This window comes from Barbus barbus (genome assembly GCF_936440315.1).
Source record: "Barbus barbus genome assembly, chromosome: 36".
In the NCBI taxonomy this organism is placed as follows: Eukaryota; Metazoa; Chordata; class Actinopteri; order Cypriniformes; family Cyprinidae; genus Barbus; species Barbus barbus.
The window spans coordinates 4,146,699-4,390,491 of NC_136714.1; the positions used below are offsets into that span (position 1 = coordinate 4,146,699).

General features: G+C 38.0%; 8 protein-coding genes and 1 pseudogene across 14 annotated transcripts; 3 read left to right on the plus strand and 6 right to left on the minus strand.

Annotated features, from left to right (window-relative positions):
* The first annotated feature begins 7,471 nt into the window (after positions 1 to 7,471).
* Positions 7,472 to 11,232, plus strand: LOC306856231 (biorientation of chromosomes in cell division protein 1-like). Its single transcript, XM_079395376.1, has 5 exons — positions 7,472 to 7,548; positions 7,662 to 7,810; positions 8,957 to 9,081; positions 9,390 to 9,592; positions 9,776 to 11,232. Exons 2-4 carry the CDS (start codon positions 7,682 to 7,684, stop codon positions 9,589 to 9,591), a joined length of 456 nt encoding a protein of 151 aa, XP_079251502.1. The 5' UTR covers positions 7,472 to 7,548; positions 7,662 to 7,681; the 3' UTR covers position 9,592; positions 9,776 to 11,232.
* A 25,310-nt stretch (positions 11,233 to 36,542) lies between these two features.
* On the plus strand, positions 36,543 to 43,716 carry LOC306855551 (stanniocalcin-2-like; the record flags this gene model as incomplete). Its single annotated transcript, XM_079394313.1, has 5 exons — positions 36,543 to 36,557; positions 37,573 to 37,744; positions 39,947 to 40,089; positions 40,357 to 40,568; positions 43,323 to 43,716. 5 exons carry the CDS (start codon positions 36,543 to 36,545, stop codon positions 43,714 to 43,716), a joined length of 936 nt encoding a protein of 311 aa, XP_079250439.1.
* A 3,820-nt stretch (positions 43,717 to 47,536) lies between these two features.
* LOC306856232 (vesicle transport protein SEC20-like) lies at positions 47,537 to 51,151 on the minus strand (annotated as a pseudogene). Its single transcript, XR_013786071.1, has 6 exons — positions 51,079 to 51,151; positions 50,835 to 50,900; positions 49,879 to 49,970; positions 49,696 to 49,797; positions 49,131 to 49,243; positions 47,537 to 47,818 (listed from the first exon to the last, which is right to left on the minus strand). The product of XR_013786071.1 is annotated as a vesicle transport protein SEC20-like (transcript).
* A 7,142-nt stretch (positions 51,152 to 58,293) lies between these two features.
* Positions 58,294 to 86,314, minus strand: LOC306856091 (CREB3 regulatory factor-like). Its single transcript, XM_079395104.1, has 9 exons — positions 86,183 to 86,314; positions 71,915 to 72,119; positions 71,701 to 71,826; positions 69,994 to 71,194; positions 63,733 to 63,927; positions 63,296 to 63,485; positions 63,004 to 63,077; positions 62,669 to 62,791; positions 58,294 to 61,817 (listed from the first exon to the last, which is right to left on the minus strand). The coding sequence occupies exons 2-9, from the start codon at positions 72,029 to 72,031 to the stop codon at positions 61,699 to 61,701; spliced, it is 2,145 nt and encodes a 714-aa protein (XP_079251230.1). The 5' UTR covers positions 72,032 to 72,119; positions 86,183 to 86,314; the 3' UTR covers positions 58,294 to 61,698.
* Positions 86,315 to 94,598: 8,284 nt separating this feature from the next.
* LOC306856434 (prenylcysteine oxidase 1-like) lies at positions 94,599 to 100,167 on the minus strand. Its single transcript, XM_079395728.1, has 6 exons — positions 99,832 to 100,167; positions 99,545 to 99,751; positions 99,181 to 99,355; positions 98,570 to 98,781; positions 97,280 to 97,420; positions 94,599 to 95,828 (listed from the first exon to the last, which is right to left on the minus strand). The coding sequence occupies exons 1-6, from the start codon at positions 99,923 to 99,925 to the stop codon at positions 95,167 to 95,169; spliced, it is 1,491 nt and encodes a 496-aa protein (XP_079251854.1). The 5' UTR covers positions 99,926 to 100,167; the 3' UTR covers positions 94,599 to 95,166.
* An 11,001-nt stretch (positions 100,168 to 111,168) lies between these two features.
* On the plus strand, positions 111,169 to 186,501 carry LOC306856159 (serine/threonine-protein phosphatase 2A 55 kDa regulatory subunit B beta isoform-like). Of its 2 annotated transcripts, none has more exons than XM_079395210.1 (9): positions 111,169 to 111,406; positions 171,851 to 171,948; positions 173,586 to 173,751; positions 174,763 to 174,875; positions 182,042 to 182,219; positions 183,397 to 183,561; positions 184,274 to 184,443; positions 184,582 to 184,673; positions 185,145 to 186,468. In XM_079395210.1, exons 1-9 carry the CDS (start codon positions 111,328 to 111,330, stop codon positions 185,422 to 185,424), a joined length of 1,341 nt encoding a protein of 446 aa, XP_079251336.1. In that variant the 5' UTR covers positions 111,169 to 111,327; the 3' UTR covers positions 185,425 to 186,468. The 2 variants fall into 2 exon arrangements, with proteins under 2 accessions (XP_079251336.1, XP_079251337.1); XM_079395211.1 differs by lacking the exon at positions 111,169 to 111,406 and adding an exon at positions 145,244 to 145,751 and having other exon boundaries at positions 185,145 to 186,501.
* LOC306856160 (uncharacterized protein) lies at positions 120,074 to 122,048 on the minus strand. The gene is made up of 2 exons (XM_079395212.1): positions 121,934 to 122,048; positions 120,074 to 120,533 (listed from the first exon to the last, which is right to left on the minus strand). The coding sequence occupies exons 1-2, from the start codon at positions 121,973 to 121,975 to the stop codon at positions 120,219 to 120,221; spliced, it is 357 nt and encodes a 118-aa protein (XP_079251338.1). The 5' UTR covers positions 121,976 to 122,048; the 3' UTR covers positions 120,074 to 120,218.
* Positions 186,502 to 186,552: 51 nt separating the features above from the next.
* On the minus strand, positions 186,553 to 205,891 carry LOC306856132 (transcription elongation regulator 1-like). 2 transcript variants are annotated; one of them, XM_079395163.1, is made up of 20 exons: positions 205,803 to 205,891; positions 201,415 to 201,616; positions 201,197 to 201,340; positions 199,787 to 200,060; positions 199,387 to 199,638; positions 197,043 to 197,243; positions 196,808 to 196,911; positions 196,598 to 196,686; positions 196,342 to 196,502; positions 196,167 to 196,242; positions 194,952 to 195,087; positions 193,992 to 194,081; positions 193,797 to 193,915; positions 193,549 to 193,699; positions 193,254 to 193,436; positions 192,963 to 193,145; positions 192,706 to 192,885; positions 187,523 to 187,606; positions 187,344 to 187,444; positions 186,553 to 187,184 (listed from the first exon to the last, which is right to left on the minus strand). In XM_079395163.1, exons 1-20 carry the CDS (start codon positions 205,847 to 205,849, stop codon positions 186,983 to 186,985), a joined length of 2,979 nt encoding a protein of 992 aa, XP_079251289.1. In that variant the 5' UTR covers positions 205,850 to 205,891; the 3' UTR covers positions 186,553 to 186,982. The 2 variants fall into 2 exon arrangements, with proteins under 2 accessions (XP_079251289.1, XP_079251290.1); XM_079395164.1 differs by having other exon boundaries at positions 186,556 to 187,184; positions 193,254 to 193,418.
* A 4,054-nt stretch (positions 205,892 to 209,945) lies between these two features.
* Positions 209,946 to 242,593, minus strand: LOC306855793 (clathrin interactor 1-like). Of its 4 annotated transcripts, none has more exons than XM_079394669.1 (12): positions 242,402 to 242,593; positions 222,961 to 223,065; positions 222,066 to 222,162; positions 221,746 to 221,854; positions 220,591 to 220,761; positions 218,698 to 218,878; positions 218,081 to 218,324; positions 217,170 to 217,251; positions 216,165 to 216,242; positions 213,425 to 213,690; positions 211,952 to 212,126; positions 209,946 to 211,784 (listed from the first exon to the last, which is right to left on the minus strand). In XM_079394669.1, exons 1-12 carry the CDS (start codon positions 242,440 to 242,442, stop codon positions 211,450 to 211,452), a joined length of 1,884 nt encoding a protein of 627 aa, XP_079250795.1. In that variant the 5' UTR covers positions 242,443 to 242,593; the 3' UTR covers positions 209,946 to 211,449. The 4 variants fall into 4 exon arrangements, with proteins under 4 accessions (XP_079250795.1, XP_079250796.1, XP_079250797.1 ...); XM_079394670.1 differs by having other exon boundaries at positions 222,066 to 222,140; positions 242,402 to 242,584; XM_079394671.1 differs by having other exon boundaries at positions 222,974 to 223,065; positions 242,402 to 242,583.
* Between the last annotated feature and the right edge of the window lie 1,200 nt (positions 242,594 to 243,793).

The following is a 243,793-nucleotide window of genomic DNA, read 5'->3' on the forward strand; positions in this document are numbered from 1 at the left end:
GTTTGCAAAGAAAACATGCTTGTTTCCTGTGCTGAAAAGATCCCTCCTTATTTGCAGGCTAAATTAGATTTAAATGGGTTGGAAGCATTATTGTTTTTCCACATGCATGGTGACTTTGGCACCTCATTTGGTTAGGTGACGCTGACAGTGGTTAGTCATTTTTTTCTTATTTACACTTCCTTTACACTCGAATACACTTTTAGAAGAGGTCTTTACTCATCATTTCCTGTGATTAGGTGTAAAACTTCATGCTTCAGATGAAGTTTCACTGTCAAATATGATTTCTGGCTTCCAACATTTATGAAAGTAGATAGTCAAGAATAAATGTTAAAATAGGGTTGCCAAGTCTGCATAACAAAACCAGACAAATTGCTACTCAAATTTAGTCCAATCTCAACCAAAACTATCCCAATTGCATTCTGGGGCAACTTAGCTATCAAGAAAATCACATTTCAGGGGGTTCCAACTCAGTCCAAATTGCATTCTGCGGGTGCGTGGAGTTTCGCTTCAGCCAACAACAAAAGTAGACCAATTCTGTGGGAAAATACAGGACTTGGCAACACTGTTCTTGATTGTGATTTTTAATATATATATGTATGTATGTATCAAATTTCATTACATTTTTTTACTATATTTTATATCTCCTTTTTATAATTAATTATTAACATTAATACATGCATATACATTTGTATGTGTATATGCATCTATATGCATTGTATGTAATTTGTCATTATGTGTCTATGTTACCTAATTACATAAATTGCATACCGTACATATATATTAAATAATTAAATTTGTATTATTTATTATTTTAGTTTTTTATTGTCATTAATATTAGTTATTATTTTATGTTCTTATTTATGTTTATTCATTATTTTTATTTATTGTAACGTTTTTAATAATTAAAGGCAGTTTGTTCTTGGTCTTGAAAATAAAAAATATCTATATATTAAAAAAAAAAAAATTCATAAATCCATCTCACCCCTTTCATGACAGAGGTGCTCCACCAAAACACATTCCATACACAAATGAAATATGACGAAAGAAGTTATTTTAAAGAACGTTGGAAACCAAACACTTTTGGTGACTATTGACTTCTACTGCATGGTCACGTGGACATTTCTCAAAATCTCTTCATTTATGTTCCACAGAAGAAACGAAGCCATACACATTTAAAACGTCAAGTAAATGATACATTTTCATGTTTGAGTGAACTATCCTTTGAACACGGTTAGATTAGTCAGACACAAACCCTTCAAACACAGAAGCATCGTCACACCTAGGATGCATTTCCTGCTGCTGTGCCACTCTGGTAACCATGCCGACAACACAGATGGCCAATCCAATCTATTCCAATCAGAGCAGTGGCCTCCGCCACTCTTGCAAGCAATTATTAATAGCTGACAACCCCAGAGCCACATCAATCTCTCAGCAAAACCATCATCAGCTGAGCTCTCATAATCATCCTGCTTGATGAAGCTCCCGTCCTCGAGGCTCTCATTGGACGACCGGGCGACTCTCCGCAGTGAAACTCGACCTCACAGCATCTGGAGGTCATGCCTGAAAAGGCCCCTAGATCTTGCGAACAACCTCTCTCATCCGTGTGATAGTTTTGTGTACGTCTGAATGATGACCTCTAGGAAAACTGCATGCCAGTTCATGTCACAGCGCAATCTGCTGTGATAATGAGAATTTCAGTGTAGCCGCTGGCTTCATATTTAATCTACATTTTATTTCTGGGGTGTTTTTGTTTTTTTCTGCTTCCTATGAACATAAGCAATGGGTGAATGGATGGGTATATAAATGGATTTCTGACCGATTATCTAGTACTTACAGTCGATGTTATTTTGACCAGAAATGTATTAGTCAGAATAGTTAATACATTTTAATGCAAAAGAAATTCTACAATTTCAAACACATGTAATTGATCTTATTATGAACGAGTCGTCCATGCATGTTTTAATATATTTGACATCATTTTTTGCCCCTTTCTTAAAACCAACTGCATATACGGACTGAGATCTGCTTCCATCCAGCTCTTTTTAAATACTCACAATAGGGAAGAAATCACAACTTTATCATCGGTTTAACTGCTATTTTACATGACAGCATTCAAATTCAAATTAAAATGATTCAGGGTTAATGTTAGTAACTATCCATTGGTTTAAATACTGACACTGTGCAGACTGTGACCACATAATTAAAATTTGGGGTAATATTTAAATATCAGCCTTTGAAAAACCCATATTGGATGACCACATCATGAGTTGTGGACTCCTATGGTGGTCCCTCAATGAGTGAATGTCCAGCGCTCTCTACACCCTCAATACCACGACTGAGGTGCCCTTGAGCAAGGCACCGAACCCCCAACTGCTCCCCGGGCGCCGCAGCATAAATGGCTGCCCACTGCTCCGGGTGTGTGTTCACGGTGTGTGTGTGTTCACTGCTGTGTGTGTGCACGTTGGATGGGTTAAATGCAGAGCACGAATTCCGAGTATGGGTCACCATACTTGGCTGAATGTCACTTCACTTCACTTCAATCTATGGTGATTATGGCCCTGGTACTGTTGGTTTGAAGTGGGAAAATGTCATTTATTCAGGTCAACTTTTCAAGTGGCTATAAAAATACAAATGTTCTTAATTTTTTTCTGGGACAAAATTACACTGTTTCCCAAGAATGACAGGGGACTACATTTTCATTCCAGGGCCATAGCAAGAAATTCTGGGATTTTTTTTGCTCCAAGAAATGATATATATGTTAATGGATATGGTCTTGGCGCACTAGATCTGCTGCAGAGCAAGTATGGACTCACTACTGCCAACAGATACAAAGACACACTTCTGTAAGCATGTAAGATATGATGCTGCTGTTTGAATAGGCATACATAAACCTCGTTATAGATCTAGACAGGTGGAGCTGGTGGAGGTGGAGGTTTTCTCATTAAGATCTCATCTCTATCTATACACACACACATCAAGATGTGACAAAAATACAGATCATCCAATTAGGATTCATTACACTTGTCATGTGGGTTTATAATAGTAAGTGTAAGCAATGTCACCTGCATCAACTTATTTCATTTGTCTGTCTACAGGCAGTTGCTCTTTCCAGTAGTTTGTCTTCATGCGAGGTGGCAGAGTGGATATTTTTTTCTGTGCAAATACAGTGCTGCAAACATTTTGAATAGTAATTATCTCAGTCTGTGAGAACAAGTATGGATGTGATATAAAATCTGTTGCCGTCTTACTGCTTGGGGAGAGAGTGAACAAGGAGCAAGTTGCCTTGGCAACCGAAAAGACTTGTATGCTCATTCAAAGCGGCAAATTAGATTTTTGTGGCCAACTGGGTTCGTTTGCACAGACTTCACCAGCTGATGAGCTTCTATTACTGCTTGTTCAATATCTTTTGAGATGTCAAAAGGAAATCCAATACAGAAGCCCTGTGACTTTGTGTGGATTGAATAGAGAAAGACAGGGAATGTTCTATATTTGTCAAGCTTGATAATCTTGTATCCACTTTCATCTGTTCACAGGCTCCGATGGATTGAACAATAAGAGCAGAAGCCACGAATGGTGTCCACACAAAGGAGCGTGCAATAATTCACATGATCATAGAGTATCCTGTTAATGCCTTGCTAGACAAATGGAGCCTGCTCTGTTTTAGGTTATATAAGGTGCCAGTTGTCTATTTGCTTTGAACTCGTGCTAAATTGCTTAATTATGCTTGATTTGTGCAAAAGGGAGCCAATTGACATCATGTGTTCTTATGTCTGATTTTATGGCATGGAAGCTTAAAGCCATCGAATGTTTTCAAAGGTCATAATCTGATTAATCACCTTCAGAATTTGATTGACACTTTAATATAAGGATGGAGCTTGAGAGACTTTTTTCTGAAAATTTAATCTGACACATTTCATTTGGATATGTCCTCAAGACCACATTTGCCATGCAATTATGCTTTTTACGAATGCCTCATTGCCTTTGCATTTTAATATCCTTTCAGATATACATACTCTGATTCAACAGAGTATAATATAATTATACTCTAGTATAATAGAGTATAACAGGAATTAAATAATATAAATTTTGTTTTTTTTTGTTTTTTTACTCAACATGTATACATTTCTTTTCACAGTGGAACATAATAGGAGATGTTTAGCAGAATGTTCAAGCTGTTTTTTATTTATTTATTTTTTAACAATGAAAGGGAATAATGACTAGGGGCTGTAAAAATCCCAAAAGCACCTTAAAGTGTTTTCATCTATTTTGTATCAATATTATTATTATTTAATTTTGTATTTTTATATATATATACATATTACCATTCTGCTATATTATGTTTTGTGTGTTTCAAAGACAAAATAACGTTTTGGGACAAGTAAAAATAAATAGTGACTAATTTTGTTCATTAACTCCTTAGTTTTTATGTTTTTGTATTGTATTATCATCATTAACACTTTTTATGATATTATTATTTTAGTTTATGCTTATATGAATGAATGAAAGTTTGCATTTTTTTCCATTTTTATTTGTATGCATGTCCCTGCTGTTCTAGTTTGTTTTATGTTTTGTTTGTGCTTTTTGTTTTGTTTTGTTTTGTTTGTTTTTTGTGGTTTTTGTTTTGTTTGTTTTTATTTTTGGTGTTTTTTGTTTTGTTTTGTTGTTTTGTTTGTTTTTGTTTTTTGTGTTTTTTGTTTTGTTGTGTTTTGTTTGTTTTTTGTGTTTTTTTTGTTTTGTTTTGGTTTGTTGTGTTTTGTTTGTTTTTTGTTTTAATTTTTTGTATTTTTTGTTTTGTTTTGTTGTGTTGTGTTTTGTTTTGTTTGTTTTTGTTTTTTGTGTTTTTTTGTTTTGTTTGTTTTTGTTTTTTGTGTGTTTTGTTTTGGTTTGGTTGTTTTGTACATAAATGTGGGGGTGCAAGAACATTTGAGAAAGAATATTTCTTAGACGTTTGAGAAAGATTATTTCATGAGAAAGAATATTTCTTATAAAGAGACAGACAATTGTCAAGTGTAGACAGCAGTTTCACTTTGCTATAGCATCGTCAAACAAACAAACAAACAAACAAAAACTATAATATAATACAATATAATATAATATAATATAATATAACCTTGTCACACAATAGCAAAGTAAAAAAATGACTTCAATAATGCAACACTCCTGAAAGATAATGCAGAAACTGATATTGTGATGGCACTGATTTATATTATGTCGCCATCTTGTGGCATAATATATTTTGTTACCTCTCAGGTCAGATGACAAGCTTAATAAAGGTACAAATATTGGCAAAAATGCAACTAGATTTAAACTAGATAATTTGAGAGATGTAGCTATAAATTTATTGGTTACTCCCCATGGACTCAGAATGCAACACTTTATATATTCTGAAATGAAACATGAATATGTGGATGTGCTTCAAGTGTTACATATCTGTTGCTATTATTATTATTAACACTGTTAATATTGTGAGTGACATAGACACATGGTCATCCACTAATGAGGGGCCACAGGGGACATATTTGTTACATTTCCCCTCATCAGTGTCACCATGGTTCCTCTCTGTCGTTGCTTGGCAACCGTTTCATCCTGCAATTGAAGGAAACATCAAAGACTCCATGATTTCAAATCATCCAATTACACAATGGGATAATTTGAGATGAATTATTATGTGATAGCCTTTCATTAATCCATGTCATTATCACAATTAATCAATTGTAATAAAAAATTATCACACTCAGATGATCCTTCAAATAGCCAGAACAATTCGCCCCTTTCAGAAATGTTCCACAGTCGCCATAGTTGCCTACAATCTGAGATGAGCTGTAACAATGTCACTTTAACCACTCAGAAATGACCTACAGGGGTAGAATAAAAATCAGACAGGACTACCACCCTCTTGAGAACGCAGCAGAGGTTACAAGTCTCTATAATTTTGAGGTATGGAGGTAAACAATCATGTCTGGCTTATTAATTTGATTTGTGATCATGTTCATGAATATTAAATTATATAAATCAGAATCAGCAGGTTATCTTGTTTAATTTTAAATAATGTAGTGCTGAGTAGTTACTTTTACTTGTTTAGTTACTTTGTTACTTTTCATGATTACAAATTATTCATGCAATTTTACATTTTTTTTGTTCATGTTCAAATTTGTTCCCAAACCTTTTGTCAGTCGGAAACCTTTGACCTAAAATATTTAAGGTTAATATTTCAATCATTTTACAACACATTTGTGTGTTCTCTAATGTCGGATAATGGTCATACATTTTATTCTCTTTTGACCAGTTATGTCAAAAGTACTCTAAAAGTAATCCAAAAGTAGTCTATATATTACCAATATATTACCAAATAAGAGTAATCTTGATTATTAACTACAATTTTTAAACATGTCATTTGAAAGCAGTAACAGATGCCAATTTGTAAGTAATCTATCCAGCACTGATAATATAACACAAGCTTTTCATCTACATATTAAAAAATACAATAAAAATATTGTCACTGATCAGATAGCTTCTAAAAACCTTTTAATGTACTTCTGGACAAATTGAACTAATTGTCCAGGCCTGTAATTAACTGTAATTAACAGTTGTGAGAGTTCAACACACACACACACACACACACACACACAGAGAGAGAGTTTCTGATAGCTGCAAATTGAAAGCCCATGTTTTGTGTATTTTTATAACAATTGTTTTTATATTATTGATTTATTTATATTATAGTGACAATACATGCAAAATCTGACAGAGAAGATTTAGTAATAGAAGTGTATTTATCTTTATACGGACTGAAAGAGGCTGAATAATGGTGTATTGTTGTTGGGTGCGAGCACATGTTGGGGTATCCGGTAGCAAAAAAAGCACTAGACAAGAGGGAGGTGGATGTTAAAATACCTGTGGGGAAAAAGGAGGCAAAATCGATTTGAAAGAAAAATGTAATTAATAATTAGATGAAATAATAGCAGCACAGGGAGATAGTGTTATAGTATTACACAGACAGCGGGGAGGATAAATTGTCAGGGAAGAAATAGGAAAGAAGACGGCTGTCTGGGACACACAGGGCTGAAATCAACACTGGCACTAATGGGTTTACATGAAAATGGGTTTTCCGATGTGTGTGGTGTATCTGAAAATGTATGTTATGTGCTTTTCGTGATGTATTATTTTGTCACTTTAAGTAGCCTATGGGGAGGGGAGAATGAAGCATGAATATATTTTAGAAAAAGGCTTAATGGACAAAGCACTAATTACATTTATACACGACTCAGGTTTAGGGTCTAGATTATAATATGTGTGGATGGTAGTACTCTAATGTGGAGCATGAAGAGCTTTTTTTGTTTTATTAAAGGCCCCTCGCCTATGTAAGTTTAATTTGACACCCAGTATAGTAGGTGGCGATAATGCTCCTAAGGAGTTATTCACCATTGAAGAAGAAGAAGAAGAATAAATGCTGTGTCCTGTAGGTGGCGCTGTGTCTGCTGGAACGCATCTACATACAGCAACAGAAGAAGAAGACGAGGAAGCGCTTTTATTTACTTTTGTTGTCGTGTAAGAACTTCTGGGTTTATGTTATTTCAGGCATTAAATATAAGACTTCAATCGCGACAGAATCTGTAGTAAGGCTGATAGAGAGGTTTGTGTTCCTCTGTTACTGAGGGCAGTGGGTAGCAGATGATAATTGATGGCAGAGGGCAGCAGCAGTGCTCCTTCAGGAGACCCGCAGCTCATCGCGCTCATAGTGCAGCATCTGAAGAACAGAGGCCTGTTTGATGAGTTCAGACGAGACTGTCTGGCAGACGTGGACACCAAGGTGAGACTTACTGGTGCATATAAACAACTGATCCTACATCTCAAAACCTGGTGAGCTGCCCACAGCATTTCTGGGCATCTTAGGCGCCTTTAAAGGGTCTAGTATGACTATTTTGGCAACTCTCTCGGTTTTAAAACACTATCTGTCTGTATTTCTGCCTCTCTCTCTATCTCTGTCTGTCGTTTATCTCTGTCTGTCGTTTATCTATCTATCTATCTATCTATCTATCTATCTATCTATCTATCTATCTATCTGTCTGTCTGTGTCAGTCATCTATCTATCTGTCTATCTATCTGTCTGTCTGTCATCTGTCTGTCTATCTATCTGTCTGTCTGTCATCTGTCTGTCTATCTATCTATCTATCTATCTATCTATCTATCTATCTGTCTGTCTGTGTCAGTCATCTATCTATCTGTCTATCTATCTGTCTGTCTATCTATCTGTCTGTCTGTCTGTCATCTGTCTGTCTATCTGTCTGTCTGTCATCTGTCTGTCTGTCTATCTATCTATCTATCTATCTGTCTGTCTGTCATCTATCTATCTGTCTGACTGTCTGTCATCTATCTGTCTGTCTGTCTATCTATCTATCCATCTATCTGTCTGTCTGTCATCTGTCTGTCTGTCATCTATCTATCTGTCTGTCTGTCTGTCTGTCATCTATCTATATCTATCTGTCTGTCTGTCTGTCTGTCTGTGTCATCTTTCTGTCTGTCTGTCATCTATCTGTCTATATATCTATCTGTCTGTCATCTATCTATCTGTCTGTCTGTCTGTCATCTATCTGTCTGTCTGTCTGTCTATCTGTCTCTCTGTCTGACAGATAGTGTCTGTCTGTCTGTCTGTCATCTGGCTGTCTGTCTGTCATCTATCTGTCTGTCTTTATCTATTCTTTTGTCTGTCTGTCGTTTATCTATCTATCTATCTATCTATCTGTCTGTCTGTCTGTCATCTGTCTGTCTGTCTATCTGTCTCTCTGTCTGACAGATAGTGTCTATCTGTCTGTCTGTCTATCTTTCTGCCTGTCTGTCTGTCTGTCTGTCTGTCTATCATCTGTCTGTCTGTCTTTATCTATTCTTTTGTCTGTCTGTCGTTTATCTATCTATCGATCTTGTTTAAACTGACATGAATTCATCTCTCTCTCTCTAGCCAGCTTTTCAAAATCTGCGGCAAAAGGTGGACAACTTTGTGTCCAATCATCTCAGTACTCAAGAATGGAGTCCGTCCATCAACAAGAACCAAGTGAGGAATGGCTTGAGACGAAGCGTGGTTCAGTATGTATCAACTCAGTGGACACTTATCATTTTTGTATACTTTGTGTTGTGCAGTGCTATACTGTAAGTCTGAACTGTAAGTTTTGTTTTAAATGTTTTGAATTATGGTTGGGCCGATAGACTATGCAATCGTCCATCGCCGATGGCTGCTAAACATCACAATGATTCCTTTTTGGCGCAGTGTGAAATTTGTGATGTTTTAGAGAGATTGTGTTAAAGGAAGGGTAGCTAATGCATTGCACGAGTGTATTTAATAAACTTTTGGTTTAGTTTCCATTTTTATTGAAAACATTTGCTTATTCTCGCAGGTCAGGGATGTTGGAATCAGGGGTGGACCGTATCATTACTCAGGTGGTGGACCCTAAATTAAACCATATCTTCAGGCCACACATCGAGAACGCCATTCATGATTTCCTAGCCACAGATAAGAAAGAAGAGGGGGCATCAAATTCAGCCCCTGATGCTGAACAACAGGAAACAACTAGCAACACTGCAGCCAAAACCCAATGAGGTACAATAAATGTATGCTAGGAAATGTTGAAATAAGATGCTTATATCATCTCATATAGTACTGGAATCAAACAAAAAATAATACTTGGTGCACCCCTAATATTGAAATTGTTGTGGTTGAGGTCAACATGTAAAAACATGACACAATGTTTTTTCCAGCATGTAATGCTACGTCATTTTCCAGGTACAAGGATACACTTTTTGCTGTCACATGAAGATCACCAAAAGTTGTCCTTCTGTGCCTGGCTACAGTGGATGAACAGTTGCCACTGGAATATTGGAAGTTTGCACTAATTTAAGGTGGTTGGATTGTTTTTGTTTAGTTTTTTTACACGGCATGTGTGTGTTTAGCATGTTACATGAAAGCAGGTTGTACAGCTCATGCTTTTGAAGTCTGGTTTAGTTCTTTTAGCACTAAAGAACAACTGAAGCTGATTTGCCCAAATTAAAATAAATCTCGAAATAACATTGAACATTTTTTATTTGGACTGAAGCCAGACTGAAATTATCCATTTTATACAGCTGGATTTGTGAAATTCTTCTCATTTATTTCTTGCAATATTCTAATGGGACTCATAGCAGCGTTTCTGCAATAAATGTAACTTTTTATGAAAAGCCAAGTTTGTTGTATCATTTCTGGTATTGTAAAACCTGAATTACTGCAGGAGGTTACAGTTTGTTGTGGGAAACTTGCTGCATAACGACATACTCCTGGACTCCTTTTAGCAATGCCATTTTTGACAGGAGGTCTTCACCAGCATTTTATGATTCCAAATGGATATTAACTAGAGCGAGTCCCCTCTAGAGTTCACCATGTTCGGTACCATGCAGGCACAGTGTTACATGATTGAAACCATTTGGGGCTAAAAGCTTGTCGACCCCGAGGCCGCATTTAAAATCTCCAGCTTCCTCGTGGCATGAACTTCCAGAGAAGAGCTTTTTGGTAATAGAAGAGCGTCTGGAGAGGCGTCATGTCCCAGCTTGGGACAAAGGTCGACCGCTCCAGCTTGTTTCTGTCTTTCAGCACCTCTGCTCTGAGAATGTGCTGTACTGTCAGATGCTTGGTCGGATTGCTAAAGAGCTTTGGTCACGTGTCTTTTGACATTCGCTTCTTGTTGCAGTAAAGCTCTTTGCAGTAGGCGCTGGATCTAAATTCTTGAGGCACTGTTTTACAATTGTGCAACTGCGGATATTCAAATCAAGTTCTGATTCTATTGTAAATATGGTCGGTAATGGGATGCACAACACGTTGTTGTAATGTCCCATCCACAGACTCTGGATTCTCATTTGCTGCGCTTGATAGCAAAATGTTCTCCGTAATAGCCCAGGTGCAAGCTCATATTTCCAGCGCCGGTCTTGGCAGTGTTACTGCCGACTCTGCCCTGAACCCAGCGTCCACTCATGCCTATTAAGATGCTTTGCTGTAGTTCCTCCCCATCTGATGAAACCTGATCCTGCTCTCATTTGAAAGCCACAATGGGAATTGAGGGACTGTGCCGAGCTGTCAGCAAGCTCCTAGCAGAGCCTGCCAAACATCCAAACCCATGTGTTCACCTTCACAATTTTAAGAAGCATAGGATTAAGGCCAGTAGGGGGTGTGGTTTTACTGTGTTTGGTGATCATTAAGCAGGTATTTTATTGAAAAAAAAAAAAAAAAAAAACATTATTTATATGCCTTTATGTTTCTGTATCAAATAAAAGGTGAATTTTTGAAGCACATTCTGTCCAATGAAAGTGAATGGAGTCTGGGGCTGTCAAGTTCCAAAATGAAAGAAAGCACCATAAAGGTGGCCCATGTACGTCATTTCATGTATTATGAAGTCACACAATAGTTTTATGTGATGAACAAAATTAAATGTACTGTTATTCACTGAAAATCGTCCCATCTAAACATCTCGGATGCAAAACACCATTTGTTCTAGCTTGCTTCATTGTCATATTTGGTTTGAGAGCTGTGGCATGGGCTACATACATTTGATTGTCTCAAAAAGCTATCATATAGCACACAAATCATATGGTATATACTTTAATGGTGCAGTTTTTGTCATATTGGAGCTTTTCATACCCATTTCCCTTTCATGTTCGTTGTATGGAAAGAGTGTCCAGATAATTAAATCAAAAATTGCACGGACTGTATAAGAAAGAAAGTCAGCTGGATCTGGAACAACATGAGGGTAAATAAGGACAAAACTTTTTTGTTAAGCATTTCTTTTGATTTTGTTTTTTTTTCCTAAGACTAAACTGGTTTTAGAGTGACATCAGATATTATTTGATTAATATAACCCACCTGAAAATGTTATAATTGTTGAATTAGTTTATAATTTTACCCTTCCTATTGTACACCCAAATGTACAAGGGGTCATAAGTACGAATTTTGAAGATCCAGCTATGTTAGCAGCTCTTGTGTTATTCCAAGAATTATGTGTAGATTTCTGTGCAGATGAATTACGGTCTCAGATTTCATCCCCCATCAGCTCTTAAAGTGTCGAAAGAAGTTGTCCGATGTTGAAAACTTGCACTGTGTGAGGAAACAAGTGACACAGCACTTTTGGCCTCGGATATGCGGCAATTAAATCCCGTTGCCCTTGGAGAGGGTCGGTAATGTAGTGTGAAATTGTATGTTTAGGGCATGTTGGGGGGACGTCTCAGCTGACATTGCATTTGTCTTCTGGACATTATAAATCACCAGAGTAATTACCGAGTGGGGACGGGAGGGAGAAAATCCAACCGCTCATCCACCCCCAGCCTCTCCTGAAGCACAGCTGCTGGTCGCTCTCGAGTTGGCCTTCCAAAGCTCAAGCCACAACAATTAAATCCCCATTCCTCAAAAAGTCCTGCTGCATCTGTTGAGTTTAATTGCACTTCAAATTTTCTCAGCCCATGGTGGAGGAGATTCATTACAGTGGCAAACTAGATCGGCCCCGTTCTAACTTTTTCTGCACAGATGTTGAGGAAGCCCAAGTGAATTGTCCCACTGAACAGGAAAGGTCATTTTCAATGCAGCTATTTGTAGGAACAGAGAGTCAAACGTTGCTGAAGGTCGTCACTGTGGCCTAAATAGTTTCCCAGGATGCTTCATTGTGTAACATGTTAGTGTTAATGTTACTGTACTCTAATTACACAGCTCTCTGGAAATCCCGAGTCTGACAGGTCTACCACAAAACACAAGCAAGAATGCTGTTTCGATATTCAGACCAACTACGTGACTGTGGATGTGTGCATTTCTGAAGCTCGAAATTGTAGTAGAGCATGACACTAGCAATGCCAAGGTCATGGGTTTGATTCCCACAGAATGCATGAACTGATAACTAGAATGCCATGTAAGGGTGCAGTCACATTCACAGTTCCATTGGATCAAGAGTTTTTTGTTAGGGTGAAACAGTTGCCTAAGCAGATTTCGCTCTTGTTCAAGTTGATCACATGAATTTGCCCTGACCAACATAAGAGTGAAAAATGCATCTGCCAAATGCATAAATGTAAATGCAACAGTTCCAGTTAATATTTAGCAACTCAGACATTTTAGACAAAATGTTTTGTAAATTTGTGCCATCAATGAAAATACATTGGGGGACAATTTGATCCCCTGCTGATTTTGTACGTTTGCCCACTGACAAAGAAATGATCAGTCTATATTTTTAATGGTTTATTTGAACAGTGAGAGACAGAATAACAACAAAAAATCCAGAAAAACGCATCTCACAAAAGTTCTATCAATCAGCAAGACTTCTGGCTCCGAGGTGTCTTTTATACAGGTAAGGAGCTGAGATTAGGAGCACTCTCTTAAAGGGAGTGCTCCTAATCTCAGCGTGTTACCTGTATAGAAGCCACCTGTCCACAGAAGCAATCAATCAATCAGATTCCAAAGTCTCCACCATGGCCAAGACCAAAGAGCTGTCCAAGGATGTCAGGGACAAGATTGTAGACCTACACATGGGTGGAATGGACTGCAAGACCATCGCCAAGCAGCTTGGTGAGAAGGTGACAACAGTTGCTGCGATTATTCGCAAATGGAAGAAACACAAAATAACTGTCAATCTCCCTGAGTCTGGGGCTCCAAGCAAGATCTCACCTTGTGGAGTTTTAATGATCATGAGAATGGTGAGGCATCAGCCCAGAACTACACGGGAGGATCTTGTCAATGATCTCAAGGCAGCTGCAGGACTGAAATCCAGCAGCGCCTGCACGGTCCCCCTGCTCAAGAAAGCACATGTACAGGCCCGTCTGAAGTTTGCCAATGATTCAGAGGAGAACTGGGTGAAAGTGTTGTGGTCAGATGAGACCAAAATCCAGTTCTTTGGCGGCATCAACTCAACTCGCTGTGTTTGGAGGAGGAGGAATGCTGCCTATGACCCCAAGAACACCATCCCCACTGTCAAACATGAAGGTGGAAACATTATGCTTTGGGGGTGTTTGGGTGGGAGACAGGAGTCAGGACAACTGCACTACGTCAAAGGGACGATGGACGGGGCCATGTACCGTCAGGGCCAGGGCATTGAAGTCAGCCAGGGCATTGAAAATGGGTGGTGAATGGGTATTCCAGCATGACAATGACCCAAAACACACGGCCAAGGCAACAAAGGAGTGGCTCAAGAAGAAGCACATTAAGGTCCTGGAGTGGCCTAGCCAACTACAAGAAACGTCTGACAACAAGGGTTTTGCCACCAAATACTAAGTCATGTTTTGTGAAGGGGTCAAATACTTATTTCACTCATTAAAATGCAAATAAATTTATAACTTTTTAAAATGTTTTTTCTGGATTTGTTTGTTGTTATTCCTTCTCTCACTGTTCAAATAAACCTACCATTAAAATTATAGACTCATCTCTTTGTCAGTGGGCAAACATACAAAATCAGCATGGGATCAAATAATTTTTCCCCCACTGTAGTTCTAAAAGTCAAAAGCACAATCAATCGTTGAGTCTCCTAGCAACACACAGAGGTGACACTTCGTTCCCGAACGAATCAGTGTTATGAACAAATTGTTTGAGTGAATGATTCAGTGACTCACTCATAAAGAAAGTTGTTTTGTTCCTGAATTGTTCTATTGTATAAAGCACTATAAAAATAAAGGTGACTTGGTAGGATTAATCTGTTTTTGAACAAAACAGTTGAGTGAATGATTCAAATGACTCACTTTCTCAGCTGTCACGCAACAATGTAGCCTACAGAATAAGCCTCTGAACACTCATACACACACTGAAAAAAAAAACGTAAATACAGACAAGCAGATTGATACAAACAGTAAGTCATATCTACAGAAAAATGCAGAGTTTTAGTGGTGCTAATAGTCGACCAACAAGCTTACTGCCAGTTTTTAGTAAAGTGTTTGAAACGATAGTCTGTGAACAAATTCAATTCTTTAAATAGAATAATTTGTTCTCTGATTTTCAGCATTCATATTGAGTAGAACATTCAACAGGAACAGCATTAACACAGATAACAGATGATTGTTTAGTACAGATTGATGATTATAATTTAGTAGGAGCAGTATTGTTGGATTTTAGCTCCGCTTTTGATGTACTGGATCATAAATTATTACAGGAAAAATTGAAATGTTTTAAATTTACTTCTCAAACTGTGCATTGGTTTAAAAGTTATCCGACTAATAGGAGGCAATGTGTATTTTATAATGGCAGTTATTCGGAAGTGAAAGAGTTGCAATGTGGTGTGCCTCAAGGAAGTTGTCTAGGACCATTGTTATTTTCTATTTTTACTAATGATCATCCTGTGGTTTTAAAGGGTGCAAGGGCAGTTATGTATGCATGTGATACAATATTATATCTACCAGCAACATCAATCGAAAAATTATCTGCTGATATAGATGAGGAGTTACAACTAGTGGTAAAGTGGGTACGGAATAATATGATGGTTCTAAATTTGACAAAAACCTAAAGTATTGTATTTGGATCAAATTCTAAACTTAAACCACAATTAAATTTGTATGTAAAGAGTGTGCCTATTGAACAGGTAGAGTAAATTAGACTTCTTGGAGTTATTCTAGACAGTAGGCTGAAATGGTCAAAACAGATAGAAAATACGGTAATAGTTATGGGAAGAGGTCTATCAGTTATTAAGAGATGTGCAAAATTTTTACCACAGTATTGCATCTCTCAAATTGTGCAAACAATGGTTCTTACTTATTTAGACTACTGTCCAGTTGCATGGTCAAGTGCATCAAGTAAAGACTACAGTTAAAAAAATTACAGTTAGTTCAGAATAGAGCTGCACGACTAATTCTGAACTGTAATAGAAGGGTTAATATTATGAGAATGCACAAAATTCTAGGTTGGCTACTGGTGAAGGATAGGGCAATTGTTTCTCTGCTTTGTTTTATTAGAAACATTTCAGTATTGAGAGTTTTGTATAGTAGTGCTAGTCATAATTTTAACACCAGGCATGCATCAAAAGGATATTTTTTGCTTCCTGTTTCAAAAACTAATGCAAAGCAACGGACTGTAATGTATATGAATTGCCATCGGACATTACATGTTTTTTAATAAGTAAAATGAGGTTTAAAAAATTAAAGAAATATTTAATGGCACAGTACTCAGTAAATTGTTGATCTTGATGTTGTGAATGAATTTTGGGTTTGTGTGTTTTATTGTATTGGTTTTATTGTTATGGATTAATGTAATTTTGTTTTTTACTTGTTAGACCCCAGGAAGAATAGCCACTACCTTGGTAGTGGCTAATGGGGATCCAAATAAATAAATAAATATGGGGGGATCCAAATAAATAAATAACTACTTCAGTGACTGATTTGGTTATACAGATGTGAACACGTGGTGATTGGTGAATCCTGCAGTTGAGTATCAACCTCTTTTGGTTTACAAGCTCAAGAGCCTCATGCATAAAACGCAACTAACTTTTTCAGATTTATAAAACCCCATGTATGCCAGATCCTGGCCAAAGTTCTTGTTATTAACCATGGCTATCCAGACATAACAGTCTTTTTCCCAGGCACCCATTATCAATCATAGCTTTTATATTTTTTTATTTTATAATAAATATACAATATCTAATTCTTTTTTATTATAAATAAAATAAAATGGCATAATCACTTCCAATGCTTTACTTATGCACCCAGATTTTTTTTATCTGCTACACTGTTAAAACCACTACAGCCCAAATACACTACAACAGTAATAATTCATGTTTAACCCAATTCTTTTTTTTAGACCTCTGGAATGTGTGAAACAAGAAAAGTTGATAAAGTCTTGTGCTAATGGACATTCTGTACAAACCCAAATGTGTGCGTACTGTATGTACGCTGTAAAAAACAACATATGCTAAATACACAAATGCCCACTCACAGCCTTGACCCGCTTCTTCCTGGAACATACTCCATTATGTTTATGTTCTTGATCATAACAATCATCGTACCTTACCGTAATGTTTGTACAATATACAAGCTGTAGTCATGGCAGCAAAGTGACGTTTGAATAGCGTGACCAACAGAATACTTAGTGTCATCCCTAAGTGTACATACATGGTATTTTGCATTCTTACCTAACACTGGGAATTAAGAAAGGCTTTTCCATACAGAAGAATTAAAAAAATAGTAATAATTATATCCAGCTGAACCATATCTCAATCAGCAAAAGCCCTTAAAGGTCTTATCAAACCAAAATTCCTCCCTTTCAACATAATCATGCTGAAATACAGTAGTTGACTTGTGCACAATGCTCTTCAAGCCCCCTGTACATGATCTACGTGCTGCATGTTTGCCACAGCTTCTCTGGTCATAACATAGTAGAGTACAAGAGTTCATGGGTACATGTATTTGTAAGAATGTGTTTGTGGGACAGGGGTCATCTTGCGATCAACAGTGGGGTTAACCGAGGTTAACGCCAACAAGTTGTGTAAATCTTCTCAAAACGGTGTGTAGGCAAGAGATCAGACACTCAACAGCACAAACAAAGAGCATAAACACGACTTCCCCAAAAGTGTCACCTGGCAGGGGAGCATAGACCAGGGACGTCCAATACTACAGCCAGCTCCAACACACTTGCCTTGAAGTTTCTAGTGAGTCTGAAGACCTTGATTACTTGGGTTGAGGTGTTTTTAATTAGGGTTGGGGCTAAACTCTGCAGGACAGTGGCCCTACAGGAACAAGTTTGGACACCCCTGGCATAGACGGAGATGTATAACTTCTACATTTGGCTGAATGCTGTTGTGGTGTACTCAGTCCCGTGGTGCACTATTGCTACTGACCTTGCTCTATGTTTCGGTAATGAGCCTAGAATGCCCCAAAAATGCAAGTTTTGTCATTATTTATTGACCCTCATGTCATTCCAAGCCCATATGATCTTTTTCTCCATGGAACATGAAAACGTTTTGAATCATATACTGAATCAACATACACTCTTTTCCATGCAATTGCAATGGAAGAGGCAGGATCCTTCAATTTTAAAGGGGTAGTTCACCCAAAAATGAAAATTCTGTCATTTACTCACCCTTAAGTTGTTCCAAATCTGAGTTTCTTTCTCCTGTTGAACACAAAAGAAGATGTTTTGAAGAATGTTGTTAACCAACAGCTGCTGGTAGCAACAATTTTTATAGTAGGAAAAAAATGCTATGTTAATGGGGACAGCAAGTGTTTGATTACCCACATTCTTTAAATATCTTCTGTTTTCAGCAGAAGGAAGAAACTCAGAGAGGTTTGGAATAACATAAGGGTGAGTAAATGATGACAGAATTTAGATTTTTGGGTGAACTATGCCTTAAAATTTTGGACGTACACTTTAGGGGAAAGGGAAGTGGTGTGTGGCCAAGTAGTATGGTGACCCATACTCAGAATTTGTGCTCTGCATTTAACCCATCCAAGGGTACATACAGTAGTGAACATACACCCGGAGCAGTGGGCAGCCAATACTGCTGTGCCCGGGGAGCAGTTGGGGGTTCGGTGCCTTGCTCAAGGGTGATTCACTCCCCCACCTACCATCCCTGCCAGAGCTGAGACTCGAACCCACAACCTTCAGGTTACAAGTCCAACTCTCTATCCATTAGGCCACGACTGCCCCGTAGCTACTGCCCCATTTAGCTACTCCTGACAACAGGAAAATAAAAGGAGCATCAAAGTTTATAGTTTTAAAAGTCACTATTCTCATAGTATTAGAATGATTATTAAAACTTTAAACGATACGTTATTGTTATAGTTATCATCATCTTTAATCTTGACATCCAGCCTAGCTCTCCTCGCCATGTTCATGATTAATATTACAATGTACAATTCATGAACGAAGCTTTTTTTTTTTGAGTCCGATCTTTTCATTGAATCATTTAATCCAGTATACAAAACTAATCTGAATATTTCATTCACAAATAAGTCTGATTCGTTTCTCAAGTTCAGTTCTGATTCAGTGATCTAGGTGCAGCACTAAAATTTCAGTTTGTGTTCCAGAGAAAGAGGAAAGTCACATGGCTTAGGAACAACATGAGGGTAAGTAAATGATGACTTTTAGGTGAAGAATCTCTTCACACTCATCATGATCATTATCCTTGAAAGGTAAGAAGTTATTTTGTGACGACAGTACTGTAAAGTGTGGGAACAAGCTCTGGTGTCGAATGACTGTAATGGAATGACGTACAATATCTGTGATGATGGAAACAAATCAGCATTCAATTATCCTATTCTGATTTATGAGCTGAAACGTGTCAAGAAATAACCATAAATTCTTTGAAGTCTTTGAAATATTTACTACGCCAGTTATCATCTGTTATCATACAGACTGCTCCTCTGACCTGATGTAACAATTATAAAGAAAGTCCTATGAAATGTCTATTTAAACTTCATGTCTAAACCTCTGGATCCAGCATATGCATGTTTGTTTTAATATGTCCTGTAAATTCATTTCCTATTTACTTCCCAGTTTTAACTTGTGAATACACTGGATTATTACACCACAATAAGTCTTTGAATAAATGTCTTCAATAATTTCATAGTCAACTATTCATCAAGGAACAAGACAGAAAGTGGCCATCTATGGCATTGCTTGACAACTTGCAGAATTATTCATTAATACATGATTGTGTACAACAAATGCTTAATATGCTTGTTAATACACATGTGCGTGTTGAGGGAAGTTGTGCTAAATAGTTTGTCTAAGCAATCAGGCTTAATGATTATTTCCTGGGTTCCACTAAAATTATTCGAGATCCAATTTCAGAAGTGTCTGATTGGCACAGGATTCAAGGAGTGCCAGAGTGCCTGTTCATAACTAGAGTGCACTTACTGTGCAATATCATACTATTCTATACATTAAATCTTCTGATAAAACTTGTATTAATTGAGCTGTGAAGCTATTTTAATCATTTTTAGAGATGTTATAGTTTCAGGGTATGTGGTGTTTTTTTTTTCATGACATTTTGTGACTGTACTATTGAAACAGTGAGCATCTTAAAGCTTATGGACTGGAAGTTCAACGAAAGTGAACGGAGGACCCCATTCGCTTTTTACACTTGTATTCACCATAATGCTTAAGTATAACCCTTTTTTTTTTTTTTGCTTTTGCAGAGAAAAGAAGGAACAAGTTAAAATTATTTTGTGGTAATCACCATGATGTCACATATTCTGTCTCCTGACAGTTTAAGAAGTTTCCATCCAGAGTCTGTTTTGCCATTTTTGTGAAAATACAACAGAAAATGTTGTTCCCCTTAGCAAATTTTGACTCATATGAGATGAGGGCATGGTTATGACCTTTCTGAAAGCTATTGGTTTACTTATGCCCTTTTTGAGTACTTGAGCTTAACTGAGACTTCATTGTTTGTAGATGTTTAAGAGGTTGCTGTGTCAGCCTTGATTTAATGCAGTTTTGCAGTGTTCCATTTTATTTTGATTTAAGTAAATGAACATGTGATTGTTCTCCTCACAAATCACCTGTTTCTTGTTTTTCACTGGCATTTCTCTTAGGTGTTGAGGACTAGTGGGTCTATGAGCCTACATTCAGCACAAGTAAAATACTTAAGAACTATTAATTTGTATTTTTACTCAAGTATAGTTCTCAGGTACTCTACCTCTGAAAAAATGTTGTATTAGGGACCCAATAATGCATGCAAATAAGGCATGAATGGAATTAATGTGTGTCTGCAAATGCAAATATACAGTGGTGTGAAAAAGTGTTGGCCCCCGTCCTGATTTTTTATTTTTTTGCATGTTTGTCACACTTTAATGTTTCAGATCATCAAACTAATTTAAATATTAATCAAAGATAACACAAGTAAACACAACATGCCGTTTTTAAATGAAGGTTTTTTTTTTTTTAAAAGAAAACAAAATCCAAACCCACATGGCCCTGTGTGAAAAAGTGTTTCCCCCAGTGGTCAGTGTTCATGACTCCACCATAAGAAAGAGACTGGGCAAAAATGGCCTGCATGGCAGAGTTCCAAGACGAAAACCACTGCTGAGCAAAAAGAACATAAAGGCTCGTCTCAGTTTTGCCAGGAAACATCTTGATGATCCCCAAAACTTTTGGGAAGTACTCTGTGGACTGACGAGACAAAAGTTGAACTTTTTGGAAGGTGTGTGTCCCATTACATCTGGCGTAAAAGTAACAGCATTTCAGAAAAAGAACATCATACCAACAGTAAAATATGGTGGTGGTAGTGTGATGGTCTGGGGCTGTTTTCCTGCTTCAGGACCTGGAAGACTTGCTGTGATAAATGAACCATAAATTCAGCTGTCTACCAAAAAATCCTGAAGGACAATGTCTGGCCATCTGTTCGTGACCTCAAGCTGAAGGAAACTTGGGTTCTGCAGCAGTACAATGATCCAAAACACACCAGCAAATCCACCTCTGAATGGCTGAAGAAAAACAAAATGAAGACTTTGGAGTGGCCTAGTCAAAGTCCTGACCTGAATCCTATTGAGATGCTGTGGCATGACCTTAAAAAGGCGGTTCATGCTCGAAAACCCTCCAATGTGGCTGAATTACAACCATTCTGCCAAGATGAGTGGGCCAAAATTCCTCCACAGCGCTGTAACAGACTCATTGCAAGTTATCGCAAACGCTTGATTGCAGTTGTTGCTGCTTAGGGTGGCCCAACCAGTTATTAGGTTTAGGGGGCAAGCACTTTATCACACAGGGCCATGTGGGTTTGGATTTTGTTTTCCCTTCATAATAAAAAACTTCATTCAAAAACTGCATGTTGTGTTTACTTGTGTTATCTTTGATTAATATTTAAATTTGTTTGATGATCTGAAACATTAAAGTGTGACAAACATGCAAAAAAATAAAAAATCAGGAAGGGGGCCAACACTTTTTCACACCACTGTATAAGTTAGTCAAGAGGAAAAGAATCCAAAGAAACCTCTCCATTTAAAGAATTGCAGCTCTTTTTAAGATGCCATTGAGTGTTCTGAGCACAAGTACCCTTGTCCTGATTGTGTACTTGTTGAAACACACAATGCTTTCTCTGTGTCAGAAGGATAGCATGTACTCAAATGATAAACACAAGAGAACATCCCATAGCGAATATAGTAAACATTTACATATTTCTAATAACTTAAACATGTGTCAGCGAGCTCAAAGGAAGGATCGGACAGTGAAAAACACTGTATTCATCATCTGTGCTAAATTACCTCGTAAAATGAAGAACTGACCAATCACCTTATGTTACGATAATGGTGCAACCAATGAAGTGTGCTTTGTTTTTGTTTTTATAAAATAGAGAGAACGTCCATCACACAAATTGATTGGAGGAACAACTTCAAAGATGTTTTCCATGACCCTCTGCAATAACTAACCTGTCACATAATAAGGGAAATTTGTAAACGCAGTAATATTATTTTAACTAAACACACAGGAACTGAGCAGAGCCTCTTTGCTATTGGCAAAAGCTGTTTTTTATTGCCCAGGCACTTGTATGGACCATAATAAATGACTGATGTGTTATACTTGTTTTAAAAGGAAGAAAGCATATAGTTGCATACCACTATACAATTGGGTAAAAATAATACAGATTTATGCTAATGCATCCCTATTTGTGGATTCCATTTCCACCTCAGTGTAAAATATTTAAGTATTATAACTAACTCTTATTCTGCAATATAGGTGAAATAATGACTATGCATCGCAAAAAGTAACTGGGTGAACAAAAAGACAATGTTTCAGTTCAAACCTGGGTCCTCTGTTATACTCATGTACTGAAGTCGCCACAATTAAAACCTTAAAGTCACTACACCTGTCTACAACCCGAGTTCTGGAAATGTTGGGACGTTTTTTAAATTTGAATAAAATTAAAACTAAAAGACTTTAAAATCACATGAGCCAATATTTTATTCACAATAGACCATAGAGAACATAAAATTTTAAACAGAGATATTTTACACTTTTATCCACTAAATGAGCTCATTTCAAATTTGATGCCTGCTACAGGTCTCAAAAAAGTTGGCATCTAGGAACTAATTAAGTTAATTGATATCAGGTCTGTAACATGATTAGCTATTAAAGGGAGGTCTTAGAGAGGCAGAGTCTCTCAGAAGCAGAGATGGACAGAGGCTCTCCAATCTGTGAAAGAGTGCGTAAAAAAGATAGTGGAATACTTTAAAAACAACGTTCCTCAATGTCAAATTGCAAAGGCTTTGCAAATCTCATCATCTGCAGAGCATAACATCATCAAAAGATTCAGAGAAATTTGAGAAATCTCTGTGAATATGGGACAAGGCCAAAGACCTTTGTTGGATGCCCGTGGTCTTCGGGCCCTCAGACAACACTGCATCACTCATCGGCATAATTCTGTCATTGACATTACTAAATGGACCCAGTAATACTTCCAGAAACCTCTGTCGGTAAACACATTCCATTGTGCCATTTGCAGATGCCAACTAAAGCTCTATCATGCAAAAAGGAAGCCATATGTGAACATTGTCCAGAAGCACCATCATGTCCTGTGGGCCAAGGCTAATTTAAAACGGACTGTTTCAAAGTGGAAAAGTGTTCTATGGTCAGACGAGTCCAAATTTGACATTCTTGTTGGAAATCACGGACGTCGTGTCCTCCGGGAGAGAGGGAGGGAGACCTTCCAGCGTGTTATTAGCGTTCAGTTCAAAAGCCAGCATCTCTGATGGTATGGGGGTGTATAAGTGTTTTGGAAGGTACTATTATAACAACTGCAACTCTTTACAAAAGGGTAGAATTATTATCACAGGAAGAGCTTGATTAAATTGTTCCCTTTTACTTGTTTGTTAGACAGTAATACCAAACACCACCAAAACTAGCCAAAATAGACAAAATAGTCCCAAGCGAGAAAGTTCATAAACAGGCTCGTTGGCTGCATCACACCAGTCCATTAGTCCATAGGAAAGGAAAAGGAACAGAAATATAATGATAGTACTTATCAGTCTGCCGTCGCAGTCCTTTTGTTTTTCCTTTAGGGTGGACAGCAAACTGAAAATCCAGATGAGACAGAAGAAAAAATACAACGTCCCCCAAAAAAATATATATATTCCACTGGTTCAAGGCCCCCCCCCAAAAAACAGGTTATCCCCCAGCTGGGGAAGAAGGTCCTCAGATTATAGTCCGAATCTGTATATCTCAGACCAGAGCATGCACTTAAGAAAACATCTCCTAAGTCTGATACACCAAACATTTTTTACAAGAGATCATTTTGGACCATCACTCTGGAGTTAAGGCAATGGAACATGCCACCTCACCAAACATACCACACTTTCAAAATGGCCGCCCTTCCTCCCTTATAGGCGGACCCATCATAATAAGAGTCCCAATCAGCCAACAAAAATCCCCATAATTCCCACTCAACCAAAATGCATATGAGAATTTCCAAAACCAACATTTCTCACATATGAAAAAATAAACAAACATTTAGGCATGGTAGTCATTCATATATCATGACCTTTTTACATATTTACAGAGGGTAACTATCATACAGGCTTTACTGTGGCAGTGTCACAGAGTCACAGGATGAGCACGGACCCAAACTAGGTCTCCCTCTTGGAACTGTACAAACTTCCGCCTGGCATTATAATACCTGGCCTGTTTGGTATGTGCGCTTCTCATGGCCTTTAGAACATCCTGCTTAAGTAGCTGTTGTCGTTCTACGAGGGAATAGGCTGATTGCTCTGGATTTGGTGGATGAGCAACAAGTCGTTCAAGGGGACCTTTCAACTGCCTGCCCAATGCCAGTTCAGCAGGTGAACGTCCTGTGGTTTCATTGAAGGCAGTATTAATAGCAAAACGGAATTCAGCCAGCCACCTATCCCAGTCACGATGGTTTTCACCTACAAAGGATGCAATCATGGTCTTAACGGTTCTGTTGACTCGCTCTGAGAGATTTGTTTGAGGGTGGTAGCTGGTGGTGAGCTTCCTTGTTATTCCCCATCTTTTACACAGATCCTCCATCAGCTGGCTTAGGAATTGAGGTCCGCGATCTGACAGTAAGAACTTTGGAACTCCCCACCTCGTTAACACCTCTTCTTGCAAAATCTTACAGATTCGGTGGGTCTTGCTGTCTCTGATGGGGAAGAGCTCTACCCATTTGGTGAAATAGTCGACCACTACCAGAAGATACACATTCCCCTTTTTGCTTTTAGGTAGGGGCCCCATAAGGTCCACCCCTAACATGTACCCAGGCTCCTCTATTTCTGTGGACTGGAGGAATCCATGGGGCTTGGTGTTGCCAGGTTTGTATTTCTGGCAGACCGTGCATTCCTTCAAGTATTTCCATACGTCTTTGCGCACCTCGGGCCACCAGGCGACCTCTAAGATTTTCTGAAGAGTCTTCATTCGTCCCAGATGTGCCCCCAGCGGGCTGTTGTGAAAATAGTTGATAAAGGTTATGGTTAAACTCTCGGGCACTACAAGCTGGTACTTTATTCCTGCAGAACAGGGCGACACTCTGTACAACACCCCTTGCTGGACTTCCCATCTAATGCGGTTGACCTCATTCGTAATTCCGACCCTCCCCTTTAACTCAGTTACCCCAACATCCACACTCTGGGCTTTTAATATTTCTACCATGGTTGATGGAATATCCAAATTCCAATGGGAGGATTTGTTGTCAACATACATTGCCAGGGAGACATTGCAACTTTGAGCCCTTGACAAGGCATCCGGCACTACATTCATCCTTCCCTTTCGGTACTGTACCTGGAAGTGAAAACGCTGGAGCCTTAGGGTCCATCTCGTCAGCCGAGATGTAGTTTTGGGAGAGTTGAAAACCCAGGTCAAAGCAGCATGGTCTGTACACACCACAAATGGAACTCCCTCCAAGTAGTGATGCCACTTTTCGACAGCCCATATCACTGCAAGACATTCTTTTTCCGAGGTTGAATAATTCACCTCTGCTCCCCTCAAACCCCTCGAGGCATATGCAATCACCTTTTCCTCTCCCCCGATGTTCTGAATTAGAACCGCCCCCAGGCCAACTGAGCTAGCATCTGTCTGGACCTGGAAGGGTTCCGACAGATCAGGTTGAGCCAATATAGAGGCATGTTGCAAAGCATATTTGAGATTCTCAAAGCTTAACTGGGTTTCTTCGGTCCATGCCCACGTCACCCCTTTCCTCTTGAGGTTGTTCAATGGGACGGCCAGTTCAGAAAAGTGGGGAATAAATTTGTGGTACCACCCAACCAACCCCAAGAATCTCTGAAGTTCCAACAGGTTTTGAGGGACTGGGTACTCACTAATGGCCGCGATCTTATCCGAGTCGACTTTTACCCCCTGCTTGGACACCACATGTCCTAAAAACTTAAGCTCTGCTTTCATGAAGTGGCATTTCTTAAGATTTAGGGTAAGATTAGCCTCCTTTAGTTTTTGGAAGACAGCTTCAAGATCTTTTAAGTGTTGCTGTTGACTTGGGGAATAGACAATTATGTCATCTATATAGACAAAACACACCTTTCCTCTTAGCTTACCTAACACTCTCTCCATCAATCTCTGGAATGTAGCCCCTGCATTTTTCAGCCCGAAGGGCATGGTCAAGAAATTAAATAACCCAAAGGGGGTTATAAATGCGGTCTTCTCCCTGCTGCTTTCTTCCATTTCGACCTGCCAGTATCCAGATTTCAAGTCAAGGGTACTGAAATAACTGGCACCCTGCAATGACTCCAGTATTTCATGGATGAGTGGCATCGGGTAGGCATCTTGGGGAGTTTTGGAGTTAAGACGACGATAATCCACGCAGAACCTTAGACTTCCATCTCTCTTTGGGACTAATACCACCGGAGATGCCCATGGGGATTGAGAAGGCTCGATAATACCTTCTCGCATCATCCTATCAATTTCCGTTTCCATCACCTCTTTCTTTAAGGGAGAAACTCTATATGCTTTCGACCGTATAGGGATGTCATCCATGGTAATGATCCGATGGATAGCCTGATTAGTTCTCCCTAGACTTCCAGAACAGACCGTAGCCCATTTATTTAAGAGGGGTTGGATTCCTGGCGGATGTCTTGCAATAATATTCTTTATGTTATTTGCTGATGCCCTTATCTCCGGCTCTCCACCCTTCCCCGTTGGTACAGCCATGAACAGAGTGATAACCGGTTCCCTCTTTAGAACATAGGGTTGCTCCCACTGAGGCTGCTGAAGAAAAGGGTATACTCTATCTTGCCCTTTAACTTTCAACTCATAGCTCATAGTGGCAATGTTCAACTGTACCCTCGTCTGTCTCAGGAAGTCCAGTCCAAGGATCAAAGGAAATGCCAAGTGTTCATCTGGCATTATATAGGTGTCAATGGACCAGGCCATTCCATGCCAATCATAATCTACAGGGGTTCTACCCTCTGATTCATGAGCCTTTCCATCGGCCACCATGAATGTCCTGCTTGAACCCTGCAGCAGACGTTCTTCTGGTTTTTTCACGGACTCCCATAACCGTTTCTGCATTAAGGAATAGGTCGAACCAGTGTCGACAACGGCTTCGACATGGTACCTCCCCACACCTATAGCAACTTTCAGCAGAGGGGGTATGGTTGCTTGAATCAGTGAGATATGTTGAACTGAGGTATTTGATGACTTGGGTAGTTGATCACGACGGGATGAGGCACTCTTTTTTCCTTCATTAGTTCCTTTGAGCTGGTTGACTCGAGCCCAGTAATCCTTCTTTGAATTCAAATCCCTCTCCACCAAAGATCCCACCTTAACCAGCTGCTTCACAGTATGCACAGCACCTCTTAGACTACTCGCCAGGGAAGGGTTACAACAATTGAGAATTCGTCTTACCACTTCCTCTTCTGGCAAGTCGTCCTTCCATCTCAGACACAAGGCCCTATAATCATAGGCAAAGTCGCGGATACTCTGGTTTGGGGCTTGAACCATAGCCTTGAGCTGGTCTTCCAACTCAGCCAGGTAATCGGTAGAAAGGAAAGAATGCATAAAAGAATGTTTGAACTCATCCCAGTTTTGTATATTTAACTTTTCAGCTACCCACCAGCTCTTTGCAGGCCCTGTTAGCACTGCATTAATTGTTGCTAGCAGTTCCACATCTGTGAGTGGTCTAAGGGACAAGAAGTTCTCACACTTCTCAATGAACTCTAAAACATCACAAGTTTCACGATGTTGTCAAAAGGTAGGAAACTCTAGGTTGATAGGTGGCTTGGGTACTGCTGGGGTAGAAATTGCAGAGGGAAGGTACCCTGCATCTAAAACACTATGGCTGAGAGGGTGGGGGGAAACTGGGGTACTGGTCACCTTTATGCGTGCTATTTCTTTTTTCCAGTGCTCATCTCTACGCTTAAAACAACTCACCATCTCAGCCTCCAAACTGGACAATGACCTATTCATTGCAGCTTTCAGTGCCTCCATCCTTTGGTCAATGGCATTTCTGAAACAGGTTTCCCGGTTAACCATACTATCATTGCAGGCCAAGAAATCACTTTTAAGCATTTGCACCTCAGTCTGCAAAGCCTGGAGGGATGAAGAGAGTTGGGTCATTTTAGTTTCAAAGGATTCCAACATTCCTTCGCTAGATTTTGGCAATGGAGGTTCATCCTCTTCACTTCCCCCAACCTGACTATGACTATCAATATACATGTCGCTCATCATAGAGCTTAATTCTATGACTGGTAATGGTTCTCTATATGCAACACCAGAGGGAAATTGATAAGGACGGGACTCTGAACACTCATCATGACCAGCCACAGCCTGTTCACAACCATTACCTGATGGGACATCCATAATCCACAAACACAAAAGTTCTCAGAAATAAAAGGTACAAAATCAAACTTCAAACAGTTTCTTAAAATATTTGCGCCCCATACGGGCCACCATCTATAACAACTGCAACTCTTTACAAAAGGGTAGAATTATTATCACAGGAAGAGCTTGATTAAATTGTTCCCTTTTACTTGTTTGTTAGACAGTAATACCAAACACCACCAAAACTAGCCAAAATAGACAAAATAGTCCCAAGCGAGAAAGTTCATAAACAGGCTCGTTGGCTGCATCACACCAGTCCATTAGTCCATAGGAAAGGAAAAGGAACAGAAATATAATGATAGTACTTATCAGTCTGCCGTCGCAGTCCTTTTGTTTTTCCTTTAGGGTGGACAGCAAACTGAAAATCCAGATGAGACAGAAGAAAAAATACAACGTCCCCCAAAAAAATATATATATTCCACTGGTTCAAGGCCCCCCAAAAAAAACAGGTTATCCCCCAGCTGGGGAAGAAGGTCCTCAGATTATAGTCCGAATCTGTATATCTCAGACCAGAGCATGCACTTAAGAAAACATCTCCTAAGTCTCATACACCAAACATTTTTTACAAGAGATCATTTTGGACCATCACTCTGGAGTTAAGGCAATGGAACATGCCACCTCACCAAACATACCACACTTTCAAAATGGCCGCCCTTCCTCCCTTATAGGCGGACCCATCATAATAAGAGTCCCAATCAGCCAACAAAAATCCCCATAATTCCCACTCAAACAAAATGCATATGAGAATTTCCAAAACCATCATTTCTCACATATGAAAAAATAAACAAACATTTAGGCATGGTAGTCATTCATATATCATGACCTTTTTACATATTTACAGAGGGTAACTATCATACAGGCTTTACTGTGGCAGTGTCACACTATGAATGCTGAAAGGTATATAAAGGTTTTAGAGCAACATATGCTCCCCTCCAGATTATGTCTACTTCAGGGAAGGCCTTGTGTATTTCAGCAGGGCAATAGCATAACAACAGCATGGCTTCGTAATAGAAGAGTCCAGGTGCTGAATTGGTCTGCCTGCAGTCCAGATCTTTCACCTATAGAGAACATTTGGCACATCATTAAACGGAAAAACGTCATAGACGACCACAAACTCTTCAGCAGCTGGAAACCTATATCAGGCAAGAATGAGACCAAATTCCAACACCAAAACTCCAGAAACTCATAACCTCGATGCCCAGACGTCTTCAAACTGTTTTGAAAAGAAGAGGAGATGCTACACTATGGTAAACATGCCCCGATCCCAACTGTTTTGAGACCGGTAGCAGGCATCAAATTTGAAATGAGCTCAGTTTGTGCATAAAATTGTAAAATTTCTCAGTTTAAACATTTGTAATGTTATCGGTGTTCTATTATGAATAAAATATTGGCTCATGTGATTTTAAATTTGTTTATCTTTAATTTTATTAAAAATAAAAAAAACACGTCCCAACATTTCTGGAATTCGGGTTGCATAACAAAGAAGAGCTGAATTTTAAAGCATGGAATCAACAATGTTATGCAACGTTTCATAGAACTTTAGCCTCATGCTAACTGTACGTAATTTTACAATTCATGTTGCAAAACTGTTGTCATAGATGTGGTCATAAAGGGATATAATATTGGTTATACAAGTTTATTAAACAGATGCAACATACTGTTTGCCAAGACAATGTTCATCACCATTTGTCAAGCAAGGTTATTACCTTTAGGTCAACAGGTGTTACTGTGCATATTTCATCAGTCTTTCATCAAAAGGTAATAACTTGTTCCGCATCTGGCATCATGTTTCTTATCGACTGATGTCACAAATCACTATTATTTTTCAACCACCTGTCTGCCTTATAGTATTGAATGCCCATTTTTCACAATCCAATCAATTCCCAATGGAGTCCTCCGTTATTTTTCTACTATCCTTGTGCACAATTACAACAATATTTTTCCCTATGCCACTCCTGTGTCATTTTTCTGGAAACGTGCAATCTTGTTTTACAGTTCTTGTAAATTTATATTTATTATCTGATAATTATAGGCTATTCATTGTGTTCATGACCTCCAGCAGTGATGCAATATTCAACCACAGTGCTAAATAATGTCTCTAAAATAACTGACATTCAGTAAATCATATGTGGTTACAATTAGAATAATTTCAGCCTGCAAGGAGTGCATTTCTATGCCAAATTTAGCCCATAATAAACTTGCTATTCCTCCTCAGCTAGGGTCTCATTTCCAAAGCTGCTGCACTAACATATTATGGATGTAGGCCATTGACACTAATGTAAGGATGCCAAGGGGATATGTTTGGTTTGGCAAGAGGCCCCAGCGAAAGCATTCAACTGCCTCTCACCTCGTGTTCCTCCACTGCTCCAGCAGAATGAATAAATAGATCATGGTAAACAGATCATCCGTTATGCACCTCAAGCAAAACAGTGAGGTGACTCCCTTTGATGAGGTAAATAACTTTGATTCACTGTAGTGTAGTTAACTTTTTCCTCGTCAAAGCAGAGACCAGGAGACGTTGGGATATCTTTCAAGCAGAAGTTACTCTTTATTGAGAACTCGCTGTGCGTCGCTGCAGTCATCCAAGTCTGACTATATCTCAGCACATACATAGGTGGAGACAATCTAAACAAAGCATGCAAATGCAGTACAGGAATCGGCCCATTACCAGAATTTTCCCAGCCCTGACCTCATCAGTATAACAGTGTCATTCAAATGCATAGGTGCTAATCCAATCAGTCTGACAGTATCGCCCATACCTTCACAATGTCATAGAGACAAAGGCACAGCTGTGCCTGAGCTTTAGCATTCACCTTTAACTTGGGACCCTGTAAATGGTCAGGAAGTGCATAAAGACAAAAGGTTAATGTCTCAGACACCTGGGCTGCCTGACTTGATCTTAGAATGTCATCATCTTTACCTCAAAATGTAAAACACAATGTTTCAGTTTATATACTATTACATTGGAATCTAGATTTATCATTTTATAAATGTTTAATCCAACAGTTCCCCCTTTGAGAGTTCTAATAACTCTCACAAAATACAAATTTAGACACTTAAAAGTTCATTCTTGTAAGCTGTGATCGTTACAGGCACATAGCACTTGCTCTGTGTTGATTGTCTGTAATGACGTATGGCATGCTGACACAGAAACAAAACATGCAGCTAGGGTCCGTGAAGTTCTTACGGGTAATAGTCTTTTCTGGTTACAACTGTCATTTCCTGAAATTACTGATTTTTTTGTATTTGATACTCTGCGTTGTGTATTTTTATTATTATCATTTTTTTCTGTCTTCCGTGACAGTTGGCTCGGCACTGGGTCTAGTTGTCTTTTAGAGGTTGTGGCTTCATACGCAGGTGAGGAGGTCGGTGCGTATGGGTCTCGGGACAGCCATCAAGTGGTATCTGCACAGAGTAAGAAAGAAAACAAAAGACGACAGAGCAGTATTTGTTGTAAAAGACTGCAAACACTAGGGTTGTATCCTTTGTTCGATCTGAGTCTGCTATTGTTGTTCCTTCTTTCCCTATTTCTTCATTCCTGCGACACCTAAAGAACAGTGAGGTAAGGATGGACCAGTGGATGGGGAAGGCCTATGAGGGAGTCTTCATCGCAGGGTTGGCCCCCGAGGCCTGTTGCACTTCGGTTCTTCCCTGGACTTCTCACTGATCTGTGTGTCCTAGTTTGTCCCTGTAGTTGGTGTGCGAACTTTACTGTGTGACATCTCCAACCTCTAATGGAACATCAGTCATAACAAACATCATAACCCAGAGAGGATAGGTGAGTAACTGGAGTGTGCTGTAGTATAGCTTTGAAGGCTGTGAGTGCACTTAGCTAGCGTTCTCTCAATGGAAGGAGATGACAGTCACCTTCCTGTAGTTTAATTTACAAAGGATCTTTCATCTTTGCTGCACATTACTGGTGAAGTTAAGCACTCACAGTCTTAACAGTTAACACCTGAGCAAGCTGCTCCAACAGTTCAGTGAAGTGGGGAGGAGCTGCTTCAGAAGAAGCAAGTAGACTGAGTAGGAGCTGAGTAAATCTGTTAATTTCTCCTAATGTCTTTTTGCTTTTCCTACACTCTTTCATCCAATGTCCAGGTTTACAAATGTAAATGCTGGTAATGACAAATGCCCTCCCTCTTTGGACATTTACTTTTCTGGCGGTTCTCTGTTTTGACCTTATAGGATGCTGCTGCAATCTTTACTCTGGCTTTAACATCAGAGTCTCTTTCCCAAGTAGCTAACCTGTCCAAGTTGTTCTGCAGGCTTCCAGTGGACCATGTGAGATCTAAGAATGGCAAAGCAGATCTGTACTCTGATAAAAGGCCATCAAAACCCTATTGGAACTAGTGGTCCTTTAGGTGACCGGGTTGATCTGTTTGGTGATGGTGAAGGGGCCAACGTATCTGGGACTTAACTTCTTGCAGGGCAGACGCATACGGATGTTCTTTGTTGACAGCCAGACCTTCTGTCCAGGCTGGTAAGTGGGAGCTTCGGATCTTCGAAGGTCTGCTGTAATCTTACGCCTTCGCACAGCCCGCTGTAGATGAGTGGCGTCCCAGATTATCTTGCTCTCTAGGAACCAGTAGTCAATGGATGGGACATCGGATGGTTCTCCAGACCAGGGAAATAGAGGAGGCTGGTAACCGAGTATGCACTGGAAGGGAGTGAGTCCAGTGGATGGCTGGCGAAGAGAGTTCTCCGCGCACTCGGCCCAGACCAGGAACTGGTTCCAAGAGTTCTGGTGGCCATGGCAGAAGGTTCGGAGGAAGCGCCCAATTTCCTGGATATTCCTCTCCGTCTGCCTGTTCGACTGGGGGTGGTATCCCGACGAAAGGCTCACGGTCACACAAATTGCGGTCCCTGATCAGAGACAATGTCTTCAGGGATCCCATAATAACGGAAGATGTGATTAAACATAAGCATAGCCGTCTCCATGTCTGTGGGCAGACCCTTGAGGGGTAACTGATCGATTCTCCAAGTCCTGTTGTCTATGACAACGAAGACACAGGTATTACCATCAGAGGCCAGTAGATCAGTGATGAAATCAACTCCTAGGTGTGACCAAGGTCGGTTGGGAAGGGGCAGCGGGAGGAGTTTGCCCGCTGGAAAATGGCGTGGGCTCTTGGAAATAGCACAGTCCAGGCAGCCCTGCACGAACCTTCTCACATCCCTGGCCATATTGGGCCACCAGAAGCGATCTTTCAGCAACAAGAGAGTGCCGTTGGTCCCAGGGTGGCCAGTGCCCAGAGATCTGTGCACAGAGTGAATGAATGGAGTGCGTTGTGCTCTGGTGATGTATTGCAAACCTGGTGGGCAGCCCGGCGGAGTAGGTGTGGAGACATTGGAGGGGGTGTCTGACTCGGGATTCCACTGGATGGGGCTGACGATGATTTCCTTTGGAATGATGGGTTCTGGTTCCTCACAGATCTCTTCTGGGGAGTAGAGACGGGAGAGAGCATCCGCCCTCACATTCTTGGGACGATAGGATATGGTAAAGTTGAAGCGGGTGAAAAACAGCGCCCACCGGGCCTGTCGGGGATTATGTCTTTTAGCATCACGCAGATATTGGAGTTTTTTTTGGTCTACTTCTACTAGGAAGGGCTTCCCAGGATCGGGATGGATGAGGAGTGGAGCGCTGGTGAAGGCTTCCTTGAGGGTTTCGAAGGCTTCAGTGGCGGCAGGTGTCCAGGACAGAGACTTGGGCTTGTTCTTCAGGGGGTTGGTGAGCGGGCTGGTGATGATGCTGTAGTCATGTATGAATCTTCTATAGAAGTTGGAGAATCCTAGAAAGCGTTGGAGTTCCTTGATGGTAGAAGGAGTGGGCCAGATCTTAATGGCTTCCACCTTCCTCTCATCCATCTGGATGCCACCGCTGTCAATGTAGTATCCAAGGAACTGCACTGAGGGTAGATGGAAGGAACATTTTTCTGCCTTGAGAAACAGTTGGAATTGGCAGTGAGGGGCTATATATTAGCCACAATTGACTTTATAACACTCACCATCAGTCGAGGAGGACGAATTGGGCATGTGGAGATTATATGCCCACCAGCATCGCAGTACAGTCACAGGCCTTGGGTCAGCCGCCTCTGCTGCTCAGTGGAAGAAAGACGGGTTAGGTCAACTTGCATGGGTTTGTGGCCTGGTTCTGGAGTGCTGAGAGTCGCTGGGTGGCGAAAGAGTGCAGAGCTGGGAGAATTTTGGGATTCCAAGAAGCAAGACTGCATACGGTTGGCACACCTGATGGAGAGTTGGATGAATCTCTCCAAGCCGTGGGAGTCATCGTATGCAGAGAGCTGCAGCCACACTCTTGGTTCCAGTCCCTGCCGATAGGTGGTAAGGAGCGAGCGTTCATTCCAGCCACTGGCCGCTGCAAGGGTTCTGAATTGGAGAGCATAGTCAGTTATAGACAGATCCTTGACGAAGACACAATTCCTCTCCAACAGATGAATCACCGGCCGAAAACTTCTCTGAAATCTTCAATAAAACTGTTAGCAGATTGTGTCAGAGTACCGGATTGGGCCCAGATGGTCTCCCACTGGAGCGCTCGTCCTGTAAGCAGGGAAATGATGAAAGCTATCTTGGCTCTGTCGGTGGCGTAGAGATGCGACTGAATTTCCAGAGCGAGTGAGCATTGTAGGAAAAATCTGTTGCACTCCTCTGCCACACCAGAGAAGGGCACCGGTTTGGCCATGGGACTGGCAATCACATACGGTGAAGAAGAGGTGGTGTCGGTGCTGTTAGTGACGGGAGTTACCGGAGTTGTTGTGGGGTTGCGGAGAACTCGCCGAAGATTATCCATGAGTACCTGGAATGGATCGGGCTGACTCATCCTGCCGTATCCCTCGGTTTTGGTCCGATCTTCTGTTAGAGAAGCAGACTCAGACAGATGGTTAGAATACAACAGGTGAGTTTTATTGTAATCGGTGGAGTCAGCGGTTTGCTGATGGAGGAGAGTAACAAGTTCAATGAACAGGTATAATAGTACGATGATGGTGATAATGGAATATCCTTTGCTTTCACAGCAACTCGTGAATAGGGGAGACGGAGCACACACCTCACAATCCTGGATGGAGTAGCGCTGTGAAGAACACGCTGGATATGAGACGGGGTAAGTAGGAGATCAAGGTAAGTACACAGGTTAATAGCTGTAGTAGCATCAGTCCACTTCGAAAGAAAACGAGATCAGACAATGAGCTGGTGTGAGGTGTGTGCTTTTATGTGCAGGCTGATGAGGGAGCTGATGAAGTGCAGGTGTGTGAAATTAATACTCAGGTGAAGAAGTGCGTTGTGATTGGGAGGTAAATGAACCTGGCTGATCTGTGACAAAAGGCATGGGGTTTTTGTTTTTGTCCATGTTCATATATATATATTATACCTCAGGTCTGTCTGTCTAAAAACTTGCCAAATGACTGATTGTGTAGTCTGTAATAATATTTGATTTAATATGATAAGAGAATGCTACATATAAATATATTATTAAGTTATAGTGTCATATAGCTACACCTATTAGGAATAAGTAGACATTTTAAAACTATTAGTAATGTGTTTCTTTTAAACGTTATAATAAATAAAAATAACTTGAAAAGTAAATGGTGATTCCTTGTGTTGGGTCTCAGGAGGTTATCTTGGAGCAATGTTGGGTTATATATCCGTCTAATTGAGGCTGAACGTGAAAATCCCATTAGGTCCATCTAATAGATTTAACATGTGTACTCGCCACCTGATAGCTGGAGGCTGCATTACTGTATGATCATATGACTAGGTGTGAATTACAGGATGGGGGGGAGGGGTTATGACCCCCTCCAGAGTAAGTTAAGACAAAAGGTCGGGGTACATAAACATTTGTAATTCTACATTGGTTAAGTGTCCACAGCTCTGTCTGAATGAAACATATCAGTAATATATAATTTCATGCATCACTAAAAATGGGTCATATTGCCTGAGTGTGCCAAACTAAGTGCATTCATATATAAGGTGCATGGACATAACACACAACACAGAATGAAATGTGTGTATAACAAAACTTCTCATAACTAAATGTAATATCAGCTGAATGAAGTCAACTTTGCATGTTGTTAAATCTCACATTAGCTTACGAGAAGACGAGCGATGAACAGGTGTTTCATGTCATAGCTCTTACTATATCATGGATTTTTAGCACAGCTGGGACACTGTATTTGACGAATCAGAAGCCAAGACATAAACTATTAATTTGATAATTTAAGATCTAAAGCTATAACTGAAACAACAGCGGAGATCAGGGCTGGTTGTCTCACTTTTTATTCCATGCATAAAAAATTGAATATTTAAACAGTAAAAAAGGGAAACACAAAACAATTACACCAGCAAAAAAAATCAAAACAGGATGCATACAAAACAGAAATTGCCATGAATGAATTGCATAAAATGACAAAATACAGCCTATGTCTCATGTGACAAGTTGCCCCGACACGACATGAAAAACTATATCAAAAAATGAAATGTTTAAATCTTAGTTTTGGAGGTTGCAATCATTAAAAACCCCAAAAAAAATGCATTTGGACGTTTGACTCAAACCTTATAGTTAGTGAGATACAACCACAACCCTTGTGACAACTAGCCCCGGTCTGCGCTATACGTGCTGTGTGAGCTGTCGTCTCGCCGGTGACTGTGATTGGTCAGCACCTGCTCACCTCCTTCATCCAAACTGACATGAGTTGGAGGAAATATAGGCAGCATCCATCCCCCAGATCCTCACTACGCGTCTGCGCTACTCCCTCCGCCGCGTGCGCTTCATTCTCTATGGTAACGCTACAGTGATCCGAAAATATTCGCAGTTTTAGACAGCGTTATCATCATCGTCACGAGACATGCGTGTGCAACTGACTATAGGAGTGTTTGTATTGTTTTTGGCGGTGCGGCAAACACACGCGACTGATTCCAGCAGCGCTCATGACACCTCGCAAGAGAAATCACTGAACATCCAGAAGAGAAGACTCTCTCTGCAGAACACAGGTAGGTAATAGGGCTTTTGCGCAGTGCATGCAAAGAAAATCAACGACAGACCGTGAATGCGTGGAGCTGATTAAATTCTGTATTAAAGCTGCATCAAACTTTTAATTCATGTGTTCAATCAAATATGTCATCCCGGTTAGCACAACATTGAAATGCGTTTGTATTCTACGTAGCCTAAGTTACTTAATACATCAAATGTATAATAAATGCATTTTCACACCGTTGCAAAAACGTTCTCATGGCGTTATCACTTCCCGACATTAAAATATTTGTGCCATGTTTATCCTTAAAGCAAAAAAAATAAATAAACGTAGACATAGTAAATGGTGAGACTTTAGTGTTGACTTTCAATATATAACGTTACATATTTAAAAAAAAAATAATAATATTAGCTGTTCTGACTTAAAGGTTACATACTCTGAATAACCCTTATATTACTATAGCTGTACTCCTGTTTTTCTTAATTCTTCCCTTAACTGCAGTTAACCTACACATACATGTTATAATGGCTTTGTTTTCTACCGCTGCTATGCTTTTCACCCAGAAATGTTGCCATGTGAGCGGTTTCAAACTCTCTGCTCTGTTGGCAAAGTTGAAATTATATATTTGGAAGGTTATTTGTAAACTTTTAAAACTTTCATAGCCTCCATCATTGCCACTGAGTTCTGTTTTTTAGTTTAAAAAGTAGACAAATAATGTTCCAAATGTTTTAATGTGGCCTACCAAACTTTTTAACATTTTGCTGATCTAACTGCAGCTGTCAAAAGCCTAAGAATATTTACTGTCATAAAGCTGCAAATTACACTTAGTGAATGTAAATTTAGAACATTGCATTTCAAAGCTTACCAAAGTCCACAAAGAGATTCAGTCACAAACAAAGCTCATATGTTAAACATAACGGACATGGAACATTCTGATTATTTTGACAGTTCTTGCAATCTTTCAAACAAATATCCATGTTATACGCACTGTGACTTAGTTGTTGAATTATTTTATAATCATTGTATAAAAAATATTAAATTGTAATTTTTAGAATTTAAATAAAAATTTGAATTTAAACCATATTTATACAAATTACCACTTAAAATTAATTACAGAAAAATACTGTAAACAATTATACAGTAAAACACTGTAAACGGATAAACATCACATATGTAATTTTACTGTAAAATACTCTCAAATGTTTTTACAAGTAAAAACTATACATTTTCTGAAACATCACATGGTTTTTTAGAAATAATTTGTTTCTTTTTAATCAGTAATGTACATTAGGGTGTTTTGTGTTACATTTTTTGTTACTTAAGGATTGTTTATGGCATTATTTTAGTGTTGTGTGTGTTACCTTGATGGTGTTTTGTCTTTGTGTGCATGACCCTGCACTGTAAAAAATGATCGTGATTTTAACGGTAAAAACCTGTTACATGGTTAACGGAAAGTTCCTGTAAAATTTACAGGGAAAAACCGTAAACTGACGTTCCCAGAATTCCCTGCGTTCCATTTCAAATTCTGTTTGAATTTGACGTTTTTTCTTTGAAATAACTATGTTTCTTCTTATTTTTTTCTTATCAGTTATGTTTATTAGGGTTGTATGTTACATCTAATGTTGTTAAATTAATGTTTATAGCATATTTCAGTTTAATGAGTCTCACCATGATGGTGTTTAGTGCTTGTGTGAATGACACTGTGCACCTTCTGTATATTCTATTTTTTAAAAGTTGCTTGTGATGGGCTTTGGCTCATCATGTGACTTTCTCATCATCACCTGCATTTGGTGGTTACCAGTGTATTTCAAAAGAACAAAACAGATTTCAGTACTTTAATAGGTAGGTATATTAAGATTATATCAGTTAAAGAAATTACGGTATTTAACTGTAAATTTAAGTTAAAACCGTAAAACCTAAAACGTTGCTACCGTATTTTTTACGGTAGAAATCTGGCAACCACAGCTGCCAGTTTTTTACCGTAAATTTTACGATTTTTTTTTTACAGTGTGAATATTAGCCATGTTTTATGGACATTGATAGTTAAATTATGTATATTGAGATATTAAGTTGTAAAATATACAGGCATCCCTAAAGCCCACTAGTTTTTTTTTACTGCAAATTTAACAGCATATATTTAATAGTGTTAATATAGCAAAAGCAATGTGTATTTACTGGAAAAGCTGTAATGTGATGACTCTCTCGCTTGATCATTCTCCAGTGGAGATTCAGCAATGTCTGGTGAACGCAGGTGATGTGGGCTGTGGGATGTTCGAGTGCTTCAACAACAACTCCTGTGAGATCCGCGGACTACACGACATCTGCATGACGTTCCTCCACAACGCTGGCAAATTTGACTCCCAGGTATGATCCTGCCTGCTTCACTAATGTACTTATATCACAATGTGCATAACATGTACACTATAATGCTATTTAATACTTTGTCTGAGGTTGGATTGGCATCTTGCATTTCCACTGAGGTCTACAGCACCTCATCATTGAGAGCTGGCAGTTTGGCAGATGTCCTTATCATTAGACATACTTGAGCTGAAATTAGCTTAGATGGCATTTTGTCATTAACTGCATGTGCTAACGACTCTGGCTTGATGAACGACTTATGCATCACCGCAGGGAAAATCGTTCATCAAAGATGCGCTGAAATGCATGGCCCATGGACTTCGCCACAAGTTCAGCTGCGTCAGCCGCAAGTGTCTGGCCGTGAAAGAGATGGTGTTCCAGCTGCAGCGCGAGTGCTACGTCAAACACAACCTCTGCTCTGCCGTGAGGGAGAACGTCAATGTCATGGTGGAGATGATCCACTTCAAGGACCTATTTCCTAAAGGGTGAGTGCTTCAATATAGGGGTGTGCAATATTGACAAAAAAATATATATTTTGATATTTTTCTTGGATTTTGTCAATAGCGATAAGTAGATTTTGCTGTGTCTTTTTGTGCTGGCACCATGGTTTAAAGGTATAGTTCACCCAAAAAAAATGTAATTCTGTTATTAATTACTCACCCTCATGTTGTACCAAACCCGTAAGACCTAAGATATTTTTGATTAAATCTGAGAACTCTCTGACCTAGCATAGACAGCACAGCAACTGAAATCTTCCCAGGTCCAGAAACGTAGTAAGGACATCGATAAAATTGTCCATGTGACATCAGTGGTTCAACCGTAATTTACAAAGCTACGAGAATACTTTTTGTGCACAAAGAAAACAAAAATAACGACTTTATTCAACAATTCTTCTCCTCCAAATCATGTATTCTGCCATTATCGAGAGTATCACAATGTATTCTATATCACCAGCATCGCACGAATGCGTTGTTTACTTGCAGAAATACTCTCGATATACTCTCGGGAATAAAGGCCTTCTGTAGCGAATCGATGCATTTTTGTAAGAAAAATATTCATATTTAAAACGTTATAAACTTTTAGCAGAAGTGAGAGAAGTGTTTATAACTTTTTAAATATGGATATTCTTCTTACAAAAATGCATCGATTCGCTATAGGAGGCGTTTATTCACCCCTCCAGAGCCGTGTGAGGCATGTTTTATTATGGATGGATGTGCTTTATTTGACATTTTTTGGACTATCAGGGCTCCAGACTGCGACCAAATGCTCGCATTTTTCGACCATTTATTCTGCTGGTGCGACTAAATTTTGTGAGCGGTCGCACTGGCGAAACCTGTCTGTGCTCAGAACAACGTTACCTTGGAACCAAAGTTGAATTCGCGACACTGTTACAGCACAGCACTGCTAGATCCAGTGAGAAGCGTTTGAATTCACCACAGAATGAAAAAAGATTGCTGCTAGATCTAGTAAGATGCATTCAAATTCTGCACAGAAATCTCTGTTATAAAAAGATCAAACGGCGCTGACGTAGAGAACAAGACGCAATAACGTTAATGGCGCTTTTCCACTGCATGGTACAGCAAGGTACGGTTCAGTACGGCTCACTTTTGGGGGTTTTCCACTGGGTATAGTACCTGGTACTTTTTTTAGTACCACCTCGGCCGAGGTTCCAAGCGAGCCATACCGTTACCAAAACGTGACGTGTAAACTCTGCTGATCGCTGATTGGCTGGAGAGAATCGTCACTGCCTGCGTCATTGAACTTGCAGCACGAGATGCAACAGACCCGCTAGATTTAAATCAGCACAGCCAGTGGATCAAACGCAACTGTTTTGAATGAGCGCACCTTTCTTTTATCAACCAAAAATGGCTGTTTCGTTGTCTGTTGAGGAAGTACAGATGCTCCTCTCGTTGATAGCCGAGGAGCAGATCCAGTGAGAGCGTGATGGAGCGATGCAGAATTAAAACGTTTTTCAGGAGTCACGGCAGTAGAGGTGGCGCAACTATAACGACACGTGAATAATCTCGCCCACTCTAAAGCGGTACTAAACTGCAGTGGAAACACAAACCGAGCCGAACTGAGCCGTGCCGAGCCGAGCCGTACCACGCAGTGGAAAAGTACCACAACTGTAACCATGGTGTTGTGGTAGAAATAATCGAATGTTATTACATTATTCATTTCAGGGTTTGTACAACCTTTTGAGAGAGAAATTCAAGCAATTTTCAATGACTTTCAAGCATTTCATACAACTGTTTCCAGCACCTTAAAGCTCCAAAATGATTCAATTTGAATGTTATTTTTAACGGGATGACCAAAATATACTTATGTAAAATTAAAAAATGCATCAAATCACCAGTATAACCTGTAGATGGCAGCAGATGAGCACTTATTTGCTTATTAGTCATTCGTTTCTGCTTTTTCATTTATATTTTGAAATTATAAAATCACAATTATAAAATATCAAATCAACAAGAAATCACATTTTGTCCGAGTTTTACACTTTTTTGTGTATAAAGTAAGAAAAAAAATCACACATAATCACTGAAGTTGTTGGTCAGTTCCACATAATATTATGAAAGAATAATGGTACATTTAATAAGAGTACAATATATATCTTTTCTATTTAAAAAATAGATTATTGTACATGTTACTGTTGTTAATAAAATACATTTTGTATGCTTCCCAACTCAAGCTTAGTGCTTTACTGTCAAATGTGTATAAACATGAAATAAACAAGAAATTAACCTGTAATATTATTAATAACTGCACTTATTAATGCAAAACAATAGTATTTGTATCATATCATGTATATATTTGTCATATATCCCTCTGAAATTAAAAGAATACTGCACATTGTAATTTCTATGAGTTAGGTCTATTTATTATCAAAGCATTTGTCAGTAATACAGTTAAAAATATTCAGTCTGGAGCCCTGACTATTGAAAAAAACAAAAAAACAAAAACAAAAAAAAAACGCCCGCCTGTACACCTGTATACTGTACTACTGGGATGCCTTGAGGATGAGTAAATCATGGGCTAATTTTCATTTTTGGGTGAACAACCCTTTAAAACAGGATGGATTCTAGTTGGAGTTTATTACTTATAATTTTAAAAGGAATTCCAATGATATCGGTCCTCTAGGCCATTATGAGTATAGTAGTATCGTGTATCGTTCTTGATGTGAACGGGCCTTAACTGTGGTTTTAGTCTTCTAACCGTCTCCTCTCCTTCACCGAAAGGCCCCATGTGGAGTTAGTAAACATCCTGCTGGGATGCGGCGAGGAGGTGCGCGTCGCCATCGCCCGCCGAATACGAACTCAGTGCGAGCAGAACTGGGGAGCTCTGTGCGGGAGTCTGAGTCTCTGTGTCCTCGGAAAGGTGGAGAACCAGGCCGGTTCCACCCTCGCCCCTGTCCCAGACATCACCACCCCCCCGGGTGCCAGAGGCAACTCCCTCCCTCCCGCGAGCCCGCGTCTCCCAGAGGCCGACGGGGAAACGGTCTGGACACTCACAGAAGATGAAAATCAGTCCTCAGGTCCTCAAGACAACGCCTCTGATGCCGAAAAAGAGCTAAAGAGGTCTCTGAATGCCACCAAAAGGAGGAGAAGGGAAGCGGGTTCTCAGTGCCTTTAGCCCACACGTCCAAAATGGCTCGTTCACTGATCTCCTTCCCTGCCTCGCTCAAGGACAAATAAGCTGCAGTCTCCAGTGCTTCTATAAAAGAGCACCAGCGACGACAGGGTATTTCAATGTGACAATACATTTAGAGCTGCCATCCATTGTGTTTGTTTTGTAGGTCATTCTGTGAGAACACGGACTGGTACAATATTTGATAGGAGTCTCAACAGTTTCGCAATATTTCAGTGGCGTTTCACCCTTTGTAGATGTATTTGTAGATTGTGGACTTAAGTGCATTCCTCAGACTGCAGACTCTTCAGAATGCTTAGAAGGAGTCTATCAGGCTGCAGTTCTGAATAGCATTATTACAAAAACCGGGCCTTGTGTTTTGTGATGACATTCATTCCATCTGCTCAGTACTTGTCTGCTTTGATGCAAGGCCATTCGGGCGAACATCACGGAAACATGTCCGGGTCACATTTCACCCCAAAAGAAAGGAAATATATATTAATAAAAAAAATCATTTAAACATTGGATTACACTACTACTCAAAAGTATGAGGTCAGTCTTTTTTTTTTTTTTTAGAAATTAATGCTTTTATTCTGTTAGATACTGATAGTAAAAATATATTTTTTTGTTACAAAAAGTATTATTTCAAATAAATACTGCTCTTTTGAACTTTCTAGTCATCAAAGAATACAAAAAAAATGTATCATGGTTTCCACAAAAAATAATAAGTACAATAAGAATGATCATCATCATTATTATTGTCAGTGTTGAAAACAGCTTTCACTGCTTAATATTTAGTTTTTCTGGATTCTTTGATGAATAGAAAGTTCAAAATAACAGCATTTAGCTGAAATCGAATTTGAATTTTTGCACTGTTGATCTCTTTAGTTTGTTCTTGCTGAATGCATGTATCGATTTCTTTTGAATTGTACACTTTTGAATGGTAGTGTGTCAGCATTGATAAAAATAAGAAATATTTCTTGAGCAATATAGAATAATTTCTGAAGGATCGTGACACTGACGACTTGAGTAATTCAGCTTTGCCATCACAGAAATAAAATATATTCTAAAATATATTAAAATGGTAAATAACTCATTTAAATTGGAATAATATTTCACCATATTATTATTATTTTTACTTTATTTTTGAATATTCAGGACCTTTAAATGTTTTGAATTGTGGCATTATTTCAAGCCTTAATGTACTTGACTTTTTCTTTTTGCTGCATTTCAGTAAATAAATACTGTAAACCTTTAACATTAAGTCGAGTCTCTTCTAATCCACGTCTTTTGGTTTGGGGTGAAATATGGATTTGGACGTGTTACTGACAGATTTGGTGAGATGGACTGTTTTTGAGCACAGGTAAAGCCTCAGCAGCAGATATAAGCTCGTATATGCCACGTGCTTCATGCAGTACACTCAGCTGTGTTCACTGCAGTGTTGCAATGTGATATATCTAATATGTAATATCAGATTTCATATTTTTCTTGCTTGGAATTGACATTTTTCATACGTGATAAAAACCTATGCCTTCCTTGATAGATTGCAGTTACATACACACACATTTTAAAATAATATATATGCAGATCTTTGATTTTGGACCTACCTCATCTCTGTAACACGCACCTGTACTGAAATACTGTATAATATATTGCATAAAAACAGTTAGAATGTGTCCCATATTTTCACAAGGCAAACTGGTAAATGCCTAGACTCACTCCCCTCTGTTTCAGTGTGTTTCTTGTAGATATTTTACATTATTACTTTTTTTAATTTAAATTAATTTCTTCAAATTTATGCATGAAGTGTATCTTGTGGATTTTCAGGTCAGGTTCATTTCAGCCACTATAGAGTGCTGGTAAGTCATTTTATATACATGCTTATACTATTTATTTGATCAATTATTTACTATTTTGGATCTGTATCAAAGTAATCAAATGTATTCATTAAAAAAAAAAAAAGTTTTTTCCACAATAAATTAACCTTGTATCCAATTTTTGGCCTTTTGTGGATTCAAAACATGCATAAATCATCACAGCTTCTGAAAGGTTATAAAGAAACTATAATGCAATAAAACAAAATAGCACACCTAGCACTTGGGTAACTTTTTACCCTCAGAAACCAAGTGCAGCAAGACCACAGTGTTTTATGCAACACACACACAGGATCATTTCACATACTACTGTATCATAGCAAAACTTAAAGAGCAAAGAACTCTACTGCAACAGAAGAAATGCTTGCACAAGATACAGGGCCTAAACTGATACATGTGACTGCATTTCTAAATCGAATTTGCATTTACATCATTTTTGGGACTAGAACTGTATCATTAAAATGTTTTAATGTTTCTGAAAGAAGCCTTAGTAATCTGTAAAATATTGCAATTTGAAATTGTTTTCTATTTGGAAACGTAAAAATGTCATTTATTCCTGTGATTTAAAGCTGAATTTTCAGTCTCCGGTGTCACGTGATCCTTCAGAAATCATTCTAATATGTTGACTGTTCACAATATTACTGTATTTTTGATCAAAATGTTGATCCTTGGTGAGACTTCTTTCAAAAACATTTGAAAAAAATCATTCTAAACGGTATTGTAAATGAATAAAGGACAAAACTGACCAGTTCTTCATAAAGTCGCCTATACTTTTCAAGACACAACCAGACACACACTACAGTAAAACAGAGATACTACACCCTCTAGTGAACATGCGAGACCTTAACAACTCCAAACGTCTTCCATGTTGTGAACAGACTAAAATCATGCTCGGAGATCTTTAATATTCATGTAATCAAGTTAAATCAGGTGTTTTCAACTCAGGAAATCCCGGCTTCACTGGAATGACTAGAATAGCAATCAATTACAGAAACTGCTGATGTTGTAAACTATATGAAATATGCTAGATACGTCAACTGCAAAGTCAAAAATTTGGGGAAATTACGGTTTTTAATTATTCCAAGTTTCTTATGCTCGCCAATTAAGGTTGAACTTATTTGATCACAAATACAGTAAACTATAATATGTGAAAAGTCATTAGAATTTAAAACAGTTTTGTTAGAATACATTTTAAAATGCTATTTATTTGTGACGCAACGCTGAATTTTCAGCATCATTACTCCAGCTGTCACGTGATCCTTCAGAAATCATGATGATTTGCTGCTCAAGAAACATTTCTTGTCATTATCAATGTTTTTTTTTTATTAATATTTTTGTGGAAACCATGATACATTTTTTTGCTAATTCAGAAAGGATTGTCACTTTTGATTAATTTAATGCATCTTTGCTGAATAAAAATATTGCTTTCTTTAAGAAATCAATTAAATCAATCAAAAATCAAACACACACAACTGCATAAACGGTTTTCAACGCTGATCATCTTAGAAAACAGTCCTTTCAAATTGTAATGATATTTCACAATATTACTGTATTTTTGAGCAAATAAATGCAGCCTTGGTGAGCATAAGAGACTTCTTTATTAAAAAAACAAAACATAGTGTCAATGAAGCATAACCTTCAGTTATATGCAAAAATGCGTATTACAATAGTTCATAAGGCACAAACATCTTTGAGGTTGTCTGTCCATCAGGTTATTGGAATATTACAGAACTAACCTGAGATTGAAACATTTTATTATCGTACAACCAACTACACTGATTATAAAATATACTACTGAATATGCAAATGCAATCATTAAGACTAATGTAGTAAAAAGTGCATTTATTCCTTCCTGAATTTCTGTTTAGTGAGATTTTATACTAGCACTTTAATATTCTCCCCAGAGAATTCTGAAGCTTGTCATCATCTTTCTGGTGGTTAAATGATGACAAACCCCTTGTTTTGAAAGAACTACCGGCTCTGTGGGTCTCATTTGGGTTGTAACATTCACAGAATGATTTATGGAAAGTTGACACGGTTCCCTTTTCCACTAAATGAAGGGGAAGAGTCTCTTTTTCAGGATGTAGAGCACTGTAGCCAGAAACAGAGCAAGAGCTAAAAAGATCAGCAGTTTGTCGGTCAGTTCACGCCGATAAGTTTTCACCCCGAGTGAATGGTTCCCGTCATGGCCTTAAACTCTTCACTCGTCTCTTGCACAGTCCTTGAGGACACAGCTGGAAACAGAGCAAGTGGAGAAAATAAACTTGCAATATTCATAACGAGACCGTAGAAATGTCATAGCCATGAGGTTAGATGGTTGTTCAGAAGATGTGTTCCATGTTCATGTCTACATTGATTTTCAACATAAATATATAAAATTATATTATATTTAATATATAATATTATATGTAAAATATCCAAACCAGACCAGATTTGCATCTCAAAACTTTGGTTCTTTTACCTTAATCTGCACGTTTAAAACAAACATTTAAATAATTTCACCAGCTGGTTTTCACTAGCAATTTTTTCAAATTAGTTCATAAAAAAAAAAATTATATGTGACCCTGGAGCACAAAAACAGCCATGAGTAGCACAGGTATATTTGTAGTAATAGCCAACAATACATTGTATGGGTCAAAATGATCTTTTATGCCAAAAATCATTAGGATATTAAGTAAAGATCATGTTCCATGAAGATATTTGGTAATTTCCTACTGTAAATATATCAAAACTTCATTTTTCTTTAGTAATATGCTTTGCTAAGGACTTCATTTGGACAACTTCATAACAATATTTAGATTTTTAGATTTTCAAATAGTTGTATCTTGGCAAACCATACATCAATGGAAAGCTTAAAGAAATAATAAATCTCAAATTCAAAAAATTGATCCTTATGACTAGTTTTGTGGTCCAGGGTCACATATAGTCATAAATGTTATGGTATACTGATTGATTGAGGGATGGGAAGATAGATAGATGTGTGTTGATAAGAAGAAGAAATGTTTCTTGTGCACCAAATCAGCATATTAGATTGATTTCTGAAGGATCATGTGACACTGAAGACTGGAATAATGATGCTGAAAATTTAATCTTATTTTATTTCACAATATTATTGTTTTCACTGTATTTCTGAATGCAAGTGACTTCTTTCAGAAACATTCTAAAATCTTACCAACTCCGGAAGTGTTTGAGCGGTGGTGTATATAACTGTGTTTGGTTTGCTTGCTTGCTTTTTTTAGATGTATTTATTTATGCTAACCATTTTCAGCACTAATTATTGTTAGTTTGAATTATTTTAGTTCTAATTACTGTTTATTTTTATTGCTATTAGTAACTCGGTGCATAATATGTCAACATGCAGAATAAGCCAACCTTTTTCTAATGAGATTTCTTCATGTGTAAAACCTTGTTATCCCCTACATATGGCAATTCTGTTAAATTTCTACTCACGTGTCAGCCAACTATTCCTCTAATAGATTTACGTTCTTATATCATGAAGGTTATGATCTCAGGCCCAATGCCCCAGAGCGCCTAGGCTTTTTTTACCCAGAGTTCCGATGGTCTCCTGCTGCACCTGCTGTGACATCATCCAGCTGATGCTCATCAGACTCCCTGTGATGTCACTGGATGTCTGCCCCAAACTCTCTTTAGTGGCCTTCCTACAACCACAACCAGATGAATTGAGTAAATATGGCGTAGGACAGTGTTGAGAAGTAACCTCTATCCATTTAAATACCACATAAATGTGCAATTGTTTTGCTTTCTTTGTGGTCTCACTTTAAATACTATGCACTTATTGTGTTCATATTGTATTGCACAACACTTGCTGATGTTGAGGTGGGATACGGGTAAGGTTAGGGACAGGTTTGGTGGGATGGGTAGGTTTAAGGGTGGGTTTAGGTGTAAGAATGGGTCAACAGTGTAATTACATAAATTAATTACAGATGTAATTACATGTCGTATTTTATTAATTTTTTTTATTATAAGTATAATGTAAAAACATATGTAAAAATATAAAGTGGGAAACGTTGAAATGTGAAAAATCATAGAAACGTTGTAATGTCAATCACAATGATTTGATTGTGACTGGCTGAAAAGCAGCATGGTTTACCTTTGTCTAACTGAATCACCACCTTGAAGCAGTTCGTCCTTCTCCAGGTTGTCAACGGCCAGCTTGCAGGCCAGATTTGCCTTCCTCCACACCATCTGGTTACTGAAAAACAGGAGCAGTGATAATATTGTAACTCAACACATAATCAGAAAGAAGATTAGACAATAAAAATGTTTTTCTAACCTTAACATCTGCTTCCGATGGCTTTCTGTTTCACTCAAGATAGCTTGTTTATCAGTCTCTCGGTCTTGTTCTTTTGCCATCTGTTCAATGTCCTATCAAAAAGTTTGGTTTTGCTATTATCTGCAATGTTAACCCTGTAAAGCCTTTTTAATGGAATAATTGATTGAGCCTTGAAATAAAATATTAAGGAAAATGGAAAAAAATAATGTGTTTTATATCGCAATTGATAAATCAGGGTTTTATGGTTCATAAAGTGTGATATAAGAGAATATGAAACTCACACCTAAGGAGGAAAAAAAACACCTCAATTTTGAAAAGTCCAATTGTTGCAAAATATGCAGTTGTTATTATTTATATGACCAAAGACTAGCTTGTAATGTAAATCAATGAGATTTTTATAACAGTAAAACAGACATAAAATGCATATAAATATCAGCTGTCACTCTATATCTCAGAATGAGGTTTTATTAGTTTTATGATCAAAGCTCAGTAGTTTTAATTGTAGGGTTAACATATAATGCAATAAAATACAATTGTGACTAACGTACAAACAAATATTCCTCAGAAGCCTTTTGTACCGTATCTGATACATTTGAACATTATCTGTCTAAAATTATGTTTGGATAATAAGTAAACCTAAGCTGCTTCAGTCCAGTAAATGCTCACCATGAAATATTGATAACAAAAGTTATTTCTACATAGATTTATATATTTAGATAAGTACCTACAAAACATCAATAATTATATTATAATCATATCGATATGATGGATATTACCCAACTGTCCAAACTACTTTCATCACATAAGAAAACTAACAAAATACAGATTCAAAAATAAATAAATAAAAGCAAAATGACATGCGTTCTGGAAGCTTCTTAGATGTTGAATTTGATCCCATATTATTATTTTCTTTACATTTTATTTATCTATATGGTCATATGAAATGACGGATGTACCTGAATCCTCTGTCTTAACTGATTAAACTTCTCCTTCACTGTAGAGTTCAGATCCAAAAGCACTCTCTTATGTCCTGACACGAAGAGAAAACACTTATTGAACAACAATTTGTTTCCTCTTCATGCTGACTGACACAGACACGACAATTATGGCCACATCTTTGAATTACTATAGTTAGCTTGTCGGAAAAAAACCTGACAGTATGACCATATTAGATACATTAATATAAAGAATGAAGTCTACCTGAATAAGAGCATATTTGATCATCTCTTGGCCACAAACTCGTACATGTACATCCGAGGAGGACGCCATGTTTGTTGTTATACGATACGTCGGAACGTCCAAACTTCATCGCATTTTGCGATCGCCTTTTTGATGCGCCCTGGAAAAGTGTATTTCCCCAAGAAAACATTTATGATATGTGAATCGATTGATTAAATTAATCAAAAGTGACAAAAAAGACATTTTTATTTCTGCAAATGTTCCCACATAGGCTTGTGTTCTTTTTAACTTAAACGTAGGCCTATCATGGTTTTGCACAAAACAAGACCAATAAATATTCGTCATGAAATATTGATAACAATATAAAAGTAATTCTTATATTTTAAAAATTAAATATTTAGGCTATAGACTACATTTTCAAATAAATACAGACAAAATGTCAATATATCTATCTATCTATCTATCTATCTATCTATCTATCTATCTATCTATCTATCTATCTATCTATCTATCTATTTGTCTGTCTGTCATCTATCTGTCTGTCTGTCTGTCTGTCTGTCATCTATCTGTCTGTCTGTCTGTCTGTCATCTATCTGTCTGTCTGTCTGTCATCTATCTATCTGTCTGTCTGTCATCTATCTGTCTGTCTGTCATCTGTCTGTCTGTCTGTCATCTATCTGTCTGTCTGTCTGTCATCTATCTGTCTGTCTGTCTGTCTGTCATCTATCTATCTGTCTGTCTGTCATCTATCTGTCTGTCTGTCATCTGTCTGTCTGTCTGTCATCTATCTGTCTGTCTGTCTGTCATCTATCTGTCTGTCTGTCTGTCTGTCTGTCTGTCTGTCTGTCATCTGTCTGTCTGTCTGTCATCTATCTGTCTGTCTGTCTGTCATCTATCTGTCTGTCTGTCTGTCTGTCTGTCATCTATCTGTCTGTCTGTCATCTGTCTGTCTGTCTGTCATCTATCTGTCTGTCTGTCTGTCATCTATCTGTCTGTCTGTCTGTCTGTCTGTCATCTATCTGTCTGTCTGTCTGTCATCTATCTGTCTGTCTGTCTGTCTGTCTGTCATCTATCTGTCTGTCTGTCATCTGTCTGTCTGTCTGTCATCTATCTGTCTGTCTGTCTGTCTGTCATCTATCTGTCTGTCTGTCTGTCTGTCTGTCATCTGTCTGTCTGTCTGTCATCTATCTGTCTGTCTGTCTGTCATCTATCTGTCTGTCTGTCATCTGCTCTGTCTGTCTGTCTGTCTGTCATCTGCTCTGTCTGTCTGTCTGTCTGTCTGTCTGTCATCTGTCTGTCTGTCTGTCATCTATCTGTCTGTCTGTCTGTCTGTCTGTCATCTATCTGTCTGTCTGTCTGTCTGTCATCTATCTGTCTGTCTGTCATCTGTCTGTCTGTCTGTCATCTATCTGTCTGTCTGTCATCTATCTGTCTGTCTGTCATCTGTCTGTCATCTATCTGTCTGTCTGTCTGTCATCTGTCTGTCTGTCTGTCATCTATCTGTCTGTCTGTCTGACATCTGTCTGTCTGTCTGACAGATAGTATCTATCTATCTATCTATCTAGACAGACAGACAGACAGATAGATAGATGACAGACAGACAGACAGATGACAGACAGACAGATGTCAGACAGACAGACAGATAGATGACAGACAGACAGACAGACAGACACATTTTGTTGTTTTCTTCATGATTTGCAGTCTAAAATGGAGTCAAACCATTTTTCATCTTTTGATGTATTTTTACTAATAATTTTTTCTTTTTCAACTCAGTTTTGCAAGCTGCTTTTTTATATATGCAATTTATTTAATTTATAGCCAAATTAACACCACCTTTAGTTTTTTCACATTTTTTGTTAATATATGTAGTGATTAGATTTTTCATTTCTTCAGAATTGAGGGCTTGAATAAATGTGTCTGTGCTGTCTGAAGCCCATCTGTATCCGGGTTGGATTTGAAACATTTTACAGGTTTTAGGTATATTTTATGTTAGTGAGTGATGTGTTTTAATATAAATGTTAATTTGGTTATGGTCAGAAAGTGGAGTTTGTTGCTTGACAGTGGATGCACTGAAGGAGGAGGGGTCCATGTCAGTGATGGTATAGTCCACTACACTAGCTCCAAGACCTGAACAACACGTGAACCTCCCTAAAGAGTCCCCTCTGATCCTGCCATTAAGTATGTACAGGCCTGAGGCTCGGCAGAGCTGCACTAATTCTCTACCGTTTTTATTTACAATTTGGTCAAGATTGTTTCTTGGTGGGAGGTTTTTTGTGAGACTCAGGGGGTTTGGGCCAAAGACATGTTGATTGCCCTTTGGATCTACAGTGGTGTGAAAAAGTATTGGCCCCCTTCCTGATTTTTTTATTTTATTGCATGTTTGTCACTTTAATGTTTCAGATCAATTTACATCTGGTGCACTTTTTTTTTTTTTTTTATCTGTCAGATAGATAGAATATATCTATCCATCTGACAGACAGACAGACAGACAGACAGACAGACAGACAGACAGACAGACAGACAGACAGACAGATAGACAGATAGATAGATAGATAGATAGACAGATAGACAGATAGACAGATAGATAGATAGATAGATAGATAGATAGATAGTACTCTGAAGGAGAACATAACCTCACAACTATTGACTGAATAATAGTGGAAAGTTTGTGGTTTCGTTTTGACTTAGAAATGCATGACTGTTGCCAGGCATCCAAGAACTGAGTGAGGAAGTGAGAAAGAATTGGAGGAAGAGAAGAAAGGAAGAACAGAATGAGGTAGCTGGGTCACTGAGCCAATCATGTCATCTGTGAAGCATGTGAGCAAATCTACTGCCGGCACAATTGTGATTCTGACTTAAGAAGTATATTGGGGTTCAATAGTCTAGTGAAAATGCTTCTTACATTTATTAAGGTATTCCAGTAAAAATGCATAACAGATGAAGTGATGAAGTTTCTAACGTTTATTTTGATAGTAAAATCAATAATAGAATTAGACTATCATGGTTACAAGCAGAATTGTGGTATCAACTCCGGGCTGATACAATGCAGTGACAATTACGGATAATACAAAAAAAAAAAAAAAACTGAAATCAAATAAAAAGAGGCACAATAAACACAAACAGACACATTTTGAATATCAAATCACAACTGCTTTTAAGCCTACTTCACATCTGTACAACTAACATGGCTCGATAAACCAAGCTGTTCTCCAACTATTTGTGCCGAAAAAGAAAAAAAAAAAAAGAAATAAAAGTGAAAACAAATGTCCAATGTCAAAACCCAGCACAACACTGAAACATAAATAGAACAACTGACAAGATATTGTATTTGAACAGGCATATATGTGAACTACAAATATAGACATTGCTAATAGGATCAAGTAACTGTTAGTTTCAGTAGGATACACTTCTGCAGAGTTTTGCTTAAGAATATCACCAAGAGATCTATGACAGAGCACTTAGCAATGAAATACAGCCTTCCTACTGTGACTAGAACCAAGAAAATAAAAATACAAAATAAAAGGAGAAAGATTTTACACTTGGGGAGTACACACACAGTACTAGCTACTTAAGGATCCCATGCTAAATTATCTAGTAGAATACCATACAACATTAGAAGCACAAGTTCACATATTGTGTTTTTTTGTTTTTTTTAATTGACACTTAACGTCAATCGTAAATTGAATGTTGTATGGATTTTCGAAACTAAAGAAACAAAAGGAATCGAAAACTAAAAGGTTTTGGTGGCCCTGGGTACGTTTTCGCAAACCCGCTTCCAATGTTGAAGGTCAATTTAGTCGCTCGATGCAAATTTGGCAAAAGGTCGGAAGGGAATGTAAATCACTGCAGTGTAGAAAAGTATGCGTTCGGACAGGTGCGAGAGTTCCTCGACGACATTTTTGGTAATGTTGGTTTCAGAGTAGTGATTTGAGTGAGTCCGGTGCACTTCAGTGCAAAAGTTCTGGGCCCAACAGTCCAAGTGACCCTACTAGCTCTCCATGTCTTCCTCAACAGAAAAAGAAATAAACAAACAAGCAAACAGACAATCAAAATAAGCTATCACCGCTACATTAGCACGGCCCTTTTCCCGCCCGACCACTGGTTCGGTCCAAGTCCAACATGAGCGCCTGTGTGGGGTCAGGTCTTGGCACAGGTGTTGCAGTGGCTTGAGCAGATGTCTTAAGAGCAACTTTATTTCGGAACGGTTTCTAGCGTAAGATCAGGGAAGGACAAGAGTTCACGGACCTGACAGCGCGTGCCAAGTCTCAGCTCTGAGGGTATTCAAGTACGTATTTTGAAATTCAGCACCATGGGTGGTGAGACAGGACTCCTACCCAATGTCCAAGTTTTTTTGAACCCAATAAAACGAAGAGCTTCTTTCCCCCCCATTGCTGTGAAGGGAGCCATGCAGCGGAAACCACCAAAAGAAGACTCAACTTTTCTCTGAGGGAGTGACTGAGTGCAAGGAAAGCGTCTCGACTGGGCGAACGGGGACGTCCGTCAGCGGTTCGCCAGTCCACCGAGACTTCCCGACCGAATTCCATCACAGGACGATCTAGGCCGAGCAATGCGCACCTCAATTTGTGTTGTTTTTGCGTTCGTGGAAAACCTTGATTCTGTTCGTTGGAGAACAACTGCTGAAGGCCATTTCTGTTCGTTGGTGAGTGACTCTGCTCCAGGTCATAGCCGGCGATCTGAGGAACAGTAGAACCAGAAGAATCGGGAGGCACAATAATCTTGAGCGTTGGTGAGGGGACACAATGTTGACAAGGTTTGACATTTTCTTTGCAAAGCTTCTTCCACTCGGAGGGCTTCGGAGGAATCCAACGTATACATATATATAAGTTACAATGCATCATGTATGAATGGATTTTTACCTGCTTCTACCAAGGTCAAAACAAAGGCAGAGACAAAACAGAACCTAAACAGAAGAAATCTCACATGTTTATATATATATGATATAAACATTTTATGATTGCAGCACTCTTTGGATAGTCTCTCAACCAAAACGTATGGGACACAGTCTTTATGGTTAATCATATTGAACTCCACTGAAGGAAGACTACATTCATCTTTCAATGAAAACTGTATGAGGGCAAAGCAGCAACAGTTCTCATCTGAAGCAAGCTTACTGCTCGACACAGCAGAAAAAAAAAAAAAAAAAAAATCCAAGAGAATTTCAGAGGAATCTTATGATTTAATTCTTGGCATAATGGGCAAAATCTCGTTTCTGTAGAAAATGTCAATAGATCAAGTTTGGGTTTTCATGTCTGAATAAGGCACCTGATTTTGCAGGCATCATTTCAAAAATAACATCGCAAATTCTGAAAAACCAAGTGCAATGTGGGTCTTTTCAGCTGAAAGCCGGAGTGCGATGGAGATGATTTACACCAAAGTTATCAAAGTTTCTTTTCCCCACTTGTGCTCATTGGTTCAAATAAAGACAGCGAGAGCGTTCTTCTGCCCCGATGTCTGTTGCAAAAGCTCCATGAATATCAATTTAGCAAGGTTAGCATGCACGATAGTCATGCCGTGTATATGCAAACATATCCATGGTTTCAAATATCATATCTAAAGGGATCGAGTGTAGCATACAGGTTTGTTAATGGAACATTTACAAGCAGCTGGAGTCATGATATGTAGGAATGCATGTTCTGCTGCTAAACCTTGAAGCGCTATCATCTAAAAAGCTTGAAGGGCTTTTCTACTTTTGAAGAACACTCAAGTTGAAACAATTACACAAGATACAGAGTAACAAAATGCACAGAATGGTAAAATGATTCATCATCAGGGTCCATTAAACAACAGCATAAAAAGAAAGCGAACAAACAACTACAACATTCAATAGGTTAAATACATTGGAAAGAGCATGTTTATTTAGCAACAATAAGACAGGCCGCCTTCCGTGAAATGCTTATTAAAAATATTTTTCAGCTTAGTCACCATGTTGTTTCCCATCGATAACCACTTTTACAATACCAGATACAATTGTTAAAAAAATACAAGTGCTGTAAACTAAAGCAACATCCTGTCTTTCTACAGAGTGAAACCTGCATAGTGCACCAATAAGAGTAATCTTGTATATCGCAAACGCATATCTACACAAACCATTGAAAAGGAAAGGTGTAAATGCTTGTTTGAATGCTCTTGAATATATTATACTGTAGCCATTTTGGAAGGATTCAAAGTGAGTTATCCATTGAGATCGAACTGTGTTTGATGAATCCGCGGTATAAAGATAGTGGCATGAGATCCATCTCTCGATAAATAATTGTTTACAATATAAAAGTCATTGCTCGTAGCTTGAATGTAACAGGGAATGATCTTTGATTCTCTATACAATTTTACAACATGATTTAGCAGCTTTGCGTCCAAAATTATTGAATCATCAACAATATGCAGACAATAAAAACAATCAATCAATCAATCAATCAAAGAATGAAAGTAATAGCTAGCTTACTCTTTTTTTTCAGGATACGTTAGCATCTCACGGTATGGGTGATTTAAAAAACAAAAAAAACTAAAATACCATGCAAATTGTTCAGAAACAGAAAGCTACATTATTTCCCTTTGAAAAAGTAACATGATGCTAAATAACTGCAAAATATATGAAATGCTGTATAAATAATGAATTATATTTACTTTTTGTGAACTGGTATTTTTTATGTTTTCGATGCATATATCTGTGTTTTTGAAGGCAGAAATAATTTCCCCAAGATTATAAAATAATCATAATTCATTCTTACGTGACAGCCCAATACGAATGTTAATATCGAATCACACTATGAAGCAAAACAAACACACATATACAAATGTGTGTGTGTGTGTGTGTGTGTATACATGTGTATCTTTCTTTATAAAAACATGATCAGCAAAAAAAAAAGAAAGAAAGAAAGATAAAATACTGGCTTTTTCTTTTCCTTAACTGTTTGAATGCCACGGAGTCCCCTGGTTAAAACGGTAAACTGCACAGCTCACAACATCATGTTGAATGCGAGAGCTTGCGACAGCACGCTACGATAACTACCAAGTTACGCTCTCAAAACAGCAGGCTGTCGACAGAAGGACAACATGGATTTCTATCTCCGTATGCTCATTGTCACTTGCCATCAAGCTTATTTTACAGGACAAACATGATCATTTTTGAGCTAATGTCACTCTTGAGAAGCTTTGAGCTGTAGATAGCACAAGAAAGGCCGGTCTTTGTCGCCATAACAAATGGCTTTGCTGTCTTTTAAGAATGGATGGGTTCTTAAAGACGGAAAAAAACTTAAAATAAAAACATTGTCCAATTGATTCCCCGTGGCAAATGGAACTGCCTTACAGTACAGCGATATTTATATATTAATTTTTTGTATTTTTTTTTTTTTCTGAGCTACTTTTTCAAATAACTTCGATTTCTCCCAGTAAGTAAAAAATTACTTTAAAAAATCCACAACAACAATACCCATCTCTGGCCAGAGAGAATGTGTCAACACTGTACATCAACCTGAAGAAAAATCCAAAGCAGAATTTGTATTTTTCCATAGGAAATGTCTACTGAAGGCAAATGAAGATTGTGACGTCAGAGTCCTCACTACTCAATGAGACACATACGAACGTCTGTCTCTGCTCAAGACCTCTCTGTCACACTGCCCTGGTCAAGATGGCAAAAGTCAAGTACACACCGCAGCATTCAAACGAGGTCGGTTTAGCAGCAAATGGGAGGGGGAAAGCTTATTTTTTTGTTTTGTTTTTTCTTTTTGTCTAGACAAAGTGCTTTTGCTTTCTTACATGTAATATAGAACTTACTATACATTTATAGATATATAATATACCGTATATATTTTACACATTTAGAATTCATGTCTATGTACAAAAAAAGGGGGAAAAAGACATAATGGACGGTATATATAATCTTTACTATGCTACTAAAAGCAAAGAAAAATAGTTTTACAAAACTCTTAGTTTAGATTTTAAAGGAAAAAATATTCTCCCTTCTTTGATCAAAATGATATTTGAAAAACCACCTTTTCCACAAGCTTCAGAAGTCACTTTTAAAAGGCCTTGAGGAAACTATTAACAATTCCACCTGGAAGAGATTTTTCAGAATGAACCAATTCGCAGCAGCTTGAGATTGTGGTGGCAGGGAAATCTCACAAAAACGGTCTAGGCCACAACTCAAATAAGAACCGTTATTTTCCATAATGAAAATGAAGCCGAATTTTTACGTTTATTATTTATGACATTATTTTCCATCACAGCTAAGCATATTTCCTCTTCAATTCTCATTGAAGTAATTCTCATTTACTTTACGTAACCGTAAAGTACAACTGTAAGTATACAGCACGATAACGCATTCTCAAATTTTGATGCGGTTGTGAATTGTTTGAACTACGGTATTGAACTACGGCATTTTTTGCAGGCTTCACTTTAGGCAAAATATAATTGATAATGTTTTCCTCTTTTCGATACGGAGGTTAAAAATAATCTGGATTTTTATTGTGAGATTGTTACAGCCGATGAAGTATATATACATAAATCATACATAAGATTGTGAATTTTAAATGAGGATTTTAACTGACAATCTATCGTTAAACAATTTGCAAAGGATCATCGGATTTCCCTTAGCAAGATACGTGCTTTTGAAAACGTTTCAGAATTTTCCGAGAGCACAGAAAGGAAATATAAAGGCAATCTCTACAAAAATATACGCAATTAAATTTTTCTTTCAACGGTACGAAGACAAGCATAGAAATGTTTCATGCCGAGTAACATAGCATTTCAGAAGGTGGCATCTTATTGTGTGCACGGATTAATGCGTATTCAAACTCTAAACAAGACATGTATCATTTTTGTATATGCACTCTCCTCTACAACTATAGGAAGAATAGTAAACCTTTTGGTTTTGTGATAATATCTTCTATGGGCAAAATAGAAGCATCTCCATTAACTTTATAGCTCGCCTTTTAAATACGCAACAAATCTTCAGTGGAGGGAAACCGAATGGCGGTACAAATATACATGAGAACAAAAGGAACAGTACAAAATTCGATGAGGATGCAAATGAACGCTTCTTTCTGCAGAGAATTGGACCCAAGCAAATTTCACAGTTCATTAGAAATCCCTACCATTTTTCCTACATTCAATACGGTGTCAGGTAAGCTGTGCAAAACCTTACTTAGACTGGCTAGTTGCCATTTTAAGTTGCATGTGTCTTTGGTACAAAAACAAAACAATCAAAATATAGTGTGCAAATATCATTTTTTGTTATATGTGAATATTTCTTATATTACGACACCGCCCACCCCCATCCCCTCTTAAACGAAGTACCGAAAAAAGTACATTTGCCAGAGCCATCTTATGATACAAAGCACAGACTCTGTGGCATATATCTATATTTTCCATGTTCCTATGTACATTCAGAGTATCTTTAAAGAGCTGAAATACATTACAAACCCCCCTCCCCCCGACCCCCTTCCACTTCTTGCTTTCTGCAAAATGGTCCATTTGCACTCTCTATTGAGTTTTATTTTTCCTCATTTCCGCGATTACAAGGCACAATGAATCTTACTTGAATAAAGTACAAATATAAACAAAACCCAGTCTGGGATTCGGCTTTTTAAGCCTCTTTCGCTGAGAATTTGCAAAACAACATCAAAGGTGATTTGACGTGAGGGCACTTCAACCAAAGTGTAGAAAGGAAAAGATTCACCAGTGGATAATAATCAATCTGCCTATTTACAAAAAGAGATTTAACTGACCATCTTCTCAAGTCAAAGAAAGAAGAAGAAAATAAAACCCTCACACACTCTCTCTCTCTCTCTCTCTCTCTCTCTTTCAAACCTGAGACGATCACAAATCTGTGGGAAAGGGCATTAGAGGCCCGCTTCCTCACATGCTACTCTCTTGAAACATCCTTGTTCTATATATATATACACCGAACATCAGTAACTTTGCGTTAAACATCAGAATTTGTGTTCCTTTGTGTTTGCTTTGTTGTAGTTGGTGCATCTCAATTGATCGTCGGTCAATTGCTTTGAACAGGAATTCCCCCGGACACTTATGCCCTCAGTTGAGAGATTAATAAGTGTATAATGTAGGCCTAACGAGGGTGAAATCGTACACGCTGTGTTCAAAAACTCGGAAAGTCTGCATTTACACCTTTTTGACCGCTAAATTAAATGATCTAATGCCTTCGTAGTTTCTCTGCAGACTGCGCCTCTGCTTCCCAAAACGCTCAATGGGCATTTGACAGATTTAGCTGGACGCAAGAGGAAAATGGCTACAGCAAAAACTGGTTCTCATTGTTTAGCTTTTCTCTCTCTCTTTTTCTCATTTGCTGGAGGTATCTCGTATATTGGCTTTTAATATTTGCAACATGGCGGCCTGTTGATCGATACCAGCCACATGCACACATGGTAGGAAACAAGACTACTGAGTGCAAAGGTTAACTACTAATTTCATTTCCATTGGTGCACACGAGGTGAATGTACACATACGTATGCACGGACAAGCGGGTATCGTATGCATGTTTTCACTTTAAATGTGAGGATGCGTCTCCAAGTGAAATGGGCATGCAGAGTGTCGGGCCGTTACAGTGTGGGACAAGAATGGCGCGGATGGCTTCGCATGTACTCCGAAGTGCCGGTCGGCATGACTCTACACCTTCGACGTGGGCACACGCAACCCCACCAACCCTCCGGTGGGATCTCCTTTCCCAGTGTTCTCCAGGATCTGATTCACAAAGTCTGAAGTCTGGCTAGCCACTGGTGGCTCCACTGTATAAACAAAAGAGAACATAATTAAGAAAACCATATAAGAATGTACTGGCCACTCTTTTCAATATAGTCAATGTGATTGGACATCTGGGCTGTCATGTTCCAAAATGACAAAAAAGCACCATTAAAGCAACATCTTACTCCAAAGGCTGTTCTAAAACGAGTCGTATTAAACACTTTCACAACTTTAATGGTTCTTTTTGTAGTTTATATAAAGAATGGCTGTCAGGAAAAATCACGTTTGAGTTTCTTGTGTTCTATGAAAAAGTGTTGTGAGTTTGAAAAGAAAGAAAAATGTGGGTGAATAAATGACAGAATTTTCATTTTGGGGTGAACTAGCCCTTTAAATGACTTTGCGTTCAGTTGAGGGTTACTGAATTAAATTGTCTATACAATTTAATAAAAATCAAGTAATAGGACAGGCAAGATTACTGGGCTGTTTACTTCCCAGTCTTGTGGGAAAACCTATCTGATATCATGAGCTTCCAACATGTTGAAAAAACATTCAAAAATATGAATCTTATGTTCTTTTAAAATTGTTTTGGTAGCTTATATAACAGTAGGATGAGGTCATGTCATGTGGTGATGTGCTGATTGTGATGTGCTAACAAAAATTTCTGTGAAACAATGCAAAGGCTCTTAAAATTCTAAAAAACACAAAGATAGCAGCCGCTGGAGAAGATTCAGCTTGATCATGCTTGTAAAGCAAGTCAATTTTTTGCAACTCGGCTTGTTGTTAATAGTGTGTTTGAGGAGAAACTTGCTTGCACAAGATCACACATAATTTGCATCTGCAATGTTAATTCTAAAAGCACTTGTTAATAATAATGCAACGTAGAACATTTTCTTACCTAGGGTATCCTCGATGAGTTTATCCAGCTTCTCTGTCATGCTTGTTCCTTTGTCATGCGAGATATCCTGAACTCTGCTGACTATCTCTTCTTTGATTGCATTGATCACAAACAGCAAACGATCTGAAAAAGAAGATATTCGTATTTTTGTCTCATTCTTGGCATATTTGGCAAATTTGATGAGTATGTGCAAAAACTTAACTGATCTAAAAACTAGTCTTTCAAAGATAAGCAATGTGGTTACACTCAGTCTGGTCAAGACAGAGACATGATTCTACAATACACAATCTTAAGCACTTCCTTCAAAAATGTATTTCCATGTCTAAAAAATGTACCATATTCAGTCCCAAGGCCCCATAACTTGACTTTGTTGGCTTCATACTGAGCTTTCTTTTTCAGCCTGCAGGCCCTAAGGAAGAAAAAATACACAAAGAAGAATCAAGAAGAGTATTTTGCTAAAAAAAAAAAAAAAAAGTCATTTTGGTGTGCTGTATTTCAGTCTATCCATAATGGTACTACTTTATAGGATTTTAAGTTTAAGGGAAAATGTTGAGATGTGAGCTTAAATTAAAAATTGAAATGAAATTAAAGCAGTAGTAGTTCAAGTAATAAGCTATATGGCTTTACCTGGATGCAAGCTTGTTCTTCTCTTTACGAGACCGAGGCCGAGCGGTTAGGGGTAACTCACTGACCGGCGTCAGGTCACTAATGACTTTATTGAGTTTCCGGAGTTCATTGCCAATCTGAAGTAGCTTTCGAGGATTTGGAGTAAGATCCTCCACATCCGTCCGCCGTGACTTCTTCAGTGTGTATTTTCCTAAACAACCAGACAAACATTAACGTTAAATGTTTCAGGCTTAAAAGAAGATTTTAAAACGATCTTTAATATAATAGCTAGTAAAAGCTACTTCTGTCCATATGAATTTTCTAAATGTCATAAAAGCGTTAAATACTGTGATCTGCTGTAATTATAATCTTAATTATAATAAGAATAAAAAAACATAAGATGAACAGTCCCTTCTTTGTGCATAGATTTTATATATAATGCACAGTGAATGTCTTACCATGGTGCAGGCCATTCTTTTGGTACATGTTGCTGGGAAGTGTGTCTCTGTCCCATTCGGAGGGTTTCAGCATGCGCTCCTGTTTGGATGGGATGAGCTGCTCGCTATACTCCCAAAAGTATCGACGCTTTCCCCTCTTCCTGGAGATTCCAGCCGTCAGGCCTTTGACATCATCAACCATATCAGTGTCACATCCTGTTTAAAAGATAGGATGAAAGAAACGAACAATGATCTTTCCCTATCTCACATTTACAGAACCATTCTGTGAACCATCAGAATTCTCAATTCAGCCATAACAAGTCACAAGGGCTCATCCAACACAGTCATAGTTTCAAATTAGGGCAGTTTTCACTAGGGATGCACACAATACTAAATATGAGTTCTGATATTACTGTTATGTATACCAGTATTTCAGTAATGCTATAATTTCCAAGTCCAGTGAGACTGAAGATGATTATTTTCATCAAATATTAACTTCATTGGACACTAATGAAGCATAGCGTAATAGATAAAATTTCAATGTTTACAAACCAAACTTTTGAAACACTTTCTTGTCCTTTAGACCTGAAAAAAGGCTTAATTTAAGCTGACTAGCTTAAAAAAAAAAAAAAAAAAGTCCAGTGAGTGGCATTTCCAATTCTTGTTTTTGACAGGTGGAAATTTGGGTCTCTTCCAGTTTCCAACAGGATGGGTGGAGGAAGACACACTTAGAGTTTGACACAAATTATCATACTTCAAAGATCCCTATCTAAATGTTTTCAGTCATCTTAGCTGGCGTCACTAGGTCTGCACTATTTGACAAATCCAAACCTAATAACCATATGCACTGGACAAAAGTGTTTTGCAAATGTAAAATATGCACATTGCAATTTAAAATAAATACGTTTACTTAGCTATCTAAATGGGGGCATTCCAAAGTCATCAAATATTGCAAACGGAAATTCAATCGTGCTTGTATGATGCATGAGAACCAACTTTTCTCTTAAACATCAAGCAAGTACGGTTAAAATTCTTATTACCGTATTTAATGTGCTCTATGTATGTGGGTTGATCAGTGTTTACTATATGTGAATAAAACCTTAAACTAAATCTGTTCATCTTATAAACCAATCCAGATTTGAAACCACACATCTTAAAAACATCTTAATGAAACACAAGAATAAAAGTCTTAAAGTTTTGGAACAACATGAATTTTCATTTCTGGATTAACTATCCCTTCAAAAGGTTAGAATGCAGGTAACCAAACACTTCCTGTTCCCCGTTGTCTAAAATGATTAGCTCCATAATGTGCTAAAATAAATAAATAAATTAATTCAACCACTTTAAGAACCTCTACATGCATTTGCTTTTAGGTGGCATCAAAATAACTGATTGTAATATATGTCATTTTTATGTATAACAAAGCATTAAATAAGATCATCTGTTACTTTCACTTCCCCTTGGTTACCTGCACACAACCTTACAATGCCCTTTCCAAGAAGCTAAGTCCTAAAATGAACTGGATTTCCCAATGCTACTCGAGAGCCTAGGCCGTTCACATGGGGGTGGCCCGGTGGCTAGAGCCACTGCCCTTCTGTCCTCATCAACTGAGGTGCCCCTCTCACCAAACTCACCCCTGCTATCACCCCAGCTCAAAGCGCTCCGCGGTAACTGATTCTGCAAATCCGTTCTGTGTTTTCCCACCGCTCCGCGCCATCACTCACAATCTGTGTGCCCGCTCTCTGAAGACGACAGTTCTTCCTGAAGGTCGATGCATTAACAGGTAGATCCATTGCAATCCACATTACAGTCAGTGGTGGATCTGCTGAATCAGTAATTTGGTAGTTTGTTTTTGTATTTCTGTCGGTAATGATTTGCTCTGTCTTCTAACAGCCGTAACAACTTGTACAGAATATCCACGTTCTTAGAATGTCTAATCAAATTATTGCACCCGATCAGATCTAAGATAAATAACACCAAATTTGCTGTTGTTGGCACACTTTGTAAAAAAAAAAAAATATATATGGAGCCTATATATATATATATATAGGCTCCAAGCTTTTGAATGGTTATAGTGTATAGGTCTAAATGCGGAATCCTGAAAAAAATCGACTTAACTGTTTTAAATATCGTTAATAATAATAAATATAGCTGCAAGCAGCGATAACCGGGGTTCAAGCATTTTAAGGCCTTAAGGTGGTATGCTTTTAGGGTCTAGGCCAACCTGGATGTATAGCTGACAGTGAAACACATCGAAAATGGACAATAGGCTCACAGAAACACACACACACACACACATATAAATTAAATGGTTAAACTATCATATTAATAATCAATAAGCATTCTTACACACACTCTCACACACACACACACACACACACACGGACATAAATGCACACACATTTTGTTGCAGATATAGATATTTGCAATAAATGATAGGTGACAATACTCATTGCAAGTCTTCTTTTTAAGAGTTTATATGCCATTTTCAGGTTTCTCTGTGATTATAATATGGCAGAATTGTAAAAACTGAGACATCTGTATGAACAAAATGGTAAACTTTATCTAAATGTGAGTTTAAATGTCAGAACTGTGATTTTATAGCGTACTGTTTTAGGGTTTAATGAGACCATTAGTGGTCTTCCGCTGCAATCTAGTGGTTAGAAATTGCAATTTCTCATACAACACTGTTTTTTAACCTTTATAACTGTTATAGTGTTATTTTTTGCCCAATCTCTTTTAAATTGTGCATGCTTGTTTAGAATGAAATAATGCATCATATTACACTGTGTTGAGAATTTATGGGCTTTGTTTTAGGATTCATAGGCGTTTGGGTACACTATGTTATGAATGTTTTATAAAATGACCGGTTTATAGTTGTCGAAATGCAAATGTGCAACAGTTTTTTTGATAATTATTGGCCTAGAGAGTCTAGAGAATAGTACTGCACTGATTTTATTGATTTTGAGTTAAAAACTGAGGGCTAGTTCACAGAAGTAGTTTTTTTTACAAATAATCTCAAATTTGATTGACAGCAGTGATCCTAGAGGCAAAGTTATTCCGAATGAGGAGATCTATCATGTGATATGAAGATATAGTGTATAAGTGAATATTATGAACATTTTATTGCAATTTGAGGTCATTTACTGCAGAAATACTGTGTTTTTGAGGCCTTTTTCACTGTTATAGCACCACCTATGGTCCAATCTTCATGAAACTTTTCATGCTTGTTAAGAGTCATCTGACACATGTTTACACCAAGTTTTGCAAACTTTTGAGTTTTCGTTTAGGTTTTATAGGCTTTTGGGTAAATGTAGCCACGCCTCTTTTCTAAATGACCTGTTATAGCTAACCAAAGGACAAAATTCTAATTATTTTTGATAATTATTGATCTAGAGAGTCAAGGGAGTTACACTGCAGTGGTTTAATCGAGATTGAACGAAAAACCAGGGACTAGTTCGCAAAAGTAGGTTTTTAACATAATAGAGAATATTTAATGAACGATTTGATTGACAGCAATAATTCCTGGGGTAAAGTTGCTCATTATGAGGAGATCTATCGAATTATATGTATATTGTGTGGATTTGTGATACACCACGCGATTACAGAGCCAAAAAACTTGTTAGCGCCAACTAGCCGATTTCTTTCAAAATTCTTATAGACCTTTAGGGCCATGAGTCGAACATGCCCATTGAGTTTTGTTCCGATCGACCACCGGGAACCTTGTCAAATAGGTGCTTAAATTTCATTGGCCGATGGCGGCCATGTTTTTTGAGATACACGAATGTCCTCATAGTCACTTGTGCCACATCGGACAAAGACACTGCATACCAAATTTCCAAAGTCGATCGGGCCAACGTTTACCCAGTTATAGCTTTTTCAATCTTATAGAACCACTAAGTGGCAGAGCTCGGGTTTTTTTTTTATTTGACCATAGATTGAGGTCGTACATATGTGTACCGAGTTTGGTGAAGATATCTCATTTCATTCACGAGTTATAGTCTTTTTCGTAAAATTGGCCTGCGACTTTTAAACGTTTTGAAGTCCCATTGCGAAAGTGAGTGGAAATTTTAAAAGAAAATTGATAATTATTGATGATTACTGTCCAGAGAACTTTTCTGCAGTGGTTTGGTTCCGATTGGGTGAAAAACCTAGAACTACTTCGCAAAAGTAGGTTTTGAACATAATTGAGAATATTTAAATAACATTTTGATTGATGGCTATGATCCTAGAGACAAAGTTGTTCAAAATTAGGAGATCTATCATGAGATATGAATAACTAGTGTATGTGGGAATATATTAATTTTTTTTTTTTACTGTTTACTTTCATCTACAATTGAAATATTGTGTTTTTGAAGGCTTTTTTTACTGTTATAGCAGCACCTATGGTCCGATCTCCATGAAACTTTGTATGCTTGTTAACAGTCATCTGACACATGTTTTCACCAACTTTCGTAAAGTTTCAAGTTTTTGTTTAGGTTTTATAGGCTTTTGGGTATGTGTGGCCACGCCCCCTTTTTAAATGAGCCAATTATAGCTAATGAAAGGACAAAATTCTAAGTTTTTTCGATAACTATTGATCTGGAGAGTCCAGAGATTATTACTGCAGTCGTTTGATCGAGATTGAGCAAAAATCCAGGGACTAGTTTGCAAAAGTAGGTTTTTTACATATTTCTGAATAATTAATGAACAATTTGATTGACAGCAATGGTTCTTGAAGCAAAGTTGCTCTTTACGAGGAGATCTATCAAATGATATGCATATTGTGTGGATATGTAAAACACTACGTGATTACAGAGCCAAAAAACTCGTTAGCGTCAACTAGTGGCCGATTTCTTTCAAAATTCTTACAGGCCTTTAGGGCCATGCGTCGAACATGCCCACCGAGTTTCGTTCCGATCAGCCTCCGTTAACCTTGTCTAATAGGTGCTCAAACTTAATTGGTCGATGGCAGCCATGTTTTTTGAGATACGTCAATGTCCAGTGACACATGTGCCACTTTGGACAAAGACACTGCATACCAATTTTCAAGTCGATCGGACTAACGCTTCCATAGTTATAGCTGTTTTTATGTTTTTTCAATCTTATAGCGCCACCAAGTGGCAGAGCTTCGCAATTTTTTTTATTTGACCAAGGATTGAGCTCATACACAGGTGTACGGAGTTTGGTGAAGATTCATTTCTTTGTTGTGTTATAGCCTTTTTTGTAAAATTGGCCCTCGACTTTCGAACGTTTTGGGGCCCCATTGCGAAACGGAGTCGAAAATGTCAACTTTTTTTTTATAATTATTGATATTCACTGTCCAGAGAATATTTCTGCAGTGGTTTCGTTCCGAACAGGTGAAAAACCTAGGACTAGTTTGCAAAAGTAGTTTTCAGATATCACTAAATTTTGCGGAAAACGGGGCCTCCTAGAGCAAAATCAGATGACCACCGTGAAATTGCCTTGACCCAAGGATTCCAAAAATGTAAAAACTGTGGACAAGCGGTTTAGGAGCTATTAGCATTTACGCATTTTTGATCACTGTAGCGCCCCCGATAGGCCGATTGGCGCGAGTCTTTGGATGAGTAGTGAGCAATACTACTACCTTCTGACCAAGTTAAGCTCTCTAGGCCTTACGGTTTGGTCTGCACGATCAGTTTTACCGGAGAAGAATAATAATAAAAAAAAAATAATCCTAACAATTACAATAGGGTTTCAGCACTACGTGCTTGAACCCCTAAAAACAAATGTTTCTTGAGCAACAAATCAGAATATTACAATGATTTCTGAAGGACCGTGTGACACTGAAGAGTAATGATGCTGAAAATTTAGCTTTGATCACCGGAATAAATTACATTTTAAAATATTCAAATAGTAAAAATATTTGAAATAGAAAAATATTTCAAAATTTTACAGTTTTTGCTATACTTTGGATCAAATAAATTCAGGCTTGGTGAGCAGAAGAGGCTTCTTTTAAAAAAACATTAAAAATCTTCTAAAACCACCCCCTTAGTGCCCCTTTTTTTGGTTTGGGCCACTGCCCCTCAAAATGTCTGTGCACAGCTCTGTCGAGAACAATGACATTCTAGGAGAATTAACTCTATATATTCTCTCTTGCTGCTCACTCAGTTGTAGGCCTATTTGTGCTACTGTTCACTCGCTTGGTGGCATTGAATTTTGTACCTCCGAAAGTCTGAATATATAGCACAACATGTATTGACATAAGTATCATTATCAATGCATCCCTAGTTTTTATGCATTTGGCTACAACAGCATCAACAAAAACATGTAATTTCGCACCTGGCTCTGAGAATGCATCACTAACGTAGTCGTCTTTGTCTCCCTCATAGTCCTCATCCTCCTCCTCCTCCTCCTCCTCTTCCTCTTCATTCTCCGAGAACTCATGTTCACTGCCAAACCCTTCATCATGGTCTTCATCGTCTAGATCCAATCCCTCTGCCTCCTCCTCTTCTTCTTCCTCTTCTTCGCCTTCTTCCTCCTCTTCTTCCTCTTCTTCCATATCAGCAGTCTCCTTTCCTGCCAGTCTGGCCCTGGTTAAGAATAAAGAGTAGTTGTGCTCTTCCTCCTCCTTTTTGTCAGCGGCAGACGCGTCGGATCCAAGGGCACTCACGGTGAGCAAGGTTTCACTACTGGCAGCTGCAGGGAAGTTGAGTTTGTGTGGCACCGTCTTCAGGGTCCCTATTTCTGGACCAGAACAAGTCAGTACCTCTCGTTTAGGAGTCTCCAGTCTCTTTTCGCAGCTAATGGAGGATGCCGTGTGAGCAGCGACGATGGCTGGGTCCTCGCTGACCTGCGAAGCTGACGACTCGTGCTCCTGGATAAGAGGAGAGGCAGAAACGCTAATCTGGGTGGAGCTCTCTACTATAGGCTTTCTTGGTACGCTGATGCGCACCTTGGCTTTGCGAACGTAATCCATGTTGTCCAGAAGTGCGGGCGAGGCTTTGCTAGGGCCCTGAAGCTGGGCCTTGGCCATTGTGTCGGTGCTGGAGGCAACAGGCCATGTAGCTTTCTGGGATCCCTCGGGGAAGTCCGGCATAGGGTTGCAACTCAATGAGGCGCTGGTTGCAGAGCTGCTGAGTTTGTTGGTCTTCTTGGCCACGGTGGGAGGTGGAAACAAAAGCTGCTTTTGACCCACCAGCAAGTCCGGATGGTAAAGAGTGTCACAAACTGGCTGGGAGTCCTCACTGTTGAGCTGGGCCAGGGTGGGTGTCCGACCCATCACCTCCTCGTCCTGGTAAGGGCTGGAAAAGTCATCAAGGCCCAAGAAATCAACTTCCTTGGTGCCCCAGATATCACAACTGGTGAGCCGAGTGCATTTAGTCAAGTCCTCCCAGTATGTGTCCCACTGCTCAAAGTTTGAGCTGTAAGCAGGGTCATTGTCTCCAAGCTCAGGTAGATGATCCATGCTGTCCAAGTCTTTGCAGTCTCCGACTGTGAAAATATCCCCTCTAGGGCTCTGGCGACAAGTCATGTCCCGATCCTGCAAACATTCAAAAATGTAACTCAACTTTGTACCCATTGTCATTAACATAACCCTGCGTAATCTTGTTCCATCTTTTACACCATCTAGACGTTACCTTGAGATTGTAATTAATTCTGGGTTGTCAGGTTTCAAGATTTCACATTGCTCTTTTGTAAGCCCTATGTTAACATTCATTTTATACATGACACAACATATAATCATTGAATTAAATTAAATGTAATAAAATGCTCAGAGATGACTTGTGTGATTTCTAGCCCTGGACAAATCGTGCAAATTAATAATTTAAAACACCATGGGCACTTTCATAAAGATTATACATATTTCTAGTTATGATCAGCTCTAAAATATGTTATCAGGCAGAAATTGTGTATAATTTACATGATTAAGCCACAAAGGAACAAATACATTAAACATATCTTGTTTTTCCATGTGCATAGGTTCTGTAGTGTGAAAAGCCTCTAGGTATGAATCAAACCTGAAAGAGTAATACTGTATGAACTCACCAGTTCATACATGAAATCTGGGTCAGAACTGTTAGCCAACAGGTCTGTGCTGGTCAGTGCCTGGTCACTAAAAGAGCAGTTTTGAAAGGCATCCCCAAAGGGAGTATCCATTCCGCTAATGCTGGGCTGTAAGACGAAAGCAAGAGAAGCATCCCATGACACCTATTTCAAAATACTTCAACAGGCACCCAAATTTGAATGACAGGGCCCATACCTGAGGCATTGCAGAGCACAGATCTTCAATTCCTTGACTGAAACTTTTCTGCCACCTGCCTTGTCTCAGTCGCCCTATGTTTTCATCAATCTCTGGAGGAAATTTGATTTTAAGCATAAAAAAAAAAAAAGTTATTGTTTTCGATATGGAGGCTTTAGCAGCACATATAAGTGTGGCTGACTTGTCCTCCTCACTTGACTCTTGTCTGTGGAAAGAAAACAGAACAAGAGAGCAGTTAGCTAGCACAAACGTTACAATAACACACACTATCTGCACAAACATTGGTGCACAAGACGGGACACTTGGCCTGCGCAGTCCGGTAAAGCAAGTCTATAAACAAAATGTCACTTACAAGCTGTGAACTGGCACAGACTATGAAACACTGAGAGGAAACAGCTGTCAAAAACAAGTGTGTGCTGACATTAGAACAGCCACAGGCAGGTTCGTCTCATTGACATCAATGCTTTTTTGCATCTGCAAACATCCACAGAAAGACTGGGGTTTTCCTAAAAAGGTCCAGCTATGGTCGAAAAAGTTAGGGAGGTTGCCTGAGATCCATGGACGAACAGAAAGGAGCCCTAAATCGTGTAAATCGGCAATAGTGCAATAGCATCGACACTAGGGCTATTTTTAAAACAACATCGGCGGAACCCTTTCCCCTCGACAGACAGACAGCCATAGGCGGCGAGACCTGAAACGCTGGACACTCTATGCATAACAAATCAACAGAAATACGTCGGAGCATGTGAGGCTTGTGCTGGCCAGCTTCAGCGCTGAGCAATACAATCCTGTCTCTCTTGTGCTTGATGACATAATTTCCTCCCAGTGCATCGAGCGAGTCAAATAAGCGTCTTATCACCCTTTGGCTTTGTGCACGGCAGGGTTTGCATACAGCCCACAGAACCAGAGTGAGAAAAAAAACACACTGAAAAACATTTCCCTTCAGCGCTCCACTATTCTACTGCTTACTCACCGATAGCCTGCAAAAAAGATCTCGATTTCTAAACTCTGCAAAGAAAATGTGAGTGGTGCAAAACTTTTGACTGGTTGTTAGGGCGTTCTAGTTGGGTTTCAGCACGTTGCTAAGAGGTATCTAGGGTATTTTGGGTGGTTTCTAAGGCGTTGCTACTGTAGTTACTTACTGGCCAAGCCTCTTCAACAAGCCACACAATTTGAAGTATTATTATTTTCACTAACCCAAAAGAAGAGTTCGCAATTAAAGCAATTTTCAATGAGAGCTCCCAGTTTCCGACAACATGAGCGACATTAACCACTGACAACAGGATGTGGGAGTTTAACTTTTAAATTTAACTTCATGCAAATGAACACAGACTCTTTGGAACAAATAGTAACAAATGGAATAAAGTGAGCAGAGCTCATGGGCTGACATCTCCTGCTAGATACCGAGAGTTTGATTCAAGCGTTCATAACTCTTGTTATGAGATTACACACCGCTGTAATTTAAATACAAAAGCTTTTTCTTCATAATGCAAATTTTGAACAAAAAGAAAACATTCGTACTTTCCAAATATAAGCAGTGTGAATTAATTAGTACGCCCAGATTCATATGCGTTCAAGTCATGTAAAAAAGATTGTATTTATGAGCTAAACGCATATAAATGCCATCACAATGTCATAATTCCAAGTGGGAAACTTGTATTTTCACATTCATACTATTAAGAACATAGGCTACTTTTTTAATGGATATTGAGTTCTTCGCCATAAGGTAGCTTGTTTCATGCTAAGCTAATAGGCAAAGCTAGTAGGCAAGCAGAAAGCACAAAGAACAGAAAACATTTAGCCTTTTAGCTATGATAATACATAACACTTAAAAGACATTAATTAAAATACTTTCACGATCACCAATTAATACTAATCAGGCACCTAAGTGAATACTCATAAACCCCCTGTCTTTGTTAGTGGACTATTGTGCTACAGTGTACATCTACAGTGAAGATGTATTTTTGTAGGTCAAACCAGAAGTTAGCATCAACCTTGTTCCCTCCACCAAAACCCAACAGGATTTTTCCATTGGCTTTTTGATTATTGCATAAAATAAGCTCTGTGACCTACAAAAGTTTATGATTCTTAAAGCTGGAATACACTACATGACTGCTGCCCATATTTTTGCCCCAATTTACAGTCTGGACAAGTCGACACTGGTTGTCAAAAGTCAGAGCAAGTCTGCAGATTTGCATTTGCATTTGCATTAATCAGGGTTGACAAAAATTCCATAGTGTATCACGGCCACGCTGTTCAGATTTTTAAAAATCGTGTAGTGCAGTGGTCGGCAACAGGCCAAAAGTGGCCCGCCAGCAATAATATCTGGCCCACGGCCGCAGCCAGATTATTTTGATAGCGGCTGGTTCTGAAATAGATCTGTCATGACAGCAACAGTTAGCCTACTCACAACCAGAGTAGGTTATGTGAGTGGAGCACGAGTGGAGCGGTGTGATTTTGAATGGAGCGAGAAGCGAATTTTTTTAAAAGTCTGAGCGGCGTGGTTTTCACTCGATCCCAGAGCGCTCCACCACCGCTCCATCAGGAGTACAATTCATGCCAACGACCCGGCCGTAATATAACAGTTTTTAGCAAGAATTCACAAGTTTAAAATATTTAGCTAGCTTGACAGAGAAAGATCACTCAAATCAGAAAGAATGTGAATGACGTCAATGGACATGACCGGGAAGTTATAATAGTTCTCGAGGAATTTGTTTGTTCCTTCTAGATACTGAATATTTTGAGCTGAAAGCATGATTTAAACAACTACTACAACACTTATTCACACTCTCTCAATAATCCATTCAAACAAATGTAATCTTTCATCTGTGTCCGATTTTGAATGAGCAGAAATCTGTAAGAAATGCATGCACGAAATGCACGAAAACGTACTGATATTTTCATCACAAAACAAAACAAAAAAACTTTATTTTATTTTTTAATATAGGCCTATGAACAGAACTGTGATACTGAAATACTTTAGCCGGAGCGAAGGCAGAGCGGCGTTTCTGATTTCAGTGAGCGCGGAGTGGAGCGGGAGCGGGAAATGTTGAACCCGGAGCGGACTTATTAAATGCCTGGAGCACAGAGGGGAAATTGTTGACGCTCCACTCCGCTCACATAGCTTATTCTGCCTGTCACTGCCACACAAATGTGACATTTTGTTAATGACTGTCCTACTACAGGATTTAACACAGAGTAACAGCTCACAGTTACAAAAGACACTGTAACAGTATGTCACAGGCAATTCTAATTGCATTTTTCATCAATTAATTCCGTAAACTATCCTTTGACTACGTTCTGGCCTGCCATCTAGTGGCAAATGTTTTTTGGCCCGATGCCAAACTTACTTGCCGACCCCTGGTATAGTGTATTCCAGCTTTTACACACTGTTATTCATGCCAATCATCACAACTGAACACAGCTTTTATGAATATTAAAGCCTAAATACAACCATAGGTGCTAAATTTCTAACTTGTTTCTGGGTCTTGGCCAACAAAAATACATCATCCCAGCAGCTCTTCATAGCTTTGGGTTGGAAGAAGGATAGGATTCTGTGGGGGAATAGAATCTTTGGATCGGTGTATTCCAGGAATAGGAATGTAGGAACGTAAACGCAGTGAAAGGTAAATAGATCTGACAGGTTCCAGTGACAAACCTGCTGTCAGTGTGAACAGGACGTAAGTATGAGCAATAATACTACTGATTTGCATCGAGCACTCGTAGGCTACATCAGTCAAAACTGGGGCTGGGCTGTTAATGGACATTATGGGGCAATTCTGTCTGGAAGAGTGATCAGACATCTGCATTTGGAAACCGAAATGAGAAAGAGGCACAAGCTCTCTGTATGAGCAATCCTGCCAAAATATATATCCACCTGTTGCGATAACTCATCTCAGCACGATCGCTATAAGGAGGGCAATGTGGAGGAACGTCTACCCAGCAGACCTACATTCACAGTACAGTATCACTGAAGAGATCAGGATTTCCATGTTATTTACCCATATTAATTTTGATATGCTAGCCTACAAAGGACAAATAGCAACAGGTTTGGTGATGTGAAAATACAGAAGGACAGATGGAACCGAAAGAAAGAGAAACTGATACTGATTATCTTGTGTAGTAAACAAGCATTGTTCTCATGAATACAAGTCCCTGGGCTGCTGAAATGAAAGGCTCTCAATAGGATCTAGGAGTAACAGACTATAGATCAGAGGAAACATGATACCGGTGCTTTTGAAATGATGGTTTTGCACTGAGTACTCTTGCTGGAAAACGTCATTTCAAAATAGCAATTGATGGATTATGAGGTTAGCCAATCGAATCCCAGTTTGGTTTTGCAACGTTTCACCTCACAGGGGATTGGGAATATCACAGAATCTAAATTTAATTAGCATTGATTTAGTTTTAAAAAAATTATGATTTTCATTAATGTAATATACAATTATATATTGTTCCTTAGTTCGGGGTCGTTAAAAGGGATAGGTCACCCAAAAATAAAAATTACCCCACGACTTAGCCGCAGTTAAAAAAAAAAAAAAAAATTGAAAAAAAAAAATTATAATTTGTTTTATTAAAAAATGTCCTGGCTCTTCCAAGCTTTATAATGGCAGTGAAAAAAGTGCATCCATCCATCATAAAAAAAGTACTCCATACGGCTCCGGGGGTGGGGGGGGAAGCATAGCGCAGAGAGAGCAGGATCGGCAAAGGACCATGAGTTGGGAATCGAACTCGGGTCACCAGAGTCGCAGTTGGGCTTCATGACGGCTATCAGTGCCGACAAGGATATTTTAAAATATAACTCTGATTGTATTAATCTGAAAGAAGAAAGTCATATACACCTAGGATAGCTTGAGGGTGAGTAATTCATGTCATTTTAATTTTGGGGTAAACTAGTATTCGTTTAAGTTTTTTGAATGTTTTTTTTTTTTTTTTAAGAAGTCTCTTATGCTCAAGGCAGCATTTATTTGATAAAAAATAAAGTAAAAACAGTAATGTTGTGAAATATCATTACAATTTACAATAACTGTTTTCTATATTAATATATTTTAAAATCTAAAACATCTTTGTGATGGCAAAGCCGCATTTTCAGCAGATATTACGCCAATCGTCAGTGTCACATGATCATTAAGAAATCATTGTAATATGCAGATTTGCTGAATATGAAACATTTTTATCATCATCAATGCTGAAATCAGTTGTGCTGCCTAATTTTTTTGACTGGTAGTGTATGTACAATTAGCAATGTTAGATTCATGAACAAATCGGATTCATAAAATTGGTCTGAATGATTCGATCGTGAATCGGACTGAATACGAACAGGTATAGACCCAGTTTAAGTGCTCACTGACCATCTCTCAGGAATTTAGCTTGTTAGCCAAGAACTAACAACTGATCCAAGCAAAGATTTGGCTGACAAGGTCAAAAGGAAGTTACTTTTATTAAAATTCCTTACACTGTCTCAGACCACATTCACTGACGGCTACTCGTTAGCACTAACTATTATGCACTTTAATCCGTATGACACAAATCAAAGCAACATTGACCTCAGATATTATAAAACACACCTGTAAAGTAAACCATAATGGATCACATAATACATAATGGATGACATATGAGCCTGTCCATGTACTTGTAGTGTCTCTCGATTTCAAAATCAACCCTTTTGAGGGTCTAATTGCACTCGGTGTCATGATACTTCCAATCTAAAATAATATGGGCCACTTGTTCAGGGTCAAGTATGTTTACAATCTACTGCAGTCGCCTAGTTCCTGAAAAGCCAAACACAGTGGCTTGTATTCAGAGGAGGCTCAAAGGAGATTAGTAAAGAGTTTATTACCAGTGCTCTTTGAGTGAAAGAACTACACTTTAAATACAGCAACGCTCCATCGTGTGGACATCAAGCAGCAACCTGGGGTTTGTTCTTCGTACCTCGCTTAATACATCTGAGATGATTTGAAAGATGCCGGTTCTTCTAATTCTGATAACTGATCTCTGCCTAATTTGGTTCTTTAAACGAATTTGCGGATTTGATTAAAATATCTGGATCGAGTTGTCTAAAGCCTGGAATACACTACGCGATTTTTGCCCCGATTTCCCCCCGATTTTACAGTCTGAACAAGTTGACGCTAGTTGACGAAAGTCAGAGCCAGTCTGCAGATTACAGCTGACAAGATTCCACAGAAAATCACGTAGTGTATGATGGTCACAGACTCCGATTTTTTAGCTTCAGATTTTGATTCTATCCAGTCGGAGGATATCAAACATGTTTGATATTTTCAGCTGATTTTAGAACACACGTTATCATTTGTCATGCGTCTCCTAGCAACAAGGCGCATGTTTCTGCGTTCGTTGTGATAGTGTATGATCTTCAGTCGCGTAGTGTATGCTGCCCAGTTTTCCTTTGTCACTTACAAAGTCGGTAAGTGTAGGATGCCTAATGTTTTAAAAATCTGTTCAGATTTTAAAATTCGTGTAGTATATTCCAACCTTAAGATTATTGCGCGTTCTCGTGTTCCCCCAAAAAGGGCAGATGTATCGATACTCAACACCACGATGAGCAATACAGCGAATGGTTGGCGGCAAGGCAGCAACGTAATGACATCATATAATTAAAAAAAGACACCTGACGAAAAACTTTACAAATTTCTGGACTTTTATAAGGAAACAGCCAAGTGAACAAAACTACATAAATGTTATAATAGATACATTATAACATTACAGATACATTTAGATACATTACATTTTACATGATTCCCAATTATTTATATTCACGATTTCCAGTATTTTTACAGGCTTTACATTTTTATTTCAATGGTGTAATTAGCAATTCATTTAATTGTATATTTGAAGCAGATTTGTTACGTGACAGCATTAACTACAGTTCGTTAAGGGCCAAGATCAAGTTATCGGCATCTCCTGCGCTCCATCAAGCCACTCCCATAATAGCTGTCACCACTCAAATTAATGCACGGTTCAGAAGAACTGTATAGCATGTGTGTTAGACTCCAATACAATTATAAAGTAATTATTTCATCACTAATAAATATTTAAATGAGTAAAACTGGCTGTGTCTATAGTATCATAGACTACACAACATAATTATATTATTTTCAAATTATTATTATTTTAAATTATTGTCCCTGGACCAGTAGGGTACTCTTGTAATCAAGTAGCGGTGGCTGGGGCAGATTTTAAGTATCAATTCTGCTTAAAAAAATGCCATCTAATCCTGTTTACATGAAATAAGCCTGCTCTCAAGCAGGTTTAAGGTTACGGACCTGTTGCTATGACAGCAAGTCTGGGATGAGCTTCGAAATCGGCAACAATCAAATCCAGCTAACTGAGTTAACGACATACGAAGAACGGGCCTCTGACCCACTAAATCATTGTTTATAAACAAAAAAAAATCATTGCAGTAAAACTCTGAAATGTGCTAGTATAATTATTCAATTACCAATAAAAAAAAAAAATTAAGATTTGGTTTCTAAATGCCCCTTGAATTCAAGTTGGTTGGATGCTCTCAGCAACCACATTGTGGTCCGCACAAACCATATTTTCCCCCACTGCAAGCGAACCTGTATTTAACGCAGTCCAGTTTGTTCTTTCTTTTGCCATGTGCCTATCTTGTAGGAAGACAAGGGCACGTCACGCAACGTGTATTTGCCTAATTTGTCTGGTTTCTACCATGCAAGAGATTAATAATTGTACTGACTTTTATTGAAAGACACAGGCAACACTTTCTCCTCCTGTTTAAAGTTAATTTATTTTGCTTTTCTAACCAGCTGGGAACCACTGATCTAACACATTGAATAAAATATTAACAAAATCACCTTTACATTTTTACCCAAAAATGTAGCCATAAGACTTTTTTCATCTTTGGAACACAAATCATATGAAAGCAATCTATATGAATCGAGCCATTTAATTCAATCCATGATTGCTTTATATGACAAACAGGTTTAATTTATTTTCTTCTCATATAAACATTGATCAATGTGCATACAGTACATTAAACTGTCACCGAACACTTAGAGCACCGTGGAAAAACGAAGTCTGGGTCCAAGTGCAGGTAAGGATCAATTTTAATAAACAAAAAGGCTAACAAGGCAAAACAAAACAGGTTGAGGAATGGGATACATAAGACAGTAACACAGTGCATGTATGCCCAGAGTTAAACAGCAACTACAACAAATACAATTAATTCACCCAGAGAGAGCAGCGGGAGTGTGGTGTATAAATAGTCCATGAAAATGGGGAACAGCTGGGAGTGTAATTTGTGACAGGTGTGTGTGATATGCGACAGGTGTGTGGAGTTAGGGGAATAGAGTCCGGGAGGTCGGGAGATGGTGACCTCTGGTGGTAAAAGGAAGAACTGCAGGACCCGGACTCATGACAGGACCCCTCCTCTAAGGAACGGCTTCCAGACGTTCCCAAGCACCTATCCAGGAAGATGGCAGAGCGAGGGCAGAACGGTGGGATGGGGGGGGCCAGGTCCATGTGCTGGGGGGGGGGACCTGGAGACTGAGGCAGCGCCGGCGGGATGGAGACCCAGAGCAGAACCAGCGGCCACCACAGTGGTGTGTGTGGAGCTGCCACCTTGGAGTGGGTAATGGCGGGCTCCACTGCTTCGAGGGGCACATCAGCGGACACCGCCGCCTCGAGGAAACTTTGAGCAGACACTGCCGCTTCGGGAGATCTGTGAGCGGGAACCACCGCCTCGGGAGGCTTGTGAGCAGGCACCACCGCTTCGGGAAAACCTAAAGTGAGCTCCGCCGCCTCGGAGGGATCATCAGCGGGCTCAACCTCTTCGGGAAGGCCTGTAGCGAGCTCCGCAGCCTCGAAGGCAACATCAGCAGACTCCGCTGCTTCGGGAAGCCCTGAAGCGAGCTCCGCTGCCTCGGAGACAACATCAGCGGGCTCCGCTGCTTTGAAAAGGCCTGAAGCGAGCTCCACTGCCTCGGAGGGAACATCAGCGGGCTCCGCCACTTCGGGAAGGCCTGTAGCGAGCTCCGCAGCCTCGAAGGCAACATCAGCGGACTCTGCCGCTTCGGGAAGCCCTGAAGCGAGCTCCGCTGTCTCGGAGACAACATCAGCGGGCTCCGCTGCTTTGAAAAGGCCTGAAGCGAGCTCCACTGCCTCGGAGGGAACATCAGCGGGCTCCGCCACTTCGGGAAGGCCTGAAGCGAGCTCCACTGCCTCGGAGGGAACATCAGCGGGCTCCGCCACTTCGGGAAGGCCTGAAGCGAGCTCCGCTGCCTCGGAGACAACATCAGCGGACTCCGCCACTTTGAAAAGGCCTGAAGTGAGCTCCGCTGCCTTGGGAGGTTCGTGAGCGGGCACCGCCGCCTCGGGAGGATCGGGAGCGGGCACCGTCGCCTCGGGAGGATCGGGAGCGGGCACCGCCGCCTCGGGAGGATCGGGAGCGGACACCGCCGCCTCGGGAGGATCGGGAGCGAGCACCGCCGCTTCGGAAGCCTTGTGAGCGGGCAACGCCACCTCAGGAGGAACGTGAGCGGGCACCATCGCCTCGGGAGGATAGCAAGCAAACCACGAGGCTCGCACCGACAACAGCAGGGGTTCCTGCATGCTGCGTATCAGCCCAGGACGCTCTGGGAATGGGCGCGAGGTACTGGGTGCGGCCGACGAGGCTTCTGACGCACCTTGGATCGCCGCATCGGGAGAACTGTGAACAGGCTCCTCCGCTAACTCCACCCTGAAGGCCGAGCCGCTCAAACGCAGAGCCAGGTTTATGTAGTCCTCCAGCGCCTCCTCGGGGGTCCAGTATGGCATCAGGGATTTGAAGGGCCCGGCCAGGCCTCCGTAGAAAAAGACCATGAGGCAGGTCTTCTCAATAGCCGACCGACGAGCCACTCCAACGAAGACCCTGGCATACTCCTCAATGCTCCGGTCTCCCTGGTGGATGTTGAGCAACCTCCCTGCTGGACCCATGTTTGCTGGGTGAATTCTGTCATGGAACACTTAGAGCACCGTGGAAAGACGAAGACTGGGTCCATGTGCAAGTAAGGATCAATTTTAATAAACAAAAAGGCCAACAAGGCAAAACAAAACAGGTTGAGGAATGAGATACATAAGACAGCAACACAGTGCATGTATCCCCAGAGTTAAACAGCAACTACAACAAATACAATTAATTCACCCAGACAGAGCAGTAGGAGTGTGGTGTATAAATAGTCCATGAAAATGGGGAACAGCTGGGAGTGTAATTTGTGACAGGTGTGTGTGATATGCGACAGGTGTGTGGCGTTAGGGGAATAGAGTCTGGGAGGACGGGAGATGGTGACCTCTGGTGGTGAAAGGAAGAACTGCAGGAACCGGACTCATGACATAAACAGGGTAAAACAGAACGCTGTGCATTATGTGCAAAAACCAATAAGGTTTATTCTTCTGCGTCATGCACACACATTTGAGATTATTTATTTACTTTCATTATTAGGCAAAATTAAGCTAAAGCAATTTTTAGATGAATCTCATTAACTGAAAATCATAAAAAGTTAAATAATATATGAAGAGTTCATTTGCAAAAACGGATAACTCCATTTTTAACAATTCTCAAAAATCATGTTTTTTCACTGTGCATTCCAATTAATCTCAGTCAAACTGCAGTTGTTGATCTTTGGTTTTTTTTTGTTTTTTTTTTTTGGGGGGGGGGGGGGGGTGTTTGACTAGGTAAAAAAAAAACTAAAAAAAAAAAACAGCTAACTAACACAATAAAACAGAAAAACATGATGATAAAAAACATGATTTTTGAAAATGGTAAAAAACGGAGTTATCTGTTTTTGCAAATAAACTCTTCATATGTAAGGTGCACTGAATGCTTTTAACAGAAATGCAGTAGTTGTACTAAACAGAAATGTTTGAAACTACCAACAAGGTTTTAAATGAAAGTAATTAATATGAAAAAATAAAGTACATTTTATCATGACAACTATCTGCAATATTCAGATTTTGTCTGTATACAAGTTTTGCATATGGGGTGAGAACCAGAAGGACATAAGTGATATTTTTGGTGAAATGGAGATATATCAAACGAAAGCTCTTAATGAGCTCTTTCTACTGGCAAAAGTACTGTCATCCAGGAGTGTACAATTTTTTATTATAAACTATTGAAATCAGTACCCAAAGTCAGATCAAACTTTGGTAAAATTTTTGATTTGGCTCTCCTGTAAAGTTCGTGAAATGTCACTCACGCCTTTCTGGTTCTCACCCCTCGATATTCATAAAACTAAAACTTAACTTTGCCATAGTGCAGTGAGTACTTACAGGCCACCGCTTTGTTATGCACAAGCTAAAGAATCTTAAGCGTAGGCGTGTTGTGATCAAATTGGTGGCCTTTGCGCTAAAGCTACAGAAACACTTTGCCTAATACACAGGAAGTATGACAAGAGACAGTCTAGAGCTTATTACAATTCATATTAAACTTAGACTGAAGTTTAGACATGTCTTATTAGCTCCAAGGTCGGTCTGCACCTTAAAAAGGACAGTCTGAGTTAATTACAAACAAGATTGCATTTTGCAGTCCATGCCTTCAAATGCACAGACTTACTCTGCAAATGTCAGAGGTCTATGCTTGCTGAGATGGCAACAGCACTCCTTACACAGAAGCAAACACCTGGCTCTCAGTCTTGCCCTCAAGAACAACAAAAGCACTTAATAACTGAAATGGTGCATATATTAAGCAAAATGCTCTTTTCTAGCATTATTATTTTCTGGTTGACTAATGAACAAGCTTTGTGCATTGAATGGCTTTCACGAAGTAAATGTAACAGGTAACGGACTCAACATAGAGTTTATTGCAACACGTTATTATCATGTTAATATCAACTATGTTAATGTGAAAAATGCTGAAATTGCTTTTGATCATCTGAGCACTTGTTTCAGAAAACACACTGTGCAAATACTGCATAAAAAAGTGAAGGAATAGCCCGTTTTTTTATTTGATATTTTTCCAAATATTTCTCTGTACTTACAAAATTAATTTTATGAAATAGCTGTGAGCAAAAGAAACGTAAGAGTAAAGTAAAATATATACATTTTAAACATGTGGGGATACACAGTGCCATTTAAAAATTTTGAAATTAAGTTGATTTTATTTTGATCCTTTTTTTTCCCCCACTCCTTCTACATTATTTATATATTTCAAAATATTAAAGCAATCAGTAGTAATGAAGCTCAACTATTTTTATTTCTTTTAATTATTGTAATAATTACAAAACATTAACGTGTAATTATTACATTTTACAAAATTTGTAATAAAGTTCAGAACTCTTAATCAACTGAAAACGTTTCATCAATATTTTTTATTCTTATTATTGATTTTTTTTAAAAATCTGTGTAATTGGTATCAACAATATACACTGCTGGTTGATCTGTAATACAGACATTATAAACTCTTGTTGTACGGAAAGATTTTTTTTAGAAATTTCTTATTTTATTTTCCAAAGCAAAAACACCATATGGGTTTAAAAAATATAATATAATATATATATATATATATATATATATATATATATTTTTTTTTTTATATATATATATATATATATATATATTATATTATACATATATAGATGAGGGTGATCATTTATAATAAATAAAAGTACATTTTAACGTGAACTAATTTCACAATAGGCATCTGAGAAGTTAAAGCCTGGGTAAAACACATGATTGCTCACTTATTCAAATTAGGATGAACCTTTACAAAAGAAACAAGCTGCATTAAATCCAGCCATAATACATGTTCATCTACTATCAGCACAGGCCTCTGAATGAAGTCCCAACCAAACCCTGTTTGTCACTCAAAATTGCTCACTTATTTGTCTATTCATCAGGCTTCACCCCTGCAATGTTTACATCAAGACAGAATGACCTCCTAATAAACAGCTCTCGTCTGCTCACATTTCTACACTTCTGAGACCTCGCCGATTAGACACATCTGCATGAAACAAATAAAATGAACGGCACTTAAACGCTTAGCGTAATTTGCACATTATGGCCAAAATCATATTATATTCTGACCTACTAACACTTCACAACACCCTGAACTCAACATGGCCCCCTAAAAAAACAAATAGCGTCAACCTAACCCGTCGCGATTCTGCGCCAACGCCCACGTAATGGTGCTTTCTGATTGGCTGAATTCAATTCACAGCCCGCCTCCACAAGCAAACGATTGCACCTACTCGATGTCAATCAAGCACAATTACGCATAAACGCCCCGTCTCGTAGCGCTTGGTTGAGTCGACGAGCAACAAACAATATTGCAGGCCTCCCTCATGTTACGTAAACAGATGTAATGCAAAGCATTATCTCCTCATAAACTTTTAGTTTACACACAATCACTCGATTTTGAAGTTTTCACAACGCAGCTGGCAAATAAAAATCATTTTGCGATAAAACGACTCGTTCAAACGGAAAACTAACTGCGTTTTGAAGTTTATTTTGATGCACAATCAAAACTGTTTAAAATCATTTCGGATAGTTATCTATGTGCCAAAGGCAGTCTAGATGCCGCAGAGACTGTCGTGTTTCCATTTCACTTTGCATCGCGCTGATGGGGGCGTGTACCCTTACAGACTTAATGGGCTTAATTCTAGCAAGACATCGTAAAATCATCTGTGAATACATAGAAAAAAAGTTTACAAATCACTGATCACCTCATATATGTATCAGATCACCTTACTGTAACATATTGTTGATAAACAGATATACGCAACTTTTCAGTCTGAAATGTGGCTGAATGCATAAGTTCAATGATATCCAGCCTAATAATTAATGTCCAGCAAATAAATGAGTTTCTAATTAGAACAGTAGTTTTCAATTCTGTCAACCTATACTTAATAAACTTGATTTATATCATCATTAATATATCACTTATTAATAAAGGGTGTGTCAACTGGAGGAGATCAGGTGTAATGTTCTAGAAGTTCTCGAGTAAGCTAACAAGCAATATCTCCTGCGCCAATGACTGGCCAGCTAAGCAACCTCGGGAAAAACAAAAATATTGATCTGAAAGGACAAACGGGCAGCTCAAGCTGCAAAAACACACAGCATATCGCTGTATCATCGAGGGAAACAGCCGAGAACAGGTTAGGCTTTAAAGAGGAACTGAACACTATGGCCTCCGTGTCCCTCCCCTCTGCTAGCGACACTTAGCCAGAGAGCTAACTCCAAGGGACAATGTTTTTATCATCTTTAAACAACTATCCTCACACACTACACAGCGTTGACATAGTCAGAAAGATGACTCACCTTTAAGCTACCCGTATACTAGTACAAAAAAGGTTTTAATTCCAATTTTATCCGTCTTTCGGAAAACTTCATGTCATTTCTTCTCAATCCACGCCGTCTTCCTCTCTGGTTTGTTTTGTTTATCTTCTTCCTGACGGGTTCCTGGAAAGCGCGTGACTGCCGTGTCACGTGCTTCCCCGCTGGCCAATCAAGACGAGCGTTCGTTCTTGACCCAAAACAAGCTATTTAAAAATACCTTGTGTAAAATTTCCCTGCAATATGCAGCTATATTCAATGATATTATAAATGCATTCGTATTATGTCATAACATGTTGTAATTAATAAAATGCATTTCTCGTGATCTTAAAGGCTTTTTACTAATTAGTGATAGCTTTGTTGTGCCATTGTATGAATGTTACAAAACGGAGAAGCTTCCAGGGTGTAGCTCAGGTAGTTTGGTTGAATGCCTGGAGTAACTTTTTTTATGCAACATATGTAACAGTAATATGCATGCATAATCCTTAGAGAACAAATGAAATAAATGCATAAATATGTATAAAATATGAATCGAAATTAAATAAATAAATTTCTTCTATTACCATTTTTTAGCATTTGGTATGTGTTTGTAGTGTTTGTATGTGCAAATGTTTTTCTCAGTACGTATTAATTTTTTTAATTAATTAATATTATTATTTATCTTAGTGCAAGCATACATAATTGCATGCTAGCATGCTGAATTATTGTCTGTTTTATTGATCTCTCTCAATAACAACCAATAAACTAACAATATTCCAAAAAAATCGCAAAAGTGGAGTGTGAAGAGCTGTTTGCTAGGCGATTGCTAAATGAATTAAAAAATAGATGGTTTCAAAAGTGCACCAAGTTTTATCCCAAGACTGTAGTGGCACAGGATTTATGATGATGTCACTATCGCTGAAATGGTTAATGATGACGGTTTAAGACAAAAAGTGATTATTTTAAAGCTCAAATATCATTTTGATTTTGGTTAATATTAATATTAGTGCTGTCAAACGATTAATCGCGATTAATCGCATCCAAAATAAAGTTTTTGTTTACATAATATATGTATGTGTGCTGTGTATATTTATTATGTATATATATATATAAACACACACACATGCATGTATATATTTCAGAAAAATATTTATATATTAAATATAAATATAGACATGTAAATATTTTCAAAATATGTATACATAATAAAAAGACACAAAACACACACACACACATATATTATGCAAACAAAAACTTTTATTTTGTATCGTGATTAATCGTTTGACAGCACTAATTAATTTGAATAAATAAAGCTGAATATCCATCCATTTTCCTCTTCGAAATACAGATACAACAAATATAATAAATAAGCTGATTGAATGACTTTAATTAAAGTTATATACTGTTTTTTAAAGTTCAAATGCAAAACAAATAGTTCCAGCAACCTCCATTGGTTTTACATGGTATGGCACATAAGTAATATCATATTTCACAAATAAATGTTCTGATAATTTAGTCTTTTGTTTACACTACTGATCCCAAGTTTGTAATAATTCATATTTTAATATATTTATATGCTCACACAGGCTGCATTTATTGGATACAGTAATATTGTAAAATATAGTATTATAATTTAAAAGAGTTTTGCATTTGAACATATTTTAAATGTAATATTTCTAAAGCAAAGCTGATTTTTCAGCATCATAACTCCTGACTTCAGTGTCAAATCATTCAGATTTGCTGCTCAAGAAACATAATAATTAATATATAGTTAATGTAGAAAACAGTTGTGCTGCTTAATATTTTTGTGGAAACTATGAAATATCATTCAAAGGTTTGAGTTAAGGAAATAAAGTAAGAATGCATATATAAGACAGTAAAGACATTTAGAATGCTACAAAAAATTATATTTCAAATAAATCCTGTTTTTAACTTTCTATTCATCAAATATTGAGAAAACACATTTCACAGTTTCCACATAATTATTAAGCAGCCAAAACATGTTCACCATAAAAATAAGAACCATTATCATAAATAATTGAGCACCAAATCAGCATTACAGAAACTAATTATTGAAAATAATAATAAACAAATATTTCACAATATGACTGCTTTTACCATATCAAATAAATACAGCCGTAGTGAGCATGACAGACTTCTTTCAAAAACATAAAAAAATCCTAATAATTCCAGACTTTTGATTGGTAGTCTACAGTGTGTATTGTTGCAACATAGACAAAATTAGGCTGATAATTCATTTTCTGTCTTAAATAGAAAGTTTAATGAAATTCAAAGTTTGCAAATATTCACTACCCGCATTACACATCCATAAAAATGACATAATCCATAATATGTTCATTTAAAGACAAGTTAAAATCCAGACTAAATTTCAGTAGCTTTAGTATATAATGTGTTTGAGATGATTCCAAGTGGAACAAGTTTAAGATTCCTTCAGAGGGAAGGGCCTGTGTTTGCTTGTGAAGGGCCGTGTGCATGTCCTTGGGTCCGTCAGCAGGAATCTTCCCAAGGCCCTGGGCTGCGTGCCAAGCCTTTTACTAAATAATAGCATCTATTACTCCTAGGAAACAAAACTTAAACTTACAAGAAGATGAAAGAGGTTTTGTGTTGTTTGAGTGCTTGCTGCTAGCTCAAAAGAAACAGGACATGTTATATAATGTCACGGATCCTTTAAATGTTGTGAAAAGTGCAAGTCACTGTCGTTAAGCGAAGCAAGCTGTTGCTGCATACCTGATAGTATTCCACGTCTCTGCAAGGTGGTTTTGTACTTGTAGTGTAATGATCTGCAGGTATGAAATGGGGCTGTTTCTTAGTGCCGGTCTAAATAAGGGGATCAACTGGGCCAGCTGTGAAAGAACAAGAACAGTGATGCCAGAATAAATGCAAATGCGCTCTCAAACTTTTTTTTTTTAACTCTGCATTCTTTGGGATTCTGAGACAATGAATGGCCCATTTCGTCATGGTAACACACTGTACAAAAACAAAAATGAAAGGACAAGATGTACACTGTGATTAGTATTGAGTTTCAGTGCATAAACAAAAAAACTATCCTTCAGGGTATTTTAGTCATTCACAGAGATAAAGAGCACATATTTCCAAATGATAAATCAATAAACATGCAGGTGTAAACAAACGGAAATGACTTTACGTGCTATGGAAAGTTCCACAGTCGTATTCCACTCACAGTTTCCACTAAATTAATAAGTGGCAAAAGCATAGATAATACAAATGATTAATAATTGGTAATAACTGAGCACTAAAATCAGCATATTTGATAAATGTTCTATGGTGAATCTTGCAAAAACATCCAGTTCATATTTGAAGTCCAAAATGAATGAATTAATAAATACATACTATATTTAAAAACTGCATAATCAGCATATATATATATATATATATATAAATACTCTCAAACGATTAATCGCGATTAATCGCATCCGAAATAAGTTTTTGTTTGCATAATATATATATATATATATATAAATACACACACATACAGTATATATTTTGAAAATATTCACATGTATTTACATGTCTATATTTAAATTCATATCATTTACATTATAAATAAATATATTTATTATATAAAAATAACGTATTTTTATATATACATGCATGTGTGTGTATTTATATATACATAAACATAATAAATCTACACAGTACACACACATATATTACGTGAACAAAAACCTTTATTTTGGATGCGATTAATCATTTGACAGCACTAATATATGTGTGTGTATATGTATATATATATATATATCATTAAAATGTCAAATTAATTAATAGTGGGGAAAAAATCCAAATGTATTAGGTTAATGACAGGTTGGGAGGGGAAATAGTTTACTTGTGAAAAAATACAACAACAAAAGGGTAAAAAAGGCAAAATATCACTGCTTGCATTTTTTTAAAATTGTGAGATACGTGACAATACGCCACACTGGTCAAATATCAAGTGTGACACATATCATTTGGAGAGCCCTTTTAAACCGTGTCTATTTATAGAATATATTTTCCAAACTCCTAAAGAGGACCCGTGGTTTGGAGAAAGGATGGATAGATGGATGGATTTTCCAGACTTACTCCTGCAAGCGTAACCATAAGTTTTCACGGCCTCGGTTTACCAAAGACCTGAAACTACACGGCTTTCAGACTGTGGTTTCAGCTATTCTCAAGTGCTCTGTGGACACAATAGCACAGTCACAAGCAGATATGCTTCTGAAATAGGATCAATATTTATGAGTGGGTTACTATGTAAATAGAATCAGCAAACAATTGAAGGGGAAAAAAGGCTTTTCTGTTTGTCTATGCCGTTTCCTATGTTCTCTAATCAGTTCAGCTGTCAGAGTTGGCAAAATTTCTGCTTGCTCTAGAAGTTTGACTATCAGAGCGGTCCAGTACTGAATACAACAGAGCAGTGAATTAGAATATTAGAGTATTTAAGATTAGTATTAAAGACTGCCATCCTGATTGTGTGCTGTGGGTGGTTGGTATGTGACGTTATGTATATTAAAACTCATTCAGACACAATTTACATGCCTTTTGCAATACAAATTTAGGTTATTAACACCATAAACCCACCAGACTAATCTAGCAACATTTGTGAGCTCCAACTTTTAGATTAAATAAATGGAGCACTGTGGCATCCGAATTCAATGAAGCCTTGCTTAGAAAATCCCGTATCTGCAGACAAATGTTCCAGAGAATCACTGTAGTTTCTCACAGAGTTTTAACACACAAGGCCTTTGTTTTCCATAAACTCAAAGCAAAGAGACCAAGAGGTCTTCATTTCTTCAAATCTCGTAACAGCGCCCTCTTCTGTTATTTCTGACATTAGCGGTGCATTTTACGGAAGCGTATTGCATTCACTTGAGGAAAAAAAACTACTCTGTTTTTCTGAATTAACGACTTAATTATCTCAGAATTACGAGATAATTTTTAAAGAAAAAAAAAGTTTTGCTCTGTTTTTCTGAATTAACGACTTTATTATCTCAGAATTACGAGATAATTTTTCATTAAAAAAAGTTTTTGCTCTGTTTTTCTGAATTAATGACTTAATTTTTCATTAAAAAAAGTTTTTGCTCTATTTTTCTGAATTAATGACTTAATTATCTCAGAATTACGAGATAATTTTTCATTAAAAAAAGTTTTTGCTCTGTTTTTCTGAATTAATGACTTAATTTTTCATTAAAAAAAGTTTTTGCTCTGTTTTTCTGAATTAATGACTTAATTATCTCGTAATTCTGAGATAATTAAGTCATTAATTCAGAAAAACAGAGCAAAAACTTTTTTTTAATGAAAAATTATCTCGTAATTCTGAGATAATTAAGTCGTTAATTCAGAAAAACAGAGCAAAAACTTTTTTTCATGAAAAATGATCTCGTAATTCTGAGATAATTAAGTCGTTAATTCAGAAAAACAGAGCAAAAACTTTTTTTTAATGAAAAATGATCTCGTAATTCTGAGATAATTAAGTCGTTAATTCAGAAAAACAGAGCAAAAACTTTTTTTCATGAAAAATGATCTCGTAATTCTGAGATAATTAAGTCGTTAATTCAGAAAAACAGAGCAAAAACTTTTTTTCATGAAAAAGTATCTCGTAATTCTGAGATAATTAAGTCGTTAATTCAGAAAAACAGAGCAAAAATTTTTTTTAATGAAAAAGTATCTCGTAATTCTGAGATAATTAAGTCGTTAATTCAGAAAAACAGAGCAAAAACTTTTTTTTCCATGAAAAATTAAGTCGTTAATTCAGAAAAACAGAGCAAAAACTTTTTTAATGAAAAATTAAGTCATTAATTCAGAAAAACAGAGCAAAAACTTTTTTTAATGAAAAATTATCTCGTAATTCTGAGATAATTAAGTCATTAATTCAGAAAAATAGAGCAAAAACTTTTTTTAATGAAAAATTAAGTCATTAATTCAGAAAAACAGAGCAAAAACTTTTTTTTAATGAAAAATGATCTCGTAATTCTGAGATAATTAAGTCGTTAATTCAGAAAAACAGAGCAAAAACTTTTTTTCATGAAAAATGATCTCGTAATTCTGAGATAATTAAGTCGTTAATTCAGAAAAACAGAGCAAAAACTTTTTTTCATGAAAAAGTATCTCGTAATTCTGAGATAATTAAGTCGTTAATTCAGAAAAACAGAGCAAAAATTTTTTTTAATGAAAAAGTATCTCGTAATTCTGAGATAATTAAGTCGTTAATTCAGAAAAACAGAGCAAAAACTTTTTTTCATGAAAAATTATCTCGTAATTCTGAGATAATTAAGTCGTTAATTCAGAAAAACAGAGCAAAAACTTTTTTTCATGAAAAATTCTCTCGTAATTCTGAGATAATTAAGTCGTTAATTCAGAAAAACAGAGCAAAAACTTTTTTTTCCATGAAAAATTAAGTCGTTAATTCAGAAAAACAGAGCAAAAACTTTTTTTTCATGAAAAATGATCTCGTAATTCTGAGATAATTAAGTCGTTAATTCAGAAAAACAGAGCAAAAACTTTTTTTCATGAAAAATTATCTCGTAATTCTGAGATAATTAAGTCGTTAATTCAGAAAAACAGAGCAAAAACTTTTTTTTCATGAAAAAGTATCTCGTAATTCTGAGATAATTAAGTCGTTAATTCAGAAAAACAGAGCAAAATTTTTTTTTATGAAAAAGTATCTCGTAATTCTGAGATAATTAAGTCGTTAATTCAGAAAAACAGAGCAAAATTTTTTTTTCCATGAAAAATTAACTCGTTAATTCAGAAAAACAGAGCAAAAACTTTTTTTTCCATGAAAAATTATCTCGTAATTCTGAGATAATTAAGTCGTTAATTCAGAAAAACAGAGCAAAAACTTTTTTTCATGAAAAATTATCTCGTAATTCTGAGATAATTAAGTCGTTAATTCAGAAAAACAGAGCAAAAACTCTTTTTTTCATGAAAAATTATCTCGTAATTCTGAGATAATTAAGTCGTTAATTCAGAAAAACAGAGTAGTTTTTTTTTTCCTCAAGTGAATGCAATACGCTTCCGTAGCATTTCATGTTTGTTTGTTTCATATTAGATTTTTGTTTAGAATTACTACTGATCTGAAGCAGATACAGTATGAAATATGTAATCAACAAGACACACAAACTAAAGAACATTACGAACAATTAAACCAAATGTGTAACTCCCCTAAATGTTAAATCTGAATATATATGATTATATATGTATAAAATCATTTGAATGAAGTATTTTATAATGATTCACATTGCCTAATATATTGAACAATTTTACAAACAGGAAAACTTGCACTGCAATGCCTTAAGCTTTAGAGCATAGACAATACTTTAGATGTATCAACAGTATGTCTGGTCCATTTTCATGGAAAAGAATATACATTTTAGTTAAAAAATATAATAACTAACATTTAAAAGGTTTGTTTTTTCTTTCTTTGCTTGTTTGCTAAATTTGTGCTTTTATTCAGCAGTGATGCATTCAATTTATCCAAAAAAAGTGACAGTAAAAATTTTACATTGTTACACATTTCCAGTTTTTTTCTTAAATGTTGTTCCTATGAACTTTTATCCATCAAAGAATCTGGAAAAAAACAACTATATCACTGTTTCAACAAGAATACTGAGCAGCGCAACCGTTTTCAACACTGGTAATAATTTCAAATGTTTCTTGAGCAGCATATCAGCATATTAGAAATATTTCTAAAGGATCATGTGACACTGAAGACTGGAGTAATGAAAACTCAGCTTTGCCATTACAGTAATAAATGATATGTGACCCTGGCCTGGACCAGTCTTAAGTCGCTGGGGTATATTTGTAGCAATAGTCAAAAATACATTGTGTGGGTCAAAATTATTGATTTTCTTTTATGCCAAAAATCATTAGGATATTAAGATCATGTTCCATGAAGATAAGTTGCAAATTTCCTACTGTAAATATATGAAAACTTCATTTTTGATTAGTAATATGCATTGCTAAGAACTTAATTTGGACAACTTTAAAGGCGATTTTCTCAATATTTAGATATTTTTGCACCCTCAGATTCCAGATTTTCAAATATTGTCCGATCCTAACAAACCATACATCAATGGAAAGCTTATTTATTCAGCTTTCAGATGATGTACAAATCGAAAAATTGACCATTATGACTGGTTTTGTGGTCCAGGGTCACATATTTTAAACTACAGTAGAAAACAAGTGTGTGAGATGATCTAGAAAATAGAATAATAATATTTCAACATATAACTTTTTTTATATTTTATATAAATGTAGCCTTGGTGAGCTTGAGAGGCTTCTTTGAAAAACAAAAAAATTGTACAACTTAAAAAAAAATAATAATAATATATGTATATAGAAGAAGTCTACAAATTTTCAGGACCACTCAGTTGTGTAGAAATACCAGATTTGGGGCAGAATTCAGAATTCTTATTTTGAGATGACCTTAAGCCATTATTTATTGAAATGTGAAAGTCAAGCCATCATAATAAATAATTAGTTTCGAAGCTAAAAATCCTGCTAATACTTTTCCTTGCCCAGTGACATTACACATACATAGCATGTAAAACACAAGATCTATTAGAATCGTGAAACAAGACTTCTTCAGCAAACATTAAAAAAAAAATCCTACACAAATGGAGAACTCCTCTCACGTCTTTCCACACAACGTTTTCGCTTCATCACATTAGCTCATGACAAGCATCAAGCTGGTCAGTAATGGAGAAAACGTCCCACGCATTACCGCCACCTGATACAGATCACGCGTTTAGCCTGAGATCACACTGCTGTTCGTCTTCACCAAACATCTGGCAGATAAGCAGACATGCAACCTTTTTTGCATCTTGCATCAAAAAAGGAAAACTTCAACATAAGATGCGTCAAGCGGACTCGAAAACATGCGGTTGCTTACTTAGTCTCTAACAGGTTTGACAAGTATAATCCCTCTTATCATACTTCAGTGTCTTTATAATGACATACAGTACAGGGCATCATAATTCTGTCTTTACTTTGTGCATGAGGTCCTTCTGGTCAATCATTTCCAGTTGTCTGTTCCAGCGGTGGTAGGCCAACAGTGCTATATTCTTAGCTGCCACCGAGCTCATCTCCATCGCACTCCCAGCCCATTCAATTCCATTCAGGAAGTACAAGTTTTCGTGCAGCACCACCGGTGGCAAGCCCTGGGTGCTTCCGTAGTGAGGGTACGCCAACCAATCTGTGACCTGCACGGAGTAGTAGGACTTAAAAAGTGTCTTCAGTTCGCTCTTCTCCAGGGGTTTTGGGGAAAAGACCTTGTAGACGCCGGCCTCTTGAGGCTGCTTTCGGCGGAAGCCGGAGGATATGTTGACCGGACAGACGCTGGCGGCGCTGTTGAAGAAAAGTCCGGGAGTGTCTGTGGTCAGGATGCTGGAAAATGGGAAGAGCTTTGGGTCGGGGAAGCTGAAGTAAGAGCAGTTTAGGTAGCCGTGGATGATGGAGGCCACAGTTTGATGATAGGAGCCTGCTATTTCTGGAAGTTGCGGCTCAAAGCCGTGGAATGAGATGCCCGAGTTGATGTTTTGCTGGAGAGGCGTCGCTACTACTACAATGTCATAGAGCTCTGATGACGTTTCTTTTTGAGAGTCGTAGGTGAGCTCATATTGGTGGTAATCTCCTGAGAAAAAAACTAAAATTGTTCATTCTGCTTTTTTTTATGACATAAATGTGAAGTATATTACTATATCAATAGTTTTAAGGTGTGTTCATACTCGCAACATTGTTGGTGATCAAGATTTGGTGATTTTAACTATTAATTTATTCAAAAATACATTAAAATGATGTGATACTATCCCCATTACAATAAACATGGTTTATTTTCTAAATGAAGATTAATTTTGGTGTTGTGTAACATTGTTAAAATTTCAGAGTGATACAACTAAAAAAAGGAAATATACAGTTGTAAAATGTCAAACTCATGATATTTATGAATTAATAATTGATATAATTATATGAGAAAATGTGTTTACATTCACATGTATTCCAGGTCTAAAGAAAATAACATATCAGTTTATTCTTGGTGGTTATTACATTTTCATTAAAATGTCATAAAAGGTTTTCAAAACCATGTGAAACCAACATGAGTACATTTCTAAGAACTTAGCGTATGTATTTTGAACTAGATTCTTAAAGAAAGAGTTCCCTCAAAAAAGAACATTTGCTGAAAAGGCCATCCGAGATGAAGATGAGTTTGTTTCTTCATCAGAACAGATTTGAAGAATCTTAGCATTCCATCACTTGCTCATGGATCCTCTGCGGTGAATGGGTGCCGAGTCCAAACAGCTGATAAAAACATCACAATAATCCACATCACTCCAATCAATCTGTGTGATTGTACGAAATAAATCCATCATTAAGGCATTTTAACTTTTAACTTCTGGCTCAAATCCATAATCCAGTTGAAAAAGTCCATCCGCTGTCCTCTCACATCAAAATCTACCATCATATTTGTTTTACACTGTTTTTACTTGTAAACAGTGCATATTTCTCTCCTGATTCAGACAAGTTGTCTTTTTACTGGAGAAAGCAATATTATGGACAGATGACTCATATTTTAGCTGGAAGCCACGGAATGACGTTAAAAACATCTTAATGATGGATTTGTTTCTTACAAACATGCATGTTAACTGATGGACTGGAGTGGTTTACTTGTGATGTTTGGACTCTGACGGCACCCATTCACTGCAGAGGATCCATTGGTGAGCAAGTGATGTGATGCTAAATTCGAAATCTGTTCTGAAGAAGAAACACATTAATGTACATCTAGGATGGCCTTTTCAGCAAACTTTGATTTCTGGGTGAAAAGTTGCTTTAAAAGATTGTCCGTTTCTTTACTGCTGGACACTCTTATTTGTCACTGACCCATAAGCGACAGAGACCATTGGGACAAAGTGACGTTGTGTGGCTACTATCACGGGGGAAGAAGAGGTTTTTTAGAGATACTGCAGTAAACCAGGAAAGCCTATTAGCCACGGACAGTACAGCCATTAAGAGGTCCAGATGATCACAGTTTAACTTAAGTTTTCACAAAGTTTTAGGTTTTTTTTAACTGATGGTTCTGTAGAATACCTGTTGATCGGAGGGTAATGTTTGTAACTGGACTTTGGATGAGATTAGCTTTTGCTAGTTTAAGCAGTCCCGAGCAAACCAGCTTGTTTCCTCCTTCCACAGCCCAGAGATTGGCCTGTGCCCCAGCTAGAGACACAGCACCTGTCAAAGAGAAGCAGACGACTCAGAACAGACATGAAACCGGGTGGTGAGAAGACAACTAAGATGGTTGTACTATGTATAGATAATTGGTTGTACTATGCATAGATACTGTTTCAGGATAATTTGGAACTTTCTCCTCTCCTTGTAGCCTCATAAGATAAGTATGAATAAATATTTTTTCTCTTTAAATGTCTTTATTTTCTTTTTAAATGTTCTTTTTAAAAGTGTCCAAAACACATTTAATTGAAACCAATCAACAAAACATTCAGGTTTTTTAATTTTACTTATTAAAAAAATGCGCACACAGTCACAAAATTCTTAATTAAACTATTATTTATTAAATTAAACTTATGTAAAAATATACACTAACATTCAAATGTTTTGGGGTCAGTAAGTAGTTTTTTTTTTTTTTTGAAAGAAGCCTTTTATGCTCATTTAGGCTATTTTTTTTTTTTTAAATATAGTAAAAGCATATCTTATTACAATTTAAATTAAAATTGTATAATCTCCTCTATCTGAATATATTTTAAAACATTATAAAATGCTGATTTGGTGCTCAAGGCACATTTATTATCAATGTTAAAATGGTTGTGCTGCTTAATATTTTTGTGGAAACCATGGTATTTATATACTTCGAGAGTCTTTGATGAATAGAAAGTTCAAAAGAACAGATTTTAAATCTTTTATAACTATGTCTTTTAAATGTCACATTTAATAAATGTAATGCAGCCATGCAGAATAAGTATTAATAATTAGTAAAAATATTAAATATTCATTCTTGTACAATAAAAAATCTCACTGACCCCAACTTAGTTAGATTTTTGAGTGATGCTTACGTTTTTAAAAATGTTTAAAAATATATATTAAAAAAAATTACAAAACAACATACAATTTTTTTATGAGAAATTCTTGTAACCATTTTATGTTGGAGGATTACTACATACTAATATATATATATATAACTCTACTTCATGGTTCAAAAATATGTAAATTAAGTGATTATTCATCAGTTTCACCAATAATTCATCAAAGAGAAAAAGAAAACTAAAACTAAAGGAATTAGGGTTTATTTTTGGAATATAAAAGTGCATAATAGTGCAAAGCTTAGCGTATCATTCTAATAACTTATAATGGATGTGCTGTGCATACCAACAAACGCAGGGATGCTGATGTTCTGGCCGTAGTTGACCCTCATGATCGGGGCTATGACTTCATCAATGAAGCGCTGGGAGACGCCCAACTCTAACAGAGACTCGGAAAGCGAGCGGCGGGTCATGTTAATAAATCCTGAACCCCCGAGAGAGTGCAGCAGCTCTTCTACTGAACTGAAGGCATAGCCATGGGCCTGGTATTTATAGATTCTGGCAGAAAAAGGACAGCAAAATGTGTTAAAGCAAGCAAGCAAAAGAGAGGATGACGGTGAGACACGTCAAGGTTCCCCAATGATAAAATAAATCATCTCATGTCTTGATGTTTGTAAAATAACAGAGAATGCACGAACTAGTTATTTTCCTATGAAATGTTTTGAAACTCGATGCTGCAGCACGACATAAACCACATCAACAGTTTTACAATACAGATTATAAAAGGATTATTTGGGTGCATATAACGTAGCTATTGATCATTTCTTTTGTACAAAAGATCAGATTTTCTTGCTTTCCCCGATGCATAACATTTGGAACATTCTCAAAACATGCTGAATAACACACAAACCATCAGAGGATCCGATGCATGGACTGGTTCTACAGCCTTTCCCTCACCTCATAAACTTCTCCATGATCTCCTCCACCCACATCTGCAGCCGGATGAAGCTGATCCCATAGCGCCACCACAAGCGAAACAAATCCAGCAGGTACCAATCCGTCTCCTCCAAAATAAACTCCTCTCCATTGAACACTGCTGTTTTCCCAGCCACACTCTTTCTGTACTTCAGCCCTGCGGACGGGTAACATGAGAGACAGCAAAAAGCATTGAAGACAACAGAAAGATTTGAAAACAAACCCCCTTACTCTAAATATGAGCAATATAAGAAGTCTCTGCCAAGACTGTTGCTCATACCTAGCATTAATTCAGTCAGTAATTACTAAATGATAGATATTATGAATATGAATGAATACAGCTAACCCAGTTGCTGGACAAAGTCTTGCATGTGCAGGTTGAGGGAATGAATGATGGATCCACCGGACTCGTAGTCTTGGTGGTTCACAGTGACAGTGGCCAGACGACCCCCGACGGACCCTTTCTCAAATATATCAATTCTCACTTCCGGTCCGAAATGTTGCCTAAGGAAGTGAGCTGTAGCGGTTCCTCCGACCCCAGCTCCAACAACAGCTGCAAACACAGCATCAGACTGTATTACAGGAGGTTTTCTTTCCAATGCTTTTTATTGCAGAATAATTCACATCATGTACCTATTTTAGAAGGCGGGGCACCATCAAATTTAGCAAAATCCGGATCCGCCAATACATGCAGAACAGAAAGAAGAACAAACAGATACTGGTTCATGTTTGTTTATCAGAAACGAATCTCCTTCAACGAACAATGATGCCCGTGTATTCAGGCTAAACGGACGCAGGAGCCTCAACTCTTGGCGATTGTGATACTGAAAATAAAAATAAATCAAAACGCAAAATATCTGATGATTTACATCAAGTTCGCTTCGACAGAAGAGTGAAAGCTATTTGTATTAATTTTAGCTTGCTATTCGGCTAGTGTACGACTACAAGAGAGCGTGATCTTGCATGCGCACGCTTTTCACCAATCAGAGCAAAAAGAGATTATCTTCTGACCAATCAGAGCAGTGGAGGTTTATACTGGACCAATCAGAGCAGTAGAAAGTTATACTCGACCAATCAGAGTAGGAGACCAATCTTTCTTCCGGGATGCACTGAAGTCTGATGATAGAACGGGTTTCTTCAAAACGACTGGTCAGGGGTAATTTTTATTGAAAGTTAAAAGCGATTTCGGCGACTTGCCATCAATCACACGACCTATATTTAAAACACAAGACATTTTAAATAAGCAGTTTGATTGACAGATAGAGAGCGTTTCTGTATGGCTAAAAAGGGGCTCTGTGTTTGTAAAATAATGGACAGTAGGACATTTGTGTGTGAAATTAAAAATGCTTTTTAAAAATTAGCATAGCCACCAATAAATAAATAAATAAATTACCGGCAACTTGTATGTAAAATGAGAACTAAACTAAAAATGAAAACAATTAATTCTATTAAACAATTAAATTAGGTTCAATTAATATAAATAAAAACACAATAAAAATGTCAAATAATGAAATTAAATAAATTAATAGAGAAATGTATTATTGAAATAAATTATTACATGACATTTTTTTATTTGTTTGTGTGTTTGACATTTTTTTTAAAGGTTAAAGAAAGTGTTCCAGTTAGATGACCATCAATGGCAGTGTTAGTTGTCAGTTAATTCTGGGTCAAATAGAAATTCCCTTTTAGCCACCTGGTTTCTTAGAGGCTATGTGTTTTTCCTGCTGATTTCCCAAACAAAGATCATGCTCAAGATTAAAAGGGATTTTCATAGAAACAGGAACAGACTTGATACATGTCCAGGAAATATTGATTGGGCCATATCCTGTAGAGTTACAATAGATTACAATAGAGTTTTCATTCTGTTTTATAAAAAATAAAAAAATAATAATGACTGAACTGCGGGTACAGTTTAAACAAATATGTTTATTTGTGGCATTTCAAAGATTGCCTTAAAATGCTACAATAAATAAAGATTTTTTTTTTGTTTTCATTCGAGCCATTAAACTTTTTTCTTAAATTTCATGTATCATGGATTCATCAATTCATGTATGTATGTATATGTATATATGTACACACACAATATTCCTGAACAAAGGGAAAAAACAAAAAACTGTTTGAATTATGAAGCCATGAGGCATACAGTTTTTTTTTCTCCGTTTTCCAGGAATATTGTATATATAATATATATTCAGGAATATTGTGTGTGTGTGTGCATGTATAAATAAACGTGTATACATAAACAAATAAATATATATATATATATATGAAGAGTTTATTTGCAAAACAGATAACTTTTATTGTGTTTTATTGTGTTTGTTATTTTTAATCAAATCAAAATAACCCAACTGCAGTTTGATTGAGATTAATTGGAATTCACAATTTAAAAAATTGATTTTTGAAAATTGTTAAAAATCTGTTTTTGCAAATGAATTCTTCACATACCGTTTTTTACCTTTGAATACAATCAAGGAAGTTTATACACCCTAAACTATGTTATTAACCCACATTAGTGTTTCTGTTGGATTTTGCACTTTTAAAGGGCAGCGTTTATTTATACTCCGTCTTCTCATCATGAGTGGCCTATGACTTCAGGACATCTGGAGCCTGTGATAATCTGACTCACTTCCTCTGTCATGTGAGGAGAGAGAAAACTCTGTGGCGCAACATGGGGCCACTGACGTGATATGCAAGCACACCGAAAAATCATGATGGCTGATGTCATAACGTACTATAAAAACAACTAAAGAAAAGTCATTACAGGACATTCCAAGATGTGCACAATTATTTCTGACGTTTACGGTCATGTGCTGTTGTAACGGTAAAGAAACACTTTAAATAGTCGGCCTACTTTCAATGGAGAATTCATTGGTTACTGTTGAAAAATAAACTGAAGAAAACACAATGCACAGGGCATTCTCGTATACAGGCAAGGAAATGCATTGAAGCACAAAAAAAACAGAATGATCTCCGAATCAGGAGTTCTGATATTTGGCATTGTTTTGGTACCCTTGGAAACTGGGCCAAAAAAGGCTCTCGTATGTATAAGGAAAGTGAAAAAAGTTAGTCTAATAACAGCCATATGACGGTTAGCGAAGATGAGATCTCGCACTCTTGATTGGCAAACCGAACAGGGTTAGGATTTCCCCGTCTCAACCCACGGACTTTACAGAGCGGAAATGGTGCATTAAATACTTAACCAACATTTCCTCCTGCTCTGGCGGTTGGGGTTTTCTCAACACCAACGTCGCTTACACGTAGTGCAATAACAGGCTATTGATGGAAAAACAATGTTATTCGATCAACCTTTATCCATTAAACTCGATTGCAACACCATGTCCTGTTGGTGGTGTGATGTGGGTCTATTATCATGGGCTGCGTGTTGTGCAATTATGGCTATCTTTGCACTTTGAGCAAAATGGATAGCAGTGGGACTTTCCCATGACTATGTGTGTAGTGTGGAACAAACGCCCATGCAAATGAGAGCGCTAATCGATCGGTTTATATAGGGATGCACTGAGCGAGTAGGCGGCAGAAGAGCTTTCTGCATGTGTCTTATCATTCGCTGCAGGTGCATGAGAGACATGATTCAGCATCCTCAATCTGGTACTGGTACCAAAATGACTCACCAACAACAGATGATGTGGACCTGTCGAGAAAAGAGGGGAAAACTGAAGGTTGGTTAAAAGAGGTGAGTGATAAAAAGCAGACAAATGACAGATGCGCATGTGGGTTGAAGACGTTAATGGAGTTGAAGATGTGAAAAAAAACAATAGTGTCTCGAGCAATTTCATGGCAAAGGTATTATCGTTGCATTTCATGCACTTAAGATAAAAAAAGAAAATAGAAATATTTGAGGAATTTGACAAACTTGTAGCATACAGGAAGCAATCTGTGAGGAGTATTTTCAATAGTGCCTAAAAATTTGGATAGTTTTATATATACTACCATTCAAAAGTTTAGGGTCAGTAAGATATTTTTTGAAAGAAGTCAACTGACTGTATGTGTATAATACTGATGTTATTTTGCAAGGACGCATTAATTAATCAGAAAAGTTAAATCATGCTAATATAAAAAGCTGTTCTTTATCCTCAAAAACCTTACAGAGCCCAAACGTTTTACATTGTTAAACAGGGGATTTAACGTTTTTTATTATTTGCCACTTTAACAAAAGACAGCTACTAGTCAGTAACAATAATGTAAATCACAATACAGTATTTGTTTGTAGTAGAAATTATTTATTATGACAACATTCGCATATGAGTAATAAAAGTCAGCATCAATTATCTAGAAACAAACAATTAAAATTCGATCAACTGAACTGTATTATAGGGATCTTAGTTTTGTTTCGTTTTATTTGATTCTTGCAAGGAAGTTGAGCTGAACTTGACAAATATTAGAGCATGCAGTACTTTGAAGAACTTGTTCTTGAACAAACACAGAATTGCTGGAATCATGATGAGGAGCGAGGAAACCCTAGACAAAAATCCTGCTACACGAGACACAAAGTAGTAGTGTTACACATGTTAGTATCTAAATAACACTAATCTTTGCACATATGAGAAATGATCTACTGTTGTTAGGTGATTTTTATTGACATTGTACCATTAAGTTACATTTAGTTTTTTGCTTAGGTCAAATAAAATCACCTGCTTGATGGATTCACGGTACTTGAATGGAGCTCTTGGCTTTGAGAACTGAATTCCAAGGGTGTCTGTTGTATATTTAGCCCACGGAGTTCAGTTCTTAAGTTTGGATGCTCACGGCATCTGCTCTGACCTACGACCTGAACCTAAACGCCTGCTACTGGACTGGAAGGTACTGATGCAGTTTATAATGCATATTTCTTTTTAACCCAGTCCTCTTCTTTCAGATGACTTCTGTTTTTTTAGTCATAATGTAGTTACATTATTAATCAACTACCTTTGTATTAAGCATGTATAAATGCTGGATTCTATCAGGTTGTTGATTATCATGTCTCTATTGCATAGAATTCGATAGAAAACTATTGCTATAGTGTTCACACTTGTAAGTGAAAATACACCATTGTATATTTCAGAACAATAGTATTAAATTGTGTTTTTCTTGTGATAAAATCTAATTTTTTTTATATAAACATGTATATATCCTTTACTATACATTTTGACATGAAGCAATATCATTACGATGAGTATCAATATGATATCAATACAATAGAACCGTTTCATCTTTTAACATTTGTTGTGAAATGTTGTGGAAATAAACTAAATAAAAAGTATATCAGCATGATATAGGATATGCATTATTATTCTAATTTCACCAAAATATTTGTGTTATTACAGCGTTATTAACTTGTTATTAAAATATTTTGAAGTTGATTTTTTTTTGCAGTCAAAAAGTTGAGATTTACATCACATTTTCCTACATTTTATTGCCAAGTTGTTTTAAGAGCTGATAGCCAAGATAACCAAAATAACATACTTTTTTTTTTCAAATACTCTTATCTGAAATCACACAGTTCTTGGCATCCTTAAAACCTCCAAATGTCCTAGATCTTCAAGGATGGCCGGACAGAACTAAAAAAAATGGATTTATGATGAAATGTGACCCTGGACCACAAATCCAGTCATAAGTGTCAATTTTTCAAAATTGAGATTTGTACATCATCTGAAAGCTGAATAAATAGGCTTACCATTGATTGGATAATATTTGGCTGAGATACAACTATGTGAAAATCTGGAACCTGAGGATGCAAAAAAATCTAAATATTGAGAAAATCGGCTTTAAAGTTGTGCAAATCCAGTTCTTAGCAATGCATATTACTAACCAAGCATTAAGTTTTGATATATTTACAGTAGGAAATTTACAAAGTATTTTCATGGAACATGATCTTTACTTAATTTCCTAATGATTTTTGGCATAAAAGAAAAATCTATAATTTTGACCCACACAATGTATTTTTGGCTATTTCTACAAATATACCCCAGCGACTTAAGACTGGTTTTGTCGTCCAGGGTCACAAATAGTAAAAAAAAAAAAAAAGTAACATTTAAAATAGAACTACTAAGAACAAAACTTCAATGTCTCTTGTTGTTTACAGCATTCTTGTAAATGATGTCAATATTCTTAGTATGCCCTTTTCTATTGTAAATGCATGTTGTGAGTGATTCATTCAAGTTTCTTTCTTTCTTTCTTTCTTTGACCTTGTAAATTTGAATCAAAATCATATAGATTTCCCTCTGCTGACATACAGGATTTCTCTGCTTTAATCTGCCCCTTTCTTATAATCAACTACAAGCTCGCATTTAGATCTGCCTCCATCAAGTTAAAGGGATAGTTCCCCCCAAAATATATTTCACCCTCAAGTTGACCCAAACATGTATGAGTTTCTTTCTGCTATTGAAAAAAAAGAAGATATTTTGAAGAATGTTGGTAACAAAAAGACTGATGGTAGCCACTGACTTCCAAGTACATTTTTACCTAGAAGCCAATGGCATTCCATAGCATTCTTCAGATTATCTTCTTCTATTTGGAACAATTTGAGTACATGATGACAGAATTTTTTATTTTGGGTGAACTAAACAACAGGATAGGAAAGTTACCACGCTACTTTTTTAATTTATTGATTTTTTTTTCAATAATCCATGTAACTCAGATACATCACAATACAGAAAAAAAGTCTGTCGGTATTTCTGTTACATCACAACTTTAAACTCATGTATTTTGTTCTACTACTTGTTTTTGTATACTAAGTGATTAGGCTTTTTTTGATTTGGGCCTTTAATCATCCACTCAGAACACAACACGATAAAAAAAACAAAAAGCAGAACACTCTAGCAACCACAAAACAGCACATTAAAATTGACCAGAACACTCTAGCAACTGCAGAGCAACATGATAAAAAACCACCCAGGCCACTTTAACAAACACATAGCAACGTGCTACAAATAGAAAGAGCGTAGAAATGTACTGGCAGCCACCCAAAACACATTAGCATTGTTGTAGCAAGTTCTAAACAGCCATCGTTAAGAAATCTATAGCTTATGTTTCATTTGAATCAATAATTGCCGGAAACAGATCACCCTCTTACAGTCTCATACCAGGGTTAGGTAACTAAAACTAAAACCATAAAAATGATGTTAATTGAAATAAGATAAACGTTAACTGAATAAAATCTTCAGCTAAACTGACATAAATAAATAAAAAATGGTAGTGCAACTCAGAAATTGCTAGTAAATTTCATAAATAATTACAAAGAAACACATTTAATCAAACAGGATTTTTTTAAGTAGAAAGTCTGAAATAGTATTTTCTTAATACACCCTCCAAAAATCTTTATTTTATTTATAAAAAACTATTTCAGTTGTTCTATAAGACAAAATACAAAATATACCTATACATACTAAATAACCAAAATGGAAATAAACATTTCTAATTATATATATATATATATATATATATATATATATATATATATATATATATATATATATAATAAAAACGTACATATTAAAAAGACTAAAAATGACAAAAAAGACAACAAAATTACTAAAGCTTTAACTCAAATTAAATATAAAACAAAATAAGAACTAATTCAACATATTAGTAAAAAACTTTCAGTATCTAAATTAAAATAACACATGTGCAATGCTTTGTGTATTTACAATGTATCAAGTGTATTTACAACGTAGCAACTATTAGTAGCAACAGCTATGCTAAATTGCCTGATTTTCAGAAATGTTCTTCCTCTTTCACACACACACACACACACACACACACACACACACGTTGGTTTTTGTGGTTTATGGGGACTCTCCATAGGCGTAATGGTTTTTATACTGAACAAACTGTGTGTGCTATTGCCCTACACCAACCCTACACCTAAACTTAGCCCTCACAGGAGACTTTGTGCATTTTTAGATTTTCAAAAAAACACCATTTAGTATGTTTTTTAAGCCTTTTGAATTACGGGGACATAGGCAGTGTCATAAACCACCTTCATATTGTAATACCTCTGTCATACCATGTCATTATACAAATTTGTGTCCTCATAAAACACATAAACATGCACACACACACACACACAAATGCATTGTGGGTTTCCATTGGAAAAATCAATGTGTGTGTTCAGCTCATTATTTTGTGGCAGCGCAGAGGGGAGAAACTGGTGCTGTGAGTGTTAGCCTTTTCATATGCTTATCCATGAGAGGCACAGATGGCCCCTTTTCCGCATACCCAGGGACCCACTATTGATTAAGCTTCTGCTATAAAAAAGACATAATTACATATGAGATGCCGAAGGAAACCAGACGCAGAGGCTCAACTATATGCTATACTGTAAATGTCTCTATCAGTCAGCTGAGATGCGAATTTGTGGCTTGCATTTCTAAGCTTACATGGCACACACATTACATTCTGTCACAAAGAGGAAATAAGACAAGCGTGAATTGCTGCTTCCTGGCAATGACCTCTTCAAAGGTCATGTTTACATTTCTCTTGTGCAACAGAACAATTGTGAGATACACACACAGGGAGGTTTTTTCAGAATACATACTGATAAACAGCACTATTTTCTTCCTTTAACCCAAGAGAATGATGTAAACCAGCTTCAACTTAATGTGAACTCTTTTTATAATAATCAACAAGAACGTTCTTACAGTAAGTGCAATTTTGTGCTCCAGTTAGACTGGGCTTTTGAGTATGCCGCTGTATAAATATTTAAATTATTTAGAGATTGTGGGCAGTTACAAATTCATGGTACTGGTAACCTACATATGACATATTACGGTACTTTAATTTGGGTCACACTATGTTACAGTGTTCTACAGTGTACAGTAATGAGTATTAGTAATGAACAACATGTACACAATAGAGAAGTACTTTGTGCTGCTTACCTATGACAAACAATTTGTGTTCAGGTGATTTTTTAGTTTATGCTTAAAGCCCTTTTTAGTCCTCAGGTTCACACAGATGTCTCAGAAGAGTAACTTACAGTACATTTCTGTTTTTCCATGTTTATTAACTATAAAGTATTTGATGACCACAAACTGACACATACATTTTCACATTTATTTATCTATATTGTTCTGTAATTTGAAATGTGTTATTTGTTGTTATTTGGTAAATGTTTACCTTAAAGGCTTGCTGTCTTTTTAATGTGAATAAATGGATTTTTATTGAATATTTTGGGTCCACTGTGCTTTATGTACAGATGTGGGTTGAAAACTGAAAGGTTGTAGGTTTAAATCCCACAAGGCTTGAATTTATAACAGATTGTGACCTTTACTTTTGATGTCCTATTCCAACAATGTTTAAATGAATAGTTGTTTCAACTTAAAAAGTAAGTGTTCACTTAAAGGGTTTGTTCATCCAAAAATGAAAATTAGCCTGTGATTTACTCACCCTCGAGGCATCCTAGGTGTATATGACTTTCTTCTTTTGGACGGATCCAATCGGAGTTATATTAAAAATTGTCCTGGCTATTCCAAGCTGTCAGGGTTACCGCAGGGAAGAAGGAGTGAGGAGACGAGGAGTTCTTCGGAATACAATCTTTAATTCAAAATCAACAAAGGAAGACATTCAACAGCAGACAAAGACTCAGGGGAGAACACAGGACTAATCGGGAAGAACAGAAAGAGGTGGAGTAATTAATCAAAAATCATGGAAACTAATAATAAAAGTGGGATCAGGAAACATGACCGAAAAAGGGCAAAACGGAACAAACTCGTGACAGATCGCCCCCCTCCCGGTAGGCGCGTCCCACACCGTAACAGTTCTACTGGGGAGGGGGGTGGGCACCCTGGAGGCCAGTGCAGGGCAGGATACTGGAGAGGCCTCCAGGGCGGAACAGGAGTCTCAGGGGACCATGGCGGGTCAGGGTTCTCATGTGGCCATGGCGGGTCAGGGGACTTGGGAGGCAATGGCGGTGCAGGGAGCTTGGGCGGCCATGGTGGATCCAGGGATTCGGAGTGCTGTTCTGACAGGATTACCGAGGGGACGAAGGAGCGAGGAGACGAGGAGTTCTTCGGAATACAATCTTTAATTCAAAATCAACAAAGGAAGACATTCAACAGCAGACAAAGACTCAGGAGAGAACACAGGACTTATAAAAGGGACGTAATTGGGAAGAACAGAAACAGGTGGAGTAATTAATCAAAAATCATGGAAACTAATGATCAAAATGGGGACATTAAACATGACCAAAAAAGGGCAAAACGGAACAAACTCATGACACAAGCATTATCACTGCAGTCTGTTCACTGTGTTTCTGTTGAACAGTCCAAAAGACGTCAAATAAAGTGCGAGCATCCATAATAAAACGTGCCTCACACGGCTCCGGGGCATGAATAAAGGCCTCCCATAATGGCCCAGTATGCATGTTAGAGCTTTAGTTGGCATCTGCAGGTGGCACGGTCGATTGTGTTTACCGACAGTGGTTTCTGGAAGTATTCCTGGGCCCATTTAGTAATGTCAATGTCAGAATCATGCCGATGAGTGATGCAGTGTCGTCTGAGGGCCTGAAGACCACGGGCATCCAACAAAGGTCTTCGACCTTGTCCCTTACGCACAGAGATTTCTCCAGTTTCTCTGAAACTTTTGATGATGTTATGCACTGTAGATGATGAGATTTGCAAAGCCTTTGCAATTTGACGTTTAGGAACGTTGTTTTTAAAGTATTCCCCAATCTTTTTACACAATCTTTCACTGATTGCAGAGCCTCTGCCCATCTTTACTTCTGAGAGACTCTGCCTCTCTAAGACCTCCCTTTTATGTTACAGACCTGATGTCAATTAACTTAATTAGTTGCTAGATGTTCTCCCAGCTGAATCTTTTCAAAATTTCTTGCTTTTTCAGCCCTTTGTTGCCCCAGTGCCAAATTTTTTTAGACCTGTAGCAGGCATCAAATTTGAAATGAGCTCATTTAGTGGATAAAAGTGTTTTTTTTTTTTCTCCTTTTAAACATTTATGTTATATTGTGAATAAAATATCGGCTCATGTGATTTGAAATTCCTTTAGTTTTCATTTTATTCAAATTTAAAAAACGTCCCAACATTTCCGGAATTCGAGTTGTATATTAGCGATGTAATTTACATTATTTACTTTAATGAATTTGAGAAATTCAAATAATTTGAAGAAACCACAAGAAACAGGTGAATAAAGACTGACAATGTTTCAATGTTTAATATTAAGAACTGTCAATGTTTAATATTAAGAAATTATTATTTAGAGAATTGTAAAGCATTTTGGCTCGTTTATGTTGGCCGTCCCAAGCATGGTTGCAATGTGTTCATTGTCAAACTCCAAAATCAGATTATTTTTAATCCTTAAAAATACGCCATTATTTTATTTGAAAAAGTTAATAATTTTATTTTATTGACAAAATATTTTAGTTTGTCTTGTATATTTTTTATTCATTAGATCAGACATTTTAAGCTGTCATTTGGTCATGTTACAACGTGCCCCTCTGATGTTACAATGTCTATGGGACATGTTGTCACATTTCACTTCCATTTTTTGAGGGTAAATAAAGAAAAACATATAGGCCTACACTGTAATTATGAAACAAAGTGACATATTTGTACTAGACAAGAATGGAATTACTGTGGTTAAAAAAATATCCTCTGAACATCATGTGGATTTACACAAACTGAGAAAGTTAAAAAGTGTTAGGTTTTGCCCTACAATCAATCAATCAATCAATAAATCAAATTCCAACTCGTAGGCTAAATAAGAACAGGACAATTAGTTCTTAAAACAATAATGAAATTATTTAAAATTCACTTAACACACAATTTACGGCTTTAACGTGTCGGTTTCCAATATAAGGACAAATATAGCCTACAACACACAGCAGTAGAACTGACCTCAATAGTCCGACTACCTCGGGTCTTCAGAGTTGTTCTCCAGGATGACGCGCTTCTTTCAACAAACACCCCTCCCTCCCACCCTCCTCCAGACTGGGGCAAAACAAGCCATCCTCCAGCAAGCGACGAGAGCAAGAAGCATGGTCAGCGGGAGCAACACAGATATCTCATATCCAATAGAAAAAATGAGCGTGGGATTGTGCCATCGCATATTCCCCTCTTTCATGTGTCCGTGAGCTGCACGAGGACAGTTTAAAGTAATGCGCATACTAAATCCAGTCAAAAGATGAAATGCTTCTCCCGGTACCTGCCTTACATCTTCAGACCACCGAGTAGCCTCCTCTCGTCCAGCTGTCACACTGAGGGTGAGTGAGTGAGTGGAGATGATGCTATACTGCTTAAAGTGCAAACAAGAACCAGATGTTTCTTGGTGTTGTTGAATGGTATTGCGTTTGAAACGCGGGCTGTGAAAACAGTCCTCTACCTATAGACAACATTTCGACATTTCCTCAGACAACATTGTGGGGCATCATAGGCACGTTCGCGTATAAAAATGTATGATAGCGTTGTCTAGTGTAGATTTTGAAACATGCTGCAAATACTACATTTGTGGTAACAAATAAACTGGTTTCATTCTATATATATATATATATATATATATATATATATATATATATATATGTTTCAGACTACTTACATAAAATGTATATCAGTTTTATAACGACATAGGCAATAACAACAATGCCATTCAATGATGTTTGAGAAAAAAATAAAAAAGTTTCCTTAAAAGTCTGTTATAGCCTTTTTGATATACTGTATGATGTAAGTTTATTCAGTCAAATAAATGTTCATCTTGAACATAACTAACAGTATAACACTTATTCTTACCGTTACTTTATAAAACATGCATCTGTAAAATAAAATCACAGCAAAAAAGCCATACCACAACCTGAAGATGAACATTTTTAGACTTTAAAGGCCTTTTAAAAGTATGAACTATCAATCAGATGACAGACGATTGTGTACTACAGGCCTTTCAGCAAAGTTTTGATCTTGTTCATAATTTAGAGGTCTGAAAATTATTTGACAAATATGATAAATAGGGTTACCTCTAAACTGAATAGGTTTCAGAACTATATTTAATATTGAATACGTGAATCAGTCACATTTACTCCAGAGAGTTACAGTCATCACAATATCATAGGGCTTTAGTTTTTAATAAATACAGCAGATAACATATTAACACATTGCAGGTCTGAATTCACTAAACTTAAATTAGACATTATGAGAACCCAATTGAAACATTCATTTTTTGTTGGCATCCAAAGCAGCTTTAAACTAGATCTTGTAAATTAATTTACGTTTAAATAGTTTAACAGATACTCTTATCCAGAGGGACATTGTACAGTTTAACAGGTATTTTTATATTTTATACATACATTTTATATTTTAATCTAACTTCAAAAGGAGCTTCACACTTATTTTATTATAATATTTATCATGTGTTTTTTTTTTTTTAAATCTGTTAAATATTAAATATTTAATTTCATCTAATTACATTTAATCTACTTATTTATAATCCAACATTATCTAATGCATGATTAGATTGCTTTCAATTTGAATTCAGCCACCTGTTTAAACAGTAGCCTAACATTTTCTCTTATAAAAGCACACAATTGTATTTGCAAAGATGCAGTTTGGCTCATATTACCTTCATACCTCTTGGCTTAGCTATATATAGGACTGAATGAACCTAAGGGGGAAATACCTTGCTGGTGCAGCACTAGAGCTACTAATAGATAGATATCTCTATAAGGCCCTGTAACAGTAAGTCTTGAGTTTCTGCCAGGAAAGAGATATTTCATTACAAACCCATCTCCAATACCCTCCTCCTGTAGCCATCATATTGGACATGTAATACCATACAACACCTGCAGCCACACATCTTCTTCTCCCATGCTCATCTATCCACTCGCTGTCTTTCATTTTCTTTTGATTCCTCTTTTATCCGGAGGATGCGAATACTGGGTTATCATTCCGTTGACTGTCTGTCTTCATGCATGATTCTGTGCTCTCGTCTCTTGCTATCTCCATCTGTGTCTGCTGCTCAAGCCAGATCGATTGGATCTTAAAAGGTTACAGTCCCCTTGCTGGCAATGGTGTATCACAATACTGTATTATGCAATCCTATTACCAGTTTATGTGTATGTTTTGAAGTCCATTCTGCTGCCAGGGAGTTTCCTTTTATGAGACTAGCTTGTAAGCTCCATTGGAAATTTTTACAGTAAGGCTACATTGTACTATACATATATATTGGGCTATACAGAACTGCGTCATTCTGACAGGACTCTCAGAACAGCCTGATTTGAGAAAGGGGATTTTAAATTAGGGATTTAAAAAAAAAAACACTGGGTGGATTTTTATCATTATAGGATGGATGTGTACACACACTTCCAACACACATTTATGTTCGAACAACTTGAAAAGTGAATTTTGCATCCGATGACCCCTTTCAGCGAATATACCTGCAGGGTTCAAAGAAGAGACTAAAAGCAAGTTTTATAAAGTTTAGGGCAGAGAGGGTGCACACACACACACCACACAGACAAATCATATTTAAAAAACTTCATTAAAAAATGTATATTCATTTACAACACATTAACAGAAATAATAAGATATTCTTGTTGTCACTGCCTAGAGTTGTCATGGTAACATTCCAGGTGAAGATAATGAGAAAATTAAGTTTCCTTTCATTGCTCACTTCACCAAGTGCGTTGCAGACGGCTTCATTATGACACACAAGTGCCCTTCTCTCTTCAAAGTCCCCACTTCAAGGGCTCTGCCGTTCTGAGTGAGTAGGGTATAGGGATGCTCACTTCCAATTGGAATTTGCCCAAGTTTTCTGCATTCTCGGTGACCGGAAACACTCTGACAGTAAAAACACTTGGAGCTGTTTGTGTGTAAGAACACAGTCCTGCTCTTTTTTCTGAAAGATGCAGCACAACAGATTAAATTATCTAATTAAAACACACACACTGTGGTGTGTCTCACCTCTCTGTTGGAAAGAAGCTGGAACATGAAAGCACAGCTGGTGGTATCAGTGTATCAATACAATGGAAACTGAATACTGAAACCATTTCAAATATGTATTTTTGACAACACCACTGTGCAGTAGAAAGACAAAACAAATTTTGAAATCAGTGCTACATGATGAGAAAACACTGAGAAATGATATGATCAGTAAGTCGAGGCAAAAAATTTTGTTCACTTTAACTCATCAAAATAAGTTAAGAAATTTCAACTTTTTTTTAAATAAGATATATAAAATTCAACAATTTTTTAAGTTGGTTTAATGTAATTGAAGTTGAAATGACTTGTGCAACCAAGTTGATTATACATGAGCAACTGAACTTAAGTCTTTAAGTTGAAATTTTTACTTTTCAAGGCAGGCACCAGTGTTGTGCTTGTGGAATAACTGATTTGTGCAAAACAAATTCAGTGTGCATGACATGTGCGTACAAATATGCTGTGCGCTTTCCTCTCAACAAAATAAACAGCAAAAATGATAGTGTTGAGAAAACAGCCGTGTGATCATATACTGAACAAAATTATAAATGTAACACTTGTTTTTGCCCTCATTTTTCATGAGCTGAACTCAAAGATCTAAGACTTTTTCTATGTACACAAAAGGCCTATTTCTCTCAAATATTGTTCACAAATCTGTCTAAATCTGTGTTAGTGAGCACTTCTTTGCCGAGATAATCCATCCACCTCAATAAAAGACCACTCTAAAATGTGCAGTTTTACTGTACTGGGGGGGTCCGGGGGGGGTCCAGTCAGTAGTAACTAAAACTAAAAGTTACAACTCTATAAATACTATATACCCACATATTTAAGAAAATAAAGAAATTAAATAAAATTGACACATGCATATAACAACATTTCAATAATAAACATAAAAAACTAAAATAAAAAGCGATACTTCTATCCCTTGCCGGTGTCCCTGCCCGGTGGAGTCGCACGGTAGAGTTGATGGTCTTTACACTCTTCGGTCTTCACACTAAGAGGGCTTCACAGGACGACTGCCGCGGTATAATAACCTTTTTTATACCAATCCAACAAATCACCATTTCAATTCAGCTGGACCCAAAAAAAAAATAAAAAACAATTCACATGTAGAAGCAAAGGAGAGGTTATTGCATTGATTCAGCCTAGGGCAAATGTATAATTTACACATTTTACCTGCAATTGCTGATCACAGATGTCTGGAATAACACTTGTGTTTACTGAGCATATCACAGACTTGCTGTTCAATTGGAGCCTCTTAACACTTTCCTGTTTGGCCTTAAAAGTGTTAAAGAGTGAATGTAACTGGAGTGCAGGGATGCAAGGGAGAATGGGTTAAAGAAATCAGATTGGAAAAACTGAACCAACTCTTCTAGGACACGCTTTAGCATTGTCAGCAATTAAAGCAAGTATGCAGTCATGTTTTACATACCCAACATGTGTTCTTTGGAATTAACAAACCTCAGCACTTACAGGGATAGTTCACCCAAATATGAAAATTCTGTCATAATTTACTGACACTGATGTACTGTAGATCCAAACTTGGATGAAAATGTTTTGAAAAGACAAATCTTATAATGTCAGTGGAAGCCAGTGGTAGGGGTGAGTGATGTTTATCGCCTATGACAATATCAGTATCAATAATATCAATATCGCCAACAAAAATGGTTCTAAATAAACCTGGAGCAGAACATTTGTGTGTCTTGGAGTGACACTGCAATGTTTCATTCCTGAAGTTAATGATACAAAGATTCATTCTTAGGCCCTGTCCCAAATCGCACCCTTAAACCTCGCGGTCTTCCTCTGAGGCCACACTTTTGTGATGTAATGCTGCTTTGCTCATCTCAGTGTGGGCTCGGCAGAAGTGTGCATCTAGTGCCCATTGTGTGCTAACAGTTGCTTGCTTTGGTATCTAAATGAATCAGTTGTTTGATTTTTTTTTTTCAATGAATCACTCATCAAGACAGACAGTTGCTGCCACCTACTCTTTTTTTTAACAACTGTTCATTATGTTTATTTTGTGGAACGGTAGTACAAAAAAAGCAGCTGTACAAATTTAAAACCCACCCCTTGGTAGACTGAAAAAATAAATAAATAAATAAAATAAATAATAAAGACATTAATTAATATTAATAGATAAACAAATAACAATAAAATATTTTTTTACAAAGACTTTAGAAAAGAAGACAACATTAAAAGCGGAATGCCATGAATTTACAGTTTTCACGTTAGATCCATGTATACGAGAAGTAGAGAGTTCCATTGAGATAATGTCCAACAAATACACAGTCCAGGTTCATCTGTCCATTGTGTGAGGAGGATTCCAACGGTTGACCAGCATTTTTTTTGCTGCTGTGAGAGCAGCTAACAGTAAAGATCTTTGTTGAATGGACAAGGTGAAGTCCCAAAAGTCATTCATGAAAAAATGGCACGGAGTCTCAGTACCTAACAAATATGATAGGTCCTGTGAGAGCTGAGTCCAAAAAGGGGAGAGAGAGAGGGGCACTCCTCAAAAAAATGCATAAACGTGCCTAAAACTCCTTGGGAACAGAGATTACACTTAGGAGAAGATGACAGATTCATATAAAAAAGTTTCATTGGAGTCAAGTAAACCCTATGCAGCAATTTCCAATGAATCATTTGGTGATTAGGGTCCACCTATTGTTAGATTTAGTGTCATATTTATGTATACTGTATATGACAGGCAAGTCAGCCAAGTTCCCAGCACAAAAATACATTCAGCAAAATATTGTTTAATTATCGTTATCGAACAAAATCCCCCAAAATATAGAGGTATTATTTTTTTGGTCAAAAATGCACACACTTAGGCATTGGTAATCAAAACTGTTTGGTTACCAACATTCTTCATAAAATGTTCATACAGGTTTAGAAAAACTTGAGAATAAATAAATGAATAAATTCATTTTTGGGTGAACTATCCCACTCTAAATTTTAAATTTGATTTATGCTGTTCAGCATGCACCATGGCATCAATAAATTATGCAAATTTCGGTTTATTTTGTGCTGCTTTTACTGATGTTTTGCACTTTTTGTGATTGTTCATTTTGTCTATGCTGATTAAACCAAGTTCTAGTCATGTTTTTTTTTTTTCCCCCCAATAATAGCCTAGTTGATTTCCAGTAATTCTCAAATAATAACACCATTCTGCGATTGCAAGGGCTGTGATGACAGCAAGATGAAATAGTTTGAAGTTTTTAGTGTTCATGAATTGCATTCTGACATTTTGTAGCTCAACAATGTGTGAAATTGAGCTTGTGTTAACATAATTGTGCAGAGTATGAACAAAAAGGACAACCAGCAGAAGTAGTGAGTAAGTTTTTAGGCAGTACTGATATAGTGACAGAGTGAAGTATACACTCAAAAAAATTACTCTTTGAATGAACATAAAAAAATCATGGAAAGGATTTCCACATGATTAACTTGCTTTATTTCAGCATTATGCAATTCTGTTATTCCAATTTAATGTACTTACGTTGGGTCAACTTAATTTATTAAGTTTGATTCAACTTATTTACTATGGTTGGGCACAGCTTAATTTAATAGTGTCAGCCCAACTAATTAGCAATGTTTTGGACCAACTAATTTAAGTTAGCCTAACAAAAGTGCTTAATGCTGAAAGAAAGCCATTTAATCACATGGAAATCCTTTCCATGATTTAATTACATTACTTCAAAGAATAGCTTTTGAGTTGAATAAATTAAAACCTTTTTAACAAACTCTAATGGTGGAAACAACACACAACAAATGAGAAAAGGTGCAATCAAATTGTATTTCCAAAATTATAAATCACATTGTTTTACACAGTTGAGTTGCTTGTTGATAACACAAGGAAATATATCTCAAGTTTGTTATGAGAATACAGGGAAATGGGCCCTCTCACTCGCATCCCACTTAATCTACTCTTAACATTTGCACTTTGTACATCTTGCACCTGTGGTTTTATGTGATGGTGAACTCACACAGAAGTTAATAAAAAATATTTACCAAAGTTAGAACATGTTTTGTATAAATATATATTTAAATTTTTTACATTGAAACGTAGGGACATTTTTTAAACAAGTTTCAACAATGTCTACAGCATGGTTGGCATCAAGGGTAAAAACAAGACAAATGGAGATCTTACAATAAAGTTTAACTCCCGAAATTTGTAAATGTTTAAACTTAAAAAAAATTAAACATAGCTTAGTCTTAAAGGGATAGGCCGAACTATCCCTTTAATTTTTTATGAGAAACTGAAAAAAATAATTCAGCATACAGCTTTCCTTAAGTGCCAATAGACTGGACCTTGCATCAGAGAGAACATTTTTTTATAAAAACAGAGCACAAAAAACCTCCAGATGAACTGAGCACTGATATACAGGTCCTTTTCAAAAAATTAGCATATTGTGATAAAGTTCATTATTTTCTGTAATGTACTGATAAACATTAGACTTTCATATATTTTAGATTCATTACAACACAACTGAAGTAGTTCAAGCCTTTTGTTGTTTTAATATTGATGATTTTGGCATACAGCTCATGAAAACCCAAAATTCCTATCTCAAAAAATTAGCATATTTCATCCGACCAATAAAAGAAAAGTGTTTTTAATACAAAAAAAGTCAACCTTCAAATAATTATGTTCAGTTATGCACTCAATACTTGGTCGGGAATCCTTTTGCAGAAATGACTGCTTCAATGCGGCGTGGCATGGAGGCAATCAGCCTGTGGCACTGCTGAGGTGTTATGGAGGCCCAGGATGCTTCGATAGCGGCCTTAAGCTCATCCAGAGTGTTGGGTCTTGCGTCTCTCAACTTTCTCTTCACAATATCCCACAGATTCTCTATGGGGTTCAGGTCAGGAGAGTTGGCAGGCCAATTGAGCACAGTAATACCATGGTCAGTAAACCATTTACCAGTGGTTTTGGCACTGTGGGCAGGTGCCAGGTCGTGCTGAAAAATGAAATCTTCATCTCCATAAAGCTTTTCAGCAGATGGAAGCATGAAGTGCTCCAAAATCTCCTGATAGCTAGCTGCATTGACCCTGCCCTTGATAAAACACAGTGGACCAACACCAGCATCACTGACTGTGGGTACTTGACACTGGACTTCAGGCATTTTGGCATTTCCCTCTCCCCAGTCTTCCTCCAGACTCTGGCACCTTGATTTCCGAATGACATGCAAAATTTGCTTTCATCTGAAAAAAGTACTTTGGACCACTGCGCAACAGTCCAGTGCTGCTTCTCTGTAGCCCAGGTCAGGCGCTTCTGCCGCTGTTTCTGGTTCAAAAGTGGCTTGACCTGGGGAATGCGGCACCTGTAGCCCATTTCCTGCACACGCCTGAACACGGTGGCTCTGGATGTTTCTACTCCAGACTCAGTCCACTGCTTCCGCAGGTCCCCCAAGGTCTGGAATCGGTCCTTCTCCACAATCTTCCTCAGGGTCCGGTCACCTCTTCTCGTTGTGCTGCGTTTTCTGCCAAACTTTTTCCTTCCCACAGACTTCCCACTGAGGTGCCTTGATACAGCACTCTGGGAACAGCCTATTCGTTCAGAAATTTCTTTGTGTGTCTTACCCTCTTGCTTGAGGGTGTCAATGATGGCCTTCTGGACAGCAGTCAGGTCGGCAGTCTTACCCATGATTGCGGTTTTGAGTAATGAACCAGGCTGGGAGTTTTTAAAAGCCTCAGGAATCTTTTGCAGATGTTTAGAGTTAATTAGTTGATTCAGATGATTAGGTTAATAGCTCGTTTAGAGAACCTTTTCATGATATGCTAATTTTTTGAGATAGGAATTTTGGGTTTTCATGAGCTGTATGCCAAAATCATCAATATTAAAACAATAAAAGGCTTGAACTACTTCAGTTGTGTTGTAATGAATCTAAAATATATGAAAGTCTAATGTTTATCAGTACATTACAGAAAATAATGAACTTTATCACAATATGCTAATTTTTTGAAAAGGACCTGTACTGGGAAATGGGGCCCTGCCTTTATACTCACATTCCCCTTCAAGATTTGCACTTACACCTGTAGTTTAATGTGCTGGAGTACCTAAACAACAAAACAGAAGGTACAACTTTTCTGGTGTAGCTTTTGCTATGGCGATGTTTCTTAACGGGAAAGCAGTGTTTTGAGAACTTGTCCTTTGTTGGATAGTTTGTTTCCATCCAATTCCATAATGATCTTCTGCAGAACCTCAAAAGTGTACTTGAGCTCCTGGGGGTAGCTCAGGTTTAGCGCGTAGACAAGCCCCAGCAACATCACCACAGCAAAAGCTACATTGCCCAACTCACTCATCACTTCCACCCCCTCCAGGACAATACCAACATCCGCGGGGTCATCGCCAGGCTCTGCGCCTTCTTGTCGAATGACAAAGATTCCAAATACTGTCTCCGCTATGGCCATTTGAGTGCTTTCATCGACATCCTGTGACAAAAAATAAAATGAACAAGGACAAAGATTTTTTTACTGATGTGCATTACATGCATATTTATAGCACACAATCTTTACAGTATTACTGTAAAACAGCTATCACTAACTTGATCCATATTCATAATAATGCAAATGTAATCAAATAACCAATTGACATTAAAATTGTTTAGCTGAGTCGGTGAAATACTTCAACTAAGCCATACCAAGGGCCTGTCTGTTGTAATCATGAGTTCAGTGTTAGTTATTCCATTCGAATAAAGGTATATTGTCTTATTAAAGGGAAAAAAAAGTATGGGGTGTGTGTGTGTGTGTGTGTGTGTTATTGTCTGAGAGAAAGACAAGGAGAGAGGCTCCCAAACCGGCCCGGTTATTTCCAAAAAGATCAGTAATAAGTTACTTTACCGCAAACAGACATTTGATACACTGTTTTTGTTCATGTATAGAAGAATTACATGATGAAAAAAAACAGGCCAAATAATTTGTATGTGGTAGTGAGTTTTTATTTAAAGGATAATTCTGGTATTTAGCACTTTGAGTCTCTTTTCTGGTTTATGGATGAACTAGAGTAGTGGACACAGAAATGTTGACGATGGGTCCTGTCTCGACTATTTCACTCGTTTAGATTCGCCTTTGACCGCTTCAGAGTGGCTGGCTACGAGCATTCACAAACATGTCCTTAAAACAACCCTTAACGTTCGTGTTCAAAACTGTGCAACTCACCGAGTGGCTAGTGGTGTTCGTTGATGATTAAAAACAAATAGCGTAGCGAAATGCAGTTTCTGTCGTGTTTTATTTGGCATTTTGTAAAATCCCATTGATTTCTGTTGGAGGACTCAGTGCTCGTTGATATTACTGCGCTTCAGACTCAAATATCGAGCGGAAGTTTATACGCAGTTGTGAGGTATCTGAAAAAATAGTTCCACTATAGCAAATAACACGGATTGAAATCATACATTGCGCCGATATATTTGTTTTTAATCATCAACGAACACCACTAGCCACTCAGTGAGTTGCACAGTTTTGAACACGAACGTTAAGGGTTGTTTTAAGGACATGTTTGTGAATGCTCGTAGCCAGCCACTGAAGCGGTCAAAGGCGAATCTAAACGAGTCAAATAGTCGAGACAGGACCCATCGTCAACATTTCTGTGTCCACTACTCTAGTGCATCCATAAACCAGAAAAGAGACTCAAAGTGCTAAATACCGGAATTATCCTTTAACTGCGAGCCAACTATCGTCACGTATGTAAGCATGAATGTGCCAGCATGACATTAACGGCCTGAGTACAAAAATAACAAACAAGCATAACCAAATATTGCTGAAAATGATGGACAGTCTGCTGATGATTTTATACACATCGTTTTGTAGATGGATGAAAACAGATTTTATCTTACCTTTTCCAAATGAACTCCAGGCACGCCAGGCAAGTTCTTCATGTGATAATCTCGTTATTTTCCGAAGCACGCGGTTTGTCATCTCGCGTGATCTCGCTAATCCATTTTCGGTGCAAGATCAGTCTGACTATATTGAATCACGTTATCTCAACATGACTGAATTTAACAAATGTTAATTTGTTGAATTTCATGCTTATCCTACATTATTTTATCACGTTCACCTTTGAAACATGAAATAATTTTGTTAAAATTACACGTTACGCTTGTTTTAATGTAATAACCAGCTAATTTCCCTTTTTTGAGTGTAGGGGCTGAAAAACATCAGTCAGAACAAAGGAACGAGATTAAGTGATCTGATTGTAAGATTTGGTAGCAGGAAGCTGGCATAGACTTCGAAAGCAGGAGTAACATTATGTGGGTACAACCTGAATCACAAATGATTCATGGTACACATCAGACTTGATTACATCTTGATGTTGTTTCCAGTGCCTTTTGTCAAATTCAGCTGCTCTTTTCCCTTTCATAAATCTTGACATCTCATTTAATTTCTGCCCCATCCCACCTTTTATTCTGGAGTATTAGAATCAATCACACGCAGATGCTGTCTTCCTTGGATCTGTCAGAGAAATCTGGGGGCAATTGTGTGTGTGTGTGTTCATTAAGGGACTTCTTTGGCAGCTACTGTTTGAGCTGCTGAATGGCTGAGACCATTCTGTGCAAGTCTTGATTTTGGAAGTTTACAGTACAGGAACAGAAATGTTTTTTCTGAGACACATGCAATGTTGATCATGTCATGGAGCTTTTATGATGCGCATAAGAGAGTTTTATTTTTGTTGTATCACAGAAAAGGTATTGGGGTTGTGAAATACGGTAAGATACAGGATTTTTTAAAAACATCATTATGAAGAAAATCGGTACTTGGCCCATGCCAGTTTTGTAAGTAACTGTTGTGTGGCTGCTACTGTTCTGAAAAGTTTTTATCTCATTGCTACTAGGTTACAAAAGGTATCCTGGGTGGTTTAAATACTAGTTTTGACCATATACAATGGTACTCAATAATTTGACCCAGTGTGCAATACATGTCACGGTAACCAGGTTAGCAAAACATCTGTCATTATGTGAACTCTTGATTCAGCTGAGCTGTAATATAATTATTATTAGGGTTATTTAATACAGAAAGACATTTTCCTCAGGTGGTGTATGAGGAACATTGAACTTTTCACAAGTAGATCCTTTATTACTTTATACGCCCTTTGTGTCAATGCTGGCTTTGAGAGGGAAAGAGGCAGAGGTGAGACACATGTAAAAAAAGAAAATAATATCATTAAAAGATTATATTTCATAACACAATGTGAATTTAACTATTAATTAAATGGTTTTATATATAATTTTATGTATGATTGTTTCGCTAGTTGCTGAGTTGATGCCATGCAATTATGATAAATTCAAGAAGCATGTTATTCCAAACATACTTGTTTTTAGTGCACAGTCAATAAATAATCAAATACAGTTTTGTACAAAAGTATTTCATGCTTTACAAAAACATGATTTATATCTTTATCGTTAGTGTGCCAGTAAATCAAACCAAGCACACTTTTCAGGCAAAACATTTAATAGAATAGTGGAACATATTCTTAGTTAATGTGAGAATGAAGAATGAGATTTATGGCCAGGTATGTTTACACATACGAGGAATTTGTTGTAGTGACAGAAGCTCCACAGTGCAACAGAATGACAGCAACAGGACAGGACACATATAATAGAAAGAATATTATACAAATATAAAAAATAGCAAAAACACAATATATAATTATAGACAATTATGTATGTACAGGTATGATATGTGCAAATTTGAAATGGAAATAAGTATGTGTGTTAAATAAATAATTTATAATAGTGTGTGTTCCACGTTTATTGTCAAGTGTTCATGAGATGGATTGCCTGAGGGAAGAAACTGTCCCTGTGCCTGGTCGTTCTGCTGCTCAGAGCTCTGTAGCGTTGACCAGACGGCAACAGTTCAAAGAGGGAGTGTGCTGGATGTGAGGGGTCCAGTTCTTGGAGTTGGGGAGGGTTGTACCAATGATTCGCTCTGCAGTCCGGACTACCCTCTGTAGTCTCCTGAGGTCAGATTTGGTAGCTGAGCTGAACCAGATAGTTATTGACGTGCAGAGGACAGATTCAATGATGGCAGAGTAGAACTGTTTCAGCAGTTCCTGTGACAGGTTGAACTTCCTCATCTGGCGAAGGAGGTACAACCTCTGCTGGGCCTTTTTCACAATGTACTCCATGTGATTGTCCTTCTTCAGGTCCTGAGAAATTGTGGTGCCCAGGAATCTGAATGAATCCACTGCAGTCACAGTGCTGTTCAGGATGGTGAGTGGGGGGAGTGTAGGGGGGTTTCTCCTGAAGTCCACAATCATCTCCACAGTTTTGAGCGTGTTAGGCTCCAGGTTGTTAATACTGCACCAGACAGCCAGCTCCTTAACATCTTGTCTGTAGGCAGACTCGTCACCGTCCTGAATGAGGCCGATGACTGTGGTGTCATCTGCAAGCTTCAGGAGCTTGACAGAGTGGTCTTTAGATGTGCAGTCGTTGGTGTAGAGGGAGAAGAGCAGTGGGGAGAGGACGCAACCCTGGGGGGTGCCAGTGCTGATCGTACGGGTGCTGGATGAGAATTTTCCAAACTTTACTAGCTGCTGCCTGTCTGTCGGGAGGCTGTTGATCCACTGACAGACAGAGATGGGGATGGATAGCTGAGTTAATTTGGGCTGGAGGAGTGATGGGATGATGGTGTTAAAAGCGGAGCTGATGTCCACAAACAGGATCCTCACATAAGTCCCTGGTCTGTCTAGATGCTGCAGGATGTAGTGCAGTCCCATGTTGACTGCATCATCCACAGACCTGTTTGCTCTGTAGGCAAACTGCAGTGGGTCCAGTGATGTCCTTCAGATAAGCCAAAACCAGTCTTTCAAATGATTTCACAGACATTAGAGCCACAGGTCTGTAGTCATTAAGTCCAGTAATTTTGGGTTTCTTTGGGACGGGGATGATGGTGGAGCATTTGAAGCATGAGGGCACTTCGCACAGCTCCAGTGATCTGTTGAAAATCTGTGTGATGAATTACGCCTGTGGTTACGGTGTTACATTGCATCCACTAAAAGTTAAGTTTACACCATTTGATTAAAACATCCTGCAACATGGCTGATTTTAGTAGGGGAAAGTGCAAAAATGGGAGTAAACCAAATGATTATCTGTGTAAATTAAAAGCAGCTGGACTCGACAGTGATCCTTGCAACTTACCAAAGAACCACACTGACTTGTGGCCAGGAATCTGGTTTCCTGCCATTTATATGCATCTAATTTTGAAGGCAGTTTGGCCTTCGTCCATGTGACATCACACGACAGGCATCTGAGACTGGCTCGATTTGAGAAAGGGGTAAAGATTTTAGTATATAAAAAAAAAAAAACACTGGGTGGATTTTTATCATTATAGGGTGGTTGTGTACACACACTGCCAACACACATTTCAGTTCAAACAACTTGTAAAAGTGCACGTAGCATTATATGACCCCTTTAAATGATATTATCTGCAAATCGGATTTGAAAATGACGATACCGATAACCATAAAAATGCTTAATATCAGCAATGATAATGAGTTAGGCCGATAATCGGTCGATCCCTACTCCAGTGCCTTGATTCCACCAGTCAAGATGCTTTTGTGAAGTTATCAGTATCTGTTAGCAAAGCCATCTTGGCCTCATGGGACTTTGATTGGCACAGTGAAAGCAGAACAGTCTAGACAGTCCCATTGGCTCTAATGTTTCTTCACGCTCTGAGAGGTTTGACTGCAGTCATCAATGATGGTAGAAGACAGTCAGCAGTGCTCGTCTTATTTTGCTCCCCAAAGGATGCTATTGATGCTGTTGAGGCAGACTTTTCAAGGGGGTTTCATATAAACAGAGACCTAAAGTCTCATTTTGATTGAGGAAGCTTGCAGTGAAGTTATGCCATGCATCTGTCACACGATGCACGCTACTTGTACAGCTGTGTAGTCTGACATCATTGTGCCATTCCAACAGTTCCACTCAGTATTTGTGCATCCTAATATAAAGGGCTTGTGTAAAAACTACACCGTTGAGAAAGCAGTTGAGACAGTGGTGTAAATGTGGGTCAAGAGAAGTGGGAAGGAGTAAATCAGGAGATTTGGCCTGCATGTAGATGTGCATCTGGCTGGCAATATATATGCATTAGGAATTGGTGACCAATGATTGTATAGTTCATCAAGGAAATGTCTGTATACGTTACAACAACACTCTTAAAAAAGGTTCAAAAAGAAGAAACATTTTTGATTCCCCAAAGAACCTTTTTTGTGAGCAGTTCTTAAAAAAATGTCTTAGTGTAAAGAACATTTAAAAAAAAAGTCTAAAGAACCTTTTTCCACTATAAAGAATTGAATGGAAAGATTCCATGTTAAAGGTTCTTTATGGAATCAAAGATGTATTATACAGAAATTATACAGAAGGTGTGAAAACTGTATTTTTCCATGTTTAGAATACATAACATACTACGGTATCCTTTTATTCCAATAAAGCTTAATGTAATTTCACAGTTTGAGATGTGGTGGAAATTACACGGTGGTGGAAATTCAGGAAATATTAAAAATTACAGAATTGGCACATGATGCATGTTTCTCACTGCTGAACATTGTTGCTTGACAAATTAAATAAACTATTGAGAGTGTGAAAGGTTTAAGGCAGGGCAAGGTGGAGGGGAGAAGGTGGATCTAAATGCAGCAGTGGAAGTTTATTAATAAAAACAATTACGCAACAGCTTTATATCAAACTGGACAATGAACAAAAGAAACTGGGAGCATTAAATAAAAATGATAACTAGGGACTAAAGGGACTAAAACAAGGCACAGGTGGGGAAAATCAGTTAACTTATTGGTAGCTAAGAGAACAAACTGGTGTCAAAATAAAGGAAAGTTGAATGAAAACACAGAAAGACAAGGGCAAACTAACAGTCCATGAAAACTAAACCAGAACTGAACAAAAATGGGACAGTCTTTCGACAAAATTCATTCAAACTGATCATACACATTCACAAATAAAACTTAATTACAACCCGAATTCCGGAAATGTTGGAATGTTTTTTTAAATTTGAATAAAATTTAAACTAACTGCACCCGGACTCTTCTACTACGAAGCCATGCTGTTGTAATAGCTGCAGTATGTCGTTTTGCATTGTCCTTCTGAAATACACAAGACCTTCCTTGAAATAGACGTCGCCTGGAGGGGAGCATATGTTGCTCTAAAACCTTTATACACCTTTCAGCATTCATAGTGCCTTCCAAAACATGCAAGCTGCCCATACCGTATGCACTTATGCACCTCATACCATCAGAGATGCTGGCTTTTGAACTGAATGCTGATCACACACTGGAAGGTCTCCCTCCTCTTTAGCCCGGAGGATACGGCATCCGTGATTTCCTACAAGAATGTCAAATTTGGACTCATCTGACCATAGAACCCTTTTCCACTTTGAAACAGTCCATTTAAATGAGCCTTGGCCCACAGGACACGATGGCACTAGTCTCGCGTAGCCAGACCATCAGACTGATGGCTGAAGGTCTGGGAACTTTGGCCGCTTTGAATGGCCAAGGCCTGCCCAAGAGGCCATGACAGACAGGTAAAGCAATCAATCACGTTTTGTTTTGTGCCGCGTCATGTTTTGGGGCGTGGAAATGTCGTCACAATAACAAACCGGTGTGTAAAACTCTCGGACATATTTTAAAGATTCTAGGCCGTGAACTTGAAAATTTTCACATACTTTTGAACAATTCAGCATTTAGTTGATCCCGACAAGTGCTCGTTGTCAGTTGCAAACACGACTGCTTTCTTCTTTCGTGAGGGGGTTTGGCGCCACGGCATTTTTGTTTCGAGGCAGAACGTTAAAGAACGCGACACACACATCTCCCGGAAATCCTGACAAATTCAACCAATCCGATGACAACTTCGAAACTCCTGAAGTGTTTCCAGCTAAGTGTGCCATATGCATCAGACGCTTAGCCAAAGTTCCGTTGGCGTGATGTCTTATGGCGGCGCGCAGTGGTGCAGCGGCTACTCAAGCTCCCGGGATTAAGCCTTATAATAACAGTTTTGAGGCTGTTTTCAGCACTAGTTTAGCACTAAATTTGCCTATAAAGTATAGTCCAACCGAATTTATGGTCATCATGGATAGTTCGGTTATCACAATCTCACCAAAGCTGAAATCCGCACTTGGAAGACAGCGGCTTCTGAGGACAACGGAGTGGTGTAGTAGAGTACGGGGAGCAGCGGGCAAGAGGAAACGATGTGCCCGGAGACAAAAGAGGGGGAAGCGGGCGGGCGCGCTGGCACAGTTAAAGGCTCACAAGCCGCCGATTCCAACTCTCTTTCTGGCCAATGTCCGCTCTTTGGACAACAAAGTGGACCTGTTACGTCTGAGGCTGAGTGTTTCCATAGAGATGAGGAACTGTGCTGTTCTCTGTCTAACGGAGACTTGGCTAAGTCACAACATGCCGGACTCAGCCTTCCAGATTGACGGACTACAGCTTTTCCGGGCAGACCGTGATCACCGGTCGGGGAAAATGCGGGGAGGAGGACTTTGTGTGTACGTGAATGAAGGTTGGTGTACAAACTGTGGACTGGTAAAAAGTTATTGCTCTGAGGTGATAGAATTTATGACAGTGAAATGTCGGCCGTACTATTTACCACAGGAGTTTACTGCGGTGTTTATCACCATTGTTTACATCGCGCCGGGTGCAAATGCTAATGCTAACGAAGTGTTACAGGAGTTACATGAAACCATCAGCTCGTTGCAGACTAGGCACCCGGAGGCGTTTTACGTGGTTGCGGGAGACTTTAATCACGTGAAACTGACGGACACTCTGTCCAGTTTTTACCAGCATGTTACCATTCCCACAAGGGGAGATAACATTCTGGACTGTGTGTACACTAACATCCGCGGTGCATACAGGGCTCTTCCTCGCCCCCATCTTGGCCTCTCCGACCATATCTCCATCCTGTTAGCACCAGCTTACCGCCCTCTGCTGAGACGGATCAGGCCAACAAAAAAGACTGTCACTGTGTGGCCTAGGGATGCAGCCTCTGTGCTCCAGGATTGCTTTCAGTGCACAGACTGGCAGGTCTTTAGAGACGTGTCTATGTGTGAGGGAGAGGTGGATCTGGAGGAATATACTTCCTCTGTCCTCGGTTTCATTTCTAAGTGTGTTGATGATGTCGCCATCACCAGGATAGTAACATGCTTTCCGAACCAGAAACCCTGGCTGAATGCTGAGGTGAGAGCTCTGCTGAAAGCTAGGGATGCTGCGTTCAGGGCAGGTGAGGCATCAGCGCTGAAAGTGGCGAGGAAAGAACTGACGGCAGGCATTGCGAGGGCTAAAGCCACATATGCTCGGAAGATTCAGGGGCATTTTACTTCCAACGACCCCCGGACCATGTGGAAGGGCATTAAGTGCATCATGGATTATAACACCAGGGATGCACAATGCCCAAGGGATCCCTCTCTACCAGATGCACTCAACAGGTTCTATGCTCGCTTTGAGGATCCTGACACCCCCCCCCCCCCCCCCCCCCCCCCCTGCATTAGACTTATACCATCTTTTGGTGACACGCCCCTCAGTGTGTCCATAGCTGATGTGAGGAGGACCCTTAAAGGAATCAACCCCCGCAAAGCTGCAGGCCCCGATAACATCCCGGGGCGGGTATTGAAGGACTGTGCATACCAGCTGTCTGAGGTGTTTACAGACATCTTTAACACTTCACTGTCACTGGCATCTGTCCCCACCTGCTTAAAGACTGCCAACTATTGTCCCTGTCCCAAAGTGTTCCACAGTGACAGGCCTGAATGACTATCGACCTATAGCCTTAACCCCGGTAGTCATGAAGTGCTTTGAGAGGTTGGTTATGGCCCACATTAAAGATTCCATCGACGAGACTGTGGACTCCCACCAGTATGCCTATAAGAAAAACCGCTCCACGGATGACGCCATTTCATCAGTGGTTCATACAGCCCTCACCCACCTGGAGAGTAGAAACTCCTATGTTCGTCTGCTCTTCCTGGACTTCTCCTCGGCTTTTAATACCATCATCCCACAGACCCTGGTACAGAAGCTCTCCTCCCTTGGTCTGAGTCCTACACTGGGGAACTGGGTTCTGGACTTCCTGACCAATAGACCTCAGACTGTCAGGATCCACAACACCATCTCCTCCTCCATCACTCTCAGCACTGGCTCGCCACAGGGCTGTGTGCTGAGCCCCCTCCTGTTCACTCTGCTGACGTATGACTGCTCGGCAAGACATCCTAGCTGCCATATAGTGAAGTTTGCGGACGACACAGCAGTAGTGGGACGCATCATTGACAATGATGAGTCGGAATACAGAGAGGAGGTGGAACACCTGATGCAGTGGTGCAGAGGAAACAACCTCTGCATCAACGTGAAGAAGACCAAGGAGATGGTGGTGGATTTTAGAAGAGACAGGCGCCCTCCTCCTCCTTTGTACATTGGAGGAGTAGCTGTGGAAGTGGTCTCTAGCTTCAGGTGCCTGGGTGTGTATATAACCGAGGACCTTACCTGGAGCACCAATACCATCCGGCTGGTCAGGAAGGCCCACCAGCGTCTCTATTTCCTCAGGAAGTTGCGGCGAGCTGGACTTGGGAGCTCAGTCCTGAGGAGTTTCTATCACTGTGCGGTGGAGAGTGTCCTCTGCACCTGTATTACGGTGTGGCATGGCAGCTGTACTGCTGCTGAGAGGAGGGCTCTGCAGAGGGTTGTAAGGGCTGCACAGAGGACTATGGGGAGCAGGCTTCCCACCATCACAGACCTCTACACAGCACGATGTAGGGGGAGGGCCCTCCGCATCATGAAGGACTCCATTCACCCTGTACACGGACTCTTCGAACCCCTCCCCTCAGGCAGACGGCTGAGGAGCATCCGGAGTAGGACCACCAGGCTCAGAAATAGCTTCTTTCCTGAAGCTGTTAGACTGTTGAACTCTAGCCATGCTCTGTAGGCACTCCATCTCTCCTTTTGAACATGCGCATGCATGCATGCGCACATACACATACACACACACATACATACACACACTGATCTGCATTACAAACACTTTATCCACCTTAAATGCAATATTTATTATAGGCGGAATACTATGGATTATCTCCCTTGGACAATTTCTTCTTGCTTTTAAACCGGGACCTGAGTTCTAATTTCGTACCATAACATGGAAATGTGAGTTGGTATGACAATAAAAGTTCCTTGAATCCTTCCTTGAATCCTTGAATCCTAGGCTGAGACTACGACAGCGCTTCTGAGGACCATGTTCACATATGGCTTCCTTTTTGCATGATAGTGCTTTAGTTGGCATCTGCAGATGGCACAGCGGATTGTGTTTACCGACAGTGGTTTCTGGAAGTATTCCTGGGCCCATTTAGTAATTTCAATAACATCTAACAAAGTTTTTTGGCTTTGTCCCTTACACACAGATTTCTCCAGTTTCTCTGAATCTTTTGATGATGATATGGACTGTAGATGATGAGATTTGCAAAGCCTTTGCAATTTGACCTTTAGGAACGTTGTTTTTAAAGTATTTCACAATATTTTTATGCACTCTTTCACAGATTAGAGAGCCTCTGCCCATCTTTACTTCTGAGTGACTCTGCTTCTCTAAGACATCCATTTTATAGCTAATCATGTTACAGACCTGATGTCAATTAAGTTAAAGGTGCCATAGAATAGAACACTGTATTTACCTTGGCATAGTTGAATAATAACAGTTCTGTACATGGAAATGACATACCGTGAGCCTCAAACACCATTGTTTCCTCCTCCTTATGTAAATATCGTGCAACAAAAGACCACTGAAAAATAGGCGAATCAGAACATAATACTGACTGTGAAGTTACAGTCGGGATCACTAATACGTACGCCCCCAACATTTGCATATACCCGCCCATGTTCTAGGCCAGCCGAACCTGCACAGCCGAATCATCAGAAGTTCTGCAGGTATTGTGAAGAAACAAGCGAGGACAACAGCGAAAATGGCAGATCATGGAAATAAATGTTATGTTCCAGGCTGTGCAGGGGATGTGAAGTGCAGGGATGGGTTGGTGTCTATTCAAAAATTCACGGAAAGCAAATAACGCGTTCTAATAAAATAACGCGAGCCACTAAATGGACATGGTTAGCTGCTTGCTAGCTGTAGCCTGTTACATTACAGTACATAATATTTCATTTACCACATAAAAAGAGTAAGGAGAGATGACTAAGGATGATGGCAAATGATTTACAGATCTTGAGAACCACTGACAAGCATCTGATCTTGTAAAATGCGTGGTAAGTACTTCGGCTGTTGTTTACACAGCGACTGCAAATCTCGAAAATGAAAGTAAAACGCGATTGTGCATTCGAAAGCAGTTTCAATTCCCTGCATATTAATAGCGGCTCCCTGATGCCCGCATTTTATATACAGTATAATTACCCAACGATATAACTGCGAGAGAAAGTATTGAATATATATATATATATATATAGAATATATATATATTTTCCCTGTGTTTCCTTCCTGCTGTGTGAGCTACTGAAATGAGCCGCACTGTGAAACAGCCAATCAGAGCAGAGATCAAAATTATTATTCATGACTCTTCCAAATAAGGCAATTTCATTCTAGGGACAAATCCTAGGGTTGTAAATGCACATATAAAACTGTTTCTGGAGATTTCTTGCCCTTACCTAAGTCACATACCTTCAATAGATATCAGAGAACAATTTAAAATATTGTATCAATAAATTCTATCGCACCTTTAATTAGTTAATAGATGTTCTACCAGCTGAATCTTTTTCAGCCCCCGTGTCAACTTTTTTGAGACCTGTAGCAGACATCAAATTTTTTTTTTTTTTTTTTTAATTTCTCAGTTTAAACATTTATGTTCTCTATGTTCTATTGTGAATACAATATTGGTTCATGTGATTTGAAAGTCTTTTAGTTTTAATTTTATTCAAATTTAAAAAATGTCCCAGCATTTCCGGAATTCGGGTTGTATATCCAAAATAATTTACGCCATGTTTTTTAAAAGCTCCCAACTTAGAATGTTAATTAAGATTCAGTTAGGACAGTGTGGTTGTGTTCTTCTTGTAAATACAGCACTTGAAGACAGCATTACAAAAATTTATTGAGCTGTAGACACTCAAATGCTGCTCTTGTATTCCCTCATAGGACTACATCATAGTGCTGTTTTATGCCACAAAGCACATTTAAGTGCTTCAGTGAATGTAAGAGAAATGTACAGAACATTGTTACAGGAAATTCATATGCTAAACTCCATAAAGAGGGCAGCACTTGGCTTCTGTCTCACATCTGAACATAAGTATGCACATAATTGTTGTATATGGGCTCTTTTGTCAATGTTTCTTGCTGTGAGCATAATTGTCTCTCCTGTAGGGAGGTGGCATTTAGTGTGTCTAAGTATAAATGTGCCATACAAGTTACCTTCATGCAATTTCTTGTGATTGATCCCAGTCTCTGTGTCTTATATAAGTGCTTAAGATGTGTGGACTGTGGAATCGGATCTTTCACATTTACATTTGACATATTTATGCTTTTATCCAAAGGAGCATAGATTACATTTTATCAGTTCATGCATTCCCTGGGATTTTTTTTTTTTTTTATGCAGCTGACAGCATAATTTATGTATTTATTTATTGCAAGCTATATTTTCTCTGTATAGTTTCATGCTAAAAACCTATAGTTAATCATAATCAAATGATGTTTTTGATGCTTCTAGTTGTTTTCATTGATTCTTTGATGATTAGAAAGTTTAAAGAATAGCATTTATTAGGAATATATTTTTTCTTTTGAATGGTACTGTACCATGTGAGAACAACATTTAATGATTATCGAGTGTATGCATCAGTATAACAATACATTTACATTTTTTAGCACACTTTGAATGAATTCACTGACTGAACTGATTCATGGAATTTAAACTTACCAACTCCAACATCCTACAAACATCATCCATCCATCCATGTATGTTTTGTATCTCTGAACACCAGAATATATCTGAAATCTGACACATTTCTTTGTGGTTCTAAATCAGGCGAGGTCCATCAGTAACTGAACCTCACAGCAGTAGGCCGCCTCACTGGCTCATTTCAGATGCTCATTTCCTGCTCAGCTCTGCCATGAAAACATTGTCTGGAAGTGAGCCATTTATGGCAACACATTAAAACGACTTTGCTAGATAAATGGATATCAGTAAATATCACAAGCATTAGTTCGCCCATGATATAATCAACCTGTACATCATATCAGTAAACAACTGTAATGTTTAAAGGTGGCCATATGGGGGCGCTGGTTGAATAGTGTTGTAATTGTTGAGCATGCTGCCAGCGTGATGGACAGCAGTGTGTGAAGCCAGGTGGTCTTGTTTCCGCATCACTTCCTCTGTCCTGTACTCCCGTCATTTTAGGCCTGAATAAACATTTGGACTGCCAGAGCTGTGACACTCCAGAAGATGTGAATGAGACGGTGTGCGTGTGTGTGTGTGTGTGTGTGTGTGTGTATGTGGCATCCTTTCCTCAGTATCTCACAGCACATATGGTCATTGTTATTCCTACTAAATGACAAAACCCAAACAGAGCCTGCTGAAGCAATGCTATCAGCTCAGCCCAAAATGTAGCTCTCAGCTGAACTACTCCGAGTCATCCATTGACACATTCATGGTGTATGATCATAACCCACGAGAGGATTGCCCTCAAACATCTAGACCTAATGATTGTAAAGGTCACTTCTTCTTTTTAAAGGAATAATTCACATGAAACATCTTCTTTCTTTATTTGTGGAATAGAATGGAAGATGTTTAGGGAAATGTCTGAAGGACTCTTTCCCACACAATAAAAGTGGATGTGAACAGGTTGAATGGAATTTTACGTTCTCCAGTCAAGAAATAAAGTCATATGGATTTGGAACAATATGAGGGTGAGTAAAGATGACAATTCTTTCTGTGTGTGTGTGTAAAAGACTTTTTGAGCTCAATTAGAGCATTATAATGCTTGCAATATGCTTGCTATGCATTATCTCATGTGACCTATATATAATTTTGCATTTCTGCAGTATTACCAAATGTGATACCAGTGAGATTAGTATTATTATTATTATTATTATTATTATTATTTATCCAAACACTACAAGTCACATCCAAATCATGAATTTAAATTAATTTAAAAAAATAATAATTAAAATAATATATATATATATATAAGTTAAATGTTTATTTATTTTTACATACACTACCATTAAAAATAATATATATATATATATATATATATATATATATATATATACAGTATATAGCAAAAACAGTACTTATATTATATTTTATAATATAAAAATATATATAATATATAAAATATTATAATTTAAAAATAGCTGTTTTCTATATTAATGTAAGATGTAATTTATTTATATGTTGGCAAAGCTGCATTTTTAGCATCCTTAGTCTTCAGAGTGAACATGATCCTTCAGAAATTATTCTAATATGCTGATTTGGTTCTCAATAAAACGTATCTTGTTATTATCACTGTTGAAAACAGTTGTGCTGTTTAATACTTGATGAATAGAAAGTTCAAAAGAACAGCATTTAGAATTTGAAATTTTCTAACAATGTAGCGGTAAATGTCTTTGCTGTCACTTTTGGCATCATTGCTGAAAAAACGTATTAATATCATATTGATATTAAAGGGTTAGTTCACCCCAACATGAAAGTTCTGTCATTCATTACTCCTCCTCATGTCGTTCCAAACCTGTAAGACCTTCGTTCATCTTCGGAACACAAATTAATACTTTTTGAGATGAGGGTGAGTAATTGATTACAGAATTTTCATTTTGGGGTGAACAAACCCTTTAAATTACCATAAGTCACCATAAAAGGCTGATGTATAAATGCACTTTTTTTAGTAGACAGTTTGGATTAGTTTCTGCCTATTACTTCATTTGTCAGGCTTTACAGGGTTAAGGACTCTGACCAAACTAATGAATGTAGAAGACTTTATACACTGCTATGAATGCTTAATGATGGAGAGACGTGTGTCCTCATTGTCATGGTTACACTGGCACAGACACAGTGGGACCGGTAGGGGTGCGGAGTTTCCCGCTATGAGCCGTCTGCCTGATTCACAGAAAAGCCTTCCCTATGCGTGACTGATGTTATGGACAACAGGTCAGCATTTAGGAGCAATGGCCCAGTGGAGAGGAGGCCATATGGCATTGCTGGTTGGCAGAAAGAGAGTCTGATTCAATTTCACTCAAAAGACCTGTTCCTGTAGCTCAACTGGTAGAGCACGGCACTAGCCGTGGGTTATACTGTAGGTTCAGTTCCCAGGGATTGATACCTTGAATGCACTGTGAGCCGCTTTGGATAAAAATGATTAATGAATGGAAATTTTAGACCAGGCACTTACCCCTAACCTGATGAAGCAGGTGTAGCAGAGGTACGCTTAAAAATGAAAATTGTCATCATTTGCATCGTTTAATAAACCTGTATGAACTTTTTCTTCTGTTGAACACAAAAGAAGATATTTTGAAGAACCAAACAGATGTTGCTCCCCATTGACTTCCATAGTAGGGAAAGAAATATGGAAGTCAGTGGGGACCATCAACTGTTTGTACAGGATGGGAAGTTGGGAACAACTTTAAAGGTGAGTAAATGATGACACAAATTTTCATTTTGGGGTGAACTATCCCTTTAAAACGCACTGCAGTTTTTCAATCTGCTGATTTAAATGTTAAAGCTCTTTAAAGGGATAGTCTACATGTGAACAGGGTTGTGACCCCACATTGCGCGCGCTATCCATGGTTCTGAATTAGCAACCAGAACGTTATCTGCTCTTTGTGTACAATTGGGAAACATATACCGATAAATAAGAATTCTGTCTTCTTCATGCTGTTTTTAGTTGTTTTAAGTGTAAGAATCAGGCTAGTACTATTGACGTACAGTTGCTTGCAAACTCGGCAAGTGTGACTATTGTTTTGTCACAGTCTACATGAGACTGAATAACTAAAAATCTGCCCAATCAATTTGTGTGTCAGTGACGTCTGTGGTGGGACAGAACATATTGACAGCGGATATATCTGGGACATATGGTTGAGGGGTTATATGTAGGTTGGATAGGGGGAGGTCATCCTTTGTGTTTGTCCTTCATTCTCGAAATTGTCAGTCCCCATATGTAATAATGTGACCTTAATGAAACTTTTTTTTTTTCTGATGCTGCTGACTCAACTGCAGTTGACCTTTGCTGTGCACAATCAGTTTCAATGCTTATTATTTGCATTGATTAGTTTGCCACAAGAAAGAAATTTGTTGCAGGCATCAAAGTTCTAAAAGAAATATCAAATTCAGAGCAGAGATAATCTGTCATCTGCAATCTGAGAGAGATCCTGTCATACTTTACTCAACCTTAAGTTGTTCCAAACTTGTATGATTGTAAGATGCTCTTTCTTCTGCTGAACACAAAATAAGATACTGTAGTTTGAAGAATGTGCATCATGTACATCATGTACATATATATATATATATACATATATATATATATATATATATACACACACAGTGCCATGAAAGGTTTTTTGCCCCCTTCCTGTTGTTTGTTTTTTTGCATATTTGTCACACTTAAAAGATTCAGATCATCAAACGAATGTTAATATTACACAAAGATGATGCAAGTAAATACAAAATGCAGTTTTTAAATTATGATTTCATTTGGGGAAAAAAGCTGTCCAAACCTACCTGGCCCTATGTGAAAAATTAATTGTCCCCTCCTGTTAAATCACGAAAGAATTATGAATAACCACATTATTTTAGAAGTTAAATTTCACTAGCCACACCCAGGCCTTATTACTGCCAGACCTGTTAAATAGAACCTGTCTGACAAAGTGAAGCACGATTAAAGAGCAACGCATCATGCCGCGACCTAAAGAAATTCCAGAACAGATGAGAAACAAAATAGTAGACATGTATCAGTCTGGAAAGGGTTATAAAGCCATTTCTAAGGCTTTGGGACTCCAGCGAACCACGGTCAGAGCCATTATCCACAAAGAGAGAAAACTTGGAACAGTGGTGAACCTTCCCAGGAGTGGCCGGCCTACCAAAATTACTCCAAGAGCGCAATGACGACTCATCCAGGAGATCATAAAAGAACCCAAAATAACATCTAAAGAACTGCAGGCCTCACTTGCCTCAATTAAGGTCAGTGTTCATGATTCAACAATAAGAAAGAGACTGGGCAAAAACGGCATCCATGGGAGAGTTCCAAGGCAAAAGCCACTGCTGACCAAAAAGAACACAAAGGCTCGTCTCACATTTGCCAAAAAATATCTTGATTATCCCCAAGACTTTTGGGCAAATATTCTGTGGACTGATGCTACAAAAGTTGAACTTGGTTGAAGGTGTGTGTCCCAACACAGCATTTCATAAAAAGAACATCATACCAACAGTCAAATATGGTGGTGGTAGTGTGATGGTCTGGGGCTGCTTTGCAGCTTCAGGACCTGGACAACTTCTCCTAATTGATGGAACCATGAATTCTGCATTCTATCATTCTATCTGGCTGTCAGTTTGGGACCTCAAGCGCACTTGGGTTATGCAGCAGTACAATGATCTCAAACACACCAGCAAGTCCACCTCTGAATGGCTCAAGAAAAACAAACTTAAGGTTTTGGAGTGGCCAAGTCAAAGTCGGGACTTAAATCCGATTGAGATGCTGTGGCATGACCTTAAACAGTCCATTCATGCTAAAAAAAACCCTCCAATGTGGCTGAATTAAAACAATTCTGCAAAGAAGAGTGGGCAAAATACCTCCACAGCGACGTGAAAGACTCAAGACTCGTTATCGCAAATGCTTGATTGCAGTTGTTGTTGCAAACGGTGGCACAACCAGTTATTAGATTTAGGGGGCAATTATTTTTTCACGCAGGGCCAGGTAGATTTGGACAGCTTTATTCTCTTAATAAATTAAATAATTTTTTCAAAACTGCATTTTGTATTTACTTGGGTTATCTTTGTGTATTATTAAAATTAGTTTGATGATCTGAATCTTTTAAGTGTGACAAATATGCAAAACATAAATAAAAAACAGGAAGGGGGAAAAAACCTTTTCACGACATATATGAGAGAACATTTTAATATTTCTTTGAGTATAACTTTGTTTAATTGGCATAAAAAGAGTGATCTTTAAAGCCATGCTCATTCTTTTTAGTTATATTTATGCTCTGCGTACATTTATGTATCATATACACTCATCATCATTTGTACATCCATTTCTAATCTCTTGCTTCAAAGTTCTCGCCTTCAGTTCTTGCTCCTTTTCTCATCTTCACAGTCTCTATTTTAGTCTCCCATATTGCTTTAGCAGTATTCATGATCCCATGTCCTGTCTATGCATCCAAGGTATCTTGTAGTTTTACAGCTGTGACTTTCTGAATATCTTTTGACACAATCCAGTTTACTAAAAAAATTTATTTATCACACTATCCACACACACTTCCATTCTATCCACTGTCTTACAAAAAAAAAACAAGGTATGAGTATTTATTACTGTGCACTGCATAAAGCATCATATCATTAACATATAGTGACCCAGATATCGAGATAATATTGTATCATGGGGTCCCAGCTGATTTCCACCCCTACTTAACACTGTCAAATTTTGTTTGCCAGTCATTTCTCATTTTCCATCTTACACACGCACACACATTATGAGGGTGTAGGAAGCGGGAGGCGGGAGGTTGGAGGAGGGTCAGATCAATACTGTTCCTGCTTTAATTAACACTCCTCCATTCAGGACACACACTAAACCAGCAGCAGTCTGCCAGCTCTATCATGAAGCTGTGTCTGCATGTGGTGGGGGAGGATGTCTGGCATCAGCACCTCGCTTATCAGTTCATAAAATGTGAGTGTATATCTGTCTGGTTAATCGTTCTTCTTCATAATTGCATAAATAGTGAAACTCTTTCACATTTCAAGGGATTTTGTTCACCCAAAAATGTACATTCTCTCATGTTTTTCCCATGTTTTAAAAAAAGGAAGAGCTGCTCCACAGTCCACATCTATGAGAGTTCACTTTCTTGATCATTTCACCGTTTCATTTCACCGTTTCACCGTTTCATTTCATTTCATTTATATATTTTTTTTCTGCTTTCATAATGTGTTCTTTCAGCTAGTAGGAAGAAAACATCTAAAATACACATTTAAGCATTTATTTTACACTTATATGTTATTTACAGTATATATTAAATATATTGTGCTTTATTAACTGTCTGTAGGTTTAATTACAAATACATATTTTATAGGCCATTTTCTCAAAATATATATGCTCTTTTTTTTTTTTTGCACTGAGTACTGAGATCTCCACTTCTGTCACACTTTAATAAAAACTGCTTTATTACAGCTTTATTCCTATTTATATTCTAAAGGTTCTTACAGAGGAGCTTGACAAAAATAAACAGGAATTTTGAACCTGCATATCCATTTTTCAGATTTCTGTTTCGGAAAGATGTATGCAAATTTATTTAATTAGATGATGCCTTATTTGCATATCAACTTAGCATTTTAGAAAAGTTGTAATATAAAACGATTGTCTTAATGTACTGTGATTAATTAATAGGGGAATGTATGATGATATCTATTCATTAAAAATGCCATTTTCACCCTTTTCTTTTCATGCCTTAAATTGTTAAAGTTTTATGAATTCATTTCATTATAATTTTTGATGATAAATTTGTATTAAATAATAAGAAACAGAATCTCGAAAAAATAAAACAGAATTTTGGAAAAAAAAATAAGACTGATTTCATAGGGCTCTAAATTAAAAAGGTAGAGTTTACTTCTAACAAACATGGAATATTGTACATTTCCTTCCATTTTTGACCATATTGCCCAACCCTACCATCTCATTCATGTTCATTCTTGTTCTTTTATGTTTCACAGAGAAAAAAAAACATGGATTTGATACAACATAAGAAATGCACTGGTGTATGTGTCTGTCTGCCACTTCTATCTCACCATATGCTCTAAGGAGGTCTGCTGCTGACACTATTGAGCTGACCTCTATAGCACCCATTACCAGAACTCCAGTGATATTCGCTGGGATTGAGCTCGGTTGTCACTGCAGTTCATGCCTTAAAACCCAGCAGCCTCCCAGCTGCCAGGCAGGTGCTCAAACTCACGAAAAACAATATTCATTCAATTTTACCAGAATATACCCAGGTTCATTAATCAAACAGTATAACAGGTTTAGAAATTGCATAATGCATGTTGATAAAATAAACTGTGGCCCTTGAAAGACTGATATCATAATCCAATTTTTAGGCCCCATTTACGTTTTAGTCCGTTTACACTGAAACCCAATCCCGGAGTTTTCAAACTAAAACGGGTCTGCAGTATTTTCAAAAGTCTCTGTTTTTGACCTTGAAAATGCCGGAGTAGTGTAAACAACAGGCATAACCGTAGCAAAAGTATTGATATTTTAAAGCGAAAACGCACTAGTGTCTGTTTAAACCCTGCTTTTTTCTCACACTACACTACAAACTCACATTCAGATCATCCTCGTCTCAATCCAACACATTTTCACTCCCAACTCGTCACATATTGACGCTTGGTCAGGACCCTTTGGCGTTAATTTTTTACGCACAAGGTACCCCTTTACCCCATTTTTCGACATGCAGGGTCCTCCATTGCTTTAAATAAGAAACCCTTGGCGTCAGTATGCTGACACGAAAGGCAAAGGGAATTTTATCATCATGATTAAATTATATATTGTGTAATAATATTGCCATTATTGCATATATGTTGGAGTGTGAATTTTCAATGTAAACAGTCACAACAGTTTTATTTATATTACACTATTTACACATTTATGAGCACGTAACCCAACCCCTGCCCCTAAACCTACCATTTGTCAATGAAACACAAGATATAACAGGCAGATAAAACTAGTCATAATTTACTCAAAAAGTGTTAATATTCGAAGTGTTCTGAGGCAAAACGACTGATTTGTGAGAGGAATAGACGTGATTAAACTCTGCCGTAAAGCTCATTCTGTGTGTTGCAGCCAGAAGAAGCCTTACATCAGCTTTGGTTGTGAAATGTCATTGGCTCTTGTGTGTCTCATGACCAATTGTGTCATGCTACGGAAGTATCTTTTTGAATGAGATGTGAACACGTTAACGGAGCAGGAACATGTTCAGCGATTAAAACCTTATGTTTTACTCTTATGTTCGCATAAAGATATCATATGTCTTCAGAAGATTTGAAATGCAACACGACTCTAGTTTTTACAAATGCATGCAAACCATTAAATTAAGACAAACAACTGAAAACAATGGAGGACCCTGCATGTCGAAAAGTGACGCAAAAAGGACGCCCTGTGTGTCAAAACATTACACTAAAGGGGTACCAAAAAGTGATGCCAAAGGGTCCTGACCATGCGTCAATATTTGACGAGTTGGGAGTGCGAACGTGTTGTTCAATCAACAACAGATGGATAGAACCAATCCATGCCCGCCCTAGATACAGTATCTTCTTTTACGATAATAATGAACGATGAACAATGAACATGCTGTTAGTTGGTATTTATGCAAAATTATTATGTATTACCATATTTTCTGCATTGGATTTTGCTCATTTTGAGTTAGAATTTTTGTTCTCACAGACTTACTCTGAATCTCCTTTTCCTCAAAAATATCCATTATAAAAATTATTGCTGTAAATATCAGCACAATATTTTCATTGAAGCACTTTGAAATATCAAAAAATTCAAAATGAGCAAATTTACTTTGGAACTATGGATACAGTTTCAGAACTGTTGTAATCAACAACAGAAGTCGTAATTTGAGTCTAAATTCCATTTAACCTGGAATATTCCTTAAATTGTCCCTATTATGGGTAATGAAAGGTTCATATTTAGGTTTTAGGAGTCCCCAACAACAGGTTGACATGCATGCAAGGTCAAAAAAAACACTTTCATTGTCTTATAATTTACATTTATTTGCTCAACGACTCCCAAACGATTCGTTTAACGATTCATTTTTCCAAACCTCTCCTTTGCATGATGCTAATCTGCGGTGATTGGTCTGACTGGTCTCATTTTCATTTCATCTTACCTGTAATGCCTGATAAAGCAGCTTTTGAAAGTGCAACGCTGCTTTGTGTACAGCGTTACCAGGGAAACAGCTATTTTTACTGCTCCAAAAGTGGCACCTAGTGACAAAGAATGAATTTGCATTTTCATTCAGACCAACAAGAAAAGACCAACTAGTGGGCGGGCAATATGCTAATGTTTCATGTTGATGTCAATATGAAACGGCTTGGGATCCGTTTTAAAAACGTCTCGTTTCAACGATTCAGAGTCGACTCTTTCTTTAGAGAGACAATCACTTTATACACGGTGCATTTTCAGATTTAAAACTTTGCAGGATGTTTTCATTCACTTATTACACGGCTCTCTGGAATGCTTGATTCTGATTGGTCAGTTGAGACATTTGCAGGTTCGTTCTTTTCAAATAATAACCGCTGCAAAGTAATAACGCATAGCCGGTACTACTTGTATGTTTAAAATCCCTCCGCGCCAACAAAGATTGCCGTTTGGCGCCATCTTGTGACAAACAGAATGTTAGTCACGTGGTACTATATCGTTTCGCGGAAGGATAAAAATGTTAATTTAAAACAAATATGCCAATAAAATGTTTCAAATTCATATTCATGTCCAGTTTTTTTTCCTTATGTGGCAAGTAGCAGGCAGCCTGTAGTGTGATACAAGAACGATTCGCGTCGGGTCCTGATCACACTGTCGGGGGCTCGGGGCTTATTTCGCGATAACTACCGGCTGCCTGAGGCATCTTGAGGAAAACACAGAACTTAAATACACAGACCAAACCAGCCAATGAAATAAATTACAGGTGCAGACACTAATCAAACAATTAAACAACATAGCAACAGATTAAGAAAAACGGAAGACACAAGAAACTGTTTGAAAACTGAGTTTCAGAACCGAACCATAATAGAAAACGTCACCCAAACTCAAACTCATGATACCAGTTACAACCATGAAATACCATTTTTTTAAACATCCATCCAACTTTACATACTTGCATTACAATCAAAATACAGTGCAGGCTCCTATAGCAAATCTCGCCTGTGTGATCTTTTATATCATCGCAAAATGTAAAATAAATTAATACATAACACAGTCTATAAGGATAAGTACCTGCTTTGAGTATTGTGAAAAGTGCTATACAAATCCTGACTAGTTCTGACTTCACATTTAAAGGGATAGTTCACCCAAAAATGAAGATTCATTACTCCTCCTCATGTTGTTCCAAACCTGTAAGACCTTCGTTCATCTTTGGAACACAAATTAAGATATTTTTGATGAATTCTGAGAGTTCTCTGACCCTCCATAGACAGCAAGGGTACTACCATGATCAAGGTCCAGATACGTAGCAAGGATAGCGTAAAATAATCCATGTGACATCAGTAGTTCAACTGTAATTTTTCGAAACTACAAGAATACTTTTTGTGAAAACAAAAATTTACATTTACATTTAGTTACACGCCTACGGGATTTTAGTGACCACAGAGAGTCAGGGCCTCGGTTTAACGTCTCATCCGAAAGCTTTTTACAGTTTTACAATTGTTGAATAAAGTCATTATTTTTGTTTTCTTTGCGCACAAAAAGTATTCTTACAGTTTCGAAAAATTATGGTTGAACCACTGATGTCACATGGATTATTTTACGGTTGTCCTTGTTACGTTTCTGGACCTTGATTGTGTAAGGATCCTTACTGTCTATGAGGGTCAGAGAGCTCTCAGAGTTCATCAAAAATATCATCATTTGTGTTCCGAATATTAACGAGTTTGAAACGACATGAGTAATTAGTGACTAGTTTTGGGTGAACTATCCCTTTAAAATTCCAAGAAGCTATTTACTATAATCCCACAGTTCAAAATGTCTGAATGTGTAGTTAAAAGATAAAAAGGAGATCACGTCTTCTGTCAGCTACCCAAGTACTATTTTTATCTAATCTCTTCACCACCACACTGCTTTTTTATAAGCAGGAGCTTCGTCATCATCATCATCATAATTATTATACAAGTGATGCAGATGGGCATAATTCAACAAGTGCTGAAACACCATCACACATAACATCATCGTCTGCGCACAGGCTGGAGTGATGCTGACGCAGGTGGACAGAGAGGGAGGAGTCTCTGTTGCAGCGCCAGTCTCACACTTCAACCGATGCGCCGCGTCCACGGCAGCCTGCGCCAGCACTTCAGCGACGGAGAGGAAAGCGTCACATCTCAAACTTGTCAGACTTTGCATGACAGCCGATTTCAATGCATTGATTTGGACGCGGATAGTTGTCATTTTGGATGACGCTTGTGCAACTTTACACTAAATCACGGTTTGCTGCAGACAGCCCCGCCTTGTGACACCTTCCGAACCGGCTTTCTCGCTCATCGCACTGTTGTTCATTTATTGACGGATTTCAGGGCGACTGCTGTGTAATATATGATGGTGCGTCCGTGTCTTGCGCGCCGGGCTCTGGGCTGAACGCATGCATGCGCGCGGAACATGGATAGATAGCGCGTTTCTCTCTCTGCGTTTCTCAGTGTAATCAGCGCCTTTCTCAATGGATGAGGAAATAGACACCCGCAAGATCAACAACAGCTTCCTTCGAGACCACAACTATGCAACTGAAGGTATATCTCATCACATGATCGCTTCTCTCAGGTGCACATAGAGTCAGGCATCCTAAAGGAATTATTTGGAAACAGTCCTAAAGGTTACAGGGTTGGCTTTAGTAAGTCAGCCTGGGTAAACCGAACAAGTAGGAATTGCAGTTTATCCAGCAGATGCTCGTTTTAGCTCCTTTCCAAATGAGCAATCATGTATGCATCCTTGATAAAAAATAAAATGTGTACAGAAGTTCTATTAGAATTTGTATTATAATGTGGAACCAATTATAATGTAAATTTGTTTAGTTTTTTCTGATTCTAGTATATGCCAAATCTTCTAGAACACATTTGGGCTCTAAGGGTCTAAAATACATTATAAAATCCTTTAGGAGTTACAGTATATGAAGTAGGATTTATTTTATCCCATTAGGATCGGTGCCAAATTATGATGGAAATCCCTTTAGAAATCCTGTGCAGGTGCTTATTTCTCATAAGCGTGTCAGTCATGCTGGCATCTTCCATGTGTAACACAAATATAGCAATGCAGAATACTGATTGTAGGGTTTTATTTGAGCTAAAAATAGATGAGCAGTCAGACTAACACTTTAAGAAGATCTTCTGCTGGTGGTTTAGTCCGCCAAGATCAATCAGAATAAGAGCTGACAGTTTACTTTAGTGAAATATTTGAATGTGGTGGTCTAATATAATGTAGTAGGATACATTAAAATCATCAGAAAATCAACCAACTATTCAACTTATATCATAACTTGGAACCAATCTCAATTAGAACTTTATTTTAATATTAGGACATTTTAGAAAAAACTCAATCTTGCAGTTCATGCAGGATCCCTTTAGGATAGTTCTAATCCTAAAGGATCCTGTACACATTTCTTTTGGAGAACTAGCCATTAACAAATAATCTGTTGTTTCTTTCACTTGTCTTCCAAGGCAATGCAAACTCTAGATTATATTGACAGTATAAAGGCATTCTTCTTCTCTGACAATAGACAGCTGAGGAGTTTCACTGAGCCAGACCCTCCTCTCATGCACAGACAAGAAGCCTTCAACAGGACTGGTGCGATGCATCAGTGAATGGGGGGTTGGTTGGTTGGAGACAGAGACGGAGAGAGAAAGGGAGGGAGGGATCGTGAGAGAAGGGAATAAATCAGAGATTAAAGCCAGAGAACACATAGACAGATGTGATGTCATTCCAGCTGGATTTCTGGCCTTTTCAGGCCTTTTCCAGTCTCCAACCTATGCTCAAATCCAGTCTTTAAGAGTATTTATTCTTTAAAGCCAACATGGAATCAAAATGGACCCTATTTGGTGTCTTAATTTACATTCCTGATCTCACTGTGTGCAATTCAATAACCTTTTTATTTAGTTTATAGCTGAGACCAGCATGTTGTGGGAGTTTAAGAGAGATACATTTTGTGTTTTGGAGCAAAATGAGTAATGTTTGCGCAAGCTTGTTTTAAGACTCTTATTTAATATCCTGACTGCTGTCACAGAATTGGTAACTACTAGCTATTTTTTGTGCATGAACTTTTGGGGTAATGTGCTACATTTGTTGACATCAGAGCTACATGGTTTGGGAATTTTCTTCAGGTTTTGTTGCATTGAAAGCATTGATTGCATCTGTGTACTTCACCCACTGACCTGAGATGAGCTCCTGTTGTCTGGAGAATAGAATCTACTACATACCACTTCTCTTCTTCCCTTGTTAATTCTCTGTGAATTATGCAAGCGCTCCCCTCTCATCCATCACTTACGGCCGCTGTAGAATATGCTGTCAGTGTATCTGATGGCCAAACTTACCCTTACATTAAAAGAGAGACAAATTGTTAAATCATCGAATATTTATAGCATCCTGTCCACAAATAAAGATATCTTCATCAATACAAACTTCTAAAAGCATTCGGAACCTGGAACCCTGTGTATAAAACTCCAGCACTACAGTGCACTACAAATACAGTAGAGATGAAAATTCTGGATTTGTTATTCCAAACCCAAATTACTTTGCTGGTTGCTCTTCTCCATTCGTTTTCCATTCTATTTATTTTTAAACTTGAAAAATGAAGCAAAAGCATCATAACAATATCAATTATCATTAAAATAGTCATAATTCACACAACTTGTGCACTGTATTCCAATTAAACAATTGCTTTGTGTGAGTTACAGATTGAATTTACGTCAAACCTCCGATGACCTTTCGCTGCAGGGAGCTGTTATCCACTATAACTAGATCATTGAGCGAAGTGAGTTGAGTTCAATTTGTGAACTAATCATTCAGACTTTTTTGGTGAACTCGGATCAACCGATTAATTGGAGAGATGTGATTTATTTGCAAATTAGACATTTCTACTTTGATTCTAAACTCTTGTGAATGCATCAAGGGAAGCTATGATGGATGTCAACAATTAAGGCTGTGCAATTAATCCAAAAATATAGATGATGATCATAACTACTGTGATTAACTAGCAAAAGGTGCCGCTTACAGCATTCCATTTAGATCTACTCCTGTTATGTCAAAGAATGTAGCTTGCAACTTATCTACAAAAAATAGATATTTTAATGCAAAATCAATTTTCATGATTACAATATTTAGGGGAATAATCAACCATTATGATTGAAGTAATGCAGGACTGTATTAACTGAAGTTGTGTTTTGTTCTTCACACATAGTTATGGATTCAGAAGACTAGAATATGTAATTTTTGATACCTTAATGGTACTTTTACACAATTTTTGAAGCTTAAACGCTGCGGTCTACATTTATTGCATTAAAAAGGCATCCATTTAAGTGTTTTAAAATTTCTCCTTTTGTGTTTAATGGAAAGAAGACAAAGTTTATACAGCGTTTAAATTACATGATGTTATTACACGATTTTCTGAGAGAACATTTTTTGTCCCACTCTGTTGTGCTATGGACATGAATGATGTGGCTTGTTGAGCAGAGGTGTGCTCTCACCTTTATAGAAAGTCAATACAGTAATCATAGACACTTAGGGTTGGCTTTTGACATGGCTCACAAAGTAAAACCTTGCTTCTATTGTACATATAAACACCCTACACTCTTAAAAATAAAGGTGCTTCACGATGTTGTTGATTGTCTTGAGCAATGTTAGAACTTCAGCAAGAAGACTTCGAAGCACTCTTACCTAGAAGTATAATAGCATTTAAAACTGCTATGGAATACTTTCAGAAGCCTCCGAATATTTCCTCTTTTGAGTATAGAGCAAGATCTTCTGCAGAAAACCGACGAACAGTCATTACCAGACATAGCTGTGCTTAGAGCGTGAGCAGTTAACCACCATCATACTGATGCCTCTGTGGTTTTGACAATCAAATAAATAAATGATGACCTATGCATTTTTAAAGCAGCTTTAATGCACCCATGTTTATCCCTGCTACGCTCTGGTCCACAAGGTTCTGTCAGCATCTTTGTGCTGGGTAGACAACAACAGAGCAAATACACCCCACAGAATAAAAGCCTTTACAATAAAAGCAAAGGTGAAACTTATACACTGGATGAAAGGTTGACAAGCGTGCCATTCAAGACCTTTTGACCTCAGTCACATAGAGAAATCAAATGTAATGTTATCTAAATCATAGCTGTGCAGACAAAACAACCTAGTGAGTGTTTCGTCTGCAGTAAAATACCCCAGCAGGCCAGCACCAATCAAAGACATTCCCTTAGGTCAGACATTTTGTTAAAGAAGTTGACTAAAGATTACAGAATATAGTATAGTACCATGAGGTGATCAGCAGTGAATGCAGGTCTGAGTAAACCTCCAGGAAGATCAGCGATCTGCAGATTTAGGCCTGGACAGGTACACTCAGGGGTTGTCTGAGAATGCAGGGTCACTTGCTGAACGATCCTCTTCTAATCTGATCTCAGAGTCTTATCTGGCTCATCTCTTTCCCTCCAGATGCTTCCTGTGAATTTTCTGGAAAGCAGAGAACAGGGATTTTGTCTAGGGCAGTAGGAAGACTGAGAAAATCATGGTGTGTGTATTGCTAAGCTTATTAAGTTATTCTAAAGTTTAAATGTGCTTTCTTTGTTTGTGGTCAGTTATATTCTTCTTTTTATATATTTTTTTATTTTAGATATAATTTATTATATAATTTATTATATATGGGGGTGGTGATGGCGCAGTGGATAAGACACATGCCTTTGGTGTGAGAGACCCGGGTTCGAATCCACTGTGAGACACCAATGTGTCCCTGAGCAAGACACTTAACCCCTAGTTGCTCCAGAGGCGTGCGACCTCTGACATATATAGCAATTGTAAGTCGCTTTGGATAAAAGCGTCAGCTAAATGAATAAATAAATAAATAAATATACAATTTAGATATAGTTGTGTGTGTGTGTGTGTGTGCCAGTGCTGATTAGGAGGAGGGATAAAGAAAATTCCCTGATTTTACTGATGACTGTTTGGTTCTTCAAAGCGCAGTCAGGAAATTTTCTTTAAGCCCTCCTCCTCCCCAGCACCACCTGTCTATAATTGTCTATAATCACTTGTATATACTTATTTTTCATTTAACTAAAAGACATTACAGGGCACATTACTTCTTGTTTGCTGCTGTAGAGTCTGAAACAGACAATCAAACATTAAATAAAGACTCCAGCATGCCCCCCCCCCCCCCCCCCGCCCAGTCCTTTAGCAGAGGCCTAAAATAAGGCTGCTTCCTTTAGGATAGCTTGTGAGTTCAAAGGGAAAAGAGAGATACTGAAAAACAGAGGGGGTGTTTCCTACAGAGGATAAATAAAGTAGACTGAGATGTGTTATTAACACACGGCTGGCCTAGAAACCATGCTTTGCACTAACCTGTCTCATGAAGGAATAACTGTAAACTAGAGCAATTCTGGAAAGTTACCAACATGGTTGCCAGAATGTTGCTTATGTGGTTGCTGAGGCATTCTGAGTGGCTTTTAGCATGTTACTGTGTGGCTGCTATGGGTGTTCTGGGTGGGTGCTCTGTGATATTCTGGCCTATAGGTATGTCTCAGGTTTTACTCCTTTATATTGTCCACCAAGCAAATTTTCTCTCTCTGTGTGTGTGTGTATTTACACACAGACTTAGTGTCATTTACAAGAAGCCATAGGCATGCACTATTGCGATTGTGTGTATCAAGGTGTGTGTACTCATCTCACAAGACACCATCATCATTCAAGTAACAGTTTATTTGCAAGTTCCGTCTGTTTATCAAGTGATACCACTGACTTTAGATTTACTTTACCTCTGATTTCATCCCTTAATTCCATTGGCTCATACATCTGTTCATTCTGGCATCTTGGTAAGGTTCTTGCCATTAGTCTGAGGGCATTACGCACCCCAGGAAATCACTTAATTCCTCAGGCGAAGCTTCAGTCTGGCTCAAATGCAGCTGTTGACATTTCAGTTCTTTGATGTATTAAAATATTGCTTCATATCCTTTATATAAAGACACACATCTGTTTTTGCTGCTAATTTCACCTGGAATCATTTAAACTAATTCCCAGAATGCATCTTAAAAAACACTACCATTCAAAAATCTTCAAAAATATATATTTTTTCTTTTTTTTTTTAAAGAAAGAAAGAAAGAAAGAAATTAATACTTTTTATTTAGCAAGCACACCTTAAATTGATCAAAACTGAAATAAAAACAATATTACAGAAGATTTCTATTTTAATTAAATGCTGTTCTTTTGAAATTTCTATTCATCTAAGAACCCTGGAAAAAACACTTATAATAAGAAATGTTTCTTGAACAGCAAATTAGCATATTACAATGATTTCTGTAGGATCATGTGAAACTGAAGACTGGAGTAATGATGCTGAAAATTCAGCTTTGCATCACAGGAATACATTACATTTTAAAATGAAATATAAAACAGTTATTTTCAATGGTAATAATATTTTAAATATTACTGTTTTACTGCATTTTTGTTTAAACAAACGCAGCCTTGGTGAGCATAAGATACTTATTTAAAAAATGCTAAAACAAATCTTACCAGCCTTACCAAACTTTTGAATGGTAGCATACACTTGCTGAAAATGTCTTCTGAAGACTCTCAAACCTTTAGAAATGCATTTTAATAAATGTTAATAGCTTTAAAGTTAATAAGTTTGTTGTCTGAGCCTGAAATCTGATTGGCTTATATTTTGTGTTGTGTATAAGAATATATGTGACCCTGGACCACAAAACCAGTCATAAGGGTCAATTTTTCAAAATTGAGATTTATACATCATCTGAAAGCTGAATAAATAAGATTTCAATTTGTGTATGGTTTGTTATGATAGGACAACATTGGGCCGAGATACAACTATTTGAAAATCTGGAATCTGAGGATGCAAAAAAAATCTAAATATTGAGAAAATCGCCTTTAAAGTTGTCCAAATGAAGTTCTTAGCGATGCATATTACTAACCAAAAATTACGTTTTGATATATTTACAGCAGGAAATTTACAAAATATCTTCATGGAACATGATCTTTACTTAATGTCCTAATGATTTTTGGCATAAAAGAAAAATCATACAATTTTGTACTGTTGCTACAAACATACCCGTGCTACTTATGACTGGTTTTGTTGTCCAGGGTCATATATTACTAATGATAAGAACATTAATCCAGTAACACATTACCAAAATCATGGTCGCCATATAAGACCTTTAGACATTGTTTTGAATGTTGCATGCATTTGTTCAAACAGGAATGATACAGTAATCCATAAAATGGTAGTTGTAACCAAGTCCCTGTTCTGCTCCCTGCAGTCCCTCTTGATATTACACTGTTGTTTGATGGAGTGGACCAGGAAAAAAATAGTTGGGGGCTAGTTTCTCTGGACACAGAGTGTTCATTACTTTACAGGCACAGTGTAGCGACGTGCCCTTCGGACCTCCTGAACCTGTGTTAGTGTAACGGCGGTGTCGCTCTGCCAGCGAGTTCGGGAAGGGGGATGGGGTCTAGCCAGGGATCCTTTTGACTCTATTGTGACCCTCTTGTGTTGGCTCATTAAAATCAGATTGCTGATGCTTCCCGTTTTGGCGCCTCTCTCTCGCTCTTTATAAAATGCCCTGCGGCATTGTAGCACAAGCAACCACATTTTTTGACGTTGTTTGCACCTCAGTTGCCTCTCTCTGTCACCTCCTGCGTCTTCTCATTATGTTTACCCAATTTGTAAAAACCTGTACCTCCTTTTCTTCTCCTCATTACTGCACCGTCAGCATCATGGTTCTCTTCTTTCATGCTGGGTGACGGACAAATGGAGGTGCCCCAGTGCATATTGACAACCATTTAACAGAAGCAGTCAGATAAACGATTTTTTCAGAGCTGAAGTAGATTGGTAGTCATCTGTGCGGAACAGCCGCCCTATTACCGACCACAGCATTCTCAAAGAAAATAGCTTGGAAACCTGTATGAAAACATGTCAAATTACTACAGTTGCTTCTTCATGTAATGTCCACAGCCATCTTTTCTAGAAAGGTGATGTGATGGTAATGGCTATTAGAGGTCGATAAGATTGAATTTTGCTCTCTCTGGATTCAATTTACAGTTGTTTGAGCTGGAGAAGATGGAAAGTGAACATACCCATGGGTTGTCAAAGGGTTGTCTTTATAGAACATGCACATGCAGTTGTCTTTATATTTTAAGAGCATTTACATTTACTGTAAAATGGCCAAAATCTTTTCATTCTCAAGATGTATAGTGATTAAAAAAAACATTCCAGATACTCTCAAACCTTTTTGAAAAGATTTTAGAGAGCAAACAGATTCAGTGTGGAAATAGCTTTATGTTCACCAATCCAATAAAATAATTGGTCAAGAAGGATAAGGTAAAAAGTAATGGCTGTATGTGACCTCTGAATGTTCTGTGTTGTGTATTGTGTATTTTAGCAATTGTAGTACTATATACAGCAGACATAATAAGAGTAGTGTGCTATTCAGAAGCCTGTTTAAACTGTTGCTAATGTGGCAACTTCTGTCATTTAAAAAACATCATAAATGTGATGAAGTCTTTTTAATTCCATGATGACTCAGCTCTTCTGCTCTGTCAGTGGAGTAAAGCCATCATCTACTCAACCAGGAGGGTTGATTATTCAGTTTCACATGCTAATGTTCCCAGTCAAGGATAGCGCATTAGCATGTGTGGTCAGACTCTAGAGACCATTAAATGAAAACCGAGAGAACCCTGAACAGAATATTCTTCATGTAAATGTCACATGAATTTCACAAAGCAAAACATCAGTTTCCCGTTTCCGTTTCATCATTCTGTCTTAATGTTGTTTACATTTCTATTTTGCATTTTTTTAAAGGCAAACCATGTGCAAAATCAACTGTCATCACCATTGCTAAGCATTTTTTCCTTAAAACTGCATTGAACCAAAGACGGTTTGAAACCGTCCCCCAAACATGTAACCAATCCCCTCAGCTTTTCATATCATTCGTATAGAGATTTTACATAAGCTGTCTGAGATGGCAAATGGGGGTTGTGTAACATCAGCAACACATTATTAGGTGTTTGATAACATGATATAGCCAAAGGCTAATGTTATCAATTGCCATTACGTGTCCAACGTTGTAGAGAGTGATACATTATCTGCATTACCATTATGATACATCAATTTACAGATGACCTTGTATAATTCACTCTTCTTCTTTGAAATCAGTTTCTGGTTCAAACATGGCCGAATGAATCCAGTATTGCCACTTGCTAGTGTGTAGCATTTACTACTTCAGTTAACTGAGTCAAAGTGGAGCAGGTCCTGTCACGAGTCCGGGTCCTGTACTTCTCCCTGGCCCCACAGGAGGCCGCCATCTCCCGTTCTCCCGGACTCATCTCCCATATCACATACACCTGCCATATCACACACACACCTGCTGCATCATCATCACACTCAGTACACCCACAGCTGTTCCCCATTTGCCACAGACTATTTAGTCTTCCCTCTCCCACCACTCTGCCTGGGTTCGTACTTATCTGTTTATGTCTTGTAATCTGCTGTGTTTAAGTGTTGCTGTGCCGTGTTGGCCTTTGTTGTTTATATTATTAAAAGCCTTACCTGCATTTGGACCCTGACCTCGTCTTTCCACGCCATTCCTGGGGGCGTACCGTGACAGAACGAACCCAGCAATCATGGGTCCAGCAGGAAGGTTGCTTGGCATCCGCCAGGGAGACCGGAGCATTGAGGATTACGTCAGGGACTTCAGAGGATTGGCTCGGCAGACGGCGTTGGAGAAGACCTGCCTCATGGTCTTCTTTCATGGAGGCCTGGCCGAGCCCTTCAAGACCCTGATGCCCTACTGGGACCCCGAGGAGTCGCTGGAGAGTTACATTAACTTGGCTCTGTGGATGAGCGGCTCGGGCCTCAGGGTAGAGTTAGCGGCGGCGCCCGCGGATGTTGTCCCCGAGGCAGCGGAGCTCACTTCAGGCCTCTTCAAAGCGGCGACGCCCGCTGATGTTGTCCCCGAGGCAGCGGAGCTCACTTCAGGCCTCTTCAAAGAGGCGGCGCCCGCTGATGTTGTCTCCGAGGCAGCGGAGCTCACTTCAGGCTTCTTCAAAGCGGCGGCGCCCGCTGATGTTGTCCCCGAGGCAGCGGAGCTCACTTCAGGCTTCTTCAAAGCGGCGGCGCCCGCTGATGTTGTCCCCGAGGCAGCGGAGCTCACTTCAGGCCCTCCCGAGAGCGCGGCGTTCGCTCACGAAGCTCCCGAGACAGCTGTGCACGCTCCCGTTCCTCCCGAGAGCGCGGCTTTCGCTCACGAAGCTCCCGAGGCAGCTGTGCTCACTCACGTTCCTCCCGAGACAGCTGTGCTCACTCACGTTCCTCCCGAGAGCGCGGCATTCGCTCACGAAGCTCCCGAGGCAGCTGTGCTCATTCACGTTCCTCCCGAGAGCGCGGCGTTCGCTTACGAAGCTCCCGAGACAGCTGTGCTCGCTCACGTTCCTCCCGAGACAGCTGTGCTCGCTTCCGTTCCTCCCGAGAGCGCGGCGTTCGCTCACGAAACTCCCGAGACAGCTGTGATCGCTCCCGTTCCTCCCGAGAGCGCGGCGTTCGCTCACGAAGCTCCCGAGACAGCTGGTCTCGCTCTCAGCGCTCCCGAGGCGGCGGGGCCTGCCTGGTTTGTTCCTCCGGTCCCACCCTGGCTGTTCGCTGGAGTTCCTGTCTGGCTGGAGTCTCCCTGGTCCAACCCTCCGAATCCGCCCCGGTCTCCTGCTCGGCCTCTGTCTCCACACGGACCTGGCCCGCCATCCCTCCCCCTGTTTCACCATCCCCCGGTTCCACCTCCCTCCAGACTTTTGCGGTTGGTGGAACGTCTGGAAGCCGTTCCTTAGGGGAGGGGTAGTGTCACGAGTCCGGGTCCTGTACTTCTCCCTGGCCCCACAGGAGGCCGCCATCTCCCGTTCTCCCGGACTCATCTCCCATATCACATACACCTGCCATATCACACACACACCTGCTGCATCATCATCACACTCAGTACACCCACAGCTGTTCCCCATTTGCCACAGACTATTTAGTCTTCCCTCTCCCACCACTCTGCCTGGGTTCGTACTTATCTGTTTATGTCTTGTAATCTGCTGTGTTTAAGTGTTGCTGTGCCGTGTTGGCCTTTGTTGTTTATATTATTAAAAGCCTTACCTGCATTTGGACCCTGACCTCGTCTTTCCACGCCATTCCTGGGGGCGTACCGTGACAGGTCCAAGCTGGTGAGATTGAGTGGAGGCAGGGACTAATTTGCAGAGTCTTGGTTCCTTGTATGCTAAATGAGGTAAGGGATCATTAGGTAAGAGATTATATTCAAGTCATTTTAACGGAAATTATTTTCAAGGGAAAAAAATGTTTAAATATGTAATTATGATGATCAAAATGAGTTTTAAGGGATACAATTTGTGTTTGATGGGGAATTGTAATATTTCTGATAGTATCTGGTAAATACATTAAATAAAATTAAAGTTTTGGACATGATTATTATGTAAAATGTGCTATTGTGACAACCATATTTTGTGATCATCTTTGGTTGTATATAACAAAGAGTACCTTGCACATTCTGAGACGTCAAGTGGGCAGCACAGCTGCCTCAAATTTGGCAATGTAAATAGAGAAAATATGTCACACTGGTGTATGTGAGACACATGTGGTCCTCCCAATACAAAAACGGTCCATTTTGCCCCCGTTTACAGCGTATGGGCACAATAAACCTGTATTAGAGATGCAGATGGTCGCAGATGTTGCCAGTTATAGAGACAAATAGTGCCAGTGTGCAGGGTGCCACTGAATGCTGATGTTGACGCGTTCATAAGCTACTGCAGGAGCGATAACAACCAGACCCATTAATGTGGACCAGATGTCACATTCACAGACGCACTTTCTCTCTCACTCGCAGCTGCTTAGTCACACTGAGAATCGCAGATATTTACAATTGGCATGGATCAGTCATTGTAAATTTGAGTCCCAGTCCGGTACAATGCCGTTTAGCCAGTGTCGTATATTATTATTGTATTATTCTATGGTTTTTCAAATCAATAAAATCTCGCTTACTACATGGCTACTTGCCACATAAGTAAATAATTGTCACAAAATATAGATCTGAGTTGAAATATTGGTCCCACTTTGTGTCCCTAATACCTGTGTACTTACATAGTAACTAGATGTGTACGTAGTATGTAACCACAGCTTAAGTACATATTGGTACATAGTATCTACAGCGCTAATGTTTGTGTAACTACACATATGTAACAACCCACTGAATGGTATGTGTAAGTACAAATGTGTAACAGGACATTGGTAACAACACGTTTTGGTAATGAAAGTACAAATGTGTAACAGGACTTTGTGTTTGTGAATATGTTACACTTTATATTAAGTAGACAATTCCTATGGATTTACCATGTAATTACTTTGATGTTACACAACATTACCTTCTGTAAATGTAAAAAGTTGCTTGTTAGTGAAGAACTATTTTGAACTAGACATGAACTGTCGCACTACTGAAAAATGTAGGGAAGTTATTACTCAACACTGCCTTTAACCTATAAGGTGCTGTGCTTGGCTCTTTGCATTTGTGTCTTTGTTTACTGCTGGTGTATGGCCATAAATCAAGACTGATTTATTTTCTTCCAGCCCGTTGATTCCTGTGTGGTAATTTATGTATCCATATGGAATAGGCCTTTCTCCGCCAATGCAGTGGAAGAGTAGTGCTGCTTCAGTACCTGAACTCAGCAAAACGGCTCTTTATATGTACTGCAATCCCCCCCAGTCAGCATCGAGCCACCCAATACCCGCCAGACAAAAGACTTCTGGCCCCTAACAGCTAACAATGGAGGGCCAACACTGCAGGGAATTACAGTCCATGGGTAATAGCCTTATTGCGTTGTAGGGAGACCATGATGCAGTTTGTCTTCAGAGAAATAGTTCAGCCAAAATGTCAGTAGAGTCATTCTCTGTTTTCCGCACAAAGAACACAGACGCAACATCTCATTAACATATCGATCAACTCAATATACCATGCGCAGCACAAATTAGTGTAGTCGCAAATAAAGAATAAATACATAAAGAAGCCACAGTATGTTAAAAAGAACCAGAGTTTTTGATAGATCTGTTATTGCGTAGTTGAGGGTTCCAAGTTGTCTTTTATTTTCTGAAGCAAATTAAAAATAGCATGGCTTGGCAAACAATATGTTCGGATAATGTGTTTTTTTGGCATTCAAAATAATACGTGTGGAAAAAATCCTCTTCCTTCTACCACGCTCTCTCGGTTCTCTGTGGTGCCTCTTCCAGCAACAATAATTGCAGCCATTTCAAATGCAAAATACTTTAAGACATGCTTTTGTAAGGGCGTTAAATAATGGCGCAAATACCAGTAATTTGACGAGCGCAAACGTTAGTAAAACGCGTTGCGTCATTCATTTTAATACTCTCTCTTCCCATAAATTTTGCGTCTGAAAGGGAAACACCTACAAATGCATATTCAATAAGGTCAGATGCAAAAATAACTGTGTCCACACCTTTTCAGCGCATCTTTAGTAAAACCGTAAAACAGTAAAATTTTAATGCCAAAAGACGGTTTGCGCTGGTGCAAGCTGTTAGTAAAACTGGCCCTTAGTATCTTATAATTTCAACTTTTTGTCATGATTAGGATTTAACAAAGCATGCTTGAGCTTCCATATTGTTGCATTGCCATCATAAAGCTAGCATTATTTTTACTGATGATGTGAGGAATGCAACAATTTGACAAAGCAATGTCAAAATTATTATTTTTTTCACTAGTATTCCTCCCTTGAAAGCCACACCCCAGATCTTAAATTTCTACATTTAGCATCTCTATTTCTTTGAGCTGATTGCTAAATGATTGTTCTCTTAGCTCTTTGACTTCTCTGACAGATAGGTGCATTGTGAGTAAAGAGAAAGCAAACTCCAGCAGTCTGCTGCTGTTCACAGTTCTCATGTAATCTCTCTGGATCATAAGATGCAGAGCGGGTCCCGTTTGTTATTGACTGGTTCCCGGTAAGCGTTGCTGCCAAGCCAAACACCCCCTGGCTACCCCTTTCAATTTATTCATGAAACTAAATATTTTAACTTCAGCCCCTGGAGGCATATTCATTATCCCCAAAGTAAATCTGCTCACAGTACAGTATGATAAAGAGAGTGGAAAGGCAGGAGGTAGATTGTAGGGAGACAGCAGGCAGTTCAGTTGATTTAGATATTTACTTTTTATTCCCTACTTTAACTGTGAAGTGACATACGGCCAAGTATGGTGACCCATACTCGGAATTCGTGCTCTGCATTTATCCCATCGAAAGTGCACACACACAGCAGTGAACACACACACACCGTGAACACACACCCGGAGCAGTGGGCAGCCATTTATGCTGTGGCGCCCGGGGAGCAGTTGGGGGTTCGGTGCCTTGCTCAAGGGCACCTCAGTTGTGGTATTGAGGGTGGAGAGAGCGCTCCCCCCACCTACAATCCCTGCTGGCCCAAGACTCGAACCCGCAACCTTTGGATTACGAGTTCGACTCTCTAACCATTAGGCCACGACTTCCTGTGCGGGTGCAGCATGTGGCTACAATAAATAGTGTTGTTTAAACTAGTCTGCTAGCTAGCATTTAACATGGATGGTAGCCTTCGTTGACCTCTTGGTGAATCAGCTTTCAAAAACAACCTTTTAAAAATTGCAGATAGCCAAAAGCGACAGAGGCAAAACCAGATCCCAACCACAATGGCAGATATAATACTCTGTGACACTTACATTAAGTATAATAATTATTTGTGCCATTTAAGGCACTCTAACCATTTCACATATTAAGTATTAAACTTGCTGCACAGGGAACCTTTTTCGGTTAACGGCCATTCAGAGGAAGTTACAGCTGCAATTTCAATTTGGCCTTGAATGATTTAACGCTTGATAACCAGCAAATTGAGAAGCTGGTTGGGACCCATAAGCTTTGAAAGCTACTTAATGTCACCAGATCTCTGATTCATAAAATAATTTGGCTTAGCAATGTCATGAAGTATTTTTTTTTTCTCTTACATTCCTCTTTTGAAAGCCACAATAGGAACGAAACGTCGATTGCAATTTCCGTTTCAGGCAGTATTTAACTTATCTCATGGCAGCTCTGGTTTTTCCACGGCTGAAATGAGTTTCTCAAACACATCCTGACCTCTGATAGTACAATGCATGGCTTCCAACGACCAAAACTCTTCTATTGTGTCCATCTCTATAGTAGCTAATGCAACAAAAGAAATGTCAACTATATTGCACTCAAAGTTAATCTAAGACATTACCCGTCTCTGTGTTGGACAAAGTGGGCTAGTGAGACGGATCTGCCCCAGGAGCGATCCTCTTGTCCAGACGGATACGTGCCTATGGTGATCTGTGATATGGCCGCAGGCTAGTGCGGGTCAGTTATTTATAACTCTAGAGAGAATGGAAGGCTGTTTGTTGCTCACGGAACGCAAGATTAGAAACTTCTATCTAAGCCACTTAGTGCAGCAGATCAACACAACAGGAAACAAGGGTAACTTCTGCGATGGCCTTATTGTGATTCATCCAGGATATCAACTGTCTGTGAAGTTGGTGGGATTAAATGAGTTAATCAGTCATTTATTAGGCAGAGTTCATAGCATTTCATTGTTGTCTTTGAAACAGGGTCAGGGCGCACCGGTATGATTATCCCAGAGTCAATCCCTCTGACGCACATAATTCAGATAACCTCTTTCCTGTGCAGTTGTTTAGCATTGCATTAAATTCTATAAGCTGTGTTCCCTATGTCTCTCTCTCCTTTACTCTTGTACCTAAAAATCAACTTATATTATGTAGATATGTACATGCTTTTATCCAAAGCAATTTAGCAACTTGTTAATAGTGAGAACTGGTCCCTATACTAAAGTGTTACCAATTGTTTTTTTTTAATCAGTTGTTGCCCTGGGAATTGTACCCATGACCTGCTAATGCCATGCTGTTTGAGCTGTTCAGCTACAGGAAAGCTGGCATCTGAATTATATAATGTTCTTTGGGTAGATTCATGTTACTAAGTTGCCGTTCATTTATGTTATGATGCAGCACTTGCAAAAATCCATTTACATATGATATTATATGGCATTTGCCAAGGCAGTATGTATTACATATTGGCTTGTCCTCGTTTATACTGTACTGCTGGACCCTCAAATTGTATGTGCTGTTATTTTTCTAATTGATCACCTGGCACACAATATAACTAGAGGAAAACAATCCCACCTAGCAACATGATATAGCAATGCCCTAGTAACCACTAAACACCACCAACCTACCAAGTAATACTCTAGCATTTTGGTGGTGAATTTGATTTGTTTTCTTCAGAAAAACATATAAGCTGCATCTGAAATTATATTCTTTCTATAAGTACACCATTTGGTATGAAACCTACTTCGTGACTGTTCAAAATGTTTGTTCGATTTAGTATGAATATGGATACCATGAAGGAAATTCATGCGTACAGTACTGTATCCGCCATGTTGTCAGAGTCACATGACCTAGCAGCGTCAATTATGTTGCTTCCCTGCTATTCATATAGCCTCTCTCTTGACTTCACGGCATAGAAAATTGTCTTACATACTACTATATAGTAGGGAAGTAGGCGTTTTCAGATGCAGGGGGAGTTTTGTTTTCATCAACAACTGTACAATCATTTTTTTCTAGGGCTGCATGATTTAAACATCAATTTTTTATTTTTATTTCAATCAGTAACAGTATGTTTGTAAGTTTGAACTGCTGAAGTCCCGTCGTTAAGTTAATGTTCTGGTCTCTCACAAACACATTTTTGTAATAATCAATGAAATTGTCTCCAAAAACTAATTTTGTAAGTAGAAACCAATTGGATTAGATAATAATAAAATGCTGTAATCAACATTACAGCCCTAATTTCTTATGTTTTGGCTCTTATTTGATAAACAAATAGTATATTTAATTCACAGTGCATTCGTTACTAACAAACGATCAAATCTGAGGCATTTCTATTAATTTTTGTTCTTTACTACATATTTTTTCTCTTAAATATCCCCGCAAACTATATGCATGCTGACAAATTTAGGATGCAGAATTGGGGGCATGCAAGCTGAACCTGTGTCTTTTTTCTGAAAATGATTTTCTGACACATTGAAGCAGGTTGAAAGGTATTCACTTCACCCCCTTTTTCATAATGAAACATCCCTTTCTGGTCACCCTCTGTATTTGATTTTTGGCATCGTGGTCTGCATTCTCTCTATGCTAATTTTAGCCTTTCATCTTCTGAGCATAGTACACATCAAGGGATCCAATCTCGCCACAATCGGGGAGTCAAATATGGCCAGATAGCCAATCTCCTGCGTTCATGTTTAATCATATGAGGGATGACAGTGTGTGCTATATGGGTTTGCTTGTTTTATTGCAGCCCTGGAGTCGTCTGTGTGTTATTAGAAAAAGGGTTTCATTTGAGGACGGTCTCCTTCTGCACATCACGGTGACCTTTGACCTGCCCCTTCACTGTCTTTTTGATTTATTTTCGCACTCTGATCCACCAGGCGAGATAGAGTTGGTGTGAAATTGATAGATACATACTTCAATAACAAAAGCAAAATGAAATCTCGAAGCAACATATGGCATAAGTATATAGGTAGGGGTCTCAAATAAGACCAAGCCTTGAGAGAATGGTGATATACAGAGGCTCTGTTCCAAAACTTAGTCAACTGCTTTGCTATCTGCAGCCTTCGAAGTTGCCTTCAAAGACTTCATCTTAACAAAAGTGACCGATTTGTATCACTTTTTAAAAATAAAGGTGCTTCACGATGCCATAGAAGAACCTTTTTGCCTAAATGGTTCCATATAGAACCGTTAACATCTGAAGAACCTTTCTGTTTCACAAAAGGTTATTTGTGGTGAAAGAAGGTTCTTCAGATTATAAAAAGGTAAGAAAGAGATGGTTCTTTTAAGAACCTTTGACTGATACCCCTTTTCCACCAAAGCAGTTCCAGGTGCTAGTTCAGAGCCAGTGCTATTGCCGGTTCTTAGTTGGTTCGACTGGCGAGCGCTTTAAGAACCGGTTGCTTTTCCACAGGCTAGAGAGCCAATACAGAGCCAGGTCTTACGTCACTGAATACGTTTCATGTTTCGGATCACTAGTGCGGCACAACAGGCATCTGTACAAAGCATCAGCGCCACGCAGATCGATCGATCGGCACACATCACACTAAAGCACCGCGAGAGCGATCCAAAAGCATAAAGAGCCGTCTGCTTTCCAGTCGCTCCCGCAGCACCCCGATATGCCTCGCACCGACCGGTCCGCGCAGCGCCGATCTGTCCCGAACAAGCCTAAACAAACTATCAGCAATGGGCGACGTTGCGTTGCTATTGATGTTCATGGCTTTGCGAACCTACAGCGGCATCCAAACTCGGCGAATCAAACGTGTTAGCGTTTAGCTGCTATTTCAAATATGGCGGTCCAAGTTTCTGTTCGTCTTGTTGGTTACGGTAACCCTGCCCCCAGCTCCTGACGCAAGCGGTTCTTCCTTCTAGCCCAGCAATGTTTTGGTGCTACTTACGAACCGCTTTTCCTGGTTCGGAGCTGGTGCTTTGGGTGTCGAAAAACAAAGAACCGGTTTGAAACTAGGCTCTGGCCCCGAACCAGCACTGGAACTGCTTTGGTGGAAAAGGGGTATGAATGGTTCTTTGTGGAACCAAAAATGGTTCTTCTATGGCATCGCTTGAAGAACCTTTTGAAGCACCTTTATTTTTAAGAATATCTCAATTTTCAGATATAAACTTAAGTTTTATGGGTTTAGAATGGCATGAGGGTGAGTAATTGATGACAGAATTTGCATTTTTGGTTAATCCTATCCCTTCAAAAATGGGAATGTATTGATAATCCAGAAGTATTGCAGAAGTAAGCCTCCAGTTTTATTTTCTAAAAAAAATCATGACAATTCTTTACAGCACTTATTCTTTCCTGATGAATTCACAGCTCTCATTGACAGTGCACAGGCGTAATCACATGCACAAAGCCTTCAGCTCATGCACTCATCCGAGTTACTCCATTAATTAGCTTTCCTATTCAGTTCCTCACATTCCTAATGTGTTAATAATGGTTGGATCCAGCTTCCAATAACACTTTGGCTGCCAAGCCGCTACCAGCAAATACGCACCAGTGCTCTGTGATTGTGTCCGCTCAGCCCTTCCCAAACCTCCTCCACTATTATTACACACTCTAGCCAATACTGTCTTTATCACGTCATTCCTTCAAAATCACACATTTAAAGATTCCATGAAGTTATTGACCAAAAAATCATTGACCGAAACAGTGATGTCAGATTAGCGCTAATGACTCGTATCTTCGCATCGTTTACACAATGTGAAGAAGCTACAACAGGTAAACATGAATGTGGAAGGGACAATATTGAATTTTCATTCTTCATTTTGATATGATATTGATTTTTAAATCCCCATAACGATCTTTTAGTCTATGCTGTTTTCAGTTGATTGCTTGAACAGAACTTCACTAAACATTATTTGGAGCGTATCTTCCATCCAATAATCCCAATAAGTGTTGTGCTTTGTTACCTTAGAAAAAAAACAACCAAAGTCTTAGCTTTCGAATTTTATCATGAAATTCAAACAATAACTGTAGTTTTGTTGCTTTTATGGTGGCTTCGTCTTTGCTAGTTGTAGTAAGAAATAAACATGAATGAACATCAGAAGGTGTTGAAAGAAAAGGTACAACGTATTGAAATGTTGAAATTATTAGCAGACAGTAGAACAGCTTGTAAACAATGTCAGATAATGTTACATTTAACTCAGAAAAGCCAGTTCATAAACTTGTTAGTCAGCTAGAAAATAACTCTAGAGAGGTGCATTTTGATAAATATATCTGTGCTATATAACATGTTCATTATATTTTTTACTTAAAGCTGCAGTCCATAACTTTTGTTGTGTTAAAAAAAGTATTATTTTTTTAATTAATATAATAATCCATTTTCCAAACTGTGTTTTTGGTTTATCCTGAATCACTAAGGTACACCTATAATAAGTTTTTAATATTCTGACTATTTCAGACTGGTACTGGTGGAACCGCTGTGAAGTAGCCCAGTACCTGCGTGATTCGTCATAGACATAAACAGAGAGAAGTAGCTCCGGCTACAATGTTCTTCCACAAGACACACGCAGTTCTATTTATTAACTGCTAGAGCGCCAAAAGTTGTGGACTGCAGCTTCAACCTGTTAATGATGTATTCATGATTTAATGCTACCTAAAAATGTCACAATAACAAGCTTTTATGACATTTTATGCCATTTAAACAAGCAATATTAATATCTGAGAAAAAATGCCTCAAGAAGAGTGATGCAAATGGTGCAATGGTTGCCATGTTGATACTGGAACAGTATTGCATGGCTGAATCATTTTGGTGCATAGCTACATTAAGCCTCTGTAGTCTTATATTGAGATTCTTAAATTAACAAATTCTTAAAGTTTTACAAATATGATAGCAAGATGGTCTCTTATTCCCCTTGCAAGCATCTTCATTTTACCCTAAATGTTCAGTTGTGTTCTGCATCCATACCACATTCCCTGCTGATAATAAGTGAAAAGAATGCAGAGATAAGTAGTCTAAAAAATGGGTACTCCAGGGGCCTAATTAGGTCAGCATGGTTTGCATCTTGGAGAACTCATTTAGAATTCTGCTTCCTCAGATGTAATTATTCTATCCCCCAACCCCACCACCCCCTTAGCTTTTTATCCCATGATGCTTTTTGTGCTCTGATATGTTTCACATAGACTTTTATTTTACCAGTGTGTGTGTTTGATAAGAAGTGTTCTAATGAGAGCTCTGTGACACATCTGTTCAAGTGGGTCACTAATCATGTATTGTTTGGTGTTTGTCTACAGAAAAAATTGTTGTGTTGCACTTTCTTTAGATGTGCCTTCCAAAAATGTATTGTCCATAAGGCCTAGACGGTGATCAGCCAAGACTCAAGAGAGCTGGCATAAATGTCCGCTGACAGTCTGAAAGAACACCCGTTAACTCTCAGCACAATGGCTCTGCTTTTGTCACAGAACGCCAGTGTTTGGAAAGCGTTATCACTGTTAGCGCAGCAGCATAAACTATCCTTTTTTATGCAAGTTGTGATGTTTTAAATACAACTCATAAAAGAGTGAGTGCTCTTTAGATACAGATGTTGCTGACTTGTGGTACCACAGGCCAGAACAGGCCTTTTTGTCTAAATAATCCAATTGAATTCAAATTCAATAGGCATAAGAGCATAAGATTTTGAAATTGCTCATTAAATGCAGTTTCAGATTTATATTCCTTTTCTCAGTAATAATTTGGTCCTTAGTTATATTCCTTTTCTCAAGTAATTATAAAGTTTGCAACCAAAAAAAGAATTAATATTTGTGAAAATGATAATTTTCCATTCTCTTTATCGCATTCTGTCGAAACCACTCAATTTCGAAGGGTGTTACCTCTTGCAGAACTGGAAGTAAACGCCCACTGCTGTGATTGGCTAACTTCATGGCACCGTATTCACGACAGAACAACATTTGAGTTTGACAGTACTGCCAGACATCTTTATCCAGCAGCTGTATCGCTCTTTTGATTGGTCGAAATGCATGAGTTGTCACATCAGGGTAGAAAAGATTTGTTCATATTTTAAACTTCTATTAATTTTTAAATGAATAGAAAAATCAATAGATCACCAATATATCATTTCGGAAGCAATAGAAAAGAAGTAAAAAGAAGCTACAGCTTTTTAGCGATGGTGAATGAAGTACACAAATTAGTAAAAGTACAGATACCCTAATAAAATATTACTCCCATTTTCCCAAATATTACCCATTTTCAATTGAAGTAAAAGTGTGTGATTTTTAATGTACTTAAGTATTACAAGTAAAAGGTACTAATAGATAAAGCATGTTTATTTTTTTATTCTAGCCAACAGTCAATAAGGAAGATTTAATATGTATTGTTCTGCAAATGAGCAAAACATATATTTATTTATTTAAATATCAAAATGTTTTTATCAAAACATTAAGTGAAAAAATATATACTATATATTATTTTTAAAGAGGGGGAAAAGGAAATTTGTGTAAATATGTGCCGTCAAATAGTATAAAAATACAATGTACAGGCGTAATGCAAGTTAAAATGCGCTAACAGGGAAGATGAATTGACATTAATTTGTTATTTTTCCTAAAAGAGCCTACCCCATATTGACATGTCCACATTCAAGCATTTCATAGAGTTCAACAGCTTGGCCTTTTACAGCAGACTGAGTTCACCAATAACTGACAGACATTATCTATATGTTATTTTCATTTACAATAATCAAGACTAAAATTTGGCATTAGTACCTTTTTTTGTTTGTTTTTTTAAATTAATTTTTGGCATTGTTGGCTTTTAATAGGACAAGACAGTACATATAGACAGGAAACGAAGTGGCCCACGAGGTTATCGGCACCGATATTAGTAACTTATTTTAGTAAATTTTTCTTAGTAACACTCAAGCTTCGACAGTTATCCCAGTTCTTGGCTCATTTTGAGTCACACATTATCCGCTCTGACTGGATCTTTCCTGACTAAAGAACAGCTGCAATCAGATTAGTTCGATTCGCAAATGAGTCATTCAGTCGATTTGCCAACAAATTCAACAGGTTCATTGAAAAGAATCGGCTCATTCAGCAATTGGATACTATAGTAGGGTTTCTCCGTATCCGATCTTTTTTTTTGCCTCGCTCTAAAAAAAATTCCATAAAAACGGAGTCGTCTCAGGAAATATCTGTGTCCACACGGAATCACTGAAACCGACTGAAAACGATGTAGTACACATGCCAGACCAATATGTGGCGCTGTAATTCTGCCACAGAGATACACAAAAAAACAGAGAAGAAGATTTTGCTTTAATAAAACTAATGAGCTCAGTAGGTTCTGCAGCACGAACACAGGCACGTAGTCTGACATTGTTGTTGTTGTTGTCGCTGTTATGTGACGCAGCGGTGTCTGATTAGCGGCGAGACGTGGGCTGATGACGTCATCGTTTCAGAAAATATACGGATTCGCCGTCCACACGAAAACGTGAAAACGGCGTTTTCAAATGTATCCACCCTGGGACCCGGTTTCAAAAATTATCGGTTTCACTCTTCGAAAACGGCGGTTTCGTGTGGACGAAACGCCTATACGGTAAAAAAATTATGCGTATACAGAGAAACGCGTCTTCGTGTGGACGGGGCCTTAAAGTACAATATTATGTTTTGGAATGTAGTGAAGTAAAAGTGAAAATGTTCTTTAGTAACAAAGCAAAAACACTGTCCACCACTTCTTTAGTTATATTTTATTTATATAAAAAATTTTATGCTTTTAATTATTATTTATTTTTTTATGTTTATTGTTTTATCCCATTAGATTGTCATTATTGTAATTCAGTATTTTAATACATTATAGAAAATATAGCTGTAATACATATTCCTATTACAACAGGCATACAATACGTTGTAAACAATGTATTATTATTATTGTAGGAATGAAAATTGGGTGGGCATGCATTGTCGTGCAAATAATGCACGAAATAATGCACAAAATCTAACCGATCCGTAAAAGACTTCTCATTTTGAATTTCTCAGATTTGAATTTGAGATGAAATATGTAAGATTTCCCCGACTGCTCTAAATTCTGTCAGTGCATGGCAGTTCACACCACATGAACAAAGTCTTTGCAAGAATCGCACACAGCGCTTGTTTTAGTCCAAAGAACGGTTGTCATGGAAACGCTGCACTTAAATTCACCATGCAGACAATATAAAAGCCCAGAGAGGTGTATCGGGGTGAAAAAACAACAAGCCTTTTCAGTCCCTGTTTCTTTTCTTAGTCTCTCTCTCTTTCTCCACCTCTCCGTGTCTAGCTTCTCTCTGTCGTTTACTCCTTGAAATGGATAAAAGCAAATATTTAGAAGTCATTTCTTCTGTATTTGTTTTGCATTTATGCAAATGAATCCAAGCAGACTATTTCAGGAGTGCTGGACTCATTTTGAGATTGTGTGGGGCGAGCTGGCGAATTGTGAGATGATACGCACAATGAAATAGAGTTACCTGCCTGATAAAGAGAGACCGAGAGCAAGAGAGAAGGAAAACTGCAGTTATCGCAGCAGAAACAACCCTTTCTTTTCACAGTAAGGATTGCGTAGCAACAGTACATCTCAAAGACAGAGAAACAGATGCATCTCCTTGAGGAAGACCAAGGAAGATGTGTCAAAGGTAGGAATCGATCGGAACGCGCACAGCAGAGGCAGTCAGAGCAGCGTTTGCTAATGAACTTTGAACTGTAACGTCTTTTACCATTCAAGAATGTCTAGGCTACAGTTGCGTAGCAGCAATGTAGTGTTCTTACGGTCTTAAAACTATTGTTGTGCACTAGCTAGGTCAGAAAAAGCTCGAATGTACAGGTTATTTTGGGATCTTGGCTCTGGGTAAGATGAGAGTACCTAGAAATATCCAGAAAACCTAGATAGCTGGAGGTAAACACCCGACTCCTACAAGAACAGCATGTGCACGATGCCAGACAGTTTTTTGTTATCTGTGAAGCTTTGAATTGAATAATGTAACGTTTAACATAGAAGTCTTCTGCTAGCACTGAAATACATTTATAAGCACAGACATGTCAAATGATGTTTGAGATAAAACAGACAATCCGAAATGAAGTGGATTTGCTGCTACTTTGGCTTGTCTGTTAGTAGCACTGCCTTAATTAAGCGTCCCACCCTGTCCCACTTTCTTTTGGCGGTGGGCTGGCGATTAGACACAGTGTCATCCCACAATGGGAGCCATCCAGCGATGCAGCTCTTTGAAGTGTCAAGAATCATTGTAGGTTTGGATCTGGGTCACTTACAGTTCAGAACATGTTGGGTATTGAGAAAGAGATGCTCACCGGTAAGGCTGCTATGGGCTGCTTTAAAAATCTAGGTACAGATAGTTTAGTAGATGATTTCATTTGATAAATGCTATTAAATGTGCTATTGATGCAGACAAAGCCCTGCAGAACTTGTGCAGCTACACTTGGGAGAAGTGTACTATTACCATCCAAAAATTACGTTGCTTCTCGCATGTTTTGTGACACTTTGAAAGTGAAATGTCAAGTATACTTAGTTTTATCCAAAACTGATTACATTTTATTACGTTGGTTGTTGTATGTGTCGCTAAAAGTTAATGCTCTATCCCGTTTGAAAATAACGTACCACCTTCACTACACTCTACCCTAAACCTAGTCTCAGTCTCAGACGTCACGCCCATGGACCGGTGGCTGAACGTCTGATGCATACGGCACACAAAATTGGAAACACTGCAGGATTGGTTGAATTATACAGGATTTCTGGGAGACTTGTGTCGCGTTCTTTAACGTTCCACCTGTAAACAAAGATGCCATGATGCCAAACCCCCTCATGGAAGAAGAATGAACAGTTGTAGACTTATATTAAAGACCTAGCAACCACCCAGGGCACCCTAGAAACCACATAGCAATCAATTATTATTTTATTTTTAGAATTGTCAAAGTTAAAGGGATATTTTACCCAAAAATGAAAATTCCAAACAGTTGACGGTAGCCATTGAGCTATTTTTTCCATACTGTGAAAGTCAATGGCTACCGTCAACTGTTTGCTTACCAACATTCTTCAAAATATCTTCTTTTGTGCTTCTCATACAGAATCTCATACAGGTTTTGAGGTTGAGTAAACACATTTTTGTGTGAACTATCCCTTTAATGTGATAAGATATTAATAAAAACATGTTTTATGCAATTGTTTTATTAGCATATTAACCCAGGTTTATGTTATTATAGCTTCACTCTGCTTTCAGGCTTATCATGGCTATTTTATTGTAATATAGTCTGTTTTAAAGTCGTCAGCCCACTACTTGTCATCTTATCTGTTTTTTTGTATGCAGGCCAGATTGAGAGTTTATGCCTTTGTGTGCTTAATCTTTGATGATGTCCTTCATAAACATACACAGGGGATTTTGTTCATACAAGTGCATCTTGAATTGATGTTGATGATTATGGCCTGAAATCTCTCCTTTTATCTGATGTCATGCATTCACTGCAGGGAGAGTGTTGCATTTGGCCGTGATATCAGCTGCTTGTCCAGTATGATCTCTTTGTCAAGCTAGACTTTCTCAGTGTTTGCTTCACATGTTCTTTTTCAAAGGTCTCCAGATCGTTCTGGCTTTTGAAGATGATATTTGGTGGGATAATGGTAGTGGTTGATATCTGGTGACATTTACATATCAATGGAATGGTGATAGACAGACATTTCAAGAGTACATGGTGAGCGGATCATCACATTTGACAAGAGCTGGTTATTTGACACATTTGTTATTTTTTTCCAATTTGTTTTCATTTTTATGGATTCTATTGAGTGGTTTAATTGTAATACTTAAAAGGGATGTCTAATCAATTGAATTCACAAAAAAATTGAACAATAATAATGCTCTATAACATTTATTTTAATTATATGTTTCTGTATATATGTATATGTATGCAGATGTCACATTTGGAATTTGTCCCGTGAACGTACGGTTCGATACGCGTACCGTTCTCATTGTCTCTCTGAAGCTCTAATATATCATCCTCTATGCCTCTCTTTCAGCTGACATCATATCCACAGTTGAGTTCAACTCGACAGGAGAACTCCTGGCCACTGGGGACAAAGGTGGACGAGTGGTGGTCTTCCAGAGGGAACAGGAGGTAATGTGGGATAGACATTGTATTCTCCATAATTTAAAGACTAGTACTACTACGAGACTTCCCCTGATAATGCTGAATAAAATATGGATGTTTAAGAGCTCGTGAAGTGGAGAATCAAAAATGTCTTTATATTTACACATATAAGAGGTTACTGTTACAACAAAACGTACTGTACATGCAGGTTTCAAAACTCAACTTATTCTGAAACACCCATATTTGACTATATAGTGATTTATTTATATAGAAAGCAAAGATCATTCTCTTTATAATCGCTGGATCAATTCAAGATCAGTGCAAGTCTGTCAGTGATTTGATTTCTGCAATTTCACCAAAACTCCCATTATAATCAATAACAGTTTACGCTGCTCAATGAGTCTGTTATTTAAATCATATTTTCAGTGTGTTATGTAAAGTATTTAATAATTGCAATGTGCGCTCAGCAGACGTGACTGTTCGGCTGCAGTGCATCGCTGCTAGATCTAAATATAATGCTACTGTCAACTTTTTTCCATTATTAGTTATACTTGGTGACTGTTATAGTAAAAACACAGTAAAAGTTTTCAAGAGAGTTCACATGTAATATGCAAAGATGTTAACCAATCATAGCAGTGGGCGTTTACATTGAGCTCTCAGCAGACACGCCCCTTTCATTGGAGCGTTCAAATCAGAGGCAAAATTCAGGGTAGAAAATGACCATTTATATCTAAATTATGAGCAAAACATACTAAGATTATAATTGCACCTCAGGAAACATCAAATGATTTAAAATTTTGCTTTAAAAATACTGAAAAATGGGATATAGGGTAAATTCACACCCATAGCATCGCCATAGCAGGACTTGAACACAGTTGTAAATATTTTAGTACACATACTCATTCTAAATTGACAGTTTATCCTCTATTGACTAAATTTGTGTTTTTGTGAGTTGGTCATGAACTGTTCCAGATCTAATAACCCCTTGATGTTTTGTCTAGCATCACAAAAGTGTAAAACCCCGCCATCCGCCCCTCCTCGTCTCACCTCATCTTTAAAGAGATTTCATGGTGTCTGTTAATCCTCGCGCCATGATTCATGCCCCACTCTGTTTTAGACCCCCTTTAACCCCCTCCCTCCTGCCGAGGGGAAATCTGTTTCCATTAATACCCTCGTCTTCTATCGGTCTGTCTGAGTCCTGCTTATTGATTTAGACGCTTCCCAAGGTTAGAAGTAACCCTGAAGGTTTCCACGCTCTGATCGGTATTGAGGTATTCCTCTAACCCGGACCACCTTTGTGCATTGAGATCCTGACCTGCCTCACTTACATTTCACGGCTTTCAGCAACAAAGAAAGAATCAACACATTCCATATGTGCCTGTAACACAGAGGGACTTGATATAAGCCAATGTTTATGCTGAAATGTCCATTTATCATTTGTTTGCTGTGCTATATGTATAATTAGGTTCAAAAATGTTAATGTAGAGCGCTGAATGAATTGTAAATGCGATCCTCTGCTAATGTGGGATGCATTTGTCATGCATGATACACATGAAATAGGCAGTGAAATAAACTATAAAAATAGGCAGTGAAACAAAGCAATGCACCAAATATATATTAAGGTCGATTTTTGGTTTAACCCATAAACACTTACATCATTGCAGAGTAAGAACCAGCCTCACCGTCGGGGGGAGTACAATGTTTACAGCACCTTTCAGAGCCACGAGCCCGAGTTTGACTACTTGAAAAGCCTGGAGATTGAGGAGAAGATCAACAAAATCCGCTGGCTGCCGCAACAGAATGCCGCTTATTTCCTCCTGTCCACCAATGGTGAGCAAACCCAATGTGTTCTCGTCATATCCGATCTAATGCTTCTTACTTTGAAACATATGTTTTGGGTGTTACTGTGTTTATCTGTGGAGTTGCATACACATTTCCTTAAGTATCTGACAAATGAATAAAAGTAAACTTCCTCGCTATTTATATTTAAATAAAAATAAATTATACATATTGTCAGGGCCATTCTTTAAAGAGACAATTAATATTCTAAGATATATGCAGTTTTGCATTGTGGTACAGACCACAGAGTACAATCATAATGAAAAATGTTTCTTGAGCAGCAAATCAGCATGTTAGAATGATTTCTGAAAGATCATGTAAAGACTTGAGTAAATGGTTGCTAAAAGGAATAAATAACGAGTAAATTACATGTGAAAATGTTACCTCTATTTATATAGTGCTTAATACAATACTGATTGTTTCAAAGCAGCTTCACAGTGATAAACAATAAAATAATGATTCTGCCATGCATACAGAATTCAATTCTGCTGTAAAACAGCTCTGAAAAGACAGTGAACAGTCATTATTCTAAGCTAAGAAAGCTATGTTTTTCTGGTTAACAGCATGGCATTGCTGATAAACCAGCAATAATAAGCATAAACCAGCTTGGCTTACTTCATCATTTAAAGTGCAATAATAACACACATCCAGCAGGTTTCTTTCTGCTGTGTTTTTGACAGAGTAACTGCAGCCAATTAAAAGTAGCAAATTCTTCAGACCCAAACTCATATTCATCAGTTTTGTGGAGATAGATGGCTCTAATGAAGCTAAAGTCCTGTTTTAGGACACCTCAGAGTGGTTCAGCATACAGGCAACAGCACGGTCCAATCAGGTTAATTGGGAGATATTGATCTCATTTGATTTAACTCCTGTCTGTTGTGCCAGCTATGTTCACTCTCTTTACTGGCCACTTTCCGGTGGATCTGCTGATATTTTCTCTGCTCCTAACATCACAAACACTGCTTTCTCGTTACACATTGTCTCACATATCTCTTTTACCAGATAAAACTGTGAAGCTATGGAAAATCAGCGAGCGAGACAAACGACCAGAGGGCTACAATCTGAAGGATGAAGAAGGCAGGATAAGGGACCCAGCCACCATCACATCTCTGAGGGTAAGCAGAGTCCGTTTAAACTTTAAAGAAAGACCTTTTTGCGATGCCCCTTGTTCAGCTTGGACACCTCTGTCCAACCCTTTTCCTGGAAAGCCAATTTCCTGCAGAGTTTAGCTCTAACGTCCAAATATGCCTACTTTCATATATAATATGCGAAAAAACCCATGCCAAAAGAGCAGTATGACCAGAAGATAGGTGGAAAGTACCCTGATCACCTACTAATTCCGCAAAGATTTGGAAGTGTGCATCTGGTGAACACTTTACTATCCCATGAAGCCACAGGAGAGGAGTTGTGAATGGCAGAGATATGCTGGTCTAATGCTGGTAGGTCACGGGACAGTAACAGCATGGTGGATGTATTCTACCCATATTTGTACTATGTAGAACATGCTTTTTTAACAGTCACAATGTAAGTTTTAAATCAAATGTAGTTTGTACTAGACCAGAGTTTGTGGCAGAGGTCCTGAAGACCTTGATTAGCTGATTCAGGTATGTTTAATTAGGCTCGGAGATAAACGCTGCAGGACAGTGGCCCTCCAGGAGCAGAATTGGAAACCCCTATATTATACAGTACGTGATTTTGGATGCAGCTAGTGATCCTCAAGACCTTGATTAGCTGGTTCAGGTGTGCTTAATTAGGGTTGGAGCTAAACTCTGCTGGAATGTATGGAAACCAATTTTCTTAAAAGAGGAATGTCCAAAAGGTATTGAGTGATATGTTTCCCATTCTCATCTCCTTCTCCCCATGCTGTCTCCCCAAGCATAAGGAAAAGGGAGTCTTAATCTGTTGGCTCTAATATGTGAAGGAAAAAAAATAAGGTCAAGCACTGTTGTAATTTGGCAGCCATAGCTTCCCCAGTGGAAGTGGGCACTCTTGGAGCAACAGAGGTGGATTATGTGTTGGAAGATGGAGTTTCATATCTCGCCAAATACAGCTGACAAGGTAGGGGGTTTGGGTAGTGCTTTGGATGCTTGGTCTCATCAAATGTTTGATGGCTGTTGTTGAAGGTGTGAGATTGGAGGAAGCCTGTGCATGGACCCACAGGAATATACCCTCCTACATGCATGAATTCACACTGTGGAAGTGGAACGTGTCCAGAGGTGACCTGCTGCTACATCTGGGGGCAGCTGATAAATGTCAAAAGTTAATGTTGTGTTGATACTGTGGTCTTCTCTCCTGGAAATCCTTAGATTGATGCCAGGCAGGATCGTTTTTGTCATTTCTTCTTCTTTCAGAGTATACAGGGCAATTTTTGGCTGCTGCCCAAGAGACGTTGAGTAATTAATTTAATAATTTTCCTCCATTTTCTATGATTTTATAATATTTGGGAGAAGATCACAAATTGCAAGACCTCCCCCCTACAGTAGCTTTTAAGAAACTCTTGGAAAGTATGTCTTTCCCCTGTTGTTTTCTGGCAGCTGATTTGAAGGTTGGAAAAGCCAATAAGTTTATCCCTGGAGTTGGGGCATTTGAGGAAAAGTCTAATTGAACTCTGTAAATTACACTTGCCTTGACTTGTCGGATCCATGACCTGGCGTTTCGCACATGTGCTCCTTAATAATGATCTGTTACTCTCAATTAATTAATGCAAGTTTGAATCATTTGAGTCATTATTCACCAATTACAATTTCAAACATAAATCAATTACAATTTATTAACTGCAAATCAAAAGACCCATATGCAGTAGTTTTCCTTTTATCCAAATACCTAGCTGCACTAAAGGATTTTTCCTGTTTGAGAATTCAGTAATTATGATATTGATTTATCCAGCAGTCATCCACTCAGAAAGATGTCAATATTCAACCCAGTTGTACTCTAATCCAGTCATCGCAGAATGATGACTTATTTTCTTCACTGGGCTTGGATTGACCCTCACATAATGGGTGACTTGGGAGGTCGATGTAAAATCGCATTACGGGAGCGGGAGATGCAATTCTTAGATTTCACTGAAACATAACAAACTACCCAAAGCGTACAGAAACTGTTAATGCCCTGTGGGTCCTATTATTGCCAAAAGAACAGATGTCCAGAGTGAAGCTTGAAAGCTGGAGGATAAGACTCTTGAAGCAACGTGAATTCAAAGCTGTTTGTAAGTTGATTTCGCAAACAGTGTAAACACTGACAATTGGACCAACATGTCAGCTGGTTTAACCAATAGCATGAGTTTCAGGGCAAGACTACCTTGACTTTTGACCAAACCGAAGGAAAAATAAGGGGTCTTGGTTATTACATTTTGATGAAAGATTACGATTTTTTTTTTCTTCCATTGGAATGACATACACTTCTGAATCAATCATCACCAACTCAAAAATATTTCATTTTTTATCCATTTAATGTTTTGGGTGCAAAGATGTGTATTTACTGTAAAAGTAAATAGTGTCAAATCTGATTTCATGTTGACTTCAAGTGGAAATGTACATGTAAATATTATGGGTTACCAAATTTATGTCTCTCCTTCTATCGAGAATACAGTAGACTGGTGGCTCTGGATAAAGAAATATATTTAGGAGATTGTTCTTGAGGCGACTGTAATGTGTTCAGGGCAGCATTTCCATCACCTCCTTCTTAACTAACACTGCAGCCCACTGGAGACTAGAGCTGGAAGAGATGAAATCCTCTCCCAAATATGTGTGTATGTGTGCGTGCATGCACAAAAACAGGGCATTTATCACTTTGCACAGACTGAGCAGAGAGGAGAATGAGATAAACGGGGAGGTAAGGGTGGATCCCTCGCAGGGAGTCCACAGGGTACATCTGCTCCTACTGCCAGACTGTTATCCAGCGCGACGAGGGGCTACCAAGTGTTTACTGCCTTCATCTGCGTCTGCACTCCAAACACGAGGGGATTCACCCTGCAAAATTGTTTCTGCCAGGGGGAGGGGGTTGTCGCTGTCAATAAAACGCTAAATTTGAGATATCTTTAGGAAAGCATGTATACGTTGTGTTTGACTCAAAGACTAAAGAACATGTCAGCTAAGATGTTTTGTTTTTGTTAGGCTATGAAAAGCAGTCTTGTGGAAAAAAGATAATTTCCAGGGACCAACAGGATGGCGCAATGGCCCACTGCCAGTGTGAGAGGGTTTCATGGGAACCGTTTGTTGGTCTCAAACATATGTTTTTACGCTTCGTAAAACAAAAACATTTGGATTTTTAATATCATATTGAACCCCATACAGTTATTTCTAGTCCTCGACTTGTTCCTTTTTGTATCGCTGCATTTTATTTTCATTTTCTCATTTCAGACTGTCAGTTTGCACATTAGTGGTGGGGATTTTCAGGGACTCTTTCTGAAGGTTACATTGTTACACCAGTAGATGGTGACATGTGACTGTCTTTATAAGTGGGTCATTTAATCATGAACTCAACTGATTTGTTCAAAGAATCTGCTTTATTCAGGAATAAAACAAAGGCCTCATTTATAACCGTTGCGTACGCACAAAACCAGCCCTGAAAGAGGCGTCCTACGCAAAAGTTGTGATTTATAAAGAAAAACTTGACTGGTAAATTTGCGCACATGCATGCAAACAAACTCTTTTTCCTGGAGTGAGAAAATGAATGAAGGATTTTAACGATTTTAAGCTCTGTTTTCATGTCGATATACACATTTACATTAAATATTCCACTCTCATTAATGGAGATAAGGGCTGAAATTACATAAAGTCCTTTATGCAGAAGTTAAACCAAAATGATATGAATTTAGACATATTTGTAGTGGATGCGCTTGATCACTTTTCTTCTTTTAATGACAGCGAGGAGTGCTGTATGTGCACAATAATTAATCTTTAAACTAAACTGCAGATCTCATGTTATGAGAAATATTTTTTAGTGAGAACAATGATCAATGATGCGCACTTCAATATTATGGTGGACACTGCTGGATTCGGTGGTCGAACGGTCCATTGTCCAGAATGAATATGTCCAATGATAATAGCTTACTGTACAACCGCAGCTGCACAGAGGTGTTAATGTCGTGTGAAGGCATCTCTACAACATTATGAAAAGTACCGCTGTATTTGAAGGATAGGCTTCAACTTGAAGAAAACGGTAAGATTTACACATTCCCTTTTTAAAATATTTTGTTAGTGACGCGCCGAGTTAGACAGTTTTATATTGCAATAAATATAGTCTTATCTGTTTCCACTAAAAATAGCTAAAAGATATTCGCCTTATCAGCAAAACTGCATAAATGTAGTTTAATTTGAATTGTTTAAAACAATTGAAATACTATCTGGCCAGTGTAAAAGAATGAGAATCAACTCTATTCTAAAATATTTATCTGATAACTATTTTAAAGTTTTTTTTTTAATCTTGATATACTTATTCTAAAACATAAGGATATTGGATGATTTTTAGCAATAAAAATTAATGTATGGCACAAATGGCATTTATAGTCTGTATGTCTTTTATCTTTGACGGTGTTAAACATGGTGTCACGTGGATGGGAATATGCATGGAAATTATATGCAGATGAGGTTATGCATCGTAAAACTAGGCGTTGTAAACTCCATATATGGTGATTTCGGGGTGGAGATGCACACACGCACAATCTTCCCCTGACTGGGATTTATAAAGGAATTTTTGTGCAGATTCCCATTGCCATTGTGTTTATGAGTGAGATGAGTCTACCAATATTAATGCATTTGTTAATATTTGGTAAAAACATGATTTAGTTGAAAGTTGTAAAATTTGCATTCACATTTGAGTTTTATTAATTAAACATTTTACTTCTGATAATATTTAGTTCTGTCATGGTACTCAGGCATAGGTCAATAGGCTCCAATTCCAGATGATATAATCACATCATTATTCACATTTTACATCAGCAGCCAATGAGCTTGCTGCTCAGCATTCACAAATTGGCGTAGTGCCTTGCTGTAACAGGTGCAGTGTGCTTCAGGACCCTTCACCTTCCCCAGCTCCACCTGTATAGATCTGCTACAGGGTAATTTCATGTATGAGTTGTCATGACAGAACTGCAGTCAACAATCAATCAGTTTGACATTACTACTGTTTCATTCTAATCTATGTGATTTTTGAAGTTTTTAAGAAAGAAGACCAGCAGTGGACTGTGCTAAATGCCAGAACTGAACTACTTGAGTCACCAAAAAAAAATAAATAAACACTTACTGTTCAGCCCTGTTTTTCATTAGCATTTGAATATACAGGCACACTCTCCTTCTCTTCACAAATTCACTCTTCAGTTTTCACTACCTGCTGAGACTTTGATTATATGTCTAATATATGAATAAAACCTCCACATACTCTCTCAGAATCCATGCTGATTCCATACGCATAAGCATAAAATCTGCAATGCTAAAGATATGAATTATGTAAAATATTTTAATAAAGTGTACCCACATATACAAACCCCCTCTTATCATTAGTGACTGAATATCCCAGCAGTCAAACTTAATTAACGTATGATTGAGAGATAATAGCTTCAATCAGTCTCGATTGCTCCTGTCAACCGAATTCATGACGCTATGCTCCATGAGCTAATTTTATTATTGAAAGCACATGTAGGGTAGTAGAGAACAGACCAGCAATCTGTCTTAATATCTGTCACAATACAGCAAATCTGAATTCTCCTAAAATATGCTTAATTTTCTTAATGAAAGCTGTAATTTATTGAGTAAAATATGACCCGAACATTAAATGTGTGAGATAAGCCCCACCAGAACACCTATATTTTTGAGCAGAATGCTTTTTTTGTTAGGTTTTTGTGAAATAATTGAGACCTGCTATTGCTTATCTTGGTAAAAGGAATTATTAGAGAGGTGAAGGCAGTAGAAAATGTACTTCAAACACATACATCAACAATAGGGGCATCCCTCACCCCACCCCCATTCTCTTACAGAAATAAAAAGATGGAGATGGAGTTCCCATGTGTTAGGTGATAATGACCTGCCTTGGCAGCGTGTGCCCCTCCTCCACCTCCCACTGCTCGGTGATGAGCGTTCCTCATCTCTGTAGTGAGTAGAACATGTCTGCCGTGCCACTTCTGTCATTAGTGGAGGGCTGCGCCCATAAAAAACTCATGGGGAGTCAGGCACTGACTGCGACGCAATACCCCTCCTGTGAAGCACATGTAGGAACGTTGGCCCTTAGATTAGTCATCATTAAAGAGATAGTTGTCCTGTGCTCACTATTACCATGCTGCATTGTGGGAGCTAGACTCCACAACCCTTCAGATCTTGACAGTGAAGCTTAGGAGTCAGTTGGATCTAGATGTGGGCAAATAATCTGAGAACAAAAGACCACCTCATTTATTTTGGCTCCAGGAACTGTATTTGTTTTCATAGGAAAAAAAAAATTCAGTGTCTGATGCTGATATTTGGAGGATTGTGTGGCTGATAATCCCAACAATTCCAGTATAGATCCATATAATTCCAATTTTGGTCTTGGATGCTGACAATCAGGGTGTGTTCCAGCAGAGTTGGGGGCTGTTTACACAGTATGCGTTTTTCTATGTAATGTGCTAGATGGATGTTTATGACCGTTGCTTCTTTTGCAGCATCTCGCAAACTAGCACCAGGTTTTTAGGACGCTGTGTAAAGTTAAAAGAATTTAAACTTTTACATGCAGTATTGCTCATCAATGTTAGTTCCAAAACAATGGACCAATCACAAGACCCCAGAGGCAGGGCAAGCATTGAGAGCTTTTGCTTTATATTATTTGATGGCAACATGCTGGAGGAAGCATTCTGCACTGCGCTTTTTAGATGCAAATACGTGTTGTGTGAACAGCTCCTTAGAATACAAAATATAGTAATAGATCTGACATAAACCACCTGTTTCTGCTGAACCTAGAGAAGCCATAAATACCAACTAATACCCTTGACAGTCCTATTAATAATATTATATATCAGAATATAGCAAGGCCTCTCGCATACAGGTCTAGCACACATTAAGTCTCACACAATTGAATCATTAATTCATCTGTCCTGTATGTCTTTGGGTTGTGGGAGAAACCAGAGTTCAGTTGGGACTTGAACCTGGGAGCTTCCTGTTTGTGAGACAACAGTGATACACACTGAGCCACTGGTGAAATTTTTTAAGCAAATATTAAATTTTTTTAGGAATCCCATATCTCAGTACCTACTGGAAATATCGTTCCCTCTGTTGTCTCTTTTTTTTCTAACCATGTGTCTTCCTTCTCCTCTCAGGTGCCTGTGTTGAGGCCCATGGACTTGATGGTGGAGGCAACACCACGTCGCATTTTCTCTAATGCTCACACCTATCACATTAACTCCATCTCGGTCAACAGCGACTGTGAGACGTACATGTCCACGGATGATCTGAGGATCAACCTATGGAACCTGGAGATCACAAACCGAAGCTTTAGTATCCTTTTATAGTCAGATGGTTGATGACAATCTGAGATACTTGCATATCTGAAAAATATTGGGTCTCTGTTTATTGTTAATGTACAAAAATAACTGGGTTCATGCATACGGATTTTAGATTGCTCAGCGCTCTAATCCATCACAGGGCCTATTATAAGAGTCCGATTTTTCAAATGAAATACTTTAGGTAATGTGTCCTGTCAGTATATCTGATATCACCTACCGTTTGACTATAGTCCAGTACTTGATGGAAGAAGTGTTTGTTGTAAAACTTTTTGCATCATATGTCACAGCATCCTTTAACTTTTGTAAAATTGCAGTTATGCCCTACATTCTGGCTTATTGCTTTATTTTCCCAGTAGTCACTTTGTACCCAGACAAAATATATACTGACAGGCTTTTGTTACTAAACTAAGGACAAAAGGATTGAGCTAAACCAGCAATCAAACAAACCCAATAAACCACCTGCAGACTGTCTCTGCTGTCACTTAATTCTGACAGATAACACCTCTGTGATGTACATTACGCCCATTACCCTTTATCAAGTGTCCGCCACTAATCCTGACCCCTGCTTCGCCGTCCCAAAGGTAAACAGTGTCCAGCTTACTCAGGCACGCATCCCCATCGATCATTATTGATTACTGTTCTCAAGCACCCTGCAGGGCTGAGATGGAGAGTCTGTAGACAGTATGTATGGGTGGTTACGGGTTCTGTGGAGTTGCTCAAAGGAGTCAGGGAGAAGATGAAGCCTGTTATTACCCAAAGGTCACAATGTAAATGCATAATCCTCGCGACATGTCATGATGGATAACCTGTCACTACCCAACAACAACAGATGGATGTGATGCTACATTTATGGCTCCTAGAGCTTTTTTTATCAGACATTTTTGATATACACCAGTTCTGAAAGTGCAGATATCAGATTCTCCTGGGAGAAATTTAGCATGAGAGATTTTCTCAGTTGCAGATTTACCTCTTTGTAAGCGGGTTTCATCCAATCATTTGGGAAATGAAGATCTGACATAATCCACTATATATATATATATATATATATACTGTAGGGCCAGACACATTAATCAAGCAGGACATTTATTGATTTAATGATTTATGGGGAATTTCATGTGCTTTGAGTGTATGAAATGTAGGATTGTGGATCCTTCATTCTGCCTACTCAGATATTGTGGACATAAAGCCAGCCAACATGGAAGAATTGACTGAGGTGATCACAGCGGCCGAGTTTCACCCTAACCAGTGCAACACATTTGTCTACAGTAGCAGCAAGGGCTCCATAAGATTGTGCGACATGAGAACCTCCGCACTTTGTGACAACCACTCTAAATGTGAGTTCACTTTAGTCTTTGGTTCTTTTGTTGGAACTTTGATTGAGATATGCTATTCATTTCGCCAGCCAACTCATTGTAGCCATTAGATATTTTTCCTCAAGATCTTGGTTCAAACCAAAAAAGTTAAAGCCATTTTGAAATTTCAGTTAGGTTCACTACCAAATCTTCTGGTACCAATATGAAAATCAGTCCAAGACCTAGACCCCTCAAGGCACAAAACCAGATAAAGAACCAGTTCCAAAACACAGACCTGTTGGTCCAAGAACCAGTGGGTGAATTTTAATCAACAGACAATTTGTACTTGAAACCAAACTGGTTTTGAAATTGAAAGCAGCCCTCCCAAACTTTAAGAGTTAGTGTCAAGATCAAACTCCCAAAAGACACTGGACACCTCTGCTATAAAATTATTAATTTCAAACACTGAAGCACTTTATACTGTGGCTGTTTGGAGCCATGGGTTCCATGCAAATTATCTGAAAAAATGTGAAATTGCTATGACGCCTGTGGTTGAGGTAATTATCACCCTGGAAATTATGCTGGAAATGACTGCAGTCTTATCTGAGACCTTAAACTGACACCAAGATCCAGACCAAGACACCAAATAATGAGATCCGGACAAATGCCAGTAGAGGTTTTAAGATCAAGACCCTAAGTTTGCTCCTGAAATACTACTTATATATATTAATGTCTTCTTTTTTCTCTCCATCAGTATTTGAGGAACCAGAAGACCCCAGTAATCGCTCCTTCTTCTCAGAGATCATCTCCTCCATCTCAGATGTGAAGTTCAGCCACAGTGGACGCTACTTGATGACCCGTGACTACCTCACAGTGAAGGTGTGGGACATCAACATGGAGAGCAAGCCTTTGGAAACTTACCAGGTATTGGCAATGCAGATTGGACAGTGATCCATAATTAGTCATCATTGGTTTATAATGACATCAAAAAGTAGTTTTATCATCATTATTGGTCAAATACAGGGTATTGATCATCTGTGCTTTCGGTTCTACCTTTGACAGGTCCATGACTATCTTAGGAGTAAGCTGTGCTCACTGTACGAGAATGACTGCGTCTTTGACAAGTTTGAATGTGTCTGGAATGGAACTGACAGGTCTGTCTAAAACAGGGGTGTCTGGTCCTACTCCTGGATGTCCACCTTCCAGCGTTTAGCTCTAATCTGGAATTTTTGAGTAATCCAGAAATCCTAGACTATCTTGGAGCCAAACCTTACACCAAGGTTGGGCTACTCTGGTCCTGGAGAGCCACTGTCCTGCAGAGTTTAGCTCCATCTCTAATCAAACACATCTGAATGATTTAACCTAAGTATTCGGGACTGCTTGAAAATTGCTTAAAAAAAGGTAATTTATGTTTAATTTGGGCCGAAAATAACCTCTGTAGGACAGTGGCCCTCCAGGACCTAAATTGCTCATCTCTGCTCTATAGGGAGATGGACCTCCAGAATAAGGATTAGACTCCCCTGGTCAAAAGCAATCATTCACACCAGGTTTTTCAAATTTATCTTGGACTGTATGGTGCTGATATCAAGTAATAAGAACTAATTGTCTTATTCCTTTCCCAATAGTGTCCTAATGACAGGCTCCTACAACAATTTCTTCCGTATGTTCGATCGAAACACTAAGCGCGACGTGACTCTGGAGGCCTCGCGGGAAAACAGCAAACCCAGAGCCATCCTCAAACCACGCAAAGTTTGTGTTGGTGGCAAGCGTCGTAAAGATGAAATCAGTGTGGACAGTCTGGACTTCAGTAAGAAGATCCTACACACTGCATGGCACCCCAATGAGAACATCATCGCTGTGGCTGCCACCAACAACCTCTATATATTTCAGGACAAGGTCAACTAGCATGTAGCTCTGATGTCTCCAGTTATCACAGCAACACGAGGCATTATTTCTCTAGATGAACTGGGGGTGGAAAGGTTGGACTCACTAGCAGAGAACTTGTGAGGAACATCTAGATGAGCTTTGCCTTCCACAGCAGATTTGATACTGCACTGGATCTAACAAAACAAAACTTGCACTGCAACCACGGACAATGACACTGGCTGTTGGACTGCTTTTGTTTTTAATCGCTATAGGTTTATTGGTGATGCACAGCAATACAGAGAGACTCCTTTGACCTTTAATGTCATTAAAGGGCCTTTCACACGACTCACGTCAGGGCTTTAGCACATTTCTCCAGCACCATTTGACCTCCATGAGAAGCGTCATGGAAGGATGTTGCTAGGTTGGAATAAAATGGGAAATGTACCGAGTGAAAATAAAGCAAAGAAAAATGTATTTGTGCTTAGAGCAGAAAAAGTCCTGCTGATTGCTTTGAGAAAAAAATAAAAATAGAATGTGTTTCTCTGAATGTCATAAAATGCCTCTGAAGTTGAGCAGAGGCACAGCCTCTACCATCTTGCTTTGTTGTGCTGGTGTCTCTCACGTAACATCACGCAAACTTCGTAATCATTGGATGCGTTTTGAAAGCTCAACGAAAAGCCAAGTCAAATTTGACATTTAATGCTACAATATTTTAACGTCACGCTGTTGTGTGCAATGCATTGAAGAGTCATGTGAAAGGGCCTTAAGATAACGAGAGGAAATGTTTCAACGGAGTCAGTATTCAGCCTATATCTGATTCTTGCTTCCTGGCAGGACAGAGGATGCAGATGGTTTTGATAACTGCATATGTTGTTGTGGTTGCTGTGGCCGTGAGGTATCCAACTTTTCAGCTTCTGAATTTTCATTTCCTATTTTACTTTATGAAGGTGCATGCATCATTTCAAAACCCAGCTTATGGGTTGATTGATGCAACAAACAGGAATGGTGTAAAATTGAGGTAAACAATGTAGCAAATGTACTAATGTTTTGCTTTTTTGTTGTAATTTTATAAAGAAAACGGGGAAAAAACTAATAAAAATCAAGAGGAACACATTTTGTATTCTTTGATTTCATGGCCTGTGAAAATTACAAGATCACAACACAATTGCTTAAAAAACAAAACAAAAAGGTTGCATTTATTTCCAGTCAACACATACAGAAATATAGCAACAAGTCCAAATCAAACCACTTTAAGACCCATTCTGCAAGGTACACAACTCATTTCTCACACTGTCTGCATTGGCCTGTTGTATTAACAGCCTGCTACAATTGATATTCCACAAGACTCTCACAAGAGGCTGTAGTACCAAGTGGAAGTAACAAGTACAAACGCATTCCCTGCCTGACGAATGAAGTTCATAGATTGACATTAACAGTTTGCCTTGTGCTAGCCTACGACTAGTGGGCATACATACAGGGCACCATCTTGCACAGTTTGAGTAGATAACACTTGACGTTTCAAAAATACATGTCTGTAACTGTGCTATGATGAGTGCAGGGCTGGCTCATGCTCAGTCCTCTAAGGTCCACTAAGGCTTCACTTGGTGGAGCGGCGGCTGGGTTCTGAAGCAGTTGGGGGAGGTGGGGGTCCCCGGCGGTCCAGATCCTCAATGTAGAACATGATTAGTTTGCGGCGTTCTTCTGGGACGCAGTCTAGGACCAGGTAACGTTTATCATTTTGAAGAATTTTCTCAATATCATTTAAGTGCTGGTCTGACTCCTGGATCAACTTCCGTGATCTACAGAAAATACGAGGTAGGGGTTCAACAGCTTTAACAAATAGAAGTTAAAACCTAGATGATACTCATGTTCCTAATAGGGCTAATTACATTTTATATATAGTCATAATTTGCTCACCAAAACATGAGAATTTTTGAAAATGAAAGAAACGTGCGCACCTATACGTGATGAATTTGGTTTCTTTCAGGAGAGTTCTGAAGTCAGCTTTGGCTGTGATATATTTGTCCTTTATGTAATCCTCAAATTCACGTTGTTTCTTCTAGAAGAGATGAGGGAAAGAAAGAAGTCATTGATGTTGGCAAAAAAGGCAATGTGTCAACTAAACAATTCAACTCACTCGATCACTGCTGGAGAACTTGATGCAGCGTGGGTCATCTTTGATGATCTTCTTCACTTCCTTCCATGTGGTGGTTAGGGTGATCTATGATTAAAAAGCAGCGTGAACTTTATTAAAGTTCTTTATTGAGCTTTATTTAAATTTAATTATTATTTTTTTTACAACTGGTTCTTTATCCAAGCTCAAAAGTCCAGTAACTCCATATAAAATAACTCTTCATCCCTGTTTTTGCTTTCTATGTACAGATAGCCATCTATTAAAGAAAAGATCTGACTGAACATCCGTCTCACTGGAAAGTTTTCAGAACAATGTAAATTAATGTACCTTACTAAGTAATTTAACAGACCTTTTCACCAAATTAATACTAATATTCTTGTCAATAATATATATATTTATTTTTTTTACTGTGTGGAGACATGCTGATATCGTGTTTGGTCTCGTTCTGCATCGCGTATCTTGTCAGTGTCTGCGCTTGCTTGGCATTTGTTGTGAAAAATAAGGAAAGTGTGTCCAGCTAAATTCAATTAGTATTTTGTTAGACGGGTATAAAAAAAAAAAAAGCTTAGTTTACCGCGGCAGTTGTCGTGCGAAGCCCTCCTCATGTGATGACCGAAGAGTGTAAAGACTAGGGCTGGGTAAAAAATATTGATTCTCCGATTTTAATCGATCTTCAGTTTAACGCAACGATATCGATTCGGGAAATCCCCGAATCGATTCTTAATGCGCGCGCTTCACGTAAGAGGATATGAATATTCACCTCTCGTCCTGAAGGTGTCACCATCTTTCGAATTGCTCCACTAAAAAAAACAACTGTGTGCACCCTATTATTAATGTAGATGTGTATTTCAGTAATAAACTTAAGTAGCAGAGTTTCAGTTACCAGCATTTATATCAAAATATGGATCCCATGTCTGCAAAACTAACATTTTAAATTAAATATTGATAGCTAATCGACATCGAATCGAAATCGAATCCATAAAAATAAGAATCGAAGAATTGGTCACAATACCCAGCCCTAGTAAAGACCATCGACTCTACCGTGCGACTCCACCGGGCAGGGACACCGGCAAAGGATATGAGCATCACTTTTGATTTCTCCTCTCTCCTACTACTTGTTTCAGTTTTTATAACCATTTACTGTGTAAGCAAGTTGTGGTTTTTTTTACGTGTGTTTGATTTGAATTTATTTTAATTTTAGTTAAATTATGTCTGAATAGGTCTTTTATTAAGTTTTAGTTTTATTTAATTTGAGTTATTTCAACAAACTAAATGGAAATGAAAATATATAAATAATTTATAAATGTGTATGTATATACAGTGCCCTCAAAGTATTGGAACAGTGAGGCCAATTCCTTTATTTTTGCAGTAGACTGAAAACATTTGGGTTTCAATAACTGCATCAAGGCTGTGACCCATTGACATCACCAAACTTTGGCATTCTTCTTTTGTGATGCTTTTCCAGGCTTTCACCGCAGCCTCTTTCAGTTTTGGGGGGTTACTCCCTTCAGTCTCTTCTTTAGCAGGTAAAATGCACACTCTACAGGGTTTAAGTGTGGAGATTGACTTGGCCAGTCTAAAACCTTCCACTTCTTGCCCCTGATGAACTCCTTTGTTGTTTTGGCACTATGCTTTGGCTCATTATCTTGCTACATTATGAAGGATCTCCCAATCAGTTTGGTTGCATCTTTCTGTAAATTGTCAGACAAAATATTTCTGTAGACTTCTGAGTTAATTTTGCTGCTGCCATCATGTGTTACATCATTACTGAAGATTAATGAGCCTGTCCCAGAAGAAGCGATGAAAGCCCAAGACATTACATTACTTGTGTAATGTGTACTATAAGGTACACCTGTGTACACTGTGTTTCAGATGAGCTTGTATGTTTGGGATCATGAGCAGATTCTTTCTTTCTCCAAACTTTAGCCTTTCCATCACTTTGGTCCATAAAATCAGTCCATAAAACCCTGTCCCAGTATTTTTGATGCTCGTCTCCTATTCTTCTTGCTAATGAGTGGTTTGCATCTTCTGGTGTAGCCTCTGTACTTTAGTTCATGAAGTCTTCTGCGAACAGTAGATTGTGATACCTTCACTCCTGGCCTCTGGAGGTTGTTGCTGATGTCACTAACAGTTGTTTTAGGGTATTTCTTTACAGCTGTCACAATGTTTCTGTCATCAACTGCAGATGTTTTCCTTGATCTACCCGTTTGAGGTGTGTTACTTAGTACACCAGTGGTTTCTTTCTTCCTCAGGAGATTCCAAATGGTTGTACTTGCTATCGCCAGTGTTTGTGCAATGGTTTGATTGATTTTTCATCTCTCAGCTTCACAATTGCTTGTTTTTCACCCATAGACACCTCTCTGGTTTTCATGTTGGTTACACGTCTAACTAACTATAAATGCAGTCTGCACGGATCTGAAACTGAGCGCAGACATTCAGTGCATTCAGTTTGAATAATCAGTTAATAGGACACACCAGGGCAACAAAACACACCTGTCAGTCACATGTTCCAATACTTTTGGTAACATGAAAAATGGGTGAGTTCAAACAAAAGGTGGGTTCAAACAAAAGTTGTGTATCAAATCCAGATGAAAATACATGTAAATAAAAGCTGAAATGTTAATCTCTCATCTCATTTTATATTTTGATGTCAAACCCAAAGGTTTACAGTCTACAGCAAAAATAAAGGAATTGGCCTTACTGTTCCAATACTTTTGGAGGGCACTGTATGTATGTGTGTGTGGTTGTACATACATACATACACACACACATACATATACATACATATATATATATATATATATACACACACATATACATACAGGTCCTTTTCAAAAAATTAGCATATTGTGATAAAGTTCATTATTTTCTGTAATGTACTGATAAACATTAGACTTTCATATATTTTAGATTCATTACAACACAACTGAAGTAGTTCAAGCCTTTTATTGTTTTAATATTGATGATTTTGGCATGCAGCTCATGAAAACCCAAAATTCCTCTCTCAAAAAATTAGCATATCATGAAAAGGTTCTCTAAACGAGCTATTAACCTAATCATCTGAATCAACTAATTAACTCTAAACACCTGCAAAAGATTCCTGAGGCTTTTAAAAACTCCCAGCCTGGTTCATTACTCAAAACCGCAATCATGGGTAAGACTGCCGACCTGACCGTTGTCCAGAAGGCCATCATTGACACCCTCAAGCAAGAGGGTAAGACACAGAAAGAAATTTCTGAACGAATAGGCTGTTCCCAGAGTGCTGTATCAAGGCACCTCAGTGGGAAGTCTGTGGGAAGGAAAAAGTGTGGCAGAAAACGCAGAACAACAAGAAGAGGTGACCGGACCCTGAGGAAGATTGTGGAGAAGGACCGATTCCAGACCTTGGGAGACCTGCGGAAGCAGTGGACTGAGTCTGGAGTAGAAACATCCAGAGCCACCGTGTACAGGCGTGTGCAGGAAATGGGCTACAGGTGCCGCATTCCCCAGGTCAAGCCACTTTTGAACAGAGAAGCAGCACTGGACTGTTGCTCAGTGGTCCAAAGTACTTTTTTCGGATGAAAGTAAATTTTGCATGTCATTCGGAAATCAAGGTGCCAGAGTCTGGAGGAAGACTGGGGAGAGGGAAATGCCAAAATGCCTGAAGTCCAGTGTCAAGTACCCACAGTCAGTGATGCTAGTGTTGGTCCACTGTGTTTTATCAAGGGCAGGGTCAATACAGCTAGCTATCAGGAGATTTTGGAGCACTTCATGCTTCCATCTGCTGAAAAGCTTTATGGAGATGAAGATTTCATTTTTCAGCACGACCTGGCACCTGCTCACAGTGCCAAAACCACTGGTAAATGGTTTACTGACCATGGTATTACTGTGCTCAATTGGCCTGCCAACTCTCCTGACCTGAACCCCATAGAGAATCTGTGGGATATTGTGAAGAGAAAGTTGAGAGATGCAAGACCCAACACTCTGGATGAGCTTAAGGCCGCTATCGAAGCATCCTGGGCCTCCATAACACCTCAGCAGTGCCACAGGCTGATTGCCTCCATGCCACGCCGCATTGAAGCAGTCATTTCTGCAAAAGGATTCCCAACCAAGTATTGAGTGCATAACTGAACATAATTATTTGAAGGTTGACTTTTTTTGTATTAAAAACACTTTTCTTTTATTGGTCGGATGAAATATGCAAATTTTTTGAGATAGGAATTTTGGGTTTTCATGAGCTGTATGCCAAAATCATCAATATTAAAACAATAAAAGGCTTGAACTACTTCAGTTGTGTTGTAATGAATCTAAAATATATGAAAGTCTAATGTTTATCAGTACATTACAGAAAATAATGAACTTTATCACAATATGCTAATTTTTTGAAAAGGACCTGTATATATATATATATATATATATATATATATATATATATATATATATATATATATATATAGTTGTTTTTTGGTGTTTGGCTTAGTGTTATGTTAGAATCATTATTATACTCATACCTTTTGTTCTTTAATATTTTGAATTGTCTTTAGCTTTATGTTTTGTTTTTCATTTAAATGTTAAGTTTTGAAATTTTGTTGTATGCTTTTATTTTTTATTAAATTTCTTTATTTTTTAAAATGTGTAAAGGTAGTATTTATAAAGTTTTAGCTTTGGATCTGTTTTTAGTTGTTTTAATACTACAATTGATTGCTTCTGTTGTCCTCATTTGTAAGTCGCTTTGGATAAAAGTGTCTGCTAAATGACCAAATAATAATATATATATATATATATATATTATTATTATGATTTAGTCTTTTAGCAGACGCTTTTATCCAAAGCGACTTACAAATAAGAAAAAGTAACTAAAACTAAAAAGTTACAACTCTATAAATACTATCTACCCACATATTTAAGAAAATAAAGAAATTAAATCAAATTGACACATGCATATAACAACATTTCAATAATAAACATATAAATGAAAATTTTTTATAAAAAACGATACTACTATCCCTTGCCGGTGTCCCTGGAGTCGCACGGTAGAGTCGATGGTCTTTACACTCTTTACTTTTTACTTTTGTCATTTAGCATTAGTATTATTATTATTTTATCTTTATATAGAAACCAAGTCTAAAATTTAACAACAACGACAGAAATCACAATGATTATTATATTTTTTGTTGCTGTTGTGTGATCTTGAACCTCTGTCTCACCATGGAGGTCTCATCCAACAGCTGCCTGAAATGTTCCTTCTTCCTCTTGGTAAGAGCCTCCACATGTTCTTCAAACAACTTCTCCTTCTCATGTCGCTCCAGCAGAGCAGAAGACTCCCACCGGTGATCCTTACGCAGATTGCGCCTCGTTTCTGACCAGGAAGCATCCGTTGACCTAACCTATATGTAAAAAACAAAATAATATGATACGAAATACGAAATCAAATACAATGACAAATACACCAGTTGTCACTGACCATATCTGACATGAGTGCTTTAAAGTGCTGGACAGCTTCTTCTCGTTTATGCTGCTCTCTCTCTCTGTCAATCTCTTTGGTTTGTTCAGATCGAGCTCTCTGCACCTCCCGCTCTCGCTCCCTCAGACTGGCCTCGATACGAGCCTGCCGTTCCAGCTCTTTCTCCTTCTCTGCGTCCACGTTCTACACAACACAAAGACACTTATATTCAATACGCTTTTCTAGTCTCAGTCCAAGTCTTCATGGTGTTTCATTCTGATGAATCAATAAGACCAGGGACACGGTTCTAACCTTCGCCTGCTTCTCCACATACTGTTTGTACAGTTCTTCTCTAGCAGCGGAGCTCTCCACGGCTTTGTAACGCTGGTCCGTCTCCAGCTTGTCCTTCACTTTGCTCCAGCGCTGAGAGACGTCCACATGGTGGTCTGACAGTAAATCGAAGAAGTCCTGCTTCACCTGCAGCCAGAAACACAACTAGACTTCATTTGTCAGGGTTTGCCAGAACATGGTCAAATTCAACCTTAATTCTATCAACATCCCATCAATTCGGACATTTCAGGATGGTTGCTGGAAGCCGGTGACAGACCTTTTCTACTTTGTTTTTGGAGTCTTCCTTGTCCTTCTTTCTCCAGGCTGTCATGAACTCGGTGAACATGGCCTCTCTGTCCTTCATCTTCTCAATGGCCTTGAAGCGAGGATCTTTAGAGTGTTTTGCTGCAAACTCACTGAACGTGGTTCTAATACGTGAAACGAAAATTGGCATAAGTGGCAAGATTTCAGGAGGCCACACAATACCTGTATGTAACGTAAAGAAGGCCTAACTGAACAACACACCTATTGTGAAGTTTGGCATCTTCCATCATCTTCCTGAAGTCATCTTTAGCCTGCATGAGTTTGTTCTTTTTCTCCTTCCTCTCCTCTTCAGCACGAGTCTTCACGTACTGATCGAACACCTGCACCGTGAATGGAGATTAAAATCAAAAAGCTGCCCACTTCAGCAAACCACTCAACGCAGAGCGCTCCTCTTACCTGTTTCCTCTCTTTAGGGTTGAGCAGCAAATATCGAGGGTCAAACACAATCTTGTGCAGCTCTTTGTCCCAAGTGGAAAAAGCAGAAACCTGCAGGTATGAAGTGGACAAAAAGATGGCTTGCCAATATACCAGAAAAACGGTAAAACAACACTTCAAGTTAATTAATTAACAAACATCATATGGGAGTGACTTAAAGCGCTTAACTTGTATTAAACCCACAACATTCCTTTAAAACCGTATAAAATTACAATGATAAACAACTGAAATCTTTCAGTCAACACCTACAATTACTACTACTGCAAAATACTGATAGACATGGACATTAAAAAATATGTTTAGCTTCCACATATATATTTATGTGATTAAATTAAATCAAGCAATACAACATACTTGACCATTATACAATGCAATAGTACATTCTTCTGTGGTAAATAGTAGTTATTTGTCATTTCATGCAACAATTTAGGAGCAGATAGACATTCTAGTATGAACAGTGACAAGTAAGGGCACCAACACTACTGTCAAGTAGGACTGGGCGGTATGACTTCTTGTTGACATTATTTATAATTGTTATTCTCTTAAGGGCAATTCTGTGCTTCTTTCATATATTTTGATTTCACATCACAGACTCAATCAACTGGTGCATTCTAATTAATTCTAGTGATGTACACAATTACCACGATATAAACACTGATATAAGATTGATCATACCGCCCATCCCTATAGTCAAGCACAAATCATCAAACACGATCTCACTCAGAAAGATGTTCAGAAAGGACAGGTAAATAAATGGAGTGACAGAGTAGAGAGAAATTTAAGAATCTATATTACATAATATTAAAGAATGATAATAACAAGAATGAACTAAAGATTGTACCTTGGTGGGCTTCCATTCAGATTTATGAGTCTAACATTACAGTGCTGGTTAGAGTATTGCGTTGGATTGAAGTGTTTTACCCCTCTCTCCAGCAGCATGTCCCTGAACTGGTTCATGCGGGCCTCCAGGGGCACCAGGGCCCGATCGCGAGCAGCCTTCAGCTCGGCCTCCACAGCCGCGTCTTTCTCTGCGTCAGCCTCCTTCATATCGTCCTTCCTGTCAGGGAGAAGAGGACGAGTGCAAGGAAGAATTTAATTTTATAACACTTTTTTTTTTGGCTTCTACGCTTTAAAAAAAAAAAATAATAATTTTTTTTAGAGAGGATCTCTGAAAATGGAAGATTTCCCCCTTATATTGTTGAGAGAATTGACGTCTCTATCGAACAGAAATCTATTTACTACAACTATCAAATGATTGAGATATTTAAATTTCATATAATATTTTGTAGTTAACATAATGCATTAAAAAAATATAGGCCTAATTCTAGAAACTGCTCAAAACAATAAAAAATGTGGTTGTCAAATTGAATAACTAACAGCATATAGTAATTAAATCATATTTCATTTATAGAATGCGTCAACATTGTATTTCAATTGTATTGAATTTTAGGAAGTGTCTATTATCCTTGAAATCTGCGCATCAACGGGTTATTCTGAAATTTGCAAGTTAGAAAAGATGTCAAATATATAATATATTCGTAATTTTGCTTTCAGTTTTTTGAAAATAAATTCCATCAATTACATCAATACACATCACTGAAGGGCTGAAGTTTTGATTGGTTCACTGGGGTTTGCCTAATGGAGGCTAAACAGAGGTCAAACAAGGTGGTTACCTTGGAGGCCAACGTTGGCATCGCCAGAGCTTAGAAGCGTTCCCTGAAAAATAGTCCCCAGTGCAACAGGACCACTGTTTGGGGTCAGGGGGAGGCAGGCGTGAAGGGCACTGATGGGAAACAGTGACTGATTTGATTTGGTAAACGTTATGGAGTCACCACTTTTCACAGACCCAAACTAAACATTACCACAGCTAAGACAAGTCAGCATTGGGTGCAAAAAAAAAAAGAAAAAGAAAATGCCGCCGAAGATTTCTTTAATTGTGACATAAAATGGTCCAATCAACATGTATTAGCTCAGGGCTTGAACGGAAACACCCCCATTTCCTTTTGTCTTCATATGACAAGAAATTAAAATTTCATGTCGCTTCTATTTTCTTTTGTTATAATACAAAAGCTAGGTGTTCTGCAGGGGTGAGTGTTCAGCCCCTTCTCGTTCCTGCTGAAGGCTGTTGGTACTTACTTCCTCTTCTTAGCCTTAGAAGGCTCATCGTCCAGTGTGTCCTCTATGGTTGTGTCAATCTCCTCTTTGTTGAAACCTGCAATGAGCAATAAAGGTGTGTGTTCGTTTTGCTATGTTACTCTCAACAAAGAATCTTAGTTCACAAGATATCTAAAACAGTCACAGAGGGTTTCACCTATTTTCTTGTTGTCATCTAGCCCCCTTTTGTGGTGGGGTTCTTGAATATATTTGTCCACATAAGCACGCCCCACCAGCTCCTCAGGTCTGTCCCACATGGACAGTCGTGTGGTGGGGTTGTAGTAAAACACACGGTCATCTCCAGTCCAGACTACACACCTAAAAACGTGAGTGTGTACAATTTTTTTATGAAACCTTTTGAACAAACTTGCAGACTTTAAACACTAAAGCAACAGAGAAGGAGAAAAGCTCACCAGGGAGTACCAGGAATTGGGTTTGTGGCTACAGGTTTTGCCTTCTGAGCTGCTTTTTCCTCCTCTGTCATGTCTTCTTCCCTGGGCAACTACAACATCAAAACATTATCAATATTATTATTTTTTTAATTATTTTATTTAATTATTATTTTTTTAATTCTCAAAGTTTGCTTTAAACAAATCTAAATGACCAGCAAACTTTACACTTACCTCTTTAGAACCACCAAAGCTGTCAGCTTTGGCATTCATGTCTATATGCTTTAAAACTGAATCATCATTGTTATGGCCATCTTTAACCTTGTCACTGTCCTTATCTGCTCAGAAAAATAAAATACGGTTCTGAATATAACATAGGCAGTTCAACATGTCGGGTTTATGTTCAATGTTAATGATCAGTGCAGTTAACAACAACAACAACAGACCTGAGGCTTCAAGCCACGCTTACCTCTCTCTCTTAGCTCAGCAGGTTTTTCCCAGGTGGACTCCAGAGTGCGATTGTTATAATAATACATCTTCCCATCAGCTGTTTTGTACTCAGACCATTCTGGAAGTGTAAGAGCCCCCGTAAAAGATGCAGGAGCTGCAGAGATAGCTAGCTGGGGATGCATCATGGGTACAAGAGGAGGGGCCATCCCTTGCAGCACACCTTTAAAAATAAATTGCATTCCGCAATAAATCAAAAGTAAAATAATTATAAATTGTGTTACACACACACACAAACAAAACACACACACACACACATACATACATATATATATATATATATACACACACACATACATATATATATATATATATACACACACACACATATATATATATATATATATATATATATATATATATATATATATATATATATATATATATATACACACACAAACCCGATTCCAAAAAAGTTGGGACACTGTACAAATTACGAATAAAAAAGGAATGCAATAATTTACAAATCTCATAAACTTATATTTTATTCACAATAGAATATAGATAACATATCAAACGTTGAAAGTGAAACATTTTGAAATGTCATGCCAAATATTGGCTCATTTTGGATTTCATGAGAGCTACACATTCCAAAAAAGTTGGGACAGGTAGCAATAAGAGGCCGGAAAAGTTAAATGTACATATAAGGAACAGCTGGGGGACCAATTTGCAACTTATTAGGTCAATTGGCAACATGATTGGGTATAAAAAGAGCCTCTCAGAGTGGCAGTGTCTCTCAGAAGTCAAGATGGCAAGAGGATCACCAATTCCCCCAATGCTGCGGCGAAAAATAGTGGAGCAATATCAGAAAGGAGTTTCTCAGAGAAAAATTGCAAAGAGTTTGATGTTATCATCATCTACAGTGCATAATATCATCCAAAGATTCAGAGAATCTGGAACAATCTCTGTGCGTAAGGGTCAAGGCCGGAAAACCATACTGGATGCCCGTGATCTTCGGGCCCTTAGACGGCACTGCATCACATACAGGAATGCTACTGTAATGGAAATCACAACATGGGCTCAGGAATACTTCCAGAAAACATTGTCGGTGAACACAATCCACCGTGCCATTCGCTGTTGCCGGCTAAAACTGTATAGGTCAAAAAATAAGCCATATCTAAACATGATCCAGAAGTGCAGGCGTTTTCTCTGGGCCAAGGCTTATTTAAAATGGACTGTGGCAAAGTGGAAAACTGTTCTGTGGTCAGACGAATCAAAATTTGAAGTTCTTTTTGGAAAATCCTATGTCATCCAGACTAAAGAGGACAAGGACAACCCAAGTTGTTATCAGCGCTCAGTTCAGAAGCCTGCATCTCTGATGGTATGGGGTTGCATGAGTGCGTGTGGCATGGGCAGCTTACACATCTGGAAAGGCACCATCAATGCTGAAAGATATATCCAAGTTCTAGATCAACATATGCTCCCATCCAGACGTTGTCTCTTTCAGGGAAGACCTTGCATTTTCCAACATGACAATGCCAGACCACATACTGCATCAATTACAACATCATGGCTGCGTAGAAGGAGGATCCGGGTACTGAAATGGCCAGCCTGCAGTCCAGATCTTTCACCCATAGAAAACATTTGGCGCATCATAAAGAGGAAGATCCGACAAAGAAGACCTAAGACAGTTGAGCAACTAGAAGCCTGTATTAGACAAGAATGGGACAACATTCCTATTCCTTGAGCAACTTGTCTCCTCAGTCCCCAGACGTTTGCAGACTTTTTTGAGATGTGTTGATGCCATGAAATTTAAAATAAACTTATTTTTCCCTTAAAATTATACATTTTCTCAGTTTAAACATTTGATATGTCATGTATGTTGTATTCTGAATAAAATATTGAAATTTGAAACTTCCACATCATTGCATTCTGTTTTTATTCACAATTTGTACAGTGCCCCAACTTTTTCGGAATCGGGTTTGTGTATATATATATATATATATATATATATATATATATATATATATATATATATATATATATATATATATATATATGGCTACTTATTATAAAGCTATAGAAACTATAACATTTTTTTGATTTAAGATTATTAATATTGATGACATTTCCGTGCTTAGAAATCAAAATTTTAAAATGTCCTTATATTTTTAGCCTGCAATACTAAGTGTAAGTCTATGCACCTTGTTCACGCTACTTTGTAAGAAGAGAGTGCCATCTACTGACAGTTATTCAAGTACACATTCAACGGAGGACATACTGGACCCTTTACATTTGCTGGTCTGTTTAGCTAAACTAACTAGGCAACTCAACTTACTTTTAGAATTAAATTTCTTTCTACGTACCAGGCAGTGGGATGTGCATGCCAGGTAGGGGCACTCTGAATGGAGGTACCATGAACGGGGGGAATGCTGGGATTGCAGCGGCCGGCTGGGCCATGGGCAGGCCAGGAGGGAGACTTTGAGGCAACAGCGGCATTGTCTGTACTGTAGTGACTGTAGCGGTTACTGTGGGAACACTGACCACAGCAACAGGGGTCACACCTACACTAGTGGGAGGTGTAGAAGCCACTGGAGGCATCTCAGAAACAACCGAAGCTACAAGAAGAATATAGCAAAGGGAAGAATGAATGTGTGATTAAAGATAATATCAAGACAAAACACTGATTTATCATATTGGCCATGAGTACTCAATTTTATAGGCCACTATATGACCCATAATTAATTTTCTGTGTGTAATACTCACTGGTGGAGGGTTGGGAGGCAGCAGGGGCTGGACTGGTGCTGGGGTCAGGACTGGTGCTGAGGGTGTGGGTGGGGGACAGGCTCTGAGTGGAGACAGGCTCGGGCACAACCGTGGTAGCACTGCTAGCTACAGTGGAGGCAGCGCTGTTAGGAGCCGCAGCAGCTCCTCCGGACTGAGCTACCATTAGAGGATTGAGCTCTGACTGCTGGATGATCTTCACTCCCTCTGGTTTGGTCCAGGCCGACTCGCGTGTCCGGGCGTTGTAGTAATATACCTGGAAGAATGTGGTAGGAAGGTTTTAAAAGTCTAAGTATGCTAATGCTAGGATTCTGTCAGGACGTTTGACTAGTTGTCCAACCACTATCCAGATCAACTAGGAAGTGCTATAAAAAGTGGTAAAAATACCATGAAGAATATAAGTCTTGTGTTTTATCATCTGAATCATGCTGTGGCTTAAATGTCATGAAAATCAAGCATGCAAAACATACATAAAGCACCTGAATTTGGATTCATGCTGAAGAGAGGTAGGTGAGCCCAAGTTTATTCGTATAGCGCATTTGTCACACACTGGTAATAACTGAATGGAACTTAATGTTTTTAGATTTGTGGAGAAATTTTTTTTTATTTTGAAACGAAAATATAAAAATAGACCTTAGGGGATATGATGCCCAAAGAAGGCCTCAAATGGCATGTTGCTATGTGTACATCTGTGATAATTTTACAATTTAATACTTACTGTAATTCAAATGGTTATTATTTAGTGGCACAATTGTTTAAAATAGAGATCACAATTATCCTACAATTCTGAAGAGACAACTAAAAAAAATTTAATAGAGGTTGTGACAAAATGTTAACTGCTACAGTCTATTTCTTTAAAAAATAAATTAATTTTAAATTAATTAATTTAAAAAAAACTATATCATGAGACTATATCATGAGGACTTCACTTGTTTCATTATGAGATGAATCAGTGTTTTTAAACAAATCTCTTTAAAGAATTATTGAATGACATAGAATTTTTAAAAGTACTTGTCGCCACCTACTGGCACAATAACTACGAAGCAATCTTTATCTGAAGCTGAAGTTACTTTTAAAAGGTGACTCGCTCTATCAATAACTGAAGTATAAACTTTTATACCAGAACATCTGTGATCATCTTAATGTTTTTTTTAACGCAGAAATAACAATACTGTAACGAGAGTTTGTGAAGCTGTTCATATCCATTCATGACAACTGCTCTGAGTCAGCGAAAGCACAAATGCAAATACTTGACGAAGGTTTAAGAGATTGCTGTCATTTAGAAATTAGATTGAGTGGGTATTTAAAACAAGATTGCAATGTTTTAACTATTAAGTGTACAACTCTATTATTCAGTTACATTTATTTTACTTTAAAAAAACAGTTTGCTACCTTTCCTTCTGGTGTGGTGTTCTCTACCCAGATTTCATCACTAGTCAAGCCCGAAATTCCTGGCGATGGAGGCATTCCAGGTGGAAATATCATACCAGGAGAAGGAGGCATGTTACCCATTGGTGGAGGCATGAACGGTGGCCTCTGAGAAAAACACAACAGGATTTTTGATATTTAAACATTCGATCAGTCTCTTATAGATTTGGTGCAGCACCTACCTGCAGGTGTGGGGGTCCAATAGGTGGGGGCATATTGGTGTCAAATGGTGGTCTACCAAAAGGAGGTCTAGAGGGTGGTGGAGGTCCTCTCATCATGCTGAAGTGCGGAGGTGGGGGTCGTAGTAATGGAGGAGGTCCTCTTAACACTGTGGTAGGTGGTGGAGCAGGGCTACGAAAATGTAAAGCCTGCTGTAACACCATCCTGCAGGAAAAAACAAATCAGTAACTACCAATATTCTTGATATGCAAAACCTCAACTTCACTGTACACTAAAAGCTAAATGACAAAACTGGTGAAGACATGCAAACGATTCGGTTTATGTGATAACACAGAAGAAACACAGAAAATGTGTCAGATGCTAATGGGCCTGGCATGGTAATTTATTATGTATTTAATGAATTTCTCATGTAAAATATAGAATGGGATGTGCTTGCTTTAAAAATAAATAAGTCACTATTCTGAATAGACAACGAAACAAAACGTAACTTTTTTAAATCAGTTTGAATGAATGATCCAATGACTCCCTCATAAAGAAAGACTTCACTTGCTTCATTACTGGACGAGTCTGTGTTTTTGAATAAATATCTTGAAAGAACTATTAACAACTTTTTTAAATAGTTGTGTTCGAGTCCCTCAGTGTGAAAAGATGGATCTCAAAATCATACAGTCACTGCTGGAAAGGGTTCAAATATGAAAAAGGGGTTCCAAAACTTTTGCATGCCGCTGTATGTATTTAAATAAATGTAATACACCAATTTTTTATATTCAAATACTTCACAAATCTCTTGAATGATTCAACAATGACAAATAATTTTTTTAACTGTCACTTGACAATGCAATCGACAACATTATTTGAAGAGCCAGTTACTTTCAAAAGGGGGTCTGCTCTATTTTGATCGCTACCATGGACATCAATGTTGATATCTGAACTAGCCTATAAACGTTCATTCCAGTATTTCTAATGATAATATAAACGACTGTAAGACAGAAATAATACGGTGTAGTTGAAAAGACTGTTTTCAAAGCTGTTTCTTACCCAAACATTGTACACGTCTGCTCTCTGTGTCAGGCAGCGCGAACGCAGATTTGAATGATGGGTATGATTTAATAGACACGGCGAATTGTTGTCATTTCAAAATGGGATCGCATCGCAATCTTTTAATTATTAATCGTGCAGCTCTAACTCACATGCAACTTATTTTACAGAAAGTATGTTACTATTTTTAAAAGTACTTTTTAAAATGATAAACGTACAAGCTATTAATAAATGAAAACAATTACATGAAGTCAATAACTAAATATAGATTCAAAACATATCGTAAAGTCGTAAAGTCGTGACGTATTGTCAAGTATGGTGACCCATACTCGAAATTGGTGCTCTGCGTTTAACCCATCCAAGTGCACACACACAGCAGTGAGTAGTGAACAAATGCACACACACACACACACACACACACACCGTGAACACACACCCGGAGCAGTGGGCAGCCATGCTGCAGCGCCCGGGGAGCAATTGGGGGTTCGGTGCCTTGCTCAAGGGCACCTCAGTCGTGGTATCAGCATATAAATAGTTATTAATATTAAAAAAACAGCCACCATACACTTAATACAGACACCAATTCTTGAAAATCCAGGACTAAAGCCCATTTTATCCCTTCCATAGGCACATTTCAAAACATATTTTCTTAAATTTCCTTTTCTTTTCCACGTTATTTATTTCCTTTCATCCCACATCTTCATCCGTATAGACTGTAAATAGAACAATGTAAAATGAAGAGATAAAACCTACCTCTTGAAATTATAGCTACTGATATAATTCTACTGATAATAATTCAGTATTATCTACTTTTTAGAAATTATGAGGTGAAAGGTTCCTTTAAATTTCCGGTTTTTTTGTATTTTAGACACTGGTTGCATTTCATGTGGTACAAAATCATTACATATTTGTAATACCTTTTCCAAAGCACATAATTGCTTCTCATGTGTGCAGACCACACACACACACACACACACACACACACCTTCAAGTTAAGCACTTTTAAGAACTTTTCAGTAATTCCAGACCTTGAATTCAAACCACTTTAAGGACCTTGTGAAAGAAACACATTACAAGCAATAATATCAAAGAGCAGTGATTGATTTTGGTTTTTCTCAGCATTATTAATTTTCATAATGACATGGCAGACAACATCAGATCTAGGCTACATTCAAATTAATGCACAGAATGAAGTTGCACACAAAAAGAGATTTTGCACTATTATATGACTTTTTTTTATTAATCTTTTTGGATATCAAGGGAGGCACAGGACTGTAGGCCATTGCTGCCGTCGATACTGCTTGTTTTCTAGGCCTTTGTTAGCACCGTGGGTAGGTGGGGGTGTGACTGAAAATATTTTCTTGCCATTTTGTCTATGGCTTTTTTTTTTTTGCACTGTGTTTAGGTTTGGGACAGAGTCTTGTACATCATCAGCAAGGCTGTAGACTGAATGGGAATTATTTTTTTCTCCATCGCCCATACTGTGGCCAAAAGACCAATGCCAATCCAGGCTTCTGGGTGCCTCAAAACTCCTATTAATGCATTTTTCACAGTATTTACAAGCTTTCTTCCCAGTGATTGCTTGACAGGACGGCTTACTTCTGTAATATCCCAATTTTATTGAGGGCTGCTGCTCAATAGGGGCTCAATGGTCGCGTCTTGGACCCATGAGATGCACACCGTTTTGCTAAAGAGCTTTGAAAAATTCAGGGCCTCTAAAGCACTTTCTGCATCACGTCAATGTTTAAAGATAACAAAACCGTATCCGCAAGAGACCCTATTAATTAATTTCTGCACACATGCACAGAGGAGATAGGGCCGAATGGGATAAATACTTCCAGCAACTCTCGTTCGCTCACACGGGGCAGCAAATTACTTGCAATCAATGACCTCGGTGCGTGAGAGATGCTCTCCTTGGGTCATCTGAGCCGTAGCTGTTGTTTTTGTGTACTTCACATAAATCAGGAATGTCGACGAGCCTACCTAGGATCGTAAACGATATCTGATCATTCCAACTGACATGCATTGGTCGTTTGTCCATGAGCTCCAAAAAATTCAGAGCTTGCAGAGAACAAATGGGTCCGAATAATTCATGCAACACTCATTCGTGCACAAGTGGGTGCAAATTGCTTACAAGCAATGACCAGCCGAGGTGTCTTTGTTGAATGTAGTCCTCACCTGAAGATGATTCAAAGTATACCAGCATTTTGCTATCACTATATGAAGCTCACAAACACTGAGTACAGTCATAACTGATAAGCAAAAGGATGCCTCAGTCAGATCAAGTTTATCATATATCAGCTTTGATCCTTTTATAGTCTCCGAACAATGACGTCACAGCAGGACATCACGTGACATGCAGAGTTTCATAAACAGCTAAACAAAATTAGGACGATATTTAGAGTTAAGATCATACAAAAGTACATTTTAATTTGAACTAATACCAGACATCAAAGCTCAATTCAATTTAAAGCTGTGGATTTTATTCGCACACGTACAGAATTCACTTCCTTTTAGCCAGTTATTTCAGAAAAAAGCATAATTCATATTGATTTTGTTAGGGCTGTAGTAATCCATCATCACATTGTGACTTTTAGTATTATAATATTAAAATGTACATTATACAAATATTTATTGCTACCTGATATATTATTAATTGTAATAATTATAAAAGCTGTCAAAATATAGCTTTTGCATAGTTTAACCAGTTTGTTATGTCCTAAGTAAACGTGGCAGGAACTTATATTGAACGCGTCCATTAGTAAAAAATTAAATTGTAATTCGATTTCTGCGTTTGATTAAACAATTCTCGTATATTTAATTTCAAACAAAAACCAACGCATGCTTAGTTCACACGTATTCAACAATTGCTTAACTTTAAACCTATATTAGACATCCCAGTATTACTTTTTTGCAGCGATACGACCAGCAAAATCTCGACAGCTTTCTTTTTATTTTCAGTGCTTATTTAAACAGCTTCAAACGCAGGCTAAACAAAAATACACAATAAACATAAAAACATCCATAAAAAGATGAATCGTCGTAAACGAGCTGGTTTGCTTAAGACAGCAAGCAACCCCAGGCACAGCTAACATATATATAATATTAATATTAACATTTTATTGATTAATAAGCTATTGTTAAGCGTATAAATTTGCTTCACATGTCACGCGTGAAGCAGAAAAATAAACAGAGAGTGAACGGTTCCGAAGCTAGCATACATGCTAACTGCGCTAAACTGCGCCAGAGGACTCTTCCACCACTCACACTATAACACAGGCTCATATAGAGCTCAGATAAAGACTAGCACACACTAGCGCTGTCATACTGAGTCCTTTTAGCGTTATCTGACCTGTTCTCCCCGAGTCCAGCACTCTCTCCTTCTATGTTCTCCGCCATCGCTCCAGAAACTAAACACTCTGCAGCTGAACTTCCGGTTTGTGAAGCACTTCCTCACACGTCATTGAACGGATTTACTAATCATTAAAATGTTTTTGTTTTTTTATCAAAAAGTCATGCTATTTAAATCATTATACTCATTAATAATCACTCAATTTATCATGTGACATATTGTACTTTTTTTACACTTTATTGTTCTGCTAAACAATGTCCAGCAATGATCGCAGACAATATGATAACGTTCTGTGATGTAAATCACATTTTAATAAACTTGTATGAGGGATTTTATGTAGGTTATCATGATAATAAATGCACACAATTAAATATTTCAGTTTGACTGGAAACAACACACAAATACAAATATTGCTCAAAAGTAGTAGTACTAACTTGCTTTTTTAGTTTTCTCCACACACATCTGTCATTTCATCTCAAGCACTGGTTACTCACTGTCTCCTTGGTAAATAAATAAATAAATTAACTTCATATTAAACCTCATTAGGTTCAAAATTGTTGGCCATGGAGGAAATAATGCAAGAGCTGGTTGCATTTTTACCATTTTAAATAATTTGTACACAATAAATGTAAAAAAGGCTTATGTTTATTTTGCTTATCATAATAGTTCTTCACAGCTACCAATAAATATTTGTATAATGTACATGTTAATATTATAATATTAAAAGTTGCAATGTGATGAAGGATTAATACAGCCCTAACAAGTCCAAAATCAATATGAATTATGCTTTTTTTCTGAAATAACAAAAATAAAAAATAAAATTTTATTCATTAATGACATGACGGTAAAAGATAAATGGGAACCCTGGCTGCCAACATGCCTCCAACTGGAATTCAGCCTGATTTGTTTCATAACAGATCCTGAATCTGTTTAAGTAGTTTATGAACATGCAGACACTCTTTAAGGCAGGACATTTGAAACATTTTATTTTGTAATACAACCTCAAAAACTATTGTGGTTGTTATAAGAACTGAAAAATTGATTGGTAAGATATAAACACGCTCTAGTACAGCCCTGTCTAAGGAGCAAACAGGAAGCCAGAACTAAAGATTGTCCATCTAACTGTCATCATGGAGGCAATATTCACAATTCAGGACAGGCACCTCATGCCTCAGATCTTCATAGTGGCTCATGAAGTCAATGAGATGGCTGGAAGAGCTTGAACATGGAATGGATCTATGGGAGAAAAAGAGAATTTTGTTTTCAGCCTATGAAAAGTGCGGCATTACAAATCTTTTGTACTATGTGTATCTCTATTCACATTGCAAACCCAATGCAATAGTAGGAAGAGGTTTTCAGAGCTTACTCTGCTGGGCAGAACTGCTGGCCAGTCTTGTGGAGGTCTGCAGAGAACATACAGAGAGGACATGGATCTGTGTTGATCAAACCTTGTTGCATCTCCATGGCCTGGGTAATGTTGGCTGACAAAAGCATTGTGATGTTTTTAGCATGAGAAGTAATTTGGTCACAAATATGGTCGACTGTGATTAATCTCAAATATTCAAGGCATAAGCTATATAAATAAGTAGCAGAACCTGGAGAATTTAGACTGTTCTGCCCTCTCGCTGATGTTAGGTGCTCTGGGTAAGGGTTGGGTCTCTGTGCCCATGTCAGAATGAAGGGGGAGGAGATTTGGGTCGCATGTGGAATGCTTCTTTTCCACTATGCATGGCTGATAGACCCAATCTGTGTTGATGAGAATGAGACATGTTAAAAAAAGCCTACCTTTTAACTGAGATTCTGCATATGCTCTTTAATGTCTGAATCTTACCTGGGTACTTCTCCATGTGTTGTGCCATGATCCTGCAGGCTTCTTCTGCTCTTCAGACAGTTTGTGCCACTCTAAGCCCAGCTGAACACTGATGCCACAGTTGCTAGCTTTAGGGTTGGCCTTAGATAAGGCAGGTCGGTGGATCTTTGACCATAAGAAGAAGGCATTCATGGGCCTTTTGATAGAAAATGTTTTGTTCGGAGATCTTGCCACCTCACTTTCTGCTCACAGAGACAATGCAACAAGGAAATGTCTTCATGTATATACATATTTATATAGTTAAAAAGTTCTTAGGAAGTAATGGAATTATGTCACTTAATCCTAAATCTTCACTATTTTGGTCTAATGAACCTTGAACCTTTTAATAATATCCAAATATACCATTTATCTTAATAGTTATTCTTTCAAATTAATATTTCAAATGTTTTGTAAAGTAAAAGTGTTTTTTACAGTTCTACTCCAGAACATAAGCCTTCAACCTAGCTGCTCCAGACGCCTCGCTGATTGGCTCACGCATTATTACAGACGCCGCGCTGATTGGTTCACGCATTATTACAGACGCCGCGCTGATTGGCTCACGCATTATTACAGACGCCGCGCTGATTGGCTCACGCATTATTAGAGACGCCGCGCTGATTGGCTGATGGGTTACTTTCGTCAAAGGAGGACCAGGTTTCTTCAAAATACAATTTTCTTCTGGTTCATCAGTTGTTGAGCCTTTTTCATCGTCTCTGAATCTCTTCTTAGCTCTCATTTTGGGGTGTTTATCCATTCGCTTGTCAGTATGTCGAAACTCAACAGTAATGGTCAGCGTCCTTTAAGAAAACAAAAAATACTTTTTATTAAAACGTGCATTCATAAAAAAAATAATGTATAATTAGGAAGTTTTGATAGCAATTAAATAGCAAGTGGTACAAACGTGCATATATTTTCAGGGTATTTTCGTAACTCTCACTTCTAAATTATAGGGTGAATTCAGGTAAATTGGGACACTAATTTTGCCATTGAAATGACAAAAAATGTCCTTATAAACCTGAATATTTCTATACATAATAATAATAAAAAATATTAGGGATGTTATATTTTTTAAATTAATGCATAAAAGTTCAAAAGTGCACAAGTTTGAAAACGAGCAAAGAATGGAGGCAGATTAGTGCTATGTGAATAGAATAAAATAAATCATATCAAATGCAATACAACAATTTCACCAGTAGATGCCTGTTTAGTCATATTCACATACAAAAAGGCTAAAGACTTGACAGTCAGGCATAATTACATCCTTTTATTAGGTTTTGAATTTGGATACATTTAGACGGTGTAATTTATTTTTTAAATGTTGAGTTTTCTGGCTCTAACTGGTAAACAGTCTGAAACACGGCTTCACTTCATAAATCTAATATTTATAATAATATACAATATCAATAGAACATTTTAGCAGCTTTACATTTAGGGTCAAGTCAGGTTTGCTCCCTCCAAAATGTGCCCCCTTAACTTTCTAAAGCCTGACATTTGAAATAATAATCAGAAACTAATCTGATAAATCTATATTTTTTATAACAGACTACTTGCATAAAATCTCCCAATAACTGTAATATAAAATTTAATTGTGGGAGGCAAAACATATAATGCAATAAAATAGTGATGACAGATGTACAAATTCATCAAAAGCTTGATCATATTTGATACATTTTAACATGGTTTTTCAGAAAAATGGGTTAAGTAAATTAAGTTGCCTCATTAAATAAATAAATTTACTTTATAAAAATCTGTAAATATTTTACAACCTGAAGATAGACATTTTCTAAATTATACTAAAAAGCTTTTTACTACTAAAAATTATCAATGAATTATGGCATGTAATGATTGTATGCTGATAATTTAGAAACCATATAAAACATGATACAAGACTTTATAGGCTTTAGTGACTCTCTCTGGTGTCGACACTGGAGGGAGCCACAGGACAGGACATTATTGAATGCAGCCCATTTCCATTAAAACACAACTCATCCTCAAAAGCGGATCAAGTAGATTATTAAAATGCCAAGATATTTCAGATAAATTGTCATAATACCAGATTCTCTACTGTCAATTCAAAGCTCATCATCATCATCTACATTATATTTTGATGAACATGGTTTCAATAAAGGCACTATTGAAATAATGTCTGAATTGTTAAAAAAAAAAGAAAGGTACTATCCATATGCATCTTAATTTTAAGTTCCAAGACAGAGAACCTTTTAGGAACAATATCAACTATTCACTAATGAGAATGCTAAAAGTCTAGACACCATTAAAGTCACAAAGCCAGCTTTTGATGAAATCGTTTAATGTTAAACAAAGTTTCTCAGTACAATAAAATCAAAAACTGAAATCTATAATGAAAGAGGCGCTCGATTTCATGTTTCTCTTTACATTTGCATAAACTAAGAAGTGTTTACTCGATTCACTCATGTCTAGAAGAATGTATATATGCACAGGATCTCTAACCCTAAATGTTAAGTGTTAAAATAAGAAACTAAACCACTATGGAATACATCTGAATAGTAATAAAATAAAGATTTGGTCATTTTGAACATAATGCCTCTTGTAAGGGCCCCTTGTAAAGCAGCATATGAGAAAATGGACAAAACCAAATGTGAAAAAAGTGACAAGTAAACTTCATTTGGGGTTCACCATGCCTTCATCGATTCCATAGCCATCGTATAATCCTGTGACAGACATTTCATAAATTTAACACTGACCCGCAACAATGCTTGAAACTGTAAAATCGACACGCATGCAAGGAAAGGATATAACGGATATGACTGTTATTTTGAGGCATTATAAATACCAATTCAAGTAGTTACTAGAAATGTGTAACACTACTCCTGCTACCGCCAAAGCACTTATTTGTGCGGCTTCAGATGACAAATTCAGGGGACGAGACCCCCAGAAATCTTCACATTAGATGAACGTATGCAGCCCCCATCCATATCATTCAAGAATGTAATGGCTTTCGCTTTTCACGCAACACATCCTCTCTAAGACAGTTTTGGATTCATCATACTGTTAATAACCTTCACACACATTTAAAAGGTGGCCATTTCACAGGCAGGCACACTTCAAATTACGGTCAGGCAGCTTGCTACACAAAAGTACTCGAACTATATCTACAGATATAGTCTGTTTAAAAAAAATAAGAGTTGACCATATTCATCTAAATAACAGGTGCTGGAGTGATAACGGAATATAAGGAGTGACTGTATATCTGACAAACTGTAACAATTCAAACCAAAAACATGAGTAAATATTAAGGATCTGTGGTAAACTGTTCCATCTTATACCATCTGAGAACGGAGTAAAATAATTTATTTTTTGCACACCAAGATATTTACAAATCAACCCTTTGCGGCCTTTAAATCACAGCATGAATAATGCAAATTATGAGGTAATTTCTGAAATCAGTCGTATTTGAAAAGTGAACAGGGCCGTGATGGAAAAAAAAAAAAAGAAGAGAGTCTGATGTTTCTGTTGTGGAACTGACGGTGGAAAAATTGACCAAACTGCACACAGTCATCTTTTTTCCTTTAAAAGTATATAATAAGCTTTGCACCATTTACAAAAAAAATCCACCCTTCGATTATCAACCCCACATGAAAGAAAAGCAGATTCTTGTGTGTGTTTTTTTTTCCTCTGTATCTGTTAACGAATGAGCACAAACGATTGAAGAGTCGTGACATGGACTAGTTTTGTCAGTTTTGTCCATTTTACTGGATGCAGCTCCTTCTGTTGAGAAGGTGTATTTGGACCGTTAACCCTCTTGGAGTGATTCACCCTTCATTTCCCAAAGTTGCCAAAGTTTGCAAAGGCATCTTGTTTAGGTTGCACCATGGCGGGGTTCATGCCCTGGCCAATCCCCATGCTGGGCATGCCCAGGGCACCTTGCAGGCCTATTCCAGCGGGCATCATATTCATGCCCACGAGTCCTTGATTGATGCCCACAGAGCCCATTCCCATGGTGCCCGTCGCCATAGTAGGAGGCATTCCCATGCCCATGGTCCCCCCGGCCATCATGGGGTTCACTCCTGGTCTGGGAGCGGCCGCCGAGGGCTGGGCATTCAGTGTCATTCCGGCGAAATTCTGGCTGACCATGTTCAATGGTGACTGGACACCTAAATGAGAAATATATTATAAATAAAATATTAATAGATAATACATACAATTGCTTGTGACTGTTGATCACCTCAAAAGAACAATCTTTTTATCAAGACAATCTGATCTGAATCATGAAGATAATTGTCAGAATAGAAATAAAAATAAATTGTTTGGGATTTCTAACCTTGCTGCATCATGGTGTTGAGTGTGGGCTGCGTAGGTTTGGGAGGGTTCAGGCCTGCAGACAGGAAATCCAGGCTAATGTTCACGCTTGGGTCTGACCAGGTGGCAGGCATTGATACTTTCCCGCCTAACTTCTGTAGTCCCATCTGCTGAGGCAATAACGGGCCGCCTATTGTCTGACAAGGAAGAGGAAATTACGGTAAATTATATAACAGAATATAAATTCAAAATAATTTCAAATTACAGCACAATTTTTAAAATGATGATTTCCAATAATAGAATACTGAAAAATACATTGACTGTACTGCAGCACTTTTTAATTTTAATATTTTAGGCGACTCATACTTATCATAAAACAAAGTTGGTTGACTTATAATACCACTCATAATAGGACAAAGCTGGATTAACAACATGTATCCTTTTAATTCAACCCATATATGAACTCCAAGCTGATTCACCGTGGTATATTCTGTTCCTGACCTGCCAACCATGGGAATATATTTTGAGTGCACTACTTCAGTTTGCACATTTTCCAATTTATCACCATACCAAGTTATTCAACATATGCATCGGCTGTGAGGACAAACTGCATTCATATATTCTTGAGGCAGAGATGCAAAGTCATCGGGGGGTGAAAAAGGTCTCAAAGTTGATCTCTAGGGGTACACGGGGACATTCTAAAATGTGGATTTACAATAGATTTTAGCATGAGGACATATGGGGGAAAAACCTCCCTCTACATAACTTTTTGTTTAATCATTTAAAAACTGTATTAGCTAAATTCACCTTTTAGTGCTTAATCATATTCTGAACTCCTGTAAACTATTGAACTGTGTGAGTAAACAACCACATTCTATAACCAAATTAACTCTGAATTACCAGAAAAATTCAGGTAGTGACAACTGCATTTGCAAAAAAAAAAAAAAAAGAAGAAAAGAAATCAGAATTGTCTACTCTTTAATGAGTGGTGCACGTAAGTCTTAACTCAGTAGTGTTGCCAGATCTTGCTAGAAAAAACTAATAAGAACAAGATCATAATAAACTTAAATTAATTTAATTCATGTCTTGGAAAAAAGCCAAAATAGCACAACCTGCCAATTTTATTAACTGTGCATCGTTTTATAAGCCAAGTCCAAAGATTCTTTAAAAGCATCACTTCAAATAAGTGAACATCGCAACACTTCATCGAAGCAGCCTTCCAAAACATAGTTCAAAACATGTTCTAAATTTAAGTGCAGCTGTCACTCCTGAAACTAGCATACGTCATTAGCCAGAAGTCTGCTGTTTGTCAGGAAGGTCCAGCTACATCATTATGATTGAACATTACATGGTCCAAAAAAAAAAAAGTGCAGGTGCACATGCACAAATCACACCTACTTTAAGGTCAAAATGTATACCTGCTATGCAAAATGCATACAGGTCGGTGAATCTGCTGTTCTAGGAAGCCTTTCTGCCGAACCGAACCGACGTTTACCTGTGATCTGGACAGAGGTGTGGTTGCGTTCTGCGGGCACATGTTGAAGGTCATGCTTTGGGATGCGCTGAGGCTGCTGTTGTTGGGGGTCATCAGGTCAAAGAGGTCAGCGGAAGCCGGTTGGGTGGATGTGGGCACTGGGACAGCTGGAGCGGGCGCGTCACTGAACAGATCTGGAATAGCAGACGGAGCAGTGACAACAGGAGGACTGGTGGAGGAGAAGGCGTTCCAGTCACCAAACTCACCGTTACCAGTAGACAGCGAACCTGAGGAGATTAAATCAATTAGAACCATTAAATAAACAAACAAACAAACAAACAAAAAAGACATACATGTACCACCGTTCAAACATTTGGGTCAGTGAGATTTTTTCCAAAGGGAATTAATACTTTTATTCAGTAAGGATGCATTAAATTGATCAAAAGTGACAAGACTTTAACACTGTTACCAAAAAAAAAAAATCCTATTTTTTGAATAAATGCTGTTCTCTATGGAAGCCCGTTTCTGCCACTGGAAAAAAAAAAAAGATCACTGCGACTTTTTACAATATTTTTAACTGAATTGAGCATACGAATGACCATTTTACAACCTGAACTAAAAAAAAATATTAAATTTGATATCATAGTGAGGATCCCTGGGGACCTCTCTTATATGTTTATGCATATTGGTTGCACCACATGACATTTATATATTTCCAAGGTTTGACCTGAATCATCTTTTCCAACTGTTCCCGTCATTAGAAATCCAATTTGAACTCTGTATTTACGCTTACATACACGTTTATTATTGATTTGTGTTAATTCTCCTACTGACAAGGTTATTGGTTGACTGTTGTGTGGCTGTTCTTGAGGACTTCAAACCGGATCCTCACATGTACACACACACTGCTCTTAAGGAGCGAGTCTCTGTCAGGGGAGATGGGGCATGGATGATGGGAGCTGACGTGTGTCTGTGCTCATAACACTCAGCAGGTAGCAGCTCCATCTGGACCCCTCAGTCACTCATCAATATTTCACTGTGTCGTGTGTTGCTACTCCAATCATATTTCAGACAAGCCAACAGAATTGTCATCCTCCTGCCCACCAGCAAAGTGCAACTCGCTCTACATTGAACCGAGGCCCAGGGAGGGAAGAGGATGATGGGAAAAGTCAACGCAAGCATGCCCATTTCTCTCAGTAAAGTGGAATACATGTCGAATAGCTGTAATCATTTTCTAAATTGCTCAGTTAGGACAAACTCTGCAGATGCTACGTCTAAAATTATTCTCCATACCAGGGGTTTTCAACCTTTTAGGACATGCGCCCCCCCCCCAAGTTTGTCTAATTTCACTCGCGCCCCCCCCAAATCCAACCCATGTCTCTGAATTAATTGATGCTCGCGCCCCCCTTGACAGGTGCTGGCGCCCCCCACAGGTTGAAAACCCCTGCTCCATACCACAAAATGAGAAAAAAAAAAGTCGAATAAATAATCGTATCAATGGGACACAAAAATCAACTAAAGAAATCTTAACAACTACAGCACTTCTGTAGGGCCCTATGAAATCAGTTTTATTAATTTATTTTTAATTCCCCAAATTGTGTTTTTTTTTTCTGTTTAATTTTTAGTTAAATTACATTTTAGTATTCAAAAAGCATGTCTAACCAACTGTAAAAATTAAACGTATACAATTTAACCAGTTTATTACACGTTTAACAAAAATTAAATTTTTAGAGCCTAATTGAATCTATTTTTCCCAAATTTCGTTTTATTTTCCAAAATTCAGTTTTTGACATCTTAATTGATTTTTTTTTGGATTCTGTTTTATTCAACTTTAATAATAAAAGCATGTCTAATCAACCAAATTAATACAACTTTAACAATTCAATGATTTTTAAAAAAAAAAAACAATAGACTTAAATGTTTCAAAAAAAAAAATCTGTGTTGTCTGAATTTTTCTGGATTTAGAATTTAAATTTATTATCAAAAATGGTGACAATTACAATTAAAGAGTTACTCTTATTTTTATGGCAAACAAAGTGCTTCAAAACTATGGTTTATTGTTAAAATGAAAACATGGAAGGAAAAAATGTTTTATTTCTTAAAAAAGTAACAAATTAAAAAGTTAATTTAAAATTTGACCATTTTTATTATTATTACTACTTTGAGAAATACATTCTACTGTACAATAGTAATATAAAGTACCTGTGCCAAAATTTCAAATTAAACCAAACTTTTTTTTTTTAACATGTTAAGAGTTTCTTTGTGTATCTGATGATAGCTGTATCAAATCAAATGGTGAAAAGCTCATGAAGTGACTCAGAGCAGCTCTGGAGATGAAGTTTGTCCTCATATAGTGAGAAGGTAGATACTAAACCATGAGCGTCACACGTGCTTCAGTAGTGCGTAGTAGTACTGCACCATTAATTCACACAGACACACACAACATGCCGACTTTATATTTAAATATGAACACAACTTTAGCTTGAAATGAAAAATTTCAGAGTTTTTATTATAATTAGAACTTTTTTTCTCCAAAACATGTTTTTCCCTGATATGAAAAGAACTGAAGATATGCCTCCCGTAAGTTAAAAACCCTTGAATTTGCCCAATGCTGACAGGTGATATTACTGATGAAATAGTACTTATGATAATGAAAAATGCACAGTGAGACATTTACGGTTTGCAAGCTTTTGTCTGATGAACTAAAAAGTTAGTTTTGGCCCTTGTGCAGGTGTGTACTGTGCAGTTGGGTCACACATACCAGCAGCTGACGGGAGACTGACAGAGGCAGCAGGTGAGGAGAAGTCAGCAAAATCACCAATCAGATCGGAGTTTCCACCTTCAAAACATTAAGATGAGACACATATAGTCTTTAGAACGCAACTATACATAGCTTACAAAACAAGTTCAAATTCTGGGGTAAGTAAGGTTTCTAAATGTCTCTCAAAAAAGTCTCTTATGCTCACGAAAACTACATTTATTTTGAAAAAAAATTCAGTAAAAAGCAATATTGTGAAATATTACAATCTAAAAGATTCCGATTTTATTTCAGTATATTTAAAATTTAATTTATTCCAGTGATGCAAAGCTGAATTTTCAGCATCAATACTTCAGTGTCACATGACCCTTCAGAAATCGTTCAAATATGCTGATTTAATCACATGCAAAATAAAAGTTTGTTTACAAAATATATGTGTACTGTGCATATTTATTATGTATATATAAATACACATACATACAACAGCATAGGACAAACTGATCTGGATGTGTGATTAAAATTCAGATGCACAGGCAAACACACGTGTCCATCCACAAACACACAATTAGGTTGTCAGAACCTGGCTGCAACAGCTCTTGACCTCCTGACTGATGCTAGCAGACACAGCACAGCTGTTGGGCTGCTGACAGGATACGGAGGGACAGCAGCATCTGTGCACCCATCTCCTATTCGTTCTTTCTCTCTCTCACACAACTAACTCTCATCTGGGGCACTTAGATGTCTCTAAAGAACTTCCATGAGTATGGCTTTAAAAGCTACATCAACTTTCAGGAAAAGTTTCTGTCTGAGTCCCTGCACGGAGGAAATTGGGCTCAAAAGTGAACAATAACCAAGCAGCAAACGCTACGGTGTCCATACAGGAGGTGTGGGGGTTCGAACTGGTTCGTGAGTGGTGTTCAAACCCTACCTTAAGTATAAGCAATAGTAACAGTGATGCTTAGCAAAAAAGTACTCATTAAAATGTGGAAAATGCAGCTGATTGATTACCTGAAGACACCGGTTGACCAGAGCCAGAGTCCACCATCAACAGATCTGCAAGCCCTGTGCTGGATGACTGACTCACTGAAGTCTGAAAAGAGAATGAAGAATGTCACATTTCACTTCTACCACATGAAGGCAGCACAGGCTTCCTTTTGCAACCCTAATGACTTCATAGAGGGATGTTTTTGTTTAGAATTTGCAGGCTCTTTTTAATTGCAGTGGTCTTAGACTTTGCTTTAACACATTTAGCAGGTTCTATGTAAAAATGTATGTGAATTGCTTCATTTATATCTTATGCATGTACGTATATGTATTATTATTATACAATAATTTAAAATGATGGGAAAGGATACATGCTTAAAATTATTACAATACATTTTTTCACAATATTTAAATTTTGTTGTTGTTTATTGTTTGTTAATATTATTTATGTTGTTTTTGACAAATATTTTGAAGCTATAATTAGTGGAACTTTATAAATTCTGTGTAAACCTCTTTTTTGTTTTCTATGTAAAAAATTGAAACTGCTTGATTTATAGATTTTATTATTATTATTACTATTATCATCATCATTATTATGATAAATACAAATTAATATTTATAAAGTATATAACTAAACTACAATACCAATATATTAGAAATGATTTGAATGATGGGAAATGATTCATGCTTAAAATTATTACATTTTAAGAATAAAAATATTACTGAAATTAAATTAATGCTGTTCCATATTTAAACATTTTATGTTAAATATGTTGAAGCTATAATTAGATAGTGGAACTGACAATACTGCAGTTATTGGTCAATTACAATCTCCAAATGGGCAAATATTAACCTGGCTATTTTAGCACCGCAGCCATCCATTTGATGATGCACCATTTCCAGTAGGATGAATTTGGATGAAGGCAGTATTTTACCTTGTTGTTGTCAGCATCTGGACTGCTTTTGCTGCCAGTGTAATGAGCGGCTGCGCCCAGGTCGACCGTTTTGGACGGGACTCCGCCGCGTTTGCGTGTAGAGGTGGTGGTAGTGGTGGTGGAGGTGATGGCATCTGTGGTCTGTGTGATCTGGACGCTCTTGGTTGTTACGGTCTCCTCGTCATCCTTAAACTCCGACTTTGCAGGACGACCGTTCTGTGAAACTCTGTCCTCCTCATTGTCACTGCAGGAAGAGGCAACAAAAGTCAACAAATAATATAGTAGCTACTAGCTAGCTACTGAAAGTTTATACTGCAGTGCAGAACTGTGCTAGTTCATATACCTACAGGTCGTTTAATTTATTAAAGTAGATTTCAAAGCACTAAAGTCAGCATGAAATCAAAATTCATTTTTAAATGTATGTTTTTTGATCTTATTGTCCACCTTGTAATTCTTAATCAAAATGTCATAACTTGATCTTCTGGTGAAATAAAAAATCTCCATTCAATCAATCAAATAGACTGAACCAAGCCTGCGTTCTACATTTTTTCCTTTTCGATCTGCCGCTACTTCAGTTTCATAGCTTTTCATTCTATGGCAACTGAAAACTTGTGTACCTGATATGATCCGGCGAGTCATCCCTCTCCTTCTTGCGGAATTTGTTGATGGTGTCATCAATGGTGTTTCCAATTTTGTCACTTATCTCCCCGAGTTTTTCACTGAATGGGAAGCTGCTCTTGTTTTTGTCCCACTCCTCGTCCCATTTGCCTTTAGATTCAGGGTCAAACTGTTCTCCCGCTGAGAATGTGGATACAGAACTAGTTAGGTGCTGAATTTGTTTCAGATATTTAAAGCATCAGATTGAAATTAACGAAAGGCCCGTTTACACCGGAGAAGATAATTATAACGATAACTATAAAGTTTTATTAATTGTTCTAATTCTATGAGAATAGCAACTATAATAAAAACGGCACTTTCAAAACAATTTTTGAAGCTGATGAATGATAAAACACTGACAGTCAATTAAAATCCATTCTGCTTCATAACGCTTGAGCATTTAAAGCAGTAGACGACATAACGTGTAGGTGTGGGAGTCATCTTTATAGTTATCGTTCTTGGTGTGAATGGGTCATTGTAAGTTAGATATTTATTGCCTAAAGAGTAAATACATTAACTGAAATTAATGTTAAAGACACTGCTTAAAGACATTAATAAAACATTAACTGCAGCACATGAAGAGATTATAGAATAGTATATTTAAGATTTTTTTTAATTACCTCAAATGTGATAAAACTGAATTTAAGAAATTGTTTGCCTGCTTGATGAACTTGCACACAAACTTCAAACTTTGAAAAGCATGGAAAATACACCTGACTAAAAACTTAAAGTATAACTTAAAATCTACCCCCTCTGACCCTGCAGTATTTTTATCTTTCTCCATCAAAACAAATCCATCATTGGTATGCCATCATAAATTGGCAAATTGAAAGTGTAGTACAGCTAATAAAGGGAGAAATCTGAGCAGCAAATCAAAGCAGAAACCAAGCACAATCTTTTGATTTTGCACACAAGTAACATCCCTAATGACATGACAAGGGACATGGCATCTTGACTTGATTAGACAGCTCTAAGAGAAAACATGTAATACAAAAAGCAGAGATCTGATTATTTCTTCTAACCTGATCATAAACATCATCAAATGATGCAGTGAGAAAAGTTGAAAAAGTGATAGCCCTGAAATCAAAGCAGCTCTAATCAAAAGATCAGTCGTGGGAAAAGGGAATCCAGGGGGAATTTTCCTCACTACGCAAAAAAACTTCAGAGGGCCTAAAACAAATCCCTGTGGGATGCCTACAGTATACAGAGAAAGCAGCTCACTTTTGGGGTCAATCACAGTTTCAAGAGATTAAAACAATGCCTCAAAATGACTTGTGACCACAGGGAATTTCTTGGTTTATTTGATTACCAATTAACCCACTGGAACAATCACCACATCACAATGCAATTAGGAAATAATAATAAAAAAAGCACCTGACAGAAAGGACTACTATGTAAAAAGCATCAGCAATCTCTCTCTCTCTTTACTGGTTAACATCCAATTTCTACATAACATGCTTTACTGTATCAGAAGTGTTTGCTTGGGAAATATTAGTATACTGATATTAATTTAGAGCAGATTACTTTGTACAGTGTGTATACTGGTATAAGAATTTGTCAGACTGTTAAGTCATGAATGATGCAGGCAGAACCAGTTTGGCAAACATATCTTTTCGGCCACATTCCAGGAATGCCACAAATAACATTTCTCACTGTTTTTTTTTTAGGTTTGCAGAAGTTTGGTGCACAATAATCTGTTTGTCCAACCAACAGCAGACAGCAAAATGTCTGTGAAACCTATTTGGAAAATGTCTGATAAACAGTCGCAGTTCCATTTAGTGGCACTAGTGGTTGTAGAAATCATCCACTTTCAAATTTAGAAACACTCAAATTTGCTACATTTGATCACTTACAGTTACTTTGTTTGAAGCCTCCCATGCTGTCAGAAGATACTCCAATGTACTTGTCTTTATTCTTCTTGGCTTTCTTCCTCTCTTCACGTAACCGGTCATCATCCTGAACAAACTCTACCATTTCTTTCACCTTCTGCCGTACGTTAATGCCCTGGTCCTTCCCATTTTCATCTAGCAAAATAGAAAACAGCATGTCAAGTCATAAGGAACTGTTTGGCCCATTTAATCTGGTTTCTATGAACCTCCATTGGATACAGAAAGAAAAAAAAATCATCAAATGTTGGAATGTGACCCCACACAAAAAGTTCAGTACTTGTATCAGATAAGATGGTGCTGTAGTCAACTTTTGTCTGTTGGTAATGCCAGAACTTTGCTATTGAGATTTACTACATGGATGTCCTACAAAAGTCTTGGCAGGCTGCAAAATGATTTTTTCCTAATTAAATATTTATTGAACACAAATTCAGAAACACACTGGTGTGTGAAGGCAAATCTTTTGGGTTCAATACCGAAATGAAACCAAAGCTACTATTGTGCTACAGCTAATGTTCATGAAATGTTTCAGTAAGTAGATGACTGAAAATGTGTGTAAAATGATGAAAAATTCAACAATCGCTTTTGAAACCCCACAGAATCTTTGAAACATATATAGAACAAGGCACAGAGCTTTAAATAACTACAAAAAGGAAACAGACACTAATACCTCTAGCGCTGACTATGAAGTTCTGTCATTTATTTCCTGCTCTATTCTTCACTTATCACACAAAAGTAGCTTAAAGATATAGTGCCTTCAGAAAGAACTTACCAATTTTATTTTAAACACTTTGTTACATCTCCAAATTTTAACAAACAAAATTTCTTGTTTTTTCCATAATAAAATATTAACATTCTTTTGTACAAATAAACTTTCTAGGTCTTACTGTCAGAGAGTAACTGTATGCTTGGCACCTGGGAAAATCTTACTTGGGTATATTTGAGTTTTGATAAACAAATCAATGTTTTTAGGCCAAAAAGCTTGAATTTAATTTCTTCACATCACACTCTGCAATAGTATCAAAATACTTGTTTGCTTATATTTGCCCTTTTGCACACAGCTTGAACAAAGATTTTTTTAAAGTAATTCCTTTTTTAACCTTTTCATCCATGTAAACTTACCTACAAAATGATAATTTTCCAAAGAGCGCAGGTCGTAGATATGCTCTCTGGCGCTGGTGACCACCCGCTCTGACCCGTTTCTGATGAGGTACGCTAATAGTAATAAGGCCTGCACACATGGAAGAGGCATTATTAAGGATATTTCCAAAACAAACTTTATATTTAAAATTTTGAAGCAGATTTCGAACCACACATTACTTCGTGTGAAGAAATGAATGAAAATTAGCACTAAACATTGTGTATGTAGCGTACACTTCATTTCAGCAATTGTGTCTCATTTGAAGGTGAAAATATGATGCAATATGAGCAGTGCACTGTACCTTGTAAACTCTTCTCCAATTCTTCTTGTTGTCTTTCAGCATTCTAATCCAAAGCATGTTCATAACTTCAGGGAACTGCTCGTACATAAATGTGGATCTGCAGTAAGTTAGATTAGTCACATTATGTACAATGACTTTTTACTAAATGGATAAAGTTTTTAAACCTTGTATTATGTTAATTTATAAGGTATAACGCTTTAGGAATATATTAACAATCAGAACACAAAAACTACTTCCAGTAGGAATATAAGGTTTTGTAAATGAGGCTACAACTATCTGATATAAACAGTTCTCTCGTTCAAATAAAGATAAATAAATAAATCTCTCTTCCAATGGATAATAAAATGCAGTGATTCTGAAATGGCCTAGTTGATATGCAATTGCTTTTTTTTGGTTTATTAAAAGTTGTATATGTCATTTTTCAACCTGTCAAAAACAGGAACTAATACCACTTACAAACTAAACGGCTTTAAAGATATTTGTATATTTTCTCACAATTTTAAGTCTATTTTATGATATTATTTGTCATTTTTGTGTTTCTTTTGAAAAATGTGTTCATAGTAGTAACACAGGGTTTCTATCAGGGTTTAGCATAGTAAAATACTGCCTAACCCTGATTTTTTACAGTAATGTAACACCAGACACTAAATTCATGTAAAAAAACAAAAACTAAATAAATAAAAGACATGATGATGTAATGACTAAACTTTCAGATGATCTCAAGTCTAAGGCATGATGCAAAGCAACTGAAATCATCAGCTATCAATGATGAGATAATTCTGAAATAATTGCCCTACACAAATGTTCTGCGGTAGTTGAGAGTAGAGTCAGTGAATGCCTGAAGACTGAAAGGGAACACGTAGTCCTCTTACCACTCAGCAGGCTAAGCACTTACTTGGCAATCTCACCCATGAGCTGGCCCGATGGGCCCCAGGGGTCATCATTGGTGGCTTCTCGAACCTTGGACTCTATCTCTGAGTAGTTCATCACAACATTGGTGCTGGGGAACAGTGAAAAACAAAGAACCACAAATAAACACCAGGCAACCACACACAGACACAAAAGTCAATTTATTGTTACACATGGAGGTGTTGAAATAAAAAAAACTCTCTGAAGCCGGTCAGCTTTGATCGACTGGTGTGCACTTTGGACTGATAGAAGAAAACATGCTGCCAAAGGTTTAAATGTGTTCAGATAAAAAAAACTGTACAGACAGCTCTGTTTAGTGTTAAATCTACCAAGCATTCATGTGACTACATCAATTTGTTGAGATTGTCATAGTTTAGCCTGTCATTCTATGGAAAAAAATTAGTAGGATTTCAATTCTGAATGGAGAAATTATGAAGGCAAAATATATTCTCAACAAATGAAATATATGATACACATATTATATCAAATATTTGATCAAATCTGCCTGGCAGAGTCTTAACAACAGATACTAAGCTAGCCACACTTGTGTGACCCAACAGAGAGGGTCCCATTAATAATTTTGTTATCAGCCCTAAAGATTCAAGAGATGGCCCAACTTGTAGACCAATCTTTACAGTTTTTAACTTGCTACAAGAAAGGTAGATGACAGAAAATGGGAGGAAATTGGGAGTGGGCCACATCATTAAGAGTTAATGCTCATGTCAAACTCGATTGTTTTCTACAAAACTTCAGAAGTCAGGAAGAAGGATATAACAATTTGGAATGAAAATAAAAGTGAAGTCCTGGCGCTCATAAATTCAAATTAATAGTCTATGTCAATTGAAGAAAGTATGTAATTAAAAAAGAAACACATGTATAGCTAGTTTTAACTCAAGTCAACCATGGGTCAAAGGCCAAACTGACAATTCACTTCAGAGCACAAGTTATAGGTCAGTATAACAAAAACATACCAATTACTGTTTAACAGGGTTGGAAGATGGTTAATACAAAAACATTTCATAACTATGGAGATAATTAACAGATTGGCCTCGCTACTATTTCCATTCAACAAAAGGCCTGTCCAATTTGGCCAAACATATTACCACAATATATATTTATTTATTTTATTTATTTAGTCATTTAGCAGACGCTTTTATCCAAAGCGACTTACAAATGAGGACATAAGGAGCAATCAAAACCAACAAAAGAGCAACAACGTGCAAGTGCTATTACAAGTCTTGGTCAGCCTAACGAAGTACAGATAATTAATACTATTATTATTTTTTTTTTATATAAAAAGACATATAGATAAAATAAAATTAGAATAGAGAGTGCTAGAGTTAGAGGGTCAAGTAAAGATGCAACAGATGCGTTTTTAACCGTTTCTTGAAGATGGGTAAGGATTCGGCTACTCGGATTGAGTTGGGCAGGTCATTCCACCAGATGGGAACAGTTAATGAAAAAGTCCGTGAAAGTGTTTTTGTGTGTCTTTGGGATGGTACAATAATGCATTGTTCACTTGAAGAACGCAAGCTTCTAGAGGGCATATAAGTCTGAAGTAATGAATTTAGGTAAAGGGGTGCAGAGCCAGTGGTGGTTCTGTAGGCAAACATTAATGCCTTGAATTTAATGCGAGCAGCTATTGGTAGCCAGTGCAAATTGATGAACAGAGGCGTGACGTGCGTTCTTTTCGGCTCATTAAAGCTTAATATTGCACCGGCATTTTTGTAGAGGTTTAATAGAATTGGCTGGAAGACCTGCCAAGACAGCATTGCAATAGTCAAGTCTGGACAGAACAAGAGCCTGAACAAGGAGTTGTGTTGCATGTTCCGAGAGAAAGGGCCTGATCTTCTTAATATTGTATAATGCAAATCTGCAGAACCGGGCAGTTTTAGCAATGTGGTCTGAGAAATTCAGCTTATCATCAATCACAACTCCAAGGTTTCTGGCTGTTTTTGAAGGAGTTATGGTAGATGAGCCTAACTGGAAGGTGAGATTGTGATGAAGCGATGGGTTAGCTGAAACTACAAGCACTTCTGTCTTAGCTAGGTTGAGCTGAAGGTGATGGTCCATCATCCAGCAAGAAATGTCTGTTAGACACGCTGAGATGCGAGCAGCTATCGTCGGATCATCAGGATGGAATGAGAGGTAGAGTTGAGTGTCATCAGCATAGCAGTGATATAAAAAGCCATGTTTCTGAATGACAGAACCTAGTGATGCCATGTAGACAGAAAAGAGAATTGGTCCAAGAACTGATCCCTGAGGCACCCCAGTAGCTAGATGTTGTGACTTGGATACCTCACCTCTCCAAGTTACTTTGAAGGACCTATCAGAGAGGTAAGACTCAAACCACTGGAGTGCAGTTCCTGAGATGCCCGTTCTCAATAGGGTTGACAAGAGGATCTGATGGCTGACTGTATCAAAAGCAGAAGACAGATCCAGCAAGATAAGTAATGAAGATTTGGAAGCCGCTCGTGCAAGTCTTAGGGCTTCAACAACAGAAAGCAAGGCAGTTTCGGTCGAATGTCCACTTCTGAAGCCAGATTGGTTACTGTCCAGGAGGTTGTTCTGTGTGAGAAAGACAGAGACTTGATTGAACACAACTCGTTCAAGTGTTTTTGCAATGAAAGGAAGAAGGGAACCCGGTCTATAGTTCCCTAAAAGAGTTGGGTTAAGAGTGTTTTTTTTAAGAAGTGGAGTTATACGAGCCTGTTTAAATGCTGAGGGAAAAATTCCAGTGTGAAGGGATGTATTAACGATGTGAGTGAGTGCAGGTACAACTGCAGGAGAAATGGCTTGAAGGAGATGAGATGGAATAGGATCAAGCGGACAGGTAGTAGGATGACTGGAAAGGATGAGTTTAGAGACCTGTGCCTCAGAGAGTGGAGAGAAGGATGTGAACGAGTGTATGTTTGCTGGTAAGATATGTTTGATAGATTGTGGTGTGGAAAATTGTGCAGTGAGGTTTGTAATTTTATTAATGAAGAATGTGGCAAAGTCGTCAGCTGTTAGAGATGATGGAGGAGGAGGACAAAGGAGGGAGGAAAATGTTTTAAAGAGCATGCGAGAGTTAGGCGAATTGTTAATTTTGTCATGATAGTATGTCCTTTTAGCAGTGGAAACATTAGCAGAGAAGTCAGAGAGGAGTGATCGATATAAATTAAGGTCAGAAGGATTTTGTGATTTGCGCAATACCCTTTCCGCAGCCCTGAGTTTAGAACAATGTTTTTGGAGAACATCAGATAGCCAAGGGATGTCATGTGGATGGGAATATGCATGGAAATGATATGCAGATGAGGTTATGCATAGTAAAACTAGGCGTTGTATCCATATATGGTGATTTCGGGGAGGAGTCGGAGTGGAGATGCAGGTACACACAATCTTCCCCTTACTGGGATTTATAAAGGGATTTTTGCACAGGTTCCGGTGTACGCATGGTTTGGAAATCTGAAAAGTTTTTGTGCGTATGCAAAATCGAGCTTTTGTGCCTACGTACACTTTTAGGATGAAATCTACGGAGAGTTTTATAAATGAGGCCCCTGGTGACTGTGGAGGCCATTTGAGTAAAGTGAACTCATTGTCAAGTTCAAGAAACCAGTCTGAGATGATTTGAGCTGTGTGACATGGTGCATTATCCTGCTGGAAGTAGCCATCAGAAGATGGGTACACTGTAGTCATAAAGGGATAGACATGGTCAGCAACAATACTCAGGTAGGCTGTGGCGTTTAAACGATGCTCGATTGGTACTAAGGGGCCCAAAGTGTGCCAAGAAAATATCCCCCACACCATTACACTACCACCACTAGCCTGAACCGTTGAGACAAGGCAGGATGGATCCATGCTTTCATGTTCTTTACGCCAAATTCTGACCCTACCATCTGAATGCCAAGACTCATCAGACCAGGCAATGTTTTTCCAATCTTCTATTGTCCAATTTTGGTGAGCCTGTGCGAATTGTAGCCTCCGTTTCCTGTTCTTAGCTGACAAGAGCGGCACCCGGTGTGGTCTTCTGCTGCTGTAGCCCATCAGCTTCAGGGTTCGAACGTGTTGTGCGTTCAGAGATGGTAATCTGCATACCTTGGTCGTAACGAGTGGTTATTTGAGTTACTGTTGTCTTTCTATCATCTCTAACCAGTCTCCCCATTCTCTTCGGACCTCTGACATCAACAATGCATTTTCGTCCACACAACTGCCGCTCACTGGATATTTTCTCTTTTTCAGACCATTCTCTGTAAACCCTAGAGATGGTTGTGCGTGAAAATCCCAGTAGATCAGCAGTTTTTAAAATACTCAGACCAGTCCGTCTGGCACCAACAACCATTGCACGTTCAAAGTCCCTTAAATCCCCTTTCTTCCCCATTCTGATGCTCGGCTTGAACTTCAGCAATTCGTCTTCACCACATCTAGATGCCTAAATGCATCGAGTTGCTGCCATGTGATTGGCTGATTAGCAATTTGTGTTACCAAGCAATTGAACAGGTGTACCTAATAAAGTGGCTGGTGAGTGTATATCACAATATTCATTTAACATTAATGGGAAAGGAACTGCTTTCCACATATTTGTAAAATTTTGAATGTAAACAACTCGTTTGATCACAATTAAATTCCACAGAGTAGCTTTGAGAAGTACATGTTACTTTTTGATTTTTTTTCTACTACAATTTCTTTAGATTAAACCACACTTTTATTTTGGAGATTTGTCGAAGATCTCGGAGTTTGGGTGTATATTTGATGTGAGTCTCAGAACAGCTCTGGAAATATGGACTGTCTTCATATCTTTGAGACGGCACGTGTGCTTCATTTTATGTAGTAGACAAAACTGCGCCACTCATAGACCTTAATCAGGTTTGATGCCATATTGAATTTAATTATTTTGAAAACAAGGTTGTGAGGGATAACACTGTGTCCTACGACGCCGCGACACATGATAAAAGGTAGCTTTTTTAATTTAAACGGAGTTTGTGTCCTAACCAGCCACAACGGCGACACGCAATATTTCTATTTTTAAACGGTTTCTATTTCTGTGACGTCGCAGCTAGAGCAACAACATACAAACTACGACAGTGATAATCTCAGGTACTGCTTATGTGCTTTATTCAATGTTAAGTGTCTAATGTGAGTTTGAATATCATGACATTTATAGCTATACTGAAAGCAACAACAGATAGTTTACCTCAGATCTTGAAAATTAATAAGCAAACATGTACATTAAAACTACAAACTCAGTGCAAACCAACAAGTGTATTCCATAAAGATGGTATCAGTCACTCATTATGTACATTTAATAATGTTAAAAGGTTTAATATTTGTGAATTGATTTGAAACTACATGTTTGATGGGAATGAGGTTTGATTTTTTTTCCATCAAAAATTCAATTTTGCGCAAACTGGAGTAAGGTCTTTTCACTCAGAGACTTACTTGCAGCATGCACTGACTGTCTATTGTCATGTTTATTTCTGCTGTGTGACAGGCTGTTAGATTAATCCATATCGAGTAAATATGTCCAGCACTTATCACTATTAATAATATATTTTATTGCAATCTTGTTTATTGCCCAGCCCGACAGCTTGAAAAAAAAAAAAGAGACATAAAAGTGGTCCATGCAACTAATATGCTATATTCCAAATCTTCGGAAGCAAAAATCCTTCTCTTCACCATAGATCTCAAATGTCAATCTTCTGAAGATGTGTCAGACAAGGTTCGACAGCTCTAGCATCAAACATCTTGCATTCGAATCATGACTCACAAAATGGCTTTAGAAGAATGCAGTCGCATACATATTTTTTTTGTCCATCTTGGAGTTTGACAGCAGTGTAGACATTCTGTCTAAATATCTGCTTCTGTGCTCCACAATAAAAAGAAACCATGAGTTGGGAATCTCATGAGGACTTTTTTGGGTGACATAGATCAAAATAGTTTTCAGAGCATCTTGTAAGATCAACATTCAACACAACTTTATAGACAAACCTAATAATGTGTGACCCTGGACCACAAAACCAGTCATAAGTGTCATTTTTTCAAAATTGAGATTTATACATCACATGAAAGCTGAATAAATAAGCTTTCCATTAATGTATGGTTTGTTAGGATCGGACAATATTTGGCCGAGATACAACTATTTGGAAATCTGAAATCTGAGGGTGCAAAAAAATAAAAAATCTAAATATTGAGAAAATCGCCTTAAAGTTGTCCAAATGAAGTTCTTAGCAATGCATATTACTAATCATAAATTAAGTTTTGATATATTTACAGTAGAAAATTTACTAAATATCTTCATGGAACATGATCTTTACTTGTCCTAATGATTTTTGGCATAAAAGAAAAATCAATAATCTTGGCCCATACAATGTTTTTTTGGCTATTGCTACAAATATACCCCAGCCACTTAAGACTGGTTTTGTGGTCCAGGGTCACATCTATGTAAAGCCTATAGTCAGCTAATATATGAGTATTAGCTCTACTATTAAGGCCCACCAAAGCAATATCAAAAAGAACTACCATGTCGCCTACATCTGAGCCAAAACGTTGCACTTGGACACAACGCAAAAACATCAGCTAACTAGCAATTATATTCTAGGCTCTGCATGAGAGGAAATAACTCTCCATACAATTATCGTACAAAAAGTATTCTCGTAACTTCATAACGTTACGGTTGAACCACTGATAGCAGATGGATTATTCTAACTGTTTTTTTATACTTTTCTGTGCCTTGACAGTGGTAATTGTTTGGCAGTCAATGGGACAGTCACAAGCCTCCCGGTTTTCATCTTAAATTGTGTTCCAAAGACGAGCAAAGCTTTTACGGGTTTGGAAGGACATGAGGGTAAGTGATTAATGACAAAATGTTCATTTTGGGGTGGAGTAACCCTTTAAGAGTCTTATACAACCTAATAAAGGCAAACTTTTAAATTCAAATCATCAATCTGGCACAGAAAGTTGTACATTTACTGGCTTGACCACAAACTTGCACAATATCACGGAGCTGAGTCTATTGTTTTGGCTGTTTCAGTGACAAGCAAAAGTTCACGATAGTGGGATTGGCAATCTGTGTGATTCAAGCACGTAGAAAGAGTGCTGCAAAGTTGGCCTAAGATTACAAGGAAAATCTCAGGCAACTGAATAATGAATGTCGGTTTATGCAAGCAAGCGGCCTGTAGAGCAGTCACACACACATAATAAATACATTTCAGACACACGTACGGTGCTGTGTACTGTGCTGCACATATTCCACTGGAATATTCAATATGCAGGAAAGACAAAAGCAGAAGAGGCAGGCTTTCTTTTGCACAAAGAGAAGGGGGCACAGACAGGCGTATAGGGGCGTCTTGCCATCCTTTGCATCCACAGCCTCTTTGTTCTACGGGCCTGCCGAGATTTACTCTCCACTTCTTTTATTCTCTCCTTCGCTGTTCTTCGCTAGAATGAATGGGTGTACTTACACATTCACCGTGGAGCTATGGCCTGCGAAAAACCCACAACAAACTCAAGACGCCTCACATGAAAGCTCTCTGAGTGGTTTCAGCTTTCCTGCTCCGCCACCTCAGACTAAAAAGACTACCTAGAGCTTCAGAGGGAAGCAAAGGTCTGGATAAAGCTTTACGATGGAGATGAGGATGGTGGCTGTTTATAATAAGTATGATGGAGAGAGAACGAAAGCAGCAGCTAAGAGATGAAAGAAGTGATACCTGGACAAGGGAAAGTTTGCTAAGGAAAGAAGTCCCAAGAGATGTAAATTATGGAGATGGGTGATTCTGAGTTAGGGCTACCACTGGGTTTTGCACTCAACAACAAACAAATGTATATCTGGATGAAATATTTAATTTTTAAAGATATAATGGAAGTTTTTTTTAATTGACAGTTCTCAATACAGAATGAAGTAAAAAAAAAAAAAATTCCATGCAGTGCATTCTGAGATTACTAGAAATGTACATTTGACATGTGATGCTGCCTTCAACTTTAGCCAAAAAATTAATTTTTAAAGAAAGCATACTTTTAGTACCTGCTTGATTGAATTTGATTACAGTTCAAAGGGCAACAGATTTGAATACAAATACAAATACAAAAAAAAAAAAAAAAAAAACAGGATTCTCAGTGCATCACACTTTAATTATTACTTAGAAGGGCAAAAAAAAAAAAAAAAAAAAAATACCAATTTTAATTAATAAAAAATTACTTAATTCAAAATTATTTTGAATTAAGGTGGTCTGGAATTGGTTAGATTATTTAAAATAATCTAACTATAATTGAAAACAGTTTTAGACAATAACTAAACATATATACAATATACAAGCAAATAGTCATAAAAATATTACAGTACTGTTTACAGTACTGTAATATAATTACATAATCCAGGCTTTTCAGTACTGCCCCACCGCTTGCCAAAGTTCGTCAATATTGCCATATCAATTCAGACCTCGAGAATATTGAACAAGAGGATCGCGCAGAACCTTTGCATGCACGGATATTGCAAGACTTATTAAAGTGTAGTCTAGAACTGGCTGGGCGATATGGCCTAAGAAAAAAATCCCCAATTTTTTTTTTTTTTACAGAGAATCCGATTTACAATTTAAATCGATTTTTTTTCCCCCTACTTAAAAATCAATCTGCCGATGACAATGAAATTGTTCAAAACAAGTTTTAACTTCATTTTGTTTTGATTTTCCCTTCTGGGATTTGATCTGGATTTCCCACTTGGGGTTAAAGTGCAATCAGAAACAACAAGCCAAAAAGACAAGATGGCAGGCCCTGCCATTGTAAAAAGTGAAAATGTAACGTAACATAACATAAAATTATGTGACCCTTTTTGATAAGTTTTCTTTGAACACAAGTTTAACATCTTGCTATTCAGTAGATAGGAGGTAGGTCTGAAAAAGTGCAAATAAAACATTCAACAGCATTAAATATCATTTATAAGCAGCAGATTTATAATTTATTCTCATTACTAATTTGGGAAGATGCACGTATAACATTGTCACATGTCTTGTAAAAATTCATAAAAGTGTTACTGGGCAACTGACGAGTAACAGTTTCAGCGCAGATTTCCCTCGCGGTTTGGACTTTGATCCCTTGCTAACGAGACAGCGTCGCAAGCTCCTGCATTGCTGTTTGAATGCAATTCATGCGTGTATTAGAAAACACAACGTTCTGCAGTGTATTTAATCGTTTAAGGTCATTTCGCGATTTTATTCATTGAACAGTAACCAGCAACAACCACCCCTTCCTCTTCTCATCGGAGACATTAGATGCAGTAGTAAACAGTCTCTCGCTGTCGGTGCTTGTCATGATTTTTGCATCTTTCTCGGACAATTTTAAATGCTTCCACACTGCAGTCATATTTGCTGCATTAGTGCGCGCCTCTATTTGATCGCGTCACTTATTTTCGGCCAAATAATTTCAGCTGCCTGCCAAACAATCAGTGCATCCCTAGTAAATACGTCATCGCATCGCTATATCATTGATATCACGATATGACACTTTATCATGTAAAAATTTATACTAGGGCTGCAACTAACGATTATTTTGATAATCGATTAGTTGGCCGATTATTCTTTCGATTAATCGGATTAAAAAATATTGCCCAAAAAAAACACTATTCCACATTCTGCCCAATGTTCTACAAACAAACGTGACAACTGAATGCTATGAAAACATACAGTGCTTAATTTATTAGACCACTTATCATAATAAAGAGAAAACATATTTTAGAAATTTGTCAAAAATTTGTTTAAATTTAAAAATGTTATTGTCATTTATTGGACATAATAATAAAAAATGGCCTCATAACAGCTTGCATTCTTGCTGGTATTGTTTATGTACTTTTTGACTGCAATTGGGTATCGCAAAAAAAAAAATACTCAAATAAAAAATACAAGAAAAAATAAGTGCTCTGGTTTTCTTTCATAGATAACAGCAATAATGATATTATAGCATTAAAAATAGCCTACTACTGTTACTAAAGAGCTTACACATATTGGAGTACTAACCAGTACAGAAAGCCGAAAAATGATTTTGGTTATCACCAATACTGTTACTTTAGAGCAGCAGTGGCACAAACCTTACATAAACACATTGTTAAACTTACATAAATTTGTTAAGCATTGTAAAAATTTAATATAGTTTAAACCTCTATTAAAAATTAAAATTTACATTTACATTTATTCATTTAGCTGACGCTTTTATCCAAAGCGACTTACAATTGCTATATATGTCAGAGGTCGCACGCCTCTGGAGCAACTAGGGGTTAAGTGTCTTGCTCAGGGACACATTGGTGTCTCACAGTGGATTCGAACCCGGGTCTCTCACACCAAAGGTATGTGTCTTATCCACTGCGCCATCACCACCCACCAAATAATAAAGATAATAATAAAGACGAATAAAAACACAAACTCAGTGTTAACCAACAGGTAAGAGTAATGTTCTGCAGGAACTACTTTGATCACAGTCACCTCGTCATTTCTTTATCCTGTAAAAGGCCGTTATGGAGCGTCTCATGTTTATATTCAGACAGACAATTACACGCTGTTATCCCTTTAAAGTTCCTACTCTCATAAAATATTCGCACTGCATGTTGACTTTTAAACCTTAAATTAACTTTCAACAACAGATAATTCAGCACAATGGATATGTTTGCGCTGAAAAGCCTATTAATTGTCTCCCTCTCTACTGTGTTCTGTCCGTCTGACGCGCGTGCGCGCGCCCGCCGCGCCGGCGCTCATTCGGTATTTTAAACTTAACACAGACTGTCAGGACGGACCTTTATGCAAAAATGGAAATGCTCGCGTGAATTTGTGGCATTTATAGATAAGGATATGACCGTAAACTGAACGTTTTTGCGCTGAGGACGCACACGCATCTGTCAAAGCGCCTGACAGGGCAAGCCATTACTCTTATGCATTAACTTAAAGCTTAAAATAAAGAATTATCATGTTTTGGGCAGCTTGGATCACGTGCTTCTCCGGCTGTTTCCTCCACTATTTTTAGATGCATTTTGTCCATAGAAATGCATTATTCAGTGCCGTAATTTGACTAACCAGCTGAAGTTGGACGTACACTGTGGGCAGACCCGATTAATCGATAATGAGAATCGTTGTCGATGATTTTCATAATCGATAATAATCGATTTTATCGATTAGTTGTTGCAGCCCTAATTTATACCGGTATTATCGTGGAGGGTATGATACGGCACACCCAGTTTCAAAGGCAACAACATAAACAAACGTTACTGTGCATGCGCGCTTTTGTGGCCCAATTTAAGTTACGGTAGACATCCAAAGAGAATCAATAACAACAGGTCAAGTCCCTCTAGATGTGATTATTTTTTGATAACAAGCTAAATATGTTTCCAGCGTAAATCAGACGGACTTACTGAAAATGCAAATTCATTCTCTGCCAGCAGGAGGCGCTTTAAAGCAGGAGAACTAGAGGTTTCCCCGGTAACGGCTGTTGGGCTTTACACAAAGCAGACTTTATCAGGCATATAAAATGCAAGATGAAATGAAAATGACATTGACAGTCTTCCTTCAGAAATACAGTGATATAAAAACACCCACGCCTCGTTTTGATTTTTAAACATGCATTACGTGCCCATGTTTATTCAACAAAGCCTTTTGGAAAATCAGTTAGTTTTGATATCGTGGCGGGTCGCCACAAATAAATAAATGTATGGGAAACACATCCCACGGCACAACAACCTGAGCCCAACTAGGGATGCATTGATCCGATGCTCAGGATCGGTATCGACTCCAAAACGGTAATTTTATGCAGATTGGGTATCGGTCAGACGAGACCGATCCAAATCCGATATTGTGCATATACTATTCTGTGTTATTTTTGAGCCCCACGAAAGGCACAAAAACATTATAAAGCACCATAAAGTTTTCGTGCACTATATTTCAAGTGTTCTGAAGCTGTTCCATAGTTTAATCTGAGGTACAGATGAATATTTAAGTCTTTAAATTCAAGTTTAGGTAAACTCTTCTCTCCGCCGCGGCTGTCTGTCATCCTCCATTCAGCAATCAAACTGCGTGTCGCGTTCGGTTACTACGGTCAAACTCTCTTCAACAGCGCACAGTTACTGAGGTTTAAAGAAAAGGCTTAATAAACTTACGCACAGATTTAATACACTACGCATCAATATCTCTTCCCTTTGTACTTTGAACGTTTCTATGCGACAGCACACAGCACTAGGCTACCGTTGCAGCTGTTGTTATAGAAACAAAAGATGCCCTCGGCTGCTATTTTGTAACCAAAACGCTGCCAGCTTTTTATTTGACTAAAAAAAGCGCTCGTCAACTTTTTCTTGTCAAAAAAGACGCTAAGTGTGAACACGCCCTAATTCTCTGCCAGCGGGAGGCACTGTAGGACTGGGAAAGATCTAGGTTTCCCCGGTAACGGCTGTACAAAAAGCACAAATGCTGTTTTATCAGACATTACATGCAAGATGAAATGAAAATGACATCCAAAATGTTCTGAAAACAGTCGGCTTTCATCAGAAATACAGTGATAAACCACCCGTACCAGGTTTTGATTTTGAAACATGCAGTGCTCAACCAAGCGTTCTTCCCACCCGCCAACCATTCTAATTTCCGTAGGTGGGATTTATTTTTGTTATATCACAAATACAGGAAAACAACTTTGTAGTCCAAACGAGCTGTTCGTTGTAGTTCTTGAAAAGGGATTTAAAAAAAACTAAATATCTCCTTTTGGAGTGGACTTTGAGATTTGTAACTTTGTAGATCTTTTTATGCCCAAACATACACACTACACACTGACTAAATTTAAAAAGTGAAAAAGCATATTAGGACCCCTTTAAGGCGTAACTGACTGTTTATTTTAATTATGCATCATAAAAGGTTTGAGTATTGCTTTTTTGTATGCCTTTTTAGCAAATATGTTTGTTTAATTTCTTTTTCATTATTTTTGTTTTGTATTTATATGGTTAGAGGCTTATTTTTCTTTTTGGATATGTTAGGGTTAAAGGTATAGATATGACAACTCTCCAATGCAGTCGTGACATCTAAAATGCCTTCAAGCCAGCAGACTTTGACCTCTGAGACATTCCAAGTCAAATCACAACACAGTTTTGCACTGTTCTTTAACCAAATGCTGTATGTGCAACTCATGCAGATCAGCATCAAGTTGAGATGAGACATTGTGATTGGAACTCCGATAAAAATGATTACAATAATTTATTTTACTAAATTATATGGTGGTTAACAAAGAAGGGAAACTATTTGTTGATTAATTTTACTTATAATTCAGTGGAACTGTCCAGCTGCAATTGATTATGTGCATACCGCAGTGATAAACACATTCCAGTTATAGTCACATCGATGAAAAAAGTATTTTAGTATTCAGAACACATTTGAAGCAGACAAGCTGGGACATTTGCATTCTGATTCCAAATTCAAGCAATAAATCAAAGGATTTAGCCTTATGGCCTGACACCTTCTGCACCAAGTTATTACAACATCAAATTTAGTACAATAGACTATTCTATTTTTTTTTTAAGTTACAAGAAGAAACAAAACCATACATGAGGATTAAATATGCTGGGCAACTGCAAATAAGAGGAAATGAATCCAAATATCCAATCTCCAACCTTTTGGCTTAAACAGAGGAGCAACTTTAACTTTCTTGGAAGCACTGTTGCTGACACGTTAAATAAGTGTAAGATAACTTCTGTAACCAATCTTGTTGAAATCCAACAGAGCAAATAACTTTAAAACAGGGTTTGGACAAAGTCCTTTTTCAATGAGTAGAATGGTTTACACTGTTGCGTGTGCCAGGCACAAACCACAAGTGTACTGCCAGTTTAAGTTGTACTAGTTGTACTAAGGGTGTAACTTACCTTCTTGAGACACCACAGGTGAACACAACATTAGGAAAGACAGGAATTACAAAGTTGGAATGATCAGCTAGGGCTGGGCGATAAAACGATAACGATATGTATCGCGATAGACACGTGAACGATATCAATAAAAAATGTGTTCGATAAAACGTTCAATATTTTTTATCCTTCGTCGGAAGAAAACAAAGGTTGCAAAGCAAGTTTGGTTGCATTAACAAAGGCACTCGCTCTCTGGTAACCTAGCAACGTAGGGAGTGACACGCTAACAGCCAATCATGTAACAGTATCAAGTTTGGTTGCGCCATTTCGTTGTCTCGTGTCTAAGTGCGCACGCGCGGCTAAGAGTGCACGTCTGCAGCCAGACCTGGCTGGTCTGCTGGATTCCTCTTCATAAGCAGAAAATGAGTGCCGCAGCGAGCGAGGAAATTGTAAATAAAAGAGCAAGTCAGCTCGCCAGTATGGCAGTTTTTGGATATTATAAGTCTGACCGTAGTCAGACCAAATGTCGTCTGCAAATTATGCAAGACCGTCGTCCCCGCCAAGACTGGTAATACCACGAACTTGATGTACCACCTTAAAAGCAATATCAATAATTATCGATATCGACCGATATGAAACACTGATATTCAGCCATATCGCCCAGCCCTATGATCAGCTATTTTCTATTAAAATATCTTCTAAAATATTGTTTTTGTCTGTGTGTAGTAACGTCATGACTTGGCATTCAAATGGAAAATCAACACAGCATGACACTTTTCCTGCTGGAAATGTGCTGGACAGTTTAGCTTGGGGTGGATTTAAGCCTAATTTATGATTCTCATCTGTAGGTTGTTGAACTGTTGGTGGATTACCAAAATAAGTCATTGTGATTACGCATCACTCCCCACCATCTCCCAGCAGCCAAAAAACTGACAAAGTTTTGCCAAACATACATAAAACTGGCTCTGGTTTGGCAAAGTAATTGATAACACTTCTAAAAACTATCTAAATCTCTTTAGGTCCATAAAAGCACAGGAGGACTCCCTAAACAACATTTTAGCACCATGCAAATTGGAAAAGACTATGACTTATACCAATAATCACACAGTATAAAACTTTAAAGTCGTTCTGAAGACAACAACCTGTCAACTCTGACTGCCCAAAATCTGCAGACTGACTCTGACTTTCGGAAACTAGTGTTAATTTATTCACATTAAAAAAAATAATGTACAGAAATCATAGTATATTCAACCTATACAAGAAACCATCTCAGGGGACAATCTAAAAGATTAAGAAAATCTATATTAAATATCTACATACTAAATCTAGGCTAATCTTAAAAATCATATACTAATCTTCTTGTTTATCAAACTGTTATATCTTGAATTATGTGGGCATTTTTATAATTTTAGTGGCACTTTTGCCAAACCCCTGTTAATTTCTAACCCAGTTTCTAATAATCTAAATTAAATTTTACAGGCAGCAAAAAAACAAAAAAAAAACAGCCGCTCATGTTAACCTGTTTTATCTCATAAACAAACACACAAAAACACAATGTTCTAAATTTCTAAAGAGCAAGCGCACATCTTTTTCACACTTGCTTTGTTGACTGAGGGCATGAAAAGCAGCCTGGTCTCATGAAAATGCGTATAAATAGTACACCAAATAAAAATGAAAACTCGTGGTATCGATCCGCAAAAATGAACTTTGGCGTATACATGATACGAACGTGTTTTGGCGCGCATATAATACGCAGTTTTTGCATGCATATGATCCGAAATTTGTTGGTGTGCATATGATACAGTTTTCGCGTACATATGATACGCATCTACCCCACAACCCTAATCCTACCCATCGCATAGCATAGACACGCCAAAGTTCATTTTTGCATTTCATTAGCTCTGTACTTGTACTCTGCATAAATGACAATAAAGTTGAATCTAATCTAATCTAATCTAATCAATACCACGAGTTTACATTTTTATTTGGCGTACTATTTATATGCACTTTCATGAGATCGGGTTGGCCAATCGTACCAATTGTTGCACACAGTTATTTTCAGTTGTAAAAGGTGTTTGTTTTTATTTTCAGAGAAACATAAAAAAGATGAGGTCTTGAATTCAGGAGATCTTAACTTGTCCTTGTAAAGTTCACCGTTTGAAACTAGGATGATGACAGATGTCATTATAACTCTAAATATGCGGGTAACAGGGTAGATGCATAACCTGTTTTAAAAACAGATGTCAACCAAAACACAAAACCAGCTTTAATTTCCATGTATTTTTGGACATATTAAATTATTTCACTTTTTTTTTTTTTTTTTTTTTAGTTGGTGTGTAATGTTGAAGAAGAAGAGCTGCTTTAGTTGCGTTTTGTCATCCTGGCAAAAAGACGCTGTTTTTTTTCCACCCTGGTTCCAAAACCCTTTTATGTATGCTTGCAAAGGTTCTGCACGATCCTCTTGTTCGTAAACATTCTGAATCATTCTGGCCAGCTAACCAATCAGAGCACATTTAAAGAGAGGTGCTGCAAACAAAATATGAACAAGCAAAAACTATTCTAATACACCCCAAAAACCAAATCAAGACTTTCCAAAAGAACATAATAGTACCCCTTTATAATTGTTGTTGTGTTTTTTTAAATGGTCTATAAACACAGTAAAAGCCAGCATTAGCTACTGATTTTTACAGTAATTTTAACACACATGCATCCTGCCATACAAAATCAAAATACTAGGGATGCACGATATTATCGGACTGATATCGGAATCGGACGATAATGTCTTTAAATCTAAATATCGGCATCGGCCTGATATGAAAAAATATGCCAATATGTCTTGCCGATAAGAGGAATACATTAACTGTACGATATTATCGGAATCGACCGATAATGTCTTTAAATGTAAATATCGGCATCGGCCTGATATGAACAAATATGCCAATATGTCTTGCCGATAAGAGGAATACATTAACTGCACGATATTATCGGACTGATATCGGAATCGACCGATAATGTCTTTAAATGTAAATATCGGCATCGGCCTGATATGAACAAATATGCCAATATGTCTTGCCGATAAGAGGAATACATTAACTGCACGATATTATCGGAATCGACCGATAATGTCTTTAAATGTAAATATCGGCATCGGCCTGATATGAACAAATATGCCAATATGTCTTGCCGATAAGAGGAATACATTAACTCACATGTGCTCAGGGTGTGCTAGTGATTAGATCACGTCAGTATGCTTTGTAGTGCAGAATGAGTGACATAACATTTACAGCAATGACCAAAAAGAGAAAAATGACTGTAGAAGACAGCTTACAAAAAATGCCACTATCAGCGCCCCTTGCGGCAATGCTGAAAATTCAGTGCATACTTGTGTCAATCCGTAATTCGTAACACACAACACATTTAAAAATTAATTTCCTGCCCAGGGGAGTACATTCAAAAGCTTTTTGAGTTAAAAGTCAAACGTCGATTAGCTAGCAGTACATTCCATTTATCCAGCCCTAAATTAATTACAAACATCACCATGCTGCACCACATTATATGTTAGACCACAAACAATCACACTGAATGAAACAGACACTGCCTGCACCAAGCTGACGAGCGTAATAAAACTTATTGATGATTTTTTATTTATTATCGTGGGCAAACAAAGAAGCCTAACCCAACAATGCACAATGAATGCCAATGAAAAGGCCAACTATATCAATATCCACCTCCTTTCAGCTGAATTCATGCATGCTTAAAAGATGCCTTCAGCTGTGGCATCCATTACAGTGACCTGACTGCAGGACTTGTTTGTGCAACAGACACAGAAAAAAATAAGTCAGAAAATTAACTGCTTGAGCAGTTCTTACTGAGAGCATGAATATAAACATAATATTTTATACTATCTGAAAACTGTCCAACTCAAAACTGTATTTATACATGCTTTAAAATGTTTTGACAAAAATATTATTCATAATAACTCAAATTAATTAAAATTGTTATATTATATTAACTGTATTTTAATTGCATTAAACCATTTTGCAAAGATTTTGAGACCTTTTTCTTATTACTAGTTTTTCAACTAGCTATTAAAGGTTATGAAAGGTCTTTAATAATTCATCAATTAGCCATGTTAATGGATTAATAATGTACCTTTAAGCTGTTTTTGGTTTTAGGATGATATATTAATGCTATCAACAGACATTACTAATTTTGTGTCAATGTAAAATAAATAAGAAAATTAATGAATGAATGATTGTTGACCATTTTGAGATTATCACTTTGGCCAATAATTGTGCCTAACTTTCTGAGTAAGTGAAACATTCTTTTGTTGGCTAGTCAATCAACAGCCTTGTTGGTGGATAATGTACTACTTCTGTGTAAATATTGTGAAAAAGGATTGATTTGCATAATTAAATTGCAAGTATACACTTTGTGGGAAAAAATGCAATGAATCACTGCTAACAATTTTCCTCTTCCCACTATAACCTACTTAAATGTTATACATAAATAAATCGTTTCTTTATTGTTTAAAAAATGTGTGACCAGGAATAAAGCACACTGCCCTGCACAAACTTTTTGTAAACTTTCTGTGAAAAGACATGCAATGTTTCATTAAGATATCCAATAAGTAAAATACAGTTCTCCGCATAATACAAGATCACGTTTAGTTTTAAAATCAAGACTGATGTTGATGTTTCTCATCAATTTGCATCACAAAGTTCTGCCATCACTTGCAATATAGATCAGTTAAAGGACTGAACTGAAACTCATTCATTTTTCAGGTGAAGAGCACTAGCATGATGGAGAAAAACAAGGCCCACAGGTACTACTAAGGTCATTTGGGCGTCGTAATTTTAGGGATGACAGCTTTATCGTCAAATCTGATATAATCAAAGTCTGTGTTGAGACGTTAAGGTTGAGCGATACCGTTATCTAACGTTATTCCCCATACGAATTTATAATGCTGACTTTAGCTAAGCTAATAGGCTAATTAGCTAGCATGTATAACGACCGGTTAACTGTTTACCATTTTAAACAACACATTTTTAACATTATACACACAAATAAAACATATATGACTCGTTACATAAGATAAGAAGAAATGCTGCCAGAGACCGTTCAAGCTCATGTGTTGCTGACTACTGAGATGTTTTAGCGGGATAACACTGTTGACAACAAGAATGAAGAGGTAAAATTAATATATCTGTAACCTAAGGAGCTGTCTAGTTACCTATTCAACATTTTGAGAGCATTATAGGCGAGGAAAACGCGCTTATTATGCCCCAAACTGCTGTAGTAACGTTACCCAAAAATGCTGCCTAGGTAGGCAGCTCACTGGGGTTTGAAACACAGCCCAGAAAAAACAAAACACGCGTGCAGAACAGCGTGGAATTATATAATTTAATAGAAGAACGCACATGATCGGGAAGGGGTCATAAAGAGGTTGAAATAAAAGAGATCATAATGTTATATTAATCGTGTTGCGCCCGTGATCAGCTGAGGGTGTGTGACGTCACGGGATCCGCACCTTTATAAGTAACGGGCCTCTGCAGCGACACACAAGCTCTTTTGAAAGCAAAAGCCCAGGCATACTCACGCTTTATCCACCAACTCCCTGACTTTCCACATATTCAACATCTCGGCGCTTTAGCAGGGGCTCTCCGCCTCAATATCGTATCGTCCAGTCCGCACTAAAACACAGGTGGACTCGGATAATAACAGAATCCCTCGGCCCCTTCCGCCTCTCCAGCGCTAATCGACACACAGCAGCGGATCGGCCAGTTACTACGGTGACGCGTACTGTGCGTCAAGAGGGAGCGGACGCGGGCATGACGTCGTGTGCGGGCATCATGGGAAATGTAGTTTTTCCACAAACGTAACCAGCTACGTGCAACCCAATGCACAAGATTCATAAAATTATTCAAGCAGAACAGACGAATTCTTTATTTCTTCAAACAAATATATGTTACTCTGAACCAGAACAAAGTAAATAGATTAGTGACTACAATTTATAGTGCTAATCCAGTCTGTAGCCTACCTTAAAAAAGAAAACAAATAATGGAGAGATGTTACAACAGTTAGAGGACAGAAATATGTCAAATTTTGTTTCAATCATCAGCCGTTGAATTAGAAACCTTCGACTAAGCTATTTATTGCTAAATAAATACAATGTATTGCTCTCAATTAAAATGAATAAATGGCTGTCTAAGTCAATAGTAGGCTACATCATCCCAGTTTGCCAATATATTGCTGACAAACAGCATCAGAAAAGAAAAGACGATTAATATGAAGATCATTTGTAGTACACTGTATTCCACACAATTGTATAGCCTTTATACTTTGATTATACCACAGTGCTGGCCAAATGTGGTATGATACAGCCTTATAAAGATTTAAACTACCATGCTATTGAATTTGGATTGCAATATTCATGGTATTTACATTGTACTTCTTGGTAAATCTACCATGTGACATGTTCAAACACCATGGTAGATCCATGGAGTTGAAATATGTAGCTTAGTGACTAGCTTAATCTGTGAACCCTTGTCATTTCATGATTCTTTGTATTTAAATTAACGTTATTAAACATTTCATTTGTCAGTGTTTGCATGTTCCAAACAGATTTCCAATCTATGTATGTAGTGGTGGAGATTTTTCACTGTCTTTTTCAGTAGCCCCTCACTGCAGAACAAAGATCCAGGGGGCGGGGTTGGACCCACATCTAGGGGGAGGAGATGGTAGGTTTAGGGGTGGGGATGGGTGGGTTTAGGCAGGGGTAGACAATAAGGGAAATTTGCCACTGGCCCTCCGGGCCAGTGTCTTTTGAAGTTCACTGGCCCAGGTCAACGCGTCGGGTATTGATCCCAATAATCACGAAAAAGAACAGTTTGCTTGAACAACATGAATAACATTTATTTTTTTTAAGGTAGGTTTAGTGCAAAGTGCAGCAAAACTGTGCAAAAACATGAAACAAGTGCAAATAAACCTA

Excerpts from the sequence above, each read along its gene's own strand:
- LOC306856231 (XM_079395376.1), top strand. The coding sequence starts at position 7,682 with ATGGCAGAGGGCAGCAGCAGTGCTCCTTCAGGAGACCCGCAGCTCATC. Across the intron at positions 7,811-8,956 it reads TGGCAGACGTGGACACCAAG|CCAGCTTTTCAAAATCTGCG; the intron begins GTGAGACTTACT and ends CTCTCTCTCTAG. Across the intron at positions 9,082-9,389 it reads TTGAGACGAAGCGTGGTTCA|GTCAGGGATGTTGGAATCAG; the intron begins GTATGTATCAAC and ends TTATTCTCGCAG.
- LOC306856160 (XM_079395212.1), bottom strand. The coding sequence starts at position 121,975 with ATGAAGAACTTGCCTGGCGTGCCTGGAGTTCATTTGGAAAAG. Across the intron at positions 120,534-121,933 it reads CTGGAGTTCATTTGGAAAAG|GATGTCGATGAAAGCACTCA; the intron begins GTAAGATAAAAT and ends TTTTTGTCACAG.
- LOC306855793 (XM_079394669.1), bottom strand. The coding sequence starts at position 242,442 with ATGTTGAATATGTGGAAAGTCAGGGAGTTGGTGGATAAAGC. Across the intron at positions 223,066-242,401 it reads AGGGAGTTGGTGGATAAAGC|CACCAATGTTGTGATGAACT; the intron begins GTGAGTATGCCT and ends ACTGTTCCCCAG. Across the intron at positions 217,252-218,080 it reads CAGATGCTGACAACAACAAG|ACTTCAGTGAGTCAGTCATC; the intron begins GTAAAATACTGC and ends TTCTCTTTTCAG.
- LOC306856132 (XM_079395163.1), bottom strand. The coding sequence starts at position 205,849 with ATGGCGGAGAACATAGAAGGAGAGAGTGCTGGACTCGGGGAGAACAG. Across the intron at positions 193,437-193,548 it reads CCAAAAACAAAGTAGAAAAG|TTGTGTTTCTGGCTGCAGGT; the intron begins GTCTGTCACCGG and ends AATGAAGTCTAG. Across the intron at positions 193,146-193,253 it reads ATGTGGAGAAGCAGGCGAAG|AACGTGGACGCAGAGAAGGA; the intron begins GTTAGAACCGTG and ends TGTGTTGTGTAG.
- LOC306856091 (XM_079395104.1), bottom strand. The coding sequence starts at position 72,031 with ATGCTTAAAATCAAATTTCCTCCAGAGATTGATGAAAACATAGGGCGA. Across the intron at positions 63,928-69,993 it reads TGATGCATTCTCAGAGCCAG|GATGTGACACTGATATGGTT; the intron begins GTGCGAAATTAC and ends TCTTTTAAACAG. Across the intron at positions 61,818-62,668 it reads ACTCATCGAGGATACCCTAG|TGGAGCCACCAGTGGCTAGC; the intron begins GTAAGAAAATGT and ends TTGTTTATACAG.
- LOC306856434 (XM_079395728.1), bottom strand. The coding sequence starts at position 99,925 with ATGAACCAGTATCTGTTTGTTCTTCTTTCTGTTCTGCATGTATTGGCG. Across the intron at positions 99,356-99,544 it reads AGACTTTGTCCAGCAACTGG|GGCTGAAGTACAGAAAGAGT; the intron begins GTTAGCTGTATT and ends ACCCGTCCGCAG. Across the intron at positions 95,829-97,279 it reads CATTACCCTCCGATCAACAG|GAGATTACCACCAATATGAG; the intron begins GTATTCTACAGA and ends TTTTTTTCTCAG.
- LOC306856159 (XM_079395210.1), top strand. The coding sequence starts at position 111,328 with ATGAAATGCTTCTCCCGGTACCTGCCTTACATCTTCAGACCACCGAGT. Across the intron at positions 173,752-174,762 it reads TTTCCTCCTGTCCACCAATG|ATAAAACTGTGAAGCTATGG; the intron begins GTGAGCAAACCC and ends CTCTTTTACCAG. Across the intron at positions 182,220-183,396 it reads GATCACAAACCGAAGCTTTA|ATATTGTGGACATAAAGCCA; the intron begins GTATCCTTTTAT and ends CTGCCTACTCAG.